Below are 232,353 nucleotides of genomic sequence, written 5' to 3' on the forward strand. Positions count from 1 at the left end.
ATGAATTACCTCCAATCAAGGGCAGACAAAGTACAGGGCAAACGCCTCTCACGGTCTGCTGGGTGCAGCTGATACCAGGTGCTCAGAAGCTGGTGCAATCCGGAGCCCCTAATGATTCGGTGCTTTCCAATACCCGGCCTAGTGCAGGACACCGCAGTTTGGGGGTATGTGCTGAGCACGCTTGATTTTGGGTGATACCGGAAGCATTATCGCGGGGGTGTCCGCTCGGTGCCTTCGATCTTCGCTGATAAGGAATTGGCGCATTTTCCTGCACGCAGCAGGGCGTCTTGTTTTGCGGGAGGGGAGAGGTTCCGCTCAGTTTGGTTATAAATGGCTCCAGTGAAAGGTACATAATGATGGGGTGCAGTGCCAGGTGTATTAACCTTGAGGGCGGGGGGCCCCCTTTATTTGACACCCAAGTAAAGGACCGTACCTCACACTGCGCTGCAAGGTTTATGAGCATGGGGGGGAAGGATGCATTTAAGGAGGTGATCTCCACTCCTTCCCCCTTCCCCATTCACGGGGCTGTGCGTCATTCCCGACCGCTAACCCCTTAGACAGTAAAGTGCACAGCAACTGCTCCGATCTCCCAGGCTCCTTATTCATCTTGCTTGTGGTCTCTCTCCTCTGCATGTTGCTGATTAAGAAAGAAGACGACAGATCGGGGTGGGGGGGGCTGAAGGAGGAGGGTGTGGTGCGGAAAGAAAAGGCAAAGCAACATCTTCTGCGGCGTTTAATCTTTCACAATAAATCAGAAAAACAACGTGGAGGGAGGCGGAGCTCCAGGGATTACACAAACCGCCTGATTTTGCAGGGGGTGGGAGCAGGAGGCGGAGCTCAGTCACCCCGGACAGGATAATGTCTAGTCATGGCTTGCTCTGGGCAAGCCTGCTCCTTAAAGGGAACTGCGCCCCATTTCTGCAAAGGCCCCGCCGGGGAAACACGTGAGCCAGGACTACACTACGTGACAGACAAGGCAGGGAAGTTTGTGCAGCACACAGGAAAATGGAGCTGGCTCTGCCCATGATTTGAATACAGGGAGTTCCCTGCTGTTATTCATCCCTGCACGAAAAAAAAAAAAAAAACAGATAGAAAAGCAGCGTCTAAGCGTCACACGTGGAAAAATATCTTTAAGCACCCAAGGGAAAGGCTTAACAATAATGGCCTGATCCCGCAAAGCATCGGTCGCTCAGCTCCATTCGTCTTCAGTGAGAGCTGCAGGATGCTCAGCACCTCTGAAAGTCAGGCCCTAAGCGCCAGATCCTGCAAAACTGAGCGCCTCCTGAGCAGCTGGCCTGAAGAAGAGCCGTCTGTACGCTCCAGAGCTTCTCTCTCCCGCCAGCCAAGTTGGTGCAATAAAAGATATTACCTCATCCACTTCTCTCTCATATATCCTGGGACCACACTGCTACACCACCATTGCACTCAACTCCCATGGCAGGCTCCTCATTGTAAATCTCTCTCATGGCAGCTGAGGGGCACAGCACCTCTCAGAAGCTGCTCGGCGCTTTGCACGATCAGGCCCTAAACCAGGTGTTCTCAAACGGGGGGGCAGGACCCCTCAGGGGATCACATGGTTATTACATGGGGGGTCGTGAACAGCCTTTACCCCAAACCCCGCTTTGCATCCAGCATTTATAGTGCGGTTAAATATATATAAAAAAGTGTTTTTAATTTATAAGGGGGAATAACATTCCGAGGCTTGCTATGTGAAAGGGGTCACCAGTACAAAAGTTCGAGAACCACTGCCCTAAAGGAATCCCGGCTCCAGCTGCCCCTTTGCAAAGCAACTCAAACAGTTCCTAGTTGATAGGATGTAACCCTCGAATGGATTAATATTTAAATAGAATTACAACTATACTCACAACAGTGCAATTACAGTAACAAAGGGGAAGGGACTAGAAATGGGAAAAGAACAAAAGGAGAGAAAAATGGCAATAGGATCAATAACGCTACTCCCAGCTGAATGAATGGAACTGGCTCTGGGGATATGGGGAAAGTGGTGGACGGGATATACCTTGACATTAGCAATGGACAGGATATACCTTGGCCATATTTGATACAGTCTCCCACGGTATTCTTGCCAGCAAGTTAAAGAAGTATGGATTGGATGAATGGACTATAAAGTGGATAGAAAGCTGGCTAGATCGTCGGACTCAACAGGCAGTGATCAACGGCTCGATGTCTAGTTGGCAGCTGGTAACAGACAGTGCTCCAGGGGTCAGTCCTTGGGCTGGTTTTGTTCAACATCTTCATTAATGATCTGGATGATGGGATGAATTGCACCCTCAGCAAGTTCTCGGATGACACTAAGCTGGGGGGAGAGGTAGATACGCTGGAGGGTAGGGATAGGGTCCAGAGTGACCTAGACAAATTGGAGGATTGGGCCAAAAGAAATCGGATGAGGTTCAACAAGGACAAGTGCAGAGTCCTACACTTAGGAGGGAAGAATCCCATGCACTGCTACAGGCTGCGGATCGACTGGCTAAACAGCAGTTCTGCAGAAAAGGACCTGGGGATTACAGTGGACGTGAAGCTGGATATGAGTCAACAGTGTGCCCTTGTTGCCAAGAAGGCCAACCACATATTGGGCTGCATTAGTAGGAGCATTGCCACCAGATCGAGGGAAGTGATTATTCCCCTCTATTCAGCGCTGGTGAGGCCACATCTGGAGAACAGCATCCAGTTTTGCCACCCCCTCCCCCCACTACAGAAAGGATGTGAACAAATTGGAGAGTGTCCAGTGGAGGGCAACAAAAATGATTAGGGGATTTGGGGCACATGACTTATGAGGAGAGGCTGATGGAACTGGGCTTATTTAGTCTGCAAAAGAGAACAGTGAGGGGGGATTTGATAGCTGCCTTCAACTACCTGAAGGGGGGGGTTCCAAAAAGGATGGAGCTCGGCTGTTCTCAGTGGTGGCAGATGACAGAACAAGGAGCAATGGTCTCAAGTTGCAGTGGGAGAGGTCTAGGTTGGATATTAGGAAAAAATATTTCACTGGAAGGGTGGTGAAGCACTGGAATGGGTTACCTAGGGTGGTGGTGGAAACTCCATCCTTAGAGGTTTTTAAGGCCTGGCTTGACAAAGCCCTGGCTGGGATGATTTAGTTGGGATTGGTCCTGCTTTGAGCAGGGAGTTGGACTAGGTGACCCCCTGAGGCCTTTTTCAATCCTAGTCTTCTATGATTCTTCTACGATTTTAATGATGTCTTTCCCATGACTGGTGTGAATGTAGTGTCAGTGAAAGGTACTGGGGCTTGGCAACCCTAGAGACTAAAGTCCTTTGTCTACACTACAGGTACAGCATGTGCAGTGCGAGCTCACTGTATTCTGTCCTGCCTTTGTAGCTCAACCCTGACCTGGTGATGGTGAGAAGGTAGCTGAGTCCTCAAGGCCACTTCAGTCCTTGGCCTCTTTGATAAGAATGCCAGATCCTGCCAGCTATGGTCACAGATTTGTGAGACTGGTTAAAATCAGATCTATATCTTTCCAATCAATCTATAAAGAAATATATCGGGGTTTCTGATTGTGTTGCTGTGCTCCCTCTACCCACCCTTAAATTTTACATGGGGCTGCTGAGTCCTTTAGTGTGTGTATTGGTCCAGCTTTTTAGGCACTGGGTCCTGGATGTGGGCATGTGATCAGTATCATTACTAAAAAGATTGTGCTGCACTGCCCTGCATATTTGGTGTCCCAGGTTACTGCTTGAACTGTATAATAGAAGGCCCAGTTCTCATGGCAATGGACACAAAGGCTTCCACTGAATGGGAGTTAGGTGCCTAAATACCTGTGAGGATCTGGTCCAAAGACCTGAAACCCATTGGCCTTTGTAAGAGCAATGTTTGATCTATAAACAAAGCCAGAGGCCATGGACTGCAAAGAGAAAAGCAGTTTAGGAATCAGTTTTGGTAATAAGAACATTAAACTTATATGAAAAGTCCAACAAAACCTTGTTTATGGCATAGAAATATAGAATTTCAGGGTTGGAAGGGACCTCAGTAGGTCATCTAGTCCAACCCTCTGCTCAAAGCAGGACCAATCCCCAACTAAATCATCCATCCCCAACTAAAGCATATTGGAGGTTTCCTCTCTCTTGTGTTGAAAACTTTTCAGTGATCAAAATAGAGTTATGGTCTGGGCAAATATTAGAGCCAAATAATAATACCACTCATTTATATTCTCCAGCACTTTCCAGCTAAAGGTTTGAAAGCACTTTACAAATGTTAATATTATAAGTCTCACAGCACCCCCATGAGGTAGGTCTGTTAAGTATTATCCTTATTTTATAGCTAGGTGATCTGAGACAGAGAGATTAAGTGATTTGGCCAAGGTCATGTAGAGAACCTATGGCTGATCTAGGAACAGAACCCACATCTGCTGACTCCCAGTGCTGAGCTTTAACCACAGACAATCCTTTCCCATCCTGCTCTTTATAGGAAGCATTTGGGGCAGAACTCTTTAAGACTAAGGGTCAGATCCAAAGCCCACAGAAGACAATGGACTGACTTCCACTGACTTCACAGGGCTTCAGATTAGATTTCACAAAGACTAGAAAGGCGTAAGTTTAGCAAGTGCAACATTATAGTGTGCAACACTATACAGTTTCAACCCAGTCAAAATCATGAGTTTCCAAAAGTAAAGCTTGATGGGGAAGTTGGGATTTGATTCAGTGACCCAGAGGCGAGATTTGCAGCTCTCTCTTTCCTTGTTGCCCCAAGCTCACAGCAGCAAAAAAGTAAAATAACAAGACATGAATTCATATTTAAGAGAGAGTCAAAGACTAATACGTACAGTGGTGATGTGGCAACGAGAGAAACCTTGGGCAATTTTCAACCCTTTTGTAATTCTGCTGATCTCACTGAAGCAGTGTTGATCTGACATATCTTTAGAGAAAGTGCAAGATTTATTTGGAAACAGAAGACAGTTTCTCCACTCTATTTTCTCTTCCTTTGGCCTGTTCTCTCTACCAGCACTACCTGCTACTCCCAATCCCAACCCCATCCAGTCCATTGACTAACAAATGGATGCCATGGGGATGCAGTGATGCTGCATGTGTGACTTTAGGCCCAACTCTGTATTGAAGGTGCATCCTTTTACAGGAGGGCTGGAATTGGTTGCTTGAGTGTGTAACAAACAATGGCCATATGGCATACAGACACCATGGCCATCAGTTGGCACTGAACCTAGGACCTTCAGCACCACAGGCCTCTATTTTAACAGCAGCCAGATGAGTCAATGGATGCTGACCCTTCCCATGTGATAGGGTGCAACTTTTTGTAATCCTATTCCCCGTGACTGAAGCCAGAGAATAAAGACCAGTCTCTTAGCAGCTCACCCTTATTACATCTACCACTCGAGAGAAAGGTCTGAGCTCCTTTAGCTGTGAGATAATAAAAGCCTGTATAGAGGCCAGGCCTAGGAACCATGATCACGTGCTCTGGACCACTGCATTGTAAATCAACAGTAGGGTTGACCATGCCCTAGTAACGCATTTTTAAACGTGATTGTCCTTGTCCACCCTAAAGACAACATTGTGTTTAAGATTATGGTCGCTAGCATGTTTTTTAACATGATGCCTTTTCGCGGCACAGACAAGGGCTAACGGTCCAGTGCGCAGGGCCGGCTCCAGGCCACAGCGCGCCAAGCACGTGCTTGGGGCGGCACGCCGCAGGGGGCACTCTGCTGGTTGCTGGGAGGGCGGCAGGTGGCTCCGGTGGAGCTGCCGCAGGCGTGGCTGCGAACGGTCCGCTGGTCCCATGGCTCCGGTGGACCTCCCGCAGACACGCCTGCAGCAGCTCCATCAGAGCCGCGGGACCAGCGGACCATCCGCATAAACGGCTGCGGTAGGTCCACCGGAGCCGCGGGACCGGCGAGCGGCAGAGCGCCCCCGACGGCGTGCCGCCGTGCTTGGGGCAGCGAAATTGCTAGAGCCGGCCCTGCCAGTGCGCTAGACTTTGCCTTAAAAACTGGTCCCAAATCACCCACCAGAGCAGTGTCATCCTTTGTAAGGAAAGTTCTACACCAGATCCATCCCCAGACAGCAGCAGCCAAGAAGTTCTGTTTAGTTTTTAGAGGGAGGAAGCACAATTCTAATACCTGAGCTACCTTCCTCATCACCTCTTTATCAATATACTGAGCCGCTCTGGCATGAGAGCTGCTTTAACCTCTCAAACCATCTGCAATCTTCATAACTCGGCACTTTTCAACTACAACATCCTGAAAAAAAAAACTAATTAATCAGTCTTCACCATTATTAAGGTAAGTGTGATTATCTTCATTTGATAGACGGGGAACCCAAAGTGCAGATGGATAAAGTGTCTTGTCCAAGGCCACTGTCGGAGCTGGGACTGCTGCTGCTTCAAATACTGAAGTCTTTTGCCCTCAGCTGAGGTCCTTGTGTATTTTTTTAAGGGAATCCTATATTTTAAATTTAATTTCAATAATTTCCTCCATCTGCCATCATGCAATATTTCTGAAAGACCCAAGGTCTCTGTAGAGGCCATGCTTGAAATAGGTCATTTACCTCCTTTGGTGTTATTAATTTGGACCAATAAAAGGAGTAGAGGATTGTAATATAACTCATCTCTTTGTCTCAGTGCCTCTTAATAGGCGTATGCATCACATAACACAATAGCACATGCAGAACAAAAGCCCAGTTATTTGGTGTTGCAAACTAAGAATTCCGTCAGAATTTCAGATGACAACATAAAGGCCGTGATTATCAAGCAAAGCTTTCAATTTAGCATGGCTCTCTGAGGAGGGAGAGGACCAGATTACTCAGTTCTCCATGGTAATGTAAAGGAGAAGTTTTAAATATGCTGCGTGGAAAAAAAAACACCCAATAACAATGTTGCCCTTCTATAGCCCCTTTCACATGAGGGGCCAGATCCTGTGTTGGTATAAGTTGGGATAGATCCAAGTCAACAGAGTTGTTCTGATTGACACTAGCTGTGGATCTGGCCCAAAGCACTTCACAGAATTGTAGGCTTTTGTAAAAACAATCGAGCACCATATAGAAACAATACCATTCAATTCAAATAGGGTTTTAATGAAATCCATTCAGTCTAAATAGGTTTAATTAAACACCAGATGTTCCTTCTGCAGACCTTGCAACACAAAAACTGCATCCTCGCGTTAGTGCACTGGAGCCAGAAAGTGGAACTGACCAGAAATTAACTATATATAGACTAGTGAAATTAATAAATCTTCCTAATCACGGCTGCAGGTGTGTGTGCCACTGTGACCCAGGCTCTCCTGTTATTGATCATGCTGTGGAGGAATGAAGCCATATAATCCCCACTGGGGGAGTGGACTGTGAAAACTGCCCCTACAGTGCCCAGGCTTCAGAGGTGCTCCCTGCTGGGGGTGCTAGTGGAGGTACATACAGAGGGCTGTAAATGGTGCTGTGCTCTGCCTGCCCTGTGTAGACCCTACTGGCACACTGTAAAAGGTACCTACGTCCACAGACAGGGTAATGCAAGCAAGGTATTTACAGCATGCTGGCAGGTATACACAGGGCAGTTAGCGCACAGCACCACAATAGAGCACTTTACCTACACACCACTCTAAGGTGCCAGGGCTTTGCCACTGTGCAGGGCTGGGCCTCTGTAGACAAACACTAAGTAAAATCGCCCAAATTTTGGAGCAGGCAACAAATTGGCAGCCCCAGAAGTCCTCTGTCACTGATTCCAGCCTTCCAAACATAGCCCATCTGGTGAAAAATCATTGAGGTTGGCAATGTTGCTCCGGTCACTCAGAGCTACTGCTCATGTTCTGTCCCAGGGCTGCCTGAGTGGAACTTTCCTTGCAATTGCTCACCCTGGCTGCTGGGAACTGGGCAAGGAACTGACAGGAAGGGGTATGTTTCTACTGTGCTCTCAATGCTCCCCTTGCTGGCACCCAAGAAAAGAGGAGGAGGAAGCATCTGACTCTCATGCATGGGGACAATAACCACAATTGAGTAAGAGAGGAAGGAGTAGATTGGGACAAGGATTTGGGGCGACTAGGACTGGGGCAGAGAGGAGTGTGGAGAAGACTGGGATTGGGATAAGGTGGTGGCGGGGGTGATATGGGATGGACACTTGGATGAGGAGTTGGTGGGGAGAAGTGCTTGAGTCATGGACAAGCTAGAAGGGATAGAGGCTTGGTGGGAACAGAGACAGAAGAGTCTGTGACCACTAGAGGACACTCCCCTCCTGAAACTGGAATGGAACCTGAGATTCCTAAGTCTCACCTTTCCCCTGTTGTCAGCAAATAGCTGTGAAACCCACTGGCAAAATGTGTGTCTCATCGTCCTCTAGTGGCTGGTCCACACAAAGGATGACAACCTACACTGTTGTCAGTTACTCAACTAGCTTAAGTGGCAGAGGTCTGTGCTGTGGATCTAAGAGTTTCAACCTGATGAGGGTGTCAATATGATGCCACATGATGGAATTCTCAGTTTGCTTTTTAGAACACCTAGGAATTTAAATACAAAAAAACTACATTAAAAGAATATTATTAAGGTTGCAAAGTCAAACACTCAGCAGTGAGGAAATGCCAGATAGGGAACTGCACAGAGTCATTAATGTCAAAAGTATACATCAATTTTGGGTGCCCAATCTCAGATGCCTACGGTATGACATTTCGGGGAACTTGGGTTTATACAGCACTCAAGTACAACTCCCATTGACTTCAGCTGCAGATGTGAGTTTTCAGCATTTCTGAAAATCAGAGCCCATGGTCTCAAGTCAGGCCCCAGAGAATGAAAAACACACAATTAGTGACCACATGTGAAAAGTTTGTTTTAGTGACTTATTCTAGCATCGGACAGGAACTTCCTACCAGAGAACTACCCTTTCTCTTCCTGCAGTCCCCTGCCTCATTCATTACACACCTTCCAACTTCTGCAACAAATGAAGCCTGGGTCCTATAGACAAGAATCTTTCACTACACGACCCTGATTCATCCCTGAACAGGTCCATCCTGTGCACTGAATGAGACAAGGGTCCTATGGAAAAAATAAAGTGATCACGTAATGAAAACGGTCTCATCATGCATAGATGCACAACAGAGCTGACTTAAGGCTACATAGGCAATGTTAATTCTGGCATTTGTTAATTTGTTCTTTTAACACACTTTTTGTGTGTATAACATTATATCCAAAACAACGATGTTTGGCGAGTCCCAGCAGAGAAGCCAAGTGAATGGTCCCTGAGAATCAGACTTGAAGCACATTAGCAAGGTATTGTGAGGGAACGCGCACAATTCCTGCTACTTGTACCGACTAGCTGAGAGAAGCAAGAAATAGAATTTCTCAGTCTCAGACAAAATCATTTGTTGCACTTCGAGTTGCTGCAATGGGGCTGTAACCTAGTGGCGATAGGCCTATGTATGCGACTTTATTTATTGAAAATTCTTCCTCAAACTCCCTCTCTCTTTCCTTTTTTATACACTATATCTAATCCTGTATATCGTGCACCCAAATGTTCCTATATGTGGCCTTTTCCAGGAATGGATAGCTAATTTGTTATCAAACGTTGTGGTTTTACAAATAACACCAGGTTACACTGCGAAAGGCATAATTTGGCCTCTTTGTAACTACATACATTATTCTTTTGTTTGTTATATAGCTCCCTCCTACTGCTTTATAGTCAATTGTCAAAACAGCCAACTGAGGTCTATATAGCGTCCACATGTAGAAATGTTGTAAATGATTCATTTTTAGCAGATTGGTTAAAAAAGAGAAACTTTCCAAAACTGGAAAAATGAATTGGATCTGATGTTCATTAAAAATAGAACAACAAACAATTGTAGTGGAGTACGTGTTAGAACATGGCTTGGTAAGGAAATGATTTCAGATGCACTGGAATAGCTGAAGCATGTGTCATGTTAACTGATTAACAGGAGGTAAAAATCTCTCTCTCACTGTCTAGTAACCTCTTTCGCAACACTGTAATCTCCAAAGAGAGCTGTCTGTTCTAAAACCTTTAGTCCACTGGCCTCTTGTTCACTATGATGCCTCCTGGCTTTGTCTGGCAGCGGTATGTACAAATTACTGCTGCTACACATTCGTATCAAAGTAATGCTTCTTACACAGCACCTGATTAAATTCGTTTATTGAGGGCTTTGGGACCCAACTAATACAGCATTTTGGGAAATGATCCAAAATCCATCACTCCTGAATTCATTTACCGCTGGAGGATTATCCTAAGAAAGTTTTTTGCTGAATCATTTGATCCCGTTATGATGGCCAGCAATAAAATAAAACATTCCAGTTATTTGCATTGACTTCTTCAACCCTCGTTAAGAGCCTCTAAACTGTGCAGACATGTTATAGGTCCATAATAGGTCAAATTCTGCCTTCTGTTTCACCCTGTAGCTTATAGAAACAGCAGAACTTGATCTATGCTGTGTAGCTGAAGGTGGAAGTTCAGGTTTTGATGGTGCCTAAGTGTATTTTTTGTTTGTTGGTTTTTTTATTATCACTCAAACTTTATTAAACTCAGAGCCTTTTCTTGTAGAAACAACTCTCATCACAGCAATCCACACCTTGGTGAGCTCTGTACTGGGGTCATTCTATGCTGTTTATCTAGGCTACCCTTGAAAACCAAACATGGGTTGCAAATAATTGCAGGATGCACAGCTGGGCAAGGGCCTCCTCTCATGAGAGTCACTGAGGATTGTGCTGTGAGACCTGCACCGTTTGCTTATTCTTTAACAACCCTGCCTTTAGTATTCAAAGCCTTAAATATCACTCCTGTGTAGTTATGGGACCACCTGCTTCCTTATTTTCCGTCACAGTAGGACTGAAATGGTCAACTTTCCCCCAAGGTATAATCCTGAAAGTTTGGGCAGCAAGGCCTGTGAGTGAAATTTTCTTCTCTTTGATCTATTCGAAAGATCAGATGTGGCATCCAGAGTGCAGAATCTCAAGCCTTCCTTTCCTTTTCAAGTATCAGAGGGGTAGCCGTGTTAGTCTGGATCTGTAAAAGCAGCAAAGAATCCTGTGGCACCTTATAGACTAACAGACGTTTTGGAGCATGAGCTTTCGTGGGTCAATACCCACTTCTTCAGATGCATGTAGTGGAAATTTCCAGGGGCAGTATATATATGCTAGCAAGCAAGCTAGAGATAACGAGGTCAGTTCAATCAGGGAGGATGAGGCCCTGTTCTAGCAGTTGAGGTGTGAAAACCAAGAGAGGAGAAACTGGTTCTGTAGTTGGCAAGCCATTCACAGTCTTTGTTCAATCCTGAGCTGATGGTGTCAAATTTGCAGATTTGATTGCAGGTGGTGGAGGGATGTTGAGGTTTTTCTCTTTTCCTACTTGTCCCACTCTGTGGTTTATTTAGTACATGTTGCCGTTTGTAAATATTCAGTCAGTTTTATCCTTGATGAAGTGAACCTGAAATCAACGGAGTAGCACAGGGAATAAAATTGGCTCAATTTCTTGTACAATATGAGTGATGATTTGGGCTACCACAATTAAGCATGAAGGCTGGTTGCCAGAACATAATTTAAGTGCCCCAAATAGGCTCGACAAAGCACAAATATAACGCCGTATTGTACTTTGTGAAAAGTGCTGTCCTCCCTTCAGTTCTTGTGAGGGGCACTGTGTACATATATTTGGATGTAAGTAGGTAATATTAAGATCAGGATAGTTATGTGCAGAAAGAGCAAGTGAACGAACAGTGATTATTGGGCTCATTATCTTTCCTCAGACCAACATCCTGCTAACAAGGGAAGAAAATAAATCACCGCTGAAGATAAGAAACAGATACTGCAGAGAAGTTCTTATTGTCCAATGCCATATACTCACATAATGGGATAAGTATGATATAATAATCTAAGCATCTAAACAACCTACTGTAGATCATGTAGTAACAACTTGAATGTTTAGACCTTGCCTGTCTGACCATGGGAGAAACACTCTAATATGGTTAAGGACTTGACAGTTCTCCTTTTTCTAATATTCCGTTCTTATTTCCTTTCTCCTGTTATGCAAAGCCATAAGCACAACTTTTGCCAACACAAGCTTTTATACGGTCTGCTTCTTTGTAATATTTGCAATTCAGTCTATGATTTTTGTTTTATTTTTTTTTCCTTTGGAGAACCAGCTTAAGGAAATTATTTGCATTTGGTTTTCTTGCATAAGATGTTTGGACCAGAATGTCATGTTGGTTTGGCTTTTTTATCCCTGCCCATCCTGGCTAATAACCATTGTTGCGTTTATAAGGAACAGCTGTTGGGGGTTTATGCTATTGGCATTATGGACTCTCTTAAGGCACTGCTCTGGAGGAGGCATGCTGGCCGCACTGCGATCACTTAGAGGCAGCCAGTTTTCTCCCAGTCTCCTCACACAGTTACATTGCTACTGAGCCCAAGTACAAACTTTCTGTCAGTTGCAGACATTCTGCTGCGTCATACTGTGACATGGAATGCAAGAGTCCAGTATGCTTGTATCACAGCTGTTTGCATGTTCTTCTCATTTGGAAAGCAGCATTTATGGAAGTAGCCACCTCCACTTGTATTGGTGTCTGAGTAGCTCTATTATGAGATCCTCCAAAAATGCAGGCTTTATTTTGAACAGTTCTATATAACTTCTGTGACCAAACCCTGGCAGAGTGGCCTCCTGTGGTGTCACATTTTTATGGCCAAGGTTAAAAATCAGGTACAAACCAAAACTCTTCTTTCCTAGTTGTCATGGTATAGTCCCCCACTCTGAACCTTAGCGTCCAAAAGATGGGGTAACAGCATGAATTCCTCTAAGCTCAATTACCAGCTTAGATCTTGTAGCGCTGCCACCAACCAGGAATTCCAGTGCCTGGTACACTCTGGTCCCCCCAAAACCTTGCCTGGGGACCCCCAAGACCCCGTCCCTCTGGATCTTAACACAAGGAAAGTAAACCCTTTCCCTCACCGTTGTCTCTCCCAGGCTTCCCCTCCCTGGGTTACCCTGGAAGATCACTGTGATTCAAACTCCTTGAATCTTAAACAGAGAGGAAAATTCACCTTCCCCCCGCCTTCTCAATCCCCCTCCGAGACTCTCCCTGAGAGAGAAAGTAATCCTAACACAGAGAGAAATTAACCTTTCTCTCCCCCTTCCCTCCTTTCTCCCCACCAATTCCCTGGTGAATCCAGACCCTGTCCCCTGGGATCTCACACCAGAATAAAAAAAAACAATTAGGTTCTTAAACAAGAAAAGCTTTTAATTAAAGAAAGAAAAACAGTAAAAAATTATCTTTGTAAATTTAAGATGGAATATGTTACAGGGTCTTTCAGCTATAGACACTGGGAATACCCTCCCAGCCTAAGCATACAAGTACAAATTAAAATCCTTTCAGCAAAATACAAGTTTGAACTCCTTCCAGCCAAATACACATTTGCAAATAAAGAAAACAAACATAAGCCTAACTCGCTTTATCTACCTAGTACTTACTATTCTGAGCACATAAGAGCCTGTATCGGAGAGACTGGAGAGAAACCTGGTTGCACGTCTGGTCACTCTCAGAACCCAGAGAGAACAACCACCAAACACGAACAGCACACACAAAAACTTCCCTCCCTCAAGATTTGAAAGTATCCTGTCCCCTGATTTATCCTCTGGTCAGGTGACAGCCAGGCTCACTGAACTTGTTAACCCTTTACAGGCAAAAGAGACATGAAGTACTTCTGTTCTATTAACCCTTTACTATCTATTTATGACACTAGTTTACAAAACAAATGACTCACAATGCGCATTGGGCACCTAACTCCATTTTATAAGATTCGTTAGATTTCACTACTTATGCTATTTGTACTGTTTTCAGTTTGGACACAGAAATCAGACCAGTTTGTGCTGCCTGTCAGTTTTACTTGCAGGTTCTCGGTTATCTAAGGTCTTTAGATGACTTCTATTACCATAGTATCTGAGTGCCGCATAACATGCCTGCAAGGTGGGCTGTGCTATTGTCCTCATTTTCCAGATGGGGATCTGAGGCACAGAGAGACTGTGACGTACCCCAGGTCACATAGGAAGTCTGTGACAGAGCAGGGAATTGAACCTTTGTCTCCCAAGTCGCAGTCCTACGTCCTAATGGACCACATTGCTCCTCTAAGAATAGAACCTAGAATTCCTGATTCCACCTCCCATGTTCTAACCATGCACAATATTGCACTGTTGACCACTGTCTTTTCAACTTGCTTTTCTCTAATAGGCCCTGATTCAGCAAGATATATGCTAAACTTTAGGCAGGTGAATATTTCCATTGAAGTCAACAGGAATACTCAAATGCTAAAGTTAACCACATACTTAAATACTTTGCTGAACTGGGGCCTGAAAGAGCTAAGATTTAAGTTAAGAAGGCGAGATTATTTCTTTCCTCTTTTAGCCAATTTCCTTCATACTCGACTAGACAGTTAGATCTAAGAAACTATTCCAGCTGTACTTATTTAAAAACTGGACTTCGGCTTAATATTTTGGTTTTTGAATGCCGGTGCTGCATGCAAACAATACAGTGGTGAAAATAGCTAGTAGTCTTACCTAACTGGATTCCTGTGGGTCTTTTTTCTAACAGGACACTCAGTATTGATTGCAGAGTTTTAATCATTACAATAGAAGGCTACTTCAGTCTGACACGATGGGTGAAATTAACCCTGGTGTGGAGAGCCAGCTCAAGGCCCAGGCACTAGTGAATTCTGTAGGGCTTAACTGGGACTTAAATGATGCCCAGGCCATGTCTGGGCCTTCTGCGCACGGGAATGAATTTCATTGTGTGTGCATAACAGCTTCTTACGTCCCCCCTGCAATAAAAATGCAATGCAGGATGTAAATGACAAATATGCCACCTTCTGGCAACCACTGGAAGTGCTGAGATTTATTTGTAAAGTCTTCAAATCAAATCTTCACGTTTCTCTTAGGTGCACAGCGGATTTTGTGTGTGTGTGTGTCGGGGGTGGGGGACTAAATCGTATTTTGCAATTTATCAGAAGACATCACCAATTCCTAGATTCATAGACTTCAAGGCCAGAAGAGACCTTAGATCATCTAATCTGCTCTCCTGTAGATCACAAGCCATTACATTTTACCCAGTTATCCCTGTATTGAGCTCAATAACTTGGCTCTGACTAAAACATAACTTGTGTTTGGCTAAAGCATATCTTCCAGAAAGGCTTTAAGTCTTTATCTGAAGACATCAAAAGAAGGAGAATCCACCATGTCCCTTGGTAACTTACTCCAATGGTTAATCACCCTTGTTGCTAAAAAACGGTGTCTGATTTCTAGTTTGAATTTGTCTAGCTTCAGCTTCCAGCCATTGGTTCTTGTTCTGCCTTCCTCTGCTAGATTAAAGAGCCCTTTACTACCTAGTATTTTCTCAGCATGAAGATACTTATACTCTGTAATAAAGACTGAGTCACCTCTCAGTCTTCTCTTTGATCAGCTAAACAGATTGAGCTCTTTAAGTCTCTGACTGTCACACATTTTCTCCCTCCTTCAAATGATTTTTGTGGGACTTTTCTGCACCCTTTCCAATTTTTAACATCCTCTTTAAAACTTGGACGCCAGAAGTGAGCATTGGCCTGCTAAACCCATGGTTGTGAGTTCAAGCCTTGAGGGGGCCACTTAGGAATCTGGGGCAAAAAATCTGTCTGGGGATTGGTCCTGCTTTGAGCAGGGGGTTGGACTAGATGACCTCCTGAGGTCCCTTCAAACCCTGACATTCTATGATCTATTCTCAGCATTCTGTATCAGTCTCACCAATGCCCTATATAACGCTAAAATCACCTCCTGACTCCTACTTGCTACCTCCTTGTTTATATAGCCAAGGATTGCATTAGCTCTTTTTGTCACAGCATTGCACTGGAAACATGACTGTGCATTCTGTTTCTGGAAATGGCTAGATTCCCCTTGCATCATTAATAATATTCTTACAAAATGTATCATAAATGGCCCTACATACACAAGAGATATTGGTTCAGCAAAACTGAACTACAAAGTCACTCTTATTTTCAGAAATACCGATTGTCTTCTCAATATTTACACTTAGGGCTGCTCTTTAGGACTGGACTGCACAATCCTTACTCCTGCAATCTATATGTCTCAGGTCTGAACTTGAGCTCCATGTAAGGTCTGATCCAAAGCCCACTGAAGTCAACAGAAGCCCTGAATAGTTCCAGAGAGGCAAAGGCCTTGTCCTGTTGCCAAGCATGTGAAAGACCAAATCATAACTGGCTCTAGAAATGTTTCTGAAATGGTTTATACACCAGTGAGACAAAAGCAGCTCCAAGGACCACGTGTGTGAGCTCTGGGGATCATCAGTGGTCTATGTCCCACAGTTTAAGAACCGCTTGGCCAAAGGATCAATACCCACTTAAAAATTAATACTAGTCTGTGCACATCTTCCCAATCAAATATAAACCAATGCCTGCTATCTGCAATAAAATACTTTGCTGAAATTATATAATGTCATGCATCAAATATGAAAAGAAATCTAAATATTCTCCAAACAAAACTCTCTTACATCTTTTCTTAACTGGAAAACCATGCTGATCTTTCAAAAGCAGGCCTTTTCATCAAGCAGGAAGAGCAGATACTTTACAGACATACTTTACAACATTTTCCTCATTTTCACTTTTTTATTTCCAGTTAAACCAACGTGTTACTTGTACTTGCCCTTCCGATGAATCTGTTTTCAAATTATCAGGCAGTTTGCCAAAAAATTAGAATGTTTCTGTTAGAAAGAATGGAGATGACTCACCTCCACTTTCCTCTGAGTGAGTCACCTCAGAATTGTGTTAAAATCTGAGCCAAATAAAATAACTTTGATAAAGCAACAGAATAGTTTTGACACACCAAAGCCAACACTGTGTCCCTGCTTAGCTAAATTTCAGAGACAGATTTGACAGATAACGTGTCTGGTTTCCCTAGTGCAAAAGCCAGATGTGAGTTCTACTACATTTTCTGGAATCCTTCATGAATAAAGTGAGAAAATATTTCAAGTGTTCCTCACGGACTAGCTTAGCATTTGTTGTAATGCATTGTCAATTAACCTTCATTTTTTTTTACAGTGGAACTCTATTTATCGTATCTGAACAGGGGTGTTGAATTTATTAGACAGGAGGGGGAGTTTTTCCATGTAGGTGATGCATCTTAGATACAACTTGGATAAGTGAACTCCTGTATAACCGCAGAATCACAGAATATCAGGGTTGGAAGGGACCTCAGGAGGTCATCTAGTCCAACCTCCTGCTCAAAGCAGGACCAATCTCCTGACAGATTTTTGCCCCAGATCCCTGGTAGAACTAGAACATCAGGAAAGGTATAGAACCGAGCCTACGCTGTGGAGGCCAGTGCAAGTACCATTCACTCCTTAGATCTTTGCTAACCACGGTCTCTCCTTTTAGCTCACTCCATCCACACCTGCGGTTCAGTGGCCTTCTAGGAGAATTCAAAATTCTCTTCACTGACAACAAGGGCTGACATGTGAGAGGCCTGCAAAGGAGATCACATGGTCAGGGAGGAATGATGGTCCAGTGATTTGGGTGCTAGCCTGGGCCATGGGAAATTCAAGTCTAATTCCTTGCTCTGTCACACTATCTGTGTGACCTTGGGCAAATCACTTAGTCTCCCTGTGCTTCAGTTCCCCATCTGTAAAATGGGGACCATAGCACTGCCCTGCCTCACAGGGGTGCTGTTAAAAAGAGTGAGGATCTCAGGTACTATGGTAATGAGGCCACAAAAGTACTTGAGACAGACAGGGATGCATGCCAAATGCATGCTCGGTGCCTACCCAGGGAAGTTATCTCTTCTTGCATCTGCCTAGTAAGTACTTGTAAGGGATTATTGTACATCTGTATGAAGTTGTTGTCTTCATTACTATGAGATACCAGAATTCTAGTGCTTGTTATGTCTACTTACTTTAAAAATTCAGTGCAGGAGAAAAAAAATATGTCAGCATCTTGGCTTTGCTTGTTGGTTCATTGGTGGCTTTCTTTCCCCCTTAGGGTAGGTCTGCCCTGGAATAAAAGACCCACAGCACAGTTGTGGCTGGCCCGGGTCAGCTGACTTGGGCTCGCAGGACTTGGGCTGTGGGGCTAAAATTTGTTGTGGGCTCTTGGACCTTTTTCCTCACGGGATCCCAGAGCTTGGGCTCCAGTCTGAATATCCACACAGCCGTTTTACAACCCTGCAGCATGGAACCAGCGAGCCAGAGTCAGCTGAACTGAGTCAGCGACGGGTGTTTAATTGCTTGTAGACGTATCCTTATAGGCACTTAATTTGCTTTCACTGATGAGATACACAAGACAAGGGCTGTGACAGGAAAATACCACTGCTCATAGGCGCGGACTCCGTGGGTGCTCCAGGGCTGGAGCACCCACTGAAAAAATTAGTGGGTGCTAAGCACCCACCAGCAGCCAGCTCCCCCCAATGCCTCCTGCCCACCGGTGGCCCCGCTGATCAACTCCTCCCCCTCCCTCCCAAGGCCTCTTGCCCGCTGCGATCAGCTGTTCTGTGGTGTGCAGGAGGCGCTGAGGTGAGAGGGAGAGGGGAGGAATGGGGCAAGCTTGGAGGAGGGGGTGGGAACCGAGAAGAGGCGGCATGGGTGCTTGTGAGAAGGGGGCGGAGTGTGGACTGGTCCTGGGATGGAGTAGGGGTGGGAAGAGGCAGGGTAGGGGTGGGAACTTAGGGGAAAGGGGTGGGTGGGGTTGGGGCCAAGCAGGGAGTTGAGCTCCCTTGAGGCCCGGAAGAAGCTGGCGCCTGTGCCACTGCTACTAAAATGTACAGCTGAAAATTGCTTACAGCTATGCAATCTGGTTGGTCTCTGATGTTCCTTTTATTATTTATTCATTAGATGTGTATACAAAACTAAAAGCGGAAACACTCTTGGTGCCTTTACTATAAATAAAAAAAAACCCCACACACATACAAATTAAACAACCAGCGAAACACAAATCACTCCTCCTCTTCCTTCTTTATCAAGCAAGACAACTAACAAACAATTCTTTACTACAGAGACTAGGTGGATGAGGTAATACCTTTTATAGGACCAACTTCTGTTGGTGAGAGAGACAAGCTTTTGAGCTAACACAGAGCTCTTCTTCAGGTCTGAGAAATGTACTCAGAGAGTCAAAACTAAATACAAGGTGGAACAGATTGTTTTACCCATGAACGCTTATGTCCAAACAAATCCGTTAGTCTTTCAGGTGCCACCGGACTCACTCTTCGTTTTTTTAGCATCAGGAGTTAACACACATTTCAAGGGACCATTCATGGTGAAGTGCCCAGTTTACACCTCTCCAGTCATAGTGGGGAAAGGAGAGAGAAAAAAAAAGCTGTGTTGGGGAGGGGGAGGTAGTGGGTTATAGATTTTTGTAATAAACCATAAATCCAGTGCCTCTATTCAGTCCATGATTTTTGGGGTCTAGCAAAGTTATGTATTTAAGCTCCTAGGCTCATCTTTTAAAGGCGTTGTGCAGGTTTCCTTTGAGGATGAGGACTGAGAGGCCAGACACAGAGTGACTGCTTTGTGAAAAGTGTTCACCCATAGGTGATATGGTGTTTTTGTCTTTTTATAATTTTCTGTGCGAGTTCATTCGAGAGCATGGCAATTGTCTCATTTCACCCTCCTACTTGTTATTTGGGCATTTAGTGGACTGCGTGAGTTACACTACATGTTTATTTTCTTTATATTTATAAAATATATTTATGGTTATTTTCTTTACTACCACCACTAGATGGACCCAAACTCTGCTACAAACTGATGACTCCAGAACATGTATTTTCACCTTAAAAATTCAGGTCTTCAGGTTGATTTTGTAAAGAGCAATATCTCTAGGTGGTTTTTAGGCTTTGTCTACACTGCCAGTTGAATGACAAAACTACTTCTGTCATTCACAGGTTCTTTAAAAAGCCCCACCTCACTCTCAGACAAAAACTTTGCCGTGGCAAGTGGCAGCATAAACGGCTCGTTGTCGGCAGAAGCGCTCTCCTGTTGACAATGCAACCCCGCTCGGAGAGGGTGGATGTATTTTGTCTGCAAAAGTGCCAACAAACAGTGTTTACACTGTCCAACTTTTAGTGACATGGCTGTGTCATGAAAAGCTGTGTAGTGTAGACAAATTCTTATGAGTTTTGTGCTTTGACAGAGATGTGGCAATTCAGATTTCAAAAAACATCCGGTCTCTCACTGAAACAATTACAATTTATGTAGGTCAGGGTTAATGTGTAGTAACAGCACATGCAGCCAGGAGAGAAAAAGCTTTATCACAGCAAGGAAAACACCTGAAGTTGCTTTATAAAGGCACCTTTTCAAAAAAACAGACATTATAGATAGAGATCATTAATTGAAAAAATGTTATACAATTTTTAGCAGGCAATAATTAGCTTTAGGTCTAAAGCTATGTGGAACTAAGCATAAATGGAGCTAACTCACCTGGTGTAGTGTAAATCGAGAGGCAAAGCTATTATAGTGCCAGTGCTCTTGTACAGCAGCACTGATTCCCTTGTGTAAACTGGATTTCACTTATTGCTGGAGTGACTAGCCAGTCAGAAATCTATTTGCTATAGCGAAGTGGAGCAGTAGTTTCCCTTTGAGGCTGTAAACCAAGATTTGGTTTTCAGCATTTGGCTGAACCATTTAAATAATGTTAGCCCTTGATTTGGGGGGAAAATATTAAAAATTACAGTGGACTCACTTTATCAGAGAAATTAAAACCCCAACCAAGCAATAGCAGCTAGTTAAAAAAAAAAAACCCAGAAGGTGCTGAAGAAGGAGATACAAGTAGAAAACTCCATTTAGTGCCATCTAGCCAATACACAGGTTTAGTTAGGGATGGTGGAAAGCAATAACTGATTTGCCAAGCTAGGCGGTAATACTCAAAGAGCAAGTGCTATTAATTGGGAGAGGATATGCTATATTTTTCATACATAACAGTGTCTGAATCCCTGCTTTAAGTCTTTACCTTTGGAGCTGTGACTGGCGTCTCCGTAATGCATGCCCTGAACTGGAGAGCAGGAATGGTCCCTCAGCCAATGTGTTTATAAAGCTAGCGATAAACACGCTAAGATACCGGTAAAAAGCTATAAGCAGCCAATCTATTAACAACATGGGACAATCACTGTCAATAACTCTGCTATAAATGTCAACATCTGACACTGTGTCAATAGCCTTTTGTGTAAGGATAATGCACTGTCTTAGGTAAAGGCTACTATAAAGAATAGTTTGCCATCAGGCATTGTGTTATTACAATTACCTATTCTCATCCCCCATCCTATTATATATAGGGTCAATCATTTTGATGGATGGAAGTTAGTGCAGTTGAGTGAGATTATTGTACTGTCGCTGAATAGCTGCATTTGGACTTGTTTAGACCTGTGTCTCCCAGACACTGGGGAGGCTTTGACCTCTGAAAGATGCAGAAGCCAGTCCAGGGAAAAAGGGAAGAGGAAAAATTGCTGCTTCTTGCAAATTCATTTATATTGAGGATTCAGCAAAAGAGCATTTAATAGATGTTTCTTGCTTTTGATGAGTCTTAAGTAAAGCTGACCCAGCATTAGAGGATCATCAACACACTCTGGCCACTTTTCCAATGGTCTATAAAAATGCACTATATTAAAAAAAAATAAAATCCTTAAGGAGAATACTTTCCCCAGCACCAATGCCTCAACATCTGGGTCTTCAGCAAAGGTATATAAAGCTCTTCAGTTCACCTAAACAAGTTACTCCTCAAAACGCGGTTTTCTTTTTAAGCGGCAGTGCGCAGTATTATTCATGAATATAGTAAAGCCTGAACGTCTCAAATTTATTTGATGGAAGTTCTGACAGGATTTCATTTCCATTTATGATTAACCCCAAAGTGGTTACTAAAAATACAATTGCTCCCCAGCTATATGGATTCCAGTGTGTACTGAACATTCCTGATTGCAGTGTATGCTTGTATTAAAAGGAAATGAATAACAAGAGAAGGTTTTAACCACTTCAAAATCATCCACAAGGCTCCCAGTAGCACTGTGCAATTGGAAACCATAAAATGAGCCCACCAATAAAATAGGACAGCCTTGGAAAAGATGTGCTCACTTTTTTAACGAGGGTGATAGCCAAACAAAAGAATGATAAGTTTGCCAATCTCTAACCCGGTCATCATCTGGACCTATTTTAGAAAGGGACACACCAGTCAAACTGCCACAATCTAGTTTAGCAGGCAATGTGCACATACATTATTCAACATTTTAAAGTCGAAAAATCAATGCTTTACGCTGGGTAATCCAGCTTAATGCAACAACCAGAAGGCCAATTTATGAGTGATTTCAGATTAAGTTTCCCCACAAAACCACATAACTGAAATCACTATATGGAACAAGAAGCCTCTGCCTTTTCCATGTTACACACATTTATACCATTTTCTAGAATACGGGTTTCATTCACGACATTACGCTGTGGCTCAGAGTGCTGGCTCCCTCCTCACACAGTATAATTAATGGGCATCTCTCTATAAAATGCTGACAAGTCCTTTAAAATATTCCTACTCACTGAACTAGTAGGACCAGGCTTGCTTGAATCCCCAAGTATCTGACTGTCATTTCTAAGTGTTATGGCATGAACAGCAAATGCAGGGAGGCTAATGTGAGGTTTCTGCTAATTACAACCTACACAGTTTACTGACAGCTGCATCACTGTGACTATCTGCAATCAATGTAAAAACTAGTAATAAATAGACAGGCAATAACAGATCACAAGCTTACCTGTATTTTCTATAATATTGAGCATTCTATCAGCGCTTAAATAATTAATACTTTGCACTCACACAGTGCCTTTCATCCAGGGATTTCCAAGCACTTTATAGGGTGAGGGTATGTATTCCCATTGTACAGGTGGGGATACTGATGCAGAGAGGTTAACTGACAGTCCATGGTCACTGAGTTACTGGCTGAATCTATTCCTGGGTTTTAGTCCCCGAACTTCTGCTGTAACCATTGACTGGATACCTGCTTAATCAAACTAGCAAGAAGACAGCATGTTAACACTAACAATATAATCTCCCTTACAGCATACCATATGTTTGTGATTAGGAGGACGAACGCTCCAGAGGAATCCATGGCCGTACTAATCTTCATAGTGTTCTTTGGTACATTACGACTGAGCTTTTCAACGGAGGCTAAGGGAGTTAGACACACTCTTCTGGTAGGATTTCAGTGGCAGATGGGTTCCAACCTTCCCAGGGCTCCTTTGAAAAGCCACGCCTAAATGTCTATACTGGTTCCCCAATAATAAATTGGAATTGTAGGGTCAGATCCTTGATGCCAGACTGATTCTCACCATTTGAAGACCTGGCCCATAAAGCTCAGATTTAGAGTGAGACTACAAAAATTTAAAGCCTGAATTAAACCATTTTTGAAATGGAGACTAGCATGTTTTGGAAAAATAATTTTGGACATAACCATTAATCGAGGTCAATGTTCTAACCAAGCCATGATAAAAGAAGTGGATTTTTAAAAATAGTACACAGTTACAGATATACATAGATAGGAATCTACCTTGCATTGCCTGGTGTGAGGCTCTGAGCATGTACTGATTCCTTCAAGCCATCGGGTCCAAAAGCACCCTGAATCCCCTTAAGGCAGCAATTATGCAGGCTCTGAGCAAGGCCCTGGTATTATACGGCTCCCTTCATTCTAAACTATCATCTCCACAGTAATCCCAAAGTACCATCTCTTTATTTCAAAAGCTTCTGATACTCCTCTCTGAATGTGAGAGATGTTCCAAAAGGATCACCACACATTCAACGTCCTTACCCAAGGCTGTCATCTTTGCAAAGCCTCAGCTGGTCTAAAGCAAGACTCAGCTGGCTTCTATATGAGATACCGCCATGTGCTAATAGCTAAGCTATACAGGGTTACATTTTCAAGACCTAATGGAGGACTGTGTGCATACAAATCCCAGAAGGCAATGACAGAGTCTGTGCACAGCGTTCCAGTCAAAATGATCAAATACATCACAGATGCATATTTTGAGTTAGTCTTTGTTAGAGATATTGCATTTGTGTCTCACAAAATGGGTAAGTCACAATGGTCTGATAGCTACTGCCCCATTTGCAGATGTTTTTCTCGAGGGAAATGCTACCTTCTTGGCATAACACTGCTTTATCTCAAGGAGCACTGACCTAATGCATTCCCATGTTCTAACTAGGCTGATGTGTTATTTTAAGATATGGCAAAGTAAAGCTTCCTTATGGCAATTCTTCAAAAAGAGGAGGGTGTTTTACGTGTAATTGTCTTTTGTTGTCAATCTAAACAGCGAGAATTGTGCCAGCATCGAACACCAGACATTTTGTCACTCTGACAAACTCAGACAAGAGCAATGGGCTACAAAAAAGGAGCCACTTGACATGGCAGGGAAAGAAAACAATTTTTTTTTCCAGTGTGCAGCTCTTACACAAAATGAGTCAGTAGGCCTTACAGAACAGAAAACAGAAGTTGCCATAGAAACTTGCCTGCCTTACACTAAAGAGATGGAAAAAATGTAGGCCAATATTTCTGCTTAGCTGGCTTCCATTCTTGGCTGGCTCTTCAGCTTGTCTGGATTCTGGAGCTACATGAGGTGCATCTATTTTTTTTTCCAACACAGAAACGCCCTTGCTCCCACCTCCCCAGGAAAACTGCTGCTGTTCTGCACACACATCAGCTGAGCCCCTGCTAAGAAACTGTTGCTGGGTTACTACGAATCAGGAATCAGCGTTGTTTCCTGCAGCAGGTTAAGTGCATCTAATGGAACGCTTGGGAATGTATTATTAACAGTAGGGTGATGAGTACTCCAGTACATGAGCGGTTTTAAGCCTTCAGCAAACAGCATTCTTCATATTATTCACAATGAACAGGGCAAAAAGGACTGAAAGAAATCAGCAAGAGTTTTGGATTTCAAACATGCTATTTACACTGTAATATTGCAGTCAGCTTCTTATTTAAAATAAACTTTTCCTTTTCTCAGTTTACCTCAGTTTTCCCATCTGTAAAATGAAGACAATACTTCGTTCCCTCACTGAGATGGTGTGAAGTGCTTGTAAAACCCCCTGAGATGCTCAGATGGAAAGAATTATACAAAGTATATAAATACAGACTGATGGCCTGAACCTTTAGCCCCCGCTAATCCGCATATGTTTTCTATTCAAGGAGCTGCTGTAGATAATGCTAGAACTAGTAATTACAAGCCCTGCTACGTACTCTGCAATTTCAATGGGCTTTGGATCAGGTCTGCAATTCTAAAAGCCTGTGCAATATGTGATTGAAAACAGCCACAGACCTATCCCTTTGCAGTTGCTGATGATTGCCTGCAAAGAAAAAATGCTTTTAAGAGTTTAATGTAAATGATGATTGCTGAACTGTTATTTATTTTTGTGCCTAAGGAGCATGTTATTGTTACATCTTCCTTTTAATCATGTGGACAGGACAATCTATTTAATTCCATCGTCACTGCTTCACTTAAGGACTGAGCAAAAGCAGAAGAGCCTACTAAATATTCAGTGGGCTGTTTTGCTTTTACTGAATCCTAAGTGAAAATATGCCAGCAAAAGAAGAAACCTTTTTTTTTAAACTCATTTCTGCCTTGGCTATATTGCATCCCTCTTGTAAGAAAGGAACACTAGCATAAATATTTGCTCAGATAATATGTATCTCAGTCTTTATCTAGCTAGCAGATACCACCAATCTTTACAAAACACCCATTAAAAGAAATTCATTTGAAAGTCATTGTTTTCATCTATTTTGAATATAGAGCACTTTAAAATAAAAGAGTGTGTGCAGCTTTTACCCATCGAACTTGATATATGTTAATGAAAGAAGAACACTATTTATAAGTGCAGGTCAAGATATCTGACGACTACACAAGCCAACATTTCCAGAACAAAATCATGAGCAAGCTGATGTCTAGAAGATATTTTTAAACATTTAAAATGTATTCTAATGTTTATTTAGTTATCTCAGGTATTCAGGGTAAATCATTACACCTTTCCTTCAGCTTTTCCATCCTTAACATCGCTACCCCTTTTGATCTGAGCAGCTAGCCAAAAATTTAGGGTCTTGCAGATTGTTCCAGTTAGGAAAAGAAATTGATGATGGAGTCAGAGATCTTTGACATATTCTTGTTTATCTGTAATGAATGTATGAAGTCCTGTTCCTCTGAACATGGGAGGAACCCAGTGGTGTGCCGTGACATTTTCAGGAAGGCATGCAATGCTACATGTGCATGGTGTGCCGAGGATTTCTGGGGGCCTGGCGGAATCATTCCTTGGGCACAAGTGGTCCTGGGATATGCAATGCATGTGTTGCATACATAGATGGCATGCCACAGGAGGAACCAAACAACATGTGACAGTTTCCTTGCTCGCAGCCCCCAAGCCTCTTTTAGTCAGCACCAAACCCAAAAGCCCATTTTCTAATCTTCTCTGAAGGCTGAACATGGTGCTTGTGTAGGGCGGCTGAGTCTGGTGCTTCCTTCCTTCTCTGTTTGTTTGTTTCTGTGTGTCTCTTTCTCTGCTTGTCTTCCCCTACACCTCTAGTCAACCAATGTCCAGCAAAGCCCTCCACCCACATAGTTCAAATTCCTGAGTGGCCTTGAGTGTGCCTTTGTTTTGAATGGAAACGGCTATTATATCATAAAGGAGCTTAACTGCTTGAGCTGTCTTAGGTGAAGGGCTGGGGTTATAACACCCACCAGCTTCAAGGAAGTTTACCCTCACCTATAACAGCAGCATACCATGGAAGCATTTCAGTTGGTACTATCTATGAAGTGGCGCCTTTCAAGTCTCACACATGGTGCAAGGCTGCATATCTTGTAAAATCAGCTATTGCATTTGCCCAGTTTGACGTAGTTCATGTATCTAAAAATCAGAGACCCTGTGAGTTAATACAAACATATTTCAAGACTAAGGACCTACACATTTGTACAACTAGCTCATTGTTGTCCATCATTCTATGAACTCCTGCCTCTCTCTGTTCCCTCTACTTGCCCACGGCAAGGGAATAACAGGCAATCCCACTCTGATCCCCATGTAGGGACCTTAGTACTGTAATGCAGCCATGGGGTGGGGCTGGGGGGCTATTTCCTACTACTCCCCTGCATAGCTCCATTAGGGGGAGTCATGATCTACCCCACAATGAACAACCAACTTCTTTCAAATTCCCTTCAACCTTGGTCTCACAAATAAATGCTTTCCTTGGTTAATAAACAAACCACAACAACAACTAGTTCTTACAGAGCAGCTTTTCATCAGCAGAAGTCACAATGCTTTATTAAAGTAACAATGTTTAAAAGAAAATGCCAAAAACAATGCAAGAGGTATAAAGCAAGCGGAAGCAGAACTCTTTCACAACCGGTCATATTGTCCAGCATGGCTCGGGTTAAGAATGTTTTAATGTGCACGGTAAAAATATTGTTTAACTGAATTCAATAGACTCATGAAAACATCTGATCAACTGCATAATTTGAAAACTTGCATGTCTTTAATCAATTAACTCAAGACCTTGACAGCTGGAGAGACAGGTAGCTGACAATAATATCTTTCCCTTTAAAAGGTTTTGCAGGGGGAGAGAACATCTTAATCTGTAAGTAATCTATGTCACTGAAGCTATGATATGACTGTTACATTTAATATGATTTTCAAATCCCTCTAGTTAATGATAGTTTAATGCAATTCTCTGCTGATTGTGAATCAAGAAATAGCCACAAAAGCCAGTTTCCTGCTCGATGTATACTTCAAAACATTCCCATGGATTAAGTTCTAGTTTATTCTGTAAATAAATAAATAAATAAATAAAAAATGCTAGCAATTTATTACGGTACAAGGCCCAGATACTTCATTCGAAACGTTTCCCCGTGTACTAATGTTGCATAGTGTGTGATTTTTTTTTAATGACATTTTTATACTGGCACAAGTCCTAGTGTAAATGCAGTTGTGCTGGCAGAAGAGTGCTTTTGCCTGCATTGTTTATTTTGTCCGGGGACTGGTATATGCGATAGCAGGCATTTGCCAATATAAACTGTGTCTATACTAAGAGAGTTTGCTGGTATAGCGACACTGGCAAACCTTTCTCTAGTATAGATGAGGTCTAAGCCCTGAGATCAGTTCTTGGCTCTGACGTGTGATCCTGGGCAATTCACTTCCCCGCTCTGTGTCTTCGTTTTCCCTGCCACCATTTGATTTTCTTGTCAATTTGGGTTGTGAGCTCTTCAGGCGGGAACTCTTACTATGTGTTTGGACAGTGCTCTGAACAATGAGGCCGCAATCTTGGTTGCAGCCTCTCTAAGTGCTCCTGTAATACAAGTAATTCATAATAATTGTACTTCAAGCACCTGCTTTTGATGGGTGGGGGCGAAGGGGGAGGACAACTGATCACAGCTGCTAGCATTAAAGACATAAAAGGAACCTGTTTGTACCCTCTACTGCAGCGGTCAGCAACCTTTCAGACGTGGGGTGCCGAGTTTTCATTTATTCACTCTAATTTAAGGTTTCACGTGCCAGTAATACATTTTAATGTTCTTAGAAGGTCTCTTTTTATAAGTCTATAATATAGAATTAAACTGTTGTTGTATGTAAAGTAAATAAAGTTTAAAAAATGTTTAATAGGCTTCATTTAAAATTAAATTAAAATGCAGAGCCCCCTGGACTGGTGGCCAGGACCCAGGCAGTGTGAGTGCCACTGAAAATCAGCTTGCATGCCACTTTCGGCATGCGTGCCATAGGTTGCCTACCACTGCTCTATTGTATAGGTTTTAGCAGTGAATTCATAGGGAAAGCAAGAGTCTAATTCTATGTCTGCTACTCTGCTTGATTTGATAGGTGGGACACCTCCATCCGGGAAGGAAAAAGTAAGTCAGTGAAGAACAAAAAACAAAACAAAAAAACCCACTTCAGGATAAAAGAGTCTTAAATCCACAAGAAGATATCTTGAGACCATGTTAAAATCCAGTTGTTGTTTACAGACATTTCTAGAAGGTGGGGTTTTTTTATTCAAATTAAAAATCGAAGAACACATGTCTCCCTGTGTATGTTGTACTAGTAAATAATTCTCAAATGGCCAAAAGGTTTTTTTTATTAATTAAGCGTAAATGAGGGATCAAGTAAAATGTAGCATAAAAGAAGCATGTTGCATTGCAGCCTTCTTCACAGGCTGTAGCATTGCCAATTCTCTTCCCACTCCCTCCCGCTCTGTGTAACACAGCAGCTATTTCAGCGCCCTGAGCTCTGTAAATAGGGATAATATGTCACTTGTGTCAAAATGATACCAATTACATCATGTTTTTCTGTTGGTTTTAGTGGCTTTCAGATAGAAAAATGCCTACGATTATCCTGAGACTGCTAGTCACACTGCAGTTAAGAATTTAGTCAGATTTAAAGCTATGTTTTTATCTACCGCTATAACAGCTACCACTGAAACAGCTAATGTAAATTAGCTAAAGGTCTTTTGACCTAAAAATGTCAAAATTAAGATCAGCTCTTGCAAACACTTATGTAAATGTGTAAATTTACTCTCTCTATTAATATTAATGGGGCAATTCATATGAGTAAAATTACTGAGACACACTTTTGTAGGATTGGGCCTGTATTATGCCACAATGGGACTTTTAAAATTAAAAATGATATTTTGCCATTTATAAAGTAATACTACATCTTTAAAAATACTAGAAACTTCAGAATTTCATGTTAAAAATCATTAAATCAAAAGAGAAGCAAATCATTCTGTTTTATCCTAAAAACAAATCCACAGTATGACCCAGGCCCGAGTTCAGCAAGGTACTTTAACACATGCTTAACTCTAAGCATATGAGTAGTCCTGAAGCCCATGGGACCACTCAGTACCTGTACTTACATGTTCTTACTGGCCTAGTGGATGAGGGAAGGAAGCTGTAGAAGTGATATATCTTGATTTTAGTAAGGCTTTTGCCACGGTCCCACTTGACATTCTCATAAGCAAACTAGGGAAATGTGCTCTATATGAAATTACCATAAAGTGGGTGCAAAAGTGGTTGAAAAACTATACTTAAAGCATAGGCACCGATTCCCTGGGTGCTCCAGGGCTGGAGCGCCATGGAAAAAAAATAGCGGGTGCTTAGCGCCACTGGCAGCCAGTTCTCCCACACCCACCCCAGCACCTCCTGCCCACCAGTGACCCTGCCGATCAACTGCTCCTACTCCCTCTCAGCACCTCCCATCTGCTGCGATCAGCTGTTCCCTGGCATGCAGGAGATGCTAGGAGGGAGCAAAGTGAGGACAGGGTGCGCGTGAGGGAGAGGCTGGGAGCGGAGCTGGGGTGGGAGCTTGGAGGAAGAGGTGGAATGGGGCCTGGGGCTGAATGGGACTTGAGTACTCCCAGGAAAAGTTAGAAGCCAGTGCCTGTGACTTAAAGAGTAGTTATCATTGGTTTACCAACAAACTGGGGGGACGTACCTAGTGGAGTCCCGCAGGGGTCAGTCCTGAGTCCAGTACTATTCAATATTTTCATTAATGACTTGGATAATGAAGTCAGGAATCTGCTTATAAAATTTGTAGATGATACCAAGCTGCGACGGTTTGCAAGCACTTTGGAGGCTAGGATTTTAATTCAAAATGACCTTGGGAAATTGGAGAATTGGTCTGAAATCAACAAGATGAAATTACTAAAGACAAGTGCAAAGTACTACACTTAAGAAGAACAATCAAAGCATAACTACAAAATGGGGAATAACTGGCTAGGCAGCAGTACTGCAGAAAAGTTCTTGGAGGTTGTAGAGGATCACAAATTTAATATGATGCAGTTACGAAAAACACTAATATCATTTGTGTATTAACTATTTTGCTAGTTAGCACTAGTGAGACCTCAGGTGGAGTACGGTGTCCTATTCTGGATGCCACACTTTAAGAAAGATGTGGAGAAATTGGAAAGAGTCCAGAGGAGAGCAACAAAAATGATAAAAGGTTTAGAAAACCTGACCTATTAGGAAAGGTTAAAAAAACTGGACATGATTAGTTTTGAGACAGGAAAACTGACGGGGATATGATAGTCTTCAAATATGCTAAGGGCTAAGGGCTTTTTGAAAGAGGATGGTGATCAATTATTCTCCATGTCCACTGATGGTAGAACAAGAAGAAATCAGCTTAATTTGCAACAATGGAAATTTAGGTTAGATATTAGGAAAACCTTTCTAACTATATGGATAGTTAAGCCTGAGAACAGACTTCCAAGGAAGGTTGGGGAAACTTGAGGTCCCTTTCAGCCCTACAGTTCTATGCTTCTACAGATCTATGTTTCGCTGGAGCAGGGCTTTATTGCTCTATTTCTTTCCACCATTTTCTCAGGAAGAAATAAAAAAGCATGTGTAAATCCATCAGAGGAAATAACTAATGGTATTCAAGTAAACTTAGCAAGTTGATGTTCATAACTATTATAAAGATTTATATAAAAAGGAACAGGATAAATGAAGAACCACAGAGCAGATTTTCTCTGCAGGAAGAAGCAACAGATATCCATCCTTCTAACACACAGACTTAAAATGTTACTCTTTGTACTGGAACTATGAGAGTTATCTCACTAACAGGAAGAGGGACAATTTGTTAGTGTTCAAAGATTGATCTCTGGGAATTTAGGAATAATGCCTAAAAGAAGAAAATAGACATCAGTAGGATGCCAAATGAAAGAAAGAACCTACACTAGGAGTTTGCACATTTATCCCAATCCTTTGTAAAAATGAAGCGACCTTCTAGGACTTGTAAATGTGCTTTTCAGAACAGGAAACTTGTGGCAAAAATGTGCATCTTTCATGTTAAAGAGGGAAAGATTATGCTATTTTTCTTTCAATACACAGTAAAAGCTTTGTTATCTGGCATGTTGGGGGAATGGAGGGTGCCAGTTAGTCAAAAGTTCCGGTTAACTAAGAGTTATACTTACCAAGGGAAGGAGGCAGTTTGGGTGTAAGAGGAGACTCAGGGCTGGGGTTGGAGCACAGGAGGGGTTTCAGGGTGCCGCATCTGGGTGGCACTCACCTAGGTTGGCTTCCCACAAGTGGCGATATGTCCCTGCAGCTCCTAGGTGGAAGCGTGGCCAGGCAGATTTGCATGCTGACTCCACCTGCAGGCGCCACCTCTGCAGCTCCCATTGGCTGCAGTTCCCGGCCAATGGGAGCTGCAGAGCCAGTGCTCAGGGCGGGGACAGTGCATGGAGCTCCTGTGGCCGTTCCTTCACCTAGGAGCAGCAGGGACATGTCACCACTTCCGGGGAGCCATGCAGAGTTAGGTAGTGAGCCTGGCAATCCTACTGAAGATTTGTATTGGAGAATATCAGAAATGTTGGTTTCTAGGGCTTTCTGGATGGTAAAGTGCTGGATAACACAGCCTTTTCTTTTTCTGTATTAACTACCCTCTAAAAAGATCTTGTTTTAGAAAAGTCTCCAAGTTTGACATAAGTAGCTTTGATTTTCTTAAGTAAGGCTATTGACTTTAATAGTACTGCTCACGGGAGTAAAATTATTCACAAAGTCATTACAAGATTGGACTCATAGTCCATTTAGGATGAGCAAACATTCATAATCTTTCCACCATTATTGAATGCTTTCCAAATTACTAATCTGCCATGTTAGCAAAGAGACAGTATGGAAACTTTACAGATTGATGTTGCAATTTCAATGTGAAGCAGGAATTAGTTATCCACTAATAAACCACAGCTATAAGAAAAGCTGAAAGTATAACTGCATGTCCAAGAATCTAGTGCAACATTTTTTAAAATATGCACATTTTATTATAAGATTATGTACAATTTTGAGTGTCAAAAACAGTTTGTGGTTTCAGCCAGCAATTTACATATATGATGTGAAAAGTTCCAAGAAAAAAAATATTCAAAATATATGGAGCAATAGTCTCAATCTCAATGCAAACCCCTATGTAAAAGAATGAATTGTGGCACCGAGATAGCTCAGAGCTGTCCCATCTGGTGCATTTTGTATAGCTGCTTTGAAAAATGTTTGGTTACAAACTTTTAGGTAAAAAAACATATTATCACCATACTGTTTTCACCTAATAGCTAGAAAACGTTACCAAGTACACACGCTTTTGAATACACTCCAAGTCTCTATCCTGATATTCAAAGCCTTTCATTGGATTGGGCCTACCTGACTGAGAACCTGCCTCTTCCTATGATTGTTAGCTTCCACCACAGTTACTGTCCACTCCGCTGACCAGTCTGGGGAAGCTCATTAGGGAAGGAGACAGAACTTTCACAGGAGCTGGCCTCAAGATTAAGCAACTTTTTCTGGCAAGAAAATAGAATGACCACAGACCTAAGCGCTCTGAGAACGCAGGCTCTGATCTGCAAACACTTACACACATAAGTACAAATTGAACTGAGTGGCACAATTCAAGTGAGACTTTATGCATGTGCTTAAGTGTTTGTAAGACAGGGGTTTGATGCAAAATATATTTCTTTGACTTAGTTTTTCCTCAGCAATGCTTCAACACAGCAAGTCATTTGAACACAAGAATAGTCCCTTTGACTTCACTGAAACTTCTTACATGGCACATGCATAAATTCTTTTTCACACACATCACCATCTGTACAAAAAACTAATAAACCCGTTCCTGTAAACAAATCACAATTCTCCAACAGGCTGGAAAGAAGAGAGATGGTTATTGTTTTTAATAATCAGAAGGAGCCATATAAGAACCTAGCTAGAGACACAGAGAGAAACACAACAATTTCCACACTGAAAACCTCCAAATAGTGTTATAGGTAACATATACAAACACTATTCTCCAGAAAGTTTAGGGGAGGGGGCAGGAAAAAAGGTCATGGAAGATAAATATAAGATCCTTGGCATCAGTGCCAGTGTGATATTATCCACTGCTAACACTATAAATAACTTCGGGGGGAGAAAAATCCACCATAGATAATGGGATTTTTTTTTACAGAAAGATTTGAAGTGATATTTACTGTAACCAGAATCTTGATATTGTACAAACAAATGTTTGTTTTGCATTTCTAATATGCAGCCTTCCCAATGGATTCAAGCTTAAAAAACAAAAAAACAAACTGAGATTGTATTTTCAATGCACAATCATGGAAAGCACCTCTCATTGGAAAGAGCTAACGTATTCAGAACTGCCTGTTTTCATCTGCCTGCACAAATATATTGGTTTCCCACAATGGCTGTTTTACAGTAGCAATAAGGCTAATAAAGATGGTGTGATTAACCTAAAATGATCACACTGGAAAGATTAAATAACTATTTAAATTGAAATAATCATTTTGCAAGAAAATGATTTATCCCCCACTAGCCACACTGACTACAACTGCCTAATGCATCATGTGAGGTGAAAGGAAATTGCCAGTGAATCAGAGAGCTGGTTCTTGGCAGAGGCACAAACGAAAAGGCTATATGGTCCTGGGTGCACTGTGAAAGGATGATGCTGAGCATCAGCTGGGAAAACGCAGGGACTACCACTGGACAGTGAGTGAGTATGGAATTCATGCACTGCAGAAAGAGACATACAATAGACTGTGTATGTTTGTGACATGAGTGCAGACTGATCCATGGGAAGGGGATGAATACAACAGCTAGTAAAAGGTCACATGCATAGCTCAAGCTATAAAGGTCAGAATGTACAAGAGAGACTGTGTGGAGATGGGAAGTGGATAATAATCTGAGAGCTGTAAGAAATGGCAAAGATGCTCTGTAGCAATGTTTGAGGGTATCTAGCCAGGCTGGCTACAGGCGACAGTGTAGAGCCTTGATCATAATATAAGAAGAGGAAATGGATTCTTGTATAGTCCATGTATAGTAAGATAATATTCATGTTTAAATAGTGGTTCATGTGTGACAAACAACAAAAGCCAGGAACTTCAAATCTGTGCCTGTGACTTTGCTATAAATGTATATTCCTGGGTCACGGAGGGGAGCAACGTCGCCTTAATTAAACATAAGGGCTGGGGTTTTAAAGCAGTGCAGAGGATTTAGATACACATCAACTATTAAAGTTTTAAAAAAATTACTGGTCCACTGAGCACACAGTTCAAAGCAACATACCAAATTATCGACACACAGTTCCACTGCTCAGCCCAAATTAGGCAACCACTATTATTTATAGTTATTTGTTTTACAGTAGCTCTGCAGCCGCAACTGAGATCAAAGTCCTTATGTGTCAGGCACCGTCCAAAAACATTAAAAGACAGTCTTTTCCAAGGACAGTTTACCAGCTACGTGTACAAGACAGACAAAAGAAGCATTCTTATTCTGATTTTAGAGCTGCACAGAAGGCAGAAGAGATGCACACAGGTGAAGGAACTTGGCCAAGGTTACACATGAATCTAAGCGGTCAGGAATGGAAGTGTCTCAGTCCACTGCCTTAACTACAAGATCATGTCTTTTCCATGATAAAACCACAGCATGCAAAGTCCAGACATTCAGACATATTTGCATTTAATATGTTGGATTTAATTATCATTTTCTAGCAACCAAGACATCCTTATGATGGTAAGAATTAATAGGAAATGTTTCATAATTATAGGAAGTCCACCATGCTAAAAATTTTAATGGTTTCTAATAACCTTAAATCATTTCCCCCCACTTAAATTCTAGGGTTGAAAGCTCAATTAATTTTGAACTACAACTCTGTCTATCATTTCAACAACATGTGGCAGAGCAAGAATTCATGCGAGACAAATGGTTATTTTTTGGTATCTGCTGCTGCCTAATGCCAGGTGTGCTGTCCTAAATAATTAGATTTCAAAAGGGGATCCCCTTCACCTTTCTCTAAAACTGGTTAGTGATCTCAGTTTTACTTCATTAAGCTCTTTGACAGCTCAATGTTCTCACATCTGTTATTGTTTGGTAGTTTGATTCCAAGAACACAAATCGCTTCAAGAATTGGCATCAAATTTATGCAGGCTTGTGATGCAGATCAAACCCCATCTGTTTACTAATCAAAAGCCATATTTTAATCACAGTACAATACTGGTGTCAGCAATATCATCACATAGCCTTTCTCTTTCTGCCCTAACCAGTGATAGATGGCTCTCTTCATTTAAGCTGCATCTATCTGCATTATTCTCTTATAATACAGCAAACATCATGATATCCACACACCCATTAACCAATTTATTTGGGCTGTGGTACTCCATCTGGCATTTTGCACCTGTAGGCTCTGATCCTGCAATGAACTTTTTGTTGCCAACATTTTTTCTACCCAATCAATCACATTGAACTGATGAATTAACCCACCTTATGAACCATGTAATAATAGCAACTAAGAACACAAGGAAATTTTTGGTGCCTTCAGACTAATGGTAATTCCCTCTTTATGCTCAGGATCTAATCAAAATTTCCACAGTCAAGAAGATCGATCTATTGATCGATCAGTTATAAGTGGGGCTGTTATTAAAGTTGTCTGACTCGTCCCATTATAGACAGCCAAAGTTTGGCAAGTTACAAGCAACTGACAACAGGTTCTTATAATGGAATGTTGGACAACCTTAAGAATAGACAGAGCTGCATATGATGGAATTTCTGGGGTGGTTTATTTTTCAGATTCCTTTTTTCAAAACCTTGAGACCCAGAGGTCTGAAATAACTCCCAAAAACCTATGTTAAGAGAATATTGTTAAGGTTGCAAAATCAAGCTCTCAGAAGATAGAAAATGCAAGAATTAAGGTGGCCTGGGCCTCCTAATTCAACATTCTTGTGCACGTGCATTATGATGCACTCTTTAATTACATGATAACATACTATTTTTTCCACAGGACCCCTGCATTATTTAGTATATAGGGGCAATCTGCTCTGGGCTGAATCAGGGTTGTGTAGTGAAGGAGACTCTTGACTGTAGAACTGCTTTATTTGTTGCGGAAGCTGGAAGGTGAAGAGTGAATGAAGCAGGTGTCTGTAGAGGAAGAGAAAGAAGGGTCAAGGGTTAAGGCAGTTGAATGGTTTCTTGGGGAACTGGATTTTATCCCTGTGCCATAGAGTTCCTGTGTGATGCTGCTAGGCAAGCGACAAAGAGTCCTGTGGCACCTTATAGACTAACAAACGTATTGGAGCATGAGCTTTTGTGAGTGAATACTCACTTCGTCCAATGCACGTAGTGGAAATTTCCAGAGGCAGGTTAAATATGCAGGCAAGAATCAGTCTAGAGATAATGAGGTTAGTTCAATCAGGGAGGATGAGGCCCTATTCTAGCAGCTGAGGTGTGAACACCAAGGGAGGAGAAACTGATTTTGTAGTTGGCTAGCCATTCACAGTCTTTGTTTAATCCTGAGCTGGTGTCAAATTTGCAGATGAACTGAAGCTCAGCAGTTTCTCTTTGGAGTCTGGTCCTGAAGTTTTTTTGCAGCAGGATGGCCACCTTTAAATCTGCTCTTGTGTGTCCAGGGAGATTGAAGTGTTCTCCTACAGGTTTTTGTATATTGCGATTCCTAATATCTGACTTGTGTCCATTTATCCTTTTATGTAGTGACTGTCCAGTTTGGCCGATATACATAGCAGAGGGGCATTGCTGGCATATGATGGCGTATATTACATTGGTGGACGTGCAGGTGAATGAATCAGTGATGTTGAGGCTGATCTGGTTAGGTCCTGTGATGGTGTTGCTGGTGTAGATATGTGGGCAGAGTTGGCATCGAGGTTTGTTGCATGGATTGGTTCCTGAGTTAGAGTTACTGTGGTGCGGTGTGTGGTTGCTGGTTAGTGATCTCATGGTGCCTGCTGTATTATAAGAGAATAATCACCCACGAAAGCTTATGCTCCAATACGTCTGTTAGTCTATAAGGTGCCACAGGACTCTTTGTCACTTTTTACAGATCCAGACTAACACGGCTACCCCTCTGATACTTGCTGCTAAGCAAGTTACTTAAATCAAACTTTTCATAGATAGTCACCAATTGTGTGTTCCTCTTTTATTGGTGCCTGACTTGAGACCCAGAGATCTGATATGCGGAAGTGCTGAGCATTTACACCGAACTGAAGTCGACGGGAGCTTCGCTTTGAACATATTATAAACTATATAACGCTACATGCTCTGAAAAATCAGGTCCTAGGCATCTCAATCAGGAACCCAACATTAGTAATTACTTTTGACCTTAATCCCTCTGTGCCACTATATCCTCATTTTACAGATGGGGAACTGCACCTCTGTATCTCACTGTGGTGGTTTGAAAATAAATTCATTAGTATTTGTGAAGCACTCAGATACTACAGCAGGCATGGGCAAAATTTTTGGCTTGAGGGCCACATCGGAGAATAGAAATTGTATGGCGGGCCATGAAATGCTCACAAAATTGGGGGAGGGGTGCGGGAAGGGCTCCAGGTTCCGGCTGGGGGTGTGGGCTCTGGGGTGGGGCTGGGGATGAGAGGTTTGGGGTGCAGGAGGGTGGTCCAGGTAGGGATTGAGGGGTTTGGAGAGCGGGAATGGGATCAAGGCTGGGGCAGGAGGTTGGGGTGTGAGGAGAGGCTCAGAAGCGCAGGCTCCAAGCGGCACTTACCTCAGGTGGCTCTCGGAAGCAGTGGTATGTCCTTTCTCTGGCTCTTATGCGGAGGTGCGGCTCTGAACACTGCCCCATCTGCAGGCACCGCCCCTGCAGCTCCCATTGGAACACTGGAGGGGGCCATTGGAGCACATCGGAGCCGGAGTGGGGCCATGCTGCAGCTTCTGGGAGCTGTGTGGTGCGGCCCCCGACCCTGTGCCCTGGCTGGAGCGCCAGAGCGGGGCAAGCCCCAGACCCTCCAGCCTACGGGCTGTAGTTTGCCCACCCTGTACTACAGTGATGAATGCCACAAAAAAACCCAGAGGCCAGGTCAGTTGACTCGGGCTCAAGGGTGCTACAGAGATAAAACTAGCAGTGTAGGCTTTCGGGCTCAGACTGGAGCCAAAGTTCTGAGATCCACCCCATTCTCCTCAAAGTTTCAGAGCCCAAGCTGAGGCTCGCTGCCATGGGTCATTTTTTTGCAGTGCAGACATACCCATAGGTAAGTTTCAGCCTCTGTATTTTAACAAATGTGTTCCCATTATATAATAAATACCAAGAAATTGGGAAATAACATTGTAACTGGAAAAGATGGAATCCTCCTGGAATCATAAAGAACTGGACATTTATATGGTTAACAAGGATATCTAGAGGTATGACAGTAAAGATTTTCTGTTTTTAAAAAGAAAGATTTGGAAGGGATATACATTCTCAAGCTCCAGGGCATGAGCCAATTATTACTAACGGGCATTAGGAAGAAACTTTCCCATGGGAAAGTTATTTATAACTACCTTCGACAGGGTTTCCAGCACTTTGCTCTGGAGCATGTGGTATTGGCTGTTGATAGAGATAAAATACTGGACTAGATGGACCACTGGTGTGATGTCTGATCCAGTATGGCAATTCCTGTGTTCTCAACCATTTCCAACATGATGCTAACATACTCCAACAGGTGAAAACAGCCTGATGGAGCAAACTAATAGCTGAGGTTTCCATATAGTTTCTCTGAACTCTCTCCCTGGAGCAAAACATTTTGCCCGCCCAGATGATAAAGCTGACCTGGATTTCTGAGAAAGAAGGAAAGAAAGCATTCTTTACTCACTTCACCCTCGGTCTGATGCACAATGAACACTTAATGGAGGAACAACAACTCACTAGGAACTTTGAGCCAGCCCAAGTATGTCGTGATGAAATTGTTCCCTTATCTCAATTTGATCACTGCCTTGAAGAATACCTTCAATGCAATAGTTAAGTTAAAGGAGAAATCTATGCTATAAAATATGTAAAAAGCTAAGGATGAAGATGAGATAATTCCAGTACCATATGGCTACTGGCACAGGTAAGTACACTCTTCAAATACAACGTTACTTAGAATTCCCTCAGCTGATTGCTGAAAACACAATACTTGTGGTCTCCCCCCTGAAAAGCCTTTGACATGAAATCATGGAGCCACTTTGGGTCCTGAACAGGATTACCTTAACAGAACTGTTGGGAACTGCAAAGTAGAGCAAAAAATACCTTTAAATTTTCCTGGAAGAAGATAGATGAAATCTATAGCACACAGGAGAGGAATACACCATGGAAGTATCAGGAAAGTTTGCAAATTGATTGTCTCCTGTAACTCAGAGCTCAGAATCCAGTTCAAGGGAGATGAGAGATAATTAGAAGGTTCAAGAGCCTAGGAAGGACAGACAGAACTTGTGGATTCTGATGGGGGAAGTCCAGGGAGAAACTTGTGGGTTTGGATTTGACACAGGGAGAATGTTTTGCTGTTCATGTATCTGTGACAAGGAAGCCAGATGGAATCCCTGGTCTGAGTTTTTGGGGGTCACACAGTGCGAGGTGACTCGGAAGAGCTGCCAAATGGGGGGTAGCAGTTTTCATTGCAAGAACACTCGCCGATGCTGATAGGTGGGGAAAAGTACTAATCTTATGATGCTGCCATATCAGACTGTGAAACCGGCTGTTGCTTAATCTTGACAGGGAGAAGCTGCATTGTATCTAGGTCAGACTTGGAAAGGGAATAGGGTGACCAGACAGCAAATGTGAAAAATTGGGATAGGGGATGGGGGGTAACAGGAACCTATATAATGTGGCAAATTGCCGGTACTGTTATGCTGGGTCTCACGCTTCCTCTTCTTTGGGGAAGGTTCAGGGCGCCATTGCTTGCCTCTGAACCGGTATTTTAATTACCCCACTAGTGTCCTTGAGGAGGGGAGTGGAGAGGGAGGGACCTGGGCCCACCCTCTTCTCCAGGTCCCAACCCAGGGGCCCTGAGGTTTGTGGTAAACCACTTGAACTAGTGGTTCCTTCCCCTGGGCTACTTCCCTCTCCTGCCATTCAGCTTGGGAAGGGGCTTCTTGCCCTCCTTTTACACAAGCCAGGTGCCCCTTACCTAGGGTTTCTTTTTGATTTCTCAGCCCACCGCAGCACTCCTCCAAACTTTCCTTTTGTCTCTCTTCAATACTGTTCTCTTCTCCAACTCCTTCAAACTGCTCTCTGCTCCAACCAAACCTTCCTGCTCCAACTCCCACACTACCTGACTGAAGCAGGGGGTTTTATCACATGACTGACTGCTGGTGCTCTAATTGGCTTCAGGTGCTCTAATTGGCTTCAGGTGCTCTAATTGGCTTCAGGTGCTCTAATTAATCTATAACAAACCTTCCTCCCCTTGCAGGGAATAAGGCTCCCTGCTAACACTCTCCTGCTGCCCTCTGGCCATGCTGTATCACAATAAGAAAAAGACCCCAAAATCGGAACTGTCCCTATAAAATCGGGACATCTGGTCACCCTAAAAGGGAATCTAAAGATGTCCTGCTGAGATGGACTACTGCATCCAAGTGGACTAGACGAATGACAGCTTGTGCATGGGAGATGGGCCTACAGAGCACTCCAGGAGTCAGCGTTACATGGGTGTGAGGACTTCGTTAGGTCTGCATTCTTTTCAAAGCTGCTTGAGAAGAGAGCTCAGAGGACATGCAGTTCATGTGATGCAAATGGCAGAACTACAGCAGAAGTCACCGCATTTCCAGCTCTTCCCCCCTTCCGACGCAAACAAGAACAGCAGAGCTGCAAAAGTTACATAGCATGATGGAACACAGACTGGGAACGCAAATGGGAAGAACAGTACCCGGGAGTCTGAGGACAGAGAAGTTTATTTAGTCACTGATTGTAGCTGTACCACAGAGGGTAAGGCAGGTTACCCCACCAGTTCCTTAGATCAACTCGATTTTATCGCCAAAACTGCAAATCCAAATGAAGGTATTATACATTTACATTGTACTGTGTGAAAGATTAGTGTATGACTGTAGATCTCTATAGCAAAGTACAAACTCCGTTTTCTTTTGTGAACACCATCTAGATTGCAAAACTGCGCTCTATCACTACCGTTGTTGTTTACCTCCATCGTGGACTGGGATTCCTAGAGGCATTGGCTGAGGCTGATCAATGCAGAGCAGTCAAAGCTCCTTAAACTGGAGGATCTCCTATGAAAATGGAAACACTCTTGGACAATGAGTTAGCTAACATCTAAGGAAACCTGTTCTTCCAGGTGAGCTGGTAACCAAGCAATGGATCACTTGACAAGGGACTTGAAGTCACTGAAGGTGGTCAGCTGACAGAGGGGAGTGCAACCTTATACAAAGGAGTCTCTCTTATCAGTCATTTTGGGGAGACTGAGCAGCAGAAGGAGAAGAGGAGAATCATGGACCCCCTGAACAAACACTGAGCAAATTCCAAAGGGCTTTTCGGGGGATGCAAAAACTGAGACAGGGATTTACATACAGATTTTTGTTGTCTTCCACAGATCTGTGTATCTCTCGTGCTGTCTAAGAGTAAAGTGTGAGTGAGTTTAGAAATTCCTTGCAGAGTCTGTGTCTTTCAACTGTCATGTTGCCTCAAAGGGGGAAAGGGTAAACCAGAGGGTCCACACCATCAGGAGAACTCTGAGAGCATACAACAGCTACTGAGGAAGCTTGGAAGAGCTGGTGCTGGTTTCAGGGCCTTGGCAATCAGACTGCAGTGTCCCCGCTGCCAAGAGTTGGGGTCAGACATGGAATCTGCACCTAAAGTGTGAGCCTAAAGCTTACAGCCACAGAAATGCACATGCTCCAAGCTTGGGTCCAGTCCAGCCACCTGGTGAGTGCCCACTGAGGGGAGTTCATCCAGGCTGCTAACATGCTGTTCAATCCATGCTCTCTTTGGGAGCAATACAACCCAGTGGCAGCAGATGTTTCTGCAGTGAAAAACATCCCTATGTAAACATATACTAAAGGTAAATATTAAGGGAAAAGTTATGCGTGTGGGATGAGATGAAACAGCATCTTGAAAATTCTGAGACAAAGAACAATGAAGTTTGGATTCTTTTGAAAACGCTTGCATTTTTCATATGGTAAATTTTCTGCATAGATATCTAGCTCATGCAAATGCCCTACCACATTAAAATCACCTAAATAATATACAAAGAAAGAATTCACCATATTCTGAAAACCACATTCTTCAAGATCTGTGCCTTATATTTCTTAAAACTATAAAACATCAACAGAGGTAATGCCATATGATCCAGGGTATTTTTTAAATAAGGATGCTGACGGTTAAGTTAGCCTGATGTGAAAAAGCCATTTTTCATTAATTATATAACAAATGGGTCATATGTATGATTTGGTAAAAAAAAAGTAATGTGCTACCTATTGGGAGATCTAGTGATGTGACCATTTTTTGCAGGGTTGGAAGTCAGGGAGTCAGCTTTCTGGAGCAAGCTCATTTGTCCTGTCTGCTTAAAAAAACCCAAAACAACACTGCTGTGAACTTTCTCTCTAAAAGAAGAGTTGGTAAAAGCAGCAGCCCAGAAAATTGCTTGGAAGAGATGGGAAAGACGGTGGACAGTGTATTTGCATCAGCAAAATATCTTGGCTTACAAGACTTGACATCTTTCCTCAAATGGATCAGACTAATCATATCCCTCTTCTAACTGAATTAATGTACAATTGCACAGCACAGGGTATCATACGTCAGATATGGTTTTCCTAGTGTTGTCCTTGGCTTCTTTTTAAACTCTCTTTGTGGCTTATCACACAAGAGAGTTCTGAGTTGAAAAATAATTAAACACTCAAGAAATCAAACAAGGTCCAGCCAATTTGATAAATGCATGTGGAGTTGAGAAGCTGGATTAATTGAAGAGTGAACTGATCAAAAAGCAAAGCTAAAATTTGTTGTGGCTGTATTCAGGTTGTAATAAATCACAGATGTTCAAGAGAAAAATCGGTATAAAGAGTAAATGGAGTACTATCTTGATATCCTACACAGTACAAAATGAGAAAGCTAGGAAGCACTGCTATTGACAAAGAGTGGAGAAATAAATTACTGTATGTGAATAATATGGATTCATTACAGAATATTTTTAATAGAGGAAAACTAGACTCAAAAATTAACTTCAAAGTAGATTTGTGTGTGCACATTACTAAGCCACAATAAAATGTAACACAATTCTGTATCTTCAAGAGAGATCCAGGATGGGAAAAGAAGGGGTATTTCTAGTCCAGGCTGAAGTATGAAGGAACTCAGCAGACGTTTGAACCAAGTATCATGAGGACAGATGTTATCCAGTCTCTCACCGACACACCAACTTTTGTTTGGAACAATTGCAAACATGTAATATCAGTAGATGCATATCAGGGTCTCTTAGGGTAGGTCTACATTGCAGCTGGGAGCATGCCTCCCAGCTCAGGCAGACAGACTTAGGCTAGCTCTGCTCAGGCTAGCACATTAAAAATAGCAGTATTGATTTTGCAGCACAGGCTAGCCAGACATCTGAGCTCAGAACCAGAGGGGAGAGTAGGTGGCTAGCCCATCCTGTGACAGCCATGCTTCTATTTTTAGCACGCTAGCTTGAGCAGAGTCTGTCTACCCACTAGAAGGCATGCTTCCAGCTGCAGTGTAGACAAGCCCACAGTCAATCAAAAGAATCACTTACAAGCTCTAATGGTGACAGTGAACTGGTGTACCAACATCATCCAAATGAATAAGAAGTGGATTAGTAAGTAGCATACTGTATGTTTCTGTAAAATTCCCCATCAAAGAAAGTTTTGTGTTTTTATCAGCATCATGTTCAATCCGGTCTTCTACCCAGTGGATAAAGTTAACCCCTAATTAAACGGTCGGAATTAACCTTTCCGAAGGTGTATCAATTGCAAGTCCAAACTCTTTTTTCAGGAGAGTACATTAGAACTTTAATAACGTCTAGATTCTTGACATTTATGCTGAATAATATCAAAATGCATTTAAACAAAAGAATCCATATAAAACAGTTGGTATCCAATGTTCTGTTGCCAGTATCATTTTAGTGCAAGAGTCTTTGCCAGTGTCCTTTGAAATAAAGTACCAAACATTGGGTATGTCTATACTACAGAGGTGTGATGGACAGCAACACAGACTAGCCACTTGAGTACAAACCCAGGGTCCCAGGTGGGCTTCTACAGCCCATACTGCCATAGCTTCACGGCTATCTTATTTGAGCTAACTAGATCAAAGCTAGTTTGCGCGTGTCAACACGTCCTGCAGTCACATCTCTGTGCAGTGCAGACATCCCCCTGGACAAAAATAAGTTGAACAAATTAGATATAAATTTGTAGCAACTGTAAAGGACTCCACTTCCGGTATTTTCATAGCATTACACCATTGGTGTATTCAATCATGTGCACATGGCAAGCACGTGGCATTTATATAAGGCTTAACTCTATTAATTTAGCGTAAAGAAGAATCAAACTCTGATGTTTCAGAGACAATTTTCAGATTGGAGAGTAACACCAGGCATGAGCAAGCAAGACACATGCTTACTTCTGTGTTGGTTACAAGAAATCTTATACACATACAATGTACAAAACAAGTATAAACTAAGGTTTAAAAAAAGCTGAGTACTATGAAACTACTTCAAGATAGGGACAGGAATATGTTGTTTGAAAGTATTTCTTGCTGCATGACCACCAGTTGGGTAAATTAAGTATGTCATTTCAGTCCAGATCCTGCAATCTGCTGCATGCAGGTGCACTGCTGTGCCTGTATGGAGCCTCACTCTACAAGGATGCAATGCATCGCAGGACTGGCGCCACAGGTGAATTCTTGTCCCTATTAACCCAAATGAGAGTTTCGCTATTGACTTCAATAGGGCCAGGATTTCACCATAGTTTTTTTGATGTAGTCAACCAGTAAGAATCTAGTTTATTTTATTTACACATATATAGAAATGCCTATGGAATTTACAAGATGGTTAACCTATAACCACTACTTTACAGCTCCAGAATAAATGTAACTACTTTGTTAGGCGCTGACAGACTAATAAATTGTTCCATCTTATTATCCTCATAATAACAGGCAAACAATGCTACAAGCACATATAAACCAAAATTGTGCGTGTGTAAACAGAAAATAACAAACCCAATAAAAATACAAATGATTCCCTGGATTAAAAGAAGAAGTTGATGAAAATATTAGTTCGGATTTATATAGTACCCAGCAGGGTGACATTTTACAAACCAAACATTGCTGCAGTGCGCTAGTGCATGAGAACCAGAAAGTGAAACCGACTAAAAACAACTGTGAAAGGACTCCTCTCAATTTCATTGTCCAAGACAAAGTGCAAATATGAAAAGTAAATCAGACATCAGTGGTGCCAATTCCAGCTGTTCAAAAATCATGAGTGAGGATGCAAATAATCACAAGACATGTTTCAAAAGAATGAAATTATTTAAAAAATAATAAAGGTGGGGTTCTTTTTATTTGTCTTCTGGCCTTTGAGCCTTATGGGTCATGTTTTCATGTGTTTATCTGCAATGATGAGGGCTGGAAACTTTTTTTTTTTTAAATCAAAACAAAGACTCTCAGTCAGTCGCATGCCTTCAGGAGCTAAGAGAAACACCAAATATCATTGAAACTCAAAATAAATCATAAGAGTTGGCAATAATTAAAAATCTGTAAAAGCATTTTAGTTTTAATATAAAAGTGATAGGAGAAACAACCAGAAGGAGTTATAAAATAACAATTTGTATTGACACAGAAGCTCATAAAAGCAGAAAATAATAAGGAAAAGGCTTGTTGTTCTAAGAGATCACATATTATGGTGAAAGTCATTCATTTTCTACCCAGGAACATGTTCGCTTTAATTTATAATGTTTAGTGCACAGTAGATAGAAAAAGCCATGCAACCAAGCAAAAATGATATTTCCTTTCTGAATTTCTGCTAAATCTGTACAGTTTAAGGTTTTCTAAAGTGAAGAGTGGATAATTTTAAAATGATTGTAAAGTCAGCTGGACTAATATAATTTGAATAGAAGCCCTCCAGCCAACCCACAGCAGAAAACTGATTCTCACACCAATGCAATGCATAGAACTGTATGAGCTTTTTGTTTTCAGTTTAACAAAAAAAATATTCAGATGATCAGGCTGAGATTCTTTGGTCTGTTAAACCCACTGAGCTACAAAAAAAAAGTCCTTAAATAGCCAACAGTGGAGAACTCTCCTTGTGCAGGAGACCTCCATTGGTGTAAAGTTGGCAGAGATAGTATAGCTGCCTCCCCATCCCTAACGTAGTAAGGGAGATGGCAGGTTAGGTCATTCTGGAATAGGTGCGGGGCAGGAATGGAACATGGAAGAGCAGAGATCAGCTGCCCCCCAAGACTGGCACAAGGTCATTGAACGAGTGTAAGTCAGAGCTGCTCTTCTCCAGGGGTCTGGGTGTGACTCAGGATCGGGGAGCTGCCATCAGTTTCCTGACTCCCCCACTCCCTGAGGCCAAGTGGTGTTCAGATGCAGCTGAGACGCTACCCCATAGATATTAGGCATCATGGCTTGTTTACTAACAAACCAGTCGTATGTCTGTCCAAAATCAGTGCTAAAAAGGCTTCAGTAATCCACTGTCAAGCTATTTTTTCTCGCCATGAAGAAGAAAAGATAGTTGCTACAATAGATAGCTTCAGTAATCTACCATCAAACTATTTTTTTCTTGCCATGAAGAAGTAAAGATACTTGCTACGGTCAATGAGGCAGTAGGTAGTCTTGCCATCAATGCATCTGATACATTTTTTTTTAAAAATAAGCCATTTAATATTTTAAACGGATAAAATGGATCTTGAAAAACAATTCTAGTGGAAAAATAACAGTATAACAAGCATCCTCAGTCCTGTTACGGCTTAATTCATAATTCTCTCACACTGAACAATTACTCATATTTCACCTTTCTTGTCCCTGAGGTTTTTAATTCTTCTCTCCAAAAAGTAATGTTATCTTCGCTGTTCAATTACACTTTAACCACTCTATCAGATCAAACGTATGGACTCTTGTCTGAGTCTCCCTTACTCAGCTTTTACTTCATGAAGAGAAGAGCTACATTCCAAGGTCACAAGTGATTACTCTTGACCTGTGAACCATGAAAGTGTTAAATCTTAATATAAACGTATTACTGAACAAGGCAATGTGAAACATACTATGTATCCAGTTAAAATAATTAACTGGATTTTCCTGACTTTACTCTTTGGTTGCTAATTAAGCACTTAATACAAAATCAGTTCCCTGTGGATATAATACATTCTTAGAAAACAGTGGAATCATTTGGCCCTTCAAGAACATGTGCTGTATATATTTGCTTTCCAGGTTTTGCACAATAGGCTGGTTCCCTGTTAAATCTTGAGGTCCCTTAGTGCTCGTAACATGCAGTGCTCAGGATGTTAGAAGAACAAGCCAGCTTTGTGAAGGGAGCACTATTTGCAAATGTGCATATTTAATATATCTGTTAGTTGTCTGATGATATTTGATTAAAATTACATCACAGAGTAGGAAGAAAGTAAGCAGAGTGAAATGACTTGGGGAGAAAAATGTTTGAAGTGGAGATTAACAAACCCAAGATAAGTGAGATGGCAAATAACATGTAAAAAAAAATTAACTAAGAACAAGGCATGAAGGGAAAAGTTCCCATTCCCTTCCAATGGCAGTACATGAACGTTAACTTCTTAAAAGAGAAAATACGTTTTTATTTAGGTCCTCTAATCTGGACTACTGAAATAGCCACTGTTCTCCAAGAATGTCTAGTCCAAATAGTGGAGTGAAAGTCTGTGTTGTTGGGAGCTCCTTTGTGTGTGGATGCAAGGTGTGTTACAGGTATGCTAGGGAAACACACAGTCGTTGACATGGCAATCAGTGTATTTGTGCAGGGCCCCAGTTACGCCAGTATCAGTGGTGTAACTCCACTGACTTCAACAGGATTACTTTGGTGTACATCAGAAGAAAATTGGGCCCCTTGTTGCAAAGAGACATTTGGTAAATGTAATATAATAACAATTTACCAATATACATTACTATCAACCAAAGGCGGCATTTCCAACACAGCATTCTTATTTTGAAATAGAATCCTCATTTTGCACACAATTTATATCCTGTACATTTATTTAGTAGAAAGGAAATTATGCCACAATGCATGGCTTACTCAACCAGCTTTTATAACAGTTATCTCATTTACTTTTTAAATTAACCAAACAACAGAAGGCAGTCAAGTCAGAATAAATTTGCAAGCTACTTCTTGGAATTATAACCAGGGTTGGAAACATTTTCCTCTTGTGACAATGCAATTGGTTATGGTAAGCAGATCTTGTGAAGCCCATCTCCAGAATATACTGAAATAAATAGTTCTGGAACTAAACATTATATCCCCTGAAGCTCTCAGACCTGATACAAGTAAACACATGAAAAAATCTATTTTTAACTGTAAATCATTCATTTCCGAAGTACTGGCGGGCGCGCACACAAAGTACTACTGTCTAAAATTAGATGTGTTCCCACTGGAAGCAACCATTCATTCTATCAGGTTAGTTGTGTGTTTGGTATCAGAAGACAGCTTCTTATGGGATACAGAGTTGCTTTTGTACCGGATTTTTCTGCAATAGCTTGTATAACAGCTGAAACACAATATTATTATTACGAGTAAGTCTAGGGCAAGATACGCTTCAGTAAGTATGGGTAGGCCTAATGATAATATAATATCCCCCCCTTTCCCCAGCCAGGTAGGTTCTGTGTATGATGCATCATTAAGATTAACTCAAATTTACAGCAGATTGTAGGAAACAACCCTAAAATCTTCTCCACAGAATGCGTATAGTGCGGTGACAGGATTCCTTAATAGTTGTCTATCCCTGACCTGACATCCGCAATTTGCAAACAGATTAAACACTGCATTACCAACAAACATGCAACAGATACTCATCTTACACTACACCCATCACTGTAATAATCACTGATTGCAATGATAGCTTTAATTTCAGTCTCATTGCCCGAGGCGATCCACTGCAATGATAAACAATATCCTCAGCGAGCACCTGCTCTCGTCAAACCCCAGTCACATGTCACAGTGAAATTACCGTATTCTTTTTTGCCCTTTACTTCTAGCCACTGTTAGGATACTGTCCTATTACTGCTTCTGGGAGTACGCTCTTGGTATAATTTACTTCATAAGGGGTTTGTTATATTTTTGTAATGACCTTTTACATTGTAAATCAATTCTTTATTGGCCAATGGCATTGCATTGTTTAACATGTTCTGCCTCCCATACGCTAATTAGAAAATGTAACTAATTCTGAATTCAGTTCTTGACACTTTTCTTCATAACTAACTATCTATCCTGAAAACAACCAGGACTTAAAAGATAAATGGGCTAGAGCTGTGTTGCTGTAAATGAGTGTAGCACCACTGACTTTAATGGAGCTAGGCTGATTTACGCCAGCTGAGCATCTGACCTCACTATATCTATCCTAGACCTGTTCTTATCAATTCTGCTTTGAGAGGAATGGATTCCTGTCATTCCAGGGCTCCATCACTTCAGCCTGAGGTAGCTCATTACTATGCTTCACTTTAGCTAACCAAAATGTACATATTTTTAAAAAAACTTATATTCATTTGTGTGCTCAAAAGCCTTATAAAGTAATATTCAATAAGGCCTAATAATATAGGTAGAACTGGCTAATTATATGTTCAGTGGCTACTGTGCTCTGCTTAGAAGCTATACAAAGATTTGCACTGTCATTCATTTAAACCAAGGGTAGGCAAACTATGGCATGCGTGCTGAAGGCGGCACGTGAGCTGATTTTCAGTGGCACTCACACTGCCCGGGTCCTGGCCACCGGTCCGGGGGTCTCTGCATTTTAATTTAATTTTAAATAATGCTTCTTAAACATTTTAAAAACCTTATTTACTTTACATTCAACAATAGTTTAGTTATATATTAAAGACTTTTAGAAAGAGACCTTCTAAAAAGGTTAAAATGTATTACTGGCACATGAAACCTTAAATTAGAGTGAATAAATGAAGACTTAGCACACCACTTCTGAAAGGTTGCCGACCCCTGATTTAAACCACAGGGAAATCTGTAGGCATCTGAGTAAATCAAATCTGCTGTCAAGGAAATCTAAAAGGAAGCAACTGTACACTAACGAAAACATCATCTCCTTTGGTTACTGTGGGAAGGTCTGAGACTTTCACTAGCATATTTCCAAAGGAACAAATGCAAAGCTGATAACTTTGTATCAGTCACAAAATCCTGCAATGATCTTCCCACAAATTAAATGTGCTCTACATCACAGGCTCACCCTATTAACATGCTCCAGGTGAAATGAGTGCTACTATTTTGGGGATTAGGCTGCTCAGCCACTGGATGTCATTGTTAGTCTGCACCAAGGATTGGCAACCTTTGGCACGCAGCCCATCAGGGAAATCCACTGGCGGGCTGGTACAGTTTGTTTACCTGCAGCAGCCGCAGGTTTGGCCGATTGCAGTTCCCACTGGCCGCAGTTCACCATTCCAGGCCAATGGGGGCTGAGGAAAGCAGCATGGGCTAAGGGATGTGCCGGCTGCCGCTGGTCTACACACACAAAAACAAAATTGCATTTGTTTGGCAATAGAAAATATTTAAAGATGATAGGATGACTCTGAACCCCACTGCACACAATGATTAGAAATATGGCTTTCAGATACTGAAAGAAAATTGATCACATTTTCTATCTGAACATGTGTATTGTGACAAAAAACACCTGCATTAATATTCCTCTTTGTAGTCTGTTCATTTGTGAATTTGTTAGGAGTCTGATTAATAGATTCATAAATTATAAGGCGAGAAGAGACCACTGTGCTCATCTAGTCTAACCGGCTGTATAACACTGACCATAGGCCAGATATACATTCAATTTCACTTTCTTGGTGATGGTGAGTTTAATCTCCTATGTCACGTGTTGTTCTGGGTGGAGCTCAAATGCATGCTCTCCCCCAGATCCTGCAGCCTTACTAGTAATGCTGCAGCTCTGATGATGCTATTTCTGAGTTACAGACCAAAAGTATTTCCTTCCCTTAATATAGGGTGGCTCTCTGTCTCCATCTAGCGGCTGGATCACATAGGAAGGTGTATGAATTGGGTACAAGGTTGAGATAGGTCCTTTGGCTCAGGCAGCAGCTCTAGATGCCATGGTTCCCACTGCTGATGACTCACCTAGGGGCATCACAGTATACCACAACTACAGAAGTACTAGGGAGAGACAAAATGGTGTACATCAAGATCTGCAAAAAAACATTGCCCATTAAGCAAAAGAGGAGGAAAAGAGTTTAAACAGACTTTACAGTTTATTCCTGGATGTCTCAAAATATCCAAAATATCAAAGCAAAGAAGGAAAAAGGTGAATAAAGCAGTATGCTTCCTTATAGGGTTAACAACCAATAGGCCTGCTTCTCTGATGTCTTGCACTTTTTGCAGTAATTTACTGCTGTGAAAAGTGGCTACAGAATGCTACCAAATTAGAATGGTAACATTTTACCGCAACTTGTGACCATACCTGGGGAGAATCAGGCCCAATGGGTAAGAGAAAATGAAGAATCAGCTAAAAATTAGAACAAAAATCCTAAAAAATTAAGACATTTCAACCTTGCCTTTTAAAAAGTCAGTTTCAGCTAGGTTACAAGAAACCGGGAACCACAAATACACTTTGCAAAACTGGAAGTCTGCTACACAGTTGAGACGTCCATTCTGTCTCAGTCTCTTTGCTCATGGCTTTAAAATGTTCCCTGAACAAGGAAAGTCTCCACTCTAGACAGACTGACTAACAGCCAGTTCTTGCTCCACTGATATATGCTGCTGATGATGATGTTATAACAGTGGAGAAAGAACTGGCTGTTAGTCAGTCTGCCTAGAGTGGAGACTTTCCTTGTTCAGGGAAAATTTTAAAGCCATGAGCAAAGAGACTGAACCCACTCTTCACCAAACAAATAACTCTCAAATGCCCCACAAAAAGGCAATAGAGCTAGCTGGTGGAAAACCCGGGTATCAGGAAGTCTGGTGCCTTTGCATAACATAAAGCCAACATTTGTCCATAGGAAGAAGGCAAAACAAACAAGCCCTCAAAACCAGAAAAGACAGTGCCTGGACATTAAAAATCTGATTAATCCAAAGTAATGAATTATACTGGGGAGTTCATACACATAGTGCGGAGAATTTACTCCAGTAGACCCACTGGTTTCAACAGGACTACTCACATGTGTGTAAACAGTGGTGCCAGAATCTGGCTCAGCAACATTATTTTAAGAGGGAAGAGAGACATCTCAAGAGACACAAAATAGTTGCTATGACCTGAGCAAAAATTTGACATTCCCTCACTTTACAAAAATAATTATTTTAATGATTGCTACCCTGTGTACAAAAAGACTGGGGATTATTTTGGAGGTGACCTACTTCATTGAACTTTATTATTACTAGTCTCTGTATTGCCTCCAGATACCTGCATTTTTCACTTCAAAGCTGTGTTGCTGCTAATTCCTTAGCAAAGCCAGAAAGAAGTTTAACTATCCATACTGCCCTAGCAATCACAGGATTCAAATACTGACATTAACTAGCTTGCTCATTTCTTGGTTCTATAACATTGGCTAAAGAATAAGATATAATAACAGTCATGAACCAACTCTTGTCTAATAGACACATTAAGGTTTGTTTTGGGGATCTGGCAATTTACAGAAAATTGCATCAAAAATAAAAACACTAGGTCTAATTCCTACCTCTGTAAATTAGGAGTAGTTCAACTGAAGGCGATGGAACTCTCTGGGCATAAAACAGGTAGGTGTAAATGAGAGGCAAATAAGACCCATTTTCTAGATGATATGAAACCCCATGTGAATATTTGAAATTATACAACTAATCGTAAAGCAGAAGCATGCTTTTTCGAAACACTACTTACATTTAAAATACAGAAACACTTGATTGTCCAGTGAACATTATACAAAACCTATTCATGAGAAGTTCCTCGGAACAAAGACAAACTCCTTTAAACGTAGAGCATCTATCTATAAAAACGACTCTCAGCCAGGGTGAAAGAAATGCTACTGTAAGGTCACCTTTGAGACTTCAATTCGGTGATATATTGTCTCAGAATTGCCACTATGGCAACAAGCTTACTGTCTGTTCAATTTGCTCCATGGTGGATGGCCACCGATTGCAGTTCAGTGCCCCTCATGCTCCAAGAGAGAATGTGTATCAAACAGATCTTCCGCAGCAGCCAAGTGTGGATCGATTACATCCATGCTTAGACTCAGAAGTGCTTGGTGTGGGCTCACTACTGAAGTGCAAGGGAATTCAACTGCAGCGGGCAGTCAGAACACGTTAGCAGGGAGCCATAGAGATCCCAATACATGAAGGAGGAGAAGGAAAGTACAGATGCCTCCATACTTAATGCCCTCTCCTACCAAAACATTTCATCTGCAGCAGTGGAAATAAAAAAATGGGACGGGAAAGTCCCCAGAGGAAATGCTTTTCTTAGGAAATCTGGGAAAGCTTTTCTTCAAGGATTTAGTTTCTCTTTAACTGCCTCATATCGTGAAGCCAAATTTTACCCTGAAACTGAATAAATTATGACTATAGATTCTCTTTGACATTCAGAGTTCATAGATTCATAGAATCATAGGACTGGAAGGGACCTCGAGAGGTCATCTAGTCCAGTCCCTTGCACTCAATTACTTTATTGAAAAGAGAAGAGCCAATTTGTTTGACAATGATTTCAAATAATTACACTGAACTGAGCCCAACTGTGTAATCCTTACTTAGGTGTAATCGATGGCAGCAATGCTAAGGGCTTGGCCACACATAAAAGTTGCTTTAATTATACTCTTATCATTACAACCCTCCTAATTCCCCAGTGTGGATGTAGTAGTACCGGTATAAAGGTGCTTATACCAGTATAGCTTATCGTCATATGGAACAGGGAATAAGCTATACCGGTATAAGGCACCAGTATAACTACAGCCACACAAGGGGTTGTACTGGTATACTTATTTCTGTAAAAATCACACCTCTAACTGACATAGTTAGATCAGTACCGAAGTTGAGTATAGAGTAGGCCTCTAACGCATGCTACAATGACAGCAGTGCTGAAATTTTGCTCCATTTGAAGCTGAGAGAGAATCTGATTAAATGCAGTAAATTGGCACAGAATGGCATCTTCTGTAGATGGCTCAGCATCTCAGGAACAATAGCTGAGCACATAAACGTTCAAGAGAATGGCGCTGCAGCACTAGGATTGCTGACTGCCCACAGCTGCAGCTTTGGAACTTTGAAGTGTTTCAAACAACAACTTTCAGTGCTCAGCAAAATGGCAGACAGCCTGTAGCACTCTAACTGTAGTGAATCTGTTGACATGTCACAAGCTCTCTAAGAATAGCCTATGAAATGGAAAGACGTTTCTCTTGCCCCCAGAAAGTAGCTTCCTGCCTGGACAATCCCTGGAGAGTAGCTACAATTTTTTACTTGCCAAGGAAAGCAAACATGGGAGGCAGAAAAAAAAAGAGAAAGGTGATACTATTATCTTGGGAATACGTTTATTCAGTCCCTGATGTCAATAGAGTCACAACAATTTATACCAGCTGAGGAGATGCCCTCTCTGGAGTCTCATATCTGATAGGCTAGGAGCTCAGGAGTTCAATCCCAATTTTACCATTGTATGACCTAGGACAGGTCACATAGACCAAATTTTTCTAGTGTCTTAGTTTGGATGCCTCAATTTTCAGGTGCCCAGTTTTGGATACCTGAGGCCTAACAGAGGTAGCATGCACTTGCACTCCAGTTGAAGCCAATGGGAACCACAGGTGCCCTGCACTGCTCAGTATCAGGCCTCAGGTATGTAAAACTGGACACCCAAAAATGTAAGCACCTGCATTAAGAGGCCACTCTTGAAAATGCAAGTGTCATACACTCTCTACTTCAGTTTTCTCATCTGTAAAATGGGGATAATGCTTACCTACCTCACAGAGGAAAATAATTAGCAACGAGGCTTAATGAATGTTTGCATCATTTTTTCAAGAGATAAAAGGGCTGCATATTACGATTAGATGTTAAACTTTCAGTGGCAAAAGATACACACAAACCATCCAAGAAAAAAATTACAAACTCTCAAAGACTTCTTAAGCTCCTAAGTGAAGCCCCATTTACCTCACTGTAGGATTTACAGGTAAGAGCCACTCGTCTCCTTGCTAATTCTCAGCATGAAAATAATTCCTCGGCTTGACTGAGGAGATGGCAAGCTTGGATGTCAATCTCTTACGAGGCAGAGATTTAAGGCTTTGTATCAGGTAGCTGACAGGATCCAAAAGCTTCTTGCTCATTCTGCAATACATTTTTCCCCTGGCCAGAGGATGTGGGCTGCATTTTTGAATGGTCACAATGAAAATCTGACAGCACCACATATGATGTTACCAATATGACAAAAATCTAGGTGAAATTCTGGCTCCACTGAATCCAGTGGCAAAACTCTCATTGACCTCAGTGGGGCCAGTATTAAAGCAAAAGCCATAAGAATGGGTATAATAAGGAGAAAGTGTGTCAGAGGTATAGACAGCACTTAGGAGAGTGGGCTTGTACACAGAGCTAATACTAACAAATAGCTGAAAACTAAAAATCAGAAAAGCTAGTGGCCTAAATTTTCAAAAATGGTGAGTGATTTTGGATGTCTCCATTTTTGCGTGCCCACTTGACATACCTCTGATTATTCGAGGGTGGCACTTTATGAAAATCAGGCCCTTTTAAGGTGTCTTAATTTGGACACCAAAAATTTGAGGTATCCAAAATTACTAGTCACTTTAAAAAAATTTAGATCAGGGTTCATAATGAATTGTTATCCCCTTGCCTCCAAAAGGCTATGAAACTAGATGGTGTTTTCGGTATATTTTTGGCTCCCAAAGATAGTAGAGCTGTTGCATACCCTCATGAAAGGTAGGAACAAAATTAACTTCAAACAAACCTAAAAAGTAACTAAGAATTGAAACACCCTTGCTTTAGTTTAACAGGTAGCAGCATGATTCAATCCACAGGGGTCTTTCTGTGAAATCGGCGCAATAATCCTCTCTTTAGGGTTTTCTGAAAAAATGACACTGGCTACAGGTTATTTCACAGCTCATAATTAAATGTTTTGGTAATGTTTGGACTTTGTTTGCTCTGTTTTGGATTGTGCAGTTTCCTCTCTCTTGAACAAAAATAATGGTTTGTCCATCGATAATACCTAGCTGTCAATATGCAATACGTACATGCATAGGACATATTACTTAATTTAAGGGCCTGATTCCCTACTGCCTTGCACCTTGTGTAAACCTTTATACCTTTCCAAGGTGGGTGTAAAACACTGCCACTCTGATCTGGTAGCATTTATATCCTTTTGCAGTGGTTTAAATGACTACACAAGGTGCAAGACAATGGAGGGTCAAGCCCTTAATATCATTTAAATGAAGTATTCCTTTCGACATTGACCTACCACACTCTTCCAGACAAGTTTATCTGCTCATGCTGCTTAAAAACTGGGTATTTAGATGCCAGATAAGCAAACTCAGGCAGCTTGTCCTTGCACTTGTTTCATTGATTTATTAAGGGCCATCCTCAACTGGAACAGTTTGTAAAGAATACAGGGAATGACAAGATGATAAGCGATATGTATTAATCTGTAGCTAAGGAGGGTAATGTACGTCAAGTGACAAGAATAAGATATTTGGAGCCAGAACCTCAGCTAGCGTACTTTGGTGTAGCTCCCTGGACTTTAATGTTGCTAAGATGATTTATATCAGCTGAGGAAGGGGCTCTTGACTTATATATATTATTGCTCAGAAAACGTCAAATCATAATATTGCATTTTATATCTAAAAAAACCCTAGTCAGCTATCCACATCCAGGCAGTCTAGGTCAAATCTGTCTCTGTTCAAAGCTAGTGGAAATGAGAGATTGATAGCACTGTCTATAGACAAGAAGAGAAGGTTACTCACCCTGTGCCGTAATTGAGATCCTTCAAGATGTATGTCCCTATGGATGTTGCACTGTAGGTGTGTTGGCGCCCCCTCAACCTGGGATCAGAGATCTTCAGTAGCATTGCCCGTTGGACCTCACATGCTCTCTTCCCTGTCTTGCGCCGTCCAACTGCCCCCCAGTTCCTTCTCTATCGCAGAGCTTGTCAACTTTGAACCAGAAGGGAGGAAAGCGGGTAGTGGAGCACCTAGAGTGGGACACAGCTCGAAGAACCTCAGTTAGTGCAAAGGGTGAGTAACCTTCTCGTCTTCTTCCTGCGGTGTCCCTATAGGTGCTCCATTCTACGTGACTATAGAGCAGTGCCTGTAGTTGGAAGGCTGGGGCTTTGGAGTGGTGTTTAATACAGATGATAGGACAGTGTGTCCTAGTAGTGCATCTGAAGCTGCCTCATGAGTAATTGTGCAGTAATGACTAAAAGTGTCCACGGATGCCCAGGTGGCCATTTAGCAAATGTCAGCAATCGGGACATTATTGAGAAAGACAATTGAGGTGGATAAAGAGCAGGTAGAATGCGCTTGAGTTCCAGGAGGAGGTTGACAATTGTGTAGTTGGTAGGACAGTTGTATACATTGCAAGATCCACTTGGAAAGGCATTGTTTATAAATGGCTGCACCTTTCAATTTTTCAGCCATTGATAGGAATAAGTGAAACAATTGTCTGAAAGATTTCGTTCTGTCCAAATAAAAGGCTAATGCTCACCTGATGTCCAAGGTGTGTAATGCCGCCTCCTTCTGATTGCTGTTTGGTTTCAGAAAGAAGCAGGGAAGGCGAATAGGTTGATTTAGATGGAAGGACGATAGTACCTTGGGTAAGAACTTTGGATGTGGATATAACATAACCTTATCTTTATGAAAAATCATGTACGGAGAGTATGCCATGAGCATGCCAATTTCTCCTACCAATCAGGCAGAGGTGATAGCAACAAGAAATGTTGTTTTCATGGATAGATGACTATCAGAGCACGTTGCCATTGGTTCCAATGGTGGTCTAGTTCTTACTAGTGTAGGACAAGGCTAGTGTCCCAAACTGGGGTGGGATCCTGTATGTGCGGGTAAAGATTTTGGAGGCCTTTCAGGAATCTCTTCATGAGTGGGTGGGTGAAAATGGAGTGGTCATCTATATTGGGGTGAAAGGTCACGATGGCGGCTAAGTGTACACAAATGGAGCTGGTGAATAGCCCCGATCTTTTAAGATGTAAAATACAACCTAGGATGAGCAGTCATGGAGTACTTATTGCTGTGACATGACTGGTGGTGCACCAGGATTGGAATCCTGTCCATTTTTGGAGGTAGTTGCATCGAGTTGTGTCATGTCTGCTATTCAAGAGTATCTCTTTGACTGCCTCTGAACAGGTCATCTCCAGATCCTGAAACCATGAAGGAGCCATGCCTTCAGAGGGAGGAACCGTGGATTGGGATGGGTGATTCAACCTGCACCCTGTGAGAAGAGTTGTGGAGTCAGTTGCAAAGTGATCGGAGGATATAGTGCCATGTGAATGAGGTAAGTATATCAGATCTGAAGGGGCCATGTTGAAGCTATAAGGATGACTCAGGTACGATCTCTTTGACTCTTGTGGCGTACTCTGAACAAAAAGGGAGAACAGCATAAAGTAGTGGACCATCCCACGTGAGGAGGAAAGCGTCTCCCAGGGATCCGCGGCCTAGGTCCACTCTCAAGCAGAATTGAGGACATTGGGTGTTCTCCAGTGTGGCAAAGAGATCTATGGTTGGGAATCCCCAGCAGCTGAATATGTGGTGTAGGACTTGTGTATCCAGCTCCTCATTCATGGTCTTGGGAGAATCTCCTGCTCAATGAGTCTGCTGTGGTGTTTTGGTGTCCACAGAGGTATTCGGCTGAGATGCCGATGTCATGCTGGATACACCAGTTCCACAATTTCAGTGCTTCCAAGCCTAGAAAAGGGGGCCTCATTCCGCCTTGCCTGTTGATGCAGAACATGCAGGTGTTATTGTCCATCATAACTCTTATAGTATGATGTCTGATCGATGGTAGGAAATGTTGGCAGGCACTGTGGACTGCTAGTAACTCTAGGAGGTTGATGTATAGGATGGATTCAGTTAAGGACCATCTGCCCTACACTGTATGGATCTAAAGTGCACTCCCCAAACCGATTAAGGAGATATCAGTTGTAAGTATCATGGACAGTGCTGGTTGAAGAAAACTGACACGGATGTTACGGGGTTGTGTCTACCAGAGTAGTGAGTCCTTGACCTTGACAGGTGTGAATAGGAGTTTGTGAAGGCTGTGTCTGTGAGGTACAGTAACTCCTCGCTAACGTTGTAGTTATGTTCCTGAAAAATGCGACTTTAAGTGAAACGATGTTAAGCAAATCCAATTTCCCCATAAGAATGAATGTAAATGGAGGGGTTAGTTTCCAGGGAAATTTTTTTCACCAGACAAAAGACTATATATATATACACACACACACACAGAGTATAAGTTTTAAATAAACAATTTAATACCGTACACAGCAACGATGATTGTGAAGCTTGGTTGAGGTGGTGGAGTCACAGGGTGGGATATTTCCCAGGGAATGCCTTACTGCTAAATGATGAACTAGCAACTGACTGAGCCCTCAAGGGTTAACACATTGTTAATGTAGCCTCACACTACAAGGCAGCACGTATGGAAGGAGGGGAGACAGCACGGCAGACAGAGACAGAGACACACACCGTGTGTGTGAGAGAAAGATGCACATTGCTCCTTTAAGTATGCTGACCCCACTCTAAGTACATTGCCTTTTTAAGTAGATCAGCAGGCTGAGACGGTAGCTGCTGCCAGGAAGCTCCCTCCATCTGAGCCCTGTCATGTGTCCCCCCTGTTCTATGGAAGATGGGGTGAGTAGGGTGCAGGAGCAGGAGGGAGGAGGACACATTAGCCCCCTCTTCTTCTCCCTTTCCCCCGCCCAGCAAGCAGGAGGCTTTGGGGAGCAGCTCCAAGGCAGAGGGCAGGAGCAGCACATGGCAGTGGGGGGGAAGTTAGGGAATTTAGGGAAACAGGGAGCTGACGGGGGGGCTGCTGGTCCACCCTGGTTCCAAGCTCCCACCAGCTAGCTCCAACGGGCTGCTCTTCCTGCAAGCAGTGGACAAAGCAGACGGCTGCCAAACAACGTTATAAGAGAGCATTGCGCACCTTTAAACGAGCATGTTCTCTAATTGATCAGCAACATAACAAAAAAACAACGTTAACCGGGATGACTTTAAGTGAGGAGTCACTGTACCAGACTGTATATAGCCTGGAGACAGCGCATGTGCAACCTTGGATACTTTACCACAAACTTGGCTACTGCCATGTGGCCAAGCAGCTGGAGACATGCCCTGGCTGAGATCTGAGGACAGGTTCTCACCATTGACAAGAGATTGACTATTACCAAAAATCTGTGAACTGGGAGGAGGCCTCTGGCTTGTATGGCACCCAATTGTGCCCTGATAAACTCCAGATGTTGTACTGCTGACAATGTGGATTTTTCTTTGAGGCTTGACAAGAGGCCTATTGGCATAAAAGGCATCGGGTTCAGATGGGGCCTTGATGAGACAGTTGTCTGAGTAGGGAAATATTACAATTCCCTGTTTGTGTAGGTAGGTGGCCACTACTGCGAGGACTTTGGAAAATACTCAGGGGGCTGCAGAGTGTTCAAAGGTAGTGGACAATAAAGGTCCTTTATTGGTAGTGATCGGTTCTCATGATGAATTGGAGGAACTGTCTGTGAGCAGGGTGCATTGTGATGTGAAAATACATGTCTTGGACATTGAGGGCCAAGAACCAATCCCCCTGTTCCAGCGCTGAGATAATGGTCAATAGGGTAACCATCTTGAAACGCTGCAGTTTGATGAATTTATTGAGGTTTCATAGGTCTAGGATTGGTCTATACCTGCCAGATTTATTCTGGATTATTTTAAACTACATGCTGTGGATACTGTGGGCACAATTCTAAGCTAGTGTAAATCAGCGATCATTAGAGCTATGCCCATTTACACTAATTGAGAACCTGGCCCTATATTTGCTATAAACATAGGCTATGGCAATATACCACACAAAAACAGGCCTAAAGGTGGCATGCTCACAAAACAATCCTGCTAGAAACAAGACAAAATAGAGATGGAAAGTCTTGTTAGATCATCCGATCCGTGTAGTAGAAATAAATGCAAAATGCTTTGGGGTTTGTCGTCAGCACGTGGAAGAGGTTTTCCATTATGCTCCACTTGATACACTGCCAGATTCCTTCAGAAAGGCTGCGTGGTAGTGAGGTGGGAAGCAGCCCTGTCTGGAGGTTAGGACATGGGAGTGGGAATCAGAAGACTGGTGTTCTAATCTTGGCTCTGTCACTGATTCTCTTGCCAACCTTGGGTTACTTAACTTCTCTGTGCCTTTTTTTGCCCACCTCTCAGGAAGGACAATTTTACTTGCCCTAGTCACACAGAGTTTATGAGGACTAATTAATTACGTTATTATGATATTTACTATTAATGTTGTGGTGGGGCCCAAGTTGATCCAGTCAGGATAAGGGCCCTGTTGTGTTAGGTGTTCTTACACTAGTTTACAATCTAACCAATGTGCTTGTAGTGTGCTTCAAATACAAATCATGGGACCTGAATCAGCTTCAGATGGTAATTTTAAGTTGTATGTTCCTATTAGCGAAATCACTGCTCTTGCTGGCTTCCCATCTCCCTCACCTCACCCTAGGCCTTCTCCAATCACCTTTATGGCCTAATCCCCACCCTCATTGTGTCCTTGTAGCCCACCCCATGATTTAATCCACTTCCACAACCCCTCACAAACTTCCCATCTACAAATTTTTCTTCTTGCTTTTGTCATCTCTGCTGACAAATCCAGTCTCTTCCTGATCACTCAAGATCACAATCTTGGAGTTTTCTTCCTTTTCCTTCTCCCCTCACATTCAAGTTTTCAACAAAATCTTGCTGCTTCTCCCTCTCTAACAATTCTAAATTGCATCCCTTCCTGCCTTATTCCCATTACAAAAGCCCTGGCTTATGCCTCGATTCTCACTCACCCAGACTACGGCAACTTCTTCTTCAGCCTTCCTGTCTCTAACTTCTTCTCTCTTCAATCCATTCATCCACCATGTTACAGCTAAAACAGCCTTCCTCTCCCTTTTCTCCACTCCTGCTCCCCTGCTTGACTTATTCTCAGAAAACAGCATATACAAGAAAGCACAACAAAGCAGCCAATTTCCACTGTCACCTGTTTCCCTCCATTCACTTACCCTACCTTTATCTGCTCTCATTATCCATGTTTGTATAACTTTGTAGGCTGCAATCCCACAAGTGGCTCTAGACCGGCAGAAAATGCACCTGAATGGTGAACCCAATGACATTCATAGACTCATAGACTCATAGACTCTAGGACTGGAAGGGACCTCGAGAGGTCATCGAGTCCAGTCCCCTGCCCTCATGGCAGGACCAAATACTGTCTAGACCATCCCTGATAGACATTTATCTAACCTACTCTTAAATATCTCCAGCGATGGAGATTCCACAACTTCCCTAGGCAATCTATTCCAGTGTTTAACTACCCTGACAGTTAGGAACTTTTTCCTAATGTCCAACCTAAATCTCCCTTGCTGCAGTTTAAGCCCATTGCTTCTTGTTCTATCATTGGAGGCTAAGGTGAACAAGTTTTCTCCCTCCTCCTGATGACACCCTTTTAGATACCTGAAAACTGCTATCATGTCCCCTCTCAGTCTTCTCTTTTCCAAACTAAACAAACCCAATTCCTTCAGCCTTCATAGGTCATGTTCTCAAGAACTTTAATCATTCTTGTTGCTCTTCTCTGGACCCTCTCCAATTTCTCCACATCTTTCTTGAAATGCGGTGCCCAGAACTGGACACAATACTCCAGTTGAGGCCTAACCAGCGCAGAGTAAAGCGGAAGAATGACTTCTCGTGTCTTGTTCACAACACACCTGTTAATGCATCCCAGAATCATGTTTGCTTTTTTTGCAACAATATCACACTGTTGACTCATATTAAGCTTGTGGTCCACTATGACCCCTAGATCTCTTTCTGCCATACTCCTTCCTAGACAGTCTCTTCCCATTCTGTATGTGTGAAACTGATTGTTCCTTCCTAAGTGGAGCACTTTGCATTTATCTTTATTGAACTTCATCCTGTTTACCTCAGACCATTTCTCCAACTTGTCCAGATCATTTTGAATTTTGACCCTGTCCTCCAAAGCAGTTGCAATCCCTCCCAGTTTGGTATCGTCCACAAACTTAAGAAGCGTACTTTCTATGCCAACATCTAAATCGTTGATGAAGATATTGAACAGAACCGGTCCCAAAACAGACCCCTGCGGAACCCCACTTGTTATAGCTTTCCAGCAGGATTGGGAGCCATTAACAACTACTCTCTGAGTACGGTTATCCAGCCAGTTATGCACCCACCTTATAGTAGCCCCATCTAAATTGCACTTTCCTAGCTTATCTATAAGAATATCATGCGAGACTGTATCAAATGCCTTACTAAAGTCTAGGTATATCACATCCACCGCTTCTCCCTTATCCACAAGGCTCGTTATCCTATCAAAGAACGCTATCAGATTAGTTTGACACGATTTGTTCTTTACAAATCCATGCTGGCTATTCCCTATCACCTTACCACCTTCCAAGTGTTTGCAGATGATTTCTTTGATTACCTGCTCCATTATCTTCCCTGGCACAGAAGTTAAACTAACTGGTCTGTAGTTTCCTGGGTTGTTTTTATTTCCCTTTTTATAGATGGGCACTATATTTGCCCCCTTCCAGTCTTCTGGAATCTCCCCCGTCTCCCATGATTTCCCAAAGATAATAGCTAGAGGCTCAGATACCTCTTCTATTAACTCCTTGAGTATTCTAGGATGCATGCATTCCATGCAGACACAGATGTCCTCCTAAACAGATGCAATTGCAAGGTCGAAGACTTATACCGCAAGCTCATGGGGGCAAAGACTGTTTTCTTTGTAAAGCGTCATTCACACCTACCCACTACTTATATATGGGTAGGTAACTTATTTACTTCTTGAGTGTTGTGCAAGGATTGACTGACTAGTGTTTGCAAAGATGTAAAGTGCTATTTAGGTACAAACAATGATTAATTATTACAATTATTGTTAACTCAGAGGGGTGTTCCGAGAATCACTTAATGCAGGCAAAGCGTTTTGAAGATGAGAAGTGTTACATAGGCACTACTATAAATAATAATTGCTTTATCCATCTTAGTAGCCATAAACAGTTCGGTTGAAAAAACTTCTTGACGTGAGACCAGCGAGGTCAGTTACATTTTCTGTTCACAGTCTGTTGCCCTTTGGGATTCTCCTGTAGCACATGCTGTTGTCTTTGGGTTTCCAGCTCTGAGAGCAAGATTTAAACTAAATTCTTCTTGGGGTTTTTTTTTTAAATCATGAAACTATTTCTATTCATTCCAGGCTTTGTAATCTTTCCCCACCCTTCCCCCATTTTAAAAAACAAAGCTAAATGTTGGGTCTAAAACTCCTTGCCAACCCCCCATTTTAATCAGCCTTGTGGCATATTGGAAAATGGATCATTTGGTTCCACTGTATTATTATGGGGGAGAGTAATCTTACAGACAGGCTTCAAGCACCTAGATACCTGGGGCCACTTTCTAATCTGTAATGCACATGGGTATATGCAGGCAAGCAATTTTTCATTTCCTTGGGGCAACATAGCTTATGGTGACTGGCAGGGGCTTTCTGAATTTCATAAGGCTTTTTATTAACACACTGCCAGAGATCTATAGCAGCACCCGCTGTGTTAGTGATCAAATTGTGTGCAATGGCATGTCTATCATGGGAAATAATGGGTATGCTGCTGTCAGGGTACAACGGATAGGCCAGTGTGTGAAGAAATGTCAGATTAATGGCTACACCTCCGGTAGTGCATGAGACTTAACGTGCACCTAAAAACATGTCTAAATTTGCATGAACATAGAGATATCACTGGTGGAAGTCCATGCACTGAAGGCAAACAGCACCTTTTTGCCCCCAAAAGGTCTTGTTGCTCTGATCCTGAGGAGACGCCAAGCAACCTCAACTCCCACAGTCTACTCAGGAGCTATTCAGCACCTTTCAAGATCAGGTCCACAAACCTAATCATAATTGCTTTCCATCTGGCGTCTAGTTCTGTGAGAACCTTGACTACGAAAATAGTCCCTAACTGACTTAGAATGGTACATTGTTTGTACACTGTCAACTGATTTTGTTCCCGTTCATCTTTTGTATTTTGTCAGATGAAGAGCTGGGATAGAGCTCTGAGAATCAAGATGAACAAATGAAAATACTCTGTCCATAGGTGCTCAGATATCACAGTGATAAGCCTGGCATAAATAATATCTACAGAAACTGGTTAGCTAAATATATCTCCAGCTAAGATGATTTAAATGGCAAAGGACACCCTACAGCCTGGGGATCTATAGGAGCCTTGTGCTTTGTAATTGATGAAGGTGGTCACTTTCTTTCTGGTAAACTGATTGAATCAATGGGTATTACTAATATTATATTAATAAACTTGCATCAGTAAATTGATGCAATAGCCACCTACCTCCACCCCGAAACTGGGGAGATGTTTAAAAACAGCCAAACTGAAAACAATAACAAAAAAAAAGTCCTCAAAATTAGGGTTGGCCAGAAAATAAAACTTCCGCTTTGCAAAGAATGCAAAGTCTTGACACTGATTCCTGTCCTGACGTGAAACAAAACCAAAGGCCCTTCCCCTCCACTTTTGACCTGAAATTCCATCCTGGAACTAAGACATCTTCCGGAGTAAACTTTAGTCAAAACTGATACATTTTCACTAAATTTCTTTTTTTGACAAATTGGCATTTTCTGACGAATAAACATTTAGTTGAAAAGTTCCCAACCAGTTCTACTCAAAACACAAAGGACAAAAGAAAGAGAGAAGCAGCATTTTTGGATAAGGGGATGGCCCCATCTAGAGTACAAAAAATCTGTTATCTGAACACTATTTAGAAAATGCTGTAGCCAACCAAGGGTTTAAGATGCTTTGCCTGGTAAGTGTGTATCAGCCAGAGTATGTTAAATCTATTTTAGAAATCTGTTTTCAAGAGGATTTAATCCTGTGAGGAGCTGAGTGTCTTCTGAGAGGGGCTGGGCACCTCACCTTTGCAGAATCAAGTGCATCTAGACCTACTTGTACTATATACAGGTTCAACTTAACACAGTTCTTTTTTTTAGTGTATATGGTGTTCAGTATTAATGCTGTATCAGTTTAATATCTGATACATCCCCTATCAGGGGGTCTGTATCCTGCAACTGTAAGGGGATAGGGCTCAACTATGTAATAGGTCTTTTCCATCTCTAACATATGTTATAAAAAAGAAAATCCCTCTCCCTTTCCTCTCAAGGACACCAAATAGCCAATCAGAGAGAGTGGAGAGGCAGAGTTGAACCGTTGGCACTTGGGAGTTGAACAGGGGACAGTGTCTGGTACGATATTTGATTTTTTCAAGGCCTTGCCCCCGAGCTGCTTGACTGTCTTTGAAAAGCTGCATAATGTTTTCAAGCCACAAGTTGTCAGCCTCTAATGCAGACACGTTGCTATACATAGTGCAGCGCAGAGACACGGTTGGGTGGTATCTTGACTGCAGAGGATCTTTAAAAACATAGACACGTCAGCAAGACAGAAACCACACCTTCTTGTGATCATTTGAAAGGGACTGAAATGGGTAGCAGTACCACAGACAGATACACTCCTCCTGGCAGCATTGTAACTATAACAGCTGTGCTACCGAGAGGGGGAGGAAAGAGGATGATGCAAGGGGCTTGGTATCACGCTCAGCAATCACCAGACTGCGTCCTTTCATAAGAAGCCAATGAAGCATGCGTAGCCAAGAGAGACAGCACAGATGTATGGATGCAGTCACTCAGAGTGGAGAGTACTCTGACTGCAGAGCCAACAGTGACATAGTGCATAGCATTTTCATCTGCTTGTTAACCCTGCCTGAATAAGAGCTTTGTTTTGCTTCTTACTCTCATGAAGCTATTTCAGAAATTACAGGGCCCAATATAACAGTCAGCACTGATATTTAGTCACTTACCTTCAAAGCTGTTTAAAAACAGTAATTAAGACCCACAACAGCCCTGTAAAATACAAGATTAAGTATCATTAGCCCCATTTTACATATGGGAAACTGAGGCAGGGAAGCTAAGAAATCTACCCAAGATCACAGAGGGTATCAAAGGCAGATCCAAGATTCCAATTAATCAGTTAATATCCTACCTCCAAAGCTCTCAAGAGGCTTTGTAAACATTAATAAATTAAGCCTCAAAATGTACCTGTGAGGTTGGGAAGTATTGTTATTCCTGTTTTACAGCTGGTGAAACTGAGGCACGGGTATTAAGTGATTTGACCTGGTTCCCAGATTAACTCTCTAGGAGAGCCAGAAAATAAACACAGGTCTTCTCAGTGGTCAGACCAGTTTACCACACCTCTCTCTCACTGCAACATACCTCCATAATATTTATTCAATTGCCTTTTATATACATTTATTTATGCTTTAAACAAAAATGAAACAATCAGGTGCAACATATATCTTCTGGAATGGACTTTCTATCTGCTTATCCTAGCTGTCCAGAGACCACTAGTCCTCAGGTGGAGGCATGTATTTGTATCAATGGCAGTAGCAGTTCTTCAGAAGGATTTTGTACAATCTAACAGATTTCTGGATGTGGTGCCACATGATTCCTAATATATAGAGATATACCCATCTCCTAGAACTGGAAGGGACCCTAAAAGGTCATTGAGTCCAGCCCCCTGCCTTCACTAGCAGGACCAAGTACTGATTTTGCCCCAGATCTGTAAGTGGGCCCCCTCAAGGATTGAACTCACAACCCTGGGTTTAGCAGGCCAATGCTCAAACCACTGAGCTCTCTCTTCCCCATAAGTTACTCATGAGTCCCTGGCTACTGCATTTCAAACTGAGCTGCTATATCTTGGATGCCATATATAGATGCTTCCCTATAAATCATCATGTCACTTTTGGCCAGTCACATAGTTTCATTTATGAATGTTTATCTTGCCTTAACTGTCAGCCTCAAGCTGTAAAGATGGAACATTCTGCTGTGACACACTCTCTCTCTCTCTCTAATTGATACGGACTCTATCCTGCTCCCATTTCAGTTAAAGGGAGGTTTGCCACAGACTTTAAGTGAAAAAGGATCAGGCCCTTCAGGGCACAGCTACACAGCAAAAAATATCCTGTGGCTGCAAGTCTCAAAGTCCAGGTCCGCTGACTCAGGCTCGCAGGCACTCACACTATGGGGCTAAAAATAGTAGTGTAGACGTTGTGGCTTGGGCTGGCACCCAGGTGCTGAAACCTGGCAAGGGGGTGGGTCTCTGAGCCCAGGTGCCAGCCCAAGTGGGAACGTCTGCACTGCTATTCTTAGCCCTGTAGCACGAGCCTCTGAGTTGACCTGCTTTGTTGCCACGGGGGCTTGCAATGTAGACATACCTTCAGAGATCCTTGTATAATAAAGGCCATACACTATATCCTTTGAAGTCAATAGGAGCCTTTCCATTGGCTTTAATGGTGTCAAATAAGGCTCCAAAAGTAGATTCTTGTTTATAACTGTGCCTTTGTGCAAAAAACCACTCACAAGACAGCTCTCTTAGGTAAAGGACACTCTCAATGGGGACCAGGAGGGACAGTGGCTCAGTCCATTGTTTGCTACCAAATATTTCAGGTCCAGTAAGGTAGAATTCACCTGCTCTACTTCTTGGGGTACCAGCTACCTGCTAACATCCAATTGGTTTATTCGTCTCTGGAGTAATACTGCACACCATTCAGAAATGAGTTTGGGAGTTTTTCTGTAGACTACACAGACCCAGTGCCACCACACATAGTTAGGCACAATTCTGACAATGTGGAATTTCAGAAACGAGGGACGAGTTCCCCAAAAGAAGTAGAGGATACAGGAAGGAGAGAGAGAGAGAAAGTTGAAGGCTGTAAGAAAAGGAACTGAGAGTGGACAGTCGGTGGGGGGGGGGGGGGGGCTTTATGGGAGAATTAAAGGCTGGGGGACAAAACAGACATAACACTGGAAGCAGCATAGGTGTTCTAGGGTGCTGCTTTCTCCCTGTTTTGTAGCTGGCTTGCTATTTGGCTTTGAACCAGTCTCATTGTTAATTGGATCCTGAGTGATGGATCTGGCCACCTGGCATTCTGTCTGGCTCTTAGCTGATGGATCAACTCATTTGGCAGGCTAAGTGGGGAACTGGCCACCTGGCTAATAAATGGGCTATGGAATATTTGACTAGCTGACTGTCAACCTGATAAGACATTTCTTTATTGTGGATACTGACAGCAGACACTCTCTTTTGCTCTCATTCAGCTGTCTCACCCTAGCCTGTGTTCCTAAGAAAACACCCCAGATCAACCCCTCCCCCTCCTTACTTTCCTCTGTCTGTCTGCCACACGGATAAAGGCAGATTCTTTCCTTAATTGCTAAATGAGACTGACATCAGCTTCTCTCCCTTCTCCTCCCATTTCCTTAGCTTCTTCCAAGCTCCCTTCCCCCCTCATCTCCCCTCCTGCCTCTAACCCAGGGGTAGGCAACCTATGGCACGTGTGCCAAAGGCGGTACGTCTGAGCTGATTTTCAGTGGCACTCACACTGCCCGGGTCCTGGCTCTGCATTTTAATTTAATTTTAAATGAAGCTTCTTAAACATTTAAAAAACTTTATTTACTTTACATACAACAATAGTTTAGATATATATTATAGACTTATAGAAAGAGACCTTCTAAAAATGTTAAAATGTAATACTGGCATGCGAAACCTTAAATTAGAGTGAATAAATGAAGACTTGACACACCACTTCTGAAAGGTTGCCGACCCCTGCTCTAACCTAAGGTCCTCAGCATTCCAGATTACTATTTATTTCACTTGGAATGGTTGATAGCAGTTCATGAATGCTGTAGCAGCAGGTCACTGAACATTTCTTGTGACTGCAAGGGGCTTGATTCTGTCCTAATGCCTGTATAATCAGAAGTAACTCCATCAAAGCCAGAGGGGTTAGAACAGCATGAAACTGGTGTAAGTGAGATCAGATTCAGGCCCTGAGAGCATCTGCCTCCACTGCCTTGTACCTGGTGTTATGGCCTCATCTGTGAAATGGGAGAACTAAATGGTGCATTCTGATTCGGTAGTATTTTACATTCATTTTGCACAGATGGAAAGGACTCCACAAGGTTCAATGCAGTGGAGAATCAGACTCAAAGCATGCAAGCATGGGTCAGTAAGACTTCAGCAGTATATTGCCAACCCAACCTAGGTGACCCAGAGATTGGCTGAAAATTCTGAGTTTTAATTAATTAAATAATATTAATAATTAATAATAAATGTAGAGGGCTTTTGTTTATCTTCATTTTTTTGAGGAGTTAGGCTACATCAAATAGCGAGAGACTTGTAATATCAGAAGAGTTGGCACACTGCTTCTGGGTTCTATTCCCAACTCTGCCATTGACTCACTTTATGATTTTGTACAAGTCACTTAAAATCTCTCTACTTTAGTTTCCTCTTCTGTCCATGGGAATAATAATACTTTAATACTTCACAAGGAATGCTGTAAGAATCCATTAATCAAAGTTTATAAATGGCTTTGGGATCCTTGGATAGAACACACTAGACAAGTCCTGAGTACAATGATAATTCTTATATTCTAGGAAATGCTTGGTATTCCACCAGTGAGTGACATAGGCAAATGCAATGTTCTCCACCTCATCTCCTAACCCAGACATCATTTCCAACAAGTAACCAGCAATTATGATGTGGCTGAAAGCCAGGGTCAGAGTCAGCCCAGGTTTGCTCTGACTTTCACAAGGGTAAACTCAGGCAAAGGGTTTTCCCTAAGGGAAAAGTTTACTATGGAGGATGAGGTTGCACTGACAGAAAACTGCTGCAATCTTCCTTCTGCAAGGTCAGTGGGGGCATCTCATAGGAAACAGACAGAGCCCCAAAAGTGGACAGCCCTAGCTGGGAAGAGGGCACGGCAAGGGCAGCCACAGGATGCAATGATTCAGCACATCCCATCAGCCACTAGTAGGGCTTGCATGAATCCAGAGCTAGAAACCAAAGTTACTCTCCTTGGTAGAAATCTCTGAGGAATGGCAACAACAGCACCACCTATTTTCTATTGTAAATCAGGAGGATTAACTGGCAAAGAGAGGCATAAGTTACACCTCCCTGTCTGGTGATTCTGTCATGGAGATCTTCTCCATGGTGCACAGCAAGATGTGGAGCCCACCTGTCTCCATACCTCTCTTAACAGCCTACTGCCGGGTTGAAATCTGTTTAGGAGCTTCCAGGGCCTGAGGCAAAGCTAACTGAATTCAGTGGTAGTGCCCAAATCAGGCCCTTCATGAGTCTATTAGGACCCACCAACATTAACTATACCTCACATAAAAACAATACAGGAGCCCCAGTCATTACAGCTTATTTTTCTATCTATCATGCTTCATTAGGTATTCTCACATCTGTTATAACACAGCACAGTGAACAACTTAAATAATGAATGATGGACTGCTCTTTATTCACCATCCCTTATTTTTTTTAAATAGAGACCTAACATCCAATTTTTTTTAATCAATCAAAAGCAATTAAAATATTTTTTCCAAATAATTCAACTGAGACGGAATAATGTAAAGATAAATCCTAGAATTATGATTCCATATGAAATATTTTATTCTGAGTCTACTAACTCAGTATCAGAGGGGTAGCCATGTTAGTCTGGATCTGTAAAAAGTGACAGAGAGTCCTGTGGCACCCTATAGACTAACAGATGTATTGGAGAATAAGCTTTCGTGGGTGAATACCCACTTCATCAGATGCATGGGGTATACACCCACGAAAGCTCATGCTCCAATACATCTGTTGGTCTATAAGGTGCCACAGGACTCTTTATCGCTTTTTACTAACTCAGTGACTCTCAACACAGTTCAAAGGTCATTTATTATCATGATAATTTATTAGCTAGTATCATTTATCAGGTTTCCTTAACTGATGGAATATACCTAATTTGCTACACCAGAAAAAAAGAAATTTTCCTTCCTCTGGTTAATTGATCCAAAAGATTAGCCCTTATGATGCTATGCAGAAGATTCCTCATAGTATCAAAGACAGGAAATCTGAAATAATTTCCCACAACAGGAGATGCATATATTTCTTGTGGAGTGAGATGAGAAAGAAAGAAGGTTAATATTGAAGTAACTACCACAAAACATGAATCTGTATTCTCATTTACATTAAGCCTCTTTACACACTGAAGTGAGTGTAAACGTAAATTATACCCATTACAACACCAGAGCAGTGTAAAGTGATTTCAGAGTCAATGAGAATCAGGCCTGAATGGACTAGATCCTCAACAGGTGTAAATCATCATAGCTCTACTGAAGTCAGTAGAGCTATGCCATTATAGTTCATTTCAGGATCTGGCCCACTGGAAAGAATTAACTTGTTTCTGGAATATTTAACATGCACTGTAAGTTTCCCACCATGCATTGCAGTTTAGATTATTATTTTTTTTTAATCCTTTACACTGCAAATGATTTTTTTCCAATTATAAGTGTGTTATGACGAGGTTTTGTGGTATTTTAAATTTTGCCTACTAATATAATGAATAGCTAATATCAGGTTTTTCTGTTCATTAACGTGGGTTTGAAAATAATGTACTTTGTTAATTGCAATCTTTGTACAAAAATTAAATTGCTGATTGAAATATATAGGGTCAAATTCATCTCTGGTGTAACTTCATTAATATTAACCAGAGACTAATTTGTTTTTACTAGCTTCTTGTCCTATTGAAGGCAATGGAAGACTTTGCACTGACTGTTCAATGGAAAATGTACCAAGCAGTGCAGAGAAACTGTTTTTTCTAGGGAGCCAGATTCGCAGCTGGTATAAAATGGCATATCTCCGTTGATATCAAATGAGTGAGGGTTTTTGCTCTAGATAAGGAGTGTTTTTGTCTTTTGATTTTACAAAAGTTAAAACTAATAAAAAGAAGCATATTGCGCATCTAAGTAATTCATCTCAAATAGCGATAGCACCTGGGAAATTTTCATTGAGGGCTAGCTTAGCAACTAAGAAGTTATTAGCTTTAAAATGCATATTGAAAAATAGCATATTGGCTTAGCAGATGTGGTTAATCCTGGGAGGGTTTCTTTTCATATAAGAAAGAAATTACAAAATTTGGTCCAGTTATCTGGATATTTATAAAATAATAGAATCATAATGCTGCAAAGGACTTTGAGAGGTCAATCAGTCTAGCCCCTTGCACTAAGGCAGCACCAAGTATACTTCCTGGACTATCCCTGAGGGGTGTTTGTCTAACCTGATCTTAAAAACCTCCAGTGACAGGGATTCCATAATTCCCTTGGTAACGTATTCTGGTACTTAACTATCCTTATGGTTAGAATGTTTTTCCTAATATCTAACCTAAATCTCCCTTGCTGTAGATTAAGCTGATTACTTCTCATATTACCTTCAGTGGACATGGAGAACAATTGATTGCCATCCTCTTTATAACAGACCTATCACGTCGACATATTTGAAGACTGTCATCAGTCTGTTATGACCAGTTCAGTTCATGGATATTCTCTCTCTCTCTGTGTAAATTTACTGTTACTTAATTTTATATATGTATGTTAATACAGTTTATTGAAAGCATATGTGAAAGAAAGAAAAAGAAAAAGAAATTTTAGTTCCATTGCTGATTTGTCATTTTAAGTATCCCTTTTACTCTTTTGTCATAGGCACAGTATCCAAGTCATAGACAGCACAACAGAGGTGAAAAACAAAATGCTTTTACTCACCCATAACATACCTAAGTTCAAGTCAGATTTCACAAGAAGACATTTAAATAAAGTGCTATCACCTTTTTACAAAGTACAGTGGCTGTGTGAGCTTCCAAGTCCCTATGCTTCCCTGGAATTAGCCTACTTATCCTTTGTAGCTTTTTTGTCACTTATCTTAATACAGCCATAATTAGGAAAAGTATCAGAGGGGTAGCCGTATTAGTCTGGATCTGTAAAAGCAGCAAAGAATCCTGTGGCACCTTATAGACTAACAGACGTTTTGGAGCATCAACAGAGCCAGACGTGTGCCCAGAAGCCTCCTACTGCAAGACAAACCCAAGAAAGAAACCAACAGGACTCCACTGGCCATCACATACAGCCCCCAGCTAAAACCCCTCCAACGCATCATCAAGGATCTACAATCCATCCTGGACAATGATCTCACACTTTCACAGGCCTTGGGTGGCAGGCCAGTCCTTGCCCACAGACAACCTGCCAACTTGAAACATATTCTCACCAGTAACTGCACACCACACCATAATAACTCTAGCTCAGGAACCAATCCATGCAACAAACCTCGATGCCAACTCTGTCCACATATCTACACCAGCGACACCATCACAGGACCTAACCAGATCAGCCACACCATCACTGGTTCATTCACCTGCACATCCACCAATGTAATATACGCCATCATATGCCAGCAATGCCCCTCTGCTATGTACATTGGCCAAACTGGACAGTCTCTACGGAAAAGGATAAATGGACACAAATCAGACATTAGGAATGGCAATATACAAAAACCTTTAGGGGAGCACTTCAATTTCCCTGGCCACACTATTGCAGACCTTAAGGTGGCCATCCTGCAGCAAAAAAACTTCAGGACCAGACTTCAAAGAGAAACTGCTGAGCTTCAGTTCATCTGCAAATTTGACACCATCAGCTCAGGATTGAACAAAGACTGTGAATGGCTTGCCAACTACAGAACCAGTTTCTCCTCTCTTGGTTTTCACACCTCATCTGCTAGAACAGGGCCTCATCCTCCCTGATTGAACTGACCTCGTTATCTCTAGCTTGTTTGCTAGCATATATATACTGCCCCTGGAAATTTCCACCACATGCATCTGAAGAAGTGGGTATTCACCCACGAAAGCTCATGCTCCAAAACGTCTGTTAGTCTATAAGGTGCCACAGGATTCTTTGCTGCTTTTATAATTAGGAAAAGATTCTTTTTCTAGTTTGAAGGTAGGAGAAACTATTTTAAGTAGCCATATTCAATTAGTAAAGCTAGGATGCCTTCTCTGTTAAAAATGTCCTTATTTCAGTCAAATGTATGATTTTATTTGATCTACACTTGAGAAGGTATCAGGAATCAATTATTACCATTGACAGAGCATATATTGGCAACTTCTATGCCTACCTTTGAGCAATGTCTCTCTACTATGCAAACCTGTAGCAGGAAAAATGCTGTCATACATGCTTTAAATGATTTCTTAGAAGCAACCAAGAGACTCTCTCACCTCTATTTTTTCTGCACTTGATGATTTTCCTGCTGAAGAAATGCAAGGCTTAAATATCAGCCTATCAGGCCAAATTAATGCCCTCTGTAATTCCACTAAAACAAAAAAGTTATACCAGCATTGAATTTCGTTGATTATGGGCCAGTTCCTGAGCCTCCTCTGGCATCACAAAAGAATTATAAAGCTGGAGGATCGAAACCACATAAGATTGCCTTTGCCTACGAGAATTCACAGCATACAGCAGCCGTAGTCCCTATGCTTCAGCAATCCTCAGCTTTTGAAATGGCCCCTTGGAAACTGTGATCAGTTGGTCATGATTAGGAGCAGCTCTGATGTTGCTCTAACTTTGTTGGGGATTGGCCCAATCCTCAGTCAGCTCTGGCATTTGAGATGCATAAAACTCCATCCCCTGGTCTTGCACTTATTGCAGTTTGGACAGACTGGAAGATCTAGGCCTTGACATTTAATGGATAAGCAGAATGAATACAATTTACAAGCTCATCACAATATGCACCTTGCAGAGTTCGCTACAAATGTTCCTTTCAGAGGTGAGGGAATCAAGGGTCTGTAGATGAGTCAGGAATCCAAGCTGCACAGATCCCAAGGATCTGATAGAAATGGATGTTTTAGCCATATAGATGGGCCCCCTTCCTATCTGGCAGCAGGATTCCCCCAGCAGCCATACTACCACTGGCCACTCTAGCCACACCTATATGGTAAATCCTATGCCACAAGGCTGGTTTGGGGGCTTTACAGTCTTATTTGACTTTAATTTACTCTCTTTTATGCCTCACAGCTGATGGGAGCACACAAATTTTAATTTTTTTTTAAATGCCAGTGATTTTATTTAATTCTCTCTTTCAGGTGCCAATTGTCAAGCTAAGCTGTCTATTGCTCTCCTGTGCTCTGTGACTGTATCTCCCAGAGACTGAACTGCTAAGCTACTAGGTAACAGCTCACTGGCCCGGAGATCCTCCCAGTTCTTTCAGCTGGTTCAGCTCTTTTTGCGAGGAGAGTGCTTTCTATTTTTCTGACTGGTGATGCATCCCCTCACATTAGTGTTTAATCTTCAGCTGGTAAAGGGCTGCTGAACACGTGCAAGGCTCATTTCCAAGCATGACATTTAGCGCTACAAGTGGTTTATTTCCTCCACCTTACATGTCAGTGGGAGTCTTGTTGCTTTCATCTAACAGGATTTAAAGGTTCACTGTCGTGGACAATGATGGCAGCAACTGTGGGGCAAAGAGGGGAGATTGAAACTTTGAATCAACATTTAGGACTATTTCAGTAGTGTGCATAGGTGCCAACTCTGTGGGTGCTCTGGGGCTAGAGCACCTATGGGGAAAAATTAGTGGGTGCTCTGCACCCACTGGCAGCCAAGCTCCTCTCAGCCCCCGCCCCACATCCTCCTCCTCCCCTGAGTGCGCCACGCCTCCGCTCTTCCACCTACCTCCCAAGTGATTCCCGCCTGGCTGCCGCCAAACACCTGTTTGGCAGCACTGGCATGCTCTGGGGGCCAGGGAGGAGCGGGAACGTGGTGCACTCAGGGGAGAAGGTGGGGAAGAGGTGAGGCCAGGGGGGGATTTGGGGACGGGGTTGGAATGGGGGCGAGGAAGGGATGAGAAGAGGCGGGCAGGGGTGGGGCTCCATGAAAGGGGTGGAGTGAGGGTGTGGCCAGGGGTAGAGGTGGGATTGAGCACCCACAGGAAAAGAGGGGAAGTCAGCGTCTGTGGTAGCGTGTACAGACTATTATCTGATGTAGCTGCTGCTAGTACTGACCATGAGAGGTGCTGAGCACTTGCAATTTCCATTGACTTCAGTGAGAGCTGTGGGAGCTCAGCATCTTACAGGATCAGACCCAATATTGCCCCCTCTACTCTTCATTATTGTGTCTCTTCACAGCCTTGCTCAGTAGTGGCTTCTTGTCTCTGGTGTTCTCTGGCAGTCACTGAGCCAGGAGCATGCACACACAAAGCTGTAGATCACTTTAAGAGTTTGTTTTCATTTAACTGACCTAGTGGTACAAGAATAGATCTATACACTATAAAAGATACAGTATGTGTAAGTAATGACGGATAATGCTATCAAGGTCTTTTCCTAGAATATAGGGATTAAAGCACCTCATTAAGTGTACAGGATTCTGCCTAGCATAATGCAGTACTACTTGAGGACAACCATTTAAAATAGCCAGAAAACATTATGCTCTGTGAGAACTAGGATGATCCCTGAATGTCCTCGTCTTCACTGGCCTCACACTTGGTAAAGCAACCCCCATCCTTTCATGTATTTATACCTGTTCCTGTATTTTTCACTTCATGCATCCGATGAAGTGGGTTCTAACCCCTGAAAGCTTATGCCCAAATAAATTTGTTAGTCTCTAAGGTGCCACAAGGACTCCTCGTTGCTTTTGCTGATACAGACTAACACGGCTACCACTCTGAAACCATTCAGATTTTTGTCATTCCTTTAGACTAGTGCTTAGACATTACAGCAGTGGACACCATAGAAAAATCTAAAACAGATTATGTTTGATTTCTGAGTACCAAACAAATCACAGAGGAGACAAACATAATTAATTGGGGCACAAAAGGACTAACTCATAGGGGAAAATTCCATGGAACTTTGAAAAAAGGTGATCTTTATCATGTACCTAAGGGGGCACATGTAATGATCTAATAGGTAACATACTCTAATGGATTGAGTGGGGCTTTCAGTCAGAAACTCCTGAGTATCAGGCAGGGAGGTTTTTTTCTTGATAATTTGTTTGCAGGCATCTAAGACTTCAAATCTGGTTGTCCAACAAGAAAAAATGGTCCTCCTAGTTTTGAGGGTGTGGTCTCATTCTCTCAAATGAAAATCTTGTTAGTCTTACTCTAGATGAATGGCTCAAAACTATGAGAGGTGGTTGTTATGGAAAAATGAATGCAGCAATTACATAACCAGCAAAATAGTCAGAGCACAAAGAGATACTTAGACATTCAGTTACCATTTATTCAATGCTCAAAGTACATTTGCCTGCAAAAAATCCAGCTCACCCGTCCAATTGTTTTTTACTATTAACATTTGATAGACATGCCTGGTTTGTTAATTATGTATAATCAGAGAATTCACTCAACGTAATAAAACCACTAGAAATGACGTCAGGGGTAGTATAAAGATGCTCACTCTGTATTATAGTAATACCCTATTAAATAGAGAGATCTGATTGTATTATAGTAAAAGCTCACTGTTGTAATTATTAGTGTATTGTCTGATTTTACGTAGCTAGGATTTGTACACTTGCTAAAACTTTCTAAATAAAGACAGTTTAAAAAAAAAGAAATCTTGCTGTTGTTTGGATTGTCTAAAGGCATTTCTCAGCATTTCAACTATTACATTAGGATTTCTCACTTAGCGCCCAATCCTGGTAACGCGAAAGTCAATGGCAAAACTGACAAATTGTCTTCCGTGGTACAGGGTTGGGCTGTTCGAAAGTCAAATTATTTCTCACAAAAGGCAAGCCAAGGTTGTAAGGGAAACACATATTTCACTTTTATAGTTGTGGGTTTTTCTTAACTCATCTAGATAGATCCTAGCAGCACTCTCTGGCCTGTCTGACTTCTTGTCTGAATCACTCTAGGGCAGATGACCAACGGCAATTATGTATGTTCATGCTTCAGAAACAAGCTCTCAGGATGGGATTTAAGAGATGTGTAAGTCTTGTGGTGGCCTCCTGGACAGAGCTGATTGTGAATCTCTTACAGCCGCAAGTAGGTATGTTCCCCGCTTGTGCTACTGCTCATGATGGTCATAATTAAATTTCTTACTAGGTGCCTTGTTGTTAAAGTAGTTTCCCCTAGAGTTGTTTCTTGCACGTCTTCTGTCAATTAGTCACTTCTCACAAACACAATAACCTCTTTAAAGCAGAGTTTCCAACTCTATCCACAATGGAAGATATATCTTTCAAAGTTGTGCTGCACATCATCTGTTTGATGAGTTCTCTACATTCCCCGACTCAATGTCACAAATTGGTAAAATAATTGAATTGTACATCCAGAATCCTAAGCAATATCTATATTGGGAGAAATGACTTTGCAACTGAAGAGATGATACATACTCTTCATATTTACATAATTCTCATTCTCTGACTTGTCAGACTCTACCTCTTTGGTTGTTTTTGGTTTTTCCAAACACCCCCTTAAAATGGAAAACTATTTCTTAAAACAAAGAAAGAAAAGTGCAGCTCAATAAATACATTTTAGACGTGTACTCTATATTGGATGCCTTCAATCAATACATATGACATCAATAAATCCGATACTTTGTAACCCATCAGAAAGCTCAGGAAAGATTTTGTATTGTCTTGTGTTGTAAAATATCAAAAATAATCTAATTTAATATAGCTTTCACAGAGCCTGTTTAATGAAAAAGCTGCCATACAAAATAAAGAAGAGACTACAGATAACATGAGCAAGCCTGAAAATGGGGACAGAGAAAATTCTCCAAGCCCAATGTATCCCACTGGGATTCTATAAAGGAACCGAAGAGTATTTAATTCCCATTTCTGAAGAATTATTAAACCTGCCTCTTAATCAGACATTTATAAATAAGAATTCTCCTTATGTATTATAACAATTTCCAAACAAAGGTCTGAATATGCTTTTACAAACAGTTGTGAATTAGGCCTAATCACAATACCCCTCTGTAATTTTTATAATTTTAGTGTCAAATATTGTTCCTAATTATAGCTGTGCATCACCACTGGACAAACCAATGAGGTTAGAATTCTGGTATTCATAGTGTTCATTCTGCTGCTGAGACCACCACACCATGTCTCTCTCAATAATGAATTGAACACAAATATATTGAAACTATCTGAGACAGTCACACTATTACCCACTTAATAATATCTTTAATACTTACAAACTGAAACTATGTAATAAATATTCTAACTACTGCCTACCACTGATGATAGCTATACCAGAGTACAGAGGATACAATATAGAACCAAGGAGAATTTCATCTTTAGAATCAATCCAAAGGGTTCTTTTATCAGGGCCAAAATTTTGTATATTACAATGTGTCTCTTTATGTTTATATATATGAAGATAATAAGGTTATTGATTGTGGTAAATCAGACATTTAGGACTTGATGCTGAGAAAGCATTTGAGCCAGTAGAACGTGTATGCGTGTTGAAGTCCTACTATAAAAAAATTGACGCAGAGACCAATTAGTTAATGGCTCTGTCTACCACAGTTGAAGTCAACGGAAGTTTTGTCACTGAATTCTAAAAGAACTTTTCAACACTTTGTTAATTTCTATGGTGCTGTTTATCAAAGCATGGAAATAAACGTGCTTTTATAAATGTGAACTAAATATTTAAGCTTTTTTACATGTGAGGAAAGTGAGGTACAAAGAGCTTAAAAGACTTGCCCAAAGTAACACAGACATTAGCAGATCAAGGCACAGAATCATAGAATGTGAAGGGACCTCATCTAGTCCAGTCCTCCTACACTCCAGGCAGGACTAACTATTATCTACCATCCCTGACAGGTGTTTGTCCAACCTGCTCTTAAAAAACCCCAATGATGGAGATTCCACAACCCGCGGTTAGCAATTTATTCCAGTGCTTAACCACTCTGACAATTTTTCCTAATGTCCAACCTAACCCCCCACCCTTGCTGCAATTTAAGCTCACTGCTTCTTGTCTTATCCTCAGAGGTTAAGAGCAACAATTTTTTTCTGACTCCTCCTTGTAACACCCTTTTATATACTTCAAAACTGTTATCAAGTCCCCTCTCAGTCTTCTCTTCTCCAGACTTAACAAACCCAATTTTTTCAACCTTCCTTCATAGTTCATGTTTTCTAGACCTTTCATCATTTTTGTTGATCTTCTCTGGACTTTCTCCAATTTGTCCACATCTTTCCTGAAATGTGGCACCCAGAACTGGACACAATATTCCAGCTGAAGCCTAACCAGCCCAGAGTAGAGTGGAAGAATTACTTCTTGTGTCTTGCTTACAATACTCCTGCTAATACATCCCAGAATGATGTTTGCTTTTTTTGCAACAGTGTTACACTGTTAGCTCATATTTAGCTTGTGATCCACTATGACCTCAAGATCCCTTTCCATAGTGCTCCTTCCTAGGCAACCACTTCCCATTTTTAGGTGTACAACTGATTGTTCCTTCCTAAGTGGAGTACTTTGCATTTGTCCTTATTGAATTTCATCCTATTTACTTCAGACCATTTCTCCAGTTTGTCCAGATCATTTTGAATTTTAATCCTATCCTCCAAAGGAACCTCATGGAACCATGATCCCATTTATTACACTAGTTCACATTTTAATTGCTAGACAATACTCCCAAACCTATCTGATCCTGCATTCCTGTTCTCTGGTGGTATTCAACAGGGTTGCGCCCTTTTCCTAATGTTATTTATTTGAGTAATAGAAATTTTGGTTTGAACTAGAACGAATTAGAATTAGTTTATTTTCTTGCCATTATCATTTATAATCTGTGCCCTTGAACTACTGAATCCATGAGGTACAGTGGCTTTTGCCACCTCTTCAAATATAAAAGTAAAACCAGAAAGTCTAGTAAAATCATTTCACTCACTAGAGAAGGTCTAAAGTGCCTTTTCTATCCATTTAAAGTGCTAGACCATAAAGAAACATATCAGGGGAGTCAGTCAACTCTCTTTCTTCACAGTACCACTCAAGTTATGAGCCCATTTTCAGTACAATCTCAGATGATTTATGTGGCTAGGAAAACAATCCTTTATCTAGATTCTCACATTCAAAAGAATGTATCAGAAAGACTTCTTTGTTTATTTTTTCTCCCTCAATTTACTCTTCTATAAGACTTTTTTTTTAATATGTTCAATCTAAGGCTGGGAAAATGTACCTGGAGGATGAGAGAATTACAACAAACATAAGCCAATAATTCCCCCTGTTGCCTTAGGAGAAACATTTCTGTAATAGACTTTAAGATTTTTTATCTCTATCTCTGTTTCTCCCAGGCAGCCAACTTAGTTTCCTCCATAGCCTTGTATTTGTAATAAGCCCCCCATTCCCATTGCTGTTATCATTCTGATGGTAAATTAGTGAGACCAGCGATTTTCTCTTCCCCACTGGATTTTTTACTCCATAGATTTTCTGCAAAAACAATGGCTTAAAGCATTCAGATTTTTTTCTTCCTTTACAACTTTCAATTCATTTGATTAAAAAGGGCGTACAATGATGGTTGGTGTCTCAGAGAGGCCCTCCTTCAGCACATGTTATCGGCAATGTTATATTAATTAGAACTGTTCTCCAGAGATTCAAACCTGAGTGAAAAAGGCTACCTAAGCTTACTACTGTTCGTCCATTGAATACACTACAAAGCATGGCCAAATTCCACCAAAGCATGTAATTTATAGGTAGTATGATATTCAAATAGCAGCATAACTAATAAACCTTTTAATTTTCAGGAAACTTCATTTTAAAGCGGTGCCAAATGTATAATTTCATTAGGGGGTGTGTGTGTTTGTGTGAATTTGTATAAGGCTTGTGCTTGGCATGTCCTATGTTTGTGGATCATAACATATTGTGAAGCACCTTGCTCAGTGATTCTCAAACTTTTGTACTGGTGACCCCTTTCACATAGAAAGCCTCTGAGTGCGACCCCGTCCTTATAAATTAAAAACACTTTTTAATATATTTAACACCATTATAAATGCTGGCGGCGAAGCGGGGTATGGGGTGGAGGATGACAGCTTGTGACCCCCCACATAATAACCTCACGATCCCCTGAGGGATCCTGAAAGGTCCTGACTCCTAGTTTGAGAACCCCTGACCTAGCTCTTGGCAGACAAGACAGTAACCTTCACTATTCTCATAGATACTACATTTTGATTAGAAGGAAAAATAGCCTAATCTGAACCATTTTTTTAAAAGTTGACAACCACCCTCTATAGAAGAGAAGTGAACACTTGCTGCATATTTTAAACAGCTGTAACAACTGCTAGTCAGGCCTGTAACAGTCATGTCAGAAGTAGAAGAGAACTATACAAATGTTTAGGGGGACTATATTCAGGGGTATTCAGAGCTGTAAAACTTTAGTGCAGGTCCATTTCTTTTGAAAAGTATCCCCAAATCTTTCTTAAAGTGATAAATCAACATGATATTTACAATACTGTTTTTCCAGGAAATTTTTTCCAAAATGCTATCCTTTATTTTCTACAAAATTTTGCAGATACTTAATATTTCAATTGACTATCAATCTTTTACAACAGGAGTGGGTGCATTTGCCAAATAAAAATAGATGACATTCAAGATGAGGAAAAGGGCATTCCTTTTCTCCTCATTCTCAGGCAATAAATATTTGTATTTGAGAAAATTAGGAGATAAGAAAGGTTAGAAATTGCCACTCAGGTGGGCTACTCACCAGGCTACATGAAGATCTTAGAATCTGCAACATGAATTTCCTGTTACATTACTAATGACTTCAGCTGCAAAGATCACCTTTCTCTGGGGTAAGAAGCAATTCAGTCTTTATGCCAGCTAAGCCCTGTGCTGCTTCTGAGAAGAGTAAGAAAGACAGTTATGTCAAGGATATATATAGCAATTCTGAAAAGTTGATTATTGTCTACAGGTCTACTATACTGCAACAGTGGATATAGTTTAAACTTTACGCAACATTGTTCCATAAATAAAATTTATTTCTACATAAACAAGATATCCTTGCCCATTTTACTAGCAACACGTCAGATTATTGAATTGTATTTATTTAGTTTTCAGTTTTCTCATTTCACTCAGGTAGAGCATTGGAACTAAGTTAATCAGTTTCACTTCCAGTCAGTTTATCTTTCTGGTTCTCCTGCACCAGCATTACCTTGTTCTCTCTGGGTTCACAGCACCACAGGGAATGACTAGAAGATTGTAATCTCTTCAGGGCAAGGACCATGTTCACCTCTGTGTTAGTAGAGTGTCTAGCATAACGGTCCCCGGCTTTAAAACATGATTGCTAATAGCCAGGTTCTGCAACCCTGCAATAACAAATCAGTGTGTATGCTGAAAGTCTATTGGAGGAAAGAAAATTTCAGTTTGACAGCAGATTTCAGATTCCTAAGGCATATGAACAATAAAATAAAAGATAATAAAAATTATTAAAAATAACATAACTTTTAATATCAGAGTGAATGCAATGTGTTGGAATTGAAAAGCAAATATTTTTATACTATCCTTTTCTGAATAATAATTACATACAACGGAAGCATTTTCATTTAATTTCACCTGCATTGTTTTATTATTTCTAGGAAAGGAACCCACTGAAATTGATTTACAAGGGACTCTGGATGGCAGCTGCAGTAGCAATACACACACATTATGAGTTACCATAATTAGCAGTGTGAGTTAAAGAATGAAAAAATATGCAACACATCCACTGTATTTTTAATGATGTCTTAGACTCATTCAACAGAAAGCTATATTCAACAGAAAAATGTATCTGTCTCCTTTTAAACCTGGACCTATTAAAGGGGAAATCACTGTGACCAAAGGTCAATAGTAGAATATGAAAAGAACCTTTTTTAAAATAAAAAAAAAGGTGTGGGCAAGGGAGAAACAACCCAGAAGGCACGTCAATCCAAATCTGGGATAACTATGGATTAAGAATGCTGTGATATTAGCCTGTGCTTTCCCCTCCTTTAATACTATGACCTCACGCTAACATGCTTTGGATTATTTGCCTCCAAAACTTTTTACTCCCATACTAGTAAATGTTACAGTACCTTCCTTCTTATGACAAACAATTAATGAGGCATCCTTACATCACTGTTTATAACAAGCTGGCCAAGCTGCTGTGTAAAAACTAATTTTCCCATACTAATTTTCCCCCTACTGTTACTCACACCTTCTTGTCAACTTTTTGAAATGGGCCGCCTTCATTACCACTACAAAAGTGATTTTTGCTCCCCTTGGTATTCTACTGTTAATTGAATTGTCTCGTTAGACTGACCACCCCCCTACTTGGTAAGGTAACTCCCATCTTTTCATGTACTATTCATATATACTTGCTACTGTATTTTCCACTCCATGTATCTGATGAAGTGGGTTCTAGCCCACGAAAGCTTATGACACATAAATTTGTTAGTCTCTAAGGTGCCACAAGGACTCCTGTTTTTTTCTGATTAAAATGATTTATAATTCATGTGCTTGTTAAATGTGTACATTTGATTGAAAAAGATGTCACTGATATACAAGGAAGACTTGTACTTCCTTGTTTCCTAACTTTTATTCAGAAAGCTCAGATTACATTGAACTTCACTTGTCATGCGATCAGAGATATAACGCTAGGATTATGGAATTATTTATCCAGACATTGGGTGTCTGATTTTTAAACAAGCTAGCTCCCCAACCGAGTGATTTCATTATGCAAATCAGGTACACCTCTACCCCGATATAACGCTGTCCTTGGGAGCCAAAAAATCTTACTGCGTTATAGGTGAAACCGTGTTATATTGAACTTGTTTCGATTCGCCGGAGTGCACAGCTTCGCAACCCCCTCTGACCCCCAGAGCACTGCTCTACTGCATTATATCCAAATTCATGTTTTATCAGGTCATGTTATATCGGGATAGAGGTCTACCTGTGCCCACAAATGACCTTAATTAGCCATTTGAGGCTACGATTACCTAATTTACAAGTACCTCCATAGCATTTGCATGCCCAAATTACCAGCATAATTGCACATATATTTTACAAGTACAACTGAAAGCCTAACTACACTCTACCTTGATATAACGCGACCTGATATAACACGAATTTGGATATAACGCGGTAAATCAGTGCTCCGGCGTGGGGGGTGGGGGGCTGCGCACTCCAGGGGATCAAAGCAAGTTCGATATAACGCAGTGTTATATCGGGGTAGAAGTGTAGTTTATAATATGTGTGTGCATATATGTGATTTTACTGTACTTTTTATTAACAGAGCTTTGCATGTCACTGATAGTGTTAACTTTATTTTATAAAACTAAAAAGTGCAAAGGCAGTAGGAATAATTTTGGAAATATGCAATGGAAGATTTTCATTTTTACTTATATATTGGAATTACGGACTGTATATGGCACCTGTCGAACACTGCAGTCTTCTCACAAACACATGCAGTTATCTCCCTACACTGGAGTTTGTTATAGCATTGCCTTAAAATGGGAAGACCAGAGCTTCTAATGGACAGTGCCTTAATATATGGAAATAAATGAATGTGCAGGTAAATCAGAAGTCTACTTTTTTCTGCTGGAGGATATTGGCAGGTATGCTGTTGCAAGGAATGGTTAAATATAAGATACATTGTTTTTGTCCCTATGATGGTTTTTGGATTGGTCTGGTAGTCCACTGAAAAATATTTTACCTACTAAACTGATCTAGTCATCCCACATGTCAGTTGAAAGTTCATGATATATTTGCTTCTTGCAACCAAGTTGAGCACCACCAATTTCCTCAGCAAAGCCAGAGATGGCAGCAAAATTGTATGGCTGAAACATACTGAACTTGATTTTACTGAGACTATTTCTCTGAGGTAAGTACATGGGCTCTTAAATTAGGAAGCAGAAAGGTACAAAAACACACAAAAATTATATAAATCTGGATACTAATATGTACTATGATGTAACATGCAAAATAAGCACAACTAGCACAAGTATACCCCATCATAGGTCATACCCACAGCTAGTAGAAATGTTAAATGAACATTTTTATTCATGTTAGATATTCTATGCCCTCACCTTTCCCCTCATTTTTTGACAAGTTTATGTTTTGGCCTAAAATTAATTGACAGTGCTCTTATAAGCATAATTGAAAGAGAACTTCCACCAGCAACTTATTTAAATAGTATATATTATCTCATTTTAGGTCCTTGTAAGAACTGTAGATAGATGTCTGAATGTACTAAGTGAATTTCTTAATGTATGGAAATAAATGTCCACAGTTCATACTAAACATGAAAAGCTTCATCAAGGACACTATGTTTGCTTCCAGAATTCACAGTGTCACCAATAAATACATACTTCCAACATTTGTAGGAATGACATTCCATAGAACTGGTGCCAAAGGAGGCTGAACTCTGCAACGTAGAAGAAAAGAGCTTACCACATCACCAAAGTACAAAGGAGACAGCAGAAGAATGGTGACTCACCATATGAGCCAGATTTACAGATGCTAGATAAAGTTGTACTTCAAAGGTGAGCAGCGAAGTTTATATAAAGTCCTTTGTTCGTGCAAGAACAATAAAATAGGACTGATGAGCTAATGAAACACTATTTGTAGCTGGACCTTTGTCCTTTAGCTTTAAAGACAATTTGCAGATTCTGAATCACCACGTGATCTAAAAAAAAAAAAATAACCAGAAGATCCTAGCCACAAAATGCAAGCTGTTCAATCAAGGCAAAGAAAGAAAGAAATACACTCTTGTTTGCATGAGCCATTTATGACACAGCAAGGGCTCACTAGCTTTGGCTATAACCACTGTGGAACAGAGGGCTATGAAATATTTGTACCAAAATGAAAAAGATTGAAGTAATGTGATTGTCATTCTTTATGAACTTGAAAATGAGCTCACTTCAGTCAAAAATTCCACTAGGCTGGGTAAAGACTGCACAACACTGGGTCCATTTGCAGGTCCTCAGTGTTGGAACTCATTCTTAGTTTGCTAGAATCTGGATTTGCCAATCCTCCATTGTGCTACAAAGCTCACTGAGTACTGTGGCTTAGCAACAAGACCATCATTCATCTTTTCCACTTCATTTTCCCATGCTTTTTAATTATGGCCAACAATTTTTACCCTATAACATCTCTTTGTCAATAGTTGGGACATAATGGTTTTGTTGTAAAGCGATGCTCTTGTTTTCAGGAAGGCCACTCTTGGTATCTTTAAAATATTCATAAATGTTATCTTTTGGAAAGCCTCTGTCTCTCTAACTGCTACATTGTGTCCTGCTTGAAAGCATATATTAGTCCCTGCTGCTGGTGCCCCTTACTGGAGGAGACTCAGCAGAACAGAGAATAGCAAATGTATGCTTCCTCTGGCAGATGCACCACAGAAATGGGTGTTGGCATGAGACAAAATTGTCACCCCACCCACTGTGGTGTATTCACCTCAGTATGGTGAAATAATACAGAGACGTCAGAGTCTGCTCAGAGATGTCTACATGGACCTGGTCTATGGGATTAATATTCACCTAGCTCTAGATAGGGAATAAATTATAGTGACACAAATATTGTCATAACTAGCTGTCCATGTATGACACAGGGAAAATTAAGGTCTAGCAATGTCTCAGTATTCAATTTAATGAGTCAATGGGCATGTCTACCTGTGTCATTACCTTTGTCACCAACATATATCACATAAAATGAGGATTTCCTCATCTTCTCACTCACCAATAATTAGGGGCTTCTCCTGTGGTTTAAAGCAGGGCTTACTCTTCGAGCTATGCAAAATGTCCCATTTTTCCCCCCATAAAATTTAATGTTAAAGGTTCTTCCAGTGCGTTTTGCAGGAATTCACAATCCTTGGAATTTATCTTCAAAGCCACGACAATTACACCACTTACACATGGGTGTACTTCCTGTGGAAACAATTTAACCCAAAACCAGTGACAACATTCCTTCAGAGTCAGTCTCAGTCTGGCTGCTGTTACCTCATGATATGAGCTATACCACTTGTTGTTCAAGGCTTATTATGTTGCCTCTGCCTCTCAAGACAGAAATTATGCCACTCTGGCCATCCAAGTTGACTCCTGCCAAGTAGCAGCACAGGCCACTTACACAAAGGTATGGACGAACGCCTCACAGGTCATCTTCTAGGTCCAACTTCACCAACCCAGGGTCAGGCCTACCTGAGCTACCCTCTCAAGGACCAGTAAGACTCCCTGGAGCTCACTTTTCAAGGTACTTCAGAAACCACTTTTGTTACTGGCATTGGGCCTCAAGCTGATTTTATCCACCCAGGAGAAGTACGGAGGTCAGTTACTGTTCTGTCACCAACAGGCAGGCAATCTCCTCCATCTGATTTCTTCACAGTAAAAAAAGCAAGAGAGGGTTCCATCAGATAAACCTTGCCAGCTATCACTTCTGTTTCTATAGCTGTTTCCATAGCTGTTTATTCTTTTGCTACCTCAATTTCCTTTCAGTTCCAGGGGCCAAGTGTCTGCCCGCATTCTCCACCAAGTTTAGGCTACTGACCTGTCTTCCCAACCCATGAAGGATTGGTGCCATGCCTAAAGCCACGCCGATTCTTTTTCTCAGGGCTTCATTCATTGATGACATCAACAATCTTCAACAAAACCTCAGAATAAACAGTCAACATAAATCCAAGAGCTAAACCCAGTCCTTTCTCTTGACTCCGCAGCTTCCTATCAGAGCCTGCATGCTCCCAGCAGCACTCTACTTCAACTAACCTACTTGCTGGCTTTTATAATCATCTGATCCTTAGTTGATCAGTCTCACCTGAGAGGTAGCTGATCTGTTACAGATGAAGCTATGCCCAGCTCCCCTTAAAGAGCCAGTCACCCTATGACAGTATGTGTAATAATAGCCCTTACTAGATTTTTAATACCCATTTTAAAGATATGTAAACTGAAGAACAGAGAATTTAAGAAATTTCCCCAAATGCAAACAAAATCAGTGACAGAAGCCAGAAGAAAACCCAGAAGTCTTGAGTTCCAGCCCACTTTTCTAACCACTAGATGCAATCCTACCCTAATCCTAAATAATATTTCTGATAAAAATAACTTCTGAGTTTCCTATAAGTTTCTATGATATTGAAATACCAGGGTATTTATCAGAGATCTCCAAACTCTGCCCAAACATAAACGTGGGGAAAGACCAAAAGTGACTAATGCAGGAGGCTTCATATGATGCAGAATTGACTTCTTTAGCAAGAACAGAATTTCCCAAACCTTCATCTACTGATGCAGCATTTATAATGTAAATAATTTACCAAAATAAAAGAGGGCACCAAATATGTGAGAGACCAAGTCAATACAGGCAAAATGTGGATAACACTCACTTAGGGACCTGAATAGGTAAAGTGACCATTCAAAGCCAACATCTTCGATAGCAACAAATATTTTAGCCATTATATTTTGTTGCATACCCCAATACAACTGCTTTGTCATGCACATACATAAGCTAGTATAATAACCACCACAACTTTTGTTCATACATAACAATTAGAAAATATACATTAAGGACCAGTGGAAGGCACTTTCAATGTGCAAGGTTACTTTTGTAATTTAGCAAAATGAGTACCTACATATATAGATAGATAGATTACAATAGATTATAGATTATATATATAGATTACAGTTTAGATTTACAATAAGATTGAAGGGAATACATAGATTATCTATCTATAATCTATCTATCTATATAGATATGTATTTCCTTCGATCTTATTGTAAATCTAAAGCTAGATCTTTAACCACAAATTATTTTGCTGCAATAATTTAAAAATATATAAAAACACACCTACAATGTAACAGATAAGGCTATGCATGTCTGGAAAGGTATAAAATACAATGAGGAAGAGATCATTCTGAAGCATGGCTGTGTAACCTGTAAACATTTACTTTAGGAACAGTATGAAGACAAATTACAACAGAGGGGCCCTAGTCACAACATTTGGATCTTGATATCTACTCAGAATTTGAGGGTATTCTAATCTGAGATCATGTTTTGGCATTTAGGGACCAAATGAAAGGTTTTAATCTAGTTCCAAAGTTAGATGGTGTTTTGATTTGGGAGTTTGTTTCAGACCAAGATTAAATGATGAAAATTACAAGGAAGATAAAGCGGAGTAGTTTTAGTATCCCATTATTAACAGAGAAGTGTGATTTATTATTAGAACACATGACTGGAAGTCAGGACATGTCCAACTCTGCTGCCTACTTTTACTTTGGAAAAGTCACAATCTTTCTGTGTCTCAGATTCCTCATCTGTAAAGTGGGGATAACAATATCTATCTCATAAGGGTTTCAAGAGGCTTAATCCATGTTTGTAATTGCCTTGAGATTCTTAGCTAAAAGGGTAAAATATTATTGGATGTGTACCTCAAACAATATTTGATAGAGAGTTATAGTTCTCAAAAATTCTAAACCAGGTTCACCATTTTAATTCCAATATTCTTTCCAAACAAAACTATATATATATATATATATATGCTTTTGATTTACAGCATTAGTTCTAATCCTAAATTTCAATCTCTCTTTCTTCAAAGTGCCTGAACACAGGTTGCAATTAATGTAATGGGCAGATCCGATTTAACAATGAGATCAAGTGGTGGCCATAGCAAATACGATACTGTCATTGGAAAAAAACCTCCATTTTGTTGGTGACATTCTGAAGTTCAGCCCAAAGAGACTTGTTTGATCCTTAAAACACTGTCAGAAAAAGTCTTTATGGTTTGTAAAATGGAACTAACTTTGTACTCTATAGGCATCTGTGCCTCATGGCAGTTTTTAAAGTAATACTGAAATGCATCCTTACAGATTAGCTATATTTTAAATAATCAAAGAAAGGATATTAATGTTTTCCTACAAAATAGTTGTTTACAGTATTTTATTTGAAAAACATTATTTAAAGATCCCCACGCAATTTTTATCATGCCAAGTATATATATGACTTTTATATCTGTATGTAGCATATCCAGAGAATCCCTTCTCTTACGGGCTTGTGGTTTAAATTCTGTTTAGTGTCTTGCTCTGTATTTAAAAAATCATTAATTTTTTTACTGTGTAAAGTTAACCTTAAAGTGAAGTTCCAATTATTCACTCCTGGTATGTTCCCGTTACTAGTCTTTCTTACTGAATACACTTGCTGGGACAAACAATCCTTCCAGGCAAGCCTGATTGTATCAGTTCTTTGTATTATTAACATGATTATATCACTTTCTGGACAGCAGGGAGCCCTGGTTTGTTACCGAGGGGCCATTAATGGATTATCATCCAATATAAAGGAGTAGGAGCCATTTGTCACAGAAAGTCAAGTGTTTAGCTAATTGTGACCACACCCACTGAACTTGATACACTTGGGCTTCTAATTTAATATCAGTGTGGAGTCTATCTATTAAGGGTTTCCATAGGAATATAAATGTAGATGGTGCTTTAAAGAAAGCTAACTCCAGTTTCTTGAGCTGACATCCTAAAAGATCACATAGGATGAAAAAACTGGTTCCCACTATCTGATGATATGAGTGTCACAAACAATGTCACTTTTAGAGAGATATGAAGGACAAATTTAGGAGACAGGAATGCTTAGAATTCCACGGTCCATTTCTTGGCTCTTGTGCTGACTCTCTCTATGACCATGAACAAGTCTCTTAGGCCCAGATCCTCAAAGGTATTTAAGCTCCTTACTTCAATGAATCTTTTGAGGACCTGGGCCTGTGCAACTTCTAAAAGTCTGTCCTTATGCCACTAGAATGTGAGCCAATGACCCTTGGACTTGTAATATAAAATAAACATTAAGATTTACTTAGAATATTTAAATATGAAAAACATGATATCAGATAATGGTTAGTGTTTTAAGAGGTTACAATGAGATATTGCTCCATGTCTGCTAAGACTCAGAGTTTGCAGTGTGACTTTTTTTTTCATTGGCCATGAAAAAAGGTTGGGAAATTTTCCCTCAAAACAAGTTATCTTGGTTGGCTAGTTTTTGGAATATCATGAACCTGTACCTTAGAGAGAACTGCTTGGGAAGGAGAAGGAGGAAGGTATGTTTTGAGTGGAAGATACCATGTTCAAGATTTCCCTGAAAAAATATTGTTTTCTTTGCACGGTGCTCAGATACTATGGTATTGGGGTAGTAAAGAGAGAGAAGAAGTGGGAGTATAGATATAGGGTAAAATTCAGGCCTAATATTAGTAGGTGTAACTTGACTGTAGTCAGTCGTGGAGTTGCATCAGTTTATATCAGGTCTGAACTTGACCCACATAGTCTAGATTTGTGGGCAAATGCTTTCCTTAAAATACAGGATGCCTAGAGTTAAGGCACAGGACTTCACAGATGCTGCCACAATCTACCTGCTACCATGTAGCTGCAGTAGAAATCCTGGATGTAGAAGAGGAATGTCATGTAGCTTAGGCTGAAAATTTAAGTTTAGTTACAGTGAAAATGTTTTACAAAAACAAATATACACTATTTCCATAAATTAAAAACAAATACAAACAAACAATGTAGATATTTTCTTTCTGGATATCAACATTCCCTTCACTGTCTGAAATCCAAACTTTGCAGCATCTTGCTAGTGCATGAGAACATGAAAGTAGAAGTGACTAGAAGCAAAATAAACATTCTTTTTTACACTCTTCTAGCAGTACAAAGGTTCCCTTAAAATAGGTATAAATTACGTTTGCACCCACTTTAAGACGTTTCTGCAACGCAGTGTAAGGGGACCTTAGCATAAATTAAAATCAAATAAAAAAAATGACTGATCTGTTTTCACTGCACAAGATGAGTGAAATACAAAAAGTCAACGGTGTAAATAGTGAAAATTAAATGAAAAATGCATACTGGGAAATTTAGAATAATTAAATTGGTCTAAAAGCTTGTTAGTGTTAATAGTCTCAGGTGTTATAACTAACAGAAGTAAGGAAACTCGTTGTGATACGTTATTTTTAACAGACACTGCCCCTTTCAACATTGAAATCAATATACTTTAACATTAAGCCCCAATCCTGCGATTAGATCCACACAGAGCTCCATGGTACTCAATGAGGCTCCACGTGGCAGCAGGAGTACGCCCGAAAGGAGCTATTTGAATGGTTGTACCTTAGTTGTAGTTTTTTAAATTTTGTTTTAGCCTATGAATGCATTTAGTTTTGAGCAAATGAGTGATTCATAGTAGAGACCTGAGCTAAACACAGCAAAAGCAAGTACTAATTAAACCCAACTTGGCTTTCGCATCTCGAACCTGACCTGTAATATGTGTGCTAGCCTGGCTCTCCTGAATGCAAGAATAGTGAGTTATGCAGAACTGTACAATAATAACAATGTACCTTTGTGATGAACAGAAATAGAGCACAGGATCAGACCCACAAAACTGCTTTCCCTTTAACTTAGGATTTGAACTCGTCTCCTCAATATAAAGCCAGTACTAACCATCATACCATCTAGCTCATTGTTAGTTCTAGTATTCATAGCTGTCATAGTGAATGACTTTACACTTTTGGTACATTGTGGATCCCTAGAATTGCCTTTGGAAATAGTTGTCATATCAGCTGCTCTGGGTATAAAGTACAAGGGGTTTCAGAACTTAAAAGGGACTCTCAGTTTGCAACTACTCAATTAAAAAAAAAAGTTAAAAGCTTTGTATTCTACACTTACTCCAAGTGACGCTATTATTTTAGCAGTTTTATAATCACATTTCATTATTTGTTTTTATATTGTTTTCTCTTTCCTACTGCTATGTGAAAGCCCAAAAAAGTGAAAGAGGAAAGTGACTAACTGATGATACACAGGGAAACATGAAATTGACTATGCACAAAGTACTATCAAATGCCCAAAGTAAACAAACCGAAAAACCAGAGGTTTTTTTTTCTAATTCCAGTTACTTGTGTCGAAGTCTTATATTGTTACTTGCCATAAAACTGGATAAAAATATTCAAACAGAAGTGTGATTGTGAAAATGGCAGTGTGCCTTTAATCCTCTTAAAATGTATACTTTACAACTAAAAATATAGAAAAATAATATTTATGTATGTACTGGGCACCAATAATTTAGAAAACATTATGGATCAAATTCAGGCCTGGTGTAAAATGGGTGGGACTATGGAGTTATGCTGGCGAACACCAGGGGTGATTTCATCTCTCTATAACATTTCCTGTAATAACAAGATTCCTTCTGCTTTTCAGCTTGATGTATTATAAGCAAGTGGTTGCACTGATTCTGTCTATTACCAGTTCAGCTTTGTCATTTACCCCACACAAGATATGTTTTTAAGCACCTGTGTTAGAGTCTGTTGTCACTGGCACTCAGGCAAGTCAGTGAGGTCAATGGGGATTGCATGGGTGTAACTGAGGGCAGAATTTGGCTGTTGGGGTATAAATCCTGAGAAAGGAGTGTTGTAAATGGGCAGAGCAGGGGACTGGGTCTTACCTTTTATGGATTTTATGCCCACTTCTGCTACTTACTTGCAGGAAACTAGTGGACAAGGCACACAAATCTCTCTGTGCCTCAGTTTACCTCCATGAAACATAGCTATCAACACTTACCTACTTCACAGGCATGTAGTGCAACTTAATTAACTAGTTTTTGTGAAGGACTTTGAGATGTTTGGCTGAAAGACGCTATTTAAGTGTCAAGTTTTATTACTGAGAGAGACAAAGTAGGTGAAGTAATATCTTTTATTGAACCAACTTCTGTTGGTGGAAGGGACAAGCTTTTTAAAGTCACAGAGCTCTTCCTCAGATCTGGAGAAGGTAACCAGAATGGCCAAGCTAAATACAAGATCAGACAGATTGTCTACCAACAGAAGTTGGTTTAATAAAAGATATTACCTCACCTATCCTGTTTTTCTCATATCCTGGGACCCACATGGCTACAATAAAACCACAGACAAATATTATTACTCTCTCATATTGCTCTAGGGTGGTATGAGTGTATCTCTGCAGGATGTGCTGAGACTTGCCAAGTCGCTAGATCTCAAATCAAAAGGAGGTAAGGGTCATGAATGATGTACATGCTTCTTTCAGAGCTAGTAACCTTAGGTCCTGAGGGCAAGTTCGTTTGTTAAAATACTGCTGATTCAGCAGCATATTTCGCACAAGCCAGAATTAACATACCGTGCCAATCCATCTCCTTGTGGTGAGACCAAATGTAACACCCACCAGAAAGGAACAGTGATGACTTAGCTCTAGGGATTTTTTCCACACAGCAGCTACCTGCAATGAAGATATTGCCATACCACATTGCAAACTCACATCTAGCTGACTGCTACTACCACTCCTTAGCTTAAACTGCAGCAAGGGAGATTTAGGTTGGACATTAGGAAAAAGTTCCTAACTGTCAGGGTAGTTAAACACTGGAATAGATTGCCTAGGGAAGTTGTGGAATCTCCATCTCTGGAGATATTTAAGAGTAGGTTAGATAAATGGCTATTAGGGATGGTCTAGATAATATTTGGTCCTGCCATGAGGGCAAGGGACTGGACTCGATGACCTCTCGAGGTCCCTTCCAGTCCTGGAGTCTATGACTTTCTTTTAGTACTACTGTTTCCCAGATTTCTTCCCCTTTAGTGTATGTGTCAAATTGTTTTTCTCCACACCTATTAGAAATTTGTTCTATTTAAGACATATTTTCCATGGTGGATTTAATTATATTACCCTCTTCCTATATTGCTACCCTCTTCATGTCCCTTTTTAATATTTGTCTCTTCACAAGTATTTGCAACTCTTCTCAGTTTAGCATAATTTGCAAATATTAACATGATTTTAACTACATATTCCAGATCATTAATTAAAAGGTTAATAAAAAATAACATTGAACCTCAAACTGATCCCTGCAATACCCCCACTGGAATCCTCCCCACAACTTAATACAATGCTATTTATCATTACCTTGTGTTTATTGTCCTTGAACCAGTATTCACTCTACAGGGTTCATATTCAATCCAATTTGAATACATTTTTCTAATAAGATTTTGTGAGTCTGCCTGATTTTTTGTCCCTTGGGAAGTATACATGAGTGCACAAAAATGTGTGACTACTTTATGAGCATATTATTTGACATTCACCATGCAAGCTCCATGACACCACTGCTCTGGCATCTGCACTAGCTGCCTCTTGGATTCAAAGTGAAATATAAGGTATTGATTTTGACCTATAAGGCCCTAAATGATCTAGGATTTTCCTACCTGAGATACTTCTTTTTACGTGCCATAGTGCTGGAGTTGAGATCAGTAGAGGCATCTGAGCTGGAGCCCCTCAATACAAAAAGGAGGGAGCTGCTGGTTGGGCATTCTCGAGTTCCTCAGCTTTGGAATACATTCCCCTTTTGGGTCCAAAATAGCTCAACTCTGTTGCTCTTCCAGGCTTGCTCCAAAGCCCATTTCTCTGAGTGGATTTCTGGCAGAACTGCGGCTGACTTAATGATAATGCGAGAAATGGAAGGTTCTGATCTGTAATATTCATGCAGACTAATAATTGTTATGTAGTGACTCATGCTCCAGTTTGACCTTCCTAATTATTTTCATGTTGTATTTATAATTACTGTCAAGGGTACCTAGAGTTTCAGCTAGGCATTTGATTATGCTGAATTTCAATCCAAATAAGTAAGTAAACATAAACAAATGCATGAGCCTATGGCTAGATGCAAATCTGTTGTTACATTTGCACACAAACTGAGATTTTGCACATCCATCTGTGGCAGTCTACTTGAAAATATGCACTTAACTAGACACTGGAGAGCAGTCACTTTCTGATATGTGGGAGATGGTGCTGAGAGTGGGCATGGCCCGGAAGAGTTGTGTGGAATGTCACAAGATAGGGTTGTCAGTTGGAGAGGACTCTCTCTTTTGTGCAAGGGACAGGTGTTCTGTGGGGCTGGGAGTTGGATATGCTGAGAAATGCAGTGTGTGGTGTGGAGAGAGAAATGGAGTGATATGGAGGTTTGTGGGTCTGGGAATGAAGGTGTTTGGGGCTGGTAGATACTGGAGGATAGGGTGTGTGGGATGCTGGAGGATGGGGTGTGTGGGGCTGGGAATGGATTTGCTGGGGGATGGGTGTGTGGGACTGGTAGATGCTGGAGGATGGGGTGAGCGGGGATGTGCTGCGGTATGGTGTTTGTGGGGCTGGCAGAGAGGACATACTGGGGGAAAGGGTATGGGGGGCTGCTGGAGAATAGGACGTGGGGGTCGACTGTGGGCTGGAAGTGGGGGATGGGGCGTGTGGCAAAGGACATGGGAGAGATACTGGGACTTGGGCCAGAAGATGCTTGAAGAAGGGGCTGCCCGCGGTGCATGCCGGGAGACGAGGCAGGCGCGATGCATGCCGGAAGGCGAGCCTCAGCTTTAGCTTCCCAAGATGGTCTCTAGGCTCCTGTCCCCGCCCTCGCTCCTGCACATGCGCAGTGAGTGCGGCGGGCCGAGCTGCTCCCTCCCTCCCTCCTGGCGGCCGGGGCGCTACTGACAGACCGAGGAGCCGGAGCGGCGGCGGCGAGAGCCGGTCGGAGCCTGCCGAGACCCCCCCTCCTCCCCCGCACCCCCACCGGCCCCAGTAGCGCCACCCCACCCCCACCCACTCCACAGGGCTCGGCGTCGGTGAATGGGAGCGACGGGCGGCACCGGCCTCAGGGACCGAGGAGAAGCGGCGGCGGCGGCGGCGGCGGCGCGGGTAAGGCCGTGTCCGGGGGAGAGCCCCTCTCCGCCCCCAGCACCCCCCCCATCCGGGAGCGGCGGTGCGAGCCAGGCCCTGCGGTCCGTGCGCCTCCCTCCTCCCCTGCCCCCTCCCTGCTTCTCTCCAGCTCGGCTCTCAAAATGGCTGCCGCGCCCGTTGGTGGTGAGGAGGGAGGGGGGGCAGGGCGAAGTGGGAGGATAAGAGGGGAGCTCCCTCCCCTTCTCCGCAGCACTGGGGGCGCGAGGGGGGTGACCCCCCCCGTCACTGGGTTTCACCCCCTCCCCGCGGTGATTTAACAAGAAAATAGGCCAAGGTGGGGGTGGGCCAGACAAGGGGTGGGGGAGAGACGTGCCCCTTCTGGGTGGGCTCCAGCCCCATCTCTCTGGGGTCTCTTGCCCCACCCCCCCGCCTCTTCAGGCCTCTAGTTTTCCCCTTCCCCTAATGACTTAGCAAGAAACCAGCGAGGAGAAGACGGAGATGATGGGCCAGACAGGAGACTGGTAGTAAAAAAAAAAAAAAAAAAAAATTGAGGGTAGTGTGTGTTATATAAACTCTCCTTCCCTTTCCCTTCCCCCCCCTCCCTAAAATAAAAACCCCTTAGAGGATCTAGTTTTGTTTTTTCCTTCCCTTGTTCCCTTTGAGATTTGTTAGGTGGCCCAGATCTTCGGAACCAGCTGCAGCACTAACAACAAAACCAAGACTGCTGCCAGAGAGGAGAGGTCTAGCTTTTTATTTTGGGTCAGTTTCCCATTCACCCCTACCTCTTTGCCGTGATTTAGAAAGGAAAAAAAAACATTGCTAGGAGGTGGGTCAGACCTTCAGAGCCAGCTACAGCAGAAATGGGAGAGGGAGGTATAATCTCTCTCATTTTTGCGGCGTCAAACCCCTGCCTAGTACTTGGCATTAAAATGAGTTTTAGGACAAAAATAGGTGGATGGGAGAAAGGATGGAAATCCTGCTGCTATTGGCTTTTGTGCGGGATGGAGTCTATATGCAGGCAGATTTGCCGGGGGGTGTGTGTGTGTGTGTGTGAAGGGTTAAGAATGGTGTCTTCTCTCTTACCTTCATAAAAAGTTGGGGTGGCTCAGTTTTGTGGCTGTAAAATTTATGCATATAGGGTGAAGGAGATAGTGTACTTGGCCTTTGATACAACAATAATGTGGACACCCCTACCTCCTTTGCCATAGTAGCTGTGGTAAAATTTCTCTGCTGATAATGCTGCAGCAGGGCTTGGCTGTTGCAGGTCAAATCAATTCATAATGAATTACCTAGCCAGGGTGGTGGTAGGTTACTGAAGCTATATTAAAAGCCTTTATTGAACTCTTTGACTGCAAAATAATTGTAAGTGATCTGTTTAGATTTATTAACCTGATTGAATCATCTGTGTGTGTGCGGGGGCGGGGGTGTCAGGGTGTATATTATGGCAAAATGTTACTTGCACATTTTAGTTTTATGAGGTGGGGAGAAGAATCCGTTCACAATGACTTATCATTTGCTGCACAATCGTTTCATATTCAACTGGCTTTCAGAAGAGGGAGGGTCTCCTACCAAAATGTATCATTTGCCTTTAAAGTGTCTCTGAAAAACAGGAAAATATACTAAGGAGATAAACAAAAAGAAAATATGCCTTTAACAAAAGGTTTTGTTGCTGATATCTGATTTGTTTTTAGGGCTATTGTTTTTGTGCTTTCTTTTGATTTGACCATGTTTATGGATGCTGGGTGCAGCCATTGAGCAGAGAAGAGACTGGGTGGAGTAAGGAGGCAGAAGCTGCGAAATGGCTAGATTACCCTTTCATAGCATTTTTTTTTCTTTGCTTGCATTTTGCTGAGGTGTGGGAATGCTAAATGCTGTAACAATGAAGTCTCTTCTTTAGGAAGAGTATAGTGGTGCAGGAACCTTCTGAAATTAAAGGAATCTAGTATTCTGTTTTGTGGTTTATTTTTCTGCAGGGTGGATATTGATTAGTCTGGCAGTAAAAAGTGACCAGTCACTGTTACAAAGCAAGGATTATGTTGTCTGATTATCCTTTTTCATATGTTGACTTTGATTTTTCAGTTGTTGACTTAATTTCATTAAATAAGTATAAACTAAAGATTATCATTTTTTTTTCAATTCCTCTTCTGTGTAAACATTCTGAATTCTTATATTGTGGTGTGGTGCTCTGTTTGTTCATTCATATAACTTGATGTATTCCCCACACCTCCAGTGCCCTAGCAGGGTCATTTTATAAGGTGTAGGGAATGCCGGACTTGAAGCTGAGTGATGCAGTTATATGAAGTGATGTGCAAAGATTTTTAAAGCTCTTGTACAAATGTGTTGCTTTGTGTAGCATTCTCATAGAACTAAAACCTTCAGCACCATGGGTAATATTGGTAGTTAGGTTTAAAGATGAATAGAAAAAGCTTTAGAACAAAGAGGTTTGAGAACCACCGTAGGGATCAACTGGTAGACATCTAGGAAGGGCTTCTTATTCTCTCTAGAGGTACTCTCTTCTAATGAAGTGTTCCCACCCAGCTCCAATCTTGACCACAGAAAGTATAGCATTGAATTTAGGGTGATTCTCTGATAAATTGTCTGAATCTTTTTTTTGTGTGGTGCTTGTATTGTTTTCATTTTGGGGTTTAGTCTCTGGTATTAGGTGAGTATAGACTAAACTTATTTGCCAAATTAACATAAAATTTAAATATCTATTACAGGGCAGTTGTTTTTAAAAGATAATATTTGATTTACTAGAGAAACTGATTTTGCAGATCAGGAAAGGTTTATGCTTACTAACAAAACATCTGTCCTGTAAGATGTCTCCAGAATAGGAAGAAAGCCAAATCTATGAGAATACTTTCTTCCTTATAACTTTGGTTGACTTTCCTCCTTGGAAAGATGAAATGCATCTTCTTAAGTGCCTTTAGTACAGGAATAACCTGTTCATTTTCCATTCTCTGAAGGAAGTAGCAGCTAATACTCACTTGTATAGCTCTATGCAAGGTCTCTCCTGCCTACAAATCTGACGACATTTCTTTCTACACTGCTTACTATGCCCCACCCAATAATCTTTTGAAAAATTTTAGTCTTTATTGCCTACTCTCAACTTTGTGCCTTCCATGTTACCTTTTTTATACCTAGAACAGCCATTCAGTCAATTTTTGCTGATTGCCTTGCTTCACTTTCAAAACTATCTTTTCCTCAAGGCCTATGCAATCTAACTTGCATCCAGCTGTACTATACATTTGTATTTTTTTGAACTCAGGGCCTTGTCTTGTTTGTCAATGATTATTTTTGCTATTGTTAAATGTTATGCGTGTGAATAGTCCTTGAATACATTTATGTAAGTTGAATATTTAAATTCTTATTTGAGAAGTTATTATTAGACATGAACTGCAGAGGTCTGAATTATTGTGTTAGGAGAAGTAATAGCCTTTGCATAGTAGAAGCTGCTTATAATATGATGCACTTAACTTCCATTTGGAAAACTGTTTTGGCCCAAAGGCAAAGGAAAATTTAGAAAACTCATCCACTTTCAAGGAAAGAAACTGTTCGGATCGGGGAGACACAAAGGTATCCTGATTTGAAAGTTTGGTTCCCTTAAATTATAAACAGCTTATTGCCTGTTTGAACTTTCCATGTAGTTAAATCTCCTTAATCTATTAATGATTTTTGTTGTAGATATTTTGAAATCCAATCCTGCTTCTAACAGGTGCGCTTTATTGGCTTATTGCATTGCATCTTAGAATATATTGGTATTTCCATAGGTTCCAGTTAAGAAATCCTCCTTTCTCGAATGTTAGAGGCCTATGTGTTGGAAGAACAGGTTCTGGTTCTGGCATTAAGTATTAGGATGAAGCATTGGCCTCTATATAGTTAAGTTTGCAACCACAGTTTTATTAAAAGGCTAACTTTGAGCTCCATTGTAACTCCCTTCCCCATCTTGTTTTAGAATGAAGTATGATAATAGAAAGCTTAATTTTCAGAAGACTAATACTTCTTGTGACTAAAATACTTTAAAGTAGCTCTTGGAATAGTAATTAAAAGTAGCTTTCAGCACAGTGGGGATCCTAGTCCTGATTGGGGCCTTTGGGTGTTAAGATAATAAATACTGCTAAATATTGTTGCTTTAAGTTCTTCTGTCTCCCCAACAGTCAGTTACATCTCAAATATGAAATAGGTAAACTTTGACACTGACTCTTGGAGGGCACAGGAGTATAAAATGTTCAAGAATCTGCTGCTACCTGTAAATTAGATATGATCTGAAGGAGCCATGTCATTGAAATTGACAGAGGAAAAACATGATGTCAGAACACTTTAAGTCTGAGCTGACCAAGGCTATTCTTCAAAGTAAAAATACTATTACTCCTGCATTCTCCACCAAAATATTCCCTTGATTTAGGGGAAATGTGTACAGGGTCATCTTCCAGATGCAAGTATGCGTTTATAGTTCAGAATAGAACCTTGATTTTTTTTGTAGTGGTAGACACAACACATTCACTAGACCACACAGCCTCTCTAACCAGGATGAGTCCAATTTCGGTGCTAAAGTCAAGTGTAATGAGGATAATGCCTTTGATAAAGTGTGTTTTGGGCCTGCTGATGACTACTGTATAATGCAAAGTACTTGTAGCAGCCACATCTTTCACCTGGGGCCAGTAAGAGGCACTGATTCAATGATTTGTCTAAGACGACATAGTTATACGTTGGATGTGGAACAGATTTGGGATCTAAACTTCAGTCTGGCATACAACTTGTTGTAATCTGTACTGCATATGCCAAGTGTCTAATTTAGCTTTGTAGTAGGAAAGAGATTTATCAACACTTATCAGATGCAGGAAGGATTCTGTTAGAACCATTGCTGTATTGATCACTAGTACCTCTCTAACTTAACCGAGTGAATTGTCCATCCTGTGTCGCTAAAAAAAAAAAAAAATTAAACATTTTACAAAGAGAAAAATGGAATGATGGTGTGTGTTTTTTGGTGTCTTGTCCTTTGAACTGTTAGTTACTAGTTAACAATGTAGTTCACCTATCCCATCGCTTACAAAACCCAAGTGTATAAAAGCAAAGAAAGGACTAGTAAGGGATATATAATAAATCTTGCGCTAATGGAGTCAGAAACACTTCATTTTAAAATATAAAGAGGATATTTCATCACAAGAAACCTTAGTTTTGACCCAAGCAAAAATGCTATTTCAGTAGTACTCAAAATATAAACATAACACAATCTTGAAAAATATGTACATTGTCACACTAAGCAGTGTCAAGGGCAATACCTCACATTTAATTTTACTAAAAATCCATATTATGCATTCATTTAAAGAATTCCAAGTACTTCACTGCGAATTATCAGCTGACAAATATTTTAAGTTTCCCACTTAATAGAATTGCTTCTAAGAAATAGTTCATATACAAAGATCATGATAACTAAAAAAGCAATTATTGGCTCAGTTAAGGGTTATTGTGATTAAGTATGTATTTGATTCTTGTATGGCTATTGTCTTCCTTGCTTTTAAGTTCTTGGACTTGGTGAATGACTATAATTACTAGTCTGTTACCACCTTAATTGATTTTTTTTTAAAGTCTTTTGTTTCTGGAATGGAGTTAGGCCCAATTGTTTTACATGTTCAGATCTTTGAGGCTTCCTATTGATGTATCTGCAGTCACATCAATCTTCATCTGCAGTTTCATCAGTTTTTCTATGTGAAATACCGCTGTGCCTGATCAATTCTTGGATAGACCTTCAGGAATAAAAATGTTGTAGGAAGGGTTGTTGGTGACTGAGATGGCATGTCTCCTTTTGAGTCATTGATTAAAGGTAATCGTTCTTTATATTAGCATGGAATAGGGTGCTTTCTCTGGGACATAAAACAAAAACCTTTACAACATTCAGTTTTTAATACTGATGACTAGGGCCCTATCAGATTCACAGCCATGAAAAACACATCATGGGCCGTGAAATCTGGTCTCGTGTGGGCTTTTACTCTAGATTATACAGATTTCACATGGGAGATGAGCGCTTCTCAAATTGAGGGTCCTGATCCAAAGGGAGTTACGGGGAGTCACAAGGTTATTTTAAGGGGGTCACAGTATTGCCAGCCTTCTCCACTGCTTTCAGAACTGGTGTCTGGAGACTGGCAGCTACTTTGAAGGCAGCAGCACAGAAGTAAGGATGACAATACCATACCATGCTATCCTTATTTCTGCACTGCTGCTGGCGGCGGCTCTGCCTTCAGAGCTGGGCTCCCTGCCAGCAGCCACTGCTCTCCAGTTTCCCAGCTCTGAAGGCAGCACCGCCACCAGCAGCAGAGCAGAAGTATGGGTAGCAGTATCGCAACCTCCCCTACAATAACCTGGTGATCTCCCCACAACTCCTTTTTGGTCAGGACCCCTGCAATTAGAACACCATGAAATTTCAGATTTAAATAGCTGCAGTCATGAAATTTACGATGTTTAAAATTCTAGGACCATGAAATTGACCAAAATGGACCATGAATTTGGTAGGACCCTACTGATGATGCTTGTGAGAGGAAGGATATTCTCTCCTGTTATGCTCGGCAAAACTAAATTGACTCAATTTAACGGAATAAGTCGTTTTTTACTCCCCAAGTCTGACTTCTTTTCTCCTCAAAGGTAGCTCGATTTTAGGTATTAAATGTAAGATAATGTGGTAGAGAAGGTTAACACAGTAAACAATCAATCAATTAATTTATACATCTCACCACAGATTCAAGCTTTCCTCTGGTGATATACCACTCTTTTTAAAGTAACTAGGTAGTGTTTGAACTTGCCCTACTTGTTCCACCTGCCTTTTAAATGGAAGAAAAATCAGTTTTTCTTAATTGACTTGTTTGTTTAGATGCCTGAATGCTTGCATACAGTTAGGAATAGTATGGTCTCATTAATTTAGGCATGACTTTTTAAAAGCAGAAGGTGCATTTATTAACAGTGGAATATTTTTTCCTAATTGATCTGGATGAGAGGCATAATGCTGGAAGGGGGGCGTGGGGAGATGACTATGGGAAATGGCACACTGGATCAAAATATCCAGTTAATGAAGATGCCAGAATAAAAATTTGAGAGCAGCTATACACTGACTTTTTTGTAATGAATAAAATAACAATTAGAGTACTGTAGTGTTTGCTGGCACTGTTCCTTACAAAATTTGACATCAGTCCTTATGCATAATGTTTCTCACTTTCATAGTAATTAGAGACACACATCTCTTGCCCAATGACTGGGAAATACATCTTTGATTGTTTTCTTTTTATTCTCTCCTTTATCTTTCCCACCCATTTTAGTGATATTAAATATGGTTCATATGTTTGAAGCCAGGGCGTGGTTGGGGAGCACTACTGTGCAAGGTTCTAATCGGAGCAGCGGGGGAAAACAAGTGCGTCCCCCTTCTTAAAAAAAAAAAAAAAGTTTGGTCCTGTGAAGTGTTGCCTAGGGTTTTTCATGTTTTGACTTCTATTGTTTCTGATGCATTAAGATAAACAAATTTCAATATGTGAGTGTCTGTGCTGGAAATGGGCTGTGATTTCACTCTGAATGGCAAAGAACATTTTAAAAGATCCAGAAGACGACAAATTGAACTTTATCAAGTTGCAACTTAATATTACGCTAATGTAGATTCATAGACTTAAAGCCAGAAGGGACCATCCATGATCATCTCTCACCTCCTGCACATCGCAAGCCATAGAACTTCACCAACCCACTCTTGTAATAGATCCATGACTTCAGTAACTCAGCCTGAGGCTCTCAAATCTTAATTTAAAGACATTAAGTTATAGAGAATCCAGCATTTACTCTAGTTCAAACCAGCAAGTGACCTGTACCTGATACAGCAGTGGAAGGCAAAAAACCCTCCAAGGTCTCTGCCAGTGAGACCTGGGGAAAAATTCCTTTCTGATACAAATATGGCAATCAGACCCTGAACATGTGGGCAAGATTCACCAGCTGGACACCTTGGAAGAATTCTCTGTAGTAACTCAGTCCTCCCTGCCTAGTGTCCCATCTCCAGCTGTTAGATATTTTTGCTAATAACAGTTGCAGATGATCCATATGCCGCTGTAGGCAATCTCATCATACCATCCCCATCCTAAACATATCAAGCTCAGTCTTAAAACAAGTTGGGTTTCTTGCTCCTTTTACTACCCTTAGAAGGCTGTTCCAGGACTTCTCTTCTTTGGTGATTAGAACCCTTTGTCTAATTTCAAGCCTAAACTTGTTGATGGGCAGTTTATATCCATATGGTCTTGTGCCAGCATTGGCGTTTAACTTAAATAATTCCTCTGTTGCCTCTGACCTATTTTATAGGGAGCAATCTCATCTCCTCTCCTTCTTTATTTTGTTAGTCTAAACAAATCAGGTTCCTTAAGTTTCCTTTCATAAAGTAGGTTCTCCATTCCTCTGATCATCCATGTAGACCATTCCTGAACCAGTTTCAGTTTGAATTCATTTTTCTTAAACATAGAAGATCAGAATTGCACACAGTATTCCAGATAAAGTCTCATGAGTGCCTTGTATAAATGGTAACAGCACTTCTCTGCCTTTATTAGAAATACCTCACCTGATGCATCCTAGGATTGTATTAGTGTTTTTCATGGTCACATCACTGTCAATGTAATACACAGTCAATTCAAGGAAGCAATTTCCGTACTTGAGATGTAGTCCTACAGACAAATTTTAAAATTACATGTCCCCTACTGGATGCTGCAAGAGAGAGAGGAAAAGCTTGCAGTGTAAAAATCAACATAGAAATCCAATGCAAGATGCCTGGCCAAACATAAGATATGGCCCAGTAATGGCTCCACAGAGGAAAAGGGGTGTTTGTTGATGCTGTTAACTCTTTAAAAAGAAAACTGTGAAATGTGTTCAAACTCCTGAAGATGCAATATGATAAGCAAGCCTTTGCCATTTGGTCAGACAACAAAAACTAAGTATAAAAAGACAAATTCTTGAATGCAGTCATCTTAAATGTCTGACTGGTTGAGGGACACTACTTTAAACAATCTCAGAGCTGATTGTGGAAGGTGAAAACTTTTTCCAGCAACACGCAGTGGAATTACTAAAGATTGATACAGATATAAAGACAATCGGAAATGTTAGTTTTAACTTGTAACTATTGCCAGAAGGAGTTTGATGAAAACATAGCACATGCTTTATACAAAGAACTCTACAGAGAGGCATTAAGCCTAAAATTGTTTTAGATATCGGAGGGGCTTGACAGGTTACAGGCTGATGCTATGGTTGCAGTTGGAGAAAGCTCGCTTGCTCTAATAAACAGAGAACCACATGGGCAGAACTGTAAAACGCTACAAAAAAGCTGTCTCCTTGCCATCAGTGTCCAACAAAATGAATAATAAATGGTTATTCACTGAGTCTAGAGCAGGAAGAAGCAGAAATGTATTTAGTGGAATATAATCAGGAGATTGTTCCTTTTCAAGTATTTAAAACTAAAGATCCAGGTTTCTGATTTAAAATCTGTTTCTGAAGGAAGCTGTCAAACTTTATTCCATCAAAATTGGTGGAAAGCTGAAGAACAAAAATGATGGAATACAGAAGTGAATTCAGAGTCTTGTCAAAATTTGATACCCACTTTAGCACCAGCAAGTCCTTTTTGTAGCATGTTTACTATGGTCAAAACTTCATAGTAGGCTTGGTGCTGAAAAGGCAAATATATTTGTAATATTGCATTGGTGTCAAGGCCTTGGTAGTACTTGAGAGGCACCTGAATGTTAGTTATAAATCTGAATTTCCCAGTCAGCTTTTTCTAAAGTAGACTGTTATGGAATTGTAAGTTGGGTTTTTTTGTTTTTAATTTTTGACATTGTGCGCCTCTTTATTGTTCAAATAACATACCTTACAAAATGAATGGTACAACATGTTTTCATTTTTTAAAACCTTAGCAGGCTCTTGCTTGCTTTCTAAAAACTGTTGATCTCCAACCTGGGGTGTGTGAGAGGGGGTGTGGGAGTTTTAATTCCTTGTATGAATGGTGGCACTGGTTTAACATCATCCAATTTCTCCTCTTCTTGGGCCAATGAAACATGCACAAATGCAATGTTAAATTGTATTTTTTACTAAATAAACTGGCTTGTAAATATGTTCTGAAAACAAAAGTTGGTAACTGATCAAACAAAAGGACAAAAGATAAGTATGTATTACTATCAAACCCTATGTGTAATAGGTTACATTGATATTTTGCTTTAAATTGTTCATTTGGACCATATTTTAAAGGTGAATCTGATTTACGTTTCACCCTAATCATCTGAGGTTAGTGTGGACACCTCTTTAACTTTTTTTTAAAAATGTGGAAGGATTTATAAGTGTTTTTCTCTAACTTCTTAACCAGTTGTGTATCAACATAGGTCGAATAGGAAAAAGGTTAGTCCACCTCATAAGTGAGTTCCCATTTTGCACTGTTAGTTTCATCCCTGCATGCTTGGCAGGTAGTAAGCCTAAAATATCTTCCAGGGTAGGACCTATGTACTGGGTCACATCTAATTTGTAGATAATGCTGTGATCAAGATTCTGATGTAGCAAAGTAGAGGGCAGGGAGAGGGAACTAAAAATGTTCTTAATCATGTTCTTGAACTGTACAACAACTATGGACTTACAGGGCTGTAGTATGATTTAGAAATACTATTAAAATATAGCTCAGTTTCTGTCTCTACTTGAAGAGTCAATGGTATTTTAACTAAATTTCCTGGCATGGTCACTTTTGCAGGATGGATAAAACCTTAGTATGATGACTGCTTTGTTCACTAGCTTATTTTATGACATAAATTATAACAAGATAGGAGGTTTATATATTATCTCCCTTATAATTTGCCTTGCAGTTTCTTCCCAGCAGATGGAGACAAATGTCTTAAACTTCTTTTTGAGAGAGGGATGTTAACTCACTTTTTTTTTTTTGGGGGGGGGGACCAGTTCCATGGCTAGCTGATTGTTCTCCTTCCTTGAATGGTGTGCTCTATTCATAGTCTTCCCCTTTTCTCTCCCCCACCCTACCCCCAGTTCATTCTAGAGAGACTGGATCTATTTTGTGGCTATACCCTTAGAGTTCACTGGTTCAGAGTAGCTTTTTGTTCATATATGTTAGAACAAAATGAAGCCATTGAAATGAGACTAGATCCACTGAAATGCCTTTGACACCCTTCTCCCATAATACACTTGAGAATTATATCTCTGAAGCTGCCAGGGAATGACCATTTTCTTAATGTATTTTGAAAGAGTCATATTAAGCCCAGGTACCCTATATGTATATGTAATTCACCAGCAGTGCAGCTGTACATAGTTCAGCCTTTGGTAGTGCTTAAAGGGATGCTATTAGCTCATATCTACTGAATAGATTTCAAGTTCCATCTACTCAATTCCTTTGCCAGTGCTTGTGGCTTAACACCGTTTTTTAAGTCACTTTCCTCTTAGTGAATTTGAAAAGTTTGTGTGAAGAGAGAAGGCTGACTAGACACATAGCTCTGTCAAATATATAAACAGAAAAAACAAAAATATTAGAGAATTCTTCTAGCCTTAAGTGTGCTTGTAAATAAGTCTTCAAACAGAAATGACTTAAATTATGTCCCTTTGATATATTCATCTGTCTTTTTTAATTTTGAAAGACAACTCAGTCTTGCATAATTACACTGGTCATTGGATCCTAAATTAAATTGCAACTAGCAACCAAACTCAAAACTACATTTAACCCATCCCCATGTCTATAATTTTCTTTTGATTCTTCAGTGTAACTCTTCTACGTATACTATGTTCTTCATAATGTTACACAGATTTGTATAACCTTGTTTCTGGAAAAAACCCTTGGGACTAAAATTTCTTATCTACTGCTAGTTGCTGGTCCCTCAGTTTCCAGGGCAGATATGGATTGTCTGGTACATGGGTTGGTTGATGTGTGTGTGCGGTTTTTTTGTGTTTTTTTTTTTTTTGTACTTGACAATGGACAACTCTTTGCCCTTTAAAGTAACCCTGGGTTTTGACTACTGAAATCCCCTGTCGATTTTAGTTTTACCTCTTCACCACCCTCTGATTTTTAATGTTAAAGTATTGCAAGAAGATAAGGTGGCATAATAGATCTAGTAACAAATTAATCCCCTAGGCCAGGTTTATATATGGTCTATGAATATTAAATGGGGATTAACTATTCAGCTTGTATGCCACTATATTGAGAACTGCAGTGGAATGTTTTGGAAGCGATTGTATTCTTCAAATGTGTAACTTGTGTTCGACTAATCATTAAGATGAAACAGAAGTTTTGAGAATTACATATTTTTTCTTAATATTTTATGGCAAATTAACTTTAAAATCTGGATTTGAATACTTTTTTTTTTTTTTTAAGGCTATAACTGTGTTCCTTCACAGCTAAGCCTGTAACTTCATGGAATATTCTTGAGCTTTATTCAGGGCCTGTTGTTAAAAGTGAAACGTTACTGATGCCATTTACAATTGTTGCCTTCAGACTTTAAGTTGTACAGCAATACAGTAAAAAGTATTGGATAACTTCTTTCCATTGTATTGAAAACTGAGAAACTTTTTTTTATTTAAAAACACGTAAGTACAAAATCATTTCAGAACTTCATTTATCTTGGCTTTAAAGTAGTAGTATGTTAAAGGTTTTAATAAAGGCTTTAAAAAAAAGTGACTGAGCAAAGATGTTTTAGTGAACTGCATGTAAAACTTGTTACCATCTCCTTTAAATTACCAAAGTTATGAATAACTGGGGTCTAATAAACTCTAGATCATACATACTTGTAAATGTACAGAAAAACTTACTTTAAGACCAAAAAGAGAATCTGTTGTTGTCAGTTATTACAGCAGGGAACTCATAAAACCACCTGCCAAATTTGAGTGGGGGAAACTTGCTTGGGGAGCCTAAGCCATCAGTTTCTGCAGAACTCTTCTTTGTTTCTTTTAAAGAAAAAACCTCTAGATCCATCAATTAGCATCTGCTTTTAGATTTCTCAAGCATCTGTAGAGTAAAATTAAGACGACTCAGGTCAGTTTCAGGGGCTCTTAATTTTCAGTTTCACTTCTTCATTCATAACACTGTGGTCAGTGTTGTTGATCAGACTTGTTAGCTTAACTATGGCTGGAAATCTAGGATACCTAGGATTACTGGAAGGCTCACAAGAGAGAATGATCAAAAATGCTGTTTTGGGGTTTACGAAGAGTTAGGAAGAGTCATAAGAGGAATGGGGTTGGCTTCTCATAGCAGACAGTAAGCTGCTGCTTCCAGAAGGTGGAATGATTAGGGGACTTCTTGTTTGTCAGGATGACGAAGATGTCACCTGTTACCTGGATCTTGGAATAGAATTCTAGCAGATGTCACTGGCTTCTACCATGATGCTTTTGGGGTTGATGGGGACTCCTCCTCTTATAACAGCTTTGAACCACTGAGCTTTTTCTTTTGACTAGTAGCTGTTTGCCACTGCAGGAGAAGCTGGTAAGATTTAGGGTTTTTTTATAATTTTAAAAGAATGCTAATGTAATTTATATATAATTAAATTGTCCTTTTTGCAGTGGGATGCTTCCCCATGACACTCCAAAAATGTCTGCTTATTACAGTACACATGCACTTTGGCCTTGTCTTCATTACAGCTTTTTACTGTCATTTTTATATCCTGTTAGGTCACCTTAATTGGTTATAAGTAATATAGTTTGTCCACACAGCAGCTTTTGTTATCTCAACTGTGCATGTGTGTCAGCACTTACTGTTTGTAGCAATGCATTTTAGGAAAATCCAGGCAGCCTTAGCCAGGAAAAGTATTACAAGCAGGACATGCACACAGAATTGTATTGCTGATACGTATGGTAATGTGCTCTGGAGTGTCACAGTATGTAGGCTGTTGTGAAGAAAGAAGGCCAGTTAAATTGGTTATGCATACATGGTTATAGGATCCTGTCCATGCTGTAGGAAAGTGTTGAACTGGTTACAGGAAGGCAACCAGCTAGCAGGAATGAAATGCTGTTAACTGTCACAGGTAGTAACAGCCTTTGTGTGGTATGTGTACATAACCTATGCTAGGAGCTAGTTACAAATTTAAGTTGGAGCATACTTAGGGGCTTAAGCTAGAGTGGAAGATACTGGGCATACTCAGTTAATTTAAGTTGGGCTCTCTGTCTTGTCTTCAGTAAATTATGGGCTCCTGCCCCAAATATAGTAACTGAGGGTTCTCATAGTTCCCCATTAATTAGTGAGGCCTCTGTTCTTTTTTCCATATTAAATGGATTCTTGGCTCTTCTGTCTGTAATATAAACGCAGGATCTGCCCTGCTACCTACCTGTTGCATGGGTCCAAGATATACTAGAGGCCCTTTGCCACCCAATAACTCCTTCTCAGCATATGCTGCTGTTTTTTTCCTCTGTTGGAAAAACAGGGGCTTCATGCTCCTGTCTCCCCTTCTCTTAAAGGAGGAGTGCCTGTTTTATTCTTTCTCTGCTTACCTACTTCCCATTGGAAAAGAACTCTCTTCCTTCCCATCATCTCCTAGAAAAAGAACAAGAGGCTCCAGGGCCATTCTGCTTCCTCCTTTTCCCTACAGGAAAGGATCTAACAGATCTCCACCTTTCCTCAGCCTGGTTGACTATCCTCCATATTTAGCCTGTCTAAATACACCCTGAGTTTGCTGTAATGAGTACCTCACTTGTCTGTTTCTTGACATTGCTTTTGAAAGGTTGTACTTCAGCATGTTTCCCACTCCTTAATCCTATATTTGTAGAGGGCTGACACTGTTGTGTTGTGGTGGTCGTTATTTATCTCTTTTGCAGAAATGTTTGGACAAGAGTCTTTAAAGTTTTTAATGTAAGGTGCACCCTCTGGTAATATGAAGAGTAGATATGTCGGAGGAATCTCATGTTGAAGATATCCTTCTCAGGGCAGCAAGCAGGATGATATCTAAATTGTGTGCCACCTGTTCTTTCTCACTCAGGTCTAGCCTACACTTAAAATATAGGTCGATATACCTATGGCTCCCTAACCCCTGGTGTAGACGCAGCTAGCTTGATGGAAGAATGCATCCTTCAGCCTAGCTGCCATCACTTGGGGCATTGGTTCCTACAGAGACTGAAATACCCGTTCCGTCGCTTCGGGTTGCATCTGTACTATAGATTATGCTGGCATAGCTAGGGCATCATAACTACAGTCCCGATAGTGTAGACATGGCCTCAGTCTCATTGTCCTGATGGGCCTTCTAGCTGAGCTGCTCTGGGAGCTTTTGGAGAAGTTTTTGTGCTTGAAGTTTCCATTCTTACTGGAGATCTCTTCCTTCTGAAGATTGAACATATCTTCAGAGCAAGGCATATTGGCAGGGAAGCAGTTAGTTAAGAGCAAGTCTGTCATGTTTTATTCTTTTGTTTCCGTTCAGTTTTATGGTGTAGGAAGTAGAGAAGCTTCATGCTATTGCATCTGTGCCCTGTTAGTCTGTGGGAATCATATCAGTTATTGCTAGCCATTTGATATCTGAAAATTAAAATCTGTTCTTGAAGTACATCTGTTTTTCACAGAAGTCTATCTTAAACTGAGAAAGTGGTACAGTGGTTAAGGACAGACACTAGGAGAAACAATACTCATTTTGGAGTGAGGGAAGGAATGTCTCCTCTGTTTTAGGGTAAAGTGTCTTTCAGTTCCTCTTTTTTTAGGAGTCTTGTCTGATCCATTAACTCTTAAACTGATCAGCAGGTACAGTATTCTAGATCTTATCTCTGTAGGAAAATTGTTCATAGGATTTTCCAGCTAACACCAAAAATCATATTCCTGCAATTTACAAAACACCCCCCCACCCTAAAAAAAAAAAAAAAAAGCCTAAACGTAACCAACCCCCCCCATCATTCTAGTATCATCTCCAGCAACATCTATTAAAACACTGGGATGAGACCAGTCGTTTTTGGTCAAGGAGATGGAAAATGCCTGTGGCTCTTAAAGCAAATATCCATTAGGATATTTGCTTTACATTGTATCAAATGGCCAGATGGATTGTATGTGACTGCATTCTCTGCTGCCTTTGGTACGTGTGTTCTGTGGTATTCCACACCAAAGTAGTTTGAGTAGTAGAACATTTTTTTTTTATTTTTTTTTTTGGTAAATTGTTAGTGCTCTGAGCTGATACAGATTTGTGTGGATTTTTCTTTTTTTAAAGAGAAACCATTTTTCCTGTAACTTAAGTCTTGGTTCAGTAGTCAGTACACACTAAACCCTGATTTTAGCAATCCAGTGTCTTACCCAGAAAAAGTTAAGGAATAGGTAATATTTAGCCTGTATTTTCAATTTTTACAGCTAAAGTGTAAAACTCTTACAACATTAGTATCACTAGATACAAAGAAATAAGTTCCAGTAGTTCCTGCCTTTTGTAGGTTAATTATATTTATCTCAAAGGCAGACTTTCTCTGTTGTGGAACAGGTTCACAGGAATTTAACTTATAATATCTGAACATGGCAACCTCTGTACCTTAGTCTACAGACAAGACAAAGTGAGGGAAATAACTGCTATACTTCATCATACAAGCATCCAAACTAATTTAGCTACATATTTTTCTAGAAAGTAGTAACTCTATCTTGGATCTGTTAGAAGATTTCTCCTAAAAACCTGAAAGGATTTAGTGTCTCACAATACTGAGTTGTCTGTATTAATGACTTTAGCAAAAAAGAGAAACTCCATACCACATGGTACATTAATATTCTTCCTGGTGTGTTTTCAAACCTGAAATCTTTGTTTTGCTTACATCTTTGTCTTGTAAGATGACAAGCTTAAAGGTTTGTCTGCCTGTGAAGTTGTCTGATTTAGCTTTATTGATATGGAAGTGTCTGTTCATAGGCAAGATACTAGCAGATGGCTACCCAAAAATGTTATGGCCCCAAAGTAAAGTCATTTTAAATGACTGCCTTGCTTAACCTTTTGTTGCAAATAGACCAAGAGGGAAAATAGTTAAACTATTTTTTTAGTCAACAAAAGGGCACCTAACTTCACTTGATAGGGTAGTGCTATTCGCATGATGATTAATTTGCTTGTAATCTTAATTTTAAACATTTGGGCGAAAGCAAGAGCAAAGCTGTTAAAAACTGTGCTCTGGGAGAAGCACTGCAAAAGGACACCTTTTGTTTTTTAGCCGGTGTGAAAATAAGACTGCTTATAATAAACTGTCTGACCAGGAATTTGCTTTTTAGCTGAATAATAATAAAAAAAAAATCATTACAGGGGAGGCAGTGTAGTCTTAAATTAGTCCATGAATTGAAAATACTGGGTTCTAGGCCTGCAATTGACTTACTATGTGACCTTTGACTTGTTGGTTAGTCCTTGGCTCAGTTTAAACATTTGTAAAGGGAGTACAGTCCACCTCATGCTGATGTGTAGAGGCATGTAGCTTTCTTATAAACTGAGTTGAGGATATTCTGCAAAACTAACTTATTCCTATCTCCAAAATAGCATAGAATTCTACAGCTAGCATCCTGCTGAACCAATGGTAGTGCTCAGACTTAATAGTGAAAAGTGAGTACCTCAGGGTATATCTTCACTAGCAATGTTAAAGCACTAATGTGACTGTGTAGTCACAGCACCAGTGCTGGGAGATCTCTCCTGTGCTGTAAAAAACACACCCCCATGAGGGGAGTAGCTGAACCCCCTGAGCTAGTATGTTGTAGTGCTGTAAAGTGGCAGTGTAGCCAAGGCCTTAATTAGCTACACAGTTGACCTCTTGGTGATATACTATTACAATAAATCATTAGTTTTGACTGGTTTGTGATATGCTATTTCCAGAGGAAAAGCATCTGTTTTAAGCCATGCCAGCAGTGTGTGACCATGTTGACCTGCTCATACGCTTACAGCCATTCATATATGTATATTCAGGAAAATTGTGGGCAGCTATCCTGCTGCTTCAGCTGCTTGTACCAGAAGTATAGAAAAGGACTGTGAATTTGTTTCACATCTATGCTGTATTGAAATGCACAAGACCTGGGAGGTAGAACTTGTTAATGTAATTACACACACACAGTTAAATGGTCTTATCTAAGCAGTGAAGAACTATTGGAAGCATGTGTAACCTCATAATATTGCTCAGTTCATGAGCTGTGTTCCACACGGATAGGAGTAAACAACTTTTGCATGTGGACATCATCATTATGAAGTCAGCCATTTCTTTAATCAGGTTTGAAACTAAAATATTCTATGGTATAGACAGCTCCATGAGTGGCTCGGGCTGTTTCAGTTTTAGTATTTAAATAGCTGCTAATACTCAGTAGATAACTCTGTTTATTTAGAAAAAATCCTGCTTAATATTTTGTTCTTTATCGGAAATGAAGAAAAACATACATTTGCATGAAAAAGAATCTTCTCCTTAGTCTATTGCAGTTTAATCTTTTGTTTGCAAGATATTATCTGAGTAAGCTGTTGACAGTAACAGGATTGTATTCAGATAAGGAATAAACAGGTGAATTTTATAAGATCCTGTTCATGAGCATGAACTTAGTAATGAGGGAAGAGGAACATATTTCAGTTTTCATAAGGTGCTTGCAGCCCTTTAGTGAAGTGGGAAGAATTAGCTATTAGCCAGGATGGACATGGACGGTGTCCCTAGCCTCTGTTTGTCAGAAGCTGGGAATGAGCAACAGGGTATGGATCACTTGATTACCTATTCTGTTGTTTCCCTCTGGGGCACCCGGCATTGGCCATCCTGTCAGAAGACAAGATACTGGGCTAGATGGACCTTTGGTCTGACCTAGTATGGCCATTCTTATGTTCTTAATGTTTAGCCTTGCTTGAGTTTTCTCAGCTGTTTGAATGTCAAATTTGATAGAACCTTTATTCGTTTGCTAGAAATGGCACTGTTTGCACAGCATAGTACTTAATATCTGCAATTTCTGTAATAAGGCCTAAAAAAGAAATAAGAGGAAGTCAAAACCACTTTTCTACCAGGAACTTACCTTACTGCTCAGTAAATTAAGTTTTATCTCTTGCATATGTGGTTTGACTGTTTGTATATATCTGATATTTACATATGTAAACTGGCTCCAGTTTCTTTACATAAAGAACCTCAGAATCTACTAGCAAAGACCCACCTCAGAGATCTGAGGACTCAGTGGCGCTTGCAGGTGGTACCATGGTGAAAAAGTCAGTTTGCACTATCCCTGGTGACAGAAGTTTCATTTTAATGCACTAGGGATTTTAGGTATCTGGGTTGGGTGATCTGATTACTGAAAAATCGGAAACTGTTGGAAAAGCATTAGCACCGTGATGCTATTTGGTATAGATAAAATGGGCATAGAAGTACCAGTGTCTTGAACATTAAGTATGATTATTGGGCTCTGACAGTATCCTGTTCCCAGTGAGAAGAGGATTTTCGGCTTATTGATACTTCCATTTGCCTAGACTGAGTTATTAAAACAGAGTTCTGGATTCTTAAGTCCTGCAAGATGTCTAAACAGATAAAGTAGGCGATTATTCATAAGATGAATGTGTAAAACCTGTTGGAGTGAATTATGTTGTTAAACACACTTTTACCCCCGGTCAGCTGTGAAACTCATTTTGGTGGAAGCAACCTATGACCTTACTCTGGCCTCCTGCATTATATCAGTAGCACCTCACTGTTAAGTACACCGTAGCGCTGAGTGTCTCCAGCTTGACTCATTGATGATGACATTGACTGTAACTTGTGGCTGGAACATTACCGTATTTCTTGTGCAGTGTAATCTCTTTGAAATTGACTTTCACAACTAAGACAGTTTTTTGCACATCTTACTTTAAATTAAACAACTTGGTATAAATGCCACTCCACTGAATACTATTTAACTGCTGAATACTATTTAATATGAAGATATTTGAGTCTTAGCTCAGTTCAATCCATCTAAATAAGACATAATCTTGGACAGAACAAAACTAGCCATTTGCTGAAAGGACTCAGATTGTGTGAATCAGAAGACAACTCAAGGAGAACTAATGTAATTTACTGTAAGCCTTCACCAAGACATGCATACAAACAGTTAAAGCAGTGGAGTTGACAGAAACTGATAGTTCTGGCTGGTTAATAATAATAGCTTTCCACTTCTAGGTCACAGTTCAGATCTAGCCTGTCTATAGTGACTGAAAACAGTTATCTAATGGGATCTGGTTCTTAGTGGACTGTTGTCACATTACAGAAACCACCATCCTAATCTTCCTTGCCAGCTTTGTACACTAGGGATGGAGATCAGACTGTTTCCCCTGTAGATGGTCCCTTCAAGGCAAGTGTTGTTGGGTCACTGTGGGGAAAACTGTACTGCTGTCCATGATGCACATGTTATTAATGTGACCATTAGAAGAAATAGAACTTCAGGCCTTATTGTGGCAGTTTTTCCCCAGGGTTAATTTGACTTAAATCACTAGTCAAGAAGACTCGATTTAATCATGGATTTCTACATAAAAGTGCATTCTTCTTAGTTGTTCTAACCTTAATTCATAACTCAGAGATAGATGTAGGTTTCATTCTTAGAAAGTACACACTATTTTTAAAGTGATTTATTTTGAAAACTTTTCAGATTAGTTTGATGGCTGTATTAGAAAATGAATGGTTGTTTGGTTGTTTCATTTACCAAAGGTAGTTGAAGCAGATATTTATGAAGTCATTGGGAGGTGAACTATCGCCAATTCGACAGGTTAATTTATTAATATTTGGAGGATTTTCTTGCCATGCTGTACTAGGAGGAGAACATAACCAGGCAGACATTTAAATTGTTTTATATAACTAAATCAACTTTATGTATTCTGGATTTTTTTCTTCAACAGCCAACATATAATATTATAACAAAACAAGCCAATGAATTGTTGAATTTAGTTAAACATTCAGGTTTTTCTTTGCACTGTTTTCATTTTGCACACATGCCTGTCTTACCCACAGGTAGAGGAACTTCATTAAGATATTCCCAAACTGGTTCTCTTTTACAGCCTGCTGCCATTATAAGTTTTCCCTCCTAGTGAGAGAATGGTATGGTAGATTTCAAATCAATGAAGGCTGCATTCAGAAAGACCTTTAAGACTCCTGGAATATGCTGCTCAAACAGTTTCACTTTTGTTTCTACTGTCTGTCCCTCCCTTCTCACATTTATCTCCAGACATCTTCTCCTTGTCCAGGTCTCTTCTGCCCCCAGCAATCTTCTATTCATTGAACTTTTTGAGACTTTGCACTTTTAAAGAGAGGTGAAGGATTGACTCTGTCTCTACAAACTTGTAGAGGGACAATGGGGTTGAGGTATGTTATTTCTCACCTCTGTATATTTATTTATTTAGTTAAAAACATTTTTGCTGTTAACAAGTATGTTATCTCTGGAGCCACAGTTTGAGAACTGCAAACTAAGAATCTCAGATGGTATCTTCTAGACTGAGCACTGAGTCCCATTGGGTAGATAGAGTAAATAAATCTGTGCAGAAGCCCCTGGACCCCCATAAGATTGGGTCCCTAATCCATGAACTACTGGAATTCATTTACAAAACTATTTTTTCTTAAACATTACATGAATATATTGTCTCATACTATAGAATTAGAATTTATAATTCCTATTCTATGATGAGATCTTCGAGCTATAATGTATCTTAATTAAAACTATCTTTTAGATAAAGTGTGTAAAGAAAAAAACTCCAATTTTTTTTCTTTTAAACATCATTGATTTTTATCCACTCTGTTCTTTTCCCCTTAGCCTTCACAGTTGTAGAGCACCTATAGCTCTCGTTCTCCATTTGAGAGAGAAGGAATCGGCATTTCAGAAAAATCAAGCTCCTTGTTCTAGTTAGTTTTTGATAATATGAAGTCTTTCATTTGACTCTTCATTCAGTTTTTTACTCATTTTCAGAGATGAAACATAATTTATTTCCAAACTACATGAAAATTTGGTATGATGGTTCAAGATCTATATGTAAATGAATATATTCAGTGGAAGTACTGGTAGGTTTCAAAGCTGTAACCAAGAGATTAGTATTCTTAGATATGTGAGTAGTGCTCGTTCCATATATGTGAAGTAACTTCCAGTTTAGAAACAGAATCTCTTTATGAATTTTTCAGGATGTATGTGCACCCCACAGGACCATTTTGACCAGACAGCCTACTGATCTAAAGTCCTGTCTATGTGATTTGGCTCAGCTTTTGTAGAAATACAAGGTTTTGCAACTGGATTAAAATCCATGCTCTTGCCCAGGTAAACCTAGACGCTATCTGTTTTAGTATAGAGAGGACCTAAATTAATAGTCAGCTAGTTGGTCTAGAGTAGCATAAGGTATTTGGAGTCCATGACATGGGCAGAATGATCACGTCATCATTGTATGATGTCTGACTTTTTTGCAAAGCATCATAGAAAGTGGTAAGAAATGAACCAGAGCTTTAGGAATTGCCCATCATTCCATAGCTCTTACCACAACACACTGGTGGGAGGTGTGTGCAGGAGGAAAGGAGGAGAGGCAGTGTTATCAGAGTTACAAAAACCACACATCTTTGATATTATATTAAACATGTATGGTAGAACTGCATCAAAAGAAGCTTCTTAAAATAGTAAATTTCATAATCATCACTATTTCAATAAAAAAGTATGTGTGTGTATACAGCATATTTCACTAGATTTTTGTTTAAAAGTAATCTAACTCTTTAGTTTTGGTATTAATGGCACTATCTCCAATTTGTTTGCTTTCCATTTACATTTTTTGACTTGCTATTACTGAGTTTTACAAGCAAATCAAATGCTGACTTTGAAGGACACCCTTCTTCTTTGCTGTACAGTTCCCTTTTGAAAAATCGAGAATCATGGCCTGCTAACCGCTTCCTCTCCAAACAATGAATCACATCAACTAGTGTGATAGAAAAACAGGGCTGTAGTTCCTGGATGTAAAATTGTCTGACAAAATATTGGGTCATGACTTTGTTTGAGTTAGTGGTATTTGTGCAGTATACTGAAATACCTGCTATGAATATAGGGGCTGCTTATTGCATTTTATTTATATTAATCCAGAATCTAGGGGTTAAATTAAAATTGTATGTGTAGATGGAGAGAACTTTTTGTAATATAGACTCTGCATGTATCTGGAATGCTGAATTTAAATGTCTGCATGAGAGAGCCTTAATACTTCTGCTAGGTTGAGTGAGTGTTAGAAGTTCATATTTTCTTAATATGTGATCTAGTATCTAAAGTTTAATGGTCCAGACAGCGTTGGTATCCCATTCTTTGAAGTTTAGGTGGTCAAGTTTCTTGGCAGCCAGCTGTGAAGCCTGACTTCTGTAGCTGGTTGAATGGGTGTATCATCAGCTTGTCAGTAATATTTCTGTCTGCCTTTATTCATACACTTGTCCTATAGGTAGGAGTATTTCAGAAACAAGAGGATTCTTTCATTGTGAACAATGCTTGTATTTGTATTTAGAATACTTTGTTTTGCAGTTTTCAACTAGTGCTATAAACCAGATAAGTCTCTAGATGTTTACTCTTAAACCCAAAGAGCCATTGCAAGGCTAAGTGGTGGTTTGGAATTCCCAAAGATCTGGCAGCATTGCCCACTAGGGGGCACCTTTTCTAATCAATTCAAGGGACAATGGTTTTGTATTACATATTCTCTCTTCTCCCTCCCTCTCTCCCACCTTAACTTGAATACCATTTCTTCCCTGTACTGCAAAAGGTCGGTCTTCAAGCGCTACATTGTAACTGCATAGAATCCTAGAACTGGAAGGGTCCTTGAGAGGTCTTCTAGTTCAGTCCCCTGCATTCAAGGCAGGATTAAGTATTATCTAGACCAGGGGTTGGCAACCTTTCAGAAGTGGTGTGCTGAGTTTTCATTTATTCACTCTAATTTAAGGATTCGGGTGCCAGTCATACATTTTAACGTTTTTAGAAGATCTTTCTCTATAAGTCTATAATATATAACTAAACTATTGTTGTATGTAAAGTAAATAAGGTTTTTAAAATGTTTAAGAAGCTTCATTTAAAATTAAAGTAGAATGCAGAGCCCTCCCCCCCCGCCCCGGACGGTGACCAGGACCCAGGCAGTGTGGGTGCCACTGAAAATCAGCTCGAGTGCCACCTTTGGCACATGTGCCATAGGTTGCCTATCCCGATCTAGACCATCCCTGACAGAGTTGTGTCCAACTTGCACTTAAAAATCCCCAATAATGGAGATGCCACAACCTGCCTTGGCACTTTATTCCAGTGCTTAACCACTGTGACAGTTAGGAAGTTTCTCCTAATGTCCAACCTAAACCGCCCTTGCTGCAATTTAAGCCCATTGCTTCTTGTCCTATCCTTAGAGGTTAAGGAGAACAATTTCTCTCTCTCCTCCTTGTAACAACCCATATCATGAAGCAAGGCATAGGCACAAGCTGAGTAAAGAGGTAGTCATCTTTGCTGCCTCTTGCTGGTGGCATGGAATCCATACTGTCAGCTCCTACAGCACTGTTTCAGTTAGTTCATGAAAAACACTGTTTGGTATTGTGGATGGGGTCAAGCAAACTAAATTGTCAATCTTGTTGAGATTGTAAGCTTTTGGGGGCAGGGATAGTTAATACTGTGTGTACAATGCCTAGCACAGAGGAGCCTAGAGCTGAGCACCTAGGCTCTACCATAATACAAATAACTTATAGCCTAGACTTAACTTCAGAGCACATCTTCCCCATGTCTACAGTGAATAGCCACATGGTGTTAAGTGTATAACAGCTGAATATTTTTTTTAAACACTATTCCTGAATCTAGCTTTTGAGGATGTGGACTAAAGTATGTGTACGAAAGCATTGAGTTTAGTGTATAAAAGAACGCTGTCTGCTTTGAACAGGCTTCTTACCAAAATTCTGGATTAAACTGTTGTTACAAATAAGTATTCCAAATGCAAGGTAAACTGAGCGCGCACATACTGTAACACTTATTTTCACATTTTACTCTGTTTCTAAAATTCACTCGTTTGGTCAGTCTGCTTTGTTCTTCAGCGGACTGAGTAAATGGTGGAGTACAGAGACACTTGTCAAGTGCATGCAAAAAATAGGCAGTGATGCAGGATCCTGGCCTGCTGATAATGATATTGTTGTTTGCACGACAGAACCTAGAGCATGGAAGATCACTGGAACTGCAGGGGAAGCTGTGTTAGTGATTCAAATCTGGTCCAAATTTGATCATAACCATCCAGTAAAAGTAGTCTGCACACTAAGGATATTAACATTCCAGTGCTGCATAGAATACAGTTAAGTGGTGAAAAGCAAAACTTATGCCGTGACTCATCCTATCAATGTAAAGATTTAGATTTTGAAGATAGTGTTGAGAATGAATTTGAAAATTCTGTCATAAGTGACTGGTTACTGTTTGCAAGACTCACCTCAGTACAGTTAAAGTAACAACCTTTAATTAAGGTAACCCAGAACACCAAGAATCATACTACCTGGTCAGATTTTAAAAATCTATTTTAAAACTTAATGGCTGAGTGAAGACTTACCTTTAAAAAAGTATTAGTATTAGTGTTATGTTTAGCAGATGATTAGTCCATGTTACAGTGGAAATTCTAGTGAATTTTTTTGAATGGTGTGGTGACAGACTTAAAATCTCATATTAGTACTGCTTTTTCATGTTGTAGGCTTTGGCCTAAATTCTTGAGTACACTCAATAGCTTTGTAGCTTTAGTTCAGAGGCACATTGCCAAAATCCTTGAGTTTGGGAGAAAGTAGCAGTACCAAGATGGTTCAGATCATTAGCGCTGCTGGGTGTTGCAGTGTTGGTGTTGCTGAAATGGACTGAAATAATTGGAACAGAGTCCTGTGGCACCTTATAGACCAGGGTTTCTCAAACAGGGGTCGCCACTTGTGTAGGGAAAGCCCCTGGTGGGCCGGGCCAGGCCGGTGTGTTTACCTGCCCCGTCCACAGGTCGGCCGATCGTGACTCCCACTAGCCGCAGATTGCTGCTCCGGGCCAATGGGAGTTGCGATCGGCTGGACCTGTGGACGGGGCAGGTAAACACACTGGCTCGGCCCGCCAGGGGCTTTCCCTATACAAGCGGCAACCCCTGTTTGAGAAACCTTATTATAGACTAACAGACACGTGTCTGACAAAGTGGGTATCCACCCACGAAAGCTTATGCTCCAATACTTCTGTTAGTCTATAAGGTGCCACAAGGCGCTTTGTTGCTTTTTACAGATCCAGACTAACACGGCTACCCCTCTGATCTTAAAATGATTGGGAAATTTTCACTTCACAGTGTGATATGGAGATATAGATCATTAGAGCTATGGAGACTGCTGTGAGGAAAGCAACTAAAGATTGTAGGAGACAGCTGTAGCCTATCCAGACCCCTCTCCTGAGAGGTGAAGGAAAACTTGCAAGGGTGCAAGTCAGAAAAATTAATGTGGGAAGAATGCAGTAAGTTGCGCACACACTTGTTCATTTTCACTATTCCAACCTGGGTATGTAGATGTTAATGTGACTCCAAAATGTCTTTAAATGGCTTCATAAACCTTTTGAAAAGGAAAATGTATTTTTTCCCCTTCTAGATGGAATGAACCTTCCCTGTTGAATGCCTCCAGATTTCCTATTGGATTTCACGTGTGGAGAAACATTTTCCTTTTGGTTGAAGCTGCTCTGTGGCAGACTAAATTTTGGATCCAGGATTCACAAGGTTTTTTTTAATCTTGAGGAGGCAGCCACAACTGAATCACGTTAGCCTGACATCACAGCCACCATGGTGCTTTCACAGAGGCAACGAGACGAACTGTAAGTATTTTTTTTACACTATTTATTTAAAATAGCAAAAGTAACCTTTGCTTACACTTGGTTCTTATTTCATCAGCCTTCCAAAAAAACTGATCATTCTCTTCCAGTTTGATTCCATGAAATGGCTCTTCACGTATTTGTTCTGTTTCAGTTAAGTTTCTGTGAATTACCTTTTTATGATCTCTGGACATCTTTGCTAATATAACCAAAGTACAGAACTTGCTGGTATAAACTTAAGTGGTTAAAGATAGGAGTTCAGGAATGGTAGACTGGAGGAGGGAAAACGTAACCAATTATTTGAAACAGTCTTTTTAAATTTTTATAACGTGAGGCCGAAACTGGAAGTTTTGGTTTTTGGCATAGGAATGATTTGTTAAAAATTAGACGTAGTCTGTTCAAAGTACATAGGAATAAAATACTGAAGTTTAGAGTTTTAAAGTATTTGCTCTGTATTCTGTTTGTTGCCTAGCAAGCGCGCACAAGTTCTGCAGGACCAATGTAAATAGAGTAAAAACAATATGCAGGTATGTGAAATGAGAAATATATGTACAGTGCAAGTAAAAACATAGCAGTATAGTGTTGCTAAGTCTCTAGTTTCCAGACATAAAATGATCCCCTTCTTGCAATCTGTCCATGATCCACTCTCCATCATTGGAGTTAACAATAACCTACTTTTCAATTTCCACTGTCACCCTTAGCACCTCTTCCCCATCAGTAAAAGAGAGGGGAGTTAATCATGAAGAAATTAATACAAAATGAGTCCATCAGAAGTCTCTCCAAGTTCCTTGTTTTAATGGGGGGAAATAACAGGGAAGGAAGGTGGTGTCTTGATCAGATGCTGGTGCATCTCCTGCCACTCTACCACCATTCTGGCCTGGTATGGATCTAGTCAGCAGGGTTCCTATTGGCCCAGAGCCCAGGACTCTGGGAGTACTGGAGCAGCTTACTCCTGCCTCCCTTCATGCTCCTTCTAAAGTGAAAGTTCATCTTATGCAGACGAGACAAATAAGATGTCAGTTCATTTGGGAGATAGGCAATTGTCACATGATAAACTATGAATGGTCTTCTTTGCATATACACTTCTGCGTGTGTGCTTTTGCAGAAAACTATGATGGGATGTTTTTAAGTGGTGGTTGCATACAGGAGTTGGTTTGGTTTAGCACAGTGCCCCAGTTGTTGATGGACAACAGCCTAAAGTGCTTAAATGACTCATGAATGCACGGACTGAACTATCCCCCTGTTTATAAAAAGGGAAGGGAGAAGTTGGAGGAATTTTGCCGTATTAATAATAAAATAAAGTGCTTGGTAAAAGAGTGAAAACAGATTGGGAGTCAGGAACCCTAGCATTCTTATCCAGCTCTTTTGGTCTTACTGTCTGATCTTGGGCAAGTCACTTCACTTCACTTCACTTCTCTGCTTCAGTTTCACCCTTACAGGTATCTCCTCGGTGTCAGTACATCCCCTTAATATAAACAAAAATAGTATTCACATGCCATTTCTTCCAGGTTTTATTATATTAAAGTTATTTTAAGTGAGGCAAAACCCTGATGTACTAAAACAGCATGTGAACTATTACATTTTTTTATGAAAGCTTATGTGGGTATTTATAGCATTGTTAATGAAAGGGATGGGGATAAATGAGGCAGGAAAGGCTTTCTGAACACATCTAGAATTAAAATATTGTCTTTTGGTTGTTAGAAGCCAGAACTTCAAGGAACAAATATATGAACAGGCAGATGGGGAAAACAAGACATTCTGCATGGATAATTAGGAGTTAACAAGGCAGTTGGGGCTTCTTTATAGGAGAGATGGCCTGAGAAGATAATAGAGAGGTCAGAGATCCATTCATTCTGCAAAAGGGGAGCAGGAAATACTGGGAGGGAGTTGATGGTTCTCTCTGAATACAGACAGTGGGTTGATGTCTAGAATGAATGCATAAGGGAAGAGAAATGTATAACAGGCAGAGGGGGATGTGATGCAGATCCTAGAGAATGAGTAGGGATGGGGAATTCTGAGGAACTGGGGGAAACTGACTGGGTAGAAGTTGGGGAGGGACTTGGAGATGTCTACTGGCCCAATAGTTTATAAGGGAAGGCAGTTAGAAGAAATTTTAGTACATGCCTTATTGTGTTGGGGACAAATGTGTGCGCGAGAGCAAGAGAGAGAGGATCCCAATGATTCTTTTTAAAAAGCTTGTCCTCCAAGTATTTTGGGGGCCTCTCTTTTTGTTTTTTGAAGAATCTTGTTTAGGCCTGTTAGTAGGTGTGAGAGGTAAAACACATTTGTATTTTTAGAGGTTGCTGCTTCAATTAAGGAAAGAATATTTAGTGCTTAAATAGCACTTTGAAATAAATTATTATCCACGTGTTAAGACTTAATGACATGAAACGTTTTTTGAAAGTTCTTTAATTCAGCTCAAGGAACTAGTACCATACACTTGTCCTTCAAAATTTTTTGTAAAGACTTGCTACTGGACAAGTGCAGTCCTCCAATTTTTTGACTTGTGTGAGAAATAAATGTTGGTACACAGCATAATGATAGTAAAACTTAGTTACAAAGATTCTTGTATTCCCAAAATAAATTGAGGTTGCTACTGTTGGTGGTACTTAGTGATGCACTGTAGAGTGTAGTGCATAAGACTCCCAGTTCATTCAGTACATCATCCTATAGCATTTGACTGTTGCAGGTTTTCTGTTATTAGCCTACCCCAATGAGACCACATCGATGACGCCAGTGGAGTGTCAAGAGCCAGTATATAAACATAAGGCAAAAGGAGGAGATCTTAACCGTCACGGAAACAATGACGGTCAGTCAGTGCTGGGCTTCTGATTTACAAATTACTGACTCTTCTAAACGTAACCAAGCAGTCCTTTATTGTTCAAATAATTCTAAAGTTGGCACCTTATTACTGAACGCATGTTTCATTTGTGTCTTCAGAAGTGTATTTACTCAGTTTTTTTCATTGCTCAGGCGACTGGAAAACACAGCCTGGTTGTCTGATAATACAGCTCTGTACTAGTGCTGGCACTTAGCAGGAATCTTTTTGTAAATTGCACAAATTAGTGCTACTCAAATTTTTTAATTACCCTCTTGACGAATAAGTCATTTTGTAAAGTAGTACTAGTTGAAAGGGGTAAAACTTCCACTGTGTCCCATGCACATGATTATAGTTTGTCTGGTTTCATATCAATGATGGACTCTGCACAACATGTCTCTAGTAAGCTGTAAAGCGGTATGCTATGAGAGAACCTCTGACTGACCTGGTTTTAGTCTGAACAATTGAATTCTTTTCTCTCTGAAAATATTCTGACAACAGGCTTTTGAAAGGAATTGGCTTTCACACTTTTTTTCCAGTGGAGAAACCTGTTTGGTATATATTTTGGATTAGCCATAGAATTGCCAGTTTTATCTCTGGCCCTGAACTTCTTTGGCAAGAAGTGGTAGGATGAGGATAGGTTGAGATTGCAAGTGGCTTCTTATTTAAGATTTTTAAAGTTAGATGTGAGGTGAGATTTGTGGTTTTATTGAACTGGAATTGGTCCAAAGCCTTGGAATATTTTAAGTGCTTTTTAGTTATTCAGTGAACAAAAAAATGCCATCTGAAGTATAAGCCGCTTTACAATAACACATTGGTATGCACTCAAGGAAACTGAGTTCCTAATAATGGGAGACAAACTGAGGACTTGGACATTCTATTGTTGCGTGAGTTACTGCACATATACAAGTACCGGATTAGACTCTTTGAATATTAGCCCATACTCAGGAAAGGTGGGTTTTGGTTTTTTTGTTTGGTTTTTTTGAAGCGTGGGTCTACTCAGAAAAGTGACTATGTAAAAATGGAACTGCTTTACTGTGTAGATCTGGTCCCTGTGTATATCTAAAAGTTCTGCTTCTTTTTGTGATAAAAATAAGTGGTGGTGTGGGTGGTTTTTTGTTTGTTTTTTAGAGTTTGCTCCTAATGCTACTGATCCAAGAGAAGTCAGAGTGAAGGTTTGTTCTGTTGAGGCTCTTTTATTAAGAGAGTGATTTACTTAAGTTCAAATTATTGTATATGAGACAATAGAAGTCCAGCTTGACTCTCAGATCCCAGGTTGAGTTTTCAAGGCTGGTACTGTGGAAAACTAATATTTTTATTTGTAAACTAGGTACACTGAGTTTGAGGTCATTTGAGTTAAACAACCTCATAGCCATTAAGTTACTTGCTCAGTTGAGCTGCATTGAGCTTCTGATGGTATTGGCCCTCTTTATTGTCCCTAGATGTTTTTGCAAAAAGATAACCTTGTTTTTTCAAACAAGCAAAAATAACATTCCTACAGTTGAGGGGGAATATAGCACACAGTGATAAGTGAATCTTGAAGTTTCTACACCCAACTGCTTCACAGTCGGTGTAACATGCTTCATAAATTATAGTGGGGAAAGAGCGGTAATACCAAGAAAAAAGGTGAAATTGTTGTCTTTTCAGTTTCTTTCCAGACATCAAAGTGTCTGCCTCTTGTGGATAAATGTCATAACCTTTTTTTATGTTCTAAAATTATCTAATCTAGACACTTTGTCCTCCTGTAGCCCTTAATTTAGAACAAATCTGAGCAGGATAGCTTGAAAAATTAAATCCCTCATAAATAGAATTTAATTTTAAAATAAAAAGTTGCCGCACCCAAGATAAGAGCAGTTTCTAAGGTGTTAATTTTAACAAAAAGTTAAGTGCATTGCAATGTTTGGAAATCTGTTTAGTCTTTGAATTTATTTTTTTTAAAAACATTTCTATTTATTCATTAAACACTTGTCCATATATGCTGTATTGTCATCTGATGTGTAGTAAGGTAAAGTTTGTCATTCTTAAGTTATTATTTTCCTGAGGTCTGACTGAATATATTCAAAGCATGGAGTCAGGTGTTTTTAAACATGGCTCTTAGTAGCAAGGCACTAAATTTTCTAACTTGGTTTTGCAGGCAAAAGATGATAGTGGTATATCAGAGCTTGAATGTTGCAGAAATTGCTGGCTTGCCTTGATGCTTACTGGGGAAATCTCGCTCACTTTTTCCACCAACATGCAGTGGAATTACTAAAGATAGATACAGATATAAAGACAATCGGAAATGTTAGTTTTAACTTGTAACTATTGCCAGGAGGAGTTTGATGAAAACATAGCACATCCTTTATACGAAGGACTCTACAGAGAGGCATTAAGCCTAAAATTGTTTTAGATATTGGAGGGGCTACATGAAACCACCTGTAAGAGCTGCCCTTTTGATTTGGTTATTTGACTCTTGACAAACTTTTAGTTTGGTAAAGGACAAATGTAGGCAAAGACAGTGAGAGAGACTGTTCATTTGGAAGTGTACCCAGTTGATCGACACACGTACTGCAGAATAGTCTAGATTTCTGTTAGTTATACCACATAAGAATAAGTCCACCCCATCCCTCTCCCGCAAGCTATAATGAAGGAGCATTAATTAAACTTACTGTGTTAAGGAGGAACATGAGGGCATCCTTTTATAAATTCCTTTTGTAATTATGTTGGACATAATGATAAACCTTTTTAGTTACTGCTAAGTCACTTATAATCTTTATAAGAAAGAACTGAAAGTCTGAAACTTTGTCTACTTAAGGATGTTAATTTACCTGTAATTTGAAGATATTGTACACTGGTGGCAGAAATACATGTAGGGATACTTACCTATAAACACTTAGTTTTACAAAATAATAGTGTATTCTAAAACTTGGGATGTGTTCACTTGAGAGAATTGCACTGTTTAACCTAAGATATGAATTTAAACCAACTTAGTTAAATCAGCGTAAATCCCTGTATGCATGCTTATTTAGGTTTGTCTTAAAATTGTTCCCCAACATCTACTTGAGCTAAACCAAAAGCCGCTCTTAAACCTTTGCAGCTTTTATATACTTAACCTGCATTTTCATCTTTACTTAAAGGGATAATGAGTATTAAAATAGTGAGCAGGAGCTGCCTTTATCATAATTTGTATATTAAATACTGAATTTTTTAATCACAGCAAGTTTGCTAGAATTTAAAACTACATACTAAATGTGCATTTTTGTTTTACTGGTCATGTTTTGACTTGACAACTTCATATGCCATGTTTGCTTTTAAAGTTGGTTTGAAGGTTTTTGTCGTCTTATTAGCTGATGCTGTCTTAATACAACGAATAACAAGGTTTACCTTATTGGTTACGATTTGAAAACCTGTACGCATTCATTCTGTATTTTGTTTTTCAGTACTTTTCAGAACTGTGACTAAGATGATGTCTTACTGTTAAATCGTTTTTATTTTGTCTAGAAATAGAGCAATAGCAGATTACCTTCGATCCAATGGCTATGAAGAGGCTTATTCCGTTTTTAAAAAGGAAGCTGAGTTAGATGTGGTGAGTTGAAACACAAGATCCTTCATAAAGCTCGTTTGTCCTGTAAAACATTATGTAAGTTCTGTGGAGTGCACTACTTCTGCTAAAACAGTCCTGTTAGCCCTTACAATGTGGAAATCAATACATCATACACAAGCTTAATGCAATAATCACTTAAGACACAGTAAATGTTCTCTCTATATTGTGATGGTCTCAACTCTGTAATGTGAAGTTTCTTGGGCAAAATTCGTCCACCTTTACTCCCCTATTCCTGACACTGGTGTGTTGTTCTTTAGGCCTGTTTTCCACCTGCCTGTCACCCATCACTCCAGAGCAGCCCGCTTTTCTGTGGTATTGTAGGGATCCAGTTCCTAAAGGGCTCTGAGTTCCTCCAGGATGAAAGGTGCTATAGAAATATAAAAAACTTTTTCTTGATATCAAAAAAGTGAATGTTCAGGAGAATGCATTTAATTTTCTGAGACAGATATTATTCCTTGAGTGTTCTGATCATGGTGATCATCTGAACCTGGCTGTATTAGTTTAACTCTGCTTGAAAATTAATCCAGTTCCTTGGTTACTCAATTCTTGTACTGAACTTTGTCCAGATATAGGATGAATCAGAGCCCCTCCTAAAATGCTTAAGGGTCCCAGCTGGAGAAAGTACAAATTATTCAATTTTCCAATTTAGTATTATAGAAACAGACTGTTTGTTAGTTTCAACTTTAACAGTGGTAAGACTGATTCACTTTTGACCCCTCTAGCTTTGTCAAAACTGACCCTGACCATATCAAGATTGGCAAGAAGTTTTAAGCTGAGGGGAAACATTTTAGAATGCATGAAGTAAATAGGATGAATTGTTTGTTTGTGCCATAAGGGAAAAATGTGGGGATTGTCAGACTTCCAGAAATATCCTTTTGTAGTCACTCTAAAAATCCTGTAAGGGGTTTTAATCTTTTGGCCTCTACTCTTCTGTACTGGGAAGGGGTTTATGGACCCCGCAGCTAAGGCAGAGAGAGGAAAAGAGCTGGAGCAGTACTGGGCCAGGAAAGCTCTGCCGCTCAGGCACTGAGCATGCTTCTGGGGAAAAGACCAGTATAAAGAGATCTCCAGCAGTCCAGAGGAGTGAGGGAGAGAAAGCATTTCCTGGAGGAGCATGGCTCTTCAGTAGTAGAAGAAACTGCCCCTAATAAGGATGTCTATGTACGAGTCCCCTCCCCAGACATCACTTGAGGGAGGAAGAACCACACAGTAGCACCAGAGGGTCTCCTGTATCATCCCCAGACTGGGGGGGTTTGAGACAAGGGACTCTAATCGAATAGCAGCCACACCTCAAACGGAGGTGGCATGTGGCCCAGGGGAAGGTGAGCAGGAGGTGGGCCTAATCCTGGCTATTCCACGCTTTTCCTACCCAGCCCAGATTCCCCTGTTCCTAACCCTGAGATGAACGGGACCATTGGTTACCGACAAGGAAGCTGACCCAGCTGGGACTTGGTCCAGGACATGTTGAGTTGAAAGAGAGACTGGAGGCAGAAGGCCAGACCACTAGGCCTGCTGACTGAACAGACAGCAGTGCTACATGTACTTGTATACATATATTCTAGCCTTTTAAAATTACCTGGCTTTCTGATGTCTATTTAATTGCTAGAAGGTCCCCTCTCTGACTCCTAAATTTAAGTTTTTACTGAGAATTATATAGAAGCCGAGAAATAAAGGAGGCTTTTGTAGTCTAGAGCATTTATCTAATCAACTCCTATTAAGTGACTTATGAATTCTGGGCCTCCTGTTTCAAAACCTTAGTCGGCACCACCTATATAGGGTTAATGTACTAGTTTGTGTAGTGGATATACTAATTGCTGAACTAAAGTGAAGAAATCAGGTGTCTCTGCTCCAGCTGTAAGTACTGTCCAGATGTGGCTGAAACAGTTTGGTGCCTCTCACACTGTTGTTGATTTGTATTCTGTATAGTCATGGGAGGCAGGGGATAGAGGTGTGTGTAAAAAGTACCAGGGTTATGTTGACTGAAAGTGCTCATGTCACCTTTAATCTCGTTTTAAATACTAGCCTCTAAAATCTAGTCAGTTATAACAGATTGAGAATATTTTGTATGTCAGTAAAATTACTAATACTTAATACCTCAAACTTGATGGCTGGAAAGACTTATTTTTTAAAAATAAATCATTTAAAACTCAAGTGAAAGCATCTCTTGAACAGTTGAACGTACGCAATTTGTTTAAAAATTGCTTCTTTGATTTTTCCAAGTATTGAAGTATTTGGGTCAGAATGTGCTTAATGTCTTTCCAAAAAATCATTTATCAACCTCTTTTGAAGGTCTATTTAAACTCTTATTAAAAGTACTATTTCTGTAAAATAACAGATCTGCAATCATACTATTCTCATGTTATCCACATACCTTGCTTTTTTACTCCATAATCTAAGATTTCATAAGGAATAAATTATGAAGGTCCTTTTGAAACTGGAATGGCTAATAACATTGATGCATGGTTTGCTTCTGCAGAGACTGTTGATATCAACAGCCCTGCCCTTTTTTGTTAATGTTCTATGAGCAGTAAAGCCTGTGCCACGTTTGTCACCGTTTTCAATGTTCATCATACTGAGTGTATCCAGAAAATGTTCCTATTATGTCCTGGGTTGGACTCATAAAGCTACTTCAGTACCTGAAACTGCTAGAAGTCAGTTGGTGGTAATGTAGAAGGAAGAAGTTTTAGAAGTGTGTGAACTTAGTTACTCAAAAATCCTGCCAAACAATTTATTTTGACAGGATAGCCAGTTTACTGCTTATTAGAAATAGTCGGCCAGACTTATTGTCACCATAATTCCATTGACTGGGATTCACAGCACAGGTGAATTTAACCTGTCTTTTCATTTTTGTTTCATTTGTATGGTACTTGTCTCCATAACAGCTGGTCAGTGGAATTTGAAAACTGGATTATATTCAAATTCAAAAACTTCTTTTGCATATGTGCAATGTCTTTTTGACCAAACACTTGCCAATTTTCTCACTTCCAAACCATATGAAGAAAATCCCTGATCTTTGTTTTACATCTAGGTGCTGACTCTAAAATGAACAAATCTCTTGTTTTGGATTGAAAATCTGTAGTGAAATTAATATTGTGTATATATATGTAAGATTAATCAGAAGTGTTGAGTTGACTATGAGCAGGTTACATTTGTAATTGTGCTTTCCGCCTATTTCTGAAAATAACCCTCAAGACTAGCAAACTATGTAAATTAGCATTTCTCTTAAAATTTGGATGTTCATCCTGTTTTTCCAGAATATTCAGTGGAGGTTTTACTTGACTTCCCTAAACTGCACTCAGTGTTCTAAGTAACAAATCAGGAGAGAGGATTAATTGGATATGTTTTTATGGTTTTCAATTATAAAACGTATGACATCCCATCAACCTAATTGTGTTATCCCGTCCCCCCCTTCCCAAAAAAAAAAAAAAAAGGTTAAAAGCCCTAAATATGCTAGGCAGTCTGGTTATTTGATAGTCTTAAGGGAGGTACAAGAAAATGAAGTTAGTTAAAATTGCACATAGGAACTTTCTCATAGGAAAATGTGAATTAGATGGGACTACTTTATACAGCTTAAAAAGGACTAACAATTTCTTACACATTAATGGGGTCAGTGAATGGTAAGGAGTTAAGCAGAGCTGTATCTGGGGATCAATTCTGGTTCCAGTACTGATTAATTCTGCAAATAAAGCAAGTTCTCACCAACATTGCTGGAGTAATAGGCTGCTCCACCATGGAGTCTGACCCAGATAGCATATTTGTCTAGAAACTTTGTGTGGCAGGTTGCCCCCTCTCCAGGGCGCCACCTGATGTACTGGGATACCACTGAACCCGCTGGTTCTACCAGTCTGGGTTCCCTTGCACTTCCCTGCTGAGACAGGCACTCAAGCCTCCTCCAGCACACACATGGGTAGAGCCACACCCAGGCACAGAAAGACGGACACTGAGATCAGCTCTGTGTAGGAAGACTTAACTTGGGAATTGTCCAGCACTCAAATGCACACCCCCTCTGGAGTGTAAACCCCAAATGGTATTGTCTTGTGCTGTACAGAGAACTGTACAATGTAAGCTCATGAAATCTGCCCCCTTCCTCAATGTGAAGGAAGATATACACAGCTTTTTGAGCCTCCCCTCCCCCCCAAGTTATGAATTCCACAAACTGGCTTTGGAATAAGCAAAACCAAGTTTAATTACACAAGACAGATTTTAAGTAATTATAAGGGAGAGCAAAACGATTAAAGCAGGTTACCTTAGTAAGTAAACAAAAACCTCAAGCTGAGTTTAATAATCTAGATAGGTAGGATATAAATTAGCAAAGTTGCATCCTGAGTGATAAACAGGCTGGCAGTCTGGGACCATCACTTTCCACAGTTGAGTCCTTGCCCCTCAGGTGTTTCCCAGTGTGTTATTGCAAGGAGAATGAGGTCACCTCATGATGTCATTGTTCCCCTTTTTTATCTTCTTCCCACTTGCTGGAAAGCTCTATTGCTGTGACCTGGGTCAAACAGTTGCCATTGTGTAATGTCAAGTATCAGAGGGGTAGCCCTGTTAGTCTGGATCCGTAAAAGCAGCAAAGAATCCTGTGGTACCTTATAGACTAACAGACCTTTTGGAGCATGAGCGTTCGTGGGTGAACGCATCCGACAAAGTGGGTATTCACCCATGAACGCTCATGCTCCAAAACGTCTGTTAGTCTATAAGGTGCCACAGGATTCTTTGCATTGTGCAGTGCTGTCTCTGAGAGGTTTCTGTTGTACATAGTTCCTGGGGTAATCCTTGTACTTGTGTGCATTTCCTCAATAAGCCATTAACATTGTTTGTTTGGCCTTTTTACTGATGTACCTGAAAGGCTGCTTGTGGGTGTTTTCAACCTCTCGCATGTTTCAGTAAAGCATACATAGCCAAACTTTGTAATTTCACATACGACAATAGTACATACAATCCAACAAGCTCTTAATGTCTAACAGATCAAGACTTTTAGAAAGATAGCTCACAAGGCATACTTTGTACAAAACATATGCTAATTACTTCACAGTGGTGAATACTGGGGTGTCAAGACTCTGAAGTCTTGCTTCTGCCCTGCCTTTGTCCACAGTCTGCTCTTTTCCAGCTCCAGGTATCTCAAGACCCAGAGACAGAAGCTACATAACCTGTAATGTAGGCAGGATGCCCTTGTCTGTTTGCCTTTTTTTGCCCCTCCTTGAAGTTGGGTTCTTTCTCTTGTTGTTTTCCTCTCCCACAGAGGGATGATTAGGATTCAGTGTGTTTGCCTCCTTTCCTCATATTCTTGGTGTTTACTAGGGAAGATAGTTATCCCACTGTAATGGTGGGATCAGTTGCTCATTGTTGGAGCTGGGGTTGTTCATCAGCTAAAAATAAGAAACCACCATAGCCTATATATGCAAGCCTGCCTTCTGGCAGCTGCTAGTAAATTTTTAAGCAGTGCAGCTGATTATGCGTGCAAACATAATGGTAGCATATTTCCTTGGCTGTTGTACATACAGGTCCATCAGTTTTTGATCAAAAGGTTAGGTAACTACAAAAACCTAATTATCACCAGGTCACGCTTACTCTCCAGTCCACACCATCAAAACATCCCTTCCTATCTTTCCTTTTCTAATTGATGGGGGTTGGTGGGAAAGATAATATCACAAGTTGGGTTTTCACAGCTATTCATTGTATACTCTACTTCCGAAGGAATTCTGTGCCAAAAATTAAAATTTTTGCATATTTTGTCAAATGTGGAGGCTTAGTGTGGCAATGGGGGATCCTGATGCAGTGGGGAAGCACAGGCCACTGGCTGCATAGAGGCGCAAGATCCTGCGGTGCCCCCACCATGCCCCGACACAGACTTAGCTGAGAGTCTGCACAGAAATGCCCAGGGGCCCTTCGCCTCCATGCCAGGTGCACCATATCTTGGACAGAGTCTCTCACGCATGCCCAACCCTCGCCCCTGATCCAAGGTGTGGGGCAAGCAGGCTCAGGCTGGCAGAATCCAAGTATGAAGTGGTTTAGTGTGGGGGGGATCCAGGTGTGGGGTGAGAGGCTTGTCTGGGGCAGTCTGGGTGCGGGTGGCTCAGTGGAGGGGTTCTGCATGTGGGGAGAACTGGGCACATGGGGGTTGGGTGGACGGGGGAAGGAGGGGGCAAATACTCTTATAGTGCCCCTTCCACCTGTAGCTGTGGAGTGATGGGACAAGGAGTGTGGTGTGAAGCTTTGTGCAGCTGGGGGAGGTTTTTGGATGTGGGTCTGACCGGGTGCCCCATCTCCAGTCCCAGCCCCAGCTGCTCCCTTGCAGGGGAATAGGAAGTCTTGTCTTCCCCCAGCCCAACTGGAACAACAGGGTTCAGCACAGGGTGGATGCCAGGCTCATCCTGCAGTGATTTACCTCTCCAACAGCTGCTCCAGGTGCCTGAAACAATGCGTGACTGTTCTTGTAGCTTCCTTTTGCTTCCCAATCATCTGCAGAGAAACAAAAAAAAAAATTGAGGTACATGAAATCTGTGCACATGCAGTGGTACAGAATTTGCCCAGTAGTAATACTCATTTGAGAGGCTCTCATGAGCCCTAGTAATAGTGGGGGGGTTTAATGGCCAGAATACAATAATGTGGATGACCTGAGAGTTTGGGTTTGTGGATTTGATTCACAGAAAATCTTTGGCTAAACATCACTGTTACTTTGTAACCAAAGTGTATCGCCAAAGTATTTATGGTATTAGTCTTTAAAAAATAAATAAATAAATAAAAATCAAGGTATCCATATGGTGACTGAATTAATTTGATTAAAAATAAACTGATTCCTCTTCTTTCCTCCCACAAATTACTTAATTTGAATGTTTAGACATTCTTGAAAACATTGACTTGCTTTGGCTTGTCTCTTAACTACATTATAACAACTTTTTGAATTACTGTTTCAGAATGAAGAGCTAGATAAGAAGTATGCTGGACTTTTGGAGAAAAAATGGACATCTGTTATAAGATTACAAAAGAAGGTAAAGGGGAGGACTTGAGTTTTTCATATTATACAGTTTTACAATGAGAATCAGTTTTTAAAGCAAATTATTAAGGGTATTCGGTGGACTGAAATTGAAGAGAAACTGTTGTATGCATTCAAAGGACATGTGGGCTTATTAAATGTTCTCCTAAAAGTATTTTTGGAGGGCAGAATAGGAAAGGTAACAGTATCCACCAAGCAGAATATTTAGCCTTGAAATGTGTTTTCTACTATCCACTTCATCTCCAGCAAAAATATTAACTCTTTTATAGTGGCTTCTCTGATATCTGACTCTTTGCTTCATCTCATGGATTTCTGTTGCACTTTGTGAAGATGGTGAGAAGGAAAGAGTGCCCCAAGGCTTTTTGGAAATGCAAAGGCTGAGTAGTTGTCCTCCAAAAGCTTCCTTAGCAGGGAAGAAGGCAAAAGCTCTGCTGCTAGTCCTCTTTATCTCTTCCTTTGCAGCGAAGCTTTTAGTTCTGATGCATTAGAGTAAGTGGCTCTTACTCTAATACAAACACAATACAAAATGGTATGTGCTTAATAGAGCATTGATAGGTATATAGTGTATTAAAAATATCAAAAATTATAGCATTTTAACAGCAGAGGCTACCAACTGTAGTGGTAAAAGTTGCAGGATTTTACTGAGTTTTTAATATTTTTTGCTCTTGGATATCCTGTATAAACACTTGATATGTAAATCCCAAGACTGTCTTTGACCAGTGGTCCTTGGGGTGTGTAAGCATTTTTAGTACTAAAATTACCTCTGACAATAGTTTTGCCAAAAACTGTTCACAAAATTCAGTAACTTGAAAAGTTACTTTCAACCAGTTTGAAGTAGTGAACTTTCCAGTATGGTAGCGCTAAATGACTTTGCGTGTTAGTCCCCTTCTCACATAAAACCTCTGGGGAAAATTTTGAGTTCAAATCAAGTATTACTCAGTCTTTTTACAAGGAAACTTGTTCCGTTGTATTTTAGGGATGGTCAGAGCTACTGGAGGTCAGTGACTGGCTCTCCACCTAAGAGAGAAGCAAAATATTCTAGATCCAAAGCCATTCAGAAAACATAGCTTTGTTAATGACCATTGCAGATTAGCTAAATCTTGCTGTAGAAAGTTGTAGAAACAATTGATCTTTTTTTTTTTAAACACCATAAATCTCAGGTGATGGAATTAGAATCTAAGCTAAATGAAGCAAAGGAAGAATTCACATCAGGTGGACCTCTTGGTCAGAAACGAGACCCTAAGGAATGGATCCCTCGTCCTCCAGAGAAGTATGCATTGAGTGGACATAGGAGTCCTGTCACAAGAGTAATTTTCCACCCAGTTTTCAGTGTTATGGTCTCTGCTTCAGAGGATGCCACAATAAAGGTAAATGCGTCTATAGACAGTTTATACGATGGGTTAAGCAAATCAGTTTGAGATAATGAGGGATATATACCACCTACACACATGCAGTCCTGACCCAAGATTTACCTTCTTTCATAGTCCCCTTATAACTTAGAGATTGATCATAGTCTGTGTGGTGGTATTCATCAGATTTTAGTCTGATGCTTTCAAGTCGTCTGTGGGAGTTTCTCTTGGGTCAGAAGAAATGTTTTGAAAGCTGTTGAGACCACAAGTTTGGATTTAGGGACTAGGTAGAAGATTAAGGGATAAACACTCTTGTGGAAGGAGAGGAGCCAAAGATTAAGGCAGATGATGTGGGATATAGAAGTCTTTGGTTGGGTTAAGAGTACACCTCTACCCCGATATAACGCAACCCGATATAATGTGGTAAAGCAGTGCTCCAGGGGGATGGGGCTGCACACTCCAGTGGATCAAAGCAAGTTTGACATAATGCGGTTTCACCTATAATGTGGTAAGATTTTTTTGGCTCCCGAGGGCAGCATTATATGGGGTAGAGGTATAATGAGATGTTGAGCAAGAGAAAGAAAAGACTATCTCAGAAGATTCGTGAAAGAATGACTTCTTTGCAGGCTAAAATTTTAAACACCAAACTTTTTTAATGTTCCCTCCTCCCTCACTACTTTTTAGTATAAAGGATTGATATCTTCTACTTCTTTTGTAATACTCAGCCACCAGTTGATGCTGGTTTTCAAAATAACCTCCTAAAAACATTCTTGGGAAATGAAAGATAGTGTGTGTAGAAATAGGTTTAGTCTTCCAGTACTTCTAATGTTGTTTTTATTAAGATCTTTGTAGCCCTTGTTGCAAGTGTTAATGCACCCATATGAGACTCATCTGGTAGGCATGTGCTTTGTCCATTTAATATCATAATTATAAAGAAATATTTGTGTAACTGATTTATTCGTGGAATGAAAACGAGTACTTCCACTAGGCTACAGTCCTTGAGGACCTTCTCCTTGAGCATTTGCTTGGGGATTAATTTAAATTTATGCTTGCATGAAGACTACCATGGAGCTGATGCTGCTTTGGAAATGGTTGAAAGTGTCATACTGACTTAGCGTTTGGGTAACAAATATTATAAGGAAATATTGAGCAACCTGTTGTGATGGAGGATACAACGAAGATTAAATTCAAATAATTTTACATCAAGTTTTAACCAATTATAATGTCATTCTTTGAGTTATTGCACATGTAGATTCTACTTATGGTGTTCATTTGCTGCAGCACAGGAGTTTAGAACATTTTGACCAGCAGTGTCTGCAGCGGTTGTATATGCACCCTGCATGCCCTTACGACACTTCTGCCCCCGGGCATAAAGTGCACGATGATCCCCAACTGCCACTCTGATCCTTTGAACCAACTTAGGCAGTGAGTCAGAACAGCATAGTGTCCCTCTGTAATAATTAGTCTGGTAGATAGGTAGTGATAGGTGTACTTGTTACTGTTTCATTTAGCTTATTACCAGTATATCAGCCCCCCATGCCCCCCTCAAAATAATAAATAAATGAGAGCAAGCTCCCATCTTCTAGCAGAGCCTGCAATTCCAGGCTCTTAAGGCATGCTGTTTTTGCAGGGGGAGGAAATTATTTCTCCAACAAGGGTCAGCTAAAACTGTTCAGTAGCATTCTTACATGCCTTTGTTAAATGTTACTGGAAACTGTTTTTCATAAACTCTGTATCCTTCACTCTCTTCTATTAGTAGAAATTTATCTGGTGGGTGCTGTTCTTTAATTCAAACTATTTAGTACCATCTGTCATTTTTCTAAACAGGCATTATCACTTGTTAACACATTGAGTAATGCTGAAGTGATGGTGGAGAGCTAGACAGATTACAAGCCATATATTTTGTAGGTCCAGCATAAACCGTGGCTTTTTAAATTATGGATTGCCACCTTAAAAACCAGATCACGTCAGAAATGAAGCCTTACGATAGCTGTGACCAGTATCAACCTCTCATTTTATTTGCATTATTAAATAAGGCTAATGATTTTAGAATCCGATGTTTTCATGCTTCTAAATGTTATAAAGTGAAACTCTTAATTTAGTTAATCCTCAGTTGGATTGTGATGAGGCCAATAGCATTAAGAAATTAACATCTGTAGTAGCTTGTTTATTTTAGAGTGAAGTAGGTTTATGTTCATGGTTATTTAAGTATTAGAGTATTGACAAGTTAATAATGTGAATACTTCATTTTTACCTCTTGATTAGCTCCATATTTACCACAAATGTGTTTCATGTTTCTATTGACTAGTATCCTGGCTGATGCAAGAGTCTATTTACTTATTTTTGGAAGTGACCTCAGATCTTCTTCCCTAAGCTGACTGAAATGCTGCATATTGCTGAGTTCACATACTGCTTTCCAGTAGGGAGTGTTGACCATATGACTCTCAGTACACTGATGCTTAGAAAGGAGTAGGCTGTAAGGGAAGAACATTGGAAAGGGTTTGTGGAAGTGAGTGGTAAACGAGTGGAAGAGAAAAGGACTCTGTGTGTGTGTGTGCATGCACACACACTTCTACCTAATTAAAATTTTACTCACGTGATCTATCTTTCTTTTTTTAAAGGTAAATTGTATCAAGACTTTTCAGGGATGCAGCAAACTCTCTTTTCCTATTCACATTGTACAGGAGACCATTTACATTAATTTATTTTGAAATCTGGGAAATGCACCTATTCTTTAAATATAATTAACTTAAAAGTAACTAAACCATATAAATATAGCACAGCTTATTTTCCTCCACTGCTTGGATTTTCTAGGACAATCTTCCTTTGTCTCCTGCTCAGTTAATTATTGAACAAGGTGCCAGACTAGCCTGTGGGGTGCAAATGTAAAGCTGGAGAACATGAAGAGTGATAAGCTGGTGTTAACGAATTTTCTGTTCACTTGTCAGGTGTGGGATTATGAGACAGGTGATTTTGAACGAACCCTTAAGGGACATACAGACTCTGTGCAGGATATTTCTTTTGACCATAGTGGCAAACTCTTGGCCTCCTGTTCTGCTGATATGACCATTAAGCTATGGGATTTCCAGGGCTTTGATTGCATCAGAACCATGCATGGTAAGGAGACTGTCTTAATGATCTATAAGATGAAGAGAAATCAGTTTTGTTTTTTTTATTTTGTTGATCCAGAAAACTACTGATGTGAGAATGGATATATAATCAGGATACCAAAAAGAGTTCTCTTTAACCTTCGGAGTGCTTTGTACGTAACTGTCTGTTATGTCCCATCGCTAATTGAAAATGCAACTCTAATCTGCTGTGTGAGAGACTGTACTAGAAATAAAATATCTGTAGTAGTGGTTTCAGTGAAACAGCAGATGGATGGGCTTTAGTACTTGCTATATCCAAAGCTCAACAGAAAATGGGACCATCCCACAAGAGAATGGGGTTATAAAACATAGCTTGGTACATGTGGGAAGGATAAATGGTTTTTGCTATTTTGCTTAGTATATTGAATCACCTTTTATGGGAATCTCTTGTTCCACATTTTCTTGTTTTGAATTAACATGCTTTCTGCTCTTGGTCTGGAAACTGTATGTAAATTGTGGGTTCCTTGTACAATGGTGGATGAACACATTCCCAATCTGTCAATTTCAGGAGCCATAGCATGGCTCAGAAGGGATCATCATGATCCTTCTGCACACTGCAGGCCACAGAACCTCATCCACCTGTAATAGATGCCCAAGCTAAGCTACTGAAGTCCTCAAATCATGATTTAAAGACTTCAAGTTACAGAGAATTCACTCTACATAGTTTAAACCTGTAAGTGATCTGTGCCCCATGGTGCAGAGGAAAGTGAAAAACCTCCAGGCTTACCCAATTCAAGGTTACAAAGGCACATGGTGGAGGTGATGGGTTGTGGGTGTGGGATGGAGAATATGAAGGCTGCACCTGCAGTCTTCAGAAAGTTCTGAACAAAAGTATTCCTATGCTGCTGCATCATCTCAAGATAATTCTGTTTTTGTGATATAGTTAATTGTATTAGAAATGAGTGATCAGCGGGAGTAGAGAATCTTTTTTATAAAGAAACAAAGTTTTTTGTATTGAGAAGTCTACTAAAGAACAAGAGAAGAGATAATTAACTGCCCACCTGCTGTTTGTAAAAAGGCTCCAGAGGTGATCCCAGCAATTACAGACCAGTAAGCCTGACTTCAGTACAGAGCAAATGGGTTGAAACTATAGTAAAGAACAAAATTCAGACCCATAGATGACCATAACTAGGGGAAGAGTCAACATTGTTTTTGTAAAAGGAAATCATACCTCACCAATCTACTAGAATTCTTTGAGGGGGCCAACAAGCATGTGGACAAAGGGGATCCAGTGGATATAACTTATTTAGATTTTCAGAGAGCCTTTGACAAGGTCCTTCACCAAAGGTTCTTAAGTAAACAGTCATGGGATAAGAGGGAAGGTCCTCTTATGGTTTGTAAAATGGTTAAAAGATAGGAAACACAGGTTAGGAATAAATGGTCAGTTTTCAGAATGGTAAATAGTGGTGTCCCCCAGGTGTCTGTACTGGGTCCAGTCCTATTTAACATATTCATAAATGATCTGGGAAAAGGGGTAAACAGTGAGGTGGTAAAATTTGCAGATGATACAAAATCACTCAAGATAGTTAAGTCCCAGGCAGGTTGCCAAGAGCTACAAAGGATCCCTTGAATCTGAGTGACGGCAACAAAGTGGTAGATAAAATTCAATGTTGATAAATGCGAAGTAATGCACATGGGAAAACATAATCCCAACTGTACATATAAAATGATGGGGTCTATTAGCTGTTACTATTCAAGAAAGAGATGTTGGAGTAATTGTGGATAGTTCTCTGAAAACATCTACTCACTGTGCAGTGGCAGTCAAAAAAGCGAACAGGATGTTGGGAATCATTAAAGGGATAGATAATAAAATGAAAAAAATCCTATTGCCGCTATATAAATCTGTGGCACGCCCGCATCTTGAAGACTGTGTGCAGATGTGGTTGCCCCATCTCAAAAAAGATATATTGGAAAAAGTTAAGAAAAGGGCAACAAAAATTATTAAGGGTATGGAACGGCTGCCATATGAGGAGAGAGTAATAAGACTGGGACTTTTCAGCTTTGAAAAAAGGCGACTAAGGAGAGGGCTATAATAGAGGTCTATAAAATCATGACTGGTGTGGAGAAAGTAAATGAGGAAGTGTCATTTACTCCTTCTCAAACAAGAACTAGGGGTCGCCAAATGAAATTAATAGGCAGCAAGTTTAAAACAAACGGAAGTATTTTCTTCACACAATGCATAGTCAACCTGTGGAATTTCTTGCCAGAGGATGTTATGAAGGCCAAGATTGTAACATCATTCAAAAAAGAACAAAATAAGTTCATGGAGGATAGGTCCATCATTGGCTATTAGGAAGGGATGGTTTCCCTAGCCTCTGTTGGCCAGAAGCTGGGAATGGGCGACATGGAATGGACCACTTGATTACCTGTTCTGTTCATTCCCTCTGGGGCACCTGGCATTGGCCACTGTCTGAAGACAGGATACTGGGCTAGATGAACCTTTGGTCTGACCCAGTATGGCCGCTCTTATGTTCTCGTGCCCAGAGTCTTCAGTGAAGCATCTGCTGCTCTTTAAGCATCACTGAGTCATTCAACAGTAGGTGAATGAGGGCTGTATTCACCTTAAGCATGCCACAGAAAGTATGTCATCTTTGTTATTGCCTCTGTTTTTTTCCCTTGCTATAATAATGATCCTTGGTTTCTGCAGTATTTCAGAACCTCTATACATATGTCCAGCATATAGGGTATTTGTGTTTTATAAACCATGTTCTTTCAGTTAACATGGGTATGGGCGAAATGGCTTCACTCCATACTTCATAATTTCATTGTTTGAACTTTTTTCCCCGTTTCCTTTTTTAAAATGACCATTCAAATGGATATCACTTCGATGGAGCAGTATGAAGTACAGAAAATCTCCTAAAAACTAGCATTCCTCAGACTTTTTTGATATCCCCAGAAATGGCTGATTTTTTTTAGTGGGAGTTTAAATTCTGCAAGATTTACTTTTTTCAGTGAGTCTTCCTGTTTTATTCATAGATATCTGGTATGCAAGACATTATGTGTTTACCACTAAAACCTCCTCGTTAGTAACCTAATTCTTGGGGAATGCTAGAATTTCTTGTTAACATAGGAAGTTGTTTAAATTAATACTCTTAAACTGCTACCCCGAGATTATTCAAATCATTGTACCCGAAGCTTTAGAAATATTAACTTCTGCCCCAGCATCTTAACTGGAGGCAGTATTTTTTTGAGTTATTTTGCATTTATCTTAAATGTTTAAGAACCTCTACATGAATGGACAAATAATTGTTGTTCTGGTCAAAGTTTTTTTTATTGGACTTGTCAAAACAATACACACACTTTTTCTGGATGAGATTTGTGTTACAATTATTTCAGCAAAATTTACTAATACTTTCTATTCATTAACACTTTTATTCAGATGTGTGAAATCTCTCTTGACCCAAAACACATTCATTAATCCTCAACACCCGTGGGATGGATGGTAGGTAGTATCCTCTCTTATAGATGGGATAAATGAAGCCAAGTGGTGAAACTACATATCCAAGGTCACTGTGAATCTGGAAGAGCAGAGACCAGAACTGACTTTTTGCTGACCCGTCCTGATCCCATTCCTTAAGTCACTAGATAATAAGAGGAGAGACCATCAGTTATGTTGCTCTCAATGATAGTTATTGCACTATAACAATGCCTAAAATGAGGCACTCTTGAAATGTTTAATCTTTAAAATTGTGTTAAGCCCCGAATGAGGATTTTCATTTAGGTCTTTTTCTTGCCCACTTGGTGAAAACTTGAGTTATTTTCCTTCAAAGTTTTCTTTCCAAGAAACATGGTGTTGCTGTATCATATTCACAGAATATATTGTGAACAGTGGTTACCCTGTAATGCACACCATGTATGTAAAAGTAATTGCAAAAGGGAGTGAGGCTAATATTTTAATGCCTGAACACTGCCATACAGAAACACCTGACATGCCAGTGCAGATGCATTGAAATATTACTTAGCTCATTAAATACCCGCATAAGCTTCCGTATTAAGATTCTCCCATAAAATGTATAGTACACCATAGTTTAATTTCTCAAGAGAATTGAATATTGGATTGCTTATGCATTGTAATACTATATGTCCGAGCACCACTTATACAAGCTTGATTTGTTTTTAGGTCATGATCATAATGTTTCTTCAGTAGCCATCATGCCCAACGGAGATCACATAGTCTCTGCCTCAAGGGATAAAACCATCAAAATGTGGGAAGTTCAAACAGGGTACGTATAGTTCTGGTTAAAAAGCATCCATTCCAAAAGGAAACACTGTGTACCCTTTGTAAGAAATGTACCAAATATAGCTTGAATGTCATCACAACATACCCTTTGGATTCTGTGCCTTGAGACTGGCTGCTAAAGGATATTTCCTAAGTGACTGGGCCCCAAAGATCCAGTAACCACGTATTGATTCCCCCTCTCCTCTTGAGCTTGTGGTCTACTATAGGAATGTAATCAATAGATTACTGTATAGTTTTGAGCCACAATGACTGCACCTTTATAGCTACCAGAGAGGTGTGCCATTCTTGATGTGGACAAAAGCCTCTTCTCATCTTTGTACTGTCATTCCTGAGTATGTAACACCCTCCCATAAATCTTTGCTTCTCCCTTCTTTTCCCCCTCCCCATATGCTCTGAACACACAAATAAGTATTTCTATATTGTCTCTAGCTCTCCCCAGATGTCTTTTTAAAAAGCCTAGTTTTTTACACAGATAAATTTTCTCAGCGCTAGTTTTTCTCTAGGCCTGCTGTTTTACTACTTTCATATTTCCTTCCTTCCCTCTCTGCTTATTTTAGCCGCCTTTTCTTTCTAATCTAGTGACCTTTCTGTCCGTGAATTTTAACTCTTCTAGAGCCTTTTCCATCTTGCTTAGCCAGCATGTTGATACTTCAGTTCATTAGTAGACCACTTTATAGTCATAGCCACTTAAACAATAGCCCCCGTGTCCCTAAACCATAAAGCTGCCTACACCAGATTTTTATAGCAACATGCTTGGAGTGATTCATTACTTTCCTTTGTTTGATAGTTATTGCGTGAAGACTTTCACGGGGCACAGAGAATGGGTGCGCATGGTGCGACCTAATCAGGATGGCACCCTGATTGCCAGCTGTTCTAATGATCAGACAGTGCGTGTTTGGGTGGTAGCAACAAAGGAATGCAAAGCTGAGCTCCGAGAACATGAGCATGTGGTAGAATGCATTTCTTGGGCTCCTGAGAGCTCATACTCCACCATATCAGAAGCTACAGGATCCGAGGTAAGCATAAATACAGTACAGGGCTTTCCTTCCTGTTTCAATGCAAATACAGTACAAAAATGACTGTAAAGGTTTTGGAGTATTAAAATTAAATGCTTAATGTATTAAACGTTTTTTATAATATTTGGGTGCAAGGGATATAAGACACCACATTTGGGGTATTGTTCCTATCAGTGTCACTTCCTGAGCTCCCAGGTTCTAGTGCCCTTTCTGTTGACCTTTTTGTGTAAATTCAGGAGCTTCCTGTGAACTTACTGCTCCCCCCTCTCCCCCCGACCTCCTGATAGTAAGTTTCTTCTGCTTTTGGGGAGAAGGGTGAGATGCTCTGATTTTAAGAAGCCCCATTTCTCAACCTGCAAGGAACATGAAAAGAGATGGTATGTTTTTGTCATTAGTTCAGCTTCTTTAATCACCTAAAGGGCATTTGAGAAGTGATAGGGAAACCTATTCTGGAATGAAGAGGCAGGCTGCCTACTAAAGGATTTGTGCGGACTTCATTTGAGTTGAGCTTTGATTTGAATGTCCTAGTACACAGGAGATTCTCACTCTTTCCTCCCCCATGTGCCCAAAGTCTTTAGTTTTAGAGGTAACTTATCAGTAGGAAAGGTTTGTTCAGAGTTTGTGCAAATCACTTTTAAAGGTCACCTAAAATGTGACTGTACTGTGTGGACAGCGGCTGTTGGAAGTTCCTTTTTATTTAGGTGAAATAAAAGCAGCAATAGACCAATGACAGCTTTGGACAAATGTCAGTTAGATTATTTTATTCACTTTTTAAAAACACTTCAATGTACTTACAATTTTTGAAGTAATTTCCAAATTTTAACTACCATGGCAAGAGGCAATTAGTTACCAAAGTAATGCTCTCACCTGCCCTCTTCTGGATTCATTAACTATATACATTCCGTTGACAGTCGCGTTTTGAAAAAGAAGTGAGCAGGTATATTAGGACTGAAATCTTTCAGCTGTGCGACTAACAACCGAATATTGCATTGATATTTGGGATTGGGGCTATTGGAAATAAAGTCACACAGAGTAAGGTTTCCAAATATTACCCTCTCAACTGATTACATGAAGATTCAGAATACAGGAAGGCTATGTCTTGATAGTCTAATGTTCCCATTGAACATGTTTGGGTTCCTTTTTGGCTATTTAATTATTGGCTTGCTTCTGGAATTTGATCCGAGGAAGTCACAGGCTATATCCACCAGCAAGTTAAATGAGGAGAAGGCTCAATCTTACTAAGTTGAGAAGGGCACCATTGTTAAGTCTCCCAAATGAAAACTTAGTTTGGGTCGTTGGGGGGGAAGAAGGGGGCAGGACTTTGTTTTATATGAATGCAGCAGCAAGAAATATTAGTTCAATGCTTGTACTTTTCTTTAATGTTAATAACAAAGTTCATCAGGATTTTTATTTTTAGTTTGGTAGTATGTGCTTAGTAGCCTTAACCTTGTCAGACGACAATCCAGTTTCCACTTACCGGTAATTAGAAATATCACTCAAATTAGGGGTGTCATTTGAAAGGTGTCTGCATATTTTTCTTTCGTGGATAATACCATAATCTAAAAGTCTGTTTGTTTCCATAGACTAAGAAGAGTGGTAAGCCTGGGCCTTTCCTGCTGTCTGGATCCAGAGACAAGACCATTAAGATGTGGGATATTAGCACTGGCATGTGCCTTATGACACTTGTAAGTTTTTTTTTCTGTACTGCAGACATATATTACTTTAGTCAGTAACAGAATGAATGATGTTAAATGTGAATTTGAAACTTAAAGGCCACCTCTCCTCCTTTAGAAAGCTTCTGCAATGCTAGATGCAACAGAATAAAACACATTAAAACAAAATATACAACATAATAGCATCAGTATTTGGTTTTTGTTAGGATCATTAAGAAATAAAATACAATGCTCTTCTTGGTGAAAGAAGCATAGGTTCTGGAGTACTGTTGTGTGGTTGTATAACATTGAGTATCTTGATTCACCTTCTGAAACTGTAAGCTTAAAGTTTTGTCTAAATTCTGCCCTACTTAAATGTGTCTTGAGACCAGCAAATTCAAAAGTGAAATCAAGTGTGTTGCTGTGTTTGGGCTGCTGTTGCAACAATTATCAAGGCTGGGATGAAAATTGATGTAAATATCCAACATTGAAGACACTAGGGGTTTGGCTACACTTGCAGCTGTACAGTGCTGGGAGTTAAAGCTGTCTTCGTACAGCTGTGTCGGAAAAGCACTGCAGTGTGGCCACACTGACAGCTACCAGCGCTGCAGTGTGGCCACATTTGCCATGGTGTTGGGAGTGGTGCATTATGGGCAGCTATCCCAGCATTCAAGTGGCTGCAGTGTGCTTTTCAAAAGAGGAGGTGGGGTACAGTGTGACAGGGAGCGTGGGGGAGACAGAGTGGATTTTTGGAGCTGACACTGTCAGCTCCCTGCCTTGCAGGTTCTAAGGACTTGAAGATACACAGCACCAACCTTCAATCATTTTAAAAGTTTCGACCCCTTCCCCCACCCCTCTCTCATTCACTAAATGCAAATAGCCTTCAGACCAGATAAGCAGCTGCTCCAAAACAGACCTCCCCTCCCCCCTTCGGACTGCTTCTCTTCTCAAGCAAACACTAGATGTGGACATTCATCCCCCTGCCTGCCTCTGCTCGAGCAAACAGTAGCTGTGTTTGTATTTTAGATAAGCAGCTCCTGGAGCCCTGAGTTCACAACAAAACAGTGTTACCTTTAATTAAAAAGTATTATGGGAAGGTTCCGGAGGTCAGTTACAGCGTAGTAAGATTAATCACTGTTTACACTGGCACCCCCGTGCTGCAAGAGCAGTGCTCTTCTCTTTATTCCTCTCGTCGAGGTGGAGTACAGCCAGCGCTGTAGCCAGGGAGATAACAGCACTGTTATGTGTCTTGCCAGTGTGGATGGGGAGTAAGTTACAGCGCTGTAAAGCCACCACCAGCGCTGTAACTCTCAAGTGTAGCCATGCCCTAGGTCTGTTTCGTAGGACAGACAAGGAATGTTGGATGGGTTTTAATAAAATAAACTAGCATTCTGTGATGAAGAAACAGCTTTATTCCATATTGACACTTGTTAATGAGAGACAGATGAAATGTTTTAAGGAGATCTAGAGAGAATGTAAGAACTTTGTCTGCTTGTTCATAAGGTGGGCCATGATAATTGGGTACGTGGCGTTCTGTTCCATTCTGGAGGAAAATTTATTTTGAGCTGTGCTGATGACAAGACCCTCCGTGTCTGGGACTACAAGAACAAACGATGTATGAAAACCCTTAATGCGCACGAACACTTTGTTACCTCTTTGGGTACGTATTGTTCTACGGTGCTTACTGCAGAACACCGAACCAAAACTACCAACTTTCTACGCTTCCACTCCTTGCATTCTAGGCCAGAAATACCCACCCTGAAGACTTTAAATACAGTACTCAAAGGAATAACCGTAATAAAGTATGCTTAAATGTAAGGCCTTTTGGCACCCGTCTGAACTGCTTCTGTACTTGCAGTTCATGCACTGTTCACTAAGCAGTGCTGCCATCAGAGATGCTCAAAATCTATTCCAAAAGACTGTTTAATTTTAAGATACATCAGCAAAACAGTATTACAGGGAGCAAATCTAGTAGAAAAGACTTGTGCTATTCAAGACTTTGTAAGGTTAGTCAACCACTTATATTTGATGGCATTAACTTATGTATTGTCAAGCCAGTTTTTAGTGGATGATGACTGCATCTAAAACCTCCACCTGCACTGATTTGAGTTTCAGCACACAAGCCAGAGACGTGTACATATTCTAGCCTCCAAGCCACTTAGGTTTCCTTCAGATCAGGGTTGAAGCAGGCTGGTGAAGTGGATGAAAAGCTCTAACTTGCAATGTTAGTCTGAAACATTTTACCAGTATGTGTGGATGGGGATTGTGGGTAACACTGTATTAAAAATAGCTGTCCCTTTAAGTACGTTACTTTGTGCTCATGTGCACTCTCGTGTGCTAATTAGCTTTTTTAGCTGTTCAGTCTTTTTTCCAAAAAGTTTAAAATACTTCCCAGACAAGAACAATCCTGGATTTATCATAGAATCTCTTCTCTAGTTGTGATGTTTTTTCTGTAGTCTTTAGAATTTTTTAGTTTCTTCTAAACCGTCTGTGTCAAGGTAGTGATAGGCCTGAAACTTGGGCCACTAAGTATTTGTGTTTATCACAATTAGCACTTGAGTCAGGCTTTCTGTATGCCCTGGGATATTACTGCTAAAAGGAGTAAAGTCAGTAAGGAAGTAAAGAAAAGATGTTAATGTTAGATACATCTGAAATTTTATAGCACCCACTTTTTAAAGATTGCCGCTTCCTAATTTTTCCACTTAGCCCTCCCAATACATTATTGTCCACCAATTGACGTGATCAGAAGTTGATTACAGGGTTTATAATGCCTCTCAGATCCCCCTGAGAAGCAGTTTTCTTTTAAAGCCTGTGAAATACACACGTATCCATTCCTGGTCAGTACTAAATCTCTCTGCTCCAGGAATAAAAACATGGTATATGTTGATGTCCGAAGTCAAACACTTGGATCTGTATGAAGTTACTTAATGGTGTTTTATAGCCAGAGGATGCAAGACCTGAGCCTACTTCCATTTGATAGCAATCTGACTACTTAGTACACCTTAAGTTATGCTACAAACTTCATACAGCCATACATTTACACAACACTTCCTAAAAAGAGCAAGACTATTTTTTTTCCTGCCCCGCAGAGCTTATGATTTAAATGTTAATAAGATCCAAACATTTCAGTATGAAAAGGAAACGTTTGTCCTTGCAGGAACTTAGAATAGTAGCATTCTTCTAGCTGAACAACCACCGGGGAGGGAGTGCTCATCTTATTTGGGACCTCTGTGGCTCAGATTCAGAACATAGTTCCCTGTAGCAGAACTCCAGAAGAAAGCTGAGATTTGCACCCTTTTTAGAGTATTTGGAGTATGCTTTTTGTTGAAATTCTGTTGCAAGGTCTTTTAACTTCACCCTTCCAGTAACATCCTGGGCTGGGGAGTTTTAACACTTTCATTGGTAATTCTGACTACCAACAATACTCTAGGGAACGCTTCTTAGGCTTATTATGGTTTTCTGTTGCAATAGTGTTTAGGAGTCCCATGGGCCCTGACTCTGTTGTGTTTGTACAGTGCCTAGCACAACAAAAGATAGTCCCTGCCCCAAAGACCTTACAATCTGTGTCTCTCCTTGACCTTTATAGTATTGTTGTGCTTTTTCAGAGGGGAAAGATATTTTTGATGGGGAGAGGGAATGCTATAAATTGTTGCATTCATTTAATATGAGTTTCTCTTTCTCACAGATTTCCACAAGACAGCACCATATGTGGTTACTGGCAGTGTAGATCAAACAGTAAAAGTGTGGGAGTGCCGTTGATTGAAGTCACATTTGACCCCCTTTTCCTCTGGATGCACTCAGATACCATGGTTATCCATTGAGCTCTGTTTAAATAAATATTGTCCTTTCATGTAAATTATTCTGGATGTAGATTGAGCTTATTAAATGTTACACACAAAGTATTCATGCATGGTGAATCCAAATTGTATACTGTAAATTTACATACGTTGTCTAGAAGTACCATAGGTTTAAGAACATGGGCTGGCATTGGTCACATCAGACCTAAGAAGGCAGAAGTTGGATAACTGAGATAAGGCACTTAACTGAATAGCTGACGGTGTCGTTGTATGTTGTATAATTATACCTGGTTGGTTTTCTTTCTGCTGTCTGTTGGTGCCTGAACTGGTGACCTCATTTGGGAAAAGTTTTGTAGGGCTCTTTCAGAAATGTGTATCTATATAACATCACTTAAGTGTGCTTAATAAATCTTCTCTAAGGATACTAGATAATAAGGCTGCAATTCAGAATCTTCTGAACCTTACATGTAATTAATGGGAATTAATTAAACTTTGGGATTTTTGTCATGACACATTTGCCAAATCAATAGAATACGTTTGTTTTGGCCTCCTGTCTCGCAAAGGGTGGTGTATTTATATAAACAAATTAACTTGTAAATCTGAAATAAGAGAACACATCTTAGTAGCAGCTGATGTGATATATTTATTTTATTTGGTCATTCAGTGGTTAAGCTATATGTAAAACTTTAAGCATAATGCTTTTCTTGTTAGACATACTTCCAAGAGGAGGAGTCCTTCCTAGTAGAATTGAATGATATAATTTCCATCTAGAGCTTAATCTCTACAGTGACTATGTTGTGGTAGCAGTTTACTGTTTGGTTTTGACATGGTTTGTGTGCAGTGCCCATTACGCAATATCAAAGGACACTCTCCCTGTATTCTGTGTGGAAAGTGCGGGAATACAGGGGTTTCACTGCCACCTCAAACCCTTCTGAAATGTGAGGTAATATAAAACATAAGTTTTAACATAGCTTGCATCAAAATTTACCATGGTCTGTGTAAGAAAAAGATCTTAAGGTACAGTATTCAAATTCTTTCAGTAAAGCACTAAAATGGATCTGATTGTAGAGTGATGGACTCTATTACAGATTTTGATACAAGCTTCTAAAAATTTTCACATTTATAGCCTTATAGTGAGCCGCCCGAGTGTGGGAATGAAACTATCAAGTAAATGTTAAAAACCAAACAAAATCTTAGTGTGATTTGGTAATTCGTAATCCATTTCTGGTAGAAGTTTTAATTTGCATATCCCTAAAATTACATATTTTGATCTGAAGTGAATGAAAATATCAAATGAATATTTTAATCAGCATTTTTGTGACAAATTCCATTGTAGATAATTAAGAAATCCACTGCTTATCTAACCAGGTCTTTTTAAAAATCCACTGTAAAATTTGCAATATAATGAAGTTACCAGTCTGACATTTTAATAGGTGAATTTATTCTGTGCATTGTTTTATTCATTTTGTTTACATGGCTTTTAAAACTGTCCCTTTTTAAAGAAATGATTCAATGGAAAGTATTGGATTGGAGGGTATATACACACTAAGGAAAAAATGGTGAGTGGTAAGATTGTAAATTTCCTACAGTCACATACAAAAAGGGTCCGTAAAACCATCAGATGGAGATGGATTCTGATATTGGTTCCTTGCATAAACGTGCCTCTGGTGTAGGGGAGGAAACTGAGCGTTTAATGTATTTTGAAAGCAGATGAAGATGGAGGCTAATTCCTTAAATCTAGTGGTTTATATAATTCAGGATAATGTTTTCCACAGTAAAACATACACAAATTTGAAGTCTTTTTGCTTAAGCTGTTTCAACTGGAATAACTTGCTGCTATTTATTTGTCCTATTTGGAAATTCCAAATACACAGTTGGTGCATTTTAAAATTTCTTTATACATCTGCAACTGTAAACTAGTACTGCATTTTAATTCCTGATAGGATCTAGCAACTTCAGTTATTGAAGGGTAAAGTAAACCCGACACGTGTACATAATTCATTAACATGAATGAGAAACTTAAAGGTACCTGTTATGTGGAAATTGTGCACTGCATTTTTTCCCCGGTAGCATGCAACGATTTACAGGGACAAAGAGGAACTAAAGTTTTGTAAGCAGCATTTTATTTGATTGAGAAAGTGAAACACCCTGCTGAGTATTTAAACTTGCAGCAACTCAATTTTCAATATTCTCCTTTAATAAGCAGTGAATAATCTCAGGGATGGTCCTAAAATGGATCAAAAGTTAAAGCCCTGTTTTTAGACAAAAAGTGAAAGCTACGACACAGGAGTTGGGTTTATGAGATGATACTACACTGTGTTGAACCTTTTTCACCATTTTCAATGTTTTCTGTCAGTTGTCTAATCCTGTGCCTTTCCTGTGATAAGTACAATGATGAGGATACTGGTTTGGATTGTAAAAGGAATTTATTGGAGGGTTTAGAGGTTCACTGCTGCTTTGTCACTTTCCTTACTAAAATTGGCATTTTAAAAAGAAAACATAGTGCTACATTCCCAAATAGACAAATATAAATGTTGTTAAAATGAATGAGAAGACAGACATTCCAGTGCCACACTAACTTAATGTGCCCAGGAAATCCTAGATGCATTCTTGAAAGTGCAAAATTTATTGTGGTTTAGACATAACCTGAAAGTTGATGTTTTATAGCATCTTGCACTTTAGAAGATTAAAAAGCCGTCCTGCTTTTGTGTATGGTGTGACCAATGATGTGCCCAGGGCACTAATTAAAAAGAAAAAAGCAAAGCAAAACTAGTTGCTAGCAAGTTCTCCAAGGGCTGTGGAGCACTGTAGTGGTTTGAAAGCTTTGGCTATAGACTCACCAAGCCCAGTCTACTTATACTATCAGTACCCTGCTTCTCTTGTTTGCCTCCTCCCGTTTTTGTGAACTGCCTGGTAATATCACTCTTAAATAGCTTTTGTTCCTCATAAAAGCTATTTAAAAGAAAAAATATATACTTTTTTTGTTGACCGTGGTGGCTTGATAATCCTTTAACAATTTGAAGATTAAAAATTGCTGAATTGAATGAAGGAAAAAGGCACTTAGACTGCTCATTCTCTGTCCAGCTGTACATAAAGTCCAATGTGTTAGTTACTACAAAGAATAATCTCCATTAGTGGAGAAAAACTACATGTAAAAAATGGTAGGGAAGAACACTTGGGGGATGGGGGAAGTGAGCTGGATTTACAAGTCACGACTGGACTTAACTGGCCTTTTTTATCTTTCCACTGTGTCATGTAAGTAGCTGCTTTCTTGTCCTACCTATCCTTCAGGCTTCCCCCAGTTCATTCTGAAGATAAGTTAGTGAAATCTTCAAGTTTAGAATTTGATCCTGACATTGACATGAAGGCAAACATCAACTTTTTTCATAAGAAAGATGTAGAGATTGCAGTTGGAGAAAACTGTTCCCAAACTGTAGGAGTTAACTGAAGATATGACACAATAATAATAAAATCAGTAAAGGAATGTATATAATACTGCTCTGTGTTTTACAGTAAGATTTGTTGCTCTCAGACTGTGTAAAACAAAATTTATTCATGTTTTCTGCATATTAAAAAAATCTTATTGTACCAATTGGTAAACTATTAAATGCATATAAAACTAGATGTGGTTTTTGTTTCCTTGGATGCAGGAAGTAAAACTACTTGATTAAAAGCTTCTGTAGGTTCACCCTTCAGATTTCACTCCACACTTTTAACTCCTAAACCCATTCCAACCAGGAAGTGTGGAAATAGTTCAAGTTGATTAGTTAGCTCTAATATAATAAGAGGAGTAACTGAATTACATAAATGACAATCTTGGATTCAAGTGATGCAAACTGAAAATTTGACTTGACTAGTTCAAGGGAGACAAGGTGTGTGAGGTAATGTTTCACTGGACCAACTTTTGTGGATGAGAGAGAAGCTGGTCCAGTGAAATGTTACTTCACTCACCTTTGTCTCTTTAATATCCTGGGACTGACACAAATACAACACCACTGCAGAGTTCAAAGGAAGCTGTCTAACTCTTTTTCCCATTATTTTAGTTTCTTTACTGTCTAATTTTGTCCCTTCCTATTAAACAAGCATCAATTGAGATAATGCTTTTAATGGAGTACTTCCTTATATGTCTTCAGTCTTTTTGAGGTGTCAGCCCAGCGTGGGGATTTAGGTTTATTGAATGGTCCTTCATGATAGCTTTGTAGCAATAGTACAGAGATTTGCAGTGGCATCTCTCTGCAGTGCTTGCTTGTTTGAGGTCTATTTTTGTCTAAGACTTACCTTATCTAGAGGACAGTTCCCTTCCACAGTTGTCGGTTTCAAGAGTAGAAAATTTTGAGCATAAACTACTTAATATGCAGCACTCAACCTGGTTTAGAAAGCTCTGAGAAACAATTATGGTAGAGAGGACCCAATGTGAAGGGTGTCTTGCAGAGCAGGAGAACTATACTGGTTGTTTGATGTACACAAAATGAGTAAGACCCAATCAGTGAAGAACAACTATGAACCTTTTCAGCTTGATATATGCTACCTGGCAAACTGCAAAGGCTATTTGTATCAAATCCAGTCTTCTGCATTGGGAATAGGCCTTGCTTGATACCGTACATTATCAACTGTAAGTTATTTGCAGTGGAGATGATCAATATCTTGAGACTGCATGAAGAGGACCTATCAATGGCTCTAGTTGACTATCAAACCGCATCCATGTTTGTAGAAGTAAAGAAATGGGCTTTGTGCTAGAATGAAATGAGAGCCATATGGAAGGCCACAGTATTTGTACCTTAATAGCAACTGCTGAACTTAGAGTAAATGCTATAATGAAAGGAAAAGCTTCAGTTCAGCAGAGGGAGTGGGAAGATACAGTTGGACTTTGGCAACCTACTGGAAACGTCTATCCATGCAATACATTTTAGTGAATACTGTACTACAGTGAACGATCACTCTAAAGGCTTTCATGACATTTGCTGTTTTTTCTTGAAGGCACAGCTCCTGGAATCATGTATTGCATGAAAAATGTTGAGCTTTGATGTTAGTTTCTAGCCCTTGTGGGAAAGGCTCATACAGAAGGTCCACTAAAAGCTCAACTTTATTTTTAGAAATCTTTTGCCGATCTGACTAATGATTTAGGTTAGATATCAGGACATTTTCCCTAATTCTAAGGATAGTTAAGCATGGGAACAGGTTACCTAGGGAGATCTGGAATCTGACGTGTTTGTGTAAGAACGGGTTAGACAAACACCTGTCCAGGATGGGCTAGATGACCTCTTGAGGTCCCATCCACCCCTACATTTGTGTCCCCATTTCTCTAAAACACCCCTATCTGTTGAGTGGGGAGTCTCTCTCCATCCCCTGCCGTCTAATGTCCTAGTGGTAGGTAACAAGGGAGTGAATTTGACACTGATAAGACATTATTTTTATTTTTTAGTTCTCAGAATAAACAAGTACAGCCTGGACGGTATTAGAACAAGATGATTTGCCAGCCCAGTTTGGAAGGGTTGTCCATATTGTCCAGCAATGTGCAGCATGCTCTAACTTCTGGATCTTTAGCTGCCTTTGAGAATTCAACAGAGTGAGTCAGATTTTTTTTTTTTCGTTTCACTGACACACTCCTTGTCTGGCTGTACTAAGACTGTAGATTGAGCCGGGGACAGAACAGAGATTTCTAGCTTAGATACAGGAGGATGTGAACATTCGTTCTGCTGAGGTCTCCTGACTCAGCCATCCTGGGCAGCAGGTCAAACAAGAAAAGGCCGTCAGTAATTCCATCCAGGGTGTGGGAGACAGGCAGCAGAAAGAGTTTCAAACCCCTTTGCCACCCACACACACGCACATTCAAGTTTGAAATCCATATATTTGACTTTCCACCTCCCCCATTCTTGTTGGATAGCTTAGCTCTACTTTTGAGTGCTTTATTGCGAGGAGCTTGACAAACACCAAAGACTAATTCCCAGGACACTTTTCTGTAAAAGCTGGGGGGTAAATGATCAGTATGTCTGAATAGTCCAGTGTTTGGGAGGTTTTCAGAATTCATTTTCATGTGTAGTGGGTGGAGGAGTAATTCTCTGCTTTGGGATTTAGTGTTGGAGTCAGAGTAGCCCATTCTTCATTCAGTTGAATGAGGGTGTGGCTGGATTCCACTCTAAACACTATAGGGGTTAAAATGGTGGCTTTCTGCTCTACTAAAACGTAGAGTTGCAGCTAATTATGTGTCATTGCAGAATACTTGACATGAACTAAAATCCAGGAAATTCCATGGGGAAAGGAAGCAGTGATGATAAAAATAGGTATCTATTTTTTCATACTCATCAGGAATAATTTCCTCCTCCTGCTTTTTGCCAGTTTTCTCTGATGTAGTTCTATTCTCCTCCACTGGTTCCAACTGACCATATGAAAAGTGACATTCAGTTGTCCCCTTGCCAGCCTAATTAGTGAGTGGCTGAAGTTTGTATCTTCTTAGTGGGACCATAAAACCAATGTATGTGCCACTGCCTGCCGTGGGTGACAGGAGTCTGGATTTGGGTTAATCAATTAATAGAACTGTGATAGAGCAACATTCTCGAGGATAGGTTGCTCATTCTTTAAGCGACTTACACCACTAAAAGCAGTTGACAAAAAATGGAGAGGAAAGATGGTCCTGGTTAGGATGTTAGCCTGGGTGTTTTGTCCCAGAGCCAGGTGCTGAACCGAGGAGTCAAGTCAAAAAGGGTCTTCCCTGCAGTGTTGACTGTTCAAGTTAGCCGAGCCTGAGTGAGAGCAGTGGTATTGCAGAATGTTTGAGCTGTGGAGTTCTCTGGGCTTTGCTCCCCAATCTGTAAAATGGGAGTAATAGTAATTTCCCAGCATATGGGGACTTGTGCAGGGCGAGAGGATGGTGGAGCATGAGTGGGAGGTGCTAATATGACATGGTGATTGTGACAAGATCATGTTTGTTAAAATTAGTTTTTCCTTGCTAGAAAGTGTGGATAATACCAAGCTAGGAGGGGTTGCAAGTGCTTTGGAGGATAGGATTAAAATTCAGAATGATCTGGACAAACGGTGTGAAGTAAAAAGGATGAAATTTTAATAAGAACAAATGCAAAGTACTCCCATTATGAAGGACCAATCAATCAGTTGCACACCTACAAAATTGGAAGTGACTGCCTAGGAAGGAGTACTGCAGAAAGGGATCTGGGGATCATAATGGACCACAAGCTAAATGAGTCTGTAATGCTGTTACCAAAAAAAAAAAAAAAGCAAATGTCATTCTGGGATGTATTAGCAGGATTTTTGTAAGCAAGACATGAAGTAATTCTTCTGCTCTGGCCTCAACTAGAGTAGTGTGTCCAGTTCTGGGTGCCACATTTCAGGAAGGATGTGTACAAATAGAGCATCCAGAGAAGAGCAACAAGAATGATGAAAGGTCTAGAAAACATGACCTGTGAGGGAAGATTGAAAAAACTGGGTTTGTTTTGTGTGGGAAGGATAAGACAGAGGGGATATACTTTTAAGTATGTTAAAAGATTAAGAGGAGGAAGAAAAATTGTTTTTCTTAACCTCTGAGGATAGGACAAGAAGCAATAAGGTGGTTTAGGTTGGACATTAGGAAAATCTTCCTGTCAGGGTGGTTAAACACTGGAATAAATTGTCCAGGGGGGTTCTGGAATCTCCATTGTTGGAGATTTTTTAACAGCAGGTTCGACAAACACCACCTCAGGGATGGTCTAGATAATTAGTCCACCAGGAGCGCAGGGAACTGGACTAGATGACCTCTCAAGGTCCCTTCCAGTTCTATAATTGGGGGAAGGAAAATGTTTTAGCAAAGCCAGCAGGAAATTGAGACCTAAAACCTCAACTACCTCTAGGCAGGGACCTGGAGAACTTGGCAGTACCCAAGAGGCTGTTTGAAGCAACATAACATGGGCTGTTGTATTTCAATCAAGGTGCTTGGGAAAATCATGAAAAGCAGCTGCTCATCAACATCTTTTGATCCATGCTGCTGCCTGAGTGTAAGATTCCATCAACAACTTTAAATGAAATCTGGGCCTCTCTCTGTAAACAGATTAATTAAATTCCCCAAGAGTGAGCTGTTCATTTTGCTATAGCCCATTCAGTTTTGAGCAGTTAAGTTTCATATTAGGCAGGTGGTGCCTTCTGTGCATGTCCCCTCACTCCCAAGGACAAGCAGACCACTTGCTACCAAGATCAAGGTGTGGCTTACTCTAGAAGTGGAATTTGGAATTGAAAAATTTCTTAATGCTTTAACTGTTGAGGGGGAAGAACAACAGTGATTGTGATAGTTTAATATTATGGCTCAATGTGTGCAGCTGTTTCCTACAGTGTAGGAATAAAAGGAGTGATTCTCTGCTGTTAAATCTACAGTTCCCTTGGGAGTGCTGTTTGGCTAATTTCCTCTACCTCTCTCCAATAGCCCCCCAAAATGAGCCATTTTGTTTAACCCTAGACAGCACTACCCCAGGTGCTATAATTAGACCACTTAGAATTGATTCTTCTATTTGATTGAACTGTCAAAACCCCTTGAGATTTGGTGCTAAATAAGGGATCTCATATTACAGAACTAGACTTACTGTACTTTCCAAGCCTACATTTGTCTATGCCTTATGAGGAAACCACCTAATCAGCTGGTTACTCCTGATTGTTTCTTGAAGCAAGGCCAGACTCGGCTGATGTAATAGAGATGCTTAAGTTTACACCCATTCTTTTCCCACTCCTAGTGGAAATACTTTGTGCATGGTCCTGTGGAAATGCCCAATGACTGAAGTGGGTCCTGCTCCTTGGCCACTGTGTTTATTTTAAAAGAAAATGCTGACACTGCTGTAGCTTAGGCTGAGGAATTAAGTTTAAAAACCAAACCCAGGCAGCGTTTAGCCAGCAAGAGATGCAATGTTTATAATGTATTTCATTTTCTGCCCTGCTTCAGCAGGTACCTTTATCCCAGCTGCTTGCTAAGTGTGAACGAGTAGTGTCCTGTTCCCACTCCAGAAGGGGAGGTAAGAGGTGGGAAACTGGCTTTTAGGCGTTCAGTATTACACTTTTCCTGAACAGAGGCTGGAGCTGGTCTGAAAACCAAACCAATTCAAAATAAGGGCTCAGGCTGAAGTCTGAGTCAGATTTGTAGTAAGATGTGGAGCCTTTCCCCTGATGGAGGAAAAGCCAACACTCTCTTGGAGAATCAGAATAAGATTTTGAAAAACTGATCAGTTCAATGCCCATCTCTTCCCTGTAAACTGCTCTAGTGTAAGCTACTCCTGGAGCTGGCTAAAGCATAATTATACCAAGCAGGAAGGAAAATTAACTACTATTAGGTTAGGAACAGGGCTTCAGGATTACTTTTCTTTAGTGTTGTGAGACAGACAGGTACCCCCTAGCACTGCATTGTGGAAATAGGAGTAGAGTTGAAGTTACCTGTTGCTATTTTATCTATTTTTAATTAGCTGCTAAAGAAAAAAAAAATCCAGTTCCTTTTGTGCTTAGTGTTACCAAAATGTGGAAATCAGGCTAGAGAACAAAACAAGGAGCAGGGGGTGGGGGTGATCATTCAGTTTCTGTATCTAAGTCTCATCTGCCCTCACCCCTTACTGCATGTGGTAGGAAATCAGTTTAGACTAATCCTCTACTGCTTCTGTGGCTGTCTAATTCATTTTCCCCACCTATGTGTGAGTGACTCTGCCTGTGAAGAATTAAACATCTCCCTGTAGATTATCACTCCTGAAGCAGTGTGTATCTTACCAACAGAACCGTGATGAGGAATAGGGGGCAGTGCCACCAATGTGTGGGGAAGGAGAGCAAAGCCCACTGCTCCAAAGTCTCATGTGCAAGCAGCAGGGAATGATGAGTGAGCTGATGCTGTAGCAGACAGACTAGCCGCCTTCCTGGGTAGCCTATGAAGATTAACAGTTGACAGCCCATTTGTGCTGAATTCCACCCATGGAAAGCATAAAGTAGTAAGACTGTTTAAAGGGTTGTCTAAACACAGTGGCACAGCTTTAAAAATCCAATCCAATCTTGATGTGAGTGTATAGACCAGGCTTAACTTGCAACTCTAGACTGTTACACAATTGTGGACACTCCACTAAACAGGAACAGACAGTGTCTCCATCAATTATTTCCTCAGGATCTAGGCCACATACACTTCCCCTGTGCCAAGAACTGGAGTCATGGGTTGATGCAGCTGGTTAAAAGGAACAGGGAGAAGTTAGTTCTTTACTTCTTTCCAAAGAGAGTGGGGAGGTAGAATCCAAACATCTGCCACTTCATCCCAACTGGGTGGGTCTCTTCCTGGCTGTTCATGTCCTACCTCTACATCCAGGTGCAGTATAAACTGCAGTGCTGGAGTTCACTTACTGTGAAACCATTAGACTGCACTGCAAAGACACACTGAAGGGATGAGAAGCAGTGGCTTACCTACCTTGAGAGAGAGCTCCTTGTATTAGTCAGTTACACAGCAGTGTAGAAAGCACTTACTCTTTTTGTTACTAAGTACCCTCAACATTAGATATGCAGTCAAAACTCATGTGGCTCCTACCAACCTACATTAAGCATTTTAAAGCAATGACGATACTCACTTCATAGCAGTTGCCATGTTTTACAGAGACAGAATGTATCACTTCATTAGACCAAGCGAGGGGGTCAGGTCAGTTACCTTCTGTACAATTGACAGGGTGAGAACAGCTGGCCTGCAAGCAGGTTGAGTATGTGTGTTATTTCTGTTAACAGCCACTGCTCTTGGTATTACTTTTTCAAAGGCAAAGGGGAGGAGAGATTCAAGCTGCTTGTGTTGCAAAACAAGCTTTCCCAGGCTCAGAGCAATCCTAACAGGAGGCTGGTGCAAAATCCACAAAGCAGATGCTTGGTTTGTTTTGAGCATCATTAGAAATGCAGAGGTACTGGGAAAACGTGTGCCAAATGCACAATGGGAAAAAGACAGTTGAAGCACTTAAAGGGAAGTATTAGCTCAACTGCATGTGAGACTTGCATCAAACTGAAGTTCAGTGGCATTTAGATGATTAACACCTGTGTGCTAATTAATGCTAGGATTTTCACAAGAGTTTGAGTGTGTTCATAACCCACCTATGACACCTCTTCTGACTTGGTTTACACCATTGGTACTTCCCCTTCTTTGCAGCAGTGTGAAGTAGCAGCAGCATCAGCTGTTAAACAAATCCCTCAACTCTACTTGGATTTAACACAACAAAATTGAACTTCTTAGTAAGCTACTTTGCACATTTTTATTTAAAAGAGGTTTAATTAATGGACTAGAACTGGAAGACATTACCAAAAATCCCTTGTGTGAAAGATGCCTTGTCATTTATTGAATGTTTCCAGTGGGAGCAAATTCTTTTGGATCAGAGATGCCTCCTGCTTTGTACATTCCCTCTTCCCCCCACAAGTTACAAATACCCAGTATGCAGTACAGGAAACCAAGGGTAAAGAGCACAGTGATAGCACTTGTTTTCCCAGAAGGTCATCAGAAAAGCAATGCAAATTAGCATAGTACTGGTGCTGACAAAGAGACATGACTCCTTGGGCAGCATGATATGGTTTTGGACTAGCAAACATCTCTCACTGTAGGTCTTCATTTACTTGGAAAAGGACATTCAATTCTGTCGGCATACCATGACCTGCAGTGGATATCGCCTATTTGCCTTGTGACTGCACCAGCAGGAAGCATGCTGTATTTTAAGCTGGCAGGCAGAAGCAAAAAGGGAAAAAAAAGTCAATATTCATTCATTGGCATCTGCCATGTCAGTAACATCCATTGCCTGCAATGGAAGTTCTGCTGGGAGCGATCTCAACCCAGCATGCAAAAAACCAAAACCCAGAACAAGACATTATCCCTAGCGTTAAGTGCTATGGGATTTTTAGTATTCTTTCAGCCAGAGGGAAAAATGCCTAGTAATGTTAGGTTGTGTAAAGACACACATGATTCAAACCTGTAGAAGTTTGCTGATTACTTTACAATTAAAAGATGATTAACTTCTGACGCTCATTCAGCTTTGTATTAAAGCAGCTGCTGTACGAAGGGTAAACTCCCCTCCCCATAGCTATTCCAACAGAGGCCAGGTTTTCCCCTTCTGTGAATTTCATTTGGACAGTCCACTTTAATGCCAACACTGATCTGGGAGAGGCACTGGGATTTTCCATTGTAAATGGATTAATGACAGGTACTTTTTATTTTTTTTTTTTTTCATTTTAAACCCTTACTCTTTGGATGCAATTTCCTCAGTTACTCAGGCAGAGAGCACAGGGGCTGCACAATGACCTATGGATCATGAAATCAGAATGTAAACGGTATGAAAATCCCACGGCCACTCAGACCTGAGCAACAAAAGAAAGGCTACAGGACCCAAATGGCTATATCCTAATGTAGCAAAAAGCCGAGCGTTTCCCCTCCCTCTTCACAGGTTTCACGCACTTAGACAGACCAATATGGCTGCTTTCCCCCGCCCCCCTTAGGGCAGCAACTAATAGAACAGTATCATTTGGCTTGGAATCCAGGTTTCGAGCTAGAACTGAGCACTAGGATGAGTGTTCTGGCGAAACAGTGTCCCTTAGACAACATAAAATGACCTGAGAAATGTCCTACCTCCAGACCATTCATTTGGAATTCAGATATATGTACAAAGTCGAAATGGACTGATGACACACACACACACGCGTGGCACACGCACACACCCACACACACCCGGACGTGACAGCCACTGGCTGTGCTCACCTAGGATGTTTTCGTATGCTGCTGCATCCTGGCCACCTTTCCCCCTTCGCGTGGTGGACACGAGCGCAGTCAGATTCTAGTTCTCAACTTAGTTCTTTGCATTGTGTATTAATTGTACCAGTGCAATAACATTGTCAAAAAAAGGAGAAGTTGCCCCAGGGGAGTCCAAGACCCTGGTTCAGATTCAGAAAAAGGGGAAGGTTTAAATTTTGTGTGGGTTTTTTAAGCGAGGTACACTTTAAGCAGAGCTCTGTGCTGGGGGGACCTCAGCAGAAGGGATGCTTGGCTCAGCCTCTCTCTCCTCGGAGACTGCATCTTCTGCTTCCAGCTGTTCGCTGTTCTTCACGGCCTCTTGGAGCTGCTGGCGTCGCTGCACCTCTGCTTTAAGGTTCTCCAAGTCCTTTTGGCTAGGGAGGGAAGCAGAAAGGAGGGGCCTGTATTACAGCTGCTTCAGGAACATGAGGAGGGTGAGCATTGTTGGGGAAGGTAGGAAATCTTGGGGGATTTCCAGCCTCCTCTAGCATCTCATTATAATGCCAGCCCTCTGGTGAAGCAGGGCCCTGCACACTATCTGCCAAATGGCACTGGCCTGTTTAACTATGGCAGGATAACCCACTCTGCTCCCAAAGGTGGAGGGGAGAACGTGTATTCTCCTCCTAGACATGTGATCGCACCTGTTCCTCATTCTTTCTCTGGCCCATCAGCTGCGATATTCCCCACTAATGCTTTACATGACAGTGGTTTAGAGATGTGTCATTCACCAAAAAGCATCAGCTGGTGCTCCATGGCAGCAGAGTGCAGTTCTCGCCCCAGCTGCTCCACCTGCGGGCCTCTGCCCATCCCTCACCGTGCAGGCTTGGGGATTTGCCAGCAGCTCTTGAGCTGAGTGCCAGGACAGAGTTTCTTGGCTAGTGAAGTCTGGCCGGGCTCAGATCACTGCTCAGGGCGGAAGGCTGGGAAGGGATATGAATACCTCAGGCCTTTCCAAGGCTGGATCACTGCATTTGAGTTTGTAATTACCCCACTGGCCTACTCCTATAAGGCAACAGCTCAAATCCTTCCCAGTCCTGAACCGGCCCATCAGTTTGCTCCCATCTAATTATCTCGACAGTGACTTCTTGTCAACTTCCCTATAGATTTATACCAAACACGCTCACAGGCCCTGCTACCTCACCAGGGTCAGATTAACAATCCCTGGGGAACAGGGATTTGCAGGGGGACACTGATTTTCCCTCCAGCTGCCATGCAGCGGGGCACTGGGACGCGGCCAGAGAAAAAGGATGCCAACGCGCGGAACACTCTACCTGAGTGGAATGAAGAGAATTCCATTGATAATGTTAAGCTGCTCCAGCACGCTGGCCATACTGGGAGCCGTGAACTAGGGTTAAAAATAAATAAATCAAGTCAGTCATTTGTAAGACACCCTAACGAGCAGAGAGACCTCAGCATTGACTCACTTTATAATTACTTCCTTACCTCCTAGGGCAGTGGAAGGATAAATCAGGTGCAGCCGGTACATTTGTACTGCACCTAGCGCAATGGAGCCAATCTTAGTTGGTCCCCAGGCACTACCGGAGTAAACCTGATTAACAGTGCAATGCTGGAGGCTACAGAAATGCCCATGTAGACAGGAGAGATGGGAGACAGAGCAGGGCAATAGGACTGACTAGCTATATCAATTTTGGGACCAATTACATGAGCCAAATGTGAATGATTTGGTCTTTTTAATTTCAGGGAGTAAGGAGAGATTAAACCTTATGGTCTCTTGGATTTGAGCCATTCCCTCAGAATTTGACAGGAGGGTGGGGATGGGGGGGGGGGTAGCCTTGGCATGTCTAAGGATTTGCCGTAGTCCCTGGCCTGAGAGTGTCACCTAATTCGAATTGCATCCATAATCTTTCTCAAGATGTTTCATTTTAATCTCTCCAGTTCTGTAGCTGAAAAGGGAGGAAAAAGCCACCAGTGACCAGGAAAGCGCAGAGCTGCAGGGCTGTTGACACTAACGTGTTCCCCTCATCCCCAGTGGTTCAGCGCCCCTGCAGAACCAGTGGCGTGAGCAGCCAGGAACCCAGCAGCGCAGTAGCTTCTGCACAGCCAGTCCCAAATAGCACTCGCCGTGTGTTCGCGTTTGGGCTTTTCCAGGCACAGCATGAGAACTTCACTCCCGCAACGTGCGCGTGCAGATAAGAGCAGCTGGTTTTGGAACCAGACTCTTCCCACGTTAATTCCTGCAGTGCTGACGGTTGGGCACGGCCCTGCTATGATATGATATGCCGTCCAGCCTCCTGTCAGGCTCGCTCTGCCAACACAGTTAGGCTGCACATTTATTTACGTGGTGCTTGCTTTCCATGGATTTCAAAATGCTTTACACAGAACAGGGACCATTTTACAGAGGAAACGGAGACACAGAAGTTAACTGACTTGCCTGCAGTCACAGTGAATCAATTGGCAGAGTCAGAACTAAGGCGTTCTAAGCTCCCACTCACTTTCAGCAAGTGCCTGATTCTTTCGTACCCGTTTTTCCAGCTGGGACCCGCCATGTTGCAGAGCAAATCACCCAACCTCCTAAGTTTAGGGGAGATCAGAAGCCAGCAGGTTCCTAGCCCTTTCTTGCAGTTATCTGATCATGAAACCACCTCAGAAACTCAAAGCCAACAGCACGTGTGTCACATCGGTGCATGAACTAGTGTTACAAATGAAGGTTTCCAAGAGTCAATTGGAAAAAGGCACCCTGCCGTATCAGGTGCTTTCCGACTAGCCCACTTCTGCAAACCTACAGACCAAGACACCTGAGTCTCTCCTGGGGGGCAAAAGAAAGTCTTAACTATGAGGTTATGGGTAAGGAATCCAGAAGAACGTTGCTAAGCAGGTGGGGTTTTAAAATCAAAGGTTGCTCTCGGTCACTTCTGTTTTGGAAGATCTTACTCACCAAAGGAACGCCATGCAAGTAAAATGGGGAATACCAGTAGAGGGGGTAGTAGCTCCCAAACCAGGAGAAACAAAGTTCACCCATCGCAACTGTTGTTGCAGCATACACGTCTTTGTGGAAAATACCCCGACTGCCCTAATGCATGCAAGTTACCTTAAGTGGCATAATGTTAGCATTGGATCCATTCTTGTAGATCTCATTCATTGTGCGTTGAAGAGCCACTGCTTGCTGAGTCAGGTATTTCAAGTACTCAGAGCTTTCTTTGGTCTTTTCGTGGTGTTCTCCAAGCTGGCCAGAAATAATAATAAGAAAAAAATTGTATCAGAACAAACCCTGAACTCTGCTTGAATCACAGCATCTAAATGGTTATATGAGACAGTGTAAGATTTCACCTACTGAAACCCACTGGGACTGGACTGTGTCTCACCGTAGAATGAATGCGGATGACCTGGTATAACATGCAAAATTGCCTGCAGGCAGCTGCTTATCTGCTTGATGCAAGCACACAGCTTTGATGCATGTTCTCGCTCAGGTTTACAGAGGTTTCCTCCATCAGGCTGAGCACGCTGTCAATGAGAGCGAGCTCAATCAATTGCCTGGCTTCTTTGTCAAACAGGTTTGCCTGAACATGTTGGCATGTTTGCTCGTCTCAGTGAGTTCTGCAAGCAAGAGAGGTTCCCCCCAGCCCAGGACTGGGTTGTGTCTTCGATTTGGAAGGGTGTTATCAAGAGTGAGACGCGCACTCTGAATCGTGTCACTGCTTTCTCACATCTTAGTGTTTTGCAGCAGCGATGAAGCCTGCAGGTGTTTCACGCAGACTGAAAATCCGTCCAGTGACTGCGACCACAGAGGTTACCAGTCAAACAGAAGACCTTGTGGCAATACTAGGAAAGACTAGCTTTCTAATGGCACGTGGCAAGACAATCACCTCCAACAGTCTGGGAGGAGTTCTCCAGAGCTGTTCATATGAACAAGCCTCCCCCATGTTGTAAGATGCAGGACGGTTTCAGCACAGAACTAGGGGCTTCGCACCGGAAAGCCGAATGGGGCAAGCGAAGCAAGCACAGGCTACTGACCTGATTTTTGTAGATTGTGTAGCCTTCCTTTTCATGCTGTAGAGCCGATCGGAATTCTGCTTTACTCTCGTACACTCGGGCTACCAAGTGATGGCTGCAATGGAAAGGAAGAGACGTGGATCTAGCTTTAACGAAGGCATGGTCAATCAAGGGAGAAAGAGTTCTTCTCTGCTGCAAAGAGGTGCATGCAATGCTCAGTGCTAAGAACACAAGAACGGCCATACTGGTCAGATCAATGGTCCATCTAGCCCATGCCAGATGCTACAAAAGGAATAATAGAACAAGGCAATCATCAAATGACTCGTCCCAGCATCTGGCAGTCAGGCTTAAGGACACCTAGAGCATGGGGTTGCATCTCTGACCATCTTGGCTAATATCCATTAATGGATCAATCCACCATGACCATATCTAATTATTATTTTTTTTTTTTAAGTTTTATCTTCACATCATCCCCTGGCAAGAAGTTCTACAGGCTGACTGAATAAGTACTTCCTTTTGTTCGTTTTAAACCTGCTGCCACCTCACCTCAAGGGATGACCAGGGTCAAAGGAGGAGGCGGCCAGATATTTGACTGTCAGGACAGTGTTAGTGGTTACCTTCTCTCTGGTTAACTCTTCATATTTACTCCATTCTAGGTTAGGAAATTACGCCTAAATCCTAGCAAAAGTAGATCAAACCCTCATCACTCCAACCAGAGAAGAAAAAAGTCACCTCAGACTGGACTTGATGTTGATTTTTGGTCACTTTCTGCTGCTTGGGGACAGGAAGCTTGTTTTCTGTCCAGGACATTTAAAAATGCCAGTTGTACGTTATGTGCTCAGCACTTCCAGATAATGCTGAAGGCTGTGAGAATATCTAATTGGTCAGGCTTCTCTCCCGGCCAGGTAATTAGAGTAAGAGGAAGCAACCAGGGGTCTCCCCTTTCTAAAAGGGCATTTTGTTTTCTTGGAAAGTGAACAAGTGAATCTCTTTGCCAGCCCCGCATCAGAATCTTACAACAAAGACAACTGGCAGCAACAGTGACAGCAAGAGCTGCTGATCCAAGTCACCTAGTTGTTCTCCAGTTGGGAGAGTCACCTTGGCTTGATCTCAGCAGCTCAAGCATTCTTGGAATGGAAAAAGCTTTCTACGTTTGGCTTTTTTATTCTAAGGGATCTCAATGCACATCTTAGCCCCGTGGAGGCATGCAGGAAGATGTTCTCTGCAGAATTTGTATCCATCAATTGTTGGAAAACAAATCAGACTCATGTGGGTGCTTCAGAAGATTTCTCTTCACCTTGATGAACTGCAGATGGCTGCAGCGTGGGGGTGGCAATTTCGAGTGGGACAATGCCCACTGGCCAGTTTTTCAAGGGAAATGTCTGTAGCAATGGGTACTGACTCCACAATTTTAGGATCTGATCCTAAGAGGTGCCGAGTGCTCTCAACTCCCAGTGGAGTCACAAAGAACCACTTCATAGGATCAGCCTTTACGGTGAAAGACAAATGCAAATGATCTGTGTCTCCAAGCTAGTTCAGCAAGAACCAACAACCAGGGGCTTTCCATCATCTCAGTCCCAAACGTACTGATGATATTTATCCCTCTCCTCCCAGCCTTCACTTACTGTTTGCATTTTTACACAGGAAGCAGGGATCTTACTACGTTTGTGGACAACACCTAGCATATTGTATTGTGGTAGGTCCTACATGTAGATAATTCTAGATCCACAATTCTCCGCCTTTTGAAGCAGCTATCCCAGACTCAGTCAAATCAAGCATAGCTGCCTTCCAACTGAACTGGGCGGCTGAGCTCTCACTTCAGAAATCATATAAATGGTTGGGGAAGAAAGAATGGAGGCTTGCACACAGCTGACCAAGGACAGCACTCATAAGCCAGAGTGGGGCCCAATCCCAGATGCGATGAGGGTAGAATCACAGTCTGACTTTCCTATAAAGCATCACACCCCTCAAACACAAACTTCAACCCATTTCCCCAGACCGAGGCACCATACCTCAGTGCCACCTTCAGAGACTTGGAGCCGTGATACTTGGAGTTGATCGCCAGAGCATTCTCCAGGAATCGGAGGGACAGGTCGTATTCCATAACCCCGTGAAGCACCAAACCAATGTTGTTCTAAGGGCAATCACCACACACAGGTCAGAGAACAAGAGGGAGTTTCGAAAAGTGACTCTTGACTAAGCCTTTTGAGCTAAAGACACAGAAATGTGTGGGCCTGTTATTTTTATTAGCTCTTTGTCGAGGGTCCCACAGAGATCAGGGCCCCATTGCACTAGGCACTGTGCACACGTAACTAGAGATACTGTGCTCCAAAGAGCTCTGAGCAAGGCAGGCAGAGGGGGTGAGAATGGAAGTACCCTCACTTTATGTACAAGCAGGTTAAGTGACCTGCCCAAGGTCACATAGGAAGTCTACGGCAGGGCCGGGAACTGACCCCACATCATCTTCTGAGTCCTAGTCCAGTGCCTTAGCCACAGGACCACCCTTCCTCTCTACAGGACTACTATCTATGCATTTACAATCTTGTTCCTTCCCCCACAGTGGGAAAGTAGGAGCAATAACGCATGTTGGAAGGGATGGAGAGACATTTCCCTATTGATGGGATTAAAATAAGTGAACAAGCTTCACGGAGCCTAGACAAGGAGTTTACTCGGAAGGATCACTTACATCTAAGAGTGCCATTTCTGGGTGGTCTTCTCCAAATACCAACAGCATGAGGTAGCGTGCGCGGTACAATAAGTTTAATGCTGTGGAGAGTTGGCTGTTGGCAAAGCAATACAAAGCCAGGTGCATCTACAGTATAAGGAACATTCAGAGGTTAAAAATGTGGCATCACATCCTCAGTACAAATAAACCAGTCTCCCCTCCCACCTGCCCCCCTTTTGTTTGGGACACTGAGAAAAGCATTGCCTTTAAGAATCAAAATAATTCAGGTTATAACCATTAGGAAGAGTTACTAATCTACTAGTCAACTTAAAGAAGGCTGATATGCCATGTGAGATACAGAGCTGAGACATGGTTGTGTTTATATTATATCTAAATCAGTATCTCCTAGTAGCTTCAGAAAGTATTTCAAAGTTGACCAGCATGTATAATATACCAATTGTTACACAAAATTTTACAAAATTGGGATGGGGGAGCAATATGCATATATTTTATATATATAATAAAATGTGTATATAATATAAACATCTGGCAAACCAGAGCAAAAGTCTCTCTCACCTAGTGACATTTCAGTATGAGCAATTGCAGGATTGGATTTTCGGAGAGAAACTTTGAATACAACCTTCTACAGAACGACAGGGCCACACTGACAGTGTGAGGTTAGTTTGGAGAATCCATTTCAATCTCTCTCTTCCCATGATTGCTGTAAGTGGGTTTTCTTTGCATGTATCTTAACTATTAGTTTAAGGGCCTGCTTTTCAGGACTTCACTTTTAACTCTTGTGATTCAGTGACGCTCTGAGCGAACAGAGACTCACTTTCCACACATCTTGTTCCTAGCAATAAGACACCTAAAGAAAAGAAATGCCCCCAAGAAAGCATGCAGCGTGGGAAGAACAGGTTTACCAAGAGACTGTTTTACAAAGTTAAGGAGGCTGCAGCTGGTTTGCAAATGTGCGCATAAGCATAAAGTCACAGACACCAGGTGCGAACGCTACATGCACTGGTCTCTCTTTATACTCACGTATTCTTGGATTGTGTTGGGATGCTCAATGCCCAGGACCCTCTCACTCATTAGCACCGCTTTCTGTTGATTACTTAAGGCCTATGAAAGAATGACAAACAGGAGGATGTAGCAAATTCTGAGACTTACATCTCGAGAGATACTTGGGTGGGAACAGAAGAGAGGAAGGTGTCTTGGTTTCCAGCCTCTCTCTCTCAAGAAATGGAGGATGCTCAGCAACAGTTTCCATTCATTTTTGGACTTCAGCAAGAGAAATGCCTTCCAGCAACTCACTGAGAAGTCTGGGTGAGTTGCGCCAGGGCACAGCTAGGTTTGCCTCTTGGTAACTCTTCTGCCTTGGCAAGTGAGAGACCCAGATTTCATTTCCACTGGGAGTCAAAGGATAATCTGGGTGCACTCTGATAGCCCAAACCTGAAGGGCTGTTAATCCCAACACTCCTCAGCCCAAATGAGCCAGCAAGCAGGTCATTGCTGGGGAAGAGGACACATGTTCAGGGTACCAGATAAGAGAGCCTTCAATAGGAGTCAAGGAGAAACCAATGACCTCCAGCGAGGACTATGGGCAAGGTAACAGAATCCAAGTGGGCTTCTCATCAGGATGCCCACCTGTACAGTGATGAAAGTGACACAGAGTGCTGGCCACATAGCCCTTTGGCTAGCTAGCTAAGATAGCCATAAAGGGAGAAAGGGAAAAACCACTGACGCAAATGATTGTTTCCTTAAATAAAATGTAATGCTTCAGTAACTGCTTTTCCAAGAGAGGCTAATGAACCCTTAAGTCACTCTTATGCAGTAGGGAAACAGATGTTCTACCCATTCCAGAGACAGGAAAACGGACAGGTGTAAGTGGCCAGAGACGAGACTGGAATGAGAACCCAGGAGACCTGGCCCCAGGCCTGTTCTCGCATCCACTTCTCAGCTCAAGTATACCGCTCATTCTGCAGTTATCACAGAGTCGTTAATCTGAAGGCACAAAGGGCAGCCAGGAGGGGGAGAAAACAGTTACCGCTGACCAGCCAGGACATTTCTTAGGGAAGCGGCAGGGGGGCTGAGTGTACCTCTGAGTAGTCTCCCATGATATAGTTGAGGCGAGCCAGCAGCCGAAGGCAGGCACAGATTTCCACGTGCATAGCACCGTACACATTGTTAAACAAGTTTAAGGCTTCGTTGATGAGCTCACAGCCCTCCTTCAAGAAACCTACAAAAACCCATAGGAAATATTAGAACATAAGAATGGCCATACTGGGTCAGACCAAAGGTCCACCCAGCCCAGTATCCTGTCTACCGACAGCGGCCAATGCCAGGTGCCCCAGAGGGAGTGAACCTAACAGGTAACAATCAAGTGATTTCTCTCCTGCCATCCATCTCCACCCTCTGACAAACAGAGGCTAGGGACACCATTCCTTACCCATCCTGGCTAATAGCCATTCAGGGACTTAATCTCCATGAATTTATCCAGTTCTCTTTTAAACGCTGTTATAGTCCTAGCCTTCACAACCTCCTCAGGCAAGGAGTTCCACAAGTTGACTGTGCGCTGTGTGAAGAAGAACTTCCTTTTATTTGTTTTAAACCTGCTGCCCATTAATTTCATTTGGTGGCCCCTAGTTCTTCTATTATGGGAACAAGTAAATAACTTTTCCTTATTCGCTTTCTCTATGCCACTCCTGATTTTATATTATATTATATTCTTATTAAGTGTTATCCTGGGACTTCAATTTCCTTTTCCTGTAACTATAGAGCAGAGAGAAGGCTGGGGAACTTCCTTTGCTGAATCTCTGGGCAGCTGTATTACCCATAAGCAATGAGAAATCACAACTCCTAGTGCCACAAGAAGAACAAGCATCGTCCATAAAAGAGAAACACAACGAGGGAGGTCTAGACAGCTCAGGGTAGGAGTAATGGGAGACACAGTTCTCTACCACTAGGACATTAGCTCATGTTATGATTCTGCCTTTTCTTTGTTTTTGGTAAAGTCTAAAATGACTCTCTCTCAGAGAGAAGTTATTTCAACCATCTAATCCCGATCTGGGTCCTGTGAACCTATGCTGGATTTCAGAGACCCGACAGCGGTTTAATAGTTTGTGTGCAGTGAGATGGAGATCTCAGTCCCCTTCCTAGAGGTCACGTGCCCGTCACTTGTCCCTTGGTAGTTTCCACTGCGGGACTGCTTTATGACTGGGTGTGGAGACTGTATTTCTCTCTCACCTCTGGAGGGTGTCCCCCTAGAACAGACTTAAGGGGCAATGACTGACACAGGGCAGCCTCCCATGCTGTGCAGAGCTTGTGCTGCGGCTAGACAAGGTCAGGGCACAAAGCAGCGTTCATAAGAGGCGGCACGTACCTTGCTGGACCTTTGCTTGCCCGCTCTGGAAGAAGTGGAAAGCATCTGAAGCTTTAGGGTTTACATGCTTCACGACTGGGAAGATGTTGAGAATATCCTCCTCTGTGAAGGTGGGTTTGTGCCGGTTATCGAAGTTATACTCTTTCAACAGGATCTGAAGAAACCAAGAAGAACCAAAGCTAACATCTTTCAGCTACTTTCCTCCCTCCCAAAGCCATTCATGGACATCTGGGGCAAATGTAACCCTCAGTGGCACTTGTGTGACCCCACTGAAGTCCAAAAGGGGCTGCCTGGGTGTAACTGAGGACAGAATCAGGCCTCCCAGGACACTGTGCAACCAGCTGTGCAGCAGACAAAATGTCCCCGTTTCCCAGATGGGCAACACTGAGGCCCAGAGATGTGAAGGAGTTTGCCCACAGTCACACAGCACGTTGGTGGCAGAGCTAGGAATAGAATCCAGCCCCTCTCAGCCCTAACAGCAAAATCACACTCCTTTCTGTACTGTAGAATCTAGAGGGGAGTCAAATTCCTCCACTTCCGAACAAGACAGGCCAGCAGCTTTGGTTGCCAGGTCACAGACAGACAGACAAATTGGGGCAGTGTTAATGCACACATGGCTAGCGTCCCTTCAGATTTTGTTTTTACGTTAGTTTATGTATGAAGACGTGGGGACAGTGTCTTGAAAGAGGGCCATGGTGGAGGTCTGTGCTGGAAGGCCAACTCGTCGTATGCCTTTATTAAACCCCTGCAGCAAACCGATCCCTGGTTTGTTGTAGGAGCACGCTGGAGAGGCTGAGCTCTGGGTTGTGCCATCACTTGCATTATGAACCCTGATGTGCAGGGATTTACAGCCTACAATAAGGTGCCATCTGAGCTGAATCTTGGCACAAAAATCTACAAACGGGAGCCATTTTTTTTCCGGTAAGGAGGACAGCATCATCCTGCTTTCTAAGGCAGAAGGTGAGCCTATTCCCCTTAACAGCAGTGGTTTCACTTTGTATTGTGCAGGGCCATTTGGCCAGCACCAGAGACAGGACTAGACAAAGGACTGAGACTGGAGCAGACCAATCTTCTTATATAAAGCATGTTTACCCTTAATGCAACTACATAAAATCCCTTTGCAGGGCTAGAACTGGCATTTCAGTATTAAATCTGTGGAAGGAGTGAAGGGCCAGGGATGGGAATCATCTTTTGAAAGACCTTGTGATCTGAATCAACATATGCCTCCTGTTAGTGAATTTCCCCATTGGAGAAAGTGATGAAGGAAAGCTGGAGGACTTGGCTCTCACCTGGATTCCAGTTTTGAGGGAGATCTCACGTAGAAGGGTGATTTTCTGGAGGTTACACACCTCTGCTGCTTGGTCAATATTCTCACTGCATGAATAAATAAATAAAATTAAAAAAAAAAAAAAAGAGGCGAGAGCTAGGGGTAAGTTTATACTCAAGAGTATCCACCTAGGGCATGCCTGAGGCCCTCTCCCCGGTATAGTTAGGCACTAGTCAACAAAGAAGGTGCAACCGAACTAGGTCAGCAAGCAAGGAGCTTTCCCGCAGAAGCCCCAGAATGCTGGGTGTACACCAGTGCACGTTTACTTCAGTCCTACATGCATCTTTTTCCTTCCCCCGCCTTCAGCTTTAGCAATAGGGCTGCTTGATTCAACCTTTCCCTTATTTGTATTAAAATCTTAAATTCTCTGATGCCAGAGAGAGATCCACGAATTCAACCATGACTTAAATCGCGCGCGTGTGCGTGTGGTGTAAAAAAAGCTTTTATTCATTGGTAATATCCGTTAGTGTCTTCCTCCTCTTACATCACCGGCAACCTCTTCATTTCAGAGGCTGGCTAAGATCTGTCCTTGTTCTAGGAACATCCACAGATTTAAAACCCGCCTAACTCATGGCCATGAAATCTCCACTCCCCTCTCTGCCAATGCTCATCTCAGACTGGATACTTGTCCCCTCTTCTATCCTTCACACTATCTCCTCTGCAGCTTGTGCCGTCTGAATCAACCTTCTGGGATATCTTTGCCTCATGCATTTGATTTCATTTAAAATTTCACCTGTAATCCTAATTCAACCCTCCCCCACCCCACCACCTCTCCATCTGCTACTTAAGCCTTTTTAAAGTCTGATTCCAGTGCTTAAGGGATTTTATAATACAGGCACCCTTCGTAATACAGATACTGATGAGAAAGAGAAATCGGGCAAAAGGAAGGGAAAGTGACGATAAATCATTCTACTTACCATTCAAGATGAAAATCAAAGTAGTTCTTTGCCTCGGAACAAATATTCTTCCAAAGCTCCTGAGGGGTCATGCTGGCCCAGGCAGTGTTATCAGCATTTCCAAGGTTCCTGTTTTTCCTTTTCTTATTCTTCTTCTTGGAGACCAGCTCATCAGCAGGGAGATGGGCAACTGGATTCAGGAAGGAGCTTAGGAAGCAATTGAGGAAGTGACTGATGGCTGCCGATAAACCAGACAACTCCACGCCCTGTAGCAAAATACTGCAAGTCAGTTGCGGAACCTTTTCTGTGTTACACATGCATCAATCTGACCCAACTCTAATGGAAATCCAGTCCCATCTGTACGACAAATACCATTGTGGTGCCCAACGAGACAGAGGGGAGCTCCGCCAGGACAGCGCGTCTCAGAGCAACAGAACAAACATGCATGAAGTGCCACACACAAAGTCATGCACAGTTTCAATAAAAACTCCAAAAAGGGGCGGGGTTGGGGAGAATGAACAATTACTGGGGATGTGGAGATTATAATGCAGATTTCCTTGCTTCTGGAACGATGCATTGCTCCATGTCCTAGAGTTGATGTAATAAACAAGCATCCTTGGAGGTCAAAAGCACTGCTGTTTGCTTAAGCAGAGCAAGTGTTTTACAGGTAAGACAAGCTGTGATTTCACTCTTAAAAGCCTTCAGTGTAATCAGTGAAATTCTGGGGAAGAAAAGCATGAACAATAATCCGCTGGGAGTGCTTCCTTCAAGTGGAAACTTGTTTTCTCTTGGATCCAGGTCTCGACCTATATTAGGCCTAATGAGATTTTACTTCCAGTTGCTAGGCAACATCCATGAACTAGCTAATGAGAATACAGATTTAAACAGCTTCTATTTCTGAAAAACTGTTAACGAGACCCTCACATGGCGAGAATTTAGACAGCCGCTCGTACCTGAAGGTATGTCTTGAAGATGTGTTTGGCTGACCGAGTGATCAATTCGCTGATTCCAATTTTCTACCCAAAGGAATAAAGAACAGGGACTAAGAAAATTAGTCAACAGAGGGAAAACACACACACACACACACACATTTTGCTTTTAGATGCATTTTGATCCATACTGACAAAAATACTGACAAAGGGCCCAACTCTGCAATCGTACTCACTACTCTATGTGAGCCAGGGTAGCAGAATCAGGCCCCAGTGTAACCCCGTGACCAAGCACAAGTAACATCTTTTCCATTCAGTCCAGGGCCCCTGTGGATCACTGCATGGCCAGAAAAACGCAGGCTGTCTCGGACCAATCAGCAATGCCTTTTACCCCAAAGTGCTTTACGGACCCTCAAGGCACCTACCCCTCCCTAGCCTGAATTAAAACAGAAATATAGGAGTAAAACCTTCAACCCCTGCAATCAAAGGCTTTTTCACGTAGTTTCAAAGCCTGGCTGTTTATTATTACATGGAGGCTGACAGAATGCAATTAGCCGAGTTGGAATATGGCCAGGCCCCAATTATCCCAGCAGCAGCTGAAGTGACAATCGGAAACGAAACCCGCCGCTTACATAGATGTGATCCAGCTGTGGGCGGGTGGGGGTCTTGGCGATGAAGTCAACGACTTTGCCTAGGTAGCGCATGTTGATGCCTCTCTGGTGCATGGCCTCTGCTAACGTAGCGCCATCCATCGGGAGCATGGTGTGGTCCAGGCAGTCTTTCACCTGCAGAGCACATGGAGCTTAGGGGAAAGGAGCCACTGGCCAGAAACGGGGCATTTTGAGCCACATGTTCAAACGTGCCCAGCACCCGCTAGCTCTCGTGGTCCTCAGTGAGGGCTGCGCCCCCTCTGAAAAGCTGGTCCCTTGCTCAGACTGGGCTCTATGTTTCAGATCTTTTGGGGGCAGGGGGTGTAATGCATAGGGCCCCAATTCTTGACTTGGGCTCCTAGAAACTCTTGCCCCAAACACGATTCTCAGGAGCTCCATACATCTGATAAGTGTCCTCCCTTCCTCAGCCTGGAATCCAGGCACAGAACAGGCATGCCCATGGCTGGAGAAGCACGGCTGTTATCAGGGAATGCTGTGCAAATCCACCCGATCTGGAGCCGTTTACCCAACCTCCTGCAAGCGGGAACCTACCAACTAAGGAACAGGGAGAAACGAGAGATGAACTACCACATTTCCCATGCTCTCTACAAATAAAAAAAAAAAAAAAAAAGAAAGTAGGGTTGGGCTGGGGAGAGAGGCTGGGGCGGGGCGAGTTAAGAGGTACTGGTTTCTAGTGCTGGCTGGCAAATGGAAGTCGTGAAGTACAATGAATAATGCAAATGTAAATGCGTCCCCTTGAGTTTTAAATACATTTGTGCAAGTTACCTTCACATATTGAGAATGGGTGGGAGGTGGGTACACAGAAGCTCTCTACGTGTCTGTCACCTAGTTTGCGTGCTCCTGTGTGTGTATACACACACACACACAGTTGTGTAGTATTTTTGATCCCTAGTTATGCTCCTCATTGTAGACTAAGTATTCAACAAAGAAAAAAAATTGAGCTTGTGCCTTTTTTTATTGTTTTACTTTGGTATAAGGGGGAAGGGTTGATTTTTCTCAGGGTTTTTTAAGACTAGCGTTTTGAGTGTTGAGAGTTATGACATACTGAATCAGTGAAATGATGACATCAGAAGCGTGTGAAAGCCAAGCAATTAATACAGGAAGAGATTTTCATTCATTGTTTATTTCTCTCTCAGTGACTAAAGAGCACTTTGGAGAGAAGAGAGCTTTGTAGATTCACCAGCTCTACCCTTCAATTAGAGCGCACGACTGCACAGCGCACACAAGAATCTGCCCCCCAAAATGCCTTCAGGAAAACAGGAAACGGCAGACTTGTCATGTCAGATATTTCTTACATTAACAATCAGAAAGAGCTCTTAAAAAGTAACCCCCTCCACAGGCCTTTCAGTTCTAGCAAAAAGAGAACGGTCACAAATCCAATTGGTTGTTGTGGGGTGGTTGTTTTTTTAAGTCACCATCAATACATGCAGGGTCAGCGTGAGGGTGAGCAGGCAGAGAATATTTTCACTGTTCCATTTTGTGATTACAGTGTATTTTGTACTGCATCTTAGCATTGCATTTACACAGCTTTCTCTTTGCCACATTGAGTTCATTTTCAGAAGTTCCTGTCTGCAGACATGACGTGGTCAGTGTTTAATCCACGCCAGGGAAGCACTGGCTGGAATAGTGATTGGGGTGATCCAATAGATCTGTTTCATTTGCAATTTCCACGATACTATAACTGAAGAGAGTTTATTTTACAGCTTCAGAAAATGGTTGTAGGGAAATACCGTTGATTGAGTTCTTTGTTCCGTGGCACATTTTTCCTTCTAAACTAGAGGCTGTGAAAGAGAAAACCTCTTTTCTCTTTGCACCTCCAGAGATGTTTACATTGTTCTTTGTATTTCACAACTTTCACTTGCCAGCACGAGAATCCACCCATTGTTTAAGATGAGCAATAACTGCACAGCTGCGCTGCCTGGCCAGATCTGAGGCAAGATTTGATGGAGAAGATCAGCACAACCCCCCAGTGCCTTACCAAGCCTGGGATTTGGCATGACAGTAAGAAAGCAGCAGCATCCTTTAATAACTGCTTCTGATCCTGCATTTCCTCTTTGCTGGACTCAGGGAAACGAACACCTAGGAGGGAAATTGAAGAGCTGAGAAACGGAAGGACAGAAAAAAAAAACCCCTTAATTCTCAAAATATATATACAAAAGCAAGTGGCAATAAACAGAAGTGCTTTGCCCTTTCCTGTTATAAAGATGCTCTTTAAGACCTGTCAATTCTGCAGAGCATGCCAGCTGGAATAACCGTGATCCATGCTGTGTCTGTTACAGGCTGCTTTGCTCCGTTCTGTACCTGCTCATTCTTGTCTTTGTCTGGCACAATCCGAAGTGCCACGCACCCTTACAGGGCTAAAATGAAGAGTCAGTGAAATGAGAGGGGGTATGTTTTGTCAGAAGGACCAACACATTCTGGAAGCACTAGACGCTCCTTAAGCCCTTCCATCAGATGGACTCAGGTTAAAATAACCTCCTTTAAGCTGCCATCCCATGCAGAGTCAGCAGCAGCCCCATCTTCACCATCAGCATGAAAAAGGTGCTTGTGGATTTCAGCTGAATACTACCGCATTTATTTCCAGGCCAAGATATAGAGTCAAATCCTGCTGCTTTCGACCGCGCACGCGCAGCTCCTGTTTCAGGCCACGGGGTTAGGACGCTCACCCCCAAAGAGATAATACAGCACCGAGGAAGCATTTCCAGCATCTAATTTAGTCACCAACAGACATACCCGAGGATCCTGACTCATACGGACAAGCTGTGATCAGTTTACAGCAGGTCAGCGGGTTTGGTTTGTGATCTGCTAGAGCAGAGGCTCTCCAACTTCACTGCGCCGCGACCCCAGGAGCCAGCCTGAGCAGATCATTAAAATGGGGTCGCGACCCACTTTGGGGTCCTGACTCTCAGTTTGAGAACTGCTCCTTCCGGCACTGAGGAGATTCAAACAGCCGCCATGTGACAGCCACAGCAATTGCTTATGGGGACATCATCAGGATTGTGTTTAATGTGTTTCTCTGCCTCCACTGATGTGGTCTAGCAGCTGGGATGATGGAGAGCCAGCTCCAGGTGCCAGGCCAGCATTCTTCAGACCACCAGCAAGTGCGGGGAGGCAGCTGAGGCAGCCTACGTGTGGCAGCTCGAAGCATTACAAACAATTACATGGCATCTTTCTGCCCCAGGCCCTGCGCAAGAGCAGAAAGGGAGTCCACACTCTATTCCGAACAGTTTCAAGGCCATCCTTCTGAGCCCCTACCTGGTGAGAAGATATCCGGGTTAAACCGAATGTCAAAGGACGTGTCGCTGATGGAGCCCACGGCTTTGCAGGCATTTTGAATCACCTCTCTGCTTTTGGGATCCACTGGGTAAGGAAGGAGACAGAGAGACTTGGTAAAGAGTTAGAAAAAAGTAATGCAGATTCTAATGTCCACTGTGGGCTGTCTTTAAAGTAAGAGGCAAGTTTTATTACGGAGGAGTGATGTTGCTGCACTGCTCTGCAAAAGGCCACTGTAAAGCATTTGGCAGTGCAATATTGTTTGGGGTACAGATACAGACCACAAAACCCAGACAAGGGCACAGAATTCAGTACTGAGAGTGCATCTCTCCACTGCAAAAAAACAACAATACTGGGACTTTCAGTTGGACATTCCTATTAATTTTGGATGGAATTCAGGTGCCTCTCCCCCAAAGCCCCTTTGAAAATACCCTCCCATGTGCACAACACAGTCATGGCAACGAGATTCCTAGAGAGAGCAACAGTGTTTTCAGCATGCAGCGTTGGGAGCCTACTTATGCTGAACTCTATTCAATCTTGTAGTCAATGGTGACACTCAGAGTACCTGTCCCAGACCTGAAGAAAAGCTCTGTCTAGCTCAAAAGCCTGGCTCTCTCACCAACAGAAGCTGGTCAAGCAAAAGATATTGCCTCCCCACCTTGTCTCTCTTGTATTTTCAGTGGCAGAGAAAGCGCATGAGACAGCCCAGTCTAGTGGGCTGAACAGGGCACAGACCAGAGATTCCCACATTCTAATCCCAGCATTGACAGAGTCCCACTGTGTTTCAGGGTTGCTAATCCCTGCTCAGGCATGCCATGAGGGTTAATTTGCCAGTGTTTGAACAGTGCCAGGTAAATACTCAAGTGCTAGTACTGGGGAAGGCATGGCGTTCTGGTCTGAGCCATGGCACATGTTCATTTATTGCGACCCACCAACTTGGAGCCGTTCTGATTCCTCACCCAATTCAAAAGCTACCAGGAAAAGCATGGCCCTTTTTTGATGCATGGGGAGTGGGTACCTGTTCCATCATCAGATGCAATGGTCTCTGCCAGCTCTTTAACCTGATCTAATCCAGCCACGTTCTCCTCTATTTTACCATCATCTGATTCTGATTTCTCGCTTCCCACTGTTCCATTCTCTGCGGAGGCCCCATTCTCCAGCACGCCCAAGTTCTCCTGCTTGCTGGCCTTCTGCTGCATCAGCTGCAGAGCAGCCAGTTTCATGAATAAGAGATATCTACAGGACAGGAAAGGAGAGATCTAAAGAATGCAGCATTCAGCAAAATAATCCCAATGAGCTAGAAAACCAGACTAGAGGATAATCCAAAAGGCTTGCTCTTTCTCTGATAGATATAAGATCACAGGGACTAAAGATGGACCATCTGAACCCTGCCAAGGCATGTCAGTCTACATCTCAGACAGCGGAGCAGTACAACACTTGACCGACAGACAGGACATTGGCCCACTGGTGAGGCGCAGTCACTACTGGTGTTAGGGCTGCTGCACTGTTCAATAGCCGTCACGCTGGGAAATTAACTCCCCGCAGTCAGTACATTGCTTTCTGCCACTAACCACAGGATATAGCTCAGGGGCCCCTCTTTATCTCCAATGTCTGATCTCACAAGGTCCAGGAGCACAGGGCTGCTGTAAGAACAGCAGCAGCACTTACCTAAGACCTTAACAGATGGAGTTTTACCTACTTTATATGGGTCAGTGAGTGGCAGGACCCCCATGCTGTTGGCCTGGGAGGGCTAAAGCTGAGCAGTTAAGGAGGGGGCAGCACTCAAGGGAACACCTGGCTGCAGTTGGAAGGGAGACTGGTGATTCAGCAGGTGGTGTTTCTCCTGGAGTCAGCACTGAAGCACTGTCTCAGCACGGCAAGAGGGCCAGGGCCGCACTGTCAGAGACGGCGAGGGAAATCTAGATCCTGACCCTGTGTGATAACTCAATATCCCACAGGAGGCCATGCAGAAGTCGGAGAGTTAACCTCAGCTCAGGTAGTTCCCAGCCTCTTGCAGTTGCCACAGGACATGGTGTTTTTGTTCAGTCTCTCACGTAAACACCATGCAGTGTCACGCAGCTGCTACGGTCCGCCCTAGAGGGCAGTTGCCGTGATCTCTGTATGTACATAACCCTTTCTTGCCTCCACGGGGCTCAGGGAGTGTCTAAAGTGCTTGGAGATCCTTAGAAGCCTAGTGATACAGGAGTGGCACCACTCTTATTACCCAGACACTGAATTTGCAGGGCATTTTTGGGGAAAGGAGAAAGAACTGGAGATTAAAACCAAGACATCCTTTCCCAGTTCTCCCCTAGGCCTTTTAGAAGCCCCACTGTTTTAATCTCTCACCAAGAAAGTTTTTATAACAGCACCTGTCGGGGTGGGGGATGAGGGGGGAAAAAAATAGTAGCTGCATGCGAATGGAAGTTCTGCTAGGACGCAGCATCTCTGGAACGATGCTGCATGCATTCCGGCCTGTGCTGATATCACCCAGCAGGGCTGGATGGATGGGGGGAACTCTGCTGAGCTCACCTGTGCTCTACAAAGGCGTCCACCAGCTCCTGCCTGAGACAGCAAAGCTTGTGCCTGTGCTGCTTGGGAAATCCCATTTTCTTACATTCTTCCGGCATCTCCTCCCCTTCGACCGGCAAAAAGTTCAGGTCGGGGGGGAAGGTGCGGAGCAGGTCAAGGATATAGTGGCGTCCATCATTGCCAATGATGCCTTTGCACTCCACAGACGAGCACAGCTCCACCTCCTCGTTCTTGTCATTCAGAACTTTGTGTTTCTGGATCTTGAGGGGCCGGCTGGTCTTCTCCAGCAGCTCCAGGTACTTGGGGTGAGAGACAATGGTCTTGCCGAAGTCTATCGACCCGTAGATGACACTCTGCTCCTGCTCTCGTTCTAAGATCCCTGGAATGATGGACTGTGCAGTGACCCGGTAACCCCGGTAATCCACCACCACGGTCCCCAATGTGTACAGCCCCTCAACGTCCACTGCGTTATACGTCCGCACCCCATTGAGGTCGTTGGTGGGCGCCACGTAGGCAGCGACGTCCCCCCCGAAGTCCTTGTAGTGGTCGCGGACGTCGAAGCCAAGGCTGAAGAAAATGTTGTTCCAGATGAACATCTGCATCTTGGTCTCCTCGCTGGGATTGATGGCCATGACGTTGCCATCGATGACAGCCATGGCTCCTCTGGTAGCAGCCGCCGTGAAGTCGCTGTGGACCTGTGCGTTGGGATGGGAAGGGAAGCACGAAGGCAGGAGTGAGCTGGGTAAAGACAGCAGGCTGCCCACTGACACCATACTCCCAGCACTTGCCCTCCATTCCGCCTGAAATCCCCTCAGCCGCCACCTCACGGGGGCCAACGGTCGGGACAGCGGTTTTCACCCTCGTAAGTCTGGCTGATACTTAGATACTGAATACCTTATGGACTGGCCCCCGTTTCTTCAGCCTGGCCCCTGGGGGTGCTACTGTGGGAAGATACCTGGCTAATGGGAGCTAATCCCTGACCTGCCCCATTTGCTGAATGCCTCTCCCTCCCCCAGGCCCCAGCCCCGTCAAAGCAAGGCTGTGTGGTACGAAACAGCAGCACAGGGCTGGGAGGAGACTCCGTCATTGCTGGCAACACGAGCAGAGAAGGGACATCAGGAGAACGAGTCTCTCCCATCAGTTTGGGAGATGGGGAGAGATGAAGACAAAGCTCCTGGCCTGAATCTTAGATGCCTGAGGCAAAGCATCTGGGCTTATAAAGATTAAACCACAAAGCTCCAGCGAAGCTCTCAGTCAGCCCAGGGTGGGTCTCTAATTGGACTGGGAATGGATTACCTACAATGTGCATCTAATCCTCCCCCCCCCCCGCCTCAAAATTACCTTGAAAATGGCTCGTTCTCTCAGCAGCCTCTCTGGCAGATTCTTGCGGGGCAGCTCTCGTGTGGTTTGCAACTCCTCGTTCCAGTCTCTGGTCTGAAAGGGGCAAGTCTCAGGTGAAACAGGAGTGGGGTCGGTATTTGTAGTTTATGAGCTAGTTTGCAGGAGTCTACCCCCCACTCCAGATCAGAAAGGCAAATGAAGTCAGAATTGCAGAGCATTTAAAAAGAAATTCCTCAGCAGCAGCACACTCACAGCTCAAGTTCATTTAAACAGCAAGCTGTGATAGACCTTGCATTGTTCCAGTTACCCAGTGCAGCTTAGCTGGAATATCAACAAAGGGTTTGATGTAATTCGATGCTGAATTAATCAGCCAGTGTACTGAGATTTAATTATATTACAACTGGGCAGAGAACCAATATTTTGCAACCCCAAGGAACTTTCAACATTCTTAGGGCCACAGCCACCAAGCCCTTAAGGGCTGTTTCAAGCCAAGTGCTCAGGAGGGAGGACTCGCCAGTCATTTCGGTCCTGATCCTGCAAGGAGTTCTGCCTAAGCTTAATTTTGTGCACTCACTGTAGTTTCCCGACTTCAGTGGGATTACTCACAGTGAGTGAAGTTGAACATGGGTATTTGCAGGATCAGGGCCTAAACCTTTATAAACAAACAAACAAACAAACAAACCCCACACACGCTGCAAAAGATACTTCTCCAGAGAGGTCCATGTGCAGAGCAATATTATGATCTGAGCTTCAAGATAATTCTATCAGGTGGAAGGACAGGAGGCAAATTTAGTGGTTGGAGAAGGCAGCTAGATTGTCAGGATCCTGGCTCTGAGAGATACCTCGTACAGGACACTTGCTGCTTTGTGCCTCCACCAGCAAGATGAGGGTATTAATTCTCCCCTTGCTTCCCATGGATGCCGGGAGGTTGTTATCCGTTGGTAAGCAATTTTCAGTTCTCTTTATGAAAGGCACTAAGAGCATCATCACCATCATCAACAGTAGTACAGCATGCAGCTAGATATACCTGTCCAGGTATGTGCTCTTCATAGCCCAGCCTTGACGTATAAGCATCTTCTGCCCTCACGCAGTCCATGGCGTGCTCTGCCTGTGGTGCCGTCCAACTGTAAACCTGGAAGGGGGTGGCTATCCTTTCAAAGGGATGCCTCTGAACCCTAGGCAGGAGTTCACAGCTATCAGATTATTTCCACTGAAGGGGACTTTAGATTTGGAGAACACAAGAATTCTCCTCCTCCCCAACAAAAGCTCATCAACAGGACCCAACATCAGCCCTATAAAGGTAACACAGGCAGCTCAACAAGTGTCATCTGATCAAGACCCATGTTTGGAACCGGCCTAAAACTCAACAGCAACGTGGAGAATAAACTGGGCTTGGTACCTTTTACTCAGTCTTGTTCTTCGAACCAAGCTAGCTTTGTATGGAGAAAGCTCTCCCCACCCCAATCTTACAGCTGTGTTAATTCACTCCAGCTCTCTATGTTGGAGCTAGGGTCATGCCTATGCTAAGCCCTGGCCCACATGGATTGCTGTTATAAAAATACAGTGTATCTGCCAGTGAAGCGAAAAGGCAAGCTTCACCTAATGGCCTTTTGCGTAGCTTCTCTGCTCTTAGCAGGTGTCAGAATCCCATCTGTACTCATTTCTGACTCAACAGGCAACAGACTAATCATTTTTCAAATGGCCGGATAGTCACAGTGGAGGGTTTCAGGCCACGGCTAATTTCTAGCTTTCATATAGTGTCATTTTCATCTCCCTAATGAGACCAGATGCAGGATTTTTGAACGTGCGTGTCAATTTATATCCTGCAGAGCCCAGGCAGTTCATTAAGTGGACTCTCCAAAGGTTTTGTTTGAGAGCAGAGTAAGTGGGTCCCTATCGCAAGGACAAGGTTATAAAACAATTAGTGCATGTAATAATAAAAAAGTTCCACAGAATTACAAGAAATTCACATGCATGTGTGTTTGCAGGTTTGTAATGGAACAGGAGAGTAGTTATTTTAAACAAAATCACTGTGTGTTACTTTCCCTCATATTATACTGGTTTTAGTCTTAGTTCTTTATGCCCATGCAAGAATGCCCTCTGATAAGATCTATCAAGGACTGTTACAGAACTGAGTACTGCTTTTCATTAACTCTTTGGTGCCTGGCTAGGCACACCAATAGCAATAAGATATCTGCTCTGTAGATTCCTGAGGGCATTTGTTCCTCCAGTCCCACTTTTACTGGGGTTAAAGCCCCAAGAAAAAAAGAGTGTCCCTTTCTCATGTACTCCCCGGAACCCAATCTCGTACACAGGCATAGACATTAGCTTTCTGATCAGTACAGTGACAAGGAACTTAAGAGTTCTAGATGAAAGGCAGGCCTCATGCTAATATGTTTACATGCTCTCAGGGAAGGTGGTCTAATGGTTTCTGGAAAAGCTACCAAGTGGATTAGGTGTCAGGACTCCTGGGTTCCATGCACAGCTCTGTCACTGACAGGGCTGAGTAGCCCTGGGCAAATCACTTTAGCTCTGCACCTTAGCGTCCCCATCTGAAATGAGAATTTCACTACATACCTCACAGAGATACCATTTGTAAAAAGCTTGGAGATCCTTGCTACAAAAATGCAAAGTTTCATCTAATTTCCAGTAAGCACCCCCCAGCTCTGACTGAAGAAGAGAGTGTTACACTCAACACCTGGCTTTATGAGCCAGACAGCACCATGCAATCCCCTGGACAGCAAGCCAAACATCTGAACCTCACACCAAGGCATTTGACCAATCAGAAAAGCCAAGGCAGCTCAACATGGAAACACTGCTGCTACCGTTTCTTCTGCAGAGCTGAGAAATTTCTTTTGAAGGTCGGGCTGATCTGGTTAAGGAGTTCCACCAGGGAATGACTGAGAAAACTCGGATTGGCAGGTTTAGGATTAAAATTGTATGCTGTCGACCTGCAAAGAGAAAGCAGCTCTTGTTACAGCAGAAATAATACCACCACTCTCTTGTCAAGATAAGGCGGTGGCATTTTGGCAGCTTTTAATTTACACACCGTATGAAATGGGTCAAGATGGGGGGAAAAAAAAAGACAGACAAGATTTGCAAAATAGAGACCTTTGTGACATGTTCTCTACCAGTCAGGCTGTAATAGACTCCGTTGAGGGTCATCTACTCCCTCCATTTAAACCACAATCAGCATCCTTGAGCCTGCATCCTGATAGATGGGGCAGCAAATGTTGTTAGAATCAGTCTAGCCACCATCAGAGTTATGTTTTCCCTTCCTAGCTTGAAAGGTGGATTTCAGAGAGTAGGGTTTCTTCTGTGTTTTGATCACATGGACCACCTCTTAATAGACCTCTCTCTTCCCAAAGCGGGAAGACTCGCCTCCCAGATCCACTCCTGGTCAAAGAGCAGCTGCTTTTTTTAAATAGCTTTCACGGAATATTCGGACAAGAAATGGAATGTTATATTTGAGAAAGTGGAGTCACCAGGACCACACAAATCAGATCTCGCCACAGTTCACCAGCTATTGGTCTGCAGGCCACATTCTGGGAAACTCTTATAAGGAGTAGTTCACTTTGACTGTGGGCAACGACACCTGCATTCCAATGGCCTAAAATCAGACACTTTACTCACAGGAGTTAAGTTATGCACATGCTTAAACCTTTTACTTTCCTAGTCCCAACCCTGCAGATTTTGACAAGGGCTACAGGTCACCCATAAAAGCTTCTCTGCAATTGTTTCTTCTGTGAGCTAGCTTTGCACTGGTCTCAGTGGCTCACTCTCCCTCTGAAGGAGAACAGAACACAGACACCCTCAACTTGCACGTTCTCTTCCTTAGTGAAGGGGGTCTGGTTCTAGTTCTGACTACTGTTTCCTCCATGAATTAGGACCTTACAATCTTCCAGCCCATCAGTTACATTTGCCAAGGAGATTAGCTAGCCTGGCAAAATTCTACTTACTCACAGCAAGCACAACACAATCCCTGTATTTATTATTTGCATTAATGTAGCACCTAGAAGCTCTAGTCACTGACCTCACTGTTTATCATCTACAGTCATGGTAAAGGATGGGCAAGTAAAACACATGCCTGGGCTGGTCAACTGCCAGATTTTGCAAGGCTGGGTAGACACATGCTTCAAGGAATAAGATGATCACCATGGGGGTCAGGAAGGAATTGCCTCCCATTTCAAACCGCACTGCACAATTCGCTTGGAGCGTCACGGAAAGCGTTACCTTCTTCTAAAGCATCAGGCACTTATCTACTGCTGAGGAAGGATACCAGACTTGGCCAAATAGCTCGATCCAGAATGGCAACACCTAGGATCTTGCATAAATGCAGGGTTATATTAGGCTACTCACTGCCGAGACAAAGACACTTCATTTTAAGCCAGTTAAGGCAAACAAGAGAGTCATATTTACTCACTGATTCAGGTAAAATCCTCTGGTGGACGCAGTGATGCTAACGTGTCGATCCTCCACAGTGATGATGTACAGATACATGAGGTCTCCGTGCATTTTCCGGTTGCCAGGTGGGGGGTTCCAGCCACTCATGGTCAAGACTTTTAGGCACTGCAAAGGCTGTGAAGCACACAACGCGAGCACTTCCATCAGTCCAGATCCCCCGTTTCACAACACACTTCACATGGCTAGAATGCACACTCTCACGTGCAAGCTTTCTCTCTCACACACACATGCACACACCCCTCTGCACCCCCATCAGTCCCAGGATCGGTGCTTGCCAAGTTAGTGGTCCTGAAAGTACGCGCCCACTAAGCACTTTGCAAGTCTTGCCCATAGGATATTCTACAGCTCACACCCAAGCATCAGAGCGTCGCTCTTTATCCATAGTTGAAGAGCAGATCCTCCATGGCTTTCGACAGTACAAGGCATAGATTTCTTGACGCAATGGTTCTCAAAACAGCAGCTGCTAAAGCTGTGTTGGAATCCAAATGGGAAGTATGGGAAGCACCAGTGTAATTAGATTAAATCAATTTGAAGCCCCAGTATCCTAGAATTTGCAAGGGGTAGAAACGCAAGCTCTCTCCTCCTCCCTCAACCCTTTCAAGACGATGGGTCACTGCTATAAAAGTGATCCACCTATCCTGTGTAGTCTGTGTGCAAAATACTGGACCTTAAACTTTATGCCGGTGGCCTAGCAGTGCTAGCTGTTCAGGCACAGGTCCAGCACTCAACAGAGCAAGTCCCAAAGGTCACTTCAATGTAACTTTCACTCCCTGAATGTGTCCCTTCAAGAGGGGCCCGGATGGCCATCTTCAAAGATGCAAGAGAACTCTACCTTCCAGTCTCTGTTCTGGGGCTGGAGGGCACAGAGGGGTCTTTCTTTGCCACCTGGCAGGATATGTTCAGGAGGGGTGCAGTCAATTTGTTCCATTTCAGTACCTTTCTTCTTCCGTTTCCCACTGTCTAAACAAACGGACAGACAGGAGATGAGTGCTGAACAGTGACTGCCTGGTCGCACGCAGTGCAGAATATTTCCATGTGGGATTCGATTGCTGGAATCCCCCTCCAGAATTGACCCCATCTGTTTGGACTGTTGGAACTACACTTTAGCTACGACCACTATGCAAACAACTGACAGCTGCTCCCTTCTCCCAGCCTGACATTAGCATTATAGCACGGAGTGGTTTTTATTAAGCATTGAGGCTGGAGTTTGCAAAGCGACCTAAAGGAGTTAGATGTTTATAACCCTTTGAAAGGTTACCTCTGCCTTGTAAGCTAGTGTATCCAGAAACAACAATCTCCACCTTTCCGGTTCGCTTCTCAAGAGTGAAAACATCCCAGCATGAATATAACTAGCCTTGGAAGGATTAGATTTTTTCATCAGTAAACATCCATTTCACCATATTTACACTAACCAATGGAACAATGTTTCTGTCAGTAATAAGCAAAATGTACAGACAGGCAAAGTAAGAAAAATGTGGCTTTAGAACCCATTAGAATTTGATTTAAGGCCACTTACTTTGTGTATTTTGACATGTGATGGTGAAATTTGTGTTTGAACCCTTATAAAACTTTACCTTCTTGAATCTCAGTGTCGACTGTCATTAAATAATTATTGGCTGACCACCTCGTAATTTCTCGTAACTGTCAACATTTAAGATCGATAAAATAATTTTAAAAAGCTTAAAAATAAACAATTGATCTTATCTGTCAAAATTATGGAGAAAAAAAATCAAATTCTGCCATACCTAAATATAACTGCAGCTCAACGTCCCTGGGTTAAGATACTTCCCAACTCAATGGAGTGTGGCTGGCTGCTCAACACTTGTGAAATTCAGGTTGCTTATCCAGATACAGACTTGGGATCCTAACGCTGGGCACCAGGTTTTGAAAGTTTTGGCCACTATTTGAATAGACAAACAGTCCCCCACCTAGAACTCTCCCCACTGCACACCTTCACGTAAGAGCCTGGGAAAGTGTGTCCAACTATGCCCTGAGGGGTTAATAAGCCTTCATGTTACAGATGGGCAAACAGACCCATCCCAGAGAGGAAAGATAGTCCAGGGGTTAGGACACTAGCCTGGGCTCTGGGAGACCCAGATTCAATTCCCGCTCCATCACAAACACCCTGTGTGAGGGCAGGCTAGTCACTTAACCCCTTTGTGCTTCAGTTCCCCTCTAGCCCTGGGGAGAATAGCACTGCTCTACCTCACCGAGTCCCGTGAGGATAAACACATTACGGTGTGTGAGGCGCTCACATATTGCAGTCATTTAAGCCACACAAGCACCTAATATAGACAGAGTACACATTAAATGACATACTGCAGTCATTTAAGCCACACAAGCACCTAATATATAGACAGAGTACATATTAAATGGCCTGCAGCCAGTGACAGAACCAGGAAGAGCAGTCAGGACTCCTGACTCCACAATGTCTAGCCACCTAATAATAAATCATTTATATCAGGAAAGGAGTGTTGAGAGTTTGTCCCCTAGGCCCCACTGATATGGGGCATCTAGACATTAAACCAAGCACTTTAACTGATTAAGCGCTCTGTGTGGTGAAATGGCTGCATTTTCCACCGCAGCGGAGGGGTTCCTCAAACCCGAGAAGCCTTCTGTCCCATACCTCCTAGGTCTCCTTCCGTGAAGACGCTCAGGAATGAGAGTGAATTGCAGTCCACGCCATTGAAAGCATCGGACGGGTCAAGGCTCTTCAGAAGATCCCGAATGTGACGCACGTGTATCCTGGCTTCCCGTACCGTGTAGGGCTCTGATCATCAGAAGGGAGAGAGAATCTCAGGGTCACACCAGTTTGCACCCATCGTGGCTCTCGAAGGTCTCTACGCACACGCAGGGAGCTCAGCCAGGGATTAATTTCGCCCACCTCATTTTATAGCCGTTCTTGTCCCTCACTAAGGACAAGCAAGTGAGGCACAAGTACGAAGAGCCACTGGCAATTTTACATCACCATCCACTTGCGTGTTGCTGAAGCATTACAAGACACCTCTGCCTGCATGAAGAAGGTCTCGCACGCCGCCTGACCTCATCTGTAAGCTTTCAGGGCCTTTCTTGGAAAGCAGGTACAGCCCAAGAGCCCAAACTCCAATAACCAGGGAAGACGACTCAGCATGGAGTTGGATTCCACTGTTCTACTGGTATGTTCTGCTTTAGGCAGAGGGGGCAGCCACGAAGTGGCATTTTCCCCTGGCATATTTGGCATGGGTGAAGCTCACTGGATACAGGAGTACCCCCCACTGTGCAATTGCTGCCCTCCCAGGGCCTGACTTGCTTTATATGATCAACTTCACCATTCACGGATACTACCTGGGACCCGGTAGTTTGCTGGTTACCTAGCCATTCCCCTGCAGGCTAATGGTGCAAAGACTAGTGGCAACAGGAAATTATCCCCCGCCTGATGGATGCTCAGTGACTTGCATGAGCGATCTCAGTCCAGTCCCCAACCATGGCAAGGGGTCACGTTGCAAGAACCACCTCCACAACTGATTTTCTTGCAGCCTGGCACCAGAGGGGCCTAGGACTAAATGGGCCATGGGATTGGTCCTGACAAGTGAGGGCTAAGGCGAGGAGGTGCCACCAAGGAGTGATCGTTGGGGACAGAGAGGGCCCCGCCCCTTCTCCAGAGAAGTCAATCAAGTACCATGTCCTCACTGGTACTAAGTCTGTAGAAAGACAATCCAGAGGCTTCATTGTCTATCACTCAGCTGGTTCCCCTGCCCCCCACGTTTACAGAACGTGCCTTCAACCACTTTCAGCACCGACCCCTCCTGCAGCCCTTCAATAGTTTTCAGCTCTGCAAAGTTATCCAGGACATTCCCATCCTGCTGCAGAGAGAAGCAGGTTCGGTGACAGGTGTCCTCTCTGTCCATCAGCACTTGGTGGATCTCCTGCACCATCTCTTGAGGAGAGACCTTTAAAAAAAAAAGCAAAAAAACAAATAAACCAAACGAGTTACACGCTCAGCTCCACCTCCTTCTTGTCCTTGGGCACTGGGCATTTATGGCTAGAAAAGAGTGAACAAGGGAAGATTACAGGAATATTAAGCATTTGGGGCCAGATTTTTAAGGATGCCAGTGGCAAAATGGATAATTAGGAACCGAGATTGCTATTTCCCCCATCAAATTTACTTTGCACACACAATGGCGTGTTGTGCATGTACCGCCACGCTGCACTTTGGGGAGAAGTTCAGCCTTCAAGCACGCAGCTTCAGCAACAGATAAAGCTGTCTTGACTTGAGTGACTCCTCTCTAACCCTTCCACCACGTTTCAAACATCATTTAGGCCATTCTCAAGGTATGCAGACCCAGGATGGTTTACATAAGCTGCTGTAAACAGCATAGCCTGCTATTATTAGCCTATTAAATCTAACAGCTGAAGGGAATTAAAGGAAAAAGGAGTCATATTCAGGTTCATCTGGTTGCGCTGCGGAAATCATTTAACTGTATTTTTTGCTGGTCACAGGTAGTTACAGTTTCTCCTTCATTTAGGGACTCAGACGCCTCCGGGAAAAAGCTTTCCCTAGGCTGTTTTCAGTGCCAAAATGTAATAGCAGCCGAGCCCATCCAAGCTCATCCTGACCTGTGGGGAGTTCACATGCTAGTATATTCATCCCAACTCTTGTGACAAAAGGGAGCTTCTGTAACAACTCTGCCACAAGCAGGAACTCATTTTAACTCTCGGCCGCAGCACATTTTTGCACACAGCTTAGCACCGTCCCCAAAGCATCTACCTGGAATCCTAGGACCCAAAGACTATGGATTATCATCCCTCTCGGGGAGTGGAAGGCACCTCCTTTACAGAGACCACCTCCACCACTAGTGACAGACTCACTTTCCACAGCCTCCTTGGCACTTCACTGCAGCAAGGCTCAGGAACCTGCCCCATCTCAGCAGTTCTCAAAGCCCTGGAGGAAGGCAGGTGAGCAGATCTCTCTCCTTCTCATCCTGCCAGGCAAGGCAGCCCTTCTCTGAGCAGCTAGAAGGGCCGGCTGTTCCATCCGACATGCTCAGCCTGACTTTGCCTCTCATGAGGTCACGTTGTCTCTCCAAGCTCAGGACCTTGGATCCAGAATAATTTTTAACCTTGGATCCTGCTGCGCGCAGCCAGCAACACAACGCCGCTGGACAAGAACGGAGGGGAGAGAACAAGCCTGGTGGTGCTTGAACAGAGTGGGGGAAGCTCTCAAAGCTGCTCCATCATACAAAGCAAAGCCACTGCTCACACTGACAGGGTTGGAAGCTGTGGTAGTAGGAAGGCTAACAACTAGGTACTAGAGGGGAAACAGCACACTCCTATAGGCACTCTGAGACATGGTCACATCTCCCAAACTCCATTGGCTCCCCATTTGTTTCAGGATCCAGTGCACAACGCCTTCCTTGTTGTCAACTGAGCCTCCACAGGTTGCCTCCAAGACTACATCTCCCTTTGCTTGTCCAGCCGCCTCTCTTTCCCTTCGCATTGCCTTCTCCTCTGCAGCTCTGTCTCATTGTCCTCAGGCAAGATTTGAGAAGGGAGAGGGAAAACACCCAGCCAGGGAGGAAAGGCATCTGTGACCATGAGATGCTGGCTAAGCATCACTATTAAATTAAACAGACTTCCTGCAAGTGCAGCTCTGCCAAAACACAGCCAGCCAGTCACTTGTTCTTTCCCCTTCACTCATTGGGAGAGACGGTCGGATGTGCAGGCACTAACCTCAAAGGCTTCTGGTTAGCTTTTGCCATGCAATGTATGCCAGTATAGGGAAACCTCACGGAAACAGTTCTAATCCCAGCCCTGACACTGCTTTCCCGCCTTCCCCCAACACCTGGGGCAAGTGATTTAACATCTCTCTTCTTCCCGCCCCCCCCTCACCTCTCAGGATAACGCCAGACCTACCTTCCTCCCTCACACAGATACCCCGAGAGGATTAATTAGTTAACATTTGTAACCGTGCTTTGAAGATTAGCTTTGCAAGTGTCATGCTATATGCTGGCATAAACGATTAACACGCAAGCCAGCAAGGGTCAGCCAATCTGGGCACAAGCACCTTATCCGTCCGGGTCTTTCCCTCATAATCGCCTTGTTCTCAACCGACACTCACCTGCAGGGAAAAAGGTTCTATCCCCGGAGCGTAGATCTTGACGGTGAAGCCGGTGTCCTGTATGACGATAACTTCCTGGTCATTTGCATCATCCCCTGGGTCAACCTCCTCGTGGCCATTTTGCCTGGTCTCCTCCTTGAGGTGCTCGTAAGAGCCGTCACCGTTCATTAAAGCCATGCCAGACGGATGTTCTAGTCACAATGCGGGAAAGGGGAAAGAGATTTAGCAAGGGCCCAAACAGAGGCAGTCGCCCCGGGTTGCTTAACATACCAGCCTACCATAAGCTGGCAACCTCCATTTCAACAATCTGTGGTTTAAAAAAAGCCAAAGTCATTATATTTCCCACCCATACAATTGGTGTTTAATAGACATAGGTATGCCATATTTTACCGCTTGCATATGTAACACCCTTTCTCTTGCCCAAGGGGTACACAACCCCCAAAGAGAGCAGAATCAGCAGGGCAGAGGTAGGGGGAAAGAGAGAGAGAGGGAGAATGGCTCAACCTAGAAAAAGTCAGTTCAATTTTAAGAACCTTCTTAATGAAAAGAGATGGGTGTGTGGTGCTTTGCAGCCTGAGGGCAGCTGTAACTGGTGCACCAACAAGTTACGTGGGTTCTTAAATACCTTCCTTTGCTCTCCCGTTCAGCTAAAAATCGGGCAGTTGCATTGCTAACCTGCATGTCACGTGGGACCCAAGCTACTTCACAGAAATACAAACCGCTCCCACGCCCCTGTGTGCGTCACACAACTTTTTACATTTTAAAAATATTTTGCAGATGTCTTGCATTACACAGGGAGCGACTTTGCTTCAAGAACACGTCAGCTGACACATGCAAAATGAAATTACTTGTTGTTTGGCAGTTCCTCCATGCCCACCCTGGTCCTACTGCCTGGACATAGCCAGATTTTCTTACTCAACGACAATCTGCACATACAGAAGGCATTAGCAGTGTGATAAACGGCAGTGATCTGTTCAAAATCCATAACCCTGTGGAATCGTGTCCTAGAGAGTCATATGAAATCCCTACCTCAAGAATTTAAATGAGACTGGGCAGAACACTGGGGAATGTGCTGTAGGGAGAATATTACTGTACTGGTCATGAAGGAAGGGGCTGGTCTGGATGATCTAATAAAAGAGCTGCACAAAATTTAATTTAGTTAAAATATGTTGTTTCCTGAAAGCTTTTGCAAGCGGCACATCAGTTTCAGTGAAGTTTTCATCAGGATGGTTTAAGGAGAGACGCTGTCGCTTTGTAGCCTGGTGGTTAAGAACAATGACCGGGGATGCGGGAGACGTAGGTACAAGTCCCCGCTCTGCCTGATTCAGTGATCTGGGATGAAAAACTTCTGTTCTGGTGCCCTCCTTACCAGGAGACAGCCCCTTTCCACACTGAAAAGGATACTTTGTGGGGGGAGGGGGGAGTTTTTTTCTTTGTTCCGATACAGAACTAAAACAAATGTCACAAACTCAAAAACTGCCATGAAATGAAATTGTCATTCTCTTACTCAATAGGTTTTTTACATTTCTACTGCTTCTAGGGAGTTACTGTCTCATTCTTAGCTGCATTTCTGGGTATTCCATAGCATCTTCCTAAATGCCTTTAACATGCCACTCCATTTTTGTAGATGATTCAAGTGAAGACAAGCATTGTGACGCTCCAATACACATAAGTGAGCATCAGCCATGGTAGACCCAAAGCATCAGCTCACCACTCAGCCCCTCACTTTTACCATCTGGAAAATGGGGATAAACATATTTAATTGCCTGCCTCTTGAAAGTGCCACAAGACTTAAGTAATTAACAACAGCAAGGCACTAAGCGTCCTCTCCCATAGGATTATTATTCTGGTATTATGGCTCCAGATTACAATCACTCCTAATTTACTGGCCTCCTAAAGGCCAAATTACAACAGGGAGCAGATGCAAGAAATGGGGCAGGAAACAAATTTCTCCCTATCCAATGGGATGGGTAAACAGCAGAGCTGTTTTAACAACCTCTGGTGCCATCAGCAGTGGCTGCCCAGATGCCAATGTTTAGTGTCTCTCTACACGTGTCTCCCACGCATGCTGTGCTTTAACAGAAACCACAAGCAGAGCTGACTAAAGGCTCCACTGGGATTCTGACACGCCCCAGCCATGCTGGGAAAGAGGAACAGACACACTGCCCGAGTAACTGTGCCCTGAGAAGCCGGGTCTTTGAAAGGCACATCCCCAGAGCCCCCGGGGAGAGGCACCCCTTGTTACACCTACAGAGCAGAGCTCCCTTCAGACAACCTGGTGCATGAGGGGGAGGGAGGATGAGGCCACAAGATGCCCCTGAAATGCTACTCTGGGGTTACTAGCGTCGATGACAGCACTGTCCCTCCCTTCCCACGTAACTGGACTTCTGGAGCCTAGGACAAGGCTGATCCTGCATGGGTGCCATCGGAGGGGGAAGGGCTCCCTTGCTGTACTCTAGTGGGCGTGAAGGTGGGGAGGCAGAGTTTAGCCCCAAGCGGGCTACAGTGGGCCCCATGTACGACAGGCTACTTTAGACTTCGGGGAGCTTTCACTTGGTGTCAGCAGACACACAAAGGCCAGTCTTTATGCTCTTCCACCCAGCTTGCAGCTCTGGCAAACCACATGGGCTGTGCAGCAGGCCTCATTCCATCCCCTCACACCAGGATCCCACGGGTGCTATAATCAACCTGACATCTGCTGCTCTGCACACGTGTGTCTATCTCCTATTAGCCCACCGAGAAGATGCGTGTGAGGAGGCATCCCACCCAAACAGACCCACAAGAGATACCTAGTTTGGATACAACAGCCACTCCAGCAACAGAGCCCGTAGAGAGGAACATAGCCAACTGACATTCTTCAAGATTACTACCTTTTTCTATCACTACAAAGGCAGGAAACACATCAGATGGAAACACTTCTAAGTTCCCAGCAAGTAAGTAAAGTTTCCTAAAAAACCAGTGGAAATTAACTGACTTGCTCAGAGGTGGGCAGTTCTAGAGACAGGCATGCCACTCATTTTCCTACTATTGTTTTGTTTTTGTTTTTTGCTGAGGCATCATAGGCTAACAAATGCCGCAAGCAAGGACTACCCTGGCTCCAAGCGTGAACTGAGCAACATAAACTGGTCATGGATAAGTGCTATTAACTCCATCTAACCAAGCGAACCCTGCCACCAAACAGGGTCAAAGGAGAGGCTGCATATGAGCTTTCCTACATAAATTCAGGGCGATGCTTCTGTTTGTGACCTTCCTGGGCTATAGAAGTTACCAACGAATGGAGTGAGCACCATTTTGGTGGACTGCTTCCTAGCAGACTTCAACACATCAAGAAGCTGCCATCATGCAATATGGTGCAAAATAGCCTCCATTGGCCATCGGGAAAGGATATGAATTGGTAAAGCTACGGGGCAAAGAGGGGAAGCAAAGAGGTGGCAGTTTAATGCCTACTTGCACCACATGATCCAGCTCTAGCCAGCATGGTCTCAAGTTGAGGAGCAAGAAATTAATCCTGCACCAAGAGAGAGGGTCGGTCGAGCAGATTAACCCAATAGTTTGGGTCACCTTTGGGAAAAGGACGATGGTTTTACAAATCGAGGGAGGGTTTTCAGGACAGTACCCTTTCCATGCAAGCTGTCTCTTTCATTGCAACCCCAATTTGGAGCGGTGCAGGGGAGTCTCCTCAGGGTAAGCATCGCATACTCAGTGGTGACTCACAAAGCCTAGCAGAGCTCTGCACGGAAGTTTCGCCTGCCCACTTTTAAAAGAAGTCACCAACTTTCACTACCGCTCTGTAGAACCAGATAGAAAGGGACACGACAAACAGAAACAAAGCCAGCCGTTCCAGCGTTTTCCACAGAGAAACGCCTGAGGTAATCAAACTGCACAAAGAGGGAAAGGAAAATAAATTTTACAAGCTCTCCTTCAATAAAATTTAAGATTGTTAGTAACAAAAGGGAATTTTTTTTTCCTTTAAAAAAAAATAAAAAATACCCACACGCTAGCCTTTTCTCTTAGAGGCAATGCAGTTTTATTTTATAATTCTCAGTCCGAACCTGGAACCAGTATGTTGTGCTATTCTATCAATGGATATACTCACATGAGTAACTTTACTCATTTCTTCAAATTACAAAACATCTCTGGGCATCTCTCCTGTCTTTTTTACGTTTTAATTTATAAACCAATGTGTTTGTAGGACTGAGCCCCTACTCTGCACAAAAACGTGCAACACAAAATATTTTTAAAATATGGGATGGTAATTTGCTGATTCATGTCTGAGAACTGGTTGCGTTCTTTTCAGAAACCTTAGCCCAGCAGCCCCTCCTTTCTGCTCAACGATCCTGATCTTATCACTATAAACAGCAACATGGACATTTCTTCTATTTCCACGTTAAACCTCTAACACTGTTTTGTGGTCACAACTGTTCCTCTGAACCTCCAGGTTCTTCTATTATTTAAAGTGACAATACACATTTACAGTAAGAATCCTCTGCATCTGAGCCTGCCCTCCCAGGCTCTTCTAACGTGACTGAACCATGTTTTCTTTGGGCAGACACTTCAGCTGTAACTAAATATTCTGAGCCATTAGTTCATATCACAATCCTCACCCTGTGTTCAGGTTTTGCTGACCACTATGTTGAAAAAAAACAAGCAAACCAAAATATTATGGTGAAAACCAACTCTTCAGAGGGAACAGAGAATGCTGTAGTACTCGATTAAATTACATGTCACACCTGGTGTAATAGTGCAAGTAGAAGAATTCGTTTCTATCTACTCACATGGACAGACCAAAAAGATATTGAGACAAGACACAGTATTGTAATTATCTCTATTTGTACTAAACCCACACATGAGGTAGGCACCTCACAAAAACAATTAGATCAAGGTCCCTGCCAAGGTGTAATTTTAATATCTGAATTTGAATACTACTTCCTATAAGCAAGAGAGGTAGCGGAACATCAGCAATTTAGATCCATAATGTTCAAACAAGCCAGGGAAGTGCCAAATAGCTAAGTCAGTGGTTTTCAATCTATGATCCAAGGATCCTTGGGGGTCCACAGAGTATGGTCCAGGATTGCCAAAAGGGTTCGTAACTCCATTTGAGATTTTTTTTATTTTTTTTTTTTTTAAAGAGATCCACGAATGAAAAAAGGTTGAAAACCACGGAGCTAAGTCATTCTGTTATTTCAAGAGACAATAACGATGCCTTTTAACAGAAGCACTTTGCTGCAGATTTCAACTTCAGGTCTAAGACATACCAGTACAAATGCTGTCTCAAGTTAACCTACTAAGAAATTACATTCCAAACTTAAGAAATAGGCGACACTGTCAAAATCAAGTGAGGTTTTGGGTTTTTAAAATCCCCTTACCTGCATTTAGCAACACTAGCAGTGGACTGTTAAAGATGAAGGAATTAAAACTCTATTTTGTCCTTACTCATCTTAAGCATGAACCTGTCACCACTGTGATTCCAGGTTCATTTTGAGGGTACAAACATGTCTTCACTGTCTGAAATACGCTTCCAAACACATCTCTTGCTTTTAAGCATATCTGCAGAATAAAAATGCACATTTGGCACAAAGATGAAAACAGAAGAACCCCAGCACGCTAAAAGCATTCCCATCATCTTACTAGCTGAACCCAAGACAGCATTCAGGATCAAAATTCCACGGTGTTACACTGCTGTAAGTACAAAACAGCAGTAACAGAGCAGAAAATGCAGCTACTGCACATTCACAGGGGCAGAGAAGAGCAGAATATTTGATCCCAGCACCTTTATACTCTGCTTCCATAATCTGGGTGGAAACAGAAGCCTGATGGGATTTATCACTTTGATCCCAGGTTTAAGTGACTAATATTTAGATTTAAGCCATGCTAGTGTCAGTTTTCAGTAAAAAGCAAAATGGAGGGGGGGGGGGACATAACAAACCTGTTCTCCAAAGTATTTCCACTCAGAACAAAAGCCAGCATGTCTGCTAAACTCTGTAGCGCCTTTTTGGTAGAATTCAGCCACAAGCTGACAACAACTGGCCTGAGTTTTAAACGAACACATTATTTTTAAAGACTGGCACTGTAACAGTGCACACACGAGTGCTACTGCAACATATCACTCTGGTTTATTGCTATGGATTATGCCTCCTGTGGAGAGTACCAACCTGAGAACCAAGAAACGCAAATCAGATCCTGCATAGAGTTCCAAGTGGCTCAGCTCCTACGTGTTTTATGACATCATAGAGTCACAGAATATCAGGGTTGGAAGGGACCTCAGGAGGTCATCTAGTCCACCCCCAGCTCAAAGCAGGACCAATCCCCAGACAGATTTTTGCCCCAGATCCCTACATGGCCCCATCAAGGATTGAACTCTCAACCCTGAGGTTTAGCTCAAACCACTGAGCTATCCCTCCTCCCATCACAGCAGAACCCTCCCCTAAGCTATCTTGCTTGGCCTTCACTGACCTCACTCACCTATTTTACATATCAGATGGGCTCTGCTGCAAGAGATCTAAACTATGCAGCTATCCAACAGTACCAGCAATGACTCTTTAGCCATGTTGCCCTAACCTAGGGGCTTATCCTTTGCCCAGCTCCCACTTTAAGCATGGGAAAGATGGAGGAAGAGGAGCAGGCTACTGACCCAGTCTATAGAGCAAGTGCAGAGCTGCTTAGAGGCTGTTTCATCCACAGTGGCTCACATAGCCCTGCCCATCCCTGACTTGGCTCCACCATGAGGCAAGGGAGCCAAAGACTTACAGAGCTGTACTTCTGATCCCTCTCTTCCCCAGGCCTGCCTTCAGTGCAATAATGTAAAGAGCCCCTTGTAATCCAGCTCTGGCCTTTGAACAGCACAACCATATTGGGAGATGCATAAACTAGGGCTGGATTTGCCTAAAAATAAAAGGAATAGCAGATTAAATACCTTAATTCTTCATGCAGAAGTTTGTACACACACTGGTATAACCACACACCTTGTGACACCATGCATGCACAGGTGATAGCCACATGACAGTTTGCAGAATCACATGGAAGATGTATTTATCAGGCACCTTTCACAGCCTCAAGGGCACCATCCTCCCTCCTTCCCCATAACACTTTAAACATTCTAGACCTTGAAAAAAAAATAAAAATAAAAGGGAAAAATGGCCACAGAAGCATTTATTCTCTTCCCCTCCTTAACCGCAGAACTTCACCCAAGAGCGACACTGGCCCACGGTTAGGGTTCCATTCTCTTACTAGGCTTTAGCCATCAGATTATGCTACCTCTCTGCAAAAGAAGAAAGATTAAAAGTTAGCCTATAACCTTCATGTTACACTTCGGCACGCGCAACAAAATTTTCATATTACGCCATCCATACTGCACATACGTACACATTGTGCCTCAATATATAAAATACATAGGACCAATCGGTTCTATATGTAGACGTTACTGTTTCTTGTGCAGTTCCTGATCTGTGTATAAATGCATAAAGCTAACACTGCAATAACTTACCCCTTTAAAGAGCCTGGGGAAGGAGCAGGATGCAAAAATAAATCCTAGTTGGTTGCACAGTGCAAATGCACACTTGGATTTTAAAAATCCGCCACCCTAAAATATCCTGAACCTAAGTATAGTTTTGCACAAATCTGCAATTTTTGCACATTACCATAGCGCTGCATTTAGGAAAGAGACCCACACTGCACACAGAACATCTCTTTAAAAAGATCACGACCTTGCAATTTCATAGAGCAACTATTCCTTACTGATCTCTAGTCACTTGTGAAGTCAGAGGTTTAGATTGCAGTGACTGAGTTCTGTGCACAAAGAAAGTTTGCTTTCATAAAATGGAAAAAAAGCTTTTGTGCAAAGATCAACAAAAATAAAATTAAAAAAAAGTCACCTTGAGACAGAGCAAACATGGGATATTTCAGCCAAAAAGGAAAAGTTTTGAGATAGTTAAGGGAGTGAATACAGAGTCTGTATGGAAATGTGATTCTTCCCAGCATATCCCTCCCCCAAGACATTATATATAAACAAACACACACACAAACGGAAGAATAAAAAGTCACCCCCCAAGCACCTAAAAAACAAAGTTTCCTTTTCCTCCTCCTTTTCTTCTGCTTTGATGGCAGTATGCTCACTTCAAGATCAGGATCAAGGTCAACTGCAGGATTGGTCAGTAAGTAACAAGTGCTTTTATCCTGGATCACATGTGTATTCTCATCTGTAATGACAGACAGGACCATCTCTTGTATATTCTGGCTTTTCTCTGCCTTTACAGAGTGGTTAGATTCAGGTGTTTCAGCCGCTTCACAGCTCCCCAAGTTAGAAGCATAAGTTTTGTGTTTTAACTGGACACCCGGATCTGCTAATGATGGTTCCGAATTGGAGGCTTTTCCCCTCTCAGAGATGTCTCGGTTTTGCTGCCAATCAACAATAGGCATTCTGTGGGCTGCAGCTCTTTTGTCAGCTGGTACCACAGGCTCTTCCTGGTTGAACGATTTAGAGTCTAGGCCATTGGCCTCAAGTTTCCCGCAATTCTGGCAGGCCTCAAGTGACTGAGAATGATTTAACTGTGTAGCTGATCCTTTCTCAAGGTCGCCAGGAAGGACAGCCAGAGCAGAAGATGCCTCTGTCTGCTTTATTAAGCTAGCAACAGCAACACGGAGTTTCGAGCAGCTGTTTTCACAGGGCTTCATCGTTTCTCCACTGCTCTTCTCCTTGGGTAAGCCTTGAACATATTCTGGCCATTTTTGCAGACTTTCATTCGACGCATTGCTGAGAATAATGTCCGGATACAGTGGCAAGCACTTGCACGCTTCTGAGACATCTAACTTCATTTGAACAGGGAGAGAGACATCAGGAGATGCAGTGCAACTAATGGGAGATTTGGGTAAGAGAGGGGCCCTCTCAGCCGAATTAAAGCTGTGTGTCTGGAAGATGAGATCAGTGACATGCCTGCAGCAATTTGCAAAGATACTGTTTCCCATGATTACTGGTTACACAGATGAAAGATCAACGGGAGAAGTATGTTTTGTGTGCAATCTCTTGTTTGTGTACATATATTAAAGTACACAACAAAGACGGGTCTCGCATGGTCTACAGTTTGGACTTGTTAATGCTGCCACGTAGCTAGCTGATCAGATTTTCTAAGAAAATTCTTATTTGAACCCCATGAGACAAAAAAGCACAAGATTAATACATTTAGACTGCTAGCATGCGAAGAGACATACGTCAGGGAACAAAGAAAGTATTCTCTTAAACGCTCATCTGTTTCTTCCCTTCTCATATCTTACGCAGATTTAAACCTTGGATTCACCATAGCAGAAGTTGTCCCAAAGTTCCCTCCAGTGACCTTCATCTTCCAAACATCTTTGCCTCGATCTTCAAAATATCAAGTTGCAGAATGCCAAGACATCCACAAAATAAAATAGAAGTTTTCCAAAGCTGAAGACTTCCTCCTCTCCCCGCTGCCCCAGAGACGGGAGAAAAAAATCAAAGTTCTTCAAAGTGTCTAAGAGAGAGAGTTGATCCTAGCCTGACTGTTAGAACCAGCAGTGAGTTATAAATAGAGCAGTGATAGCAGGCTCTGTACCGATGCAGTATGGGACCATGTTACAGCATTTCAGCTCTGCCAAGTTTATAAACAAATAGGATGCATTGAATTACAAAACAAGGCTAGTTACTATGGCATGCCTAGGCTTATGCAGAGCCATCCATATTAAACAGACTGGCATAAAAAGGGACTGTGAGGAGTGAACTAGGTAGACAGAGTTGCCAAATGTGTTTTCTGGCTCCACAAAATGCCTCTATTTCAAACTAACTGAAGGAATCCCAGTAACTTTGCAGGAGTTGTAGGTTATAGATTTTCACCTTGTAACAAGAGCACTAAAAACCCTACTCTCTCACAGGCGACAATACAAATCAAAGCTGCCAGACAAGAGTATTCAAAGGACAAAACTAAACCACAAAACCCAGCCACCCTCCTTGTTCTCGTCCTATCCCATCTCTCAGTTCAGGATAAGCACTACTAATGTGTGGGCACATGTATGCCAGTAAAGTGTCTAGTAGGCTCTTAATTATATTTGCTTCCGTGGTGTTACCAGACAGTTATTTTCCTTTGGAGACATATCCTCTAATGAAAGCTACATGAGGGCGGGGGCGGGGGGGGGAGGGGAGGGGAGAAAAAAAAAAACTCTTCAAGGAAGACTATTACAAAGTCAAGTATCAGAGGGGTAGCTGTGTTAGTCTGGATCTGTAAAAGCAGCAAAGAATCCTGTGGCACCTTATAGACTAACAGACGTTTTGGAGCATGAGCTTTCGTGGGTGAATACCCACTTCCTCAGATGCATGTAATGGAAATTTCCAGGGGCAGGTATATATATGCTAGCAAGCAAGCTAGAGATAACGAGGTCAGTTCAATCAGGGAGGATGAGGCCCTGTTCTAGCCTAGTCCCAGATTTGGACCTTAGCGTCCAAAATATGGGGGTTAGCATGAAAACCTCCAAGCTTAGTTACCAGCTTTGACCTGATAAAGCTGCCACCACCCAAAAAATTAGAGTGTTTTGGGGCACTCTGGTCCCCCCAAAAACCTTCCCTGGGGACCCCAAGACCCAAATCCCTTGAGTCTCACAACATTACAAAGTCACGTTCCAAGAAAGATACTCAGCCTGAATAACCAGAAGATTAGACTTTGCAATGGCAAGTTTTATGCTCCCAGTCAAAGCATTTCCTTCAGTTTTACTATAGCTTAAGTAATTTTAAATGTTTGCATCTAGTTTAGTTGTAATTCACTCTTGTGAACTCTAAGATAGGCTAACTCCAAATTTATGGAGGCAAAAAACAAATCCTGTCTCTGCTGTGAACATCCCAAGAGTAGGGTGAAGACAGACACCATGTCAAACACATTTGTTAACAGTCAATCCCACACCCATAGACATAACAGAAGAATCATTTCTCTTACGAAAATTTTAGGAAGTTAGAGCCAATCATCATAGCAGAATTCTGTACCGCAGCTAATGCCCTGCCAAGAAGAAATGGAACGAACAGGTTGGGAAGGAGGAAAAAAAAAACACCAGGCTTAAAGTTCTTTATACAAAATTAAATCCCTGATTAGCTTCTATTGTTCTTGTATTTTGCTTTTTTAAAACAGCAGAACAAAAACCTCTCCCATCGAAACTCATTCTAACTCCAGATCCCGTCAAGGCAGCTAAGATTTCCTTTTTTAGGACTTCTGACTCATTGGCCCTTTTCTAAATAAGATGCAGCAAGGGCCTAAGCAAACCCTTAGTCACGAGAAGCCCCATTATCTTCAGAATCTACTGCCAAGTTTGAAATGCTTAAAAATGTCCACATCTTCCAACTAACGTCTCTTTCAGAAGCATCAGGAAATGGCAGATATATGAACTCCTTATACATAGAAGCACAAGCTCCAGACATCAGTTTAAAAACCCTTTAAGTTCACATGGGTGAATGTGTAAAAGACAATCTCTGAGAAGAAACCCTCCTGGTACAGACTCATTCTATTTTAAAATGGCTTCGCTAACTGTAATAAGTTTAAACTTAATTCTAGTTACCAAAGCTGTAAATTCACCAACTTCATCACTTTACTTCTACACAGTGTGTACATGGCCCCTAACTGGAAATAAAGGGTCAAATGGAGACCCAATTGAAGCAGGTACAACTAGCACAGGAGCTGGATCTATTTACTCAATGGGGGAATTTTGGCCAAACCGTTAGCTCAGATTGAACAAGTTATAGTTAAGCTGTTTGCACGCACACTAAAGGCAAAAGTGGTTTAAGAACGAGCAATAAAAGCATCCTATATGAAGTTGCTCTTATATCAAAAATTGTGACCAAATAATTACCACCACCAGAGTTCCTACTGACGGTAGGTATACAAACAGCAAAATTAAACTAGCGCAAATTGGACCTGAACTAGAGAGAACGTACTACATACAGCACAAGCTATAGTATTTTACATTCACTAGAAGAAAGTTAACCAGATACAGTGAAGGCATTGGGTAGGGTTCCAATTATAGTGAGTGATATTTATGTAGGAGGAAGCAAGTTTAATAGGGACCCCAAAAGCTTATGCCATCTTCAAAGGAGGATCGATTATTTCCTGAAGATTCCACGAGAGAGTCAGGATGTCATGGGATCTGCCTCTCTCCATCCCATCAGGGGGCATCTATAACCTGGAGGTTCCAACTTTCCAAATTAATTTCCATCATCTCTTTTGATGCAACCAACACCTTTTCCTTAGCGAGTGCCCCTAAGTAAGTGGGTTGGAGTTGTCCCCTGGGATCTGTAAATCAATGTTTGTTTTAAACCATCTGTAGGTACCATTAAGGGTTGTAAGCATCATGTTTAGTCTCCAGAGGCTTCAGGACACACAGAGTTGTGTCATGTGAAGTTCCTTCACTCCCTGTAGTTTGTAGCTGTCCAAAAGAGTTCATCAGCCCCACAGATAAAGCGATGCCTATTCCAGTTAAAAGAGGAGGTAAACCTGAGACAGAAAGTGCTGTACTGGGAGTCTCTTCTGTGGACGTTACATATAACACCACGGATATTTAAATGGGAAAAATTCTTCACTCTTTTAAAGAGAGTAGAGTCATACCAGAATCTGCTCCGTTAGGCCCAACCATGCTTAAGCCACGTTTAACAAGAGCGGTTCTAGTTCAGATAGAAGTTTGCACCTTTTATGCTCTTTTGTGGATACCAGAAAAATAATTTTGCAGTAGTTGCCCCTGCAGGCCACATTCATTTGTGCTGTGTCAATCCTGCTGGCTCAGAGGCTCTTTCCCGCAGCAACTGAAATGCTTTCTAAGGTTTGGACTTAGCATCTTGAGTCCCTCTCCTATGCTGGCCAAGTCTGGGAGTTACATTTCAACCAATTTCCAGCATGGTTCGGCTGGCCAAAACTTTTTTTAAAAACGTGGTTCTACCATTGGCTGGCCAAAAGGCTTGGCTGCAATGGTAAACAGTTCAAACACTGCTCCCAAACTGTGTCGAAAGGCCAGCGTTTAACGCAAAGTGCAAAGTTCAAAAAAATATATATCAGCAACTACAGGAAACTGTGTCTTGACTTCCTAAATGGAGGGGAAAAACCCAAAACAAGACAGATGGGTAAGGGCACCTGGAACTCAGAACAGGGATAATTTTAGCACTGGTTTGGTTTTCTGGAGTTAAAGAGACCCTACAAAGGGAAACATAGGTTAAGGGCACTTCTAAAAATCAAAAGTCTTAGTAACTGATAAGGAATTTTGTTTTAAGTGGACTGATCCTTTAAAATTTCCCTTCAGAGAAGAAAAGGTAAAGGGGAGGGAGAAGACAGAAATACAGTAGCAAAGATTTCAAAATACAATAGCAGAGATATAACTTTTCCTGGAAGCTGGAATGAAGTTTATTTCAGTGAAGGTAGTTTTGCCCCTCCCTAAGGGCGAAGCGTTTGTTATAGGGACTAAAGGTCTGTAATACCACTTACTAAGAGCTAAAGACAGATTAACAAATTATTCTAGTTAAGTGCAGTTAAAAAAACCAAAAATGCAAAGCTCCTCCATTTGTAGCAGCTGACATATGGGCTATACAGTAAAGCTTGTTTAATTAAAGTGCTCATGTGCTTACGGAGATGAGAACAAGCGTTTTTACTACTATTATGCAGTGCCTAAGCAAGTGTCTTGCAGCACAAGGGACTCTACCATGCCCCAAGGATCTTACAGTCTAACCTGAGGCATGCCACAATGGGGCAGGGGGAGAGAGAGTTGAAGCATAAAGAAACAGGGAAGAGGAGAGTTACAGTAATGACTGGTTACTTTATGCACATATCTGGATTTTTAATCTGGCTGAATAGAGAGCCTCCCTACCTTCTCCCAAGCTCTTATTGCTTTTCCCTCACCCCTCTTTTAGGCCAGAGGATTTTAGCAAACCATTTCCACCCAGGGTATCACTAGTTCCAGACGCAAAGGGGAGGGTTATTTTAGAAGATTCCCTTGTGTAGAGACTGCCTAAGGTCTCTCTGCAGGGAGACATGGTCCACCACTAATGTTGGTGCACAGAACTGTAGGGACATTGGTGTTTGAAAGTTGATCTGCTTCCAAACACAAAGCCAGTCATGGATTTCAATGCTGAGGAAGTGATGATGTTTTACTGTGTGTGCTCCAGCCAAATCCTACATTCTCCACCGATGGTTACTTTACAAACACATATAACAATACAGGAATGCCAAACCCTTAAATAACTCCTCAAAACGATGGACTGCCTAGATTGACCAACCAAACACGTGACAAGTAGATAGAGCCTCCAACGTTGCCATCTGAATACCTTCCCGACTGCTATCACTCACTTGCAGGCAACATAAGACAGAAGCCATGCTCTACAGTCTAAAGATCAGCCCCTTTAAAACTTCCATGGTCAAGTGACAGACAGTCACAGCAAATCCTCTGATTAAAGAGCAGTCTCCTGACCTTGTTACTGCCGTACAACTGCACTTGCATCTCAACAGCAGTTTTCCCACAATGCCTGTTCAAACCAACGGCGCAACAAGACACACCTGGAACATGTGGTAGAACTAGAAGAGTTGTATCTAGAAAAGCCAGGAAAGGTGGCTCTGAGAGGTGCTAGAAGAAGTCGGGTGAACAGCATTCCTTTGAGCTGACTGTATTATTAAATCTGCGGCTGAGACAAGCTCAGATCTGAAGCAGTGACAGCAGTAAAAATGCTAGTAATCCAGAAAATGCATCATCACCGTCTTTTGCCTTTGTATAAGTTAACTAAACCAAAGGGTTAACTATCCTGTCCTTGCTAGAAAACATTACATGGCCAAACAGTGTGAGGGGTTTTAAAAGAAAGGCAATCTTCACGTAAGAGAAAGAAGAGATAGCACTTCATCAGCTACAAGCAAACTCAGTTCAGCAGCTACAGAATTACACCTAGCTTCCACACAATACTGGCAGAACTCCTTAAAACAAAGTAAGTTCACTTATTAGTGTAACATTATTAAGCAATACACAGAAATTGTCACATTGGAACTAAACCTTGATCTTTCTCACCTGAGCACATAACTGAGAGCCAGGAATTTTGAAATGCTACTGCCAGCTCTGGTAGACTCCTTCTGTGGCTGTGCACAAATCATTTAACCTCTCAGTTTCCTCTACGGAGATCATGCTACTCTACCTCACAGGGATGTTGGAATATTCATAAGTAGTATAGGTAAACTGCTTTTAGGCCAGAAAGCATGCAGTATCTTCCTCCTGCCTATGGCCTACACCTGATGCTTCAGAAGAAAGTGAAAGCCCTCCAGAATGTACCTGGCCAACTGTGCAATGCTGTAACATGGACAGCAATTATTTTTCCACCCAACACCAGCTAGCAATTAGTTAATGCCCTGAAGCACAAGATTATGCACTGTAATTTTTTAACTAAGTTAGTGGAACTGCAAACATGTCATCCATTTGAAAAAAAAACCTGAAGGAAACAAAAATGTGCTCAACATGACATTCCTGCATCCTTGAATTACTTCCAGTCCATTCAGTCACCTAAAACAAATGGACTTCGGCTTAGGTATAAGCTTCAACAGCTTATTACTGAACAATTTTAAAAGTTTCAGTCAGATCAAATATAGGTGTAAACTTCTCTCACTTGGATGTAGGTCTTCCACAAGGTGTTTGGCTCTCACCCTTCCCTTTATGTACTTTATTATTATTATTATTATTATTGAAGATTATCAAGGAAGGGGTTGAGTTTGGGATCAACATTCAAGTTTATAAGATCCTCTGCACAACACTTTTTTTTTTTAAAAGTACAAATCTGAGCACCTTTCACATTAAGATTCAAGTTTTCCCAAATGAGATGCATGTTTTTAATGTGCCTTTAGGGCTTGTGAAAGGTGCCTGTCGAGAACCCTAAAGATAAAACCCTCCAGTTATTCACAGTACTGACAGAACAGGGAGAGCAGCATTGCAAGCTTCCCAGGTGCACCCCCAGCATTTCTGTGGGTGAGCCCCTCAGCTAGGATTGACAACAGAGGGTAGTGATTTTAATATCTGACTTTACTCACAGATCACTGAGCAACCTGATCACTGGTCACTATCAACCTGCAATGGATTTGAATTAGAGACCTATAGGCAAATGGGCTCCATATCCCCCTTACCCAGCACTTCATTTGGGCCAGTGCTGAGCCCTGGCACATCTGTTTGGCAGTTCATAGCCCCAGCACCTCTGGCCTTGCTGGTTCAGTAATGAAAGTAAAAAAAATTACTTGAGCCTCGGCACCTAATTGCTTGAGCCCCAGAACCTCTTTCATTACAAATTAAGCACTGCCATTACTCACTCCCTTCAGCCTCCCCATCTCCTTAATTTAATGTTACAGGATGGCCAGATGATAGATAACCAACTAAGAATGTTCAATCAAAGACACTAATGTTTTTATTTAATTTATTTATTTATTTGGAGGGGATTATGCTGCATATTTTTTTTAATTCTCCTAATCTCAAAAATTGAGGGACCAGATTTTCTGACATCTCTTATAAATGCTCGAGCTTTAGTTTCTACAATAACATTAGGATATTTTGTTAATAGTGAGATACTAAGATCCAGCAACATTGGCACCAATGGAATACAATTTGCATGGTTATGTTATACACAACATATCTGAAGTGAGTTTAGTGGCCTCAGGACAATTCCCTTTGGACAAGCAACCCCATCAACCATTACCACAACTGGCGCTAAGTGGTGATTTCAACAGATAGGTCAGGGATTGAATAACACTTTCACCCCTAGCAGTTTCCCCTCCAAATCAGGAGACAGCAGCACACTGATGGAGCAGTGCATGGGGGTGCTTGTACCACTACTGCTGCGAGCACGGCACCTACTCTGTGGATATAAGTCAATCTTAGAATTGCCAGTTTGGCACTTTTTCCATGAGCATGAAAACTCAGGACACACAAATGTAGCAAACAGAGCTGGATTTTGAGAAGGATACAGCGTCCGTGACTGGAAGGAACTTCCAAAAGACACTGCAGTTGTTCAGCGCCTCTAGGAATCAACCCGATGATGAGCCACTAGAAAAGATTTTAAAACTTTACCTAATGTAAGACTAAGCCCCAAGGTCCTAAAACTCAGGCAAACTCCAATTAGAACATCCGTGGGAGTCTGCCCGAGTAAGGACATCAGGATTCTCGAAAAATAAACATCCAATTCATCTGAATACCTTATGCAAAGACAAATTTAAAGCCAAGTTTCTAGGGATTCAGTACTTGTGTTGTAGGTTCGTCAGGAAAGAAATTATACACGTACATGGCTCCCTACTGTGTATAGTGTAAACACATGAGCAGGTTCTGGAAAGATCAGAAATTTAACCCCCTTCAAAATACAATTACCAAAGACAAAATGCGAGTCTGTGATCATGGGAAATCTTTGCACTGTAGCTTAAACCACATTAACGGGAAAATGTATAAAGCAAATTTTTCAAGTGGCCTTCTCTTGCCACACCAGCCACCACAGAATACACTCTTCTTTCACATAGAACTGCAGTCTGCACATTTTTCCAGCATGTTGAAACAATTTGGGGCTGGATATTTTATATAATGATGTCAAATTCACCATAATACTACTGATAAGAGATTTGAAAAAAAAAATGAAGTAAAGATGACATCTATATTTACACTACCAAAGCATCATAAAAAGGAGTGAATCCTGAAAGTATAACTCTCTGCTTGGTGGTTTTGCAATCACAATTATGCTAGCAGAAATGGCACAATAACTGTTATTTGTATTACACCAGCAAGTGAAATCAGGGCCCCCATTGTGCTAGGCTCTTACTAGGGTAGGGATTTGTACAGAGAACTTATAGCTAAGACAGACAAAGGTTGAGAGGGGAAGTGACTTGCCCTAGATCACACAGCAGGTCAGTGGCAGGGCTGGAAACAGAGAAACTGCTCTGCTCTCCTACTGAAATATCGTTCTGTTCTCTCCTCTTGTACCTTCCACTTCAGCTCCTCAAAATGTTTCAAAACGTATTAGTTACGCCTGGCATCACCCCGTGAGGCAGCATCCCTCTTAGGGGCAGGGACAGGTTCAAACAACCTGCTGAAGGTCCCAGAGCAGGTCTGTGTGGGAGCTGGGAGGGCAGCACTGCTGCAGCAGGCTGGCTCCTGAGTTCTGGCAGTCCTGACACCCACCCTCCCTGGAGCCTGCAATGGAGCCCCGGGAGCACGAAACTCCCAGCCCCCAGGGAGAGCCGCTGTCTCTTTAAATCCCTGACCCCGGCAGCCAGCGGCTCCGGGCCGGGGGCGCGTGGAACGTCGGGGTCGCTACATTGTCTCAAGCCCGGGCACTCGGGCTGGGAGCTACCACGAGTGCGCGCGGGAGGGGGGGGAAAGAGGGGTCGTTCTCTCTCCCTCCCTGTCCTGCGCGTTCCACATCTGACTCCGCCTCCCCCGGCGAATCCCAGCTCCCGACTCTTTCCTTCCCAGGCCCGGAGCAGACCAACGTGCAAGATGTTGGGGGGGAGATGATACCGAGGGTTCTCTGCAGGGAGGGTATTTTGCACCCCCCCTTTGCTTAGTGACCCTGCCCCAGAGGAGCAAGGGGCGCCGGGGGCGGGGACGGACACACCAGCGAAGGCACATCCCCGCCCCCCCTGGGCGGCTGCACAGTGGTGTGGCCCACTGAAGGTCACCTTCATTGGCATTAGGAGAGGAAGCGGCAGGACGAGGCGCAGCCCTCCCCCCCCTCACCGGGCTCCCCTGCCCACTTCTGGCTGATGAGCAGGGGGCAGCCCCAGCCCCTTCCCACCACTCGCGTCTCCCTTGCTCGGCGCATCCCTAAGTCCTCCGCTGCCCAGGAGGTCCAAAGCCAGAACCCCTCTTCTGACCCAGCCCCCCACCCCCAGGAAACCCAGCGCCCCCCCAACCCATACCAGGACCCCTTCCGCCGAGGAGAGGCGTTCGTGTCATTCACAGCCCCGCCAGAGCTGTTCGGGTTCCCTTAGGCCACGTTTCTGCAGCTGGAGGGAGATCCCCAGGATTTGGGGTTTTGGGGGGGTGAGGGGGTTAAAGAAACAGTCAGCGATGCCAATTGAATTGGAAGAGATCTGCTCCGACCATGCAAAGGAAATTCGTCCACCGGGGGCGGGGGCGGCGGGGAAAAAGAGAAGGGTGAAGGTTAAGAATTTAAACTAAGCAAGCAAATTCCCTCCCTGCAACTGACGATCAAAGGAGGCGGCAGCAGCAATAAAATAATCTGGACCGGTAAGAAGCAGAAGCCCTTTGCTTCCAGTCACTCCTTTCCCCCTTCTTCTCCAACCACCACTAAGCCTCTTCTTTGGGACAGACTCGTTACCTGCCATGGCATTAAGTGCGTGTAAACGATTCTGGTTTAAAGAATTTTATTTTCTGGCTTTCTTACAAAAATCTTTCAGGCCCTGTTTACTAAAGATGCTTCTCCCTTTGCTTTTCCTTTAGAACTCTCCAGTTCGGGTCCTAGGTTTCCTACTTAGTTGCAAGGCTGTGGTTTTGAATCTAGCAGTTTTTCTCTATTCAAAAGGCTAGTCATTGGCATTAAATAGGTATTCAAATGAAAGTTTAATAGTGACTAAAATCCTTTCCCCTATTGATTGCTCAGCTTTCACTCTCTACGCTGGATAGATCACCATTCATCTAAAGTGGTCAAGTCTAGGCTGGACCTGCCAGAACCAGCCAGAATTAAAAATCTTTCAGGGCTTTTGTATACATCATAGAGCAGCAAAAAAGGGCACAAGCTTTTTAAAAAGTACTTCTTTTCCAATTTTCTTCAGAACTCCCCGCCCCCCCCCACACGCTGCACATAATCTCATCATTTGCTCCAGGATTTCCTTTTAAACACTGAAAGGGAATAAAACCCTGAAGATTTTTTTTGCTGTATAGCTTTAACGCAGCTGGGGTGGGCAGATAAAGGACAGGGAGACTTTTTACCTCCTTATCACGCTAAATCAAGAGTATTAAGGCCAGGACCAGGCCAACCCTTTTTTAATACTCTCTCCTTTGAAAGTTGCCCTGCATTCTTGGCATCTATTATCTCCCACCACATATACTGGAATCTCCCAGTAAAGAGGCAATCTCCCTATATAGCAGGGGTCGGCAACCTTTCAGAAGTGGTGTGCCGAGTCTTCATTTATTCACTCTGATTTAAGGTTTCACATGCCAGTAATACATTTTAACCTTTTTAGAAGGTCTCTTTCTATAAGTCTATAATATATAACTAAACTATTGTATGTAAAGTAAATAAGGTTTCAAAATGTTTAAGTTTAATTTAAAATTAAATTAAAATGCAGAGCCCCCCAGACCGGTAAGCAGGACCTGGGCAGTGCGAGTGCCACTGAAAATCAGCTCGCATGTCACCTTCGGCACATGTGCCATAGGTTGCCTACCCCGCTATATAGGATAAACATAGCAATGAGGGTACAGGAGAAGGAAAGAAGACTCCCTAACACCCCCCACACACACTTCAGCTCCTTCCCCCCAGGAAGACACCTTCATACAGGAAACTCTCACAGCAACAGATGAGGGTCCCCACTGTACCTTCTGGTGGAGTCAGGACTGTATTTCTAACAATAAGGGTTGGGGGGATCTCTGTACAACATTGCTTAGAAAAGTGATCGGCCCTATACAGGTTTTCCTGCTATTAGCTGCTCTCCTACAGCCCTAGAATAATAGGACAGGACACTTACAGAGAGGGCCCTAACACACAGTATGGGGTGGCCAGAGTACACTCTCTGAGAGTATCCCTAGGAAATCAACCCTTTCAAGCACAGCAGAGCTCCCCACTAAGCAGCCCCTCCTCCAACAGCACAGAGGGTCCCCACTGGGCAGCCTCCCCTCTGAATAAGTATGGCTTCTTCCCCGCACAACTTTCTCCACACACTCCCCAATACATGGGCCTGAACACAGCACAGAGGAGAGCTCTCTACCCAGCACATGGAGGTTCCTTGCTGCAGTCAGGAATCTCCCCTTCTACATATTAGAAGAGGGCTGGACAGGGGAGCCCCCTCCCTCCTGTGGGGACAGTTGCTGAATTCTCTGGTTCCTCAGGGAAATGTGCACAGGGTAAAGCTTCCCTCTGTATTATGGGCCAGACCCCTCTATGAGGGGAGGGTGAACAGCGAGCAAGTCCCCCGCCCCCCAATCCTGAGGACGTTCCCCAGTGTACAGCCCCCCCTTCCCTCAATACACACTGGGAGAAGGCAGTAGGGGAGGGCTTCCCCCAGAAGGATGGGGGGAGGAAGTGTACCTGGCTCCCTGCTTGCATAACTCCCCTTTTCCCCGCCCACTACCAGGGGTTCCCTCCTCCTTATGCAACCCTCCCTCCCCCAATATCCAAGAGAAGGGATCCTGGAATGGTGGCTTCCCCTCATGCAGCCCCCTCCCCTCAACACCCGAGGGGAGCTGTCTGAGAGGGGGCTTCTCCCTCGTGCAGTCCGTCCCCCCCAACGCCCGAGGGGAGCTGTCGGGGGCCTGTCTCCCCTCTCGTACAAACCTCCCCCCCCCAACGCCCGAGGGGAGCTGTCGGGGGCCTGTCTCCCCCCTCGTGCAGCCCCCCAGGCCCGAGGGGAGCTGTCGGGGGGCCTGTCTCCCCCCTCGTGCAGCCCCCCAGGCCCGAGGGGAGCTGTCGGGGGGCCTGTCTCCCCCCTCGTGCAGCCCCCCAGGCCCGAGGGGAGCTGTCGGGGGGCCTGTCTCCCCCCTCGTGCAGCCCCCCAGGCCCGAGGGGAGCTGTCGGGGGGCCTGTCTCCCCCCTCGTGCAGCCCCCCAGGCCCGAGGGGAGCTGTCGGGGGGCCTGTCTCCCCCCTCGTGCAGCCCCCCAGGCCCGAGGGGAGCTGTCGGGGGGCCTGTCTCCCCCCTCGTGCAGCCCCCCACGCCCGAGGGGAGCTGTCGGGGGGCCTGTCTCCCCTCTCGTGCAGCCCCCACCCGCGGGGAGGGGGTCCGGGGCGCCCCCCTCTCTCACCGGAGCGCGGCTCGCTCTCCGGCCGCGGCTGCCGCTTGCTGCTCAGGTGCCCGGGCTCCGGCTGCTCCTCCTCGCTCTGGGCCGTGGCTGGCACCGCCGCCGGCGGCATCTCGTCTGCTTTAATGACCATGGCGGGCCCCCGTCGCGCCGCTGCCTGTCCCGCACTCCGTGCCCTGCCGCTGCCGCTGGAAGGACAGAGCCAGTCACAGCCCCACGTGGTGCGCACTCACCTCGGCCACCCCGACCTCTGACACGCCGCTGACTACGGCTCGGCGGCGGGGACACACCTCCCCGCCGTCCGAAACGCCTTAAAGGGACAGGCGCCTGCTCAGTAAAACCCTTCTCTGTATGTGGGTGGGTAGGTAGGGGGTGGGTGGCTTACATACTGGGCCAAAGTCTGTCTGTCTGGCCATTCCTACACTCTACCTATCCATACAGACTAATAATAATAATCTGCCTTCAGAGAACATCATGGAATATTTCAGCCTGAAAGGTAAATATTTCTCAGTGTGGTAAACACCCGTGTCCATAGGTGATTATAATGAGATGTTTGAGCCAATTTGAGTAGAGCCCAGCTTCAATTCTGACTATAATATCCAGAGACTGTCTGAAGGGATTAACATGGGGCTGAGCATCTGAAACGAATCCCAAATAACGTAGGCCAACATTTTCAAACGTGAGGTACCCAAATCTTTATTTAGGCAGCTAAACAATGTGGCCTGGTTTCTAAATGTGCTGAGTGCCTTCTGAAAATCAGGCCAAGATGCTTTAATATGGATTTAGGTATCTAACTTCAGGCACTCAAGTTTGAACACTTTGGTCTAAGTATATAAATATATAGGACCCTGTCTTGCACCCGTTAAAGTCAATAGCAAAAACTGATCTATCCCTGTGAGTCTCAACCTTTCCAGACTACTGTACCCCTTTCAGGAGTCTGATTTATCTTGTGTACCCCAAGTTTCACCTCACCTAAAAACTACTTGCTTACAAAAATCAGACATAAAAATACAAGTGTCACAGCACACTGTTACTGAAAAATTGCTTTCTCATTTTTACCATAGAATTATAAAATACATCAAGTGGAATATAAATATTGTACTTGCAGCTCAGTGTATATTACACAGAGCAGTATAAACAAGTCATTGTCTGTATGAAATTTTAGTTTGTACTGACTTTGCTAGTGCTTTTTATGTAGCCTGTTGAAAAACTAGGCAAATATCTAGATGAGTTGATGTAGCCCCGGAAGACCTCTGTGTACCCCCAGGGTACACATACCCCTGGTTGAGAATCACTGATCTATCCCATGGTATATGTAATAATATATGACATTATGCAATATATGTACTACTGTATGCAAAGCTATATATACATGGTTTGTGAGACAGTAGTGTATAGGTTAGAATGACTGGGAAGAGGTTATTCACAGTAAAGGTCATTTGACTCTGGAATTTGCCTGCTCCCTTGGTCTGAAACAGCTTGAGTTTGCTGACCTTCATGCCATATGCTGCAAGGTCATCTTTGTGCTCAGGCTTTTTGGGAGGAGCTGGGTTGAATTGCAAAAATTTTATTTCAGTTTGTGGCTTCCGAGATGCTTGTTACCAATACTTAATATCTGTGTTATGTTTAATAGCAACCTCTCTGTTTTTCTGAGAGTTTGCTACTAAAGGGCTAGATTCTGGTCTCTTCTCTCTGATTTAGTACCACCGTGACTTCATGAAAAGCCCCATTTCCTTCAGTGGGACTGCTTAGGTACTCTTCAACATGAAGGGTATCAGAATCTGGGCTGAAAGTAGTCATTTCCAGCTAATTATCACTGTCTCTATTAATGACAGGTTTCAGAGTAGCAGCCGTGTTAGTCTGTATCCGCAAAAAGAACAGGAGTACTTGTGGCACCTTAGAGACTAACAAATTTATTTCAGCATTGTCCATTCTATGCATCCGAAGAAGTGAGCTGTAGTTCACAAAAGCTTATGCTGAAATAAATTTGTTAGTCTCTAAGGTGCCACAAGTACTCCTGTTCTTTTTACTGTCTCTATTATCATTCTCTTTGCAAATTCTACCCTACAAAAGGCTATTCCTCAGCTTTAGACTTGTCTACACACGGAAATTGTCCTGGTTGTACTAAAGGTGCGATGTCCCCAAGGTGTAAACTAAACTAGGGTGAACCAGGTTTAAACCAATGTCAATGGCTACACACAAACTTGCTCCGGTTTAACTAAATCAATGCAATGTTACACCTGTAGTTAAACCAGTGCAATTCTAAGTGCAGATCTTTATGAAGAGTCTAATGCATGTGACCTGAAGTGAGTTGTGGACAAGAGAAGGGAAGGATTGTTTCAGTGGACACCACTGGTGGATTATACTTGGATTGTAAATTCTTTGGGGCAGGGAATTGTCTTTTTTCTTCTGTGTTTGTACAGCACCTAGCACAATGGAGTCCTGGTTCATGGCTGGGGCTGCTAGTTTCTAAGGTAATACAAATAACAATAATCACGATGATTAGGGCTCTAGGCACTATGATAATACAGATAATAAATGCAGTAATAATAATATACATTAGATATAATATGTTGGACAATTTGCTTGATGTTGATGGGTAGCATGACAGTCCTGCACTTCCTACTTCATCCAAAGCACTGCCATCCAAAACCATGCAGCATGTGTGCACCAAAGACATCCCAATCCGGGGGTCCTGCTGCAGGAACAAGACTCACATCTCAAAGCCCTGCAATTATCATATTAGACAAGGAGGCTGGCACACCCCAGATGTGGTCACTATCTGTGCCTTGGGGTGCAATCCTGATGCTCCTCTCACAAGAAGTCTGTATTAAAACTGGAGGATCTTCCCCTGTAGCTCAGCACAGCTATGATGGGGCACTGCTCCCTCAACCAGCCTAGGATGAGATATACCAACCCTACACTGACCAGACAGGGGTTAACGAGGGCCAGCAGGCCCAGTCAGCCCCACCTGTTACACCTGTGTGAGGTATCAAGCCTTGGGAGAGCAACTGAAGGGAGAAAAGTCCTCAGTAGGGCTGTGAAGGGAGCCTAACCAGACTCTCCTTGGGCCCGGTGGGTCTGGTGTGGGACCTTTTGTTCCCCAAAGCTAGTTTGGGTCTCCCTTTTGGGGGCTCTGTAGAAAAATCAGCCTGGGAAGAGACTGCGAGAAAGGCCAAGCTGTGGGCCACAGTAGGAAGTAGCCCCAGGATACAACACAAACACACCGTATCTGCTTCATAGAGGAACCCAGAGTAGAGGATGGGCCTGGGTTCCTCTACCAGCTCCCCTAGGGGGGCAGTGTGAAGACCCCAGAGCTAAGGACTTGAAGGCCCCCAAAGCCTAATGTTGGGTGGAAGTCCTGGTGGGATGATGCCTGGTTGTTGGACTGGGTTTACCCCAGAAGGGGTAGGATTAAAAGTGACCTGGCTGGAGGGTAGAGTCATAGGCAGAGGCAGACTAAGGCAGGACTGGAGCAGCTGTTGGCAGGGTGTGCCAGAGGGCTGCTATGCCATGCCCAGCAATGAGGGGGTGTGTCTGCGATGAGTAGGTTCTGCCACACAGCTACTGTAATTAGGATAGTGGAGGGAACAAGAGGGGCACATGGTTTGGTTTCAATGAGATGCCATGGGTGGACTCTTTTTTTATTTAAAAAAAAAATTGAATGATTAGAAACTAAATGGATGACAGCTCAGGGGAGTTTGTAGGAAAGTCAGAAACAGAGCAGGAGCAGTGGGACATGTATTTTTGACGGTTTAATATGATTATATAAGTTGTTCTAAAAACTTGGTAGAAAATGCCTTTAGCTTTACACCAAGGCCCACATTCTAAACCCTGACTGTGATGGGTGATCGCCCAAGGACCTTGCCTATGCTACAATAAGATCCTGTTAAGTAGAGTCAGGTTATGACCCATTCACCTGACATAGTGGCACCTAATATGATTAAGCCCATCTACACAGCAATCTCTCTTCAGGCACAATCATATCTGCCCATCTATACCTATACCGATGCACAATGGTGTTCATACCAGTGCAGTCTGAGGAAATCTGGGATGCTATGTCAAACTGCCTCCACAATTGGTGCCAGTGGTAGGGGGTATGGGTGCTTTTCACATGGCATGGTGAACTATGGACAGTTGTGTGACACAGAGTCCTGGGAGGTTGGAGGACTAGCTAACAGTTACGTGGGGTCTTGTTTGCAGGACAGGAGAACCCTGGTAGAAGTTGGTTATTAGAAGCACAGGACATGGGTATGTGATTCCGGCTGTGTGAACTCATCACAAACTGGAATGGCAAAGGGGGGCATCTGGTTGCACAGAGGAAGGTGACATTCTGGTCAAGATGACCCTGGAGCAGTAGTGGACACACAAGTAGGCAGGTTGACCCAAATGTGGGATAGCAGTGGAAGGAGTACCAGAAGCAGAATAGTTTATTTGAAATGAGGATGCATCCACACGAACCTTACTCTGGGATAACTCTTTCTGAAAGAGAGTTAACCCACTTCCAAAGCACATTGATCGATGCACAATGAGCTGCTAGATAATTTGCAAAAAGAGCGTTTGTGTGTGCACGCAAGGCAGTTCATCCTGAAAAAAATGAGAGTTAATCCAAAATAACTTTCCTGGAGAGACAAGCCCTGACTACCACTCTGCTTATGACTGGGGTTGAAATATTATACACCCACACAACTAGGAATCCCAGATTAGCCCGTTGTGCTTCCATGTGACCTGCATGTGAGGTCAACCTTATTACAAACTGGCTACGATATCAATAAAATATCTGGAGATAAAGGAGTTGGTCCTTTAGTTCACACTGTAGAGATCCGTGCTCCATCTCTGGGGGTCCCACATTCAATCCTGGCCCATGATCAATATGACAGGTGCTGGGCACCCCTCATAGGATAGATCCCCAAATTATTAGCTAATAGCATGCTATGCTGTCTTTAAAAGCATTTGATCCTTAGCTTCCTCTTTAAGAGCTTTTCTGCCCCATTTATGCATAGGCTGCCATTTCATTTCAGTGCAGGCACTCCTGAGTTCCTTTCCCAAACGGGCAGGTCTGGAGGAAGAAAAGGCAAATCCATACAGATGTGAGTCCTTTATTAAGAAAAGGGGATATTACAATGACATCTAAAATACAAGTAGTTTGTGGGTATGCAGAGAATACATCTTGAAAAGCACAATCAGCAACAACGTACCTCTTTGCCCCCTTTTGAAAGAACAATATCAAACCTTTGGCTTCTGTCCCATTGTAATGGTTTCCCATAGCAGGCCATATAGGCAGCTCACAGAACTGTGCAATTCATCCTCAGTGCAGGACCTCACTTGAGTGAATAAGGATTCTGCAGGGGAGTACGTGTTGCGTGATCCACCTTACCAATCCACGTTACCGTGAAGCCTAAGAGCAAATTCGGGGCTTAATTCTGAAAGGTACTGAGTAACTCCTGGGAGGTGCAGAGCACCCTCAACTCCCATTGGGTTAACTCAGTAGCGCCTCAAAGGACAGACCCGGTTGCTAGAGAGGGCTTCTCTCTTCAAACGTGTAGAATTTCTGGGGTGTCCCTGTCCTAATGCTGCTTTGGTTTTGTTATCACTGTAATTATAATAAAGGGAAAGTGCATCTTTCTTTAAATATTGTATCAGTAACATTTAATGAAGAAAGGAGGAGCCTTCACCTGCCCCGCTTAGTGCTGCAAAGGTTCAATAAGCATTTTGACCTAGATTTCACTTTTCTTCTAGGCGTGCACGTGCAACTTGAGTGTCCCAGACGTCTCCCGGGAGTGGGATTAAGGTAGGATTTACTAGATCAAGGATCTTTATCTTCCAAAGCTCCCGGGAAACTTCATGGAGTCTCCTCTACCCCTGCTTCTGGGTTTAGTTTCCCATCACATTTCCCTTTCTACTGGGAATGCAGTTTTGGGGGCGCCTAGTTTTTTTTTGATTGGTGTGTGGGGTACTCGCCTCTGCTTCAGTAGAATGTCTCCAGGCAACGCAGTAGAGCCCTGGGACTCTTTATGCTGTCGTGCAGTTAGTGCCTTGCCAGTATCAGCCAAAAGGGCAGCTCATGCAGAGAGGGAACCAAAGAACAAACTTGGCATTTGGGAGCCAAGGTTGAAGAGGGCAGGTTCTCACTAGTGTGGTGAAGTAGCACTTTTATCTTCATGCTTTCATACAGTACATGAGGCTGACGGGATCCTGAATGGACCTTTAGAAATACAGGTACTTTTTGATGCAAGTAAGTAGCAAAAAGCATGTCTGTGATGTCTCTCGGTTACCCAGCTTGGGTCCCACCCATGAAGGTGAAAGCAACGCCACGCCAGTATTATCCAGATGTTATCCAGCGTGAGTGAAGCAACCTGTGAATCTAAGGCCATCCTTCCCTCCCCTCCTCCCCGTGGGACTTGGCAGTCAGGCTTCATGGCAGTGCAAGCAGAGACAGTGACAAGAACAGACATGCACTAAGGAGATGGCATCGTTCTTACAATGAGATTTGCTGGAGCAGCCTGCACTGGATCAAGCAAGAAGCACGATCTAGGGTTGTCAGTAACAGGACTGTCAGGAGAGTCCTCCTGGTTTCTAATTCGATGAAACGACTGAATCTCTGAACTACCTTTGGCAAAGCACTCAGTGTCCTTGTGCCTCCAGTCTGCCGACCAGGACCCAGCAGCAAAATAGCTGCTGAATCAAATTTCAGTTTGCCCAAATAACTATCTTTTGCTCCTGAAGAACCTCACGGATACCTGTAGGCCATGCACATATGCTGCACTGTCATTTGGCTTTGTTTTTAACGTGACACTTTTTTGACCTTGTCTCCGGCAAAACTCCAGCTGAAGTCTATGGGAGTTCTGATACTCATGGGTGTTATATGCTAGTGGGGTACAGAAGAAGGGACCGTAAGATACCTAGTTGCTCACACTTGACTACTCGCTATGCCAGCGAAGCTGACATATGGGAATTTAGGCCAGCAGAAGGCAGGCAGTGTTTACTTTCACCCCACCACTGGGTTTCTAACCAGGCGAAGAGCAGTTTTAATTTCTGCAGAAACTCCTTTGGAGCACTGCTGGTGGGAAACGTTGAATGAGATCATACTCTAGCTACACAACTTTCCTGACCAACATTGCTTCCCTGCCCCCCACCCCCTCTTTTTCTTGTTTTTTTTTTAGCTGTACTGGTCCCACAGACATAAAGGAAGCTGCTGCTGGCTATGGACTTTCTGCTAGCGCCACTCATGGAGTGATTCTGGCCCATCCTCAGAAAAAGTGACTTGGTAAAAGGGCACTTTAATACCAGTCTCCTGTGTGCTGGAGTCAGATCTGCTCACTTTTAACAAGTTTGTGCTCCTGTTAGCCTTGTAGCGCCCATACAGCTATGGGCGAGTCATCTGGGTTCTATTCTGCCTCACGCATGCTCAGCAGAATTGTTGGCTAAGGTGCAGTCTTTGCTGCAGCTGTCGTGAAAGGCAGAAAGAGCACAGCTTGATTTTTCAGGTCCTAGACTCCTTGTGCATGTGGTGGTGGGAACCTTGTAAAGTGAGCAGACTGGCGGGAGTGTGGGGGTGAAACCTTGAATCCATTGGAGTCAATGGCCAAACCTAATGGAGTCAGGATTTCACCACTGATATATGTCACCGAGGGAGTGGGCAACCTCACAAGGTCATTTTCAGAGTCATTATTCTGATTAACATACACACAGACTTACAATCACACTTTTAAACTTGGATGGGAGAGGGGAATGTTATAAACAGCGGCCTTTATATTAGACCTACCAAATGCATTGGGCTTAGGCAAAGTCTAGCAGTGTCACTTGACCAATTCAGAGAATATGGCTTTTTAAATATTTATGCCAGTGGGGAAAATTTCCCTACCAACTTGCCTTGGCAAAAAAATAAGAGACGTTTTCAGTGAATCAGTGACTGAAACCATCTGCATTTTGGTTCAGTTGGTATGGCCAGATTCCAGACATGTTTTGGGACGTGGGAACAATATAGGCAAGCAACGTAACAACATCCTCTCTCTCCCCAACCCAGCTGCTGGGTTACAGTTCAGCGGGTGTCATCCTAGGGGATGAAATTTCTCATTGGCAGAGAGCATTATGAATTCAAAATTCAAACCTCAAACCAACCCCCTTAGGCCATTGTACAGTTCCAAAACAAAAAATACCATTTAAAACGGAAAGGAAAGTCACATGACTGCTAGGATGTATACAGAAAGTTCCCAGCACATGTATATACAAGACATCCATTTAACAACAAAGTGTTATTGCTATGCATCCATTTCCAATCTAGTAGTGAAGCTTTACAAGTCAACATTAAACATGTTATACAAAACACGCAGACTTCAATTCTTACACTCCCTGATATGTGCCTCTACATATAGAGATATACAGTATAGATATAACTTCTATTTATCCTTTCTGACTCACAGGGAGTCTGTGAAAGTGCTGGATAAATGCACAGTACAAATCTCCTTTTTGAATATATATCTTACATTCTAATACACCTCTACTCTGATATAACACAACCCGATATAACACAAATTCAGATATAACACGGTAAAGCAGCGCTCCGGGGAGGTGGGGCTGCGCACTCCGGTGGATCAAAGCAAGTTCGATATAACGCGGTTAGATTTTTTGGCTCCCGAGGACAGCGTTATATCGGGGTAGAGGTGTAGTTAATTTACACTCAGACACTAGAGAGTCTACAAACATGCTCATCCATCAACCGTAGTTAGAAAACATGTGTGTTTCATTAGGTGTGCATTGTTTCTTTGGACTCTCTGTGTCTAACATGATGCTTCAGATTAAAAAGGAGGACCACCGATTTTAATTGTTGATCACTTATATAAATACAAAGATTAAAAAACCATAGATTCTTTTCAACATATCTGCTTCGAGCATAGTGTTTTCTCTTCAAAACTAAATATATTTATATATAGCCTCCCCGCAAAAAACACAGCAATGAATAAAAAGGCCAATAATGAAGTTTAGGGGCTTATCCTGCAAGCTCTTAGGCAAGAATTCCCACATAAAGGGCTGCAGGGTCTGGCCTTTACAACTAACTTCAAACGACATTATTAATAAAGGGCAAATCCTGATGTCCTTGCTCAGGGCTGGATTGCAATATCCTTAATCATGGCAAGTGGGATCTTGCCCACCTGAGTGGGCATTACAATCTAGCCCTCGGTTTTTAATAAAAGAAACCCTTAGGTGAAACTCTTAGTGATGTCAGCTGGAGCTTTGCCAAAGGCATGAGTGAATGAACATCGAGTAGGGGCTTCAGGATTTAGCTCATAGGAATAGAAAGTGCTCCATTTAGCTCCTCTGTCTTGTCTATGGCTCATCAAAACCTGTCCTTGCGCCTCCTCCTTAGTTGCACTGGTGCAAATCAGAAGTAATGCCATCGACATCAATGGGGTTACAATGGTCTAAGCGAGGTCAAGATCAGGCCCAATATCGCATGCGTTTTGTATGTTTGTTGCTTTATGGCTAATGGGATTTGTGCCCTCCCCCTGTCACCTCCATGTAATCTCTGATCAGGATTTTGCAAGGTTGCAGTGATACCTGCTGGTGAGGCATATGGCCACTTGGCTTCAGAGCATGAGCAGCCTGCATGCAGAGCTAAAGGGAAGATATGGGCAGGAGGCAGAGGAGGGGAAGAATGGCTGAAGAGAGCTGGAAATTAAATAAACTCCTTGAACGAGCCCATATTTATCAGTAAAGCAGGAAGGCTCCTACAGCTCAGATGGAGTTGTTCCATTTACATACCAGCCACTGAGAAATAGATGATTGGTAGGAAATTATTTACAAAAGAGAACTATTGTATCCTCTCTCTTTTTTATACTGAAGTCTGCTACAGTCTCTGCATCAATGATTTTATAATAAACATGTAACTGAGTCTGCCCATTAGGGTTATCCAGAAATGAAAAGAGAAGCCATGCAAATCACCACTAAAATAAAACCTAACTAAAACAGTACACAGTGAATTTATTAGCGCCTCTGGTATTAATCTCCCACACACACACACAAAGAAAGAAATGTTCTCAGCAGAACCTCTGTGAACCTGAGAGTAATAACCATTTACAAAGGCGAGGTTCAAATCTTAATGAAGTCAAAGGGATACTGCATTTCCATAGCTATAATTTCCACAGTGCAATGCAAATTGCTTATTGCTTTCACCGCTCTCCCGCAGATTGTTTCATCAGAGCAGGATAGTGAACAATCCGTGCTCACTATATTGTAGAAATCCTGTTACTTTGCTTTGCCAGCAGAGGGCCTTCTCTTTTTAATAATCCTTAATAGAAACAGACAACAGAGCATCAGAGTGTTATAAGAAAACTGGACCCATACAGTAGGTGTCCCTTAGAGCGTGCATATTTTTCTCTTGTTAATAATTTGGATGTTATTAACAAGAGAAAAAATGCTCCTGATTTTTCCATAGACCTCTTTGCAGGAGTTTCTGAGGCAATTTTAGCCACAAGTCGATAAGAAGTTTAACAAACAAGAGAATTATGTCCAGTAAAATGAGCATTATGGTAGCCCCAGTCTCACAAGCAAGCGTGTACTGATGAAACACCATTGTTGGGGCCAGATCCTCAGCTGGTGCAAAGTGGCGTAGCTCCACTGACTTCACTGAAGCTGCATCAGTTTATCCCAGCTGGGGATGAGGCCCGGAATTCCTGTGTGATTTCTTTTTCTTTCAATAAAAACTAATTAATTTGGTACAATTTCAGTGGAGTGACTGAGCTGGACTCTCCTCTCAGTAATGTGGGGATCGTGTAGAGCGGGATCCATGGAAGTACTTAGGTGCCTAAGTCCTGGGGTTGGCTCCACTGCAATCCACAAAACTCCCACTGAATTTTGTAGGCACCTGAACTTACTCGACGCCTAAGTTATTTCGGGGCAGGGTAAAAGTCCCCGACTCTCTAGGTGCCTACTTCTGGGCATGTGCTCTGCTACCTCCCTCTAGGCAGCCGGGTGCTTTATCTCCTACCAAAGCTCCAGAGCGATCTGGAACCAAGGGAAGATAGGTGCTTCCCTGCCGAAGTCGCCTGCAGGGCCTGAGCTGGGAGGCTAACCACTGGGCTACAGGGTCATTCCCTCTCTCTGGCCCACTGACTGTTTTAGTATTTATCTACTGCGGCACAGTCACTGGGTCAGACAGAGGGCGAATGACTCTATATCCCAGTGGTTACAGCCCCCACCTGGGAAGCAGGAAACCCCGAGTCCAGTCCCCCTGCTCCAACCCCTCTTTGATTACGGATCCACAGTGCAACAGCTTCCACAGAAGGGAGCCTGACATCAGAAATCCTCTGAGAAGTGGGATCCTTCCCCCCCAGCAGAGGTGGGACTTGAACTTGGGCCTCCCACATCCCAAGTGA

The 232,353-nt window shown here is 42.1% G+C and overlaps 2 protein-coding genes across 9 annotated transcripts; one reads left to right on the forward strand and one right to left on the reverse strand.

Moving 5' to 3' along the window:
- The first annotated feature begins 99,277 nt into the window (after window positions 1-99,277).
- Window positions 99,278-158,387, forward strand: PAFAH1B1 (platelet activating factor acetylhydrolase 1b regulatory subunit 1). 3 transcript variants are annotated; one of them, XM_030536514.1, is made up of 12 exons: window positions 99,278-99,487; window positions 100,133-100,228; window positions 125,951-126,170; window positions 132,466-132,550; window positions 139,483-139,557; window positions 140,723-140,929; window positions 143,860-144,028; window positions 148,181-148,283; window positions 149,088-149,316; window positions 150,900-151,001; window positions 152,472-152,628; window positions 154,654-158,387. In XM_030536514.1, the coding sequence occupies exons 3-12, from the start codon at window positions 126,139-126,141 to the stop codon at window positions 154,725-154,727; spliced, it is 1,233 nt and encodes a 410-aa protein (XP_030392374.1). In that variant the 5' UTR covers window positions 99,278-99,487; window positions 100,133-100,228; window positions 125,951-126,138; the 3' UTR covers window positions 154,728-158,387. The 3 variants fall into 3 exon arrangements, with proteins under 3 accessions (XP_030392374.1, XP_030392373.1, XP_030392375.1); XM_030536513.1 differs by lacking the exon at window positions 100,133-100,228; XM_030536515.1 differs by lacking the exons at window positions 99,278-99,487; window positions 100,133-100,228; window positions 125,951-126,170 and adding an exon at window positions 132,826-132,932.
- On the reverse strand, window positions 137,428-221,188 carry CLUH (clustered mitochondria homolog). Of its 6 annotated transcripts, none has more exons than XR_003996937.1 (27): window positions 207,084-208,310; window positions 199,033-199,223; window positions 196,693-196,864; window positions 195,562-195,705; window positions 193,768-193,895; window positions 192,895-193,049; window positions 191,297-191,422; window positions 189,499-189,646; window positions 188,472-188,564; window positions 187,131-187,825; window positions 185,620-185,837; window positions 184,584-184,688; window positions 183,307-183,407; window positions 181,290-181,442; window positions 180,682-180,744; window positions 179,750-179,994; window positions 178,795-178,879; window positions 177,506-177,659; window positions 176,223-176,362; window positions 175,165-175,245; window positions 174,145-174,270; window positions 173,471-173,592; window positions 171,480-171,573; window positions 170,557-170,691; window positions 168,779-168,852; window positions 167,475-167,881; window positions 137,428-139,027 (listed from the first exon to the last, which is right to left on the reverse strand). XR_003996937.1 is itself a non-coding variant. In XM_030536511.1 (26 exons), the coding sequence occupies exons 1-26, from the start codon at window positions 221,109-221,111 to the stop codon at window positions 167,713-167,715; spliced, it is 4,047 nt and encodes a 1,348-aa protein (XP_030392371.1). In that variant the 5' UTR covers window positions 221,112-221,188; the 3' UTR covers window positions 165,974-167,712. The 6 variants fall into 6 exon arrangements, 2 of the variants coding, with proteins under 2 accessions (XP_030392371.1, XP_030392370.1); XR_003996938.1 differs by lacking the exon at window positions 137,428-139,027 and adding an exon at window positions 146,481-147,641; XR_003996939.1 differs by lacking the exon at window positions 137,428-139,027 and adding an exon at window positions 157,173-160,485.
- Window positions 221,189-232,353: the final 11,165 nt, after the last annotated feature.

Source organism: Gopherus evgoodei, chromosome 17, assembly GCF_007399415.2.
Source record: "Gopherus evgoodei ecotype Sinaloan lineage chromosome 17, rGopEvg1_v1.p, whole genome shotgun sequence".
Lineage (NCBI taxonomy): Eukaryota > Metazoa > Chordata > Testudines > Testudinidae > Gopherus > Gopherus evgoodei.

Coding starts and splice junctions, on each gene's coding strand:
- PAFAH1B1 (XM_030536514.1), top strand. CDS start 126,139: ATGGTGCTTTCACAGAGGCAACGAGACGAACT. Junction 132,551..139,482: donor AGGAAGCTGAGTTAGATGTG/GTGAGTTGAAAC, acceptor TTACTGTTTCAG/AATGAAGAGCTAGATAAGAA. Junction 151,002..152,471: donor GCATGTGCCTTATGACACTT/GTAAGTTTTTTT, acceptor CTTGTTCATAAG/GTGGGCCATGATAATTGGGT.
- CLUH (XM_030536510.1), bottom strand. CDS start 207,993: ATGGGAAACAGTATCTTTGCAAATTGCTGCAGGCATGTCACTGATCTC. Junction 196,865..199,032: donor TAGAACCTTTTTCCCTGCAG/GTGAGTGTCGGT, acceptor TTTTTTTTAAAG/GTCTCTCCTCAAGAGATGGT. Junction 189,647..191,296: donor TCAGCTCTGCAGAAGAAACG/GTAGCAGCAGTG, acceptor ACTCCTGCCTAG/GGTTCAGAGGCATCCCTTTG.